We start from the raw sequence: 256,139 nt of genomic DNA, 5'->3' as shown, positions 1-256,139 counted from the left end.
TATATCCACCATCGATACCATAATTGATAATTCCAACATACCATAATTCATGGCTCCTGACACTTCGACATAATTAACGGTCTTTGTCGATAATTTATAATTCATGGTTTTGATCCTTTTACAAAATCGACCTATAATTCATCTTTTGACACTTTTCGATACCATAATTTTGGTCACTTTTTTTAACTATACCTTATGGTCTTTTGACACCTTGACACACCATACTATGACCTTTGACACTTTCAATCATTATTGGTTTTATCACTTTATGACGATACATATTCGGTCTTTATCACTTTATTGACCTTTACCATGGCTTTTTGACACTTTTCGACATTATCTATACTATCTTTGATTTTGATAATTTAATTTGGTGTTGCATCCTTTCGAGCACTATACGGACGATCCTGTATTTAACGATTCTTTTGACACAACATAACCATACTTCATGGCCTGGATACCATACTCATTTGCTTTTATCCTTGTTTTTTTTAAAATACCATACTATGATCCTTTGATAACTATAATTATTTTATCACTTTGATACCTTTATAATTTGGCCTTTTGACGACTTTGTTGACACGACACTATGGTCTTTGACACTTCTTTTTTGACATATCGCACGGTGCATCTTTGACAATTCTTTTGACATACCTTATAATTATGGTCTTTGATCATACCTATACCTATGTAATTTGACACTTTATTTGATTACACCATACCACGGTTTTTTATCCTGTTTTACAAAAAAATACCATATCTATGGTTCTTTATCACTTTTTTTCTCTATACTATGAGGACCCTTGACATATTATACCATCCCTTCGATACTATATTTTAGGTTTTGATCACTTTCATACCTATTTTTCATACTTTGACATATTCTACTATGGTTTTGACGAGCCTTGATAATTATGGTCTTGATAACTCTTTTTTTCTACCCTAACTATGGTCTTTATCCCTTTTTTCTACTTAATATGGTCTTTGACACTTTTTCCCTACTTATACTTATGGTTCCTTTTTCCTCATACCTATACCATGGTCTTATAGTTTTCCATACTATACCACTTTGCACTTTTACACCTTAGGTTTTAATCCCTACATACTTTCTTTCCTTTTTCAACACCACATGCCTTTATCACTTTTTTCACTATACTCATGGTCTTTACACTTTCAAAACTTACGTATCCTGTCAAATACTATACCTATGGTTTACTTTTTCTACATACCATACTATGCCTTTATCACTTTTTCATACTCATACCATGGTTTTATCCCTTTTCATAACTATACTTGTATTTCTTTCATCCTTCACATACCCTATACTATGGCTTTATCACTTTTTACACCATACTATGGTCTTTTCTCCCTTTTTACTACTATACTATGGCCTTTTACACTCTACCATACCCGGTTTTTTTTGACACTTCTAAATACAGTTTACCTTTTTCTCATACCTACCTATGGTTTTTATCCCTTTTTAACATACTATGTGACCACTTTTTCGACATACTAATATGCGACACTTTTTGTCAACATACTTCATAATGACGTGATCACTTTCTGTCAACATACCTTATACCATGATTTTGCCTAACATACTTATACTTGCGACTTTAATCACCTTTTTCAACATACACCAGTCATCAAGACCCTTTTCCACTATATATACACTACTTTTATCTTTCTGTTGCTATACCTTTCTGGTAAGCTAGAAAGACCCCACCACTTAGCAACGTAACTTACCATTCTTTTGACAGTGCTGATCTGCCCACAGTTCAAGCAGCTTCACTTCTCTCCAGTTTTTTACATACCATACATAAGACTTTCTATCACTTCTTCTTCAACATACTTATACCATTACTTTATCACTTTTTTCGATACTACTGGTCTTTTATCCTTTTTCACATACTCATACCCTATGGTTTTATCACTTTTTCGACATACCATACTATGGGCTTTGCACTTTTTCCACATACCATACCATATCACTTTCACCTTATACTTCATGGTTTTTATCCTTTTTCACATACTATACTATGGTCTTTTATCCCTTTTTCAATACTCATACTATGGCTTTTATCACTCTTTTTTCAACATACTATACCTATGGCCTTTTATCTCTTCACATACTATACCATGGTTTATCACTTTTTTCACATACCATACTACCGGTTTTATCCTGTTTTTACAAAATACCATACTCATGGTCTTTACATTTTTCGACATACTTATAATTGCGCCTTTTATCACTTTTCAATATACCAGCTTTGACACACCTTGTTTGACACCCCCCACCATACCATGGATTTTATCACATACCATACTTATGGTCTTTGACACTCTTTTGACATACTTATACTATGGTCTTTTATCACTTTTTTTTAAATTATACTATGCTTCTTTCAACATACCATACCTATCTCTTATCACCTTATGACATACTATACCACTGTTTTATCCTGTTTTACAAAAACATACTTGCCTTTGATCACTTTTCGACACTATAACTATGTCCTTTATCCTTGACATACATACCATGGCCTTTACCACTCCATACCTTGGCCTTTCATACCAACTCAATACCAACTGTCTCACATACTATACCATGGCTTTGCATTTTTTCACAATACACTTTACTTTTATCACTTTTTCCACTACCATACTATGGCTTCCTCAATTTTATCCTTTTTCCGACATACCATACTATGGTCTTTTATCACTTTTGACACACTATACCTATGCCTTTATCCCTTTTTTCACATACTATACTTTGGCTTTTACCCTTTTCCGCATACCATACTAGGTTTTATCCCTTCTCATACTATACTTTGTTCGCTCAACTATACTATGCTTTTTATCCCTTTTTCGACATACTATACTATGGCGTTAATCACTTTTTTGGACATAATGTACTATGGCCTTTTTATCCCTTTTTTCAATAACTATAATGACGTTTTTACACTCTTTGTCAACATACTATACCTATGGATTTTAGGGGACTTTTGTACCATACTTATACTATGGACCTTTATCAATTTTTCAACATACACCAGCAAGATGTCGCGCACACTTTTCCACATATTATAACAATACTTTTTTATCATTTTTCGCTACTATACCTTTGTTTCTGGCATTTGGAAAGACTCCTCCAATAGCAACACAGCAACTAATCATTGTAATTTTTGCTGATTCGCTCCCCAGTTCAAGCCCTTTGTGGATTTTCTCCTTCCAGATTTTCCTTTGACATACTATACCTGACTTCTATCACTTCAACATATTATACCATTACTTTTATCACTTTTCTGACAATACTATGGCCTTTTATCCCTTTTCCCATACTGTACTTCTTTGCTTTTATCCCTTTGTTGACATTCTATACTATGGTCTTTAATCACATTTTTCATACCATACCATGGTTTTGTTATCACTTTTTCCTACTATACTATGGCTTTTATCACTTTTCGACATACCATACCATGGCCTTTTATCACTCTTTTCAACATAACCCATACTATGGCTTTTATCACTCTTTCCAACATAATTATACTCATGGCTTTGTTATCACTTTTTCACATACTATACCATGGCTTTATCACTCTTTTTCGACATTATAATCTTTGCCTTTATCACTTTTTTTGACATACTCATGCTATGGCTTTTATCACTTTTTACTCTATACTTATGTCTTCTTATCACTTTTTTCGACATACTCATACTATGGCTTTTAATCACTTTTTCACATACCATGCTATGGTTTTATCACTTTTTCGACATACACCATACTTATGGCCTTTCACTTTTTCTGTTAATAATACATACTTATGGTCTTTTATCACCTTTTTCGACATACTATACTCATGGTCTTTTATCACTTTTTCGACATTTATACTATTATTGCCTTTTATCACTTTTGTCGACATACTTATACTATTGCCTTTTACACTTTTGTCGACATACACATAATTATGACTTTTTATCACTTTTTCGATACCTTATACTCTTTATGGTTTTTCGACATACCATACAATGGTCTTTACCACTTTTGTCGACATACTATACTTATTGTCTTTTATCACTCTTTGTCGACACACTATACTATGGCCTTTTATCACTTTTTTCAATAATTATACTTATGGCCTTTTATCACTTTTGTCAACATACTATACTTATGGATTTTAGGACTTTTAATCATACTTATCCTAGAATTTTGTATCACTTTTTCAACATACACCAGCAAGTTGTCTCTGTATTAACACTTTTTCCACATATTATACATCTCTTTTTATTTTTTTCGCTTCGCTATAACTTTGTTCGTGGCATTGTGGAAAGCACTCCTCCACTTAGCACCAGCAACTTATCATTGTAATTCTTTATTGCTGATTCCTCCCCAGTCTGGCAAAGCTCATTTTTTGTGTGGAGTTTCCTTCTCCTTCCAGATTTCTTTTGACATACTTCATGCTATGACTTTTATCACTTTTCCCGACATGCCATACTATGACTTTTAATCACTTTTTTCGACTTGATGTACTGTGGTTCCATGGTGGCATTGTTGTTTGTGTGGAGTTTCCTTCTCCTTCCAGATATTCCTTGACATACTATACTATGACTTTCTATCACTTCTTTCAACATACTATACTATTACATTTTATCACTTTTTTCGACAATACTATGGCCTTTTTATCCCTTTTTTCGACATACTGTACTATGGCTTTTTTATCCCTTTTGTTGACATACTATACTATGGCTTTTATCACTTTTTCGGCATACTATACTATGGTCTTTTATCACTTTCTTTTTTCGACATACTAACCATGGTCTTTTATCACTTTTTTTTCGACATACTATACTATGGCGTATCACTTTTTCGACATAATGTACTATGGCTTTTTATCCTTTTTTCGACATACTATATTATCGGCGATTACTTTGTCAACATACTCATACAATGGATTTTAGGACTTTTAATCATACTTATTCTAGGACTTTTGTATCACTCTTTTCAACATACACCAGCAAGTTGTCGCTGTACACCCTTTTCCACATATTATACAATTACTTTTTATCATTTTTTTCGTTGCTATACCTTTGTTTCTGTGTTGGCTTGTGAAAGCACTCCTCCAATTAGCACCAGCAACTAATCATTGTACTTCTTTTATTGCTGATCCGTCTCCCCAGTCTGACAGCATCCATTTGTGTGGAGTTTCCTTCCTCCAGATTTTCCTTGACATACTATACTATGACTCTTTCTATCACTCTTTCAACATACTTATAAACTATACTTTTATCACTTTTTTCGACAATACTATGTCCTTTTATCCCTCTGCAGTGGAGCCTGGAGTGACGAGGACGCCGGAGGATTTGAGACGACAGGAGCCGGATCCTTGAGCAGGAGCGGACGGAGCATTTTGAGACGAGACGAGGGAGCCGGAGGACCAAAAAAAAAAAAAAAGCATTCCCGAGATGGAGCCAAAAGAGTGGATGCAGGAGTTCGGAGATGAGACGAAAAAAAAAAAGTTTTTGAGATGATGGAGTGGAAAAGAGACATTTAGGAGAGTGATGGAGCGGATGGAGGGAGATGGAGGAGGGAGTGGAAAGGAGGAGAGAGAGGAGGAGGAGGAGGAGGAGGAGAGAGGAGGAAAGGAGGAGAGAGGAGGAGGGAGAGAGAGAGAGGAGGGAGAGAGGAGGAGGGAGGGAGAGGAGAGTGGATGGAGGAGAGGAGGAGAGAGGAGGAGAGAGAGAGGAGGAGAGAGGAAAGGAGGAGGAGGAGGGAGAGAGAGGGAGGAGAGAGGAGGGAGAGAGAGGGAGAGAGAGAGGGAGAGAGGAGGAGGAGAGGAAGGAGAGAGAGGAGGAGGGAGGAGTGGAGAGAGGGAGGAGGAAGAGGGATGGAGGATGGTTTTCACATACTATACTATGACCTTTTTATCACTTTTTTCGACATACTATACTATGGCCTTTTTATCCCTTTTTTCGACATATTATACTATGGCCTTTTTATCACTTTTTTGACATACTATACTATGGCTTTTTAATCACTTTTTTCGACATACTATAATATGGCCTTTTTATCCCTTTTTTCGACATACTATACTATGGCTTTTTTATCACTTTTTTCGACATACTATAATATGGCCTTTTTATCCCTTTTTTCGACATACGATACTATGGCTTTTTTATCACTTTTTCGACATACTATACTATGGCCTTTTTATCCCTTTTTCGATGTACTATACTATGGCTTTTTCATCACTTTTTTCGACATACTATACTATGGCTTTTTCACCACTTTTTTCGACATACTATACCAGGGGTCACCAACACGGTGCCTGCGGGCACTAGATAGCCCCCAAGGACCACATGAGTAGCCCTCAGGCCTGTTCTAAAAATGAAAATTGAATATTGATATTATCTGTTTCCCACCTTGTTAAGTCATTGTTGATAATTATTGTGAGAAATATATCAACTTATCTTTTATACATTAGTGGTAATATTCAAAATGTCAGAACTTCATACTAATTAAAACCATTCCCACTTCTCCAACTATTCTCACTACTTCACCTTCTTCTTACCCAATCATGCCAGCAATCCAGTTCAGCTTTAGCAATTTATCTTTTCAACATTCACAATCAAATTCTGCAGGAAATGCATTTTCTAGTTACACTTGTTATCTGATACAGACCAGGATAAGAAATAGCTTGCTTTTGTTATTTGACATCAGAAATGTGTAGGTGCATTGCATAAATCATTTCTTTACATACAGCTGTCTCATGTACACAGATACTGCAACTGCAGATGAAATTCCGGCTGATTGACTGACCAAATGATCAAATGACTTGCTGAAACACAGACAGACTGAATGACAGACTACCATTCAATGGCCACGGCATTCCCGCAGTCGAACCAACAGCACATACACGCAAAAAGCCTTCCCTGACCATAATGATAGCAGCGCGTGCCATTTTCTCCCCAGGGTCCACATGCTCACAGCACCTGACAGAGGGCACGACTTAGAAGTTTCATTGCACGGATTAATAGCGTCTTTACGGCCCTGCTTCCTCCCCCATTGTATTCCCACAGAGCTCTTGATTTGGGCTTTTATAAAGTGAGTGCATAGGCACAGCACTGGAGCTCCTGCCCTTGTCTCTCTTCGGCCATCTGCAAGCAGTAAATCCACATTATACCTCTGTTATGAAGGGCATGTTGAGAGAACCATGGGGGTGGCTTTAAGAGATGCTTTAAGAGATAATTGCTTGACCATACTAAGATACCTTTGATAGTTCTATAAGCCTTTTCTACATTTGATCTTTTTTGGTCCCTTGGGTCAGATTTTGTGATTTTTTTTCTCTCTCCAGAGACGTGTCAGATGACCATAAACAGGCCGTCTTATCAATTACCTTTAGGATGATAAAGAAAGAAGATGAGGACCATATGTTTGGGGATTCAAGCATGTGTTTACATGTGTTTTTCAAATCTGTTTAGGGTGGGGTTTTTAGGGCTCCACAGGTGTACACGGAACCCTTCCATGGGACCGTTTCACATGTGACAGGACCCAGCAGATGACCCGCTGACACGGTCACATTGTTGCGGACCCAAAGACAAATCACCTTTTTAAAAGACACTTTAAGAGACACTCTGAAAAGCAACCAGATGGGGCCTGGAAAATCTTGTGCCTTCTTTTATTCTCCATCTGCAATCATTCAGCTTGATTCGCTCTCTCTTTTGTGATGCGTGAAATGTTGTGCAAGGATTTATAAAAAAAAAAAATTGCGGCGGGACAGATGTTTGACCTTAAGAAATGTGAAAAGTGAGAATTATCTTTAAGAGTCTGTTTATATGATCACAACATGAGTTCTCCATTCTCCACATCAAAGACGATGCATTCAATACCCATTTCTAGGTCACTCTAAGAGCTCTTTTTCTTCATTGAAAAATACTCCAAGACATCCCAAGCAATCATTCTTCCATTGTTTGCTGTAAATGTTTCGGTATGTATGCAGAATGTTTATGTTAAAGTACATTGTAGCGCACATTAGGGATGCTCTTAATGGGCTACAGTAAAAGCCCTTGCTAGTCAAGAGTTCAGGCAGGTGCAGACTCTTACAGTAGATAAAGGAGCCTGGCACTGGAGATGAGTTCACGACAATCACTGTGAGGCTTTTAGACGCCTTCTCCAAGCTCAATCTTCATTTCCCCTGACACTGATTTTGCAATAAGGATCCGGAGAAAAGGGGAATGTCCATCTATTCATTTTAATGATCCCTCATTATTGACTGCTGGCAGGGAGGGGGCGGGCAAAGGTAATGATTCTTTGTCTTTGCTGGCCAATCACTCCTCTTAAAGGAATAAGACTCTAAATAAGGCCACTAATGGATGCCCAGAATGACCTAAAGCTGACCCCACATGCAACCAATGCGAACTGACTTCCCGACATAAAGGAGTGAGAGTCCGCTGCTTTAGTTATTTCTCTCTTTTTAGTGGGTTGGTTATGATTTGTCCAGTAGGAGGAGGAATTGTTATTAAATGTCTGCGCTGCGGATGAGGGTCTGTCTAGTCCACCCAGCATTCCGGGATGGGAGAAAAACGTGCTCTGGTTTATTGGCATTTCTTTAAAACAATCACAATCATCTTGAGCGGTGCTAAGCGCCGGACGGATCCACGGTGCCGCTGCAAAATAGCCTCGGGAAGGCACTTTTTTTGGTGGAAAATGTGCTTGTTCAAAAGTTGTTTTAGTCGTGCAACAGAACACTCAGATTGGACAGATAGTCCAGCTAGCTGTCTGGATTTACCCTGCAGAGATCTGAGGAGCAGTTAACCATAGTCCTCAGAAATCCACCGGCGTTTAGAACATCAACACAAAGAAAGCGGAAGGTGTGAGACATTCGGCTTAAAAAGAGGGACATCCAGCCGAATTTCTGGTGGCAATCCCAGCATTGGAACGTCGTCGATATAGACAAATCTAATGGTGACGACACAGAACCATCTGAGAAACTTTGTTGGAAAAGGGCAGGCACTTTCAAAAAATACCTGTCTATCAAACTCTTGCCCAAGCCAGCCGGGAGAAGAGCGACAAACATCTTTTCCGACGAGAAAATCCTTCAGTGCTTTTCTTTTCTTTTAATGAAAAAATTCTCTTCAGTTCTGATATAGCTGAGGCTATTGCAGCATCTACACTGACCTCTTTAGGAGCGGCTATTGTTGTTTTGGTCGAACAGTGGCCTCTCTATGTCGTCACAAACACCTAAACCACAGCAGTAGTTCTTTGCGTCAAGCATTTCCCAAAATGTTGAGGTATTCTTTAAAAAAACTTTTTTTTAAATACAGATATGTTATCTGCACCCACAGCATGTTTGTCACATATCGATTTGGAAGCCTTCGGCAAAGGACTTGCAAGAAAGTGATCTTACATCTTAGAGCTCCAGAAAAAAAACATTTTTTAAGTGTAGATGTTCGGTTCATGTAAGATCCTATGTGTGCATAATACAAGGAGCACTGATTGCACATTATTTAGCCTTTATCTTAGTATGGGTAAATGCATGTATATGTACGCATCTCAGCCAGTCTTAGCTGTCATCAGTCTGTCAAGGTAATGAACTCTACTTTACTGCAGCCTCCAACAGCTCTTTAAGGCCTACTTCACACCACTGCGGAAATACACTCAGGTATTAGTTCTTCTGCCTGGATCCTCCGCTGGATGATGGGTGGGCGGGGATGTTATTAGGCGCATTCATCTACAAGGCTCCCCAAGCCATACTATACTGAAACTGACCACAAGACAACCCTATCATCCTCAAAGATTACCTGTCTCCTGCACTGTATATGAATGTTTTATCATAAAAGCTTTTCTTTTTTGCTAAGTGCCTCCTTGAGTGTTTGCTTTTAACTTTTGATTACTTTACGTCTTGTTGCGAAGAAGAAAAAAAGAAAAAGACCCAGCCCATTTGAATATAATGGACTTAACGGGAAAGGTAGTCTCTGCTGCTTCATTGAAAGGATATATATCGCAGAGGTGTAATCCCACACAGCGGGTGTGAAAAAGTTTGCACAAAGTGGTAATTTCAGTGTCTTGGAGTGAGACGTTTTATCTTGACATTGTCAAATGGGCCAAACAGGTGGAGTGAGTCAAGGGAAAAAACAGACATGACACAATCATATAAATAAAACAGTATGGCAGGCTTTGTATGGGATCCATATGGCTCCGTCTGTGAGGAAATATAGGATGTCATGCATTACAGCGTAAAAAGACTCATTTACAACCATTAAAAGCAGCCCAATTCAACATCTCTGCCTTTGATCACATCTCCTTCGGCTCTGTTTATATATGATAGCTGAGTTTCACTTTTATACAGTCTTGAAGTCATTTAGAAGAACAAATATTTTTCTGTCGTTCGGCCTAGACGTTGAGGTTTCCAGCCCTTAGCCCCCCCCCGCTCTCCTCCTCCAGGTTTTACCAGACGTCGCGTTGTGAGAGGGGAATGGTCGATTGCATAACGGAAGGCGAGACGTGATCATTCCTGGCCTTCTCACAAAATTCAATCATTCTCAGCATACTCCAATCCCATGACGGCCCATTAAAGAGCAGCGGGGGCTAGGATTTCCCCTCATGTGTTTTAAATTGAAATTACGGTCACAAAGTCTGCCATATGCATGAATCGAGGAAGACAGAGGAGCTTGGGGAAAAGGTGATATCAAAATAGTTGGACTGAAGGAGAGACAGAGAGAGGCAGGCAGAAAGATAAGGAAGACTCTTACTTTCTCTCATGTTGCTTGTGTCATTCTGCCATTGGCATTCATATTGGCCAGACTGTCCACCTGTCTGGATCTCAGTGCATTCAATTTGATCAGACTGTTTCAGAAAATAACATATATTAAGAATTGACCTAATCTTGAATGTATCCCCAAACTTAAGATATTGCCCAAATCATTCCAAACAGGTCTGCAGCTTTTAAACTCAGCACACCATAAGTCATAGAAACTACAGGAAGAGATAAGGCGAAAAAGTGAAGTGTGAGACACCAAATGATGACCCCAGATGTTCTCTGAGAGGAACCACTGGGATGTGAATCAGACTCTGACTGGCCATGAGTTCCTAAATCCTATTTGTCCCCGCAGAGTGGAAGAACAAGGATAAACACACACGCACGCACACACACACACACACACACACACTCACACACACTCACACACACCCACACACACACACACACTCACACACACACATACACACACATGAACATACCTACATGGATAAGACAATCTCTGATTTAGTGTTAGGAGGATATGATGCAGACGTGGTGAGCTGGGCAAATTCTCCAGAGACATGCATCACTCCTCTATCCAAACTGAGGTTGAGCAATATGCTTTTGAAAAAAGACACCTTATGAAGGCAAAGAGGACCGACAAGTTAATGTTTATGCTTAGTTTTTCAACCGCATTGGGTATGAAGTTCTGTATAATTCAGAGGACAATTTTCTTATTGCAGATTTAGCAACTGTGACTGGATCCTAGGCTGGTTGGAATCACCAGAGACCCCACGGTACGATATTATTACGATACTTATGTCACGATTTTAAACATATTGCGATATTCTGCTATATATTGCAATTCATTACCTTTTTTTCCAACTTCAAATTATGTCACCAAAGCAAAACTTTGTCAACATCTGTTTTGTCAAAAAAAAAAGAAAATGTCTCTGGTTTGTTCATCTCACTTCAATTTTCCATCTGGTGGATGAAACAGCATTGATCCTATTATGCTAGTACCAAAAGGTTAAATTCTCATGTGCAATTTATATAATAAAAGATGCAGACTTGGCGTCCATGTATCGATACAGTATTGCCATGGAAAATATCGCGATACTATGCTGAATCAATTTTTCCCCTACCCCCACTGGATCCAACACATTTGGAGTATTTTCTAATACTTTAGTCCTGCAGATTAAAACTGTAGCACTACTTGAATTTAGAAGATTAAGATGTACAGTCAGATCCAGGTTCGTATTACGGATCTTTTAATCAAACAGTGACATCTAGTGGTGGTTTTAAAGGTGTGCAGGCTGCTGATGCTAATGAATTGTCCAATAAACACATTTGAGATGATAATTGCTTGTTTGATTATGGTGTGCAAAAAAGTTGAAAACTACTGTAAATAGGTGGTTTATTTCATGATAAATTGTTATGTATTGGAAATTAGGTCATCCATTTCTCTCAATTGCAGACCTGAGTAATACATTACTTTTCATATATTATAAAGAGCTTTTCTAACTTACATATCATTTACCTGTCTCGTCTTTTTATTCTTATTCATAGCTGTGCACTTTCATGCCAACCTATGACACCTCGGAATCACCAAAAGTCATTACTGAAGTTTTGAGTTCAATTTAGTTCATCTTACCTTTCATCTATGTATCTATAAAAATGCAAGATATTGCATAATATAGATATAGTTTATGTAGATTTATTAGAGTATGGACAGACTACTAATTGGAAAAGGATACAGTAAAATAGGTCTTTGACTTTGCACAGTTACAATCACCAACTTTGATTAAATCTGTTTTGTCTTCAAAAGTGCCCTTTTCAACTTCTTGCTCGGTTATACCATTTGAACCAAAACACACACAACGGAAGATATTTAAGACAGGCTCATGCGATTTGTATCTCCCCCTATTGCTCTACCATTGCCCCTTCTCTTGTACTTTTTGCCCCCTGTACCCCCACTACCCTTGGGTATAAAGCCATCTTCCCCAGCAGGCTCAAGATAAGGGGGATATTCAGTATAATGCACATATTCTGGTAGCAATAAAACGTGTTTTATTTGGTATTGTTGAACAGTTTCTCCACATAAGTAACATATACAAAGCAAGTTAGAATGTACAACCAGGTACACCAAAAACAAACACAAATCTTCTCAAATGAAGGCACCTTTTAAAGCCAAAAGTGCTGTAGGTTCTTATAAAAGCAACATCAATCAATAATACTCTCACATCATATTAACAGTTCAAGTAAACTGGCTTTGACCTCTGAATTGAGAAAGACTTGTAATGTGCTAGCAACAAAATGCTCTTGTGTGATCTGACACATTGATAATGTCAGGGTAATTGCAGCCTTGTGCTGAGCACCACTCCATAATTCAATAAATATACAGATATCTGTATAAAACATAAATTTACCATCCGACTCTGATGAGAACAAATCTGTTAAACAGTGATTGTGTTGTAGGTAAACAGCTTAGATCTGTTGACACAAACAGGAATATGTAAAGCTACGACTGCAATGAGTTCAGTGCATCTAGAATAAGCGCAGATTATTTTTCAGTGTGGTACAGCAGTGTTTAACTTAAACTTAAATGGATTTACTACATTGGACACTTGGTGTTGCAGGGATCACCTGACCTGAACAGTTCATATACACTAAACTAATCGCGGACCAAAACCAACCATTAAAACGTGGCCCTCATCCCTCAGAATCACCCCAATGATCACCTTCACGTAGGACAGAGTCAGGACAAACAGGACCCAGGTCAGCACCTGCAACACAGGAGAGGTCAATATTATGCATTACAATGATCTGACAGCCAGTCCTTGTTATTCAGTACCAAAAATATAAGACTTAACGTGTTCAACTCACATTGAAACTTAGAAGACTTTGAAGACTGGGTGGATAATAATATTTAAATGTACTTCGGACAGCACCCTAATACTTTTTATTGCCAATAAAAAAGTATTAATTGGATTGCTGTCCAACGTACCTTTATATATTCAGTACCAAACACATTTGCAAAGTGTCCTAGTTTGTACTTAACATGTAAGCCTGCTCAGTGGCTTTCAGTGGCTTGCCATCATTAACAGGTTGGACAAGAGGTTTTTTTTTATTCCAAAAACGAACTCCGTTCACCATTTACTTCACCCTCACTGGAGGAGGTGCTGCAGTTATCGGGTCATGATTACTGATACACCAATTTATTGTCTTGTGCTTAAAACATCTTATTGCAACTAAGTGTGTAACTGTTTGGTAGGAATCCCTGTATGCTACTCATTTTTACATGTTCTGGTCATTATTTTAGCATTTTTATTTTATCTATGTTTTACTGTTCAGCACTTTGTAACTCTTTAGAGAAGCTATACAAATTAAAATTATTGCGTTATTATTTGTGATACAAGTAGGACAAAATTGCACACATTAACAATGGAGAAACAGAGAATATAATACATTATTATGGGAAAAATCTGATTTGTTAGGCCACAAGCCCAACCCAAAGAGATGATTCTCTTGATAATCTCACAGTTGTCAGTACTCTTAGCTTCACAGTACACCTCTCTCTGTCTCTCTCCCTCGTTTTCACTGCTCAAGGAAGGATTTTCTTGGACATAACAAGTATTCTAGTTTTGGTACACTGTGATAGAGAAAATAGCCATATGCCTTTCCTACAACACATGCTAACGTATACCCTGCTCACTTGCTATTAGCAAGATATTTTAAAGCTTCTTTTTCGGCACTATAAGTCTTTATTTTGAAAGAGTAAGTGAGTCATTGACTTTTTTTAAAATTGGAATTACATAGCAGCATGAGGTTTTATTTTGCCAGCATTACTAGCAGATATGGGGGGGGGGGGGCGACAGCATTCTCTAAAGCAACCCTGTACAAGAGCACCAGCTAATATACATTTGAATAAACACGTCTGTGACGGTGAAAGCTTTCCTCCGGATAATGAGTGTTCACAAATATGACACAAACATGGTTTGACGGTATTGTCTTAATCAGGTCAGACAAGATTGCGTTGACACAATTTGATATCAAAACCTGCCAATCACACAACACTCCCAAATCATAAGAAATCTGAACATACGCGTGACCATAACAGGCACATTGTGTAGCGTGCACAAGACAGCACACAAGATCCAAAATGAACTGCTGTCACTGCTTTCACAGTCTAAATAAAACATCTGTATGTCCAAATCATTTTTAAAGATAAAGTCTTACTATGACTGCAGTTCCGGAGGCACTATGGACCAGCAGGGGGCATGGACTAAGAGCAGCCATGGCCATGATGTAGGCTCCAAATCCAGTCCCAATTATGGCCAAGAAACCCATGAAGATGAGAGACCTGAAAACAAAAGTCGATGCATGTGGTAAAACTGAGCATTTTCGGTTACACTGAAACACTTTTCTTCGTAAAACACACTAATATGAGAGTTTAAACAATTTCAGTACTCAACACTTTTAAAGCTATAGTGCGTAGATTTTGTTGCCCCCATGAGGAATTCTAAGTAATGAAAACACAACAACACTGCCGACACATCCACATGGCGCAAGCCTTCCGTGATCGCACCACCCCTACCCCTCCACCACACAGGTGCTAGTAGCTTTATACCGTCAAATCAAGGAGGACAAAAAAAACAAAACATGATGGACTCTTCAGAAGAGGTAGTTATCTTGTAACTTGTGTGCAACAAATGTCTCGTCGGCGCTTCTTTGGGTTTTTAGACATGTCTTAGACGTCACCTGAGGCTGCAGTCCTCTTCGTCTCCAAAGCTGAACGCTGCGGTTGTCCTTTCTCAGCGGTGACGTAAAACGCATCACTTGAGCTTCTGCACGTGAATGTCGCCGGACTACACCGATTTGTAAACATATCTATACTGAGAAATACAGAGAGTGTGTTGTGGAGCTGATAGGCTTAAGTAGCTTTGTAGCGACTCATTTGGCAATGGCTTGAATGTAACGGACATCCATTAATATAAAATAGTCGCGCACTATAGCTTTAAGCTGTGACCTCTAAAAATTCTAGTGACCTGTAGGAGTTGCAGTTATTTGAATTTTATGTTATTGTAGGAGACAAAGTTTTTATATAAGATGATAATTTCATGTAAAGAGATGGTTCCAGTAATGATTCCTACCTAATAGGCACAAACATGGCGATGAAGCAGGCCACTGGGTTAGCAACAGCTGCCATGGTGGCAGCTAGATGGTAGGCCTTGTTCCCGTAGGGCAGACAGGAGTAGGACTGGACTGAGGGCAGCACTGCATTGGTCAGAGCATTGACCCAAGCCAGTACAACAAAGATGAACACCACCTCCAGATTGCTATACGTCCCCGTACCAAAAGAGCTCCTTGCTTCCCTCCTGACGGCTTGCAGAGGGCTGATCATAGGCCTCTGCTCTGGTGTCTGGGTGTGCAGGGACAGACCTTGTTCTCGCTTCCCAGGGGCCAGATCACCACTGAAGTACAGGTCGTTGTTTCTCTCTCGAGCCACAGCTGGGTGATGGTTGAGTAGGATGAAGGCTACAAGGCACACAACCATCATGGCACTGAGGAACATAAAGAATACCTCGACAGAGAATTTAGCTGGCTGGTAGATGGCTTGTAGCTCTCCACTGCCAACCATGGTGGTATTATCAGCTGTTGTGTTGGCTGCATCAGCCATAGTGTCATTCTGACAGTGGGCTACACCAACACCTTGAATCAGAGCCACCAGTGCGGGCACCAGACCACTGAGGCCTTCACCTGCAAAGTACGTGGTAAGGTACTGTGGACGCATCCGCATCATGAAAGGCAGAAAGGTAACAGAGGAGGTGCAGTCCACCACAGACAGCAGGAAGCTTAACACCAGCAGGGGCACACTGTGCAAAGAGCCCCCTATTGTCACCGTGTGCCTCCAGAAGAAAGCCAGCAGGACTGTAGCAACGATCCCCAACCCTACAATGCAGTAGATGACCGGCCGCTCATCTAGCACCCCTGGGCGGAAGCGGTGCATCAAAGTGATGAAGAGAGGACCTATGTTGGCCATTTGGATAATGACTGTGAGGTACGATGGCAGATACCAGTGCTCTGGGATCTGCGGTACGACCAGGGGCAGCTCCACCCACATCCCGTTGATGGCCACCCAGGAGCCCATACCGAACAGGCACGCCAGCACGTGAGTCAGCAGCGACATGATGGAGGCAGGAATCAGGAAATGTAGAAGTATGCAATCTGGAATACAGACACAACATAGGACAGTTCAATTAGTATGCAAAACTTCACCAAAATCTAGAAAAACATGAAGACAATTAATTGAAGGGGAAGTTTCAGTTTGATATTTTATTAAGTGTAATATAAGCATTTTAGCTTTATCCAGCTCTAATAGATTTTTTTACAACATTGATTCGAAATAAGCCAATTGTCTGGTCTGTTATGCAGCCATGCAAGCCGTAGACACCTCTGTGAGGCTGTATTTAAGGGCATTGCGGCACTTTTAGCTAGCGTCAGCATGCTAACATGATCATTACGTTGTGGTGTTTTTCTGTCACCATCTCATAGTTTAGCATGTTAGCATGCTAACATTTGCTTATCAACACTAAACACAAAGTAGAGCTGAGGCTGATGGGATTGTCATAGTTTTGCAGGGATTGAGAAACCAAACCATATAAAATTGTGACATAATGATGGCACTAGATGAGTTGTACATCCTGAGAGGAATATGAATGTCTGTACCAACTTTCACAGCATACATCCAATAGTTGTTGATACATTTCAGTCTGGACATTGCTATCCCTAACGCCACAATGCTAGCATGGCTATTGGCTAAAAAAAAAAAAAGGATCTCTGGGATGATGTTCGCTAACTACATTATGGCAAAAAGAAATTTAAATATGGGTTCATAAAATAAGAATAGCATAGCTGAATGTCATCATATACTGTATTTGTTACTGAGAACAAAAGCATGTCCCCATGTGGCTGGGACTGACCTTCCCAGTCTCCCTGTACTCTGCTTCTTATCAAGTCCCTCTCTCATGTGCTAAATGCTAAGGGTATGCCTGACCTTTCACACACTGACACACTGCCCGCATAGAAAAAAAAGCCACATGTGGTTGTGACATAAACAGACACATTAAACAGAAGTGATTGTAAAGCTGTGTAATAAAACTACATTACTACTGGAATTGTGAAGGACCTGCTCTAATTAAAACCATAAACAAAACTTTTAAAACTTTTATTTATACTATACCGTTTGCTGTACAATGATCCTGGTTCCTATTCTTCCCTTTAAGGGAAGCAAATGGACCAATAGTTAAGCCTTGTGGTTCTAGGATAACCAGGAAATTCAATAACCCTTACTTCCTTCATACATATATCTTCCACAGTTGGAAACAGGTGTATGCATATCTCATCTTACCTTGTTCAGAACATAACCAGGAAGCCCTCTTCTTCCCTCTATCCTTTCAAAAACTGTCAGTCCATTGTGACCACAGTTTGTTTCTGTTACATCAGCGTTGTGCGTGTGTGTGTGTGTGTGTGTGTGTGTGTGTGTGTGTGTGTGTGTGTGTGTGTGTGTGTGTATGCATTCCCTCCCCCTTTTCTCCTCCACACAGACATTAAGCACAAGCTTGATCCTTAGGCTTACAATCTGCTTCCGTGTCTCTGCTGCACTTGACATGGGAGTGGCTGCACAGGCGCACATGCTTCCAGCACCACCATGACACTTTGATTGTCCTTCTATGGGAGGGTGGTTTCAAAATCATGCAGCCATGTGCTCTGTGTGAGCCTGGGAGCTCAGGGATAGGAGGAAAGAGAGTGAAGGGGCAGGTCTCAGTGAGAATAGCTCCTCTTTTTCCGTTTTTCTTCCCCCAACCAGCATATGACCTTGTAGCCTGCCCTCCTTTAAACACACAGGCTGCAGCGTGGGTGAGACGAGTGAACCGGCTTTTGGTTTCACATCACGCATGTACTAAATATAGACCAAATCACAATGTTTATTTACAATATCTTCTGGGTAGAAAATCCCTGTGTTCCGTATATACACAGTAAGGCATGGATACCCGAACCGAGCCCGATGATCCGGGCTGGGTTCGGACAGATATTTAGAAATGATGGTCGGGTTCGGGTCGGGCTCGGTCACATCAGCGTGATAAGGCATTTGTTGTAAAATGGTGCCGCGGTTCCTTTAAGAGAGCTCAGTGTGTGTGGGTGTGTGTGTGTGTGTGTGTGGGCAGAAGAGAGATAGAGAAAGAGGAAGCAGACGTGTTGTATGCAACCAGAGCAGAGTTGGTGGAGTAAGTCTAAGTTTTGTACATAGTGTGTGCGGTGTCCGAAATAAACCCCAGACTGAAAGCCAAGTTCATTCATTTGCTCACCAGAAATGGGATTTTAACCCTGAGGTTACTAATTTTATAAGGTCGGCCCTGGAGGTAACGAGTCTCTCCTGGTTTTCTGACCACGGTCGGAAGCGAAGCAAGCAGGAAAGGTTAACACACCGAACGTTTTAACAGCTTATTAACTTAGCTTGTTGCCCCGTGTGTGCTCATCTGTTGACATTTCCGAATGCCTTCCTACAGTTGCTTAATAAAAGCGGGCTTTCCACACAAAAACGTAGCCTACATGTGTCATTAGTATGAGAAAAAATTAGATTTTAACTGTGTCGGGCTCAGACACAAATTTCTTAATGCCTGTCGGGCTCGGGCCGGGTCGGACAGAAAAATTCGTCCCGATCCGGACTCTAATGCACAGGGATACAGAGCAGAGATACAGAGCTAAGCAAACAAGGGCAAGAAACAACTGGATATACAGTACTCTAATCTCAGTCATCTAAAATGCATCTAAAATGTTTGAAGTCAACACATTCACTAACATTAGCTTGTAGACATAATTTACCTGTTGGGCCACGGACTTAAGAAAATGGCACCACTCAAACTAGAAACCAGTCCAGCAGTGTTGGTAATAGAGCCCGCCTGATATATCGGCGGGCCAATATTATCAGCCAATTTTATGCATTTTCCAAATTATAGGTATCGGCATTTATAATGGCCGATAAATTAATATATACAGTATATACAGTACAGGCCAAAAGTTTGGACACACGTTCTCATTCAAATGCGTTTCCTTTTATTTTCATGACTATTTACATTGTAGATTCTCACTGAAGGCATCAAAACTATGAATGAACACATATGGAATTATGTACTTAACAAAAAAGTGTGAAATAACTGAAAACATGTCTTATATTTTAGATTCTTCAAAGTAGCCACCCTTTGCTTTTTTATTAATAGGGGAAATAATTCCATGCATTGAATGAGAACGTGTGTCCAAACTTTTGGCCTGTACTGTATATATATTTATTTTTTATATGCATTTATCAGAATCATTTATAATGACAAATAAATGATGATAAATGAATATTTAAAAAATTAAATAAATACGGACAAAACACCCTTCAACCATGTTATGAGTGTTGGCGTTGCATTGTTTGTCCACCAGAGGGCGCTCTACAACGTCCCTGTTGGCAACACTCTTTGATTTTTGTTGTTGTTATTGTGTTGTTATTCAAAGGACTTTAAGTTTCATATGTTCATTTTGTATTTTTATAAATTTTATTTATTAGAACTTTAATATATTTTGATGTTGAAGTTTATTTTTAAACTGCATTATCATATTATTTTAGTGAGGACTCATGAATAACTACAAATAACTAATGTTAAGGAAATCTGTTTATGTTTTGTTATGCGTTTCTGGATTTAAAAATAAATATATATATATATATTGGCCGATATATCGGAATATCGGATTTTTAAATCACTGAATATTTGTATCGATATCGGCCTTAAAAATCCTTTATCGGTCGGGCTCTAGTTGGTAACACTAGATTTGGTTCATCAAAGACGCTATCAAAGCAACAAAATACAGAAAATAAGCACAGCAGAAACACAGATAGGTCGGACCACCATGTTTAACTATATATCTTAAAATGTTACAGTCATGGCTGAAAATGACAACAGAAAAAAATGTATTTAATATATCTCCGCATTTCAAATCAACTGCCATTTGTCTAACCGGAAGTGTTTTTTGTGTCAGCACCACAACACGGTGATTAGGTCTATTGGAAATACTACACTGACTTTCTTTCTATTCTTCTGTTCCTGCCTCAGTCCTATTTCTTATGGCCTGCTGAGCCACTATTGGCTTCTCACTGTGCCAGCAGTTCCATTGCATTATCCAGTGTGTGAATACAATTACTCAACTGAAAAGACCAGTCTGCCAAGTCGAAACACAACACACAGTGTGGTGTTTATTTCAACCCTCCTGAATACGCCAGTTGAATAGGCCTTTACTTCTCTTTTTCAGTCACATTTGACACACATTAAGTAAAGTACAGCGGTTGTAATGTCTCAGTGGTATTCTGCAGTGTTTTTAAACATCTAGGTTAAGGCAGAGATCTTCAACAGGAGGTCCGCCAAATTATTGTTAATGTTTTGAACGTCTTTTTTAATAATTAAAATCTAAAGTCTAAACATGAGTCCAACATATTATTAGCAAATATAATTCTGCCTATTTTTGAAAAAAATACATTGATGATAGGCTTACTGGCCTATAGGGAAGGTAGTCACTAAGATAGCCATCCACAGATACAGTTAATCCCAAGTATTCACTGTGCAACATGTATGTTTATCATTAAAACATGATTATAAAATCATGTCAACAATTATTATTTTAATAGCATAGTATTCAATGGACAAAAAATGTATTTATAAAGGCTTAGGCCACCCACATGTTATTGCAGGCCCAGTTAAATATGCAACTTAATTGTATACAATATATGTAGTAGGGGGTCCGTGATCTGTCCCTCTCAGTTAAGGGGTCCTTGGCTTAAAAAACGTTGAAGACCCCTGATTTAAAGTATTGTAACCGACAGATATCATTAAACCACCAGTGTTGCTCAGAAGTACCCCTGGAGCCTGATTTTTGCGTGATTTTTCACCTAAACCTGGCTGACCCCCTCATCCCAGACGCCGCTGTGCCACTAGCAGGCCGAGCTAGCTACCGGCAGGATCGAGACAAGGTAGGTGACAGTACAAACTTTGAATTTAAACGATTTCTTCACAATGTCTGAGTTGAAAACGCATCTTGTTGTCACGTAAGGGCCCTGTTCATGTTGCACAGAAATTTTAATAGCATTTTGTGTCTGTTAAGAGGCACAAGGGCACTCTTTAGATCATGCCCCCATAACTGGCATTTTAGCTAACTGGGAGCTCCGGCCATTAGCTGCAGCAACTTCAGTTTGCTAGCACCGATTTTGGTCGTTTTTATTTCCTATCGACAGTACTCAGAGACATCTCAATCAAGATTCAGGTAAAAATCGGCCGGAAATTCTCCTTTAAACTCCTCCACACAAAGAAATCAGTGATGAAGGTGGTTTCAAACATTCTGCAGGGCTTCTGGTTGCCTCCTCCAAGCATTTCCTTCAACATACCCTCCCGGAAAGAGCCAAAATCAACCACCGGAGCAAACTTTCTCATTTTACAGCTAAACAGTACACTTCCTGAAAACATTGGAAGTGAGATATAAGCAATTCAGTGACAGAATCTCAATTCATATTTTATCAGCGCTGCCTAGTTTTATCAGAGTTCACAAGCGGTCATTGGCACTGCGTTAGAGTCTCCTCGGCTCTGATTGGTTGTTAATCTACGGGCACGGTGGAATCCTGCAAATGCCATTGGGGCACCAGGAGGAGACAGAGGAACATCATTTTTTCACGGATGATCTGTCTCATGTACTATTGTCAGGATATATTTCAGCAAATATGACAAAAACGTATTTTTTATAAAAGTTACCAACTGCAGCTTTAAGGAGCCTGCAGAAATCTAAAGCGCTAATAAACCAGCCTTTCTGCAAGTGATAACATTTCCCTCTGACAGTCAAAGCAGTAGCTTTTGTCAAGGTTGTCAGAAACAGGAGGATTGAGAGTTGCCTGGAAAAGGTTGAGGATATAGGAGGATCCATGTTATATAGCAGATTGATACAGAGCACTGCACATTAAAATGTGTATATTTGCAATCAAATGTGTCAAGTAATATAAAACTGCTTTTATCAAATTTTGGAATGTTAAGGTGCATCAAAATGACAAATTGTCTATTTTTTACAACAGAGGGAAATGCTGATACAATGCTGATCTCACAAAGTTGTGTTAGGTGAGGACAGTTGCTAAGGACTAGCTAAAAATGTGGAGTTGAAAACCTGCCAGCCCTGGTTGTTACATTTTTTTTTTCTGTCTTTACAAAACTCTAAACTGGACTAACTTAACACAAAACACCATAAACTTTCTGAACTCCTTTCAACATTTTAAATCACCTCTATTCGTCATTCTAAATTAGACAAGATACCACCTACCTGCTTGTGGGAACGGATGTGCAAAGTCAGTTCTGGTGAGATGTTACACAAGTGCAGCGTAAAGTGAGCAGAGGGCTTCTCTGTTCAGAGGTGTAACAGCAAAAGTGGCCTTCTGATGTTTCTGTGTGTAGAGCATGCATGCACATCGAGTTGAGTGCTTTGTACTTTACTACTCTGGGTCTCTGGATCTGTGTCATGTGACTGCAGAGGGCTGAGCCAGGGGTCCAGTTTGGGAACCAAAGACCTCAGCAGCAAGGGTGGGTGGAGGAAGGGAATGAGGACAGAGAGATGAAAAGCGGGTCAGAGGATGGATGGTAGGATGGAGGAAAGGGAGCTTAAAAAACTGTTGGCAATAAAGTAGGGGAAAAGGAACAGACTGAATCTGATAAGTCTACATTATCATGAAGGTTCTCTCCATTTCTGTAGCGAGCGAGTGCGGACAGCTTAGCCAACCAGAAGATGACTTTAGACAGCTGTCTGTGCTTTCTCAGTGGGTGTTTGGTTGGGCACAGCCTGGCTTTTGTTCAACACAAATTCCAGCCCAAATAAATGACCCCTGTTGGGCATTAAATTCATGGTATTTCATTCCCACCCCTGCACTGACTGGTACTACATGTTCCCTTCTTGAATAAAAGCATTTCTTTTCAGGCCCGTGACAGTGAAGTGAATTACTTTTGATGAAGTAAATACAAATGATTTGAGCTTTTCTGGATGTGGGATTAAGGTGACTGTTGCGTTACTAACAAATGAAATAAGTGGACTGTTTGATGCTGCCAGATGCCAAAAGAAATATTATTGTTCAACTGAAGTAATTCGTTCATGAAAATAATTATTGCTCTCATTCTGTTTTGTTGTTGGCAAATTGGCGTTTGAAACGTTTTGAGTTAAACATAATGTTTAGTAAAGTTATTAGTTTAAAATACATCAAATGTGTCCGTGTGAGATCATTCAGTTGAGTGGTCTACATAGACAGTCTCTACTCTAATAGGTAGTTTGCATTACCCATTGAAGGAAGACTGATCTTGAAATACAGTATATAATGTGCATAAGATACAGTGTACAGAGCATTTTTATATCTGGCTGTAGCATACTGCAGCCTAGTCAGAAAAGAAGAGGGACCGCGGCCGGGTTGGTTCAGTGGGTAGAGCAGGCACACGTATACTTTATGCCTCGACGCGAAGGGCCAGGGTTGGAATCCGACCTGTGACGATTTCCTGCATGTCTTCCCACTCTCTCTCCCCTTTCTCACCTAGCTGTCCTGTCAAATAAAGGCGGAAAAGCCCCAAGAAATAGGTGCAAGACAAAAAATACTTAAAGTCAGGGCAAAAAAAGAGGTCTGCTTCTTGGTTGGGCTCCAATTAAATTGTTTATTTATCTTTTTTAAGGCAAGGTTTTGATCTGCAAGATGCAATGAATGCAATCCTCAAAATGGAATAATACTGTAAATGCAATACGTCCGATTGCATGAGCTCTTTGCTCTGCTACAATCAAAAATATTGCATATCTTATCATAAGTGTGTATTTTGTGAGCAAAATACACTGACGGCCAGTCACAGGACAGGGATGTTTGGTTAAACCAGGGCACTCCTGTGGCCTGGAGTCACGGTGAATATTTGTGTAGAAGTACAATACTCTGCTTTCTTTCTCAAAAACTGCTGGGCTCTGTGTTTAAACAAATATGACTGTGTTTTTGGTGCTGCATGTACGGAGCAAGTGAGTCTGAAACATTCACTTGTTAGACATCAACAGGGGGGCAGCAACCTGAGCTGGGGATCCACAGACTGAATTTGTGCCATTGAGAATTCATCAATAAATAAGATATCAAACACAAGACTATGTACACCTGACCTTTATCCTTATTCTGTTATGATGACTGGTGATGTGACAGATTAAACTTTGTATTATGCTATCAAACAAAACGTATTTATCATCAGTATCCTCTCCTTAAAACAGAATGTAAGTAATGCAAAGATGCATCAATGTGATGTGATATTAGAACATAATTAGGTTATATGGATGGTAATCTTTCCCTTAAAGTTGGCATTATGATTATCTTTATAATAATGCATCAAATGCCAATGTGTAATATGGAAAGGGTTGCTCACAGTGATGAACACACAGAGAATGATCACTCGACACTGCAGTTCCTCTAATGTCTAAAGAGCTTTATAGCTTCTTTTGTCTAGCCTATTTGTTTTGGTTCAGTCTAACTGCTCTCATAGTATCATTTCCTGCAGCAGCAGACCACTGTTTTTAATGAAAAAGCTCTGATAAACCCCACTGTACACTAACTGCTCGACTAGTTAGTGAACATAATAGAGAATTTAGCAGCTAATATTACATAGTTGGTAGAGACCAAAAACTGAGCTACAGAATGAGTGAATATTGGACTTACATTCACCAGGTACAGGTGGGCAATAAATAAGACTCCAATGTTCAAATCTGCTGAATCATCAGCGTGTACGACACAGAGCTGGCTGTAAAGATCGGCAGGCTTTTTTCTTAAAGGTCCCATGGTATGACAATTTCACTTTATGAGGTTTTTTAACATTGATAAGAGTTCTCCCAGCCTGCCTATGGTCCCCAGTGGCTAGAAATGGTGATAGGTGTAAACCGAGCCCTGGGTATCCTGCTCTGCCTCAGCTCAGATGGGCCGATCTGGAATCTTCTCCTTATGAGGTCATAAGGAGCAAGGTTACCTCCCCTTTCTCTGCTTTGCCCGCCCAGAGAATTTGGCCCACCCATGAGAGAGAGACATCATGGCTTTCAAATGAGCAAAGTGGCAGTTGGTCAAGGACACACCCCCACTCTCCACCTTGCCCCCCCTCTCAGAAATGGCACATACTAAAGAAAGCTCATTGTGGGACTGGCTCTAGTGTCTGTAATTCTGCACCAAGGCTGAATTTCGGGAAAGAGATACAGTATTAGGGGACCACTTAGGTCTATATAAAAGCATCCAGAGAGCACCATGTCATGGGACCTTTAAGTTATCAGCCAACACTAGCGCTGGCTAGCTAGCTGGTTGGCATAATGCTGAACAAGACATTTTTTGGTGACCAAAATGTTCCAATAAAGTTTGATGAAGTGAAAACACAGAGTGAGTGGGTCAAAATGATTGACAGGTGGGTTTGTAGCCACGCCCTAAAGCATACCCTGCTTTATTTTCTATTTTAAATGGGACCATAATTTACAAAATGAACATCACGCTGTATTGAAGACTTAAAACTAGCGATTGAGACCATAAACTCATCATGAAAATGTTTATTGAGGTAATAAATCAAGTGAGAAGTAGGGTTTATTTCCTCATAGACTTCTATAGAAACAGTCTTCTCTTTGGTGCCAGTGGAGTCGCCCCCTGCTGGAAATTAGACAGAATGCAGATTTAAGGCACTTTCGCATTGGCTTCACTTTTTCAGACCTGGAAGATTTGTCCATTGTTTTTTACAGACTATGGTTATTGCAGAGGTAAGAAAATACATGCACGTGAAATTTTTACATGCGCATATTAGTTAGCCAAACTGAACAAATGAACATACTTTGTTTTAAAGGAACACGCCGACTTATTGGGACTTTAGCTTAGTCACAGTAACCCCCAGAGTTAGATAAGTCCATACATACCCTTCTCATCTCCGTGCGTGTCATAACTCTGTCTGGCACACCCACCGCTAGCCTAGCTTAGCATAGATCCTGGAGGTAACCGGCTTCATCTAGCCTACTGCTACATGTTCCTCTTTACATGTTGTGATTTGTATAGTCACAGCGTGCACAAATAACAAGGTCACATGAGACAAAGCCATCTTCTAACCGTATACATACTGGGAACTATATTCTCGGAAGGCGAAGCACTGCTACTTCTGCTGCTTGGGCAGAGTGATAAGCGCAACACCTGAAAAGCACCGTTGTTACTCTATGCTCCTCACCACGGGGCTTCTCAGGTGCTGCGAGCAAATCACTCCGCCCAAGTAGCAGAAGTAGCACTGCTTCGCCTTCTGAGAATATAGTTACCAGTTTATACATGGTTAGCAGACGGCTGCGTCGGAAACGGTGAATAAGCTAAAGTCTCAATAAGCCGGCGTGTTCCTTTAAATCATTTGGTTTGTCCATCTGCAAAGCCTGCTTTTTATGCAATCATTTTCTGTCTGTCTTGATTTCAGGAAAAATAGCACATGAATGCAGAACTGTATATTATTAATGAGGGAATGATCTTGGCAAATGTTTTTATTTTTATTACAAAAAGCTTTTTTTTTGTACAAGTGGACGTAAAATTATTAGTGACATTCATCTACAGTTTCCCTAAATTAGACATTAGAATGAGTGCTGGGTATAGAAACATTTACAGTACAGAAAGATTAGGGTGCATAGCAATAGAAGTAAAATCTGGCTAATGTATTTTTTTTTTACAGTACAGTCAAATTGTAACCCTTCTCCAACATCAACACATTGAGGCCAAGAGGAAAAGGTACTTTATCATGTAAAAACATTTTTGACTTTTAAAAAAATCATTTTGACAACTGCATAGACGAAATGCAACCTCAGGTAGATCTAGTACAAAGGTACACATACAAATACAGTAGCTTTACATTGCTGATAACGTATTGTAAGCATCAACTGCTCTATAATAGAACCAGAGTGGAAGCAAGGCACAGTGCAACACTGAACAGCATCGGCTGTAAACTGATGGTGGTGCTGCAGTTGCTTCTCTCTCAGGGATAACATACTCCAGTACTATTTTTTTTGCTGAAACGATGCATTTTGGTATCTTCGGGTTCGTGATAAAACCTTGAAGGAAACAGATGCAGCGTTTCACATGGTTCTTAAACATCTTTAAAAGTAGAGTCATAAAATCCAGCCAGTTGTGAGAATTGCCGAATGGATTGGAGGTCAGAGAAGAAAAAACATCAAGACAGAAATACAGACAATTTAAAATGTACTGCTTTTGGAAAAACAGGCTGGAAAAGGGGACAAAAGGAAAATAAAAGGTCGATTTAACTGAAAGAACTACACTGTTAACCCACAAATATCACCTCCAGTGCATTCTCTTGAAAAATGAATTCTCTTACTCACGACAACTGCCAGATTTCCCCCTTTGTAAAATAACCTAAATCTAAAGTAGTAGGACACAGGGGGAAAAAAAAGTGCATTTTTTATGAAAAGAATGTGCTAAACAAAACTTTCCCAGGAAGTACACTGTTACAAAGAAAACAACACATCTACATTTTCACAGTAATGTTCCATAGAAATACATACATCCGACGGCAAAAAACAATCCTGAGAAAATAATCTCTACAAATCAACAATGACCTGTCGTACCTCAGTACATTGTTCGGTATGCAATCTCCAGTGTTTAAAACATCCTTACAGTAAAAAACAATAAAAAAATACATCATTATTTGAAAACATGGTGTCGAAAAAAGGTAAAAGACAAAAAAAAAAAACAGCGTGGCCCTGCCAACAATGTTATCTTTATGGAATGAAATAAAAACAAAACTAATATCACAAAGTTGAAGGACAGCATACTGTACCCCTCACATACTTATGGTTTTGGTATATGTGTTTTTTGGATGCTAGTAGGGGCAGTCAGACGGACAGTACAGCACCCTTATATACCATGTACAAATGTGTTCCGGCTGTATGTCACTTTTAAAATCACTTACGCCACATTACTGCCCACGACAGAGCATTATTCTTGGGTTCAGGTACCGTCTGCTCATCTTTACAACCGAAAAAGAATAACAAGCTGGGGGGGGGGGGGGGGGGAACAACTAAATCTGACTTAAGCAAGGCTCTGGCTATCATGCAATAAGCATCCATGCAGAACTTTTCAATTCCTACTCTCTACGCAATCAGATACTACTGTATGCAATGCAACAGGGGACAAAAAGAATCGTTGTCTCGCATCTGCACTGACCTCCTCATTGTCCACACAGAGCACGCACAAACATTTTCCAGTTTCAAAGACACTTTACCATCCCCTCTGTACTTCTTCTGTCAGGGTCTGCTTTTTATAGATGTGACTGATGCATTGTTTTTTGGGCCCTGTTCTCACGTTACTTCTGCTTATCGCTCTGTTTCGGGGCCCCAAGGCTGTGTTTGGGTTCAGCGCTGCAGTGTACGCATTGGTTCTCAGAGGGCAGAGGTAATCATGTGGGTAACCTCGCAGCTTCGTCTAGACGGTGCACAAGAATGAAAACAGAAAGATTGGTGTTAACTTACCAGCACAAGTTATACGTTCTTTTCATGTTTGCGTTATCCAGTGACAAAGCAACTTTCCTTAAAAAAAAAATGATCTGAGGTGATTGGCTGACCTGACGGTGAGGGAGAATTATCGTCCCCTGTTGTGGTAAACTGTAGATCAGATCCCAAAGCAGCGATGGAGCTCCTGGGACGGATGCAGCGGTCACCTGAGAAACTTCTGTGGAGTAATGCCTAAAGCGAGACATGTTAGACTAATTAGAGTAAGATAGCGTCATGGTCAAATATCTCAAAGTGCGTATGGAAAGTGGCTACAAATTCAAGAAAACTCAGTTTAAAGGATGTTACTGCTGTCCCGGCACTCATGTTATATAGGATCAGATTCTGCATTTTGACTAGTTAAGCTAAGTTGAAACTTCTGCGTGAACAGGAAGATGTGTCCCACTTATAAAATGAAAAACAGTACATTATGAAAATAGTAAAAATATAATTACTTAACTAAAAAGGACACAGCTGCAAAAAATGTAAATGCAGCACACGCATATGCCAGTCAAGGCTGCAAATCTTATGAAATGTATGAAAAGTGTGTTGATGGTATAAACAATATATTCATATATATCCATCTCTATATCAGTATATATATTCTCCCCAAATGTAAATAATGGCCTGTAGAATGTGCCTTTTTTCATATTCATTTGTATATTCATCTGTAAGTGTTTATAGTGCACATATTAAAGTTATGACTCTCTTCTTACTTTTTTCTTCTATTTCCTATTTTTATTCTTGCTGTGTGTATTTTGCTATCCTATTCAAATTTAATGTGTATTTTTGTTATTTTGTTGTGCTGCATTGAGCTGCTGTGATCCATTGTGGGATCAATAAAGTCTATCTTATCTTATCTTACCTAATAATGTCTCAAACTAGTGTGGTCATATTTTGATATTAAAATAACACATGTAGCACCTAGATAAATGACAGGATAACATGCCTTGCGTGTCATGGGGCTGGTGGGGGCCGAGGCACTGCTGTAGAGGCTGAGGCTGGAGTTGGACCTGCTGACGGTCAAACCCTTGGAAGTGCTTCCTGCAGGAGACAAGTACTTCTCCTTGATCTTCAGGTTGGTCCGGCCTTTCACTGTTGGTGACAGAGCAGGGGGATTTAACCCAATACTGTAAAAACGTGTTCACCTGTATAGCAGCCACTCCTCTAATAATAGCCAGCAGACACTGCATGCACACACAATTGAAGCAAGATCGCCAATTTAAAATCGGTGTTATGAATATCTGTATTCAAATTAGGGGTGTAAATCACACATTTTATCACAATACGATATTGTATTGATTCTTTGGACAACTATACAATATTTACTGATAGCACAAAAGTCTGCCACGATACGATTTTGATTCATTCCAGGGGCCTGCCACCGGTACAAGACCATACAAAATTTAATTAACATTTAATATTATTATATTTACAAACAGCAACTTAAATATTATTTGACAATTTCATTACACGCACACAAACTACTCTTTTTAATAAAAAGAATAAATATAAAGTGGGAATTTCAAAATAAAGGTGCATCTTAAAGATGACGATATATATCGATATTTTCACTTTGTGTCGATACGTTTGGACTGTTGATGATTGAATCGATGTATCGATCCAGATCGATATAACGTTACACCCCGAATTCAAATGGTAGACAATACTCATCTAAACTTTACCAGAAACAGATATTTAGTGGAACGCTGACATGTTTGAACAGTTCTTATGCTTATGCTTGATGATTTAAAAATGCTAAGTGTACAGTACATAAACAATATCTGACATTAGCTACAACTATACTGTAGGAAAGCATGGCACCAAAGAAAAGATAGAACCTTGGTTTTATGTAGAATGTTTACCTGACCTTAGAAGAAAAGCTGACACTAAATGTTGTTAGGTCATAATCTGTGGTACAGTATGTGTGGATCTAAGCAGCATGTATCATTTTTAGTCATACCAGGCGCTGAAGACTTGTCATATTACAGTAAATAGTATCCATTAAAGGTGCTGTAAGTAGGATTGTGAAGATCCAGGACAAAAATTGAACATCAACAACTTCTCAGTCCCTCCCCCCTTTCCGCTAAAGCCCAAAACGGTCTCTTAAGCCCCTCCCCCCACAAGGGAGAGCTGTGCACAATAGAGCGCGTGTCAAGAGGGGGGAAGGAAAGGAAACCTATCTGCACCTGGTGGGCGGGGAAGGGGGAGGGGAGGACGCTATGAAATGCGTGTGCCTGAGCAGTGATTGACACGCAGTTAGACACCCTGCCTGGCCCTGATTGGTGCATCTGAACAGGGAGCTGTTGATTTTTGCAAATCGCACTACAGGCTATAGGTGGTGCCAGAGGAGCCGGATTTCTTTTTAAATGACCTGCTTCATGTAGTTCTACTGGAACATTGGGTCAGTTTCAGCAAATATGACAAAGTTAGTTTCATAAGGCTTACCTACTGCATCTTTAAAATGTGTTTTGTTAAAAAAATATATAGTTTGCAGGAACAATTGGAATGATAAGTAGTGTACTCACCTCTGCACGGGTCATTCTTGACCAGGAATTCATCTAGAGCGGTCCAGCCTCCTCCCACCCTGACCATCAACGTGCTACGCAGGATACGAACCATCCGCAACTGTTGGGAATCTCCAAACTGCGGACAAAATACATATTGCAAGTTGTAGTTTTTGAATCACTCGCTGCCGTAGCATCTTCACACATTTTCCGTGGGCCACGTTCTTTCCAATCACCCAGGAAAAGTAATATCACTTCCTGTCTGGTCCGTTGGAAATCAGAGGAACAAATGAAATAGCTGCTTTAATATGTTTTAATCACCATCTATAAAAATGACTCACCCTGTATCTATTGGCACTTATTTGCTCCACTTCGAACCTCTTGGGACAGTTGCACTGGGATACCTGTCGACTCACCTTAAGAGGGCGCAAAAGTATAACAAGTACAGTGTCAAACCACACACCCACACGACATTTGTGTGTTTTCATGTGCGCGCGTTCTGTTCACACCTCTTCGTTGATTTGATCTGCATCCAGTGTTCTCCTGTAGGGATCTCTGCTCGGGTGGAGGGCACTCACAAACTCATAGTAGTCGATGAAGCCGTCACTGTTCATGTCGAAGATGTTTGCCACTGCGTTCATCTCCAGAGAGTTGGTGGGGAATTCTGCAGCAGGGAGGTGGAGGCGATTTAAAACTGGCACCTTAATTACATAGATACATAGATATGGCATGGCGTGTTTAAAAAGTAAATATCGGAAAAAAAGTGGCTTAACCAGGGGGCACCCACACTAGTAGACTGGTTCAATGTGATGCACAACATTTTTTTGTTGTGCATCACATGACATGCAGCAAAGGGCCGCAGATCGAATCCGCGGCAGCTGCGTCGAGGAGTAAACCTCCATATATGGGCGCGTGCTCTACCAGGTGAGCTACCCAGGCACCCGGAAAAACTAACTTTTGCTCTAAAGATAGATATATTTAATAATGTTGGAAAGGATGGATTGATTTTATTAGCCCACATAGATCTGATTTTAGGTCGGAATGGAACATCTACTGTAAAGGTGTGGACACACTAGGCCGAAAATCGGCCGTTGGACAGTCTGGCGAGGTCAGTGACTCGAATCTGTTAGGTGTGTCCCGTCGTCAGTCTGGGGGGGCTGTCGGCGTTCATTTTGGCCGACCTGACATGTTCAGTCGGCGGCAGGGCAGTCGGGACTCACCCGGAAATGGGGAGCGGAATGAGCGTGACTAGAGTCTCTCAAAATCTGACGAAAATCTTTTAAACTGACCTTTGTTGAGCTGAAATGAAGACAGATTCAGCAACTGCACGGCCTATTTCTCGCTTAAAATGTTTTCAGAAACATGTTTCAGTGAACTATTTTAGTACAATATGAGATCGTATTTGTATGGCGTTTGTGGAGCCTGAGCTGTCTACAGAGACCGCATTTTTTTACAGTGTGTTCAGGGGACAGGCAGCTAGCGGATAGTGAGGAGATGTTTGCTGTATGTGACAAAAAATGTTGTAGCCTAAAAAAACGCTTAGAGCACCTTTTAACAATATATGTATCTACATATATCAATAAAGTGTACAATGTATGATACTCTGTACTTGTTGACTTGAAAGTTCAATAATAAATAAGAATTGTAAAAAAAAAAGTAAATATTGGAAACCATGGAGATTTTGTCATAAACGGTATGGAAATGTTCTAATTCAAAATGCATTTATTTGAATAATGTTAATAGGGTGGAATTCATGTTTTGGCATGCTAATTCGTAATTTCAGATGCTGTCTTTTGAATGTTATGGTAACTGAAAATGAGTGATACATTGGTGAACTGTTTGATGACAAAAGGGGGTCTTACTGGAGGCGAGGACATAATCCACAAACTCCTTCTGGCTGATGCGTCCATCCTGGTCCCGGTCGATGCTGCGGAACACGTCTAAGATCCGTGACTTCAGATGACTAATCCACAGCATGTAACGCTTTCGCCAAATGTTGAAGTCAAAGTTTGCGAATTCCTCCATCTGTCCAGAAATGCCAAATATCACGACATCTATGTTGGTTATTACATCAATATTAGAGAAAGTGAATACAAATTCATTTTCCACATTCTCACACAGCTCACACAGCTAATGGCACCATTAGGAATGTGGACATTTTATTTTTTTATTAAAATCTTTATTTTTTTGGACATTTTAGGCCTTTATTGTGATAGGACAGCTGAAGACATGAAAGGGGAGAGAGAGGGTGTATGACATGCAGCAAGGTCGGAGTCGAACCCGCGGCAGCTGCGTCGAGGCGTAAACCTCTATATAAACCTCTATATATCTACCAACTGAGCTATCTGGGTGCCCGGAATGTGGACATTTTAAAAAGTACAATAACCTCTTTGAGTGTTTGCTGTTGTTGCTCCAGACGGGTTTGTCTCGCCACAGCCAGGAGCCAAAGTTTCTGCCACTGACTGACCAGCTGACTGAGCTCTGGGGTCTGGGGGTCGAGGTGCTCCAGGGGGACCGGTACAGCAGGCTGCAGCTTCAGAGTGCTCCTCCTTTCTAGATGGAGAAACAGCAACATGGAAGTCAGGAATCAGCTAAGGCAACTCGTTGAATCAGCAGGTCGATGGTCTTTAATCTGCCAATGCTTATATTACAATAATGACTTTTTGTAAAAGAATGTAAACCGTGCTGTTTTAATGGTGGCTTACTTGTGAGTGGCCGTTTGCTGGGGGAAACGTGCTGTTTCGAAATGCTCTTGTGTTTGCAGGATTTTGTGGCATGTTCAACCTCTGGGAACTTTTTATTCAACTCCTCCATGAATATCTGCAAAGAAGAAAGATCAGTGATAACACTGTACAGAAAGAGATGTTTCTTAATGCTCTGAAAGTTCTGGAACCAGGGTAAAGTACGTTACGCCATATGTATAAATTATATTATTTATAATTATATATTATATTTATTTGTGTATACTGTCCAACAATGCAGTGAAAAAGGAAATGGAGGAGCTGCTCACAAGTCTAAATAATGAAGACAAATGAATGATTATGGTGCAAAGTCATCATAAAAAAAAGATTTGGGAAATAATTTTGCTGTTCAGGTCAAAGCGTTCCAAAGTTGCTGTTGGATTTACATTCATCAGAGCACATATTAAGTGTAAATATTAAGTATTAATATCAGTAAGATCAGTAAGTCTTGCATTGCCAGACCTTCCTCCACCGCACTGCGGAGGAGGGTCTGGCTAGTCCACCCAGCATTCCAGGATGGGAGAAAAACGTGCTCTGGTTTATTGGCATTTCTTTAAACCAATCACAACCGTCTTGAGCGGCGCTAAGTGCCAGACAAAGCCACTGTGCCGCTGCAAAATAGCCTCGGGAAGGAACTTGTTTTGGTGGAACGTGTACGTTCAAAAGTTGTTATAGTCGTGCAACAGAACACTCCGATTGGACAGATAGTCTAGCTAGCTGTCTGGATTTACCCTGCAGAGATCTGAGGAGCAGTTAACCATAGTCCTCAGAAATCCACCAGAGTTTAGAATGCCAACACAAAGAAAGCGTAAGGTAACGGGCATTTGGCCATAATGAGGAACATCCGGCAGAATTTCCGACATCACCAGAGCAATCCCTGAGATGAAACATCGTAAATATATAGACTAGTAAGATAGTAAAGTAGGTGGCTCATAGAACAGAGAAGAAGCATACTGTGTGCTGCTCTATCAGCTCTTGGTTCTGCTCTGTGGTCTCCGGCGGAGGCTCGTGGTCTCTGAGGTTGAGGGATTCCTCTGCTGAGGAGATCCAGTCCAGTAGCCTCTGGACTTCCTCTCTCTCTGCCTCCAGTGCTGCCAAGCTGGCCTGGATCTTCTGGCCCTGCTGCTGAGCCCAGGTCTGAACCTGACTCAGAAAACAAGGAGGGGGAGGTAGTTCTATTCAGATGCTGTCAAATGTGACCAAGAATTCTGATGGACTGCCACTTGATCACTTTAAGATTTTAAGATGCACATTTGTTGTGTATCGTGGTGTATGGCATTGTCTTATCTGCCAGCGCTAAATACATTTCTATTTTCCATTTTATGCAAATCTAATGGACAATAAAGTTATCTGAAATGTTTCACAGTTTATACATGGCTAAAGGTATTTAAACAGTGACTCTCTGTCTTGTGACTCTAACTGATAGAAACTAATAGATTAGTTTGGAAAAAGCCCTCACCTCCTCATAGCGGGTCTTGGTGACACTAATCCAAGACTTTAGGGTGATTATGGAGTCTGGGTGACAGGAGGCCAGGATCTCCTCACCCAGACACTGGATGTTCTGTAACTCCATGACCTGAGCCTGCAGGGCACCCATTGATTCCTTTAGAGGGGGAGAAAAAAGGATTTATTTGTTTTATCCAATAAAACACAGATTCTCACGTAGGATGAGCCATTAGCATAACATTTTATGAATTTCAAAACACGTTGGTTTCTTTTCTTTTTCCTTTTCAGAAGTGTTAAACAGTTTGTGGCCGCAAGGTGATACTAATGGTCTTAGAGTGTCTGTCCATCAATCGGTTCAATGAGTTCAAGCATGAAAGTCTGCAAACATCGGCACCAACGTGTTGCTCTGTAGCAGGCCCTGACCTTTGACCTCCCCTGAAGCAAATTGTATTTTTCCTATAGGGAATGATAAAGTATCATGTTATTACTGACCTTGTGTTGTTTGTGGAAAGCAAGCAAGCCTTCCTCCTCCTCTGGTATCACTCCGTATTTCAGTATCCTCTCTGCTTCAGTGAGGCGCTCCATGAAGGAGTGGACGAGGCCATCAAACTTTTCAGCCTAACGAGAACAAAGACAAAGATTAAGATGAGAGTAGGGTTGACCCATAACCTTTTATTAATGGTCAGATATCAGCCAATCAACTGCTATCCATTCCTGATATCTTATATACATATTTTGTCCATGACCACAGCTACCTGCAACAAACTACGAGGGGACTTCCTAGTTAGAATTTTCCAGCCAGACACAATTCTACAGCTTCAGTCAGAACAAAAGCTCATTCACCCTTCACCTTCATTATGTGTGAGAACTACCTGCTGAAGCGCAGCCTCCAATCTGTCTTGCTTGCTGACCGACAGTTTGCACACCGCCTCCCAGCGGCCCTCCAGCTCATCCATCTGCTCCTGCAGCCAGTGAGCATCAGCGGTGCTGCTTCTGGTCAGATCCCTCACAGAGCGCTTCAGGGTCCTGATGCATCCAGCTCGCTTCCCTAACTCCTTTTGGAAGGCCTACGAGGGAGGACATTTGTTAAGAAACTGCAATTTCGCTACAAAACAGCAGTGTGAAGAAACGCATACAGACATACAGCAACTTAATATCAATAAATCATTACCAGGTTAATAATATAGTTTATAGCAGCTATGCCAAGGCATTAAAATGACTACAATTTGAATTCTCTAGCATGAATCCTGTTTCTATTGTAGATAGTGTTAAGATATCAGCTTATTGTCTTTAGGGAAGTGGGCGTGGTTAGCTGATGGACATGGCCAGACTGACACGTCACAAGAAGGGGCGTGTTTGTGTGATGCTGATTAATGGCGCGTTCATGCCACCTCGGAATAACAGGGACCGCCCCAGTGGTTACGTTGTTTTTCCGACTGGCAGCGTTCACATGGTCGGAATGCGTGTTCTTCTTCTTCTGTTACATTGGCATTTGGGATAACAATTTTTTGCATGACTGCCACCAACCGTTAGCCATAGCCTAGAGCATCAGGTGTGTGAAAACATGGAGGCCACAATAACAAAAGATGTGCTGCTGTTTTCTTACGCGAGCATCCAAACAGCACATGGACAGGTGTGTGTTTGTGTTATCTGCAGGACAACCAACGGGAAAGTACACAGATAATGTGTTGTTTTTTTATACATAGGCCTATTTATGAATACTTTTAAACATGTTATGTCTGTGCAAGTTTCTTGGCAGAGGCATTTGTCCACAATAAACAGTTTATTGTCATTGAAATATGTTCAGTGAACCAAAGTCGCCTACATCAAACGTCAGCTGTCAACAACGCGTCACCAACTGGGAAACTCAGTTAGCAAAATCTAGCCCGAGTTTCCCACCTCTGATTCCCACAGGAAGTGTCGTGAATGGTGACGTTTTCACTCGTAAAAATGTTTTTCCGATGTCCATGTTAGCCCAGGTAGGTGTGGAGATTAGAGCTGAAAATCTTTGCAGACGGGTTCGGTCGGGTTCTGTCTTAATTTCGGGCCGGGCTCGGGCTTTCGCTCCAGGTTGCGCTGTAAATGAGCGGACAGGTGATGCTTTTCGATTAGCGCAAAAATGGATGCTGAGGAGGTGAAACGGAGGCTGGCCTCTGGAAGACTTATTTTATTTCTTTGTTCCAACTTCCAAGTGGCCTATAGCCTAAGTTAGTCATGTATAAATTATGTAAAAAAAAATTATAAATGACTCAGTCTTGACAAAAGGCAAAAGACCTGTGTGCGTGCGCACATTTGAAAAATGTCGGGCTGTAAATGGGTTAGGGGGTTAGGGTTAAAAAGCTGTCAATCAAAATGTATTTGTTGTGCTCCAGACGAATATTGTCGGGCACGGGCCTTGTCGGGCCTAACTTTTAAGGGCCGATTACAGCTCTAGTGGGGATGAGATTCAGGTGGAGATTGTTTCCGGCGGGAAACAATTACAGAGGCGGCACGCTGACGGCTGCCAACCACACGCTTTCTACACAGAGAACACTATTGAAGACAAAGAGGCTGAGAGACTATTCTTGTTTTCCCACAACACGACTTTTGTAAATACACCTTTGTGTTTAAACCAATGTGGTTACTACATACACTGTGAAAAGATAGATGGACAACGCATCTCCACTTCCTCCCACTGTAAAAAAGTGAAGCCAAAATATCCCAGATACGGGCGTCGCCATCTTGTTATTCTGAAGGCAGAGTCTGCGCAGTAGTGATCGGGCGGTAGAGTCGCGGCACCAAAGTCACCCAGTCCCGCCTACCCGCCCCAACCAATCGCGAGTCAATCCCAACTGTCAATCATGACCTTTCACCCTGTTTCTATAGAATTAAATAACACATTAAAACCAAACCAGAAAAGTGAACACTTGAAAAAACATCAGCATGATAGGAGCTAGCTAAAGTGATCGAAACCATCTTTGGAATTTTTTTAATATAACGTGAACTTTGATTTTTTTAGTTGGCCCGTGTTCCATTCGCTTACATGGAGAGGGTGGAATTTATGACCTATTCTGAAGCCATCCACTAGGGGGCGATGGAGATGTTTTGGCTTCACTTACACAGTCGACGCATCAAACCCTGGTTTCAAGGTGCAGTAGGTAAGTAGCCTAGATATCTAGACGCACCCTAGCGGCAGCGAATTTAATTTGCAGCCAGGGGGGTCCAGGCACTCTCCGTTGGCTGAAAAAACCAAACTCTTGTCAGGCCAATCACATCGTGTATAGAGTCGGTGGGCGGGGCTTATGGCTGCTGCTGCTGGGAACAGCGGTCTTCTGGAAGACTAGGAGTTAAGCTTTTCTTTGAGAAAAGAACAACAAACGGCACAGAAATCATTCTAAGGAAAAGGAAGATGTGTTTTGTCGACCGGATACGGCAAAAGTTTAATCTATCAACTGTCTTCGCTACCTTCTTCGTTGCTCTGCCTGGTTGTAGCGCTATCCTATTACGTGCAGAGGGAATTTGAAAGACAACCGTTTATCCCGCCCCTCGGATTGAGCCCTGTCAATGGTGAGTTCCCAGAACCAACATCTTCATGTGGGTCTGGCTTGTCAGGCTAGTAGGTAAGACTTATAAAACTAACTTTCTGTCATATTTGCTGAAACTGACCCTATGTTTGAGTAGAACTACAAGAAGCAGGTTTTTTTTTTTTTTTAATCCGGCTCCTCTGGCTACATTTCTACAGCCTGTAGTGCAATTTGCAAATATCCACCGCTCCATGTTCAGATGCACCAATCAGGGCCGTCTAACTGTGTGTCAATCACTTCTCATGGACACACATTCATTCTCCCTTGTGGGGGGAGGGGCTTAGGAGACCGTTTTGGGCTTTAGCAGAAAAGGTGGGAGGGACTGAGAAGTTTTCGATGTTCAATTTTTTGGGCTAAGTCCTGGATCTTCACAATCCTACCTACAGCACCTTTAACATGGTTAATTATTGAGGCCACGCATATAAATGCATGCTAGGTATTGTACCTTGTGTTTGTCGATCAGGTTGTTGACCATTTCTTTGTCTCCACCAACAGGAACGTCCTCAGCCAGTTGGGGCTCCGCTCTATACAGCCAGTCATTTAGTGCCTGGAGAGCATCGGTGAATCTCCCTGAGAACAGCAGCGCTTCCTCCAGCTTGTGTTGTCTGAGAGAAGCAAACCACAATATTGGGTACATATAAAAGATCGTGATTTTAAAAGAATACTTGGTAGGAATTTGCATGTGTAATACAGTTCTATACCTCTCCATAGACTTGCCACTGATGGTGTCCCATGTATCTTTGAGCTCAGCCAGAAGATTTTCCACGTGCTGTCTATCGTGGCTGGTTTGAGCTCTTTCATGAAGGCCGCGTCCACTCTTCAGCGTAGCTTCGTACATGGGCCTCTTCGACCTCAGCAGTTTCTGGAACTCCTGATTACAAGACCGGAGATCAGTGAAGGCATATATTCATAAACACACAGCATACAACCAAGTTGCATTCATCATGATTCCTACTGCACCTTCTGTTCAGCCAGTTGCTGTTTAATCTCATCGTGGGACACAGCAATCTCTTTGTGCGTGTCTAATGTCTGCTCTACCTCCGTCATCCAGTCCAACAGCAGGCGCCACGATTCATTAAACTGAAATGTGAGAAATAAAGACATACATTAGAGATAGATACACATTTATACAAAAGTTCCTCCAAGTGGAACAAGTCACACTTAAAGTACATGTAAAGTTTGAGAAAGACGGAGAAGTGTTGGTGTTAATATAGTGGTATACCTGTTTGGCAGTCTTTTTGACCTCCTCCAGCGCCCTGCCTCTTTCTGAAGCGCGCTGCTGGAGCTTTTTGTGGCGATCCTGGACAGTCATGATTAGGTTATGAATGACATCACAGTCTTCCTTCCGGCTCAGTTCTATTAGTCTGCGGGCTGTGCTCTCCACTGTGGTCTTCTTCTCACCATAACCGTTCACCTCATTCACCAGTGTCTGTACAAATACATAAGTATTTCATGAAGCAAAAATTTCCAAATGTGTTATATAACTCTGGATAAAAAAAAAAAAAAAAAAAGACCTACTCTGTGGTCCTGTAGTTGAGTACAAACTTTGTCCAGAACAAAGCTGGGAGCAGGAAAAAGCCCGATGGACTCCTCACACTTGCTCATCTTAGTGAGAAGTTCCTGGACGTTACTGTGGAACTCCTTGGCCAGACTCAGTCCTTCTGTAAGCCTCGCCTGTGGGACCAGCACGACAATCAGATATAATGACATGCACCACATTAATGATATATCAGCAGGATGACGCAAAGCCACGAAGAGTTAAATAACCTTGCGCTCCTGGACTTTGCTGTAAACGGACGCCCATTTCTGTTCAAGAATAGATAAGCTGTGCTCGGTGCTCGATCCCCGCACAACTACGCTGCTCTCCAGCATCCTGAGGATGGCGTTCTTCACATCCGTGAAGGCGTGAAGCTTTGACTCCATCTCACTGCACAACTCCTTTTAAGGGGAAAAGAAGAAAGACAATCAGTTTTTAGGGAAGACATTCTTTTGTACTGGCTTACATGTACACATTTTTTATTTCTTGTTCTTTATTTGTACAGTAAAAAAGTCTGGTCTGTTTTACCAAATGTGCGTTGAGTCTCTCACTAGCAGAGTCCGGCATACCCCACATGGTTTTAGAGGAGGACAGTCTCAGGTCTGTGTTCTCCAGCCACTGCAGGAGATCCTGAATCTCCATTGTAACATCTTGTACCTGCAGTAAAAAAAAACCCCGAAAGAACGAATGAAACGTCTCCATGGTGATGTGGCTGTCACTCCACTGCAACCTCATTTATGGCACAATGTTTTATTACTGCATGTAACATCAATAGCCATCAACCTTTGTATTATATTTTATAAGTGGAACAATGACCAACTTAAAGATAATATTTGGTTATTACAATGCAGTTTCATCTGTAGATATGGTTTCAATTATTTCATTTTAAACTTTGCCTTCCGTTATCACAATAAAAGCAACCAGTTTCAATTTGGACTCGCCTCTACACATTTTAATGTTAACATACAATCACCATAAGAGGGCGCCATGGTACTCAATAATTAAACCTAAAATGCAGTACAGCTGAGGAAAAAAAAAAGAAAGAAAAAAATATATACAATATATATATATATATATATATATATATATATATATATATATATATATATATATATATATATATATATATATATATATATATATTAGGGCTGGGCGACATGGAGAAAATATCAAGATATTTTTGGCCTAATACCCCGATATTATTATTGTGACAATATTAGTAGGGTTGACTTGGTGCTTTCACAAAATTTTTAGAGATGAGATTTTTGAAAAATAATCAATCATGTGGACATAATGACTAAGTGGGTACAGGCAAATAATAGAACAGCTATAACAGCCTGGTAAGTTCAGAAAATTACGTCACTTTACTGTAATGCAGCCTTTCAAGCCAGGAAAAGACACCACTTATGATAGAACGATATCCAAAATCTTAGACGATATCTAGTCTCATATCACAGTATCGATATTTTTTTTGTATCAATCTTTCTATACTACTTTGTGACTTTTGTTGCAACTGTAACAAAATAACGGATCTGTTTTTCTCTCTTCACCTGACTCAGTCTGTTCTCTAACTCCAGCTGCCTGCGTTCAGTCTCACAGCGGACAAACTCCCAGCTGTCATTGAGTTGCTCCAGCCGAGACTGCAGACCATGCGGGCTGTCCCCGGACCCAACCTCCAGCAGCCCCCTGCCTGCCTGGTTCAGGGACTCCATCGTGCGAACATGGGACATGACATCATTACGCAAGACCTTGTAGGAGAAAGAAGCATAAAAGGAAGAGTGTGATTCAAACGTATCGCTTGGAGGTGTTAGGAGTGTTTTCTGGTCTGAGTTGTGTCCGGCAGTTCAGACAAAGACATGTACGTTTCTAGCAGTGTTGATAAAGTATGAATTAGAAGAAATAATATGTGAGGCACAGACACTGGTAAACACCATGGCGAACACTGTCAGGAGTCAGAAGTGTGTTAGTCATTCAAGGCTAAGGGCACTATTTTAACGATCTGAAACGCAAGTATCAAACGTGAAACGCAAGTAGCTTTGTGGGCGGATCTCGGGCGCTGTTGCTATTATACCGGCGGGATAAATGACTCTTGCGCCCGACGCAAATCTTAAATGGGTTGGTCTGAAGTAGCTAGGTGTGTGTCCTTAAGTCCTCTAATATTTCCTCATTTATGTCATCAACACATCCATGATTCATGGAAATGTTGTGTAAAACATAACAAGCCACAAAGAATGCTGCGACTTTTTGAGGACTGTACTGTAAAGTACCTCTTGACCTATCCAAACACCTGAAGTGCATTTTCAGTAATATTTTTCTTTTTTCACACTACATTATGGCCAATCATGCGCCCCTAAAATAGCATCTGAATAACGCGCCACTGACTTTAGACTAGCGCCACTGACTTTAGACCAGGTTTTTCCTGGTCAGTGGCGGAATTGTTTTCTGAAACTGCAAAATAGCACCAGGGAACTTTTGCGCCGGAACATGCCTCCTCTTTTCACTGAACCGCCCCCCGGGAGCGCAAATACATTCCCTAATTTACCGACGTGCGTCTGTGGAGGGAAAAGTCCGCTGTGCGTTGGGTGCAAAATAGGAATGATACATGCGTCGGTGTACAAAGGCAATTGCGCTGAGTGCAAGATAGGGCCCTTAGTGTTATCTAGCAGATAAGCCCACAGCTCTGTGAGAAAGTTAAGAGTTGCACACTGTTTTCTGAGACCTTCAAAGTCTGAAGAAGCTCGATTACACTTATTGTGCGTTGTTTTTGTCTTGTAATCGCGATTAGTAGCTCGAGTGTGACATCACATCCATGTCGAAAAAACGAATAACCGCGGGTTGTTGTGTTCTTTTTGTCACACAATACTACAAGTCGGAGAAAAGATGGATTTTTTTAAACATTTTTAGTAACATTTAGGATTTTATTCACCCAGTTATTGACATATTACACAAATATATTTCACAGTTTGATACATGAAAATTATGTTTTGATTAACGTTAGGCTACTGCTCTGCTTTCTGCTCAAGACTCGGCTTAAAGCCATTGTTGCCATATAGCAACCGAGCGTCTCTAGCCAATTCCAGCTCCACAAGCTACAAAATAACTAATTAGGCGGTATTTAACTCCTAATAAGACTGTAGCGACATGCCTATAGGTAGCAGTATACTGTGCTATGTGTACGACTTCTTCAGTAATTACAACAACGACAAAAGTGCTTAAAATTGTAGAAAACCACAATGTTTACTAAGTGTGATGCACGACGTAGCCATCTTTGAAAGTGAACTCTCGGGTCCTCTGAGTTCAGACGATTTGTCGAGTCGTATATACGACCTCGTGGCGTTCTTTTTGCAACTTCCGGTTCGTAACTCCGGAAAACGACTCGTAGATCGACTTCGGTGGACAAAAAGAACGCACCATTAGTATATCAAATTGTATTCAGGCCATCACCAACCTTGTGTTTGGCCAGCTCTATTTCACAGGCCTGCAGGTCGATGCTGATTGGCCGGCTGCCCTGCAGTTGCTCAGCAGTCCAGGAAAGCCATGTGTGCAGCTCGTCCAGCGTGTTTTGGAACTGACCCAGACCCAGCAGAGCACACTCCAGCTGATGCTGATGTCACCACAGGAAACAAAGTAAAATATATAGTTTTACTTCATACAGTCTTCCAGCTAAATATATAGTTTTACTTCATACAGTCTTCCAGCTAAATGTAGTTTGTTGTTGAATAATACTACATATAATACTTAATATCTGCCTGCATATTCTCACCTGTCTGCTGACAGTCTCTGACTCCAAGCTGTCCCAGCGCTGTCTGAAGTCACACAGCGGTGAGACGGAGCCCGGGCGCTCCGAGCCTGCAGACAGCCGGCACACAAAGCGATGGTTCAGGCTTTCAATCTCGATTTTCTTCTGGTAAAGTTCACGCTTAAATTCCTGAGGGAAAGGATAAAGAAATAATATTATGTTTGGATATTAGCTGTCATGACTGATGTGTTTTCAGTTATAATAAAACACGTATAGCCAAAAGCACAGTCTCTGTATAATATGAGACCAAGAAACATATTGAGAAAAACTTTGTATGCGTGTTATTCAGCATATAAACTCACCTTGAGGTCGCGTAGCTGCTCTTTGACGGATTCCAGGTCAGTTCCTACCAGGAACTCTTCAGTAGACCTCAGCTCAGCTGACTTCAACCACTCGAAAAGACCCTATTAGCAGAACAATAACAGAGTGGGCATTAAAGCACAATAAATGATATACTGTTCCGACACTCAGTCCTGATTTCTTGCTGAATTGTGTGATTTTAACAGCAAAGAAATGTCTGCCAACTGCCAAACGCGTAACCCTGTTGGTATATACAGCTGGACACATTTCACACAGTTTTCTTTAGATACTGTCTCGCACAGTTTGCACCATTACACTCATCTGCCTTTGGCAGAGGACCACACAATGTGTCAGTCACTCAAAAGTAAAGCTACAGGGAGTAGTCTGGACTTTGCTATTGTAACAGAATAAAAGACTTTGTCTTTGGCAGGGTGCCATAACACTGCTTAAGTCAAGCAGGGGTGGCCAAAGTGTCCTTTTTGATATGGCTATATACTGATACTGAGCTTGGGAAGATTTGTTATTATATGGAAACCCACCTGCATAGTGTCTTGATAATGTAGTGCCAACTGCAAGGACTCCTCCAGCTTTTTGTGACATTCGCTCCACAGTTTACTCAAGTTGTTCCACGTGCAATAAAGCTTCAAGACATCAAACATACAAGGTTTTTAGTTTGTTAACACAACACCATAAGTAAAAAAATGATTTCATGTCAAATGATAAAATGTATTTCATACTTCATCCAGGCTCTTCGTGACATCTGGTTTGTCTGTATCGCCACATGCTGACATCAGATCCATTCCCAAAACACCAAGGGTGTCCAGATCTCCCTGTAAACTATCAATATCCTCCCTGAGTGTCTATAAGTTGAAAGGATGGAAAAGGTTACACGGTGTCTTTTTTTTAATAACATTGTGGATTCTTATACATGACTCCTTAAAGAGCTTCCAGACAAACCTGCATGGTTTCAAGGCTCTGGCGGATTGTTTCGGAATCTGTCCGACTAGCATTGAGATCCAAAACTGCCTGCTGAGCGTCATTGAGAGCAGCCGTGACATCGCTGACATCGCTCCAGAACTTCAAGGCAAGATCCAAGAGTTTGAGTAGCCAGCTTTCCCTCTCCTGGGCCTGAGTATGTGTCTCATCCCACAGCTGGGACAGACCGGACACTTGTTCCTGGATTGCTAAAATCACAAGGATATAACAGGGATATTGCTTAGAATTAATCATTTTCCCACAGTAGCATTGCTACGTGTAGCCCTGTGTGTACTAGGACAGTATCATATCTGCAGCTTATGCAAATAATATAATTTCTCAGTTTCACCTGTGCCGACAGATCCATCACCAGCTGCCTGCGTGTTAGCCAGCAGTTCATCTGCCTGTGTTTTGACACTGCTAAGGCCCAGCATCAGCTTGGATAGCTCGGCCAGGGTGTGCTTATTGTCCTGCAGCTGCTCCTGGATCCTTGGGGTGAGGCCTTGAAGAGAGGTGGGGGTCTGTAATCGACTGTGCAGGCGGTCAAGACTCTCTCTGATAAGGATCATCCTCTCGTTCAACTATAGACACAAGAAAAGATATGGAGTTGTGTGCTTGTGTGAATTTGCGATACATTGCAAAGTGTAGGGCTATTTATAGAATGTCCTGCGTTATCCAAGCATTCTTACCTGAGTGAATCGAGGCAACGACTCCTCGAGTAGATTAGCAGTCTCTCTGACCCGGTCTCTGATGACTCTATGCTGCTCCTCGGTCTCTGAAGCCTTTCGACAGAACTCATCCCCCTGAATGGGGTTCAGTTCTGACAAGCGTTTTGCCAGAGAGCATAAGCGTGCAATCAAGGGTCTGTGTTCTGCTATAGACTCCCTCAGACCCTTGGCAAAAGAAAGATGCAAATAAAGGTTTAGTAACAATGCAGAGAGCAGAATTTATTTTAAGAAAGAACCTAATTCGAGTTTAATCCCTACAATGGGTAGAGGAAGTTTGAAAAAAAAAAGAAATTACTTTTCATGGCATACTTGACAAAACTGTAATACCATTATAGTGCACAGGTAGAAAGGTAACCCTGTCAGGAGGTAGATTACATTAATGAACCGTACTCGAACAGAACAGCTCATTCACCTAGAGGAAAATAGTGTCCGACTGTGAAGTATTAAAGGACGTCTTTGTTGAACTGGACAAAAAAATGAATGGGTAAAAAAAGAAAAGCTGGCACTCTAATGTAGAGAGGCAGGTTTCTTCTACCTGTAAGAGGTCCTGTTGTTCCCGAAATGCCTCATAGCTAATTGTGCTCAGGGAGAGCTGGCCAATTAGGGTTTGAGTTTCTTCAAGCCAGGGCGAAACCTCAGCGTGGCCCTCTGAGAACTGGAGAAGAAGCGACTGAGCGTGCTCAAGCTGCAGGACCACATGGGAATTGGTGGCAGAGGTGGTGTTGCATTGTTCCTGTAAGGCCTCTAGTGGGGTCTGCACGGAGAGGTGACAGTAAAAGAAATCCATTTGAAATGTTAACACCTTGAAAGTACATTTGTTTACATTATCAGTGAATTAGTCGAGTGAAATGAAGCGTGTAGAATACCTGCAAATCGACTGTTTCTCCTTCATCACTGTATGTCAGCAAGATTTCAGCGATCTTCGCCATCTTCTCAATGTTGAACCTGTGTTGGAGAATCTCCACTGCCAAAATCTATTCAGGAGATAATACACTCAAATTATATTCACTTACCAAACATAATTGAAATTAATTTTTAAAATTTTAAATCTGCACACCTTAGAAATTACAGATAACACAAACTTGTACTTGTTTTCTTTAATTCAAAGTGGGAAATATATGCCCCGACCTTCTGTTCATAGAGTTGTTCTGCTATCAGTTTTGGATCCAGATGAATGGTTTTCAGCTTTTCAAGACTCAGCGCTGTGTCTCTGAACCAAGCCATCTCTTTCACCACTGCCTGTTCCAGCTGATGAGAATATACATTTTTTGTTAGCATAGCATTATTACTGTAACATATAATGTATAACACAATCATATACAATATTATAATTGAAACATGACAACATTATTCTGAAATCTAACACCACTTGGCAGCACATACTGGCAGTAGTATCATTCTAGGTTATAATTAAATATAAATAAAAATTAAAGCAAACAATATGTTTCAGGTTTAAAGACAGTTCTTGAATATTAATGAATGAATGAACTTATAGAACTTAAATATAAACTTAAGTATAAGTGTGTATAAAAACAGCAAGTAAACACATACACAACAACAAATTCATGAAAGTACGTAGAGAATACATAAAGTGAAACAGGCCATATCGAAATAATTGAAGAATTACATTAAATGTTTTTAAGACAAAAATATTTAAGATACAAATATAAATATTATGAGCCGAGTATATAGAAATATCAAGATATAAGCAGTAAAACAATGCTTGGAAATGTACAAAAAATAATACAATTGTAACCAAATAAGTAATAGCTTGAAAGTTATTCTATGAAGCATTCACCTTATATAAGGCCTTTTTCAGACAATCTGACTTATCAAAGCAGGAAAAGCACAGGAGTAACTAATCACACTAATGATGGCTCCACTTGTATTTACATAATTAATTACACCTGTGTTTTTCCTGCGATGAAATGTCAAAATATCTGTCATGATAACATTAGATTCTTTACAGCGGAATTACAAATGAACAACCATGGAGTCCACTAATGTTAAGTTGGATATAGAAATTAGATAATAGTAATCTACTGGTTTGGCTAGTTCAGTAACATTGTAATTCCTTGTCTGATAATAAGAAATGTATCTCTTACTCTGGAAAAAAAGTTACTTGCTAGCTTCACTAGTCAGCAGAGTTCACTTAAATTGAACTTTTCATATCAAGCTAGGTACCTAACGTTAACGTTAGCTATCCTAGCATTTAGCATTAATTTTATTTACCAGAGCAAAGGCTTTGCAGAATTGTTGTAAACATATCTTGAGTTTCTTTGCTAAGTTTAACTGGTAGCTAGCTAGCTACCAAAGCAAACAAAAGTGAGTTTATTCTAGTGAAAAAAAACTCACACTTTGGAAGCTAGCAAGCTCCTCCTTAGAACTGATATTGAAAGTTAATGTTAGCTTTCACAAAGTTTGTGCTACCCATAAATGAATCGATTTTAAAATCAACGAGACCATAATTTAAAAAAAATTAACATCATTCTGAAATGCAGAAGACTTAAAACTAGCGATTGAGACCATAAACTCATTATGGAAATGTTTACTGAGGTAATAAATCAAGTGAGAAGTGGGTCACTTTCTCATAGACTTCTACAGAAACCGACCTCCTTTTGCAACTGCACGTGCCGCCCCCTGCTGGAATTCAGATAGAATGCAGGTTTAAGGCACTTTCCGCATTTGTCCATTAATATTAACAGTCTATGGTGGGAACATTACCCTCTGTCTCTCAGCTGCACATAGTACTGCATCTCCCGCATGTGTCTGCGCTCCTGCTGCCCCCAGGAGCTCCCTCTCGATGCGGCCCAGCCACAAATGGAGGTCCTCCTGGCTGGAGGTGCAGCGACTGGAGGCCTCCAGGGCCTGCTCCAGCCTCTGCAGCACGTCCAGACTGCTTAGACTCAGCACAGAGCAACGGATACGCAGAGCATCCATCTTCTCCTGCACCAGCTGAGCTTCCTCCTCTGAAACCGAGGACAAATCACAAATAATCAGCAGTCATAGGGTAAGTAAATATATTTTTGCAGACATTGATTGTCAATTATAAAAATCCGCTTTCTTTTAAAGATTGATAGAATGTGCTTTTTATTTACTGACATATATATATATTGTGGTATTGATCAACAGAATTGATTCACTATATCTATTGGAAATTGATCTGGATATATTATAGCATACTGTTTTGACATTTTAATCAGATTCCACACAATAACCAAATGCCGGAGTATGTATTCATATTATTACCATTAGATTTAAACATTTGCAGGGAAATGATTTGCTGATGCTACTGGCAGTTTTAGAACAAAATATTAGTATTGATATTTAAAAAAAATATTGATCCAACCTCAATGACCATACAATGCCAATAAGGTTTGATCTTATTGTATGTAGAAAACACTACCTGAAATTGCTTCCATCAGATCATGTCCTGACTTTTGTATTTTCCCTAGCTCAGCTGTTTTGACTTGAATCTCTTCAACAACGGCCTAAAAGAAAGTGAACACATGTCAAAGTTATAATTCTCGACTCAAACTGCGTAATGCACATTTGCTATACTGTACATGCAGTTGAACCATACAAGGTAGATTTCCAACCTTGGCCTTATCTGTAGCCTCTGAGAGATGCAGCATCGCTCTCTCTGCATTCCGTAGTTCAGCTAGGGTCTGTTCCACAGATATGAGCCACTGCTGCAAGCTGTCTACTCCTTCCTGGAAGAGCTGGGCCCTGGGCAGAAGGAGCTCCAGACTCGCTCTCCTACCAACAACAAAATGCCCACTGATTGTTACCATCGGTGAGAAAAAATTGTATCATGCAGTAAGCCTTGCCAAATGTAAGTGTGGCATTGCCAGTAAAGGTAGCTGACCTTTGCTCTGCCCCCAGCTGTAAGGCCTCCCACTTCTGTTTGAGAGCGGAGAGCTTGACCTTTTCCTGCTCCCCTTCCTGTCCTGGGTGGGCCTCCACAAGCCGAGGGCCCTCATAAAACAAGGAGTCCATACTACGCCTTCGGTCTGTTAGGAGGCGCTGCAGGAGCTGTAAAACAACAGAATACGCTCAGGTAAAGCCATACTTCATGAAATCAAAAATGGTTTATTATAGATTGAGGAGTCTATAAAATGTACCTCTATTTGACAGTGATAAATATTCCAAAGCACTCACAAACAATCTTCTGTATTAAATCAAATCAGTTCTTATCACGTGTGGCATGTGGCTCAGAGTGTAGAGGGTCGCCCCTCAACCACAAGATTGGCAGTTCGAGCCCGGCCTCCTCCGGCCACATGTCAAAGTGTCCTTGAGCAAGACACTGAACCCCAAGTTGCTCCCTGGGTGCTGTATGTGTATGTATCCTAATGCTTAGGATGGGTTAAATGCAGAGATTTAATCTCACTACATTGTACTGCAGTTTTATGTGACGAATAAGAATACAGTTTCTGTTTTTTTATTACTACAAAACAGGTTTACCTTATATTTAATACCATTATGTTTTAATTTCAGAGAAATCACATTGCTTCCAGTAAGAATGAATATTTATCAAAGCCCCATTCTTGTTTTCTCTGCCTTTGGATCAGTGTGGAAGAAGCCCTGTCTCGTGTGTCAAGCTTACATTGTCAAGAGGCAGGCATGTTTCACCTCATCCAAAGAGCTCACAATGGGTGTGATTACAGCTGAAAGGTGAGAGACTTTCCTGCCCCAGGAAATGTTCACAAAGACTTACTGAAGCTCTTTGTGGTTATGAATGCCACCCATTCACCACTGGATAGCACAGAATGTAGGTTATAAAGGAAGCAGTTGAGCATTTTCATGACCTCAGCACACTTTTCTATAGGTAAACCTGTCAGGTGTATTCCCACTACTAAATAAAAACTCCAAATGTGTTTTTTTTTTTGGAACAAAAGATATGGTGATATTGGTGATAACAGACCTTTTGTTCTTGGAGCTGTGCTTTCACTACTTTGACCTCTGAGGATGGGGGTTTCTGATTGGCTGTGAGCTCCTCTATCTCACTGACCCACGTGAGCAAAGCTTCCAGGTTTTGGAGAAATGTCTCAGAATCTGTAGACACATCCCTCAGTGCCAGGGAAGATCTCGTTCCCTTGAGAAAGACCATGACAAAGTATTAGCTGAAGTATGAATGAATGAAAATTCTGTCATCAGAGGTGAAACATGACAAGTTTTACTGCAGCACACGGAGAAAAAAAGTTAAAGGTACCCTCCATCTATCCAGGCTGGAATCCTGGTCTGAGCTTGAGTGTCCATCACTTTGGAGCTGCGAATTAAAGACAGTCGACATTTCATAAAGTCACTGTTTTAAAAAGACCCACCACGATGTTATAGAGACAAGAAAGACAAACTTTTAAAGAGAGTCTAGATGGGAATTGTTATTAATAAATCATTTTAAGTTCAGATGAGAAGAGGAAAGGATGAAATGGAGGACAGGTGAGATTTGTCGTGTTTGAAAGTTGGTGTTTTTATCAACCTCAGCGAGTTCCTCGGCGACCCCATTCAGGACTCTAACAGTTCTGGTGACTACGGGGTCCCCTCCTTTATCTCCAGACGGATACTCTGTCACTTCCACAATTTCGGTTACAGTTGTTTCCGTCACCTCCGTCACCTCTGTAACCTCACGTGATCCCAGAGTCTTCCAGGACCAGGGGCTTCCTTCTCTGGAGTCTCTCCTATGGAAGCTGGCCCTCCTCTCTGCTGAGCACATGTCCGGGTGAGCCAAGGGGGATCTGGTAAACTCTGGAGGCACTGTTCTCCTTGTCAGTGTCCCATTTCGGGATGTTTTTATCGGGGAAGGGCTGTTGTGCCAGGCATTATCCAGAGTACTGGTGCTCCTGATTGTGGATGCAGGAGAGCTGCGGAGGGGTTTGTCTGAAACGGGAGTATAAGCTCCCTCCTCCCTCTTCTGATCAATTTCCTGTGCCTCCTTGTCTCTCTCCACCTCTCCTTCCTTGTTTGCATCCTCGCTTGCTTTGTTGTGGACAGCAACTTCTGGTTTGGCCTCCCCATGTTGCTCCGGGGGCTGCCACTCTCTTCGCCGTTGGTAGCACTCCTTCAGGAAGTCCTCATCTGACCTTACATGCTTGGACTTCTGGCCCAGGCAGCTGGGCCGGCTGATGAGGTTACCCATAATCCTTCAGCCCCAAGGCTAGTGAGGTAATAGGTGAGGTAAGGCCCCTCGGCCATGCATGCGGAAGATCCTTCAGCTACCTAAAATAAGACAAGGGGGGCTCTGGGTCATCATGCAGTGAACAAGTGTTGATAGTGTAAAACAACATAAAAATTATACCACTGATTTTTTTAGTATTGCTTGCCACAGCTTACATCGTCTCTCACATCCTTTATTTGCTACATTTTTGTGTGATGTTGCCCTTTTCTTGGCACTGAAAGACCAGCGGGAACTACAGCAGAGATACTTGGCCTGGATATTCCCTGTCCCTTTGTCTTCCTTTAGACCACATACACACATGCTCCCCATCTATCTCACATCACCAAATGAAATTTTCTGGGCTTAGAAATCAATGTGACAGGCTTGTCGAGGATCCCACTGTTGAGCCTGGCACGCTAAACCAGTGGCAACCGGCCAGCTCTTTCCCTAACTCGGCCTGGACCAGCCCTGGGAAACCCGTTAAGGATCTGATCAAATATGACAGCCATAAAAAGGCAGACATCGCCTCATTTCTCAGGGGTGACAATAACGGGGGATGGCATGGAGGCAATGGGGGGTAGATAGGAAAACAGCAGCAATCAACAGTATACCTTAGTGTGCAGTATAAAGTGATGGTGTTTTTATGGAGAAAAGCTCAAATGAATGCTATTCCATAATGATTACCAAGGGGAGCTTGTAGGATACAGGGCTTTCCTCTCACTACTACATCACTGAATTACGCTTTTGAATCCAACCGTGATGTCAGATGTCAACATATTGTTTGACCAAAATTAGTACATTACTGAAAAGACTCATTGGCAGTGACAATTTCAAACTGTGTCAGCCCGCCTGCTTCCCCCTCAGCTCAGTGCCTTCATTGTTTTGACAGAAGGGTTAAAGGTGAAAGCAATTATCTTGGTCTAGAGGAGCTGAGGTGAGCCCATCAGGAGATCACAGGGAGGGTTCCTGTCGAGGCCGGGTCCTCCTTCTGAGGCGGGGTTGGACTGCTCCACTCAGAATCATACAGGTCACCTCAGGTCATGCTAAAGATCTGTGGGGGGGGTCCAATATGGGTCAACAAAGGGGAAATTGGGATGTCGTATGGGTACAGTAGGCAAACAGAACTATGCTGAATATGCAGCTCTCTTATCTTTGCCAGAGGATATACACAAAGACAGTCGGCCGCTAAGTAGAACTTTGCATTGTGCTGCTGTCGAGATCCACCCCATGTTTGAATCAAATCTCATTTGTGCGTCTCACAAACATGAATCTTATTATAATAAAGATACATCACGGCTTTTAACTAAATGAGAATCTTAAAAATGACCTAGTTGGATATGATGGCTCCATGTGCATTAGTCTAGTAATTACCTACATCATGTATGTCTCTGCAGAGCAGATGATGCAGTCAATGGATCCACGGGGGAGAACACAGTCGGATCAGAGAGTGGTGCCCAGACAAAGACCCAGCCTCAAGATCAATGATTACCCAGTTAGCTCAGATCACTGCCCAGCGGTCTCCTGAGGAGGGCAGAGAGAGTGTCTGTTGCCGTGTTCATATGGGTTAACAATTCAAGAGAGAGGGTGTGCCGTGTCTGGTTACTGCAGCACATGTGTGGTCGTTTGCTAAATTACACAGTTGCCTGTTCAGTGATCTTGCAGCAACGTATGTGAGGATATGCTGAGTAGTCTCATTAGAGTGAGCAGAAATGACTACCGGGGATATGTTATAAACATAAATATGCAAATATATTGTTTTTCTATATCTACTAGACTGGGCAACACGCTGATATACAACATACTTTTTTAATAAAAGGCATTTTAATCATTTTGTAGCCCTCACATATAATAATATACTTTAATAATACCATGATCTACATTATTCTACAATCAAAGCAAACCAGAGACACCCTCTCAAAATGCCTTAAGCCGGTATCTGATATGCACTTCACTTTCTAGCATTATACTATTGATACTAGAAGGAGAACCAGGGAACCAGAGAACCACTCCACCATTTAACTCATATTGCGGATGACCTGCCCATCCCATTACTTAACCTATTTGGAAATGGCCCTTAATTCAGACAGCCCTTTCTTTGCTCTCAACAGTGATTTATGATACATGACCGCAGTCAATTTCCTAATGAATTTGATTACAAACATAGTATAGCTGCTTCGCAATGCAAAACAAAATATGAAAGAAATAAATCCTAATATTATCGTTTCCAGATACTTCGGTTTTACATTTCATGTGTAATTCTTATCTAAATCTCAATATGGGAGATGCGTATGTGCATGTATTGAAAGTCTTGTTTGTTTTTTGTTTGTATTGCATCGAGTGTTCCATTTACATGACACAAGAAGCATTGTATGGGTGTATTTGTAATTAGTAGCAGAACAATAATCATCAATCACAACAGCAGAGCCCTATAATATTGTGTGTCTGTTATGTGTCTGCCTCTGTTAAGGGAGGTCCTGGAGTAGTAATCATGGTAGTGGTCCCTAATCAAGGATGGCAGCTGTGCATTCACCCATGAGACTCATAACATTTTAAGGTGGATATTGTACAAGGTCACATGCTTCTCTCGAAGACAGCCCTCTAAACATGCAACACAAAGCTACTGTATGTAATCTAATGTCAGCATGGCTTTGGCAAAAATTCAATAGTTATAGAAAGTGGCCAAGTCGACTGAGATATGTTAAAATGTTGATCAGTATTCTGCATCCTTTCATGAAATCCAGGCAGCTAAGAGACTGTTTACAAAGAACAAACTGTTGAACTGAATAAAATATACTTACACCAGAATGATCCATTCACACTGATGTTGTCTCTACTGGAATATTTCATTGCCTGCCACACTTTGGTTAGAATAAGTGAAGAAAATCCTGCAGTCACAACTAATTTAATGTCACATGGCTCCCTCAATAACAAAGTCCAAAAGCAAACTCTCTGTTAGCCAATCCTGGGTTACTGGCAGTTTTGGCGGTTTGAAGCTTACGTTAACCACACTTACCCTGAAGCACAGTTGAGCCAAACAGCCTGAGTAAAGGAATCCAGCAAGTCCTCAATCACCATTCAAAAAGGAGAGAGAAAAAAAAAAAAATCCGGCTTTGTTTGAGCATCCTTTGAATGGCCTCCCGGCTCCAACATCCCAAAAATGAACACTCCACACATACACATGCATACTCCGTCCACAAACCTCAATCTAGTACACTCATTTACACATACAAACACACTTTCTAAACACACTCACACATGCCCTGATAACTCCTGCTTTTCCGTTGCCCACAGACACAGGCAAACAATGTCCTCCTCTCCCCTCACAGTGCACCCCTCCCCTCCCCTTACTTCACTTCTCCTCCCACCAGCTCTGCTCCTCTCCCTTTCTTCTTTGTTGTGGGAGCTGTGATAGAGGAATTCCTTCCTTGTGTTATAGCCGATGGGATAGTGCGCCCAGATGGAGACAATGTATTCCAACGGCTCAGTTGAACTCCCACAGTTCCCAGCCAAGTGCAGTTTTCACATTGAGGTCAGATTGAGCCGGTTCCATTTAACGGGAAGGCGATGGCATTCTCACCAGCGCTGCTGCTGCTCAGGTTGCTCCTGTACCAGGCAGCGAGGCGGCAAAGTGCCCCCTTTACCTTCTCCAGGCTTTTTCTCTCACTCTCTCCCCCTTCTCATCCAACAAAGCCCCTCCTCTGGGTCTGACTGTGGCTCAGAAACTCCATGCTGCTTCTGCTTGAAAAATGGAATGGGTGGGGGGCAAAAAAAGGAGAGTTTTCTAAAGACCCCTGGGCCGCCCTCGGAACATTCACATGTTAAGTGACAGCTGCCTCCGTCCATTCCCTCTCTGGATGGCGAGGGAGAGAAGTGCAGGCTACAAAAGAAGGGACCCACACCCACCCTGCTACCCACCCACTCACACATTCACCCCCAACCCCATTGCAGTCCCCCCTTCCCCATTCAGAGTCAGTGCAGCAGTCTCCACAGCAGCAACAAAGACGACTAATTACTGTAAAACATCTCAGATTACTTTTCAACTCAGTTCCAGCCATTGCAAACCCAGCCCATAAACAAAGAGGCTGGAAGCAAACACACAAAATAGCGCAATGGGAAGATAATACAGAGTCTTTTCTCTGCTTTTGGCATGGGAAAGCAAAGGAAGGACCCCTATGGAGAAATTCTATCATGCCCTATTTCAATAAGTCACAATATTTGCCTTAGAAATTCAGAACACCAAGCATACTGCATGCAAACACCATTAGAGCAACATTCACTGGTGTACACTAGTTTTAATACACCAGAAATATCTTTCTGGAAATGATGTAGCGTGCAGGTGCACCAAAACCCAACAGAAGCATGCATACAGGTGACTGTGTCACAAAGAGTGTTAATGCCCCAAATCCTGCCCTCTTTAGTCATTTCCTTCTGTCTTTCTCCAGCCAACCAAATAATCAACTAATTGACTGATCCACCAACTGCGTGCATCCATGTCCAGTACACACACCCACACACTCTCTCATACAGTCTCGCCAATAAACACACACACACACACGCGCACGCACACACGCATCTGCATGCATGCAAGGCTGCCACTCAGCCTTCTCTCTAATCCATGAGGTCACTTAAAGGAGTTAAAGGAGAACGCATCTGAAGGACCATACCATTGACTCTTCAATAAACAATCACATATAGTTCACATTTTTATGCTATATCGTTTTACATCAAATACATCCTGTGCCTGTATTTAATCTCTCAGCAGTGCAGTCAGAAACGATAATATCTTCTATGAGGAGGAGATATGTTCATGTGCCTTTCTGCTTGCATTCCCCTGTGCAATGTGTAGTATATCACCTCAGAAAATATATAATCAATACCACTCGCTCCAGTGTAAAGTGCCTTCTGTGTTACATGTGAGTGGAAATGTCTTTGAACCTGTCAATGCAAACTTGGTTTATTCAGCAAAAGATGTGTGCACAATCCTGATTAAATTGGTTTGGGCCACAGGATCATGTATGGCAATGTAACCATTAACAAAGACTTAAGTCCAGTATATTCTGCAAGAGCTCCATGCAGGGTTTATGCCTTTCAGAAAATAACAGTAATAAGTAATATAACAATAAGTAATAATAGTTAAATTAAGTTTTGTTGGTAAAGACAATGGAATTTTGAAGGTTGTGTCACTAAACAACACAAAGACAGCCATGCTAGTTCTTAGGCACAGTGGTGATCTGAGCTAAATGCTAACATGCAGATCTTTAGCAGTGATATTTACCATGTTCACCATCTTAGTTTAGTCCTTAATTAGCATGCTAACATTTGTTATTTAGCATCAAACACAATGTACAGCTGATGGGAATGTCATTCGATTCGCATGTACTCTACTGCATTGGGTCATAAATCAAGGTATTGGGGAAATTCAAATTTAGGCCCATAGTCAGAATATTTTCTTGAGGGACCTTGAACATCTGTCGCAAAGCAACGTGATATCATGACTCCGCGTAAACATACACACCACTTTCCTAAAGCAAAGTGGCGTGTTATACAGCGGACAGCAGTCTGCAAAGTCACAGCGTAAGCATACACTCCACGTGGCACTTTCTAAAGCCACGTGGCGTCTTATCGCGAGGCCACGTGTTATCGCGAGGCTACGGTTGGGTTTAGGAACGTCACACGCGGGTTGGGTTTAGGAAAAGAAGAACTGGTTGGTATTAGGAAAAGAAGAACGGGGTTGGGTTTAGGAAACGTCACACGCGGGTTGGGTTTAGGAAAAGAAGAACGGGGTTGGGTTTAGGAAACGTCACACGCGGGTTGGGTTTAGGAAAAGAAGAACGGGGTTGGGTTTAGGAAACGTCACACGCGGGTTGGGTTAAGGAAAAGAAGAACGGGGTTGGGTTTAGGAAACGTCACACGCGGGTTGGGTTAAGGAAAAGAAGAACTGGTTGGTATTAGGAAAAGAAGAACAGGGTTGGGTTTAGGAAACGTCACACGCGGGTTGGGTTTAGGAAAAGAAGAACTGGTTGGTATTAGAGGGGGGGGGGGGGGGAGAAATAAAAAAAAAAGTTGGGGGGGGGGGGGGGTTAAAAAAAAAAATTTTTGTTTAAAAAAAAAGGGGGGGGGGTTAAGGGGGGGGGGGGGAAAAAAAAATTGAAAAAAAAAAAGGGGTTGGGTTTAGGAAACGTCCACGTAGCACTTTCTAAAGCCACGTGGCGTGTTATCGCGAGGCCACGTGTTATCACGAAGCTACGGTTGGGTTTAGGAACGTCACACGTGGGTTGGGTTTAGGAAAAGGAGAACTGGTTGGTATTAGGAAAAGAAGAACGGGGTTGGGTTTAGGAAACGTCACACGCGGGTTGGGTTTCGGAAAAGAAGAACGGGGTTGGGTTTAGGAAACGTCACACGCGGGTTGGGTTTAGGAAAAGAAGAACTGGTTGGGTTTAGGAAAACAACAAACATTGAAAGGAAAACTCACACGCAGGACACAAAGTCACACGCAGGACTTGATCCCTGCTCTCCTGGGTAAAAGTCACCCTTTCACACTACTTGCTACGGCATCAATTCACATGCAATCGCAAGGTAATGTAAGTCAATGGAGGCCAAACGGCTTTGATAAACACGCTAAAAACGAGTATGCGTCTTGATAACACGCCAATAATGGCATATACGAATTGGCATGTCATACATACGCCACTTCATGATATCAGTCTGAGCAAAGTGGTTGATCCTCTGGGGACCACAAATGTATGAACAAAGTTTGTATGACAACCCATCCAATAGTTATTTAGATATTTCAGTCTGGATCATAATGCCTACCCTACAAACATGCTGCTATTGTTACAAAACAATCATAAAACAAGGCACTTTTTCTTAGTCAGTTGAATGTGGATGTGATGAGGCTTAGCTATGATTAGTCAAAGTTAAGATTTTAATAATTACATGTGGGTGTTGAGAACATTTTCTACCAGTTGTCACACAAAGCGCCCAACTAATAATTAAAAAAAATCAATCAATATTACCTATTTTAAAACAGTATAATTTTAGTGTCCCTGTTCATTCAATAACATTCAAAACCTCAATGAATTGGCACTAAGGATACTGCTGCTGGTGAAAATAGGCTATTAATGTTGCTTTGAAGCTGATTCAGGTTTTCAGAGCTATCCTCTGCTCCTTACATTACTGTCCCATTTTTTACCCCCACCCTCCTCCAGCCTTAATTCATGCAAATACCGATAAAAAAGAAGAAAAACGAAAACTGAAAATGCCTGTCACTGTGGTCGAGAGAGAGAGAGAGGGTGAATTAAATAGAATGACACCTGTGGGGTCAAGTTATTAAGCCCTGAGTACTATAGTGCTGATGTAAGAGTTCCCAGTCTCCCCTTGATTATGCTACAAAAGATATCCTGTATCTCACAACCTTGGAGATGTACAGTAGTACAAAAAACAATTCAGGCATACATGATGAACCCTGTTAGCTGAAAAGAAACAGCTCAGACTGGTAAACTGTAAAAAAAATAAAATAAAATAAAATGCACACACACAAACATAGCTGTTTCTTTGGGTCACTTGGAGAGCTAATGTCTTTAGCTGTTTAATGAGCAAGTAAGGCCCACATTCTCCGACCCCCCTTTCTTTGTCTGAAAGGAGCTGGCAGTGATGAGGCACTACTTTTTCCAGGAGGACATTGTTGTCAAACCATGACACCTGATCCCAGCTTTCAGCATCCTCCAGTCCCCTCTGTACTAATTAAATGATTTTGCCAAAAATCTCTCCTCTCCATTTCATGGTAGGTGCACATAGAGCCTTGCACACAGTTCTTAAAAAGACGAGCTGATGTGGTTAAAGAGCAGCTGGCACGCTGATGCAATAAGCTGCTACTGGCTGCAAGAAAAAAAGCTAATCTTTCCGTCAGCAGCCCTCATCCTTCCAAAATACGTGCGTTAATGGAGTAGACAACGGTTGGGAGATGGAATAAAGTGAGTTTCCAAAATTAATGTAATTCCAAATTAGCGTCCAACGGGAGCCTACATTTGATCTTGGATGGAAATTGATGAATTTTACAGGCTTGTTTTCCCCCTCCTCTGCTATCTCAACCTCTGCTGCCTTCAAATTGAATGGCTCCTCTACAGAACATGGTAATTAGCCTTCTTCATGAGAAATGAAAAAAGAGGGGGTCCCTTTTAAGGGTCAAACCAGAAGCACCATTCAGCATGCACACTGTCATTTATCACCAACAGAGGTTGCTTCCAAGAAAAGTGGATGAAAGGCTGAAGGGCTTCCCCACTGGGTTGCCTGGACCCTGCTGGGCTGCCTGGATGCTGGAAATCACAGCCATGTGTGAGACAAGATTTAGCCACTTTGGGATAGAAGAGCTCAACTCATCATCAGCTCTGCATTCGATTCAACGGCTCCCAGGAAGAGAGGATTTACAGCCATGAGTCCACATTTTCCGTTGAGCACAGGAAAACAGGGGCAATAAAGGAAGAGGCCCCACATTGCCATTAACCCTGATAAAGTGTGTGAATTAAAGAATCTCTTATGGGAGAGATTACCTAAAGTGCTATAAGATGAAAATCAATTTGACAGGCCAAGATAGAGGAAAACTCAACTGAATATAACATTTAACTCAACTCTGTAGAATAAACGCGTTTACTTTACCGCCATCTGGGCATTATTCATTTGTCTTGTAGGTGATTCACAGCAACGAAAACAAGCCCCACTTTTTTTGTCCTTTAAGGTTATGACAGCGTCAGAGAGCAGGGATGGTGTTTGCTGGCTGTCAGAAACAGAGAGGAGAGGATAATAGGCTGTGATCTCTCCCCCCTCTTCCTGGGGCCTGTTTATAACGTGTGTATACAAGTCGTATTTGGGATGCAGCAGAAACCTCAACAGAGAGAGCCTTTATCCAGAAGATCCTCACTAGCAGGGGGGCAAGGAAGCAGAAAGATATTTTGACCTTAACCTAAAGCGAAGAGATGTCATTTTGACTTGTCATTGTCATACTATTTTAACACAATGTAAAAAGGAAGTTAAAATTGCTATCAAAAGACATCCTAATTTCCCTATTACTCAGATGTGTAAGGATTTCATGCGCACAATACTGCCGGTCTCTGGTCAAGTTTGCATTTGTGTCAATACCACTTGGCTCATCGTAGCTGGTAGTGCAACACATTCTCACTCCCAGCGCGTCAAAAAGCAACGCTTGGTCAGGTGCCTTTGGCGTTTGTTGCTGACGCAAAGAGCAGCTCCTGTAGCAGCTAGCCCCTTGGCGTCGACTTTTGACACGCTCGTTTTGGGACTCTTGGCGTCACTTCATGACGCTCTGGGTCAGCATCACTTTTTGACACTCTGGTTCAGGACGTAAGTTAAACTCACATGCGGCACAAGAACGAGACACTAAGAGTTAGGAAAAGTTTGTGGGTGACGTTACAAAATGTACGTTTCGGTGACACCCGGGACACGTGCGAGACATGAAACCCGGTCCTTTGTGTGAAAGTCATGTGTTGTTTGACCCATCCACCACCCCAACCAACCTCCATTTACAAATGTTTGGTCTTTCATACTACTCGCTACCGTTGTCGCTCTTTATACTACGTCATCTTACAGCGCCGCAGTCGAGCTGCTGTTATGCCCGGTGCGCTCCATACAGACGCTAAAGGGTGATTTTTTTCGCCGGTATCTGACGCTGATCAGTATTTTACGAGTTGGGAGTGAGAACGGGTTGGGTAGTGAATTGGTTGTGGCTATAGTAAATCATTGCTATTGGTCACCCTTTACGTCTGTCTGTTTAATATCTCTATCTTACAAATATTAAACAGTGACGAGGTGATTTCATGTGACTTTGTCTGAGAAAAATAGCTGAATAAAATCTTTTGGAGCTCTTTTGGAGCTTTCGATTGTATCACCCAATCTTCCGTAAGTTGGTCCTTTGTTAAATAAATCCTAAAGGGCAACTCCATCTGCTGAGGAAGCAGATCGTGTGATACGATTGAAAGCTTCAGAGCAGCTACTGAATAGACCTTGTGGAAGAGCTACTGTGATATCAGATGAAATGTCAAGTGTAATCTAAGTATCCTGATCTGATGTAGTATATTTTAACATTTGTTTGTATTAGCTAACTTCAACGTTTTGTAGCAAATTATGCAAACCCACAAATTTGATCATTAGTGAACTGATGATTTGTTCTTTGAGTTCTTGGTCTAATCTCTTTTCATATTTAGGCTTTCGTGGTCCGTAAGGTGTATCCCAGTATTTATGGGAAAAACAGTTTAAGATGTGCCAGTGCATGCCTTGTGTTAAGGAGCAGGTGTGTGTGTGTGTCTCTCTCCTGTGTATTGTAGAAGGTCTGTATGTGGGGGGGCTGCCCGCATTCATCCAGCTAACTAACGAGTCCCTCAGGCCCAGACTTAAACCAGCAGTGCAGTAGACTAACAGCATTACCATGACAAAGGACTAAGGTCGGATGCAGTATGATAAAGGCATTGCGGAGGTAAAAAAAAATACACCCCCTTACTTTACACACTTTCATTGGGGGTCACACTACAGCTCTCCAAAGCGTTTGGGCTTTCATGACGTGATAAGACATGCCTGTGCATCTCACACGTCAGTCCCCAGGGAAATTTTTTTTTTAACTAAGAGCGTCCTACGTTGAAGAATGTTTTCTCAATAATACGGTAGATGGTAGTCAGTAAGTTCCTGCAAAGGGGTCATTCGGGTTCAAACAGATCGTATTTTGTCTCATTGGCCTTTTTGACCATACAATCAATTAGTGGCTCAGACATTCAGTCAGGACTATGGAACACATCTACTTCAATAGACCATAAAACTAAATCAGCCAAAAACTATTTTTACTATAACAATACAAACAACAAACCCTTTCAATCCCTTTGTGTAATTGATTCACAGTTCATTGAAGAAGGTGCAGTCATCCTTCACTAAGGATATTTAAATAAATTATTACCTCACCATCTCGCTGCACTGCGGAGCTTCATCACGTAATTAAGCTCAATGGAAATGTTTCTTATCTAAAGGCTGAATTGGTCCATTGTATAAATTAACAATATCCAATCAGCAAAATCAGAGTTTTAGTAACGCAAACATGTATCACAGACAGAGCTGCTTTGGAGATTAATCTGATTGGTTGAGTTAGACATGATGGGAGGAACGTAAGCACAACAGGTTTAATGACTAATTAGACTGATAGGAAAAGGGCCATGGGGAGATGAAGTAGTTGACATTAGCAATGCTAGTGCTAAGGTTAGCTTGTTAGCTGACCTACTGTGACCACAAATTTGCATAAATCAAAATACTATTTTGATCAAAGTTGTATTTGCTATTCATGCTTGTCATTCATCAAAGTACTCAGCACAAAATTGCCCAGAGATTTTTAACCCAACTGGTAAAAAAAAAAAAATTCTGGCTGCAGCTTTGACTGACAAATCACTGTACAAATATTGGTATAAATGGTTGTATGGCAAAATCTACAGTTGGTGTTCAATAAATGCCTCCATAGTCAGATCTGAGTGCTCTTACCATAAAGATCCTGCTTTTCTTTTTTTCTGTCCCCTTGCCCCTTCCTCGCATCTGAGTCTAATGTCTTTTCAGCGTGTGTGCTCATGTGTGCAGAGGGCCTCCAGTGCCAAGCACTTCTCTAGCCTGGCTGTCCAGGCCAGGCACAATGGAGCCTGATTCCCCAACCCCTCTGTCTCCCTGTGGCCTAAAGAAGTTTCTCGGCAGGAGTGGAGGAGGACCACCTCAGTATCCGTCTGAGTATGTCGGACTCCACAATCCCTTTCCTCTTTTCCATAATGCTCAATTAACTTCAGTGTTTTTATACTCACTAGCATGACTCATTGGTTAATTTTCCTATTTGCTCTTTTATCAGAACATGTCAGATAATCTTTACAGGTGCCAGTTACTGTTAAAATGACATAAGATCTCAATCTGTACTGATCTCCACCGGGAAAGTAGGATGTTGCAGTAGCTAATACAATACATACATGCTATAGGTACAGAGAGACTTCATAGGAAAAACATTAGAAGAAAAAACTATTCTAATGATTATGGTTAATACGCATTTTCATAAATGCAGTAATTCCATCACAGGTACAGTAAATCATATGTAAGATAAAGCATTAGACAGCATTTTTCTCCCAGCACATGGATTCTAAAGCATCTCTGTTACGCATGCTTGCCCTGCACCATGGGAACGGTGGATTATATGAATGACATTGAACACAACTCACTGACTACATTTGGAGTCACATTCAGGTTCCTCACTGCCCACGCAATAGTTGAACCGACATGTGGTAGTGCACGTTCTTTTCACTGTGCAAGATTTAAACCATCTTCAAGTGGAGCATTTTCAGTCTGTTTGTTCACTGTCTTACCTCACAATGGGCCATTGTAATCCTTTTTTTAGCCATGCTAGCAAGTGTCTTTCGTTAGTCTACCACTTTGGCCCAGAAGGGAATATCTCAACAACTAGTAGATGACTTGCCCCATGGTCCCCAGAGGATGTAGAACACTGATTTTATTGATCCCCTGACTTATCAAATAGCGCTACCATGAGGTTGACATTTGCAGTTTTCGAGTGCAATGTCTTTCAACTATATTGCCATGAAATGTTGTAGGCATTTATGTTCTGCACATGATACACTTTTCTAGCACCATTTTCAAGTCAATATTTGATTTTTCTAACACTTTACTTGATATATATTTATATTAGCATGCTAACACGCAAAACTAAGATGGTGAACATAGTAAACATAACACCTGCTTAGCATCAGCATGCTAGCATTGTAAGTGGGAACATGTTAGCATGCTGACGTTAGCATTCAGCTTTAAGCACGGCTGTGCCAAAGTAGAGAGCCACTAGCTTTGCTTTAGAGGCCTAGATGCAATATTGTTGCATTGTTTCTCAGTGTGATGAGAACATAGGGCCCCACAAGTGTCTTTGTAGCCTTCAGAACAACTGTGGTTGAAGGACAGAGAGACAGAGAGAGAGAGAGAGAGAGAGAGAGAGAGAGAGAGAGAGAGAGATAAAGAGCAGTGACATGACAGATGGATTTCTTTTCACATAGGCAGGATGCACAGTGTAAAACTGCCTTTGTATACTACACATTGTACAAGAAAAAATACAATATAATAAGAAAATATGATAAAAACAAGCTTCTGTTTTTCTAATTCTGATGTTTTTAGACTGAAGTGACTGATGCCTTATAATATTCAGTAACTTAAACATTTGCTGTGGGAAAAAAAAAAAAGTAATGTCACCTCAGGTGGAGGATCTGATGAAACACATGCTACTTTAACATGACAACTTTAACATGGGATACAGTGAAACAGAAAAAGGTAAAGAGACAACAGAAGGCAGACAGACAGTAAACCCAACTAACCCTGGGGTCCGGAGGAGGCAGCCGCATCTCCATGCTCTTCAGCCACTGTCTCAGTGCTATGATTTGACCCCTGAACTCACACTGCCATTGACTCAAGTCCTCCACATCCCTCCTAAAACAGAGAGGAGCAATGTGAAGTGTAAAGAGTTATAGGAATCATATTTTACAATCCAATATCCTAAACGTTTAGTCAGTGAAATGTTAATTACTGCCGTATTATTAATTTGTTTGTATAGAGATAAATCGGTAATATGTTTTGCTGTAATGTATCCATATATTTTTGGTTAGTTGTGTCATATTATGGGCAGCATAGCGCTGAGTTATATTATTGGCATTGCATTCATAGTGATACGGTGCATTTGTGAAATAACTGTAGGACTCTGAATACAAATGCCTACTATACTGTTGAAATTGGAATGCTTGTGATGACAGGAAGCAGATAATGGTGGGAACAGGCACAAAAGCAAAGTCATGACATGTACAACAGCAGGAAGAGGTAAAACAAAGCCTTCAATAAGTACTGTTCTTATCAAAGGACACTATAACCAGAGCATAGACAAATATCTCATTAGGGAGGCATGTGCTCTCTCTCTCTCTCTCTCTGGCCACTGGGCTGAAACCTTAGTTTTTGTTGTTTCAGTATGTTTCAATTAGATGTTTTACACTGTGTGCTCACTTCACAATTCATAGCTCTGTCTTTGTGTTGCTGGCACACCGGTCTACAAAGCTGATACAATTGATTCAACTGCCGTCACAGGCTGCGTGTTTCCTTTTAATCTGACCGTTGGTGGCCACTTTCAATCAGACAGGTCTCACTTGGATTACAGTATTTGCTTCAAATGTAAAATAAGTTCAATTCAAAAATATCTACATGTGTGATGAACGTTTAGTGCTTACATTGGTCATAATCCAAAACTGCTCTTAATATTTCTTTAAGGTTGAGTATTTAAATTTTATTATTTATTTAGCACTTACTTAAATACACAAGTTAAGTCAAGAAGAATGAATGATAATCTTAAACTTTAGCATACCCATATCTCTGATCCTGTGATGTAGGTGTTGGTGATTCAAACAAAGAACTTCCTTGATCCTGCAATAGACCATTGGAAGAAGAAGAAGAAAAAAAAAAAGAGATCTGTTCTTGTGTTTTTCCGACTTGTATTTAGCATTTCCAGATGCTTGAGCTGAGAGTGTTTAAACAACAGTTCATTACTGCAGGATATGGTGATGTGTTTGTAACCTCTCTTCTCTGTGGTCTTACCTCCCTGTTTACAGCCTCTGCGGGGAGAGCTGGGAGGGAAAGGGTCAGATCAGAGTAGTCAAGGGAGCTGAGTGAAGAATTCTGGGAGGTGAATGCCCCGTTTCTTCTGTTGGCAGGCTCCTCCATTAAACCTAGTGGCTAATGTTGGCACAAAGAGCAAAAATATGCATCTCTGGTACGAAGGAACAGGGTGTCAATTCACAAGCATACAAGTAATGTTCAATGGAGAGGAGATTTCTAATGATTTAAATAGTGATTCAGGGTATTTTACACCCTCATCAGGCCATTTTTTAAGGGGACCTAAAACATGTATTAAGTAGATAGTATTCTATAATCATCAGCCTTCAAATACCTAGCCACACCCTCATTGATCAACAAATACTGAATCATAAGAGCAGGCATAGACCTCAGTGGGTTCATAACATTATCACTTGTAGAGCAGGTGTTGGACTAAGTAGCTGTGTTTCACCTGATTAACTTGCTTTCTTGGGGGTGAGTGTACGTCAGAATAACACTGCCCTCATGTGGCCAACTACTGATTTTTTCCAGAGGGAAGATTAATACCACAAAGCATGATTAAACCTATTTAATCAATAGCAACAGAGGCAGTGGTAAAGAAGGTAAACATTGTAAAATAATGGTATCACCCTTCATATACACTATGTGCAAGACATTCAGCTATTACTTATATTTCTATATTTCTCATATATTAAAATATAGAACAAGCTCTACAACTGTTCTTCCATTGTGCTTTAACATGGAGAGATGGAAAATAGGCATTATGTGAAGTGCCTTATTTTCATTGTCATTAGTGTTCCTATTTAATTTAAGAAAGCAGCACTAAAAAACATTCCACTCTTAAATTTGCTTCAGATGTATGTGTATTGATGTATGAATGACAATAGGGCCTTTTCAGAGCATATTTATTTACAAAATAGCGTTAATGTTCAGAACATACAACAGAATCCACTCACCACATCAAAGCAAAATCTGCCCCATAAGCAAAACAAACCAGTTAGTTTGTGAACTGATATATTCTTAAACTTAAAATCAGTGACATCTGCAGTTGTCTATATTTTACATCACCATTTCCCCCCCCAAAAAAACTTGTTTGTAAAGTTAGTGAAACATGCAAGGCAAATTCATTATATATCAAAAACTTGATGAAAACAAAATAAAAACATTTACAGAGGTAAAACACATTAGAGATACATAACAGAAATACTTTCTGCGGAAAAATAAAGCAAAATAAATCGTTAGGCTCTTTTTCAGTTTGCAAAAGAAAATGTGGCAAAATGTCAACTGAAATGAATTAATTTGATATAATACATACATTCATGCAATGTGGTGCTGTGTCAAATATATCTTATCCAAATGTATCGTTTTAGCACTTTGGTAGGACTGAATTTACTGAGAGATAATACAAAAATATACTGAGAGGACTTTTAAGAGCAGCTAAAGGAAGATGTGCTGCTCTACCACCACAGTTAACGCCAATTTAAATGGAAGAATACAAATGCAGACGTGTGTATGATTGGGGAGTGTTCTCTAAAACATTACAACACTATTAGGGTTCAAGTAATAAATATATGAAAAAAAGTAATGAATGAAGAGTGTTCCAAGAAAGGTATCCCAAGATGGTGTCAGGTTGACTCAGCCTCAGCTTTCTTCAAATGTGATGTGCAATGGAAGAAAGGAAATACTCAATGGTAGATCTAGAAATAAAAGAAAAATAACTATGCATTAAAATCAAAATAAACCAAACCATGCAGCGAGAAAAAAATACAACTTAAATAAAACCTGCAAATGCATGATGGAAAGTAGCTTAATGTTTGTGCAAATGAAATGATCATGACATGATGTTTTTAAAAACAGTTATACACTGTACCTGTAAAACTACGTGAGGATGACATGGACTCACAAATCCATCCAAGTTGAGGGGATCGTATGCTCCGGCCATCTGAGTATCTTTGCTGATATGTTGGATTCTGAGGGGCTGCTGCAAAAAAACATAAAAACTGTCAATCAGCAGAAATTAGATTTTTTTTTTTTTATAGAAATAGTTTACTAGTGATATCATCATGGTAGTGTGTGGGGTAGGGCAAAATGGCATAATCCAAGCCCTGAGATGTGACCAATGTCAACTGAAGAAAACAGACAGCAAAACAAAATAGAAAAAACTTATTTCAACTTACAAGAACCAAAATAACAGGACGCAGTTCCGTATGGGTGAGCAGGATCAACTCTGACATCATCTTGGGATTAACCAGGAACACTTGAATGATGGTGAATATAAAGAATCTACAACTTGGGAGTGTGTAAAACAATGGTAAACCCAAAGGAAGTAAAAGTCCACTAAATATAAATGGGCATTAAGTACAAAATAATGACAGATGTGAAACTGGTTTCAGAATGGTCTGCGTAATTTTAATTCTGGCACATCTCAGTGTTGTATTCCTGTAGTGTCTCATTTTGTAGTGTCTAACAGGTGTATTCTTATTGGGTGTTATATAGTTACCCAGGCAACATTTAACATACAAACATAACAAAATCTGTCCATACTCTATACAAATTTTCAGAAATGTGAAGGCATCTATGTATTTTAGAATCTGTTAAAAACGTTACAACTAAGTTGACATACAGTAGATATCTCATTAAGTACTGTCGAAAAAAGATAAAAAATAGACAACTATCCTTGAATTTCAAAGGAATATTGAAAAAATATCTCTTTGACATACATACAGTATATATTAGTTTCAGAAAGCACAAGTGTACAACTTTGTGTAAAATGAAAACTATAAAGTCACTTAAAAAAACAGCAGAAATGTCATGCTTTGCTTTGAAAAATATAATCGGACTCGGTAATTAGTAGTAAGGAAAATAATGTAATATCTAGCAATCCTTGGTTATGTCTCCATATATGAGGCACATGTTTAGACACCTGTTATATAGGGGAAAAAAATCAATAGCCTAGGCAATTCTTGATGTTACCACATGCAGGGCAGAATGAATAAATTATATTTTCTCTGTTACTGTAACTATTTTTCCTTTGAGAAATGCAACTGTAAAGTGCACTATTACTGTTGGTTCTTAGACACTTGGGCTTTTGTTAGGAACAGAACTAGCTAATCAGAATCTGCGGCTGTAGCCAGTTGAAGAGGATGTGAAGGAGGAGGATGAGAAGTTCATGCTGAAGCCAGAGCCAGCATCAATGCTGCCTCTCCTGGAGCCTGTTCGGGATCCGGTCCTTGAGCCAGTCCGGGAGCCATAGGCAGATCCAGGGTTACTGACATTGTAGGGACTGTAGAGGCCTTTGCTGGATTGTGAGGAGGCCTCCAGAAGCCTTAGGCCAGATCCTTCCTCGACCATGCTTTTGTCCATGACATCTTTATAGGAGATTTTGAGTTTGGTTTTAGGACATGTTATGTATTTAGAATAAGAACCGACGTCTCTCAGTTTCTGGGCAGTGCGGGCATCGATTGTGCCCTTCTTGATAGATTCATCTAGTGACACTCTGCTCTCGACATCAGGCTCAATAAGTCCACCAGTCAAATATTGGACCTCAAGGAAACGCTGCCCAGCCTCATAATACAACCAGCCTTTCTTTAGCGCCTGGGATGCGGACATCTTTACTTTAGTTCTTGGGTCTTCAAATCCATTGAATGCTTTTTGAGCCAGGCTGAGGCGATCAACCACGGTTTTATCCACAAGGCCTTTTTCTGTAGCCTCAATGACTGTGAATCTCTCTCCAGTTGTGGGGTCAATTATTCCTCCTGTGCAGGCTTGGGCCTCCAACAATCTTTGGCCAGTGATGTTGTCTACCAGGTTTCTGTGTATGGCCTCAGTGATAGACACCTTCTCCAGTGTGTCTATGTCCAATATTCCAGCTATGGGGCCAGTCTCCTCTGCTGGGTCATTCCATATGACTGCAGGTGGTTTAATGGTGGGTATGGGGCTCATGGGAGAGGAGTAGGTGGAGCCAGTGGTGGAACCAAAGGAGGATGAGCGTGAGCGGAAGCCTCCCATGCTTCCAGAAAGCATGTCAGCAAATTCTGTGATGGATAGGTTTCCAGATCGGTACGTATCAAGGGCAGTCTGGTCAATGAGGCCACGTGAAAGAGCGTCATGAACATCATACTGTCTCCCTGACCTCCTGTCAATGATAACAGATTTGACAGTACCATCAGAGGAGGTTATTGTGATCTCTTCCCATTCACACTCCTGCTCAGCAAGCTCCAGGTATGTTTGGTGGTCAATGAGTCCCTTTCTGTAGGCCTCATACACAGTCATTTCTTTGCCACTCTCAGGGTCTACAATGACAACTCTGCGTTTACGAACTGAGGATTTGGAGGAGGTCTTACTTTCCCGCTTCTTTTCTTTCAGTAGCAGGAGCACCAGGCCAGTGTCAGGATCGGTGATGCATCTCTCCATGAGCTGGAGATAGGTTAGGTTTTCCTCAGTGTTGGGATCAAAGAAGCCTTTAGTGTCATCAGATGGATCTGTCAAGATCTCATTCATTTCCTCATCAAAGAAGCCACGTTTGTAGGCCACCTCAACTGGCAGGCGGTGACTTTCCTCTGGGTCAATGATTCCACCAGTGGCAATCTGGGCTTCCAGGAGACGGATACCATGATCTTTCAAGATGAGCCCCTTTTTCATGGCCTGGAACAGGGAGATTGTCTTGCCTGAATAAGGATCTCTATATCCTGTCACTGCACGTTCTGCAGAGAGGAGCTTGTCTTTGAATTCAGGTCCTACAATTCCCATTCTCACTGCTTCATTGACAGTCAGTTTGAGGTTTTTGATGGGATCAATGACATATCCTGTGGATGCCTGTGCCTCAAGGAGTTCAAATGCTGTGCCTGGCCTAATCATGTTCTTCTTCATGGCCTGGTAAATTGATAGACGCTCCTTTGTGGACTCTAAGAATACACCAGCAATACAACTTGTGCCCTCAAGGTACCTTGATAGTTTCTTGCTAACCTCCTCCATTGAAATAAGACCTTCATTCAGTTCAGTGACAGTCTGCTGGTCAATAATTTGTGAGCGGATCAGCTCCTCCATTGTGATCTCTTTCCTCAGACCTTTGAACATCAGCCTCTTGTCTCCCAGGGAGAGTAGGCGCAACCCACCGTCTAACTTGCATCTCTTGAGCAGCTGTGCATATGACAGGTCCTCGTTGGTGACAGGGTCAGTAAATCCTTTAACTTTGTCAGTCAGCCTCTCGTTGGTTTCCTTGTTGATGTAACCTCTTTGCATGGCAATGTCGGCTGGCAGGTGGAACTGGAATTCAGGGTCAATAATACCACCGGTGGCAGTTTGTGCCTCTAACATTTTCAGAGCATAATCCTCTGGAACAAGATCCTTTTTCATGGCCTGGAAAAGAGATATGGTTTTCCCACTGTATGGATCTTTGTATCCTGTGACTGCTCTTTCAGCTGACAGAAGTTTATCATGGATCTCAGGGCCGACAACACCCTTACGAACAGCTTCGTCAACCGTCAGGGTTTCATTTTTAACTGGATCGACAATGAATCCTGTAGCAGCTTGTGCTTCTAGGAGGCTGAGGGCTAGTTCAGGTTTAATAAATCCTCTCTTCATTGCTTGGTATATGCTTATCTTGGAGCTTGAGTCTGTTGTGACCCCAGCAACACAGCCTGTGCCATAGAGATACTGTTTCACACTGGTAATCTCCATTATGTCACGGATGTTCCTCTTGCCCTGTTTAAGGAGGTTGTATGTCTCTAGGTCAATTATGCGGGCACTGTAGAGCTCCTCAATAGTTATCCTTCTCCTTATAGTCTTATATGACAGTGGACTATCATTTCTAATGATCTCTCTCTGCTCCATGATCTCAATAATAATGATGATCATCCGCTCTTTCGTGATTTTACCAGAGCGATATTCATCCATGAGCTTCTGCCTCTCTTGCTCGGGAAGCAAATTTGAGTTCATGATTTCCCAAAGGTTCAGTGGTTTATCAGCAAGCCCCTCGATTGGAATGTCAATCTGTGTGCTGGTCAGGTCACTTTGTGTTTGTTCCTCTGTGTAAAGGTATGTCTTTTCCACAACAGTTGGAGACTGAGGTTTGGAGATCGGAAGGATATATAGGCCTGTCTCTGGATCTTTTTGGCACTTGTCTTTAAGCTGTCTGTAGGTAACATTAACATCGGTTTCTGGGTCTGAGAAAGCCTTGTTATCATCAGATGGTTCAGACAGGGTCTTGGCAATTTCTTTACTCAAAATGTTCTTCTGATATGCAACATCAGTTGGGACACGGTGGCTGTTTACAGGGTCAATGATTCCTCCACTAACCATCTGTGCCTCTATCAGAGGCATGGCATGCTCTTTCAGGATGAGATCTTTTTGCACTGCTTCAAAGAGGGAGATTTTGTTGCCCGTGAATGGATCTTTATAGCCAGTAACAGCTTTTTCTGCAGAGAGAAGTTTTTCATGTAGCTCTGGACCAACAAGACCTGACTTCACTGCCTCATCTACTGTCAGGCACTGGTTCCTCACTGGATCTACAAGGAACCCAGTGGCAGCCTGGGCCTCAAGAAGTGAAAGACCTGTGTTGTGTCTGAGGAGTTTTTTCTTCATAGCCTGATAAATGCTGATTTTCTCTTTAGTTGGCTCCAGGTAGATGCCAGCAATGCTATCAGAGCCCTGGAGGTATTTATTGACATTTGGATTCTGACTGACTTCTCTAGGTGTTGTTTTGCCTTGTTGAAGTAGGTCAAAGGTTGGTTTGTCAATGATTTTGGAATCATACAGAGAGCCTGCTGGGACAGGAGCTCTGAGTCCCTTGAAGCTGGACTGTTCTTGTTTCTTAGCCTCTTTCTCATTTACAAATGTGATGACAATCTTGATTATCTTTTCAATTGTAATCTTTCCTGACCTAAACTGTCTGAGCAGGTCAAGCCGTTGTTCTTCAGTGAGATATTCAGAGTTGATGATTTCCCAGATGGTCATCTTCCTGCCCTTAAATGGTCCAGAGTCAAGTTCCACAGTTGCCTGAGTCATAGCCTCCTTTGTCTGGGCATCATTGTATGTTGGCTCCTCTTTTGCATTGATTGCTTCGTCAGAAAGAGGCAGAAGCTGGAGACCAGTTTTCTTGTCAGTGACGCATCTCTTAAAAAGCTGTGCGTATGTGACATTTTCTTTTGTGTTGGGGTCTAAGAAGCATTTAGTTTCATCAGTGGGACTGTTAAGAATCTGTTTGATTTCATCATCAAAATAGTTTCTCTTGCAGGCCACATCATGAGGAATGTGATAGCTATTTACTGGATCAATGATGCCGCCGGTGGTCATTTGGGCATCAAGCAGTCGGATTCCTTGTTCTCTAGGTATGAGATCTTTTTTCATTGCCTGGAACAGAGATACAGTCTTTCCAGTGTAAGGATCTTTGTAACCTGTAACAGCTCGCTCTGCAGACAGCAGTTTTTCATGCAGCTCAGGACCCACAACACCTGCCTTGACAGCTTCATCAACAGTGTACTTCTGATTATGAACAGGGTCAACCACATAGCCTGTTCCTGCTTGGGCTTCCAGCATATTCAAAGCAGGCCCCGCTCTCATCATGTCTTTCTTCATAGCTTGATAGAAGGACATTGTCTCCTTGGATGAATTGATAACCACACCTGCAATGCAGTTTGTTCCCTTCAGTGCTTTGTGGACAGGCTCTATTTCAGACACCTCTTTGACTGTCTTATTGCCCTTGTGCAATTTGTTGTATATGTCTTTATCAATGATTTTGGATTCCAGGAGTTCTGTGGCAGGGACAGGTGCTCTCAGACCATCAAAGGTAATCTCATTCTTCTTTTCTTTTTCCTCTGCCACAGTAATCACAATCTTAATGATTTTTTCGATTGTGATTTTGCCTGTCTTGTATTGACGGAGAAGGTCCTTCTTTTGGTCCTCAGTGAAGTACTCAGAATTGATTATTTCCCAAATGGTGACAGTCTTTCCCTTGAATCGTCCAAATGGCACAGACACAGTAGTTTTGCTGAACACATCCTTGGTCTCCTCCTCTGTGTATATACTTGAGCACTGAGCAGCTTTGTCTGTGATTGGCAGGAGAAGCAGACCGGTTTCAGGGTCACTGGTACATCTCGCCATCAGCTCAGAATATGTCAAAGGTTCCTGAGTGCTGGGGTCAAAGTATCCCTTTGTGTCATCTGAAGGTTTTTCCATAATCTTGTTCATTTCAACATCATATAGTCCCTCTTTGTAGGCTGTTTCATTGGGTACACGGTGACTATTGATTGGGTCGACAATGCCACCAGTTGCAAGCTGAGCCTCAAGGACTCTGATGGCATGATCACGTTCTATCAGACCCTTCTTCATAGCTTCAAAGACAGAGGTCCTCCCACCAGTGTATGGATCTTTGTAGCCAACAACTGCCCTCTCTGCTGAAAGCATTTTGTTGTGCAATTCAGGGCCAATCAAGCCGTCCTTGACAGCCTCATTAACAGAAAGTTTCTGGTTCTTAATTGGGTCTACAATGTAACCTGTGGCTGCTTGGGCTTCAAGAAGGATTATGGCTGTGCCTGGAGTAATCTTCTTTTCTTTTGATGCTTCATAGATTGACATTTTTTGATTAGATGGTGTCAAAACACCAGCAATGCAGTTCTTTCCTTTAAGAATTGGTTTCAGTTTTTCAGTCTCCCCAAGCTCTTGAACAGTGGTTTTGCCTTTTTTTAGCTTGTCAAACTCCTTCTTGGATAAAAGGCCCACATCATGAAGTCTGCTTGCAGGTACCTTATCACGGATGCCATCAAAAGCCAAGGGATCTGGTCTCTTCTCCGCACTGTCTACGGTATCACCGGCAGTTTGACCATTGTAAACCTTCTTTGTTGTCTCAACCATTGTAACATGGATTTGCTCTTTGTCAGGGACTTCTTTTTGTGCTTCCTCAAGCTGCTGCAGCTTGTCGCGCAATTTCTGGTTCTCTTCTGCGAGTAACCTTTCCTGGTCGAGTCTCTTCTTCTCCAGTTCCTGCATTTCTTTTTGTTTGTTAAGCATTTCTTTCTCAGCCTCTTTTTGTTTATTGAGGGCCGCATCCATAGTAGCGTAGAGTTTCTTCTTCTCCTCCTCCATCTGTTGTCTCTGGCGTTCCTGTTCATCTTTGAGAGCTTTGGCCTTTTTGACTTCCTCATCAAACTGACTCTCTAGCTTCTTTTTCTCATCTTCAATTAGCTTCTCCTTCTTCAAAAGCATCTCCTTTTCTGTCAGGAATGTCTGCTGGAGTACTGTCTTCTCATGTTCGATTTGTTTCTGCTGTGCATCAGCCATCTGAGAGAAAAAAATATAGAAAACAAGTTACAATATGTTTGTAAGTGAGGCACATATATAGATATTTTGTTCATCCAAATTGTTTATTTTGTTTATTTAATGTGTAATGGATACCATTTGTACAATGCACTCTGCTTATGGAGATAACAATAATTCCTAATTGAAGTTATATGAAGTGTTTTTCTACATTTTTAGAGAAAGATTACAAAATTGACTGTGCAGTATTTTGTTTAATAAATGTACTCATTCTCTAGGATCCTCGTTTCCAGATTCGGGATAATAAGTTGTCGTATTGATGTCATTCTTTGTATTTTCGCAGACATTATAAAGTCCAGAACAACCATGATAATTCAAATAACCATGCTCCAAGAAATGTATTGCTACTTGGAGTGGATTGTGTTACCTTATATAATGTACTACATCTAAAAAACTAAGTAAATATAAGTGAGTTCAAAATAATACATTTCTATTTGTAATGAGTAATATGTTGCTTATCAAGAGGTCCCACTGGACAGAAATAGAATTAAAAAGGATCCTAAATATTTGTGTAAAAAATAGGGTAATTTACAGTGGCCCTAAATGCACAACACACTGCAAATTAAGCAAATAAATGCAACTTATTTTGCTTTGTTTTTAACCATTAAACAATTTGCAATTCATTAAAAAAAATTCTGAAGGTAACTTTACCCAGATACCATAGCATGTTTCACAAATAATTGTGTGTATATTGTCAGATTATTTAAATGGAAAGCTAGTGTTAATTTTGTCACCTATTTTTAATTTAGTCTTAGTCTTGTGCCAAATATCCTTGTTAGTTTTAGTCATATTTATTATTCACATATCTTTTTTTTGTTAATCAAGTTTTAGTCAAGTTTTAGTCAAGTTTTAGTCGACTAAAAGTCTCGTCATTTTAGTCTAGTTTTAGTCAAAAGAGAACTCAAGGTATCTTAGTCAAGTTTTAGTCAAAACATTTTAGTCTTTTTTTAAATAATAAATTATTTCTGAGATTTCTGATAACCATTTCAGTCAAATAGTTATATAAAAATAAATTATATAAAGTTATATAAATATCGAGCCTTTTCCTTATTTCACCAGTAAATTCCTGTTAAACGACAAAAACAACCACCATTCTATACAATGAAATACAGACAAACTTTTACACCGTTTAGCTGTCAGCATTGTAACCGTGTTTAATCCAGCTGCTAGCTAACGGTAGGCTAACGTTACCTGCTGCCAAGTATAGTGTTAACTAGCGTCCCCTGCAGCGATGTTTCGGTTGCCTCTAACGTCCGTTTAGGAGCATCAGAGAGAAGCGCAGGCATTTAAGTGGCACCGAAATCCGCGTTGCTGTTCGGTCCGGTACATAACGGTCGTTAAGGCACCGGTCGGTGCCGTATTAGCACCGGGTCTCGGTACCCAACCCTAGTAACAGCTGAATATTCTATCTCATGATGGAAAAGTAGAGACGACTGTAGACGAAAATGAAGAGAGATTTTATCTTAGCTTTTATTTTATGCAAAACACTTTAGTCTCGTCTTTTTTTCTGTAATTGCAGTCTGTTTCCATATTTGGTTGTGTTTTCTCTTCTAAACGCAGTGCATGTGTTGTTAAATTGGTAAAGTATTTTCTTAATTTGCTTGCTGTCTAGGTTTCTTCATTTTGCAGTGCATTGAGCGCTCAGGTGCACCATAGTACTCTGCATAGAAGTGTTAAAAATGTGTTAATAAATATCTCTAACATCTGGATTATGATGATCTAGATTCGACAAAGTCTACAGTTTTAATATAAATATGAAAGCTTTTACAAACTGTCAATAAATTGGTAACTGCTGTTTACCATAATGCTATTTTGCTGGCTGTCACTTGTTTGTTGTGTTATTTAAGGTGTTGCAACAGTGGAGCAATTTTGTTGCATAAGAAGTTGGTGCTAATTATTGGATAATAGTAATTGTATTTTGATGTATTAGTTACAGTCTAAGGTGTTACAACAGATCTAATGTGTTTATTATTTAAAATGGCAAGGGGCATAATTGAGGAAAACACATAATGCAATGCTTAAGTTTAAGAGGGATAATACCCTCAGATCTGCATAGTGGTACCTTTTCAAATAATTAAACATTAAAGAAACAATCCACTGTTTTCAACTTTACCCATTTAGTCTAATAGAAGATGATCATACCAACAATGCTCTCAATTTTAGTGCATGGTATATACTATAGCAATTATCTCCTCTTCCACTAGGGTGTTGGGGGTTGTGGATAAAGGCAACATACACTTGTCAACAAGGAAGTAAAGTCTGTTGCATGCCTTTTGTGTCAATTGATGTACACTTGTGCATGTCATTGTCATGTCAGATAGGTATTGATAGGTATGGTGACGTACACATCCTCTGGAAAATGTTTTAGCCTGTGGATGATGGAGACAGAGGGCCCTATCTTGCACTCAGCGTAATTGCCTTTGTACACCGACGCATGTATGATTCCTATTTTGCACCCGACGCACAGCGGACTTTTCCCTCCACAGACGCACATCGGTAAATTAGGGAATGTATTTGTGCTCACGGGGGCGGTTCGGCGAAAAGAGGAGGCGTTTTCAGGCGCAAACGTTCCCTGATGCTATTTTGCAGTTTCAGAAAACAATTCCGCCGCTGACCAGGAAAAACCTAGTCTAAAGTCAGTGGCGCTAGTCTAAAGTCAGTGGCGCTAGTCTAAAGTCAGTAGCGCGTTATTCAGATGCTATTTTAGGGGCGCATGCTTGGCCATAATGTAGTGTGTGCACAACACACTTTGCTTCTCTCATCTCCATGAACGCATGCAGTTCCCATTTTTGCAAACCATACATAATTACAAAGAAAAATATTACTGAAAATGCGCTTCAGGTGTTTGGATAGATCAGGAGGCACTTTACAGTACAGTCCTCAAAAAGTCGCAGCATTCTTTGTGGCTTGTTGTGTTTTACACAACATTTCCATGAATCATGGATGTGTTGATGACATAAATGAGGAAATATTAGAGGACTTAAGGAGACGTGATGTTGAACTACGGTGGGATTGGACACTCCGGCGGATTCTGGTCCGGGAGTGGCGATGCGCTCCTGATGGAGCAGGTGGACGGAGATGGAGTGGGGGGAGGAGGAAGGGGCACAACAGGTGCAGGTGGTGTGTTTGGAGGCCCACGCTCCATGGCTGCAGCAATCCTCTCCAGACTTGAGGAGATGTGCCCGAGAGGCCGCAGCAACATCGCAACCCGGCCAAGACAGGCATTTATTACTTTGCCGCATCTCGGACAACTCCCGCTAGCATGTGCCAGGCAAATCCCCCGTTATAATAGCAATCCGCCATGGAACAAGCGCGCCTGCTCTTAAATGGAATGTGAGATGACGCTCTGATTGGTTTATTGCACGTTACGCCCAAACCACACCTAGCTACTTCAGACCAACCCATTTTAGATTTGCGTCGGGCGCAAGAGTCATTTATCCCGCCGGCATAATAGCAACAGCGGCCGAGATCCGCCCACAAAGCTACTTGCGTTTCACGTTTGATACTTGCGTTTCAGATCGTTAAAATAGGGCCCAGAGTTTTGCATGCCTGACAAATAAGAATAAATATATCTGGTGAGGTGGAAGCCTGTTTGGTGGAGGTGTCTGCATGTCTTAATACAGCATTAACAATGAATACTGGGGATTGTTACAAATAGGAGAGTGATTGTTGGTAGAATGTCTTTTTCTTAGCCACTAATGGGTGAGTTTGAAGGTTTTTTGGATCCTGCAAATACAGCCAACATTCATGATTTAGGGGTTCTAGTAAATCTGTGGGTGCATGTATTGTAATGCAAGGCTATCTCTCTAATTGCACTAAAGATGAACATTTTGGCTAAATTGCTAATGAAATATAATTTTAATAATTTCAATCTGACTTCAAATGATGCGATTTATTTTGGAGCTGAGTTGCAACTGAGTGTTGAAATGGAAAGAAATATGAAGCATGTTTCAAAATGAAGAAACATTCCAGGATATGAGGGGTCATTCAGGGTGTGATCTGCATAAGCACAGTGCACTGTAATCACAAACATAAAATCATATTTTAAATCACAGATCTGGTTTCATGGTTAGTTTAGTCGAAGAAAAGAATAGAGGAAATTTAAAGAAAGTATTGTGTTAGTTTTAAGATAGAGTTAACAATGACATAAGCTGCTCTGTTATGCCATTTTTGACACAATACCTCTTTAGACTTATTTTGAAGTTCTGCAGCCTCCTTTTTCAGTCTAGACTTCTCCTTCTCAAGGTCTGCGATTGCGTTGCGTAAATCGCTAGCCTCTTTGCTGGTACTGAGTCTCTCGTATTCCAGTTTTTCCACTACAGTCATTTTTTCTTTGGTGGCTATTTCAGTCTCATGAAGACGGGCAGCAATGTTATCAGCTTGTTTCTTGAATTTTTTTGCCTCCTCTTCAGCTTTGGCCTGGGCTTCACTGAGCTGCGAAACCTGAAGTTTGAGTTTTTCGGATTCGGCTATGATCTCCAATTGCCTTTTCCTCTCTGCTTCAAGTGACTTCTGGTATTCCTCAGTTTCCTCTTCCAGACGCCGTTGCATTACTTGTTTATCCTCCAGCAGCTTTTGTGCCTGCTCCTGAGCCAAGTCCTTCTGTCTTTGGAGCATTTCTGCTTCTGCTTTAAGCCTAGATGCCTCTTGTATGGCCTGCATTTTCTCTTTAAGCATTTTATCTGCAAGAGCTCGTTGATGATTGAGGTCGTCTTCTGCAATCTGTCTCAAGCGTGCAGCCTCTTGGGATTCTACACTAAGTCTAGCAGCGTCCTCTGCGAGCCTTTTCATATTTTCAGCCTCCTCGGCGAGGAATTTCTGTGTGTTGTCTTTGTCTTTCTTGATGAGGCGTTGATTTTCTTCCTCAATTCTGATTTTCAGCTTGAGTAGCTCCTCCATCTGAACCTTGACTTTGAACAGCTCCTCCTCCACCTGGCCCCTTTGTTTGACAGCATCATCAACCTCGTCCTTCAAGCGCTGCAGCTCTTCATCCAGGAGAGATTTCTGTTTATCGGTATCCTCAAGCTTCAGTTTGACCTTTGTGAGCTCTTGCTCCACTTGGAACTTCTGTTTCAGTGTTTGCTCTGCCAGTTTTTTGTGCTTCGCCATGTCGGCATCGGCCTGTTCCTTCTGCTTGAGGGCTGAATTTTCTGCTTGTGCTCGTTTAGCAGCTTCAAACTCAGCATCCTTCCGCAACCTTACGGCATCCTCCTGAGCTTTGGCTTGGATTGCAGCTTCTTGCTCGGCAGCTGCCCTTTGCCGTTCTGCTTCCTCTGCTTGTTGACGAAGGAGAGCTGCCTCCCTCTCTGCCTTCTCCTTAGCAGCCTCTGCCTCTTTGGCAAGCTTCTTGGCTTTCTCGTACTCTTCCTTAAGCTTCTTCTGCGTGATGCTATCTTCCTTCTGTTGGGCGAGGACACTTTGGACTTGCTGCTCAGCGGTACTGCATTTCAGGGCTGCTTGTTGTGCTGCAACGATCTGTTTTTCAGCTTCGACGTCAGCCTCTTCTTTCTGCTTTCGGGCCTCTTCTGCTTTCTTCTTCAGACGATCGAGCTCTTCTTGGGCGACCTTGCGCTGTCTGGCCGCCTCTTCCTCTGCAGCAGTGATCTTCTTAACCTTGTCCTCTGCTTCCCTCCTCTTCTTCTGCTCCTCGAGGGCAAGCTTTCGTTGTTTTTCTGCCTCCTCCTCTGCCCTCAGTTTGCTTTGTTGAGTTTCCTCTGCAATGTTTTTCAGTTTGTTCAGTTCTAGCTCCAGATCAAGTTTTCCAGATGAAGCCTTTTCAAAGTTGAGCTTAAGAATTCGGATTTCTTCTTCAACAACTCGCCTCTGTTTCAGTGTGTCATCCACTATTGCCTTTTGTCTTTCCATTTCCGCCTCAGATGATTTTTTGAGTAGGAGGATCTTTTCATCAATCTCTAGCTTATGTTGGTTGGCCTGATCTTCAAGAGCTTTTCTCTGGTAAGCATCGTCCTCAGCTTGCCGGCGGAGTCTTTCGTTTTCAGCCTCCTTCTCTTTCAATGCAATTTCAGCCTCTGTTTTTAAACGAGTGGCTTCGCTGATTGCAGCCAGCTTCTCTTTGAGAATCCTCTCAGCCTCTGCTCTCTGGCGAGCTGCCTCTTCCTCAGCAACTTGCCTCTGATGCTTGGCCTCCTCTGCGATGGCTCGAAGCTTGCTTGCTTCCTCAGCCACGTCCCTCATCCTGGCAGCTTCAGCCTCAAGAAGTTGTTTGCTCTTCTCCGTGTTGGACATGGTCTCCTTTTCTGCCTTGGACTTAAGCTGAACGAGTATATCCATTTCACTCCTCACTTTGGCCAGTTCATCCTCCAGCTGTTTCCGTTGTTGTTGCGCTGCAATGACTTCATTCTTCAGGCGGTAAAGTTCATCTTCAAGGAGGGATCTCTGCTGTTCTGCGTTGTCAAAGTCTGCCCTAAGTCGAATCAGTTCCTGTTCGGCGGTGAGTTTCTGCTGAGCCGTGCTCTCAGCTACCTTTCTTTGCCGCTCAAGTTCTTTCTCGGCCATATCTTTTTGCTTCAGAGCGGAGTCTTCAGCCTTGGCTCTCTTTTTAGCCTCACGCTCAGCCTCCTCCTTTTGTTTCTCAGCTTCTTCTTGAGCAAGGCTCTTTTTGTGGGCTTCTTCCTCGGCCTGGAGTCTAAGACGGAGGGCCTCATTAGCTTTTTGCCTCCATTTCTCAAGCTCTTTTTCTGCCTCTTCTCTGGCTTTTATAGCATCCTCCTGTTGTTTCTTGAGATGTTCTGCTTCTTGTTGCAGCTGAAGGACAGCGCCGTGCTCTTGTTTGAGGGATTCTTCCAACTTCGAGGTCTTTTCTGCAAAGGACATGTGTTTGCTCTGGAGCTCAGCCGCGGCACTCTTCTGGGCTGCCACTTGGGCAACCTTGATTTGCCTCTCCTTTTCTAACTCCGCTTGCTTCACTTGCCTTTCAGCCTCCTCGGCCTGCATCTTGAGGTTTTCAAGGTCTTCCAGAGCTTTCTGCTTTTGCTTAGCAGCTTCTTTCTCTGCCTGGGATTTGCGTTTTAGTTCTTCCTCTGCCATGCGCTTTTTCTGGGTCTCTTCATTGACTTGTTTGTGGAGCTTCTCAGCTTCTTCCTGGGCGGCCTTTCGGAGTCTCTCAGCTTCAGCTGCTCTGTTACGAAGTTCCTGGAGCTCAGATTCGGCGGTAGACTTTTGTTTTAACGTCGTCTCAAGTTGGATCCTGATGATGTGGATTTCCTCCTCAATCTTGGTCCTGCTGTAAAGAGCCTCATCCACCTGTTGACTTTTGTTCTTGATCTGCTGCTCGGAGAGGTTTTTGAGCTCCTGCAGTTCCAGCTGGATGTTGTGCTTTTGCTTTTCTGCATCCACAGCAGCAACCTCTCTCTTGCTTACTTCTTCCTGCATTCTGAGCTTCAGCTCTTGAGCCTCTTTCTCAGCTTTGGCAATGGCCTTTGCGTGAGCCGCAGCTAACTGCTTTTGTTTGTCTAACTCAGCCTGCATCTCGGCCATTTTTTTCTGCTCTTCCGCTTTGAGTTTCTCTGCAGTTTTCTACATTAGTGGAAGCAAATAGTAAAGAAAGGATTATAATCAAGCATGATATGTTAAAGGTAGCACTTTACATTAACTAGCTCAAAACCGTGCAGATTAAAATTGTAATTACTGTAGTAATCACAGCCTAATCACACTGGAATAAGAGCAATTTAATGTACTGTATTACCCAGGCAATGTTAATGTTAAGGTTAGCTCAAAGATCAATCACTAGACGTAAATTAGATGCACATTCATCAAAGTGATGTTAAATTCACGATGCAATGAAAATAATTAATGACAAGACAATTCAGGAAAAAAAATGGATGATAGGGATGAATGAATAAATGTATGGAAACAAAATATCACTTCACAACACAGCATCAAATCATATGGCATGCAACTGTAGCTGTAGCACTAACTTTCAAAAACTGCATCATACATGTGATTCCAATAATAATATATACTACAATTTAACTTTTAATTATGATCAAATTGTTGAAAATAATTTGTTGAAATGTAGATTTCAATTTTGAATAGCATAAGTGGCAGGACAATTCATATTTTCATGTATACGAATTTCCCACACATTTATTTGATAAAGACATTATATTAACATATTGCTATGTTTGATGTAAATGTCCAGTTGTTTAAGGTTGGGCTCTGTTGAAATGTTTTTTTTATTTTTATTTAAATTGTATGTGTCCAGTGTGGGATTTCTTTCTGAAAAAAAAGGCTGAATGCCTCATGTTACAGTATTATTCACACTATTCACTCAGACTAGCTTGTATCTCATCCCATGCACCGGGGGTTCTTTAAATCACTCTTTGCTACAAAATGGAAGGGAAGCAAAGGCAAAGTCAAGGATAAGAGGTTCAGATGTGACCGTAAAATTAGGAAACCAGTTTATGACTCCAGGAAGTGTCAGAAAGTTGAAAAGTGATAAAAAAAAAGAATATTGAGCACATAGTGGAAGTGTGGAGTAGTAGTGGAAGTGTGGATAGTAATTCTATAAAAAGTTGCAGTGAAAGCAAAAGAATAAATATGCCATGAAAAGCCAAAATGCAGTTTGTGAGGAACACAGGTGTTAGCATGACAGAGGGAAACGGAGAGTATACGTTACAGTAGGTATTTGAAACACTGTGAACAATTTACCTCTTTAATGCTCAAACAAGTTAAGCATTCATCATGGCAAAGCACTGGCAAGCAGTTAAGAGGAGCAAAGAAACAAACAAAACATTAGGGTTAGAAAAGAATGTGAAACTTTAAACTTGGTTAATTTAGGGGGAAAAGGAGAGCTGAAGACCACGATAAGCAGACCGAAACAGAGTCTCCACTTTGATTTTAACCCGAGGAAATGAAGTGGCCAAATGGATAAGGAAAGGAAAGGAAAATTGTAGTGAAAGAAAGAACCCCTCCTTCTAAATCTACAACGCCACAACGCACAAAAAGAATGGAGATGGAGTAGATACTGCAAACACACAGTGTACTGTATTTGTTTAGTATAGTTTTAGATTGACATTGGGAATTATGGCCTCAATGTAGCTTCCTAATGAATAATCTATTTAAACGCTGCATTCACTTGAATGTAAACACACTCAAACCTCATTCATCATATTTGTTTGCAACTCTTATTTTAGTGATGTTTTTCTCACCGTTTCACTAATCCTTTGTCTTAATATAATCTGATATAATCTACTAAAAGCCACAAAATATGTGTTTCTTTGGCTAATAGATCAGCTACAGCATGCCAATGTTTCACGCATAACCAGTGCGAAGGAGCCATTTGTCACCCGTACATTAATGTAATGTGTGTGTGTGGGTGTGTGTCTGTGTGTGTGACACACAGTGCGTGCATGCATGATCGGCGGACAATCTCATTTGGTTGAATATTTGGTTGGTTGGTTAGGTTAATGTTAAAATTTAGTTTGTTTGGGATCCTCAGCCAGTTGTCACGCACCTCCTCGTCCTCCAGGCGGCGCTGTGTGTCGGTGATGAACTTGATGTACTGACTAGTCAGAGTCATCAGCTCGCTATAGCGGGTCCTCAGTGTTACATACTGATACAGGGAGAAACAACAAAAACACTCATGTCAATTTCAGCTTCATGCACGTCTTTCTTTCACAGTGAAATCAGTTCATGGTTAAGTTGTCCTTTGTCAGAATGTTCACTATTTTCTCGAAGCTGTATCCGACACGGCTTCTAACAAACAAACCTCCTGAATGATGTTGTCAGAAGCAGAATCCAGTTTGGATTTCTTCAAGGGAGAAGCAAGAGGATCCACCTGAGCTTTGTAGGCGACCAACTGGAGTTCATAGTCCTATTTGGGGAAAAAAAAAAGAACATCTTCCACACATCAGTTATGCCACACGTGCTTTCTCTAAATGCTCCGAGTCCTTGTTATTTTATATTTTACTAAATGTTACTATTTCAATTTTATATTTCTGTTTGTTATTTAAACTGTCATATTAAGAGCTGCTAAACTGTGTTTTGTTGTTGTGAAACAATGACAATAAAGATATAATCTATAAATTACAATATTTTCAATAATTCTAGCAAACTAGTGTCGTTGAATGCTCACCTTAATGGTGTCAATGTAGCCTTTAGCATATTTTTGACACTCATCGACCTTGTCTTTGTTATTCTCAATCTCCTCCAGCAGTTTCTGTTTGAAAAAAGGTTTAAATTAAAAGCCAAGCTAACTTGTTAACGTGAACATTGTAAGGACATAAATGCTGAGGAAATAAGAATCCTGGTAATATGAAGCGCTACACAATATATACCTTCTCCTGGGCCAGTTGTTCTTTGAGAGTTTTGCTGTCATTGATGGTCACCGCCTGGATCTTCTCCTGCCTCTGCTTGGCGTCAGAAATCCAGGAGATCAGCCAGTCGTAGCTCTCCCGATAGTAGCCTAGCTGGCGGCCGAGCTGCTCTAGCTCTCTCTGGCGAATGTCCATCTGGGCGAACACGGCCCTCCAGCGGTCCTGGAGACTGGACCGGAGCTGGCGGAAGTGGTCCAGCTCGGTGTCGCGCTCGCTGTGCACACGTGACATCTTGTCGCTCACCGTGGTCGCCTTCTTAAGCTCTTCTTCCAGAGAGTCAAACACTGGCTGTTCACCTTCTGCCTCAGCTCGCATTTTCTGCGCATTTCATAAAAATAAAAGAAAAAGAGCCAGTCAGCAGTGAACAAACAAGGTCAAAATCACCAGTTAACACCAGGCTGAACTACTTAATGGAAACAATTCCCAATTGGTTCATGGGACGATTTGTATTTTCTTTCTTCGTATGCAGCCACTGCTATAGTCGTTCCCAAACTTTTGCCATCCTGTTGTAGGCCTATTAGTTATACTTAAAACATCTGTTTTCCATGCCTATAAAGCGCCTTTGAATTGAATTGAGATCAGCTGTTTCTCCGTGATGGGGCAAAGAGAGAGAGAGAGGTACGCAACAATCACGTTTTTTTCCACGATAGGATAGTCGACGAGACCCAATGCGATTCGACAGGGAGATAGGCAGTCGAATCAGGCTCCTTAGATTGAATTGTATAAATATTTTCTTGCCTCTGTTTTGGTAGTAGTGGTGTTTGGTGTAGCTTCGTCTGCCTTACGTTTACCTGGCAGTCCTTTCACAAACGTGTCCATGCTTTTCTAGCTCTGCAGCAGAACCATGCATTATTTATTTATATTTAGCGTCGCCATGCCCCCCCCCTCCCGTTATCATTTCAGCCCCCCCCCCTCAGGGGGCGCACCCTCCAGCTTGGAAACCACTGACATATACAATCACTTGAGAAAGATCTCCTCTAACAGATGTTGTATTCCTGAACCGAAACACTGATTAAAATAATTATATGTTTACCTTAAGCGTTGTTCTGTAAGTCTCTACTTCCTTGACGTCGCTGGGCACGGTGTGAACATCGCGCAGACACTCCTCGTACTGCTTGAGAACTCCCTCAGCACCCTGAGTGTTACGGATGACCATTTCCACAGTCTTCAGCCTGGGGCAAGAAACAAAAAGTAAATAAAATAGCAAGGCATACAGTAGGGTCATTAGTGCGTTTTCTCTTAACCCTCAAGAGCGATCGGCTGGGGACTCACTTCTCGAGATAAACCGAGGAGAGCATGTAGGTATGATCCATCTTCTGCACAGTGAGGTCAAGCTCTGAGCGCAGGACAGGAGCTGACGCAGACTGCTGAGGGGAGGCCAACACCTCCTGTGTTTTCACAGATACCTTACCAAGGTCCTTCTTTAGGCCCTCAAGCGTCACGTGGACTTTCTGTACAGCAGAAGAAGACAACAAGAGTTAACAACATGTGAAGTCAAAGAGATGAGAGTCAAAAAAAAAAAAATAATGACTGGAGAAATCCCAACCAAACTGGTATTGTGAGCGGTTTCCAAAACAGGTGTTACAAGGCACCTTTATCATTTTAATTATCTGCAACTTGTAATGGGAAAATTACATTTAAGCACAATTCCTTATATTTTCATGTTTAATTCGTACTTTACTTCTCTCACAAATGCTGAAAGAGTTTCTCATTCCCACATGCAGATTTTGATTCTAACTTTGTGAGACGTCCAGTCTGGAACATAATGTGAGCACGGTTTGTCTGAACAGATAGGGGCTACAAGGTCGCCCTAAAACTCTCTAGTTTTCCCATGCCAGTTAAGATGTAACTGGGGGGTGAAAGTCGTACCGGGAGGAGGAGGCGAAATGGCTCCAAGATGTCTCTTGTATTTCTCTGATTGTCTTCATGTGTATCAGATTGCCTGTAAGAACTGTAGCGTCATAATAATCTAAGTGCGTGTGTGCTGTCACTCTGAAGATGCATATAAGCCTAGTGTTCTTGTTCACTCATTAGAGAAACTGACTCCACACTGGGCTGCGGCCTTTTGTGAAATCATGTTGCTCCTATATTTGCAAATATATCTTTTTTAATAAAATACAAAAACCCAACTTGGTGTTTAGTCTCAGTCTGTCTTATTTGTTTCAATTTACTAAACTCTGAAAAACTCCCCCCCTGCTGCAAAGGAAACTTCCACGACAAACTCTCTCTGAACTTTCCACCCGATTCAAGCCTAGTGGCACATAATATAGAGTCAAATACAGAGGCGGGTAGTAGCAGTCTCCCTATGGTTGCTAATATCTAATTAATATGGTAATGTAGTGTAATTAATATGGCCACGTTGCTATGTGCAGTACCTTCTGCTCTGTTCCCTTCTGAACACATTCTTTCAGAGCTTCCTTGTCCATGGGTCTGCGTATGCGAGCCACAGTCCCAGCCTCACAGTCCTCTATACGCACTCGCAGGTCCTTGATCTCAGAGATGTAGTTCTTACACAGAGACTCATCCTGTTGACCTGTGGAGCAGCATATGTCTTAGTTTAGAACAGATGAATAAACTATGTATTAAGACTAAAAGCAAGGTTTGGAGGGATTGTAGATTAAGATTATACAATAGATAAAGAAATACTATCACACACCTTAGCCATCTTAGACTTTAGACATCGACCACATATTTGCTGTGCACGTAAGCACGGTCATACATGCAGCTCTTTGTGTGTTGTGACACAAACACACGCAGCTCCATATACACTACTGTTATAGCATACGGTATATAGTAGGGCTTAACATTTTCTGTCCCGAGAGCAGAGGTACACTCTCCTGGGAATAAACCTGAGGGTTTCTAACCTGACCTATTAATAATTATTAAGGCAAAACAACACTATTTGTGTTAATCAACATTAGAATATACATAACATATACTTTGCTTGCAGCTTGATCTTCGCAATAGCTGCGAGGAATATAAAATGCCAAGTTCATTGTCTGTGATCAGCCTCATGGAAGTGATATTTGACAATTTGTCATTGTATAAACAAACACAATTTGCTAAAGCAAGTCATTTGGTGTTTTAAAAGCCATTCTATTAAGCTGAGACAGATTCCATATTATGTTAGAATCCAGAAGCTGCTGGTGCAATCTTTTGAAATATTTCCACGCAAGGCTTGTGGCAGACATTGTTTTTTGTTAGCATAATTTAGATGATAGAAGCTACAATGCATGAATTTGGTGGGCCAAAGTTACCGTAGTGCTGCTAAGTTTGACATCCCTGCTGACTCCGAGGATTGCATCCACTCGGGATGATGTAAAGAACGTATGTATTTCTGTAGTGATACTATATGTCTATTTTGTTTAGGCCTAGAACAAAAAACAGTTTTTCCCGTTATTATTTTTCTCAGGAAACGGGAAATAGTTTGGATGTGCATTTCAGGGAATCCTGGAATTAAGGACGTAGCAAGTAAGTTCCACCTAAGTAACCACAACATGAGAGGACATAGCTGCATGACAAAAAGCACAACAAACCGTAGTCTAACGCACAAAATATGGATTTGTGCAGAGCTGCAAAATAAAATAAAAGCAACGTGGGAACCAAACCAACATGCAGTCACTCAGAACTCTACTCTAACACTTATGGTTATCTTTGAACATCTCATCCAACGCTTAACCCTTGTGTTGTCTTCCATTGGACCATGCACGTAGGTCCTCCCGGGTCAAAACTGAAAATCAACACTTTTTCTGTCGTTTTTGTCCCTTTTTTCAACACTTTTGTCCCTTTTTTCAATGTTTTTGGCGCTTTTTTGCCGTTGAACGCTTCTTTTCACTACTTCAGTACTATGTATAAACAACACTCACACCAACTTATTATTAGTTTTACACATATTTTTGGAATTCATTGTCAATAAACCTAATTTATATGAACGTTCAGAGAGGATACTGTTTCGAAAACATTTCAATGTCTTTTTCAAATGCTTAAACAATTGAACAAAACACCCAAAATTCAATGAAAGTAGAGATCCGATCTCTTGTTGTACTTGCGAAGGGCGTTGTAAGGAATCATCCATCTGTGTTATTTTTGGGTAAATAAAAGTAGGTAGTTAAAAAGGAATAATAGTAAATATGACCCGAAGATAACACAAGGGTTAAAAGCGTGTACACACACACACACACACACACACACACACACACAAACACTATCTCGGTGAGCCGTAGCTTTGACTGGCTTGCCATCACTCACCTTTGAGCCTAACAACCTTTAGTCCTGAAAGGTGAACGACAATTATATATACTGTAAAGCTGCTATTTGCTTATTTTATGTTCCCTTTATATATCCATGAATTACGGAAACGGCAGTTTGTTATTGAGAGACATTTTCTTTACCTTTCTCCATGGAGCGAATCAGGTTGTCGAAATGCTGGGTGGACTTGGTGTAGTCCTCCTCGACCTGCATGCGGTCGGCGGGGCCAAAGAGCTGCGAGTCCTGGCTGTCACGCATGTAGTCCTGGTAGTGGAGCTCCAGGTTCCTCATCAGCAGCCTGTACTCCTCTGGTTTCATGGATTTGAACTGCTCAGGGGGGAGAAGAATGGGGGAGGGATTAGGAGGCGGGGCTCCAGTGCGAATTCTGAAAAGCTTGATGCTATTATTTTATTTAACTATGTAAGTTTTGGTTCAGAGGTTTATTTCATGGACCAAAATGTACAGAATCATTAAAGCACAGACAAAACCTTGATTTATTTATTTAGATTAGATTAGCTATTTACAGCTAATGGAAGGTTTGGTCGTCTTTTCTAATAAGTACAGTTGTATGTTGTTCAATAATACATAAAACAAAATGAAATACTATGCTTTTTGTATCGTTCTTTTATCTGCCACACACAGGTTAGCTTGAGATTAATAGTGACTTCTTCTTTCTTTTTATTGCATTAAAGTGTTAACGCTCACCATGGTGATGTTCCAGGAGCGTATCTGTGTGAAGTCTCTCATCAGATACTGCCATGACAGCAAGCTCTTCATGTCTATATGGAGCGTCTGCCACAGAGACACCATCTGCTGATGACCTGCATCCAGACTGGAGTAGGAGAGGAAGGCAGACAGCGCAAAAATTAAGAAACAGGCCGTACTCTAGAGATTATACCTCGCTATTTACAAAGTATTACACCCCTAGGTACTTGGTTTCATGTGTCAGAGATTGGATTGGTTGACAGAAGCAGAATTGCATTCTTGAATTGGTTACCAGTTAAAAGTTATCTGTAGCATTACATATTCCCCCCCCCCCCACAAAAAAAAAACACAAAAAAAACACATTTCCCATGAACCCTACTGCTTCGAGACTGTATAAAAATGTGGTTACCTCTAGGGCTGGGTATCGCCAATGATTGCGCAAATCGATTCGAGTCACAAAGTCTGATTCGATAACACTTCCCATTTTGATTCGATATTAATTAGGTTAGGGAAATTTCAGTTACAATACCAATTTTGCTTGGATATAGGCTACTGTAAAAGAGATTCTCAGAGAATTGATGTTGTATATTTTACAAGCAAGGAGCAACCCTCAAATAGTTTAAATGTTTACATTAAGAATTGTCCCACAAAAAGTTTATGTTTGAAGTACTTTTTACTTATACAACCGTGGTGAAAAGGCATATATTAAAAAAAACTGATTTCTGGATTTTATGAATCTGTATCAGATCGCTCCAACAATTTTACTTTGGAGAATCAATTATTTGACCCGAGCCCTAGTTAACACTACCACTGTCAATAACATCTGTGAATGATTTGCCATATGAATTAAGCTCACTATTGGGTTCAGTGTTTTTTGACACTGTATTAGAAAAGAAGTGGAGTTTAATAGCCAGCGTGTGGCTAAGTTGCTACATTACTCAGTTTACGTATATACACGGCTGCCACGTAGGGGACTCATTTTTTTTTTCCCACCTGGACACACTGTCCATGGCATCCTTGTTGACTGGAGGCACCATGAAGCAGACAGAAGGCACCAGCGCCTCGTGTCCAGAGTGGTTCAGGACCTTCCACTTGAAAGGCTGCGAGTTGTTGAGGAGCGCACACTCGTCTCCTTTATGGACGGTGATCTGAAACACGATCCACGATTTGATAAATACACACATTAAAAGAGGAGATACTGAGGTTCTGCGACGCGTATGGCCACTCTGGGCTGTGAACGAATCCCAAATCACTCACCTCCTGTTGCTTGAAGTCGCAGACAGCCTGAATGGGCAGTTTGCCTTTGATGGAGGTGGTGGGGTTGCGCGGTTTCAGCTGGATGATGGACTTGGCTCTCTTGTTCAGGCCGGTCGCAAGAGTCTTGAATTCATTCAGCTGTTCTCTCTCCTCCTGGTGAAAAACAAAATAACACAAACAAGATTAGAATAAAATAATTCCCAGTTTTTGAATATGAAAAATTGTCATCATCTTGATATTCTTTCGTATTCTTTCTTATTCTCATCTGGCATCATTAAGTGCATGAGCAGCTGGATATACCCATGCGAGCAGTCTTCACTCACCACAGCATCCTGCAGCAGATCCTCCAGGCGCGTGGCCGTGGTGGAGCGATCACAGCTGTACTTCTTTTTCATGTTCTCTTGCATTTTATTCATCTTGTCCTGAGCCTCTTTCACGTCAGCAAAGAACTGCGAGGAAAGGACACCATGGGGGACAGAACATTTGACTCTGTGCTCTATGAACATTGGAGGATGTTTATTGTAGGGTGCAAAATTACCTTTTTTGTCCAACAGCCAAATGGCTAGCGAATTTTTTTAATTTTACCAGCCACTCAATAGATTACAACTTTGTTTGTTTTTTTTGGTGCTGGCGAGCGAATCAAATCTACTAGCCACGTGCATATTTTACCAGCATTTGGATGGTGGATGGTGCTAATTTTGTACCTTGGTAATTGGAATTCCACAGATCATTTTTCATTAATATCACTGTTCCATACCTGGTAATAGGCTGTGTTTTCTTTGAGATGAGCCTCAATACAGCAGCACAGCTGGAGGATCCAGCTCCACTGAGTCTGCATGGCGGCTGTGAAAGCCTGCAAGAGACGTGACGATGATGATGACAGTGCATTAGTTGACGGCTCACTCAGTAGCTTTTATTCAGTACGTGGACGTTTACTGCTCAGCTCGGGTTGACTAGAGTAATTACCTCGACGGTCTTCTTGCCAGGATGTGCATCCCTGACCAGTTTGTCCCCCATGACCTGGAGATCATTGACTTTCTTCTCCCTCAGCTCCAGCTCTCTCATGAGACCCTGAACATTTGAAACATGAAACAGTTAATGGCAATCTTGGGGGGAAAAAAAACCATGTGCATTCATTTAATTAATTTATCTAAACATCTTTGACAAAATCTTCTTCTAAAACGCACCGAGTAGTTGTCTTTCTTAGCCGTCATGTTGGTGTTCCTGTCGCTCCAGTCGAAGTTGACCTCCTCCTCTTCTTTGTCGTTCAACCACATCAGCTCTTTAGTGGCAGCGCTGACGAAGGCGTGGAGGGAATCCAAGTTCCTGAGACGGGACTTGGAAGTATTCTGAAAGAGGAAAGTTGAAAAGTTGATTTAAAAAAATCAGCATGAAGATACCCACACCTACAACGTAAAGCTTTCCCATTCAGCGCAGTTTGAAATCTAGAAATATTTACCAGTAGTTTGCCATACTGAAGGTCCAGTTTGCCCATGTATTCTCTGTACGAGCCCTTGCTGACAGGAGATATCTGGCTCTGCAGAAAACAAAAGATGCAACAGAGGTTACTTTTAAAATCGACAGCACAACGTCGGACAGTGTGTAATCCAATCCAGTGGTTCTGATAAGGCTGCTACCTCGTCAGCCCTGGCCCGTTCAATCTTGGAGCGGAAGTCCTCCACCGTTTGGTGCAGGCCTCTGTGGCTGCCCAGCTGGGACTCCACAGAGGGCAGATCAGAGCCCCACTCTGCTCCATCGATGCGAAGCTGGTTCTCCTCCACCCAGGCCAGGAGGTCTTTGACATAGCGAAGGGTTACATCATCTTTCTCAGGCCGACCTTTCATGGTGGACTGCTGGGAGACCTGCGTCTGGGTAAACTTGATGGTCGTCCCAGAGGACTTCAGGCGAAGGTTGTAATCGGTGCGCAGGTTCACCAGGCGCTCATGGAGGCGGTAAATCCTGTGGAGATAAGAAACACAGTACTTTTTACTGCTGCTTTTTTTTGTATCCAGAACTGTTTTCGTAACAGGGTTAAAAGTTCACTTGAATGCAATACCAGTCGCACCCACCTGCGGTACATCTCTTCAGCCTGAGGGTGGCGCCCATCCTTGAGTATCTGCACATCGTTGAAGAGCAGGCGGATCATGTTGTCTGCCTTGTCCAGCTCAGTTTCCAGCTCTGCTGTGTGCTGAGCTGGTTTCCCTGCATTCAGCAGACGAATGTCCTGAAGGGATGAAAGCCAATGAAAATATAAATTCTCATCTTCTTTTTTAAACTCCAACAAAATTAGAAAGGAAAATAAAGGCTTGTTACAGTGATTGACACAATGGATTTGAAATAATTGCCGGAAAAAGGCTTAAGAAGTCTGTACTTTGAACTGAATAAGACCATATGAGTGCTATGTATGCGGATGTCAGCAGCCATATCTTGCTCCAGACTGCTGAATTATTTTTAAAGATGGATTTAGTATTTAAAAAGCTTTGGGGAAAAAAATTAAATCCCAAACTCTTTGGTCACAATAAAATTAACAAAAGTCTAATGGTCTAAATTATCATCTTCTGGATTCTTTGTATGCTTTCACACACCAAAATGTAGTATTTCTAATGTAAGACTTGAGTGGGACTCACCGTCTGCAGCAGGGTCTCCAGATGGCTGAGTTTCCCATCGCACGACACTGACTCCATCTGGACTTTACTGACAATCCTCTGGAGCCTCTCGAGTCTGGATAAGATCGATAAAGAAAAATAAGATCAATAAATTAAAAGGCAAATTGTGATAATGCCTGTCCCACTTCCACAGTATCAACTCCCTCCTTTACATTTGTAGGCCTAGAAACCCGTGTTAGACAGCCACACTGCATTTAGACTAAAGATCACAACTTACGGCCACCTGCGCTGCAGCAAATACTCCAATTTATGAGGGTCACTCACAAATGCCATGCCTTAACTCTTTTATAAAGATGACAGTTCCAGCTACGAGAAAGTCAGTTCTTCTCACACTCCCATTGCGTCTTAGAGAAATACGGTGCCACGTAGCAGCGCAGAGCGAGACAAAGACATCCAGTCTGGTCATTCAGTCATTCCACGTCTCAAAACCATAAACAAGGCTATCAGACTGCAAGATGACCGGACAATCTCGTGACATGGAGACATTCCATTTTCCAGGCATGACGCAACGCTACTCTCAGAAAATTACCAATGTCTCATCCTATTTCATTAGACCTAATTATTTATTCATTTATTACGTGTCCAATTATGAGGGACACATCTCTCTTGTTTTGATACAAACATAACAGACTTTAACTAGAATCTTCTACCGAAACAGGAAGCAATAAGACGGCAACTAAAAATCTATGATGGTGAAATAACTTTTAGAGTTGTTTGACACTGAACGTTAGTCGAAATGTAATTGGCAATGTTTGGCAAATTTGTCAAACCTTTATGAGCACAGATTTGGTGATGCTGGAAGGTTAACAGGCTAGCTAACTCATTGGCCTTAAGGCTAAAGCTAGGCTACTAGCTACAGAACAGTGTGAAAACCAAGGCACTCTTGTTGAAGAAAAAGTTTAAAAGCCTTTATTGATATGGATAATGCATAGCAAAGAGTAAAAAAAAAATGCACCCATGTAGGCCTTCTTCCGGGTGATTTTTTTTTTTTCAACCACCACCGTCTTCCCACTACGCTAATAGCTAGTTGGCATTTTTCAGTTATTAGCTTAATAATATTATATGCTGACTTATTTATTACTATGCTGTTCTGTCTTGTTACCACTACACTCCTTGGTTGGGAAAACTAGTTTATTACAAATCTGATCCATCAAAAAGGAAAATGTTACGACACCCTCCTAACCTCTCAAACTCTATCCTGAGCAGCCGTTCTCTTTCCAGGATGGCCACGTGAAGTCGACCCCATTCTTTCTCCACATCAATGGGATGGTAGCCTGGGGGCACCTTAACCTGACCAGCATGCACGGCACTCTGTGGGCAGGCGGGAACAGAATGCGTAAGTCATAACTCAATAGAACAGAATACAATAAAATACAAAAGAATAGAAAATGAGGGTTAGCTTGCCTCAAAGGACTGGTAGATGTGTTTGGACCGGTTCTTGTCTGTCTCTCTCACTGGCAGCTCTGTCTCTTTGAACTTCAAGAACTGGCGCCAAAGAAGCTAAAGCAAAAATACACAAAAAAAAGTTTGAATTAGCAATTTATATTTTTTTCCTTTATATGTCCTAATTTTTTTCTTCTTCTCAAACATGTACTTTTGTTCCAAGACAAAAATAGTCAGCATCAGCCTTTACAGAACAAATGGTTAGAGCTTGACTTGCTATGCACTTGGATCAGTTAAATGAATTAGAAATCCTAATTTCCTAAATAGGATAAGTACATTAGGTAACACATCACGCCACAGTTCTAAAAGTCTTTATGTGGGCTGCTGTCCTCTTTAGTATTATTTGTTTATTCCCATGACTGGTGTCAATTGAGTTGAACTTATAATAAGGCAAAGAACTTCATACTGCCTGTATTACCAAAGACAAATGTTAATCGCCCTCTAACCAGACTTAACTGCTTTACAGAAGCACACCCAAGCCGCTACTTTTGATGATCCTGTGCTGCTGATAATTTGACTTCAAAGAGAACGAAGAAAAATATTAAAGTCACGCTAAGCTTTTGTTCTGCAACAGGGAGTGGCACAGTGCTCATGCTCCCCAGGATTAGGTTTAGCATTATCTGCCTTTTGGCTGTATATGTAGCAGCAGCACTGCCCCACCTACAGTACAACAATGTCTATGAATACAGTTTTTTCTGTCTGCCCACAGCTAGACATTATGTAAGCGTGTTCTTTGATCTAACAATGGAATACTGCTCAACTAAAACATACCCATAACAAAGACAAATATCTGGCACACAGGCATAATATCAGCATATCATCAGCATATCGGCTCACCTCAATCTCCTCGTAGCTGGCAGGGAACTTCCTCTCCTCGAAGATCATGACATGGTGGCGGATCCACTGGAGCAGAAGAGTCACCAGCTCGTAGTACTCCTGCCAGCGCAGCTCCAGCTCCTGCAGCCAACGCAGCAGAAAAAGAAGAGGTTTAACAACAGACAGACAGGAGGGTGCTTCTTCTACTGCGTAGCCATGATCCATCACTCACACACACCACGCTAAACTCAATTAGGCAACCGAACAATCCAGGTCTTGTGTGAGCGGACAAGGAGGCAGAGAGTGGAGACAGGGTTGATGAAGGGGGCAGAGGTGGAGGAGACAGTGGGGGAGGATAAACAATGGTGGGAGAGAGACAGAAGCATATTTTTTTTCTCCAGTTTTCCCAGAGTTAGTGTTTGCAGTTGTACCCATGTTTTTAAAGACATTTATTAGAAAAGATGTATCAGTATCCACCTTTACGTTAGACAAGTTTAAGATTGGGATTTGGTTTATACAGGACATTAAATGTCCCAGCATACTATTAGTATGTAGTGTGTATATATCCCCCCCCGCCCCATCCTCTGCTTTTTCCACAAATCGCACCCTGCATATGAGCCTTTCCCTTTGACTTACTGGTGTAAACACCAAAGGTTGCTAATTTCCTGTGATATTTGGTTTCACAAGATTTCTATTTCTTTTTGAACGTCGGGACGCATTGCACAAGACTGCAAACAAAAGGACATTTATAAGTGGAGTCACAAGCCTCTTCAGGTTTGATTAAATCTGATCAAGCACTCTATCAGATCAAATTAAAGCAAACTTTCGTTACAAGCAGCACAATGCTGCAATATGTCTGGCACATATTGCAGAATTGACAATAAAGTTGACTTGACTTGACTTGACAATTATTTATAGCTAAAGGGCATGCATTAACCAAGATGTATTGTTCTGCTCACATTAGCTCTGCCATCATGGACATCGATCCGGGGCATGACATCATACAGGGATGATACGTAAGTGATGATGGACTTCTCATCAGGGTGTGGGACATCGACATCTGAAAGGATAAGGTCAAATTATTTGCATTATATGGCATGCCTAATGTCATTTTGCAACAACCAATAATAACTTGCAAAAACAATGCAACATAGCACATAAATAAATACTGAATTAATCTATTATCAAAAACAATAGATTTCTTGGTTTCAGATTAAATTGGCCTTGGGCCAGTCTTACCCTCTGGGTCCAGTAGGCGTGTCACTCCCAGGTCTCTCTCTGCCACATGGAAGGCCTGTTCCAGGTTCTCCAGGTTGGTCTGTTGGTACACTCTGCCCATGTCGATGAGTCTGGGACTAGGGGAACACAAAATACACAATTAATCCCCAACAGGGTCCAGGTAAATTTTCAGGGGTGGTCTAATGAAATGTATCAGGAGAGTTTCACAGTATGACTGACTACAACCTGCAGTGTAGGGACATACATTTAGAGTTTCCATATCAACACTGTCATTATATATTTGATAGCAATGTATAAGTGCAATTGTAAAGCTACAACTGAAAATGTAAAAGAATTGACAGCAGTGGTTACAATCTACCACGGCATATCAGGGCCACTGTAGGTAAAACAAAAAAAAAATGACTGAGCCGGGGAGGGGGGAAATATTCTGGGATTATTTTATTTTTTATTTTATTTTTTGTCAAGGAGCCACATCGCTTCATTTTGCAAGTTTGGATCAACCTCATCACACCACAGACCACTTGCCATGTATTATTCCTGCAGTGGCTGTACTAATCAAATTATACTTTGGAATCAGATTTAGCAATAAGTAAATACTCGTGATTTTAGCACAGAATATCTATTATCATAAGCACCCTGATTTGGAAGAGGCATTGCTATGAACTGAGCCTATTCAGAAGAAAACAACTACTGATTTTGGATGACGTGGTAGCTTGTGTGCATCAGGAACTAAATGTATGACTTTATAATCTCTCCTTTCCCACAAGTCCGTATTTGTTTTCACCTACAAGAGCCTTAATACGCCCTTGTAACTATCTGCATATGTTGTTTTGTATTTTCAGCCTCAGAAATCAAAGTTAAAACTTGAGAATTGGGATTGGATGGAATGCTAAATGCCAATCACATTAATAGACATACATAATCAATGCAGTCTGTACAGGTCTGCTCTCTCATATGGTATGACACTAAATATAGTAGCAGCGCTGGCTGGGCTTTTTTAAGACCTTCTGCCAATGGCTAAATGCTATGAAAAAGTCCACCTGTTCACTTTCTGACAGACCTGTACAGCACCTGCCTTTTTGTCCTCTGGGCGTTTGACTCTCTCTGGCAGATGTCAGAGCACCTATAGGTGGAATGTAATTTATAAAGCAAATGACGTAATCAAAGCGGACATCTTTTAAGTTGGCAGCCACCCACAACTTCAGAAAAGTTCAGTGTGCAGAGCAGCGTGATTAAATGTACCACAGAAACCTCGTCTATCTATAATGCATGCATACTCGACTATAACAGATCCTTTCAGTCATAATATCATGTATTAAATGCATTACTAAAATCCACAAATTCAAATGTGCAATGCATATCCCTGCAAGCAAATCCAATATGTGCACAAAGCAAGGAGGAGCAACTTCATACAGCTCTGTGATGCGTACAGAACGGCCCCCATTCTGTGCATAAACAGAAGGAGCCTCCAAATGGCGGATTTCTCCAACAGAGTACTGCTTCGTTGGCCTGGATGAGCTGCTCGGGCTCTGTCCCTCTCTTCCATGAAAGCTACGGGACCTCCAACTGTGGCCCGGTTCATCACTGCTGGAGCCCTGAGCCCCTGAGCTTTGGGAACCCCACCCTGAGTCCCAGGAGGATCCCTCGGATGGGATATCGTCACAGAACATGACCACGCGGTCGCCCACGTCGCTGTTAGATCCACCACTGAAGCCGAGGCTTCCCTTCTTCTTCGTTGACTTCTTCCTTAAACTGAGCATCTTAACGCTCCTTGTCCAGTAGCAAGTAAAAAGGTTCTGCTTTAGTGCTTGGCCTTACAGTTTCCTGCTAACAAATCTCTTATTGGCTCGATGGCTGCATGTAAATCCATCCAATGCATCGTCGCAGGGGTCATGTGAAGATCCTCTTTATCCTTCTGCAGGGTTGCTGAGATGAAAAAGCCTCCTACTGGTACAGCCAAGTCACGTATCCTTCATCACGCTTTGCCACATGAAACCTACATTTGACCGGAGCTCTGTGAAGTCGATTTGAAGTCCACACGCCTACATAAACCCTGGACAATCTAGGATTCTCTGGATGCCCTGAACTACGCCTAGGCACTAAGTAACGCCACAGTTTTCATGTTGAAGCCAAAGTGTGCAACAGTTACGCCCACACACCACACCCCTGCCCTTTATGAAAAGGCAGCCCTAATCCAGCCTCAGGTGTCTCCGAAACAGAGAGCAAAGAGAGAGAAAAAAGAAAAAAAAACAGTTTCAGGAACACGCTCAAGTTAGAGGAAACGTGCCCCTGCAGGCGTCTCTTTCTTTCAATACAGAATGGCATTAAAGAACTACATTAACTTTATCTCATCTAATACCACTTTTCTTCTGTTTGCTGTCTGGACTCCTCTGCAAGAACCCCTTTGTCAAAATATCTTAAAAGAAATTAATTGTGTTGACAAATCTTCCTGAGAAATAAATGCCCATTCATTTCCCAGGATGCCACCACACAAAGCGATCCTTATCCACTAAGTCTACTATAGACACACACTACAACTTTAGGGGAATTAGCATATTTGGTGTTCAACAGCAACTGGATCAAATTCACCAGGTTCCCAAACAATCTAATAAGCTAATCATGTTTGAAGGAATTATCATCTTAAGATGGTACAGTACTCATGGCCAACGCCTGCCTTTGGTATTCCTAGCCTGAAGGCCTGAAATGTTCATGTAGATGCATTAATACATTCTTTTATTAAAGCAGCAGTACTGTCAGCAACTGCAGCAAGTAGAAAATAGGAGACTTTATGGTAAGAGTAAAGCAAAAATATCAGGCTTTAAAACATGATTAAACAGACAAGAGTGCATAAATTAATTCGAGCACTGCGAGTGCAACTACATGGAGGCTGTCACTATTAAATCTTATAGTCTTTCCATTAAAATAAATCATAATACGATGCAGAAAAAAAAAAGCCATGCCACGGTTATTATGTCTAAAATGATTTAGAGTTGGATTTAATTACAGAGCAGGTTAAGACTGGCATCATGGAGTGTAATTTGACATTTGAAAGTGTGCCAAGGTCCCGCTCCTGCTCCAGTGCACAGGGTGCAAGGGGCTAGAAGTGGGGCACAGGGTGGCACCGCCCTACCCCCCTCAAATATGATTCCCCCCCTGCCCCCAAACCATTGAGCTAGAGTGCTGACAATCTGACAATTGTGATTTCCACTGGATCAGAGTACTGTCACTTGGCTGCCTGTGCATGTGATGTTTTATTTAGCAGAATTACATTATGTTGTTCTAACCTATCCAATATTTCTAAGCATATTTTCTATGGTGTATTCCGATAAAATGCCGTCCCCCTCTCTGCCACCCCACTTAAAAAAGTCCTGGAATCGGCCCTGCCAGTGCACTCTATATTTAATAAAACTCAAAGACAATGATGTGGCATGACAAGACCCAGCATCCCTGGTCGTATTACAGAAGCCCTGCATTTTTCTAAATGGTTTATATTTGACATCGTCTTTGTGCACTCTGCAAAATGATTCCCGTGCCAGTGCAATAACTACAATATACTCTTTGCTCCTGTTTTATAGTGCTGTTATCATTTCCCAATCACACAGTTAATCAGCAATAAATGCCCCACTCACTGGTGTTTGTGTATGACGGCGTTGAAGAGCTTTCCGTCCCTCCAGCTGGTGGTGAAGTTATCACAGCGGATGTTCTGGTAGCCTTCCGTCATCCTCTGGGACCAGAGCAGCAGCTTCTCCTTGGCCGTCATGTCTTCCGACAGGCCGTTGATCTGAATATCTGAGATCTGGGATGTTATTTATAAATACAGTGTCAGAAAGGTGGATGGTGCGCAGAAGAATCCATTTTGAAGGAACGTGGAGGAAATCAGTCATTAGTGGAAACCATAAGATGCAATTTTGATCGGAATCACAGGACACCCGTGGGTTAATTTCAAAATAAAAAATGTCAATCATCATCATTATTCCCGATTAACACCTTTATCACTCCTTGACTTAATATCTTTCCTGGCTGTCTATTAGCATGCCACGTATTTGTTAGGAGTTCAGTAGACTGGAGTGTTATTGTTTAGGACTTGGCTCACAGGATGCAGAAGGATTTCTGTCTGGGGAAAAATGCCACTGCGGCATCCAGATCACTTTTCGTTTTGAGATTTTGTGGTTAGGAACGATGAGTCATAGGCATCAGGTTTTCCATTTTGTGTGTGCGTGTACAAACGGGTGTGCGTGCCATTCAAATTCACTTCTTCTCACGCCTCTGCCCTGCAAATCTGCAAACTTTTTTTAAACGAGGAGTACTGTTTAGATACATCCTTAATTGAAAACAAATGGAGTTATGTCACCCCTCCTGCAGATTTTTTGTACCTACTTCATTGAAAAGCATGTAGAGCATACAATATTCTAGAGCAACTATTTAAATATAGATTTTTTTTTTTTTACTTCAGAGCACACTCAATCTTTTTTCTCTGTCAATTAAATGAATTTAGGATAATCACATTGTGAGATTGAACACTAAATTACATATTAAGAGGGAGTTTTTCCTCTCCACTTTGATCTCTATGACTCACTAGCAACCACAACCCAGCTATTATCCCCTCTATTATATACAAGTATAAATACTCTGAGAACAGTGTTTATATCTACAGGGCACAATGGCACCTTCACAATATCACCACTAACGTCTCCTTTATTTCCCATGTTCGGCTTTAGCTTTTTGCAACCCGAACCTGAATCATCTGATATTAGAAGGTGTGGCCCTGCCTATTTCTGCCTGGCAGCTCTTGGCATACACAGGAAAAGGCCTGGCTATCCGGGACGCGGTTGGGAGTGTAGCGTTAAAGCATGTTGTCCACTCGGCCTGGCACACCCTCCTCTTGGGAGTCAGCGAGGGAGTGACTCATACTTACACACCACGCTGGTGCGTAGGTCTTTATACTGTTCATAAATTCATAAAAAACTTTACTGCAGTGATAAGTGTGTTATGATAGCTGTGAATGCTTTCAGAAATAGGTTAAGATGTATCCTCATTTTAGATTTTTGATTAGAAACTAGGTGTCTTTTTTGAAGAGCAGCGTCCATTCTGATTGGTTCCAGGGAGATGAGAAACATCAGCTGACAGGTGCAGATCCCAGAGACAGAGGTATGGAGCGATAATATAATAAAACACAACACTGACAGAGAAGGAGACCTGGAAATGGAGGATGATGGTCCATATCAACCCCAGGGTCAGCTTGGGGTTCCCGTCTGCTATGTCATCGTTTCTGATGTTCACCAGCTTGACCTGAGAAAACAAAAAAAGCAGTAATGTGATTCGGAATGATCACAGCATCGCGTGAATACACAGACACAGCGAGACAAGGCATCGCCATTGTTTGTAGAGCCGTAACGACTCCAAATTGTTCTGAACAATGAATTGCGATTAAAAATGCAATTGTCTCCTTCAGTCAAATAAAAAAATATATATATATGTATGTATGTATTATTTTTTGCAAACAAATGAAAGTTTTGAATGAATTCTGGATGACATCTTTTGAAATATATCACTTTTATGTGACCCAGATCAGCCTATGAACAGAGCCACACCTCTTTATTAATATTACACGTTGTATTTTTTTACATACCCCTTAGGACCTTAGCTAATCAGTCCTTCCAGAAAAATACGGAGGTTTTTTTGTGATTGTTGCGGGAAAAAAATCCTTGATTGTGCGGCACGTTTTCTTAAAAAATCCGATGGAATATGCGGGATATTTATGCAATTTTATGCGATGAAATTGCGGGAACTTCCGAAAATTGCGGGAACTTGCAAAAACTGCGATTGATGAAAAAGAGAAAAAAAAGTGATTTCCCCAACATTTCCCTAACGTTCCCATGGCAACAGGGGAAAATGGCTGCTCTTGTGTGAAGTAAACGCAATATTTTTAAAACTTTCTGCTGAGATATATGTGACTTTTTTACAATGAAAATGCAGGGATTATGAAATCATGCAAGCCCCGCATATTTTGTGCAGAAATCGGCAATTTATGCGGCAATTTATGTAGCAATTTATGCGGCAATTAATGTGCCGAAAGTGCGGCGTATTTGAAAAAATGCGGCCCCTGCATAAATATGCGGACTTTGGATGATTATGCATTGAATTATGTGATCGCATAATCACGTTATATTGGAGGGACTGGCTAAAGTTAGTAATTAAATTGAAGTTAAACAAAGAAACGGAGATTATGTAAAAATTGTTTCAGGCCTAATTGTTTGGTCAAGGCTCAAGGTATGATTTTAGGTGTCCTACCTGCCGGTGTCTGAGGAAGTCCAGAGCGATCTGTACATTCTGCAGTTTGTGGAATCGCATGCGGCCTTTCTCTCTGGGCTGAGGTGGAGAGGGAAGAGACAGAGACGTGTTTAGTTAGATGACACACACACACACACACACACACACACACACACACACACACACACACACACACTCGACCGTCAGAGACGACCCTTTTGGTAGACTCGTGGTGAAGGAGAAGGAAAGCATTCAATCCAAGCAGAATAATGAATGCAAAGGACAACTGAAAAATCAGGTGGCAAGACATTTAACAGAATAGAATAAATGTAGTAATAACCGGTGAATCTTGGATAGTTTTTCAAGGAATTCATTCTGGTGGGCATGTATTTTGATTTATAGTATGCCCACAGAGATACCGTGCTGAATATTCGATCTAACAGGTTACTGCCTTCTTTGCCTCAGACCGATTGTTCACCACTATCTGACACATAAGGGGACAAAAGGGGGATATTTTTGGAAATAATAATAAACCCTTTATAATACTAATTACAGCAGGAAATTAGCAGTGGCTGAGCCACGGTTTTGTATAATTCATGTCATCGGACAGTAAGCTAAGAAGAGCCTCATGATGCATAATGCTGTGTCCTTTGAATTGCAAATGCTGAACTAAAAGAAAAAAAAGTTCCTTAACAAATATAAACACATCAAATCAAGTACTGCTTGCACCAAAAACTGCCAAGCTTATCAAAAGGGTCCTGTAAGTGTCAGCGGCACATATTGATACCTGGATATTTGTGTAAATATCCAGCAGCTACAGTACATGCCTAAAGAAAGCCACAATATTCCGGTTTTTGGCCTAATTCCGAAAAAAACGATATTCCGACTAAACTGTTTACATGGCTAACGAAAGTGAGTATTCCACTAATATAGCCGTGCAAAACAGGATTATGTGCGATTATTAAGCGATGTGCGCACATATCCAAAAACCTGTTGATATCCAAGTCTTTGATAATGTTTAAAAGTAGCTGTGTTTCTCCTTCTTATCAGGTCTGCAGCCCTGCAAACTGTTAGCTGGTTGGTGTGTGAACAGCAACCATAGCAACGCTCAGAGCTGACCGCAAGCCGTAAACAGGCAAGAGGCCATAAGCCTGCTGTAAAAACCCTGATTGAGACGCATATTCCAAATGCGCTGTATCCATGTCCAAAGAATGCCTCCAAAACCTGAATAATACCGGAATATCCCACGTGTTTTAATAGGAAAATGCTATATTCAGAAAAAGTCCTTATTCGGAATATCCAACCGGAATATGCTGTTTACATGACCTGTATCAAATTTGAAATATTGTCATATTCTGAATAATAGTGGAATATTGGTGTGCATGTAAACGTACTGATTGAGAGAAAGAAAAAAGGCAACAAAACACTTGACTCGCCATGGAGATCTGGATTAGGCATGGGCCGGTAACCTGTTTTAAGGGATACCGCGGTTTTAAAAAGTCCCGGTTTTAAAACCACTAAAATGTTCCGTCATACCGTTCCTGTGGTGTGAGCTGTTTGTTTTTTTGTGTATTTTGAGTCAAGGGCAGAAAGTGCAGTTTGGACATCCCTCTACCTGCCAATGCGGGTTTAAAAATGGACAATAGTTTTTTTTACCCCGACATTTCAAAATAAGACATTTTAAAGCTGTAATTGCAATACCGCAATACTGCAATACCGCAATACTGCGATACCGGAGTATATATAAAACACATGTTTTTTGCTGAAGGTTATCATCCTGTCAGAATCTCACACGGGCCCATGCTTAATCTGGATACCATGCACAGCCAGATCACGGAGAAAGCGCGGATGAATTAAAAAGAAAAAAAAAAAATGTAGAAAAGAAAAAAAGAAAAAGATGTCTACTGGAAGTTATGGAGCCACTCACCAACCGAGCGCTCCTGCCCACGTCTCTCTCCCTCAGCTAGCCCCGGACAGAGCAGAGGGAGGAGGCCGAGGCCGTGGGCCAGAGATCAGCACACACAGACCAAGGTAATAGGAAGGAAAATAAGAGGCGAGGAAGAGAAGCAGCAGAGAAGGAGAACCGTACATCAGATAGAAATATAGTTCACACACACATGCACACACAGGCCAAAGTGACGGTAATGTGTCAAGGCTATGGAGAAGATGAGCTGAGCTGGAGCTGGTGGAGGGAGCAATGAGCTACAGCAGCAGAGAAGCTTCTGTATGGAGATCTGAAGCCCCGGGGGTGTCAAATAAAGAACGCTGGCTTTGAAATGAGCCTGGTGGCCCGGGTAAGCCTTCGTGTTTTTAGTTAACCCTTGTGTTGTCTTACCGTCTACTATGCAACTTGTCAAAATAGAAAATGAACACTTTTTTTGGCAATTTTGTTGCCTTTTTCCAAGTTTTTGATCCTTTTTTTTTGATGTTTGTGTCGCTTTTTACTTCCTCTCCCCCCCCGCTACCACCAGTATACCACTAACACCAACTTATGACCACTAGTTTTACACTTATTTTTGAAATTCATGGTCAATAAATCTCATTTATATAATATTATGTCTAAATTGTGAGTTACAAAAAAGCTGAAATTATGACAACAAATAGTTAAGATCAGAGGATGCCGAGTGGACAATCACTGGTATATGTCAATTTTTTGTTGGGATATATACGGTTCTGAAACCATTTTTTCCAAATTTTACCTGCGAAGAGCGTGTATGGAACCATCCATGTTATTTTGGGGTAATTTGGTTAAAAGAAACCCATATTTCTGATATAGAAACTTTGAAAACGAAGACAACAGGAGGGTTAAAGCCATAGAAAGGTTGTATGAGAAGTCGCATTATGGATTTGTTGGATATGTTTTCAACAACTGCTGTTTTTATGTTGAATTTGACATGCTCGAAATAAAAAAAAATTAAACATTTGATAAAAAAATCGAAAAAACAAATAAATGAAAGTTTCATAGATAGTTGAGACGGAGAAATATGGATTCAAAGACTCAAGAGCTGCCAAAGTCAGTAAATAACAAGTTTTTGTTTAGCAGAGTTCAGCTCAGGGTGATTAAGCCTTTGACGGACAACTTGGCAGCGATTGGTTACAGCTTGTTGCCACGGGGGATGATATTCCAGGTTGACTCAAGATAAGTACTCCAGACCTCATGTAAATAGTCTGGATAAGGTTTGGGTTTTGGAGGATGGTTGAGGTAAAAGTGTAGTATCGCTTTGCCAGACCATCCACACGCTGCGGTGCGGAGGAGGGTCTGTCTACTCCACACAGCATTCTGGGATAGGAGAAAAACGTGCTCTGGTTTATTGGCATTTCTTTAAACCAATCACAATCGTCATGGGCGGTGCTAAGCTCCGCACGGAGCCGCTGCAAAATAGCCTCGGAAAGGATTTGGTTTTGTAGTCTACGTGATACGCAGATATATGGAGTATACCCACTAGGAAAGGTCAAGGATTTCAGTATACCCACTTACAAAAACGCAAGGATAACGTAACGCAACTGTCAAACTTACGTTCATAAATTTACCCCGTCTGTGTTGCGAATCACCTAGGACCAACAACACAGTTGCTTGGCCATCATTCTCTGCGCAAATTTGAAATGAACTAATGTGAATCACTCAAGTAGATATGAAATGAAAGCAAATTTAAACTACACTCTTGCAGTGTTTTGGTATGCCGGCCCCTAAAGCTACTGCTGCTTCGAGTGACACTGCAGCAGATGTTAAAAGGAACACGCCGACTCATTGGGACCCCCCCCCAGAGTTAGACAAGTCCATACATACCCTTCTCATCTCCGTGCGTGTTGTAACTCTGTCTGATGCCCCCAGCGCTAGCTAAGCCTAGCACAGATCCTGGTTGGAAGCGGTTACCCCCAGGATCTGTGCTACGCTTAGCTAGCGCTGGGGGCGTCAGACAGAGTTACAACACGCACGGACATGAGAAGGGTATGTATGGAGTTGTCTAACTCTAGGGGTTAGGGTGAATAAGCCAAAGTCCCAATAAGTCAGCGTGTTCCTTTAACGTTAGCCTACAGAAACTACAGAAAATGAGCCAGATGAGGCTGATGCTTTATGCGATAACGTTACAAAAAAACGTATGGGGTTGTCGCTCTGGAACGCATTGCTCTGGGACGGGCGAGTCTAATGCTGGGAAGGAAAAAAATGACAGTATACTCACTACAAAAAACTAGACTACAAGACTGTGGAACGTGTACGTTCAAAAGTTGTTTTAGTCGTGCAACAGAAAACTCAGATTGGACAGATAGTCTAGTTAGCTGTCTGGATTTACCCTGCAGAGATCTGAGGAGCAGTTAACCATAGTCCTCAGAAATCCACCGGAGTTTAGAACGCCAACACAAAGAAAGAGGAAGGAAACGGACATCAGCGAAAATACACGCATCCGGCGGAATTTCCTGCGGCAACGGAGCAACTTCGGGAAGTGGAACGTCGTGGATATGGACTCAGGTAAAAGAAGCAGAGTTGGGTCAGAAATCAGACACCGCGGCGATACTCACCAGCGATTCGCCGGAGAGGACCTCCAACAGCGAGATCAGGTTATGTCCATCGCGGAGGTCTTCATACAGGTCTGTGACGTGACGCTGCGACTGCCGGGACAAAAGGGAAAAAACACCATGTCACAGAGGAAAGATATGGCACAAAGATTCAAGATGCGAGCAGTGCACCATGATTTACACAAACAACCATATTATATACACAGGACTGACAGCTATACAGGACTGACAGCTAGTGCATTTGTTTTAGTACTAACCGAAGCAGAACACAAAAGCAGTGCTGCGGTATTTAATTCAGTTTAGTTGTCGACAGACATGGTTCTTTGATGAACGTTGTTGCCGATGGTCTCTATGTGACAAAAGCTCTCAGAAGCATTTTATTAAAAACGTGATTTTGTGAAACCTAATGAGCAGCCCCACACGGAATCTGTGGAAATTCTTTCAGCGGCGACCCATAATAAAAATTTAAAAAAATATGGAATTTAGCTGGCTGATTTTCAGCTTGAGGTGGAGATGTATTAAAATTCCGATTTATGTATTTATTTAAATCTGCGACCGCAGATTTCGTGTGGCCCTGCTAATGAGCTGTCAAATATGATGGCGAAAGATGACTTTGACTAGTTCAGCTTTCAGTAACAGACGTGTTTTATTCTGATTTTGAGACTGCTACCCAGCAGCGTTGGTTAGCTTTTTTTGACAGTGCTCTGAGCGTTCTCTCCGCTGGTACAACTCTACACAGGTCAGGAATGCATAGCCGTGAGCAGCCAAACTTGGCTCCTAATGCAGATGCCAAATGTCAGCTGTCATCCCTGAAAAGTGATAGATGGGAACGAATAACAGCCAGATCAGTGAGGTAAAAAAAAAAAAAAAAAGAAAAAAAAAAGATGTGCTGGGGATCATAAAATCAACTAAAACTTAACAATATATACTTCATGTTTACAGTATATAACGGTGGTGTGGTGTACTTGCACCCAGACAGTGAGGGAAGATGTTGTGGTGATGCCAGTGAAACAGAAGATAGGATACGAGGAGGAAAACAGAAAAACAAATAAGAGAAAGGTGCCCATGCAAAAAAAAAAAGCGCCCATGACCAGACATTTAGTACAGTCCTGCTGGGACGTGCCAGTACCTACCTCTGCCCTCTGATTCTGGGTGAAGAGGGACGAAAGGTGGAGAAAAAAAAAGAGAAAACGGATGGATGAGTAATGGAGAAACGGAAAGAGTGGAAACAAAGAAGAGAGAAGAGGAGGACAATGAAATGAAGAGCAGTGATTTGGATGAAATGGAAAGTTAGAGGACGGACATGATGGTAGGGTTAGGGTTAGAGACAAAAAGGATAAAACAGATTCATTAATTCAACAAAATCCAGTTCACGCATCTGTCCTCCAAGTGTGTGTGTGTGTGTGTGTGTGTGTGTGTGTGTGTGTGTGTTTGGTCACGTGGGTGAAGGAGGCCTCGGCCCTCAAATGGAATGAAAGCACATTTCTCTTCACAAGTTACAACAGTGTCTCATTTATGTTGGCAAGAATTTCAAATCCAGTTATCCAAACGTTAGACATACTGTAAGCTCCTCCCTTCCTGCAGAGCGAAGACGCACAGCACAGTGGCGATCTGAGTGTAGTCAAGGTAACCAACACTGCCACCACTAGGGCTCGCTGTCTACACATTTAAAACATCCTCAGGAGGGTGTATTGTGTGGTCTTGTTCAACTTTCATTGTGTACTGTCAGTGCTGCTCGAATATGAGAAGAGAAAAAACCCCGCATAATCACAATTATTCTGGTGAATCTTGAAATCACGATTATTTAACATGATTACTCATTTTGGAAAGATGTTCCAATTATTGAACTTAAAAAAAAAAAAGAAAAAAGAAAAAACTAATCCATGTGCAAAATAATCTGTTTTTGTGATCATTAGGAGCCAAAATCGTATACGCTCGAATGTCGATTAATTGCACAACCCTATATGTATTAGACATATCTGCATTCTTGAGTTGCACACAATTAAATACCACTTTAAACACATTAACCATATTTTTGATTGCACATTTCCTTTGTTTGTATGTCGAATTGTGTGCTCATCTTGTAGTGTATCTCCTTAGTGTGTACTCCATCTATCGCCACCCTTTAATTACTTTGTATTGAAGAGGCTGTGGTCTCTGAGGCTGATCTGCCACACTGTTGCAGCTGAAAGGTAGGCGTTATGCGACAAATTGCCCTCTCAGAGTTTAAAAGAGCTGCTGTGTAAACTTTTCAAAGTGGAAGTCATTAGCGCAGATGGCTGACAGCGCCTCGGCCGGCTCCTGTTCCACAGCCTGGAAACAAAACGCTTAACATGCTTCGGGTTTAACGTAATGTTGTGCGTTCCCTCTAAACTCTAAAAGCGACCCTTTAAATGAATAGTCCGGTATAATCTGACACAGGGCTGCAAGGTATGATTATTTTGATTGTTGATTCATCTGTCGATTATTTTCTCGGGTTAATCGGTTACGAAACGTGTGGATCAGTGTTTTCCCAAAGCCCAAGATGACGTCCTCAAATGTCTCGTTATGTCCACAACTCAAAACATGTTCAGTTTACTGTCACAGAGGAGTGAAGAAACTAGAGAAGATTCAGATTTAAGAAGCTGGAATCTGAGAATCTTTGCTTTTTTTCATACAAAATGACTCAAACCGATTCATCCATTATCAAAATGAATTCAGTAGTTGACAACTAATCGATTATAATAATAATAATAATACATTTTATTTATGGGTGCCTTCCATAGCACTCAAGGTCACCTTACAGTTTAAAACAAGCAAAAATACAGTTAAAAAGGCCAATAGAATTACAAACAAACACATTTAAAAGATTGAGATAGAAAATTTAAATAAAGCAATCAATCCATTATTTTGATGGAGAATGTATCATGTGGGGTAGGCCTTATGGAAAAGGTGGGTTTTGAGGGAGGTTTTAAATGTGGGTAGAGACTCTATGGTACGGATGGATAGTGGGAGGGCGTTCCAAAGGCGAGGAGCAGAATGGCTGAAGGCTCTAATCCCCATTGTGGACAGGCGGGCAGAAGGGGTGGAGAGCAGTGAGGAAGAGGAGGATCGGAGAGTTCGGGATGGAGTGTAGGGCTGAAGGAGTTCAGACAGGTATGGAGGAGCTAGACTATGGAGGGCTTTCAAAGTGATTAGATTCGATTCAACGTAATTGTCACTGCACATGTCACAAGTACAGAGCAACGAAATGTAGTTAGTGTCTAACCAGAAGTGCTTAAGCAGTGATTAAATACATATTAAATAACATGTGCTACAGTATATACAGAGTGCAAGGTATGGACAGGTATGGACAGGCTATGACTATGGCAATACAGAATAAATAAATATACAGTATGTACAGTGTGCAGGAGTGTTGGAGGGCTTTTACAATAAGTACAGCGATTATACAATACGTACAGTGATTAATCAGTGGATCTTCGCAGCTCTACCGACATTCCATGTGCAACAATTGTAGTTTTTAATCTAATCAAATGTAAGATCCTACTAGAAAAGAGATTTTTGTTCTGCAGCTGTTCTGACGTTGCACAGTATAAAAAGATTTACTGAGCCGGGGAAACCACTCTATGGCCCTTTACGGCTTTTCATGGCTGCGCCCAACCTATAGTCTGGCCTTGTCAAGCCAACCATTTAGCCAATAAATCACTTTAACAACAGTTTAACCTTAGAGGAGCAGTCTTGCGAATTCAGCCACGGAGTTAACGCTTTCCCAACCAAATGTGTGCCTTTTTTCCTTCAATGACATTTTCAATAGCTGACTGTAGGTGGAGGTGATGTTCCTTTTCTTGTTATTTGATGCTCCTCTTAGTTAAAAAGATCCATTTTCGATACGGATATTGACGTGCAAACCTTCAAACTTTTGAGAAAGTGCATGCCCGTCAGTTTAGGCCGTGCATGAACGCAGGTAGCCACCCAGGCCCAGGAGTCTGTGCAGCACATGTGCTACCGTTGGCCTTAACCACCATGGGCTCCGGGCCGAGACCCGAATTTGCCTTCTCAGAAGGAGCTAAGTGAGTCCAGATGTCTGTGACTCACCCTCCAAAAATCACAGCGAACACTTAAGAGAAACTGCAGTGTGTTCTCATACTGTGGTAGCAGAATAGGTTAGCTCTGCACATTCATGGAAAGGAAAACATTGGTTGTGCTTACTTTTTCCTTCTTGTTCCATTTCTAAAAAAAAAAAAAAAAATGAAAGGCCCTGTGTCTGTGGAGTGAATATTATACAAAATAATGTGGAAGCACTGAATGTCAAAAAGGCTGTAAATGCATTGCTGCCAATGAGATATTCCTGGAAGGAAAAAATGAAGAAGTCATTTTTCACTCCTAATGAGAAACTCCAGAGTGAGGAGTAGGGCGTGTTTGACTTTACTGACCGGTTTACCCCTCCGACTGTGTGACGCAGGATGGCTTTCAGGTCCTAGTTTGAGAATAGAGAGTGAGGTAGGTGAGGGTGGACGTGCGCTGACGGATGGTTCACACAGACTCACAGCTGATGACAGACTGAACTTCTGGTAAGCCCTGCCATAACGGTGCAATGCTAGAGACCAAGTGTGAGACAATAACTGACTGGCTAATGATTGTTTTTGTGATGGGGGGGTGGGGGGTGTCACTTTCAATGCATCAGAGTCCGTGGTCATAAAAGTGCGTCTCATGCATACAATAAACTTTGTTCCGTTAAAGGTCATCAGGGCATTTGATATTTAATCTGGCATCTCATAAAACCTCCTGCAAACCAAAACGTTATCTTCCTTCTAAAGACATTATTATAAATGATTATTAGTTTTAATCACCCATCATTAATCCATCATCATTTAGTGTAAATATTAACACGACATCAAAATTCTTGCCAACACAAATATAAAGCAATCGCTTAGATACCAATCGCTTCTCAATATTTGAGGTGCAACATTTATTAGAGTAGTTCCCAAACTAGGGTCCGGGGACCCCCGAGGGGTCCTTAAAAGGGGTTTCAGGGGGTCCCCAGCAAAAGAGAAAATCATTTATTTTCACATTAATTCCATCCATAAGTAACATCTAAAAGCAAAAAATCCTTTCAGACGAGGGACCCTGGAACACAGTCTTATCAAATGGAGGAGGGGGGGGGGGTCCCTTGGTCTAATTTGTGTCAGTATAAGGGTCCTTGATGTGATAAAGTTTGGGAGCCACTGATTTACCAAAAACTCCACATAGCCTCCTGTGAATGATGGTGAATCAGTGTGATGATTGGCTGAGAGCACATCTGCTGCTTGCCACTTGTACAGTATTGTTTAGTCCTGGACCACACATTTCAGGGACTTTTACTCTTTGGTATGCACTGTGGCTGCTACATAAGAAAGCAGTCCCCGACATGTTCATGTCGTTCAGAGAACATTTTTGTTATTTTAGTGTGCCTTGTTCGTGTGTAAATGAAAATGGACGATGACACTGTAGGCATGCGCGAGCAGGAATGTGCCTTTAGAGTACAATACGAAAGTCAAGGATGGGTCCTTACCTTTATCAGGTGCTTGTTGACCCATTTTGTAAAGGTCTTCTTCTGTACTCGATCTCGTTCATCTGCAACATAGAGAAGCCACAGTTAAGCGTCAGACACGTATGAAAAGGACAAATTGGAATCGATTTTGAAACATTTAACACACGTGGTGTCGTTGAAAATAACACCATTTGATGGATCTTCAGAATAGCAATTACAAGTTCCATTTAGTTGACATAAAAGCAGTTAAGAAAAGAGGAAATCCCCAAGATACCAGACTTGTTTGATTGCTATAGGACAAACGGATTCATCACTGGGTTAAAAAAAAATAAAAAAGCCTCTCGACTGTTCACACCTGCATCTGAGTCAGGGCTTATCAGGGCACATTCATTGTGCACAGATGCGCCATTATTGTCTAGGACACTTTGTATTGGTCGAGGTCGAGTCTCTCTCTATATACACCACTGCCATCTGTGCTCTTGGACAGAAACATTCATAAAAAGGATTCCACCGTAAAGGCCAAATGCTCTTTAAGTGTGAAGATACTCTGCAGGATTAGCACAAGACATGGCATAACTATTAGAGCAATTTTCCCAACAAGAAGCTACAAGATCTTGGCAACACCCACTAAGAAAACAAACCTGCATGCACCGACAAGGTGTGGCACATGTTATTCTACTTTATACTTATACTTCAACCCATTTATAATACTATATTACTTATATTGTACTTTTTACTCCACTACATTTATCTGAGCTCTAGTTACTACTTGCCTAAGATTTGACGTGCAAAACACACGATTAACGTATATAAGTGTGATCCAATGTTTTCCATGAAATGATGCAACAGTCTTGTTAAAATTAGCTCCAACTTTAACAGATATGACACTCTTAGGCTAATTTTCCCTGTGTGGCACCGCAACATTTATTATGAACACAGGGAATGGATCGGTCTGTTTTCAGCCATGTAAAGTGGCGCCTGAAGACACCAATCTTTTTTTTTTTTTTCTTCAATTGAATCATTTCTTCCCTCCATGCCACTTCATGTTTTTTTTTTTTTACTGAGGAACCCACCTTCACTGACTCACACTATTCCATCCACATTATGCCAGAGTGAACTATGGACACCAACAAAGAGTCATGCGTCTTATCAGCTTTAAAGCAGTGATCTAACTCTATAGTGACACACCCAGCAAGGAAAGCAAAGTGTTGTGATTCAACGCTAAAACAAAATAGGCGCCCAGGGGTTCATGTTTTTTTCGGGAGGGAGTGAGCAACGACTTCTGCAAATGTGCTACAGTATATGCAACTACTGTATGTTTCCATGGAAACTATATATATATATATATACACCACAGACCTTTAACCTCCTCATTTATCATTCAAACCAACAGGGGACCAAGCTTTAATACATAACCTCTGTGGTTCTACTTCCTGCCAAGGGGGCAACATGTCACCGAGTGGAAGCATGATGATTGGTGACGCACGCACGCACGCACGCACGCACACGCACGCACACACACACACACACACACACACACACACACACACACACACACACACACACACACACAGGTTTGTGGCACTATCTATGTGGGGACCCGTCATTGACATAATGCATTCCCTAGCCCCTTACCCTAACATTAACCATCACAACTAAATGCCTAACCTTAACCCTTACCCTCACCCTAACCATAACCTAATTCTAACCCCAATGCTAAAACCAAGTCTTAACCCTCAAACATCCCTTTAAACGTGTGGGGTCCAGCATTTTGACCCCACAAATATAGTTAAACAAGCACACACACACACACACACACACACACACACAAAAACAAAGCAGTTTCCCAGAGGTGTTGCACTTTGACCTGTTGGGTCTCTGCATTCTGTTCACAACACGTTACCTAATCCGGTTTTCAACCACTGCAGCTCTTTGTGGACCCATTGCTCTTTATTAGAGACGGGCGTGCGAGTGGATAAGGGGCTGAGTGAACTTCAAGTATCAAATGTCACCTGAAACGAATACGTTTCACTGAGGTGTGGAATTTACAGCCCAAACACTGGTCACTGGTGTAACCAAGAACATTTACTTACTTGGTACTTGTACTCTTCATTTTACGCTACTTTATACTTATACTTCAACCCATTTATAATACTACATTACTTATATTGTACGTTTTACTCCACTACATTTATCTGAGCTCTAGTTACAACTTGCCTAAGATTTTACATGCAAAAAACATGATTAACGTATAAAGTGTCCAATGTTTTCGATGAAATGATGCAACAGTCTTGTTAAAATTTGCTCCAACTTTAACAGATATGACACTCTTAGGCTCATTTTCCCTGCATGATGAGGTACATTTCGGGTAGAATACCTATTTAACCTAAATGCTTTGTCCACCACAATTATTGATCAGTAGTTCTTCAGGCTGGAAGAGCAAACACACAATCACAATGACAGATTCTAAGTGTGTTGATGAAGTCATCTCCTGTATACCACTGCATGGTAAAGCAGGGCATTATACTTTTTAGGAGGAAAAAAAAAAAAAAAAAAAGAGGAAGAAACGTATTGGAAAAAGGGAAGAAACTGTAACACACCATTCACCCTGGCTACAGCACAACTAAAAGGCAAATAGACTGCAGCTATACAGTGACTCACTCACCCCGAAACACATGCATGCTACACAACAGAAATTGTGAATGGGCTTTGCTGACCAATACGAAGTGAGGAAGCTGCTGATGCATTCGAAAAGGGGAGTATCCTCCTTTAAGTCACAGAGAGCAGACACACTGGACAGTACAGTGCGTTTAGAATAGCTTCATGTCTGTAAATATGTATATATAGATTGCTGCAGGTTATGCTATGACATTCAAACTTGACGAGCTATGTACAAAATCATGCACTGTAGTCACATCAAGCCTCACCACATACACTTCTCCGAGCTCTAACAGGCAGAAAAGCTTACAACCTGAACAATTTCAAACGCTGGAATGACTTTAAGCGCTGCTCTCACATCTTCCTGGAAAAACACTTAATTCTTGCCCATCGACTGCCACCATACTGGTACCTTTCCTGCCGTCGGTAGCCTTCAGCATCCCCTGGTAATAGGCTTCGTCTGAGGGCGTCCTAACTCTGCCCACGCTGTCAGAGGAGAAATTCCTGTACCTCTGCTGCTGAGAATTCATTGTCACAGTTTGTCCGCGCGCAGAATAATAATCCTTGGCGAGTTTCCCCCCCCCCCTTGATAGCAACTTCTGCTTATCCCGCGTCTATCTGTCCCTCTGGCCCTCGGTTCGTCCCAGAGTATGCAGTCCTGTGGCCACAATCCACTTCACAAACCTATGATTTCTCTCCCCTTCTTGCCTCTCAAACTCCTCACTCCCTCACTGGGCTTGACTCTGCCTTTCTTTTTCCTCCTGATGTTTTTTTTTTTTCCTCTCCTTTTTTTTTTTTACTGCCGCTCACTCTATTCCCTTTCATAGAAAACTGGTGCCTGTGGGCGCTGAAGTCTGGGCCTGTCCTTGTGTGTGATGAGCGAGTGTGTATTTAGTGGCGCTAGTGTGTGGACGACATGGTGGGCAGGGCTCTGAACACACCCCTTTCCTCTCGCAACATGCTGTGCCTCGCTGAGGCGAGGAAGGACGAGGTGTGGTATCCTTCATGCACTATCACTTAATTGCTTCATTTGCACAACACCCAAGCTTAGTCACCGGGGGTAATGAAACATCATAAAAGGCTGTACGGGTTATTTATTTTATACCGTACTGCACTGAATAGAACTTTAACTTTAATGGACAATATCCAATTACACCCAGAAGTAACAGATATCCAACAAGAGCCTATAAAAGGTCAAACGCTTCCAACTCACATGCACACAAACACACATCCGCATGGTTAATCATTACTTATTAACAGCATTCCTCAGTTACTCACTGTGACTGAAAAAGAGAAGAGATTTGGGGGGATGAGCTAGTTTTGGGAAGGGCTGCTGTGGGTTCCAGACAGTGACGAATGACCACACCCTGAACATCACTGATGTAGTGAGAGATATATTTTGGATCGGATGTTTGAGAATGCTCGTGTGCTGTGTGTTTAAAGACATGACTGAAATGAATACAGACGCTGAAGCACTGCGACTGTGATTTCTGTCTACAGCTGTGTTGAAGTTGTTATTGTTGCAATACATTTACCACTTTTTGATGTCCAGTGTACAATCTTTTGCACTTTGATAAAGTTTAAGTAACTTTTTGCCAGCGTTCCTTTCTTTGGCTGTACAGTTACTTGTTTCTCAGCCTATAGCTACCCATTTGCTGCTCTGTGGTATGTAATCCTAACAAATTGGGAGACTGTCAAATGCATCCTGTTACCCAGAGGATTTTGCCAGGGAGGTGCAGGCAGGCAGAGAGTGTTTAGAACAGCAAATGCGATACAACAGGCATTACCTGAACACTGTTTAGGATCATTTCTAAATAGGATCGCACCCTGGATCCTTAAAAAAAGTTATCGTCAGTCATTAAATCCAAATGAATGCTAAAATGTAGCGTAGCACGAGTAGAAAGGAGTCATACAGCCAGTACAGTGCTAACCAGACCAAGAGAGGCGGTAGCAGCATGGTGCATTTGTATTGCTTATGATGACTTTAACTTTTCTTTTGTAAAATAATGATTGTGTTAATTCGTTATTCTTGCTTTAAAGTTCCAGCCCACATTATGTGACATACTTAGAGTTTATCCAAAGAGTTTGGGGCTTATTTACACAATGTCCCTCCATAATGGCCCCTATGTGGCTAGAAAGTGCCGACAGCGAAGCTGGAGGACAGGGTGTGTCCTACCTGTGCTAAATCCTGCCCCTCTAGCCCTAATATAGAGTATACATCTCATTTCCCCACCCTGACTGACTTCACTTTGTCAGACATCTAAACCCACTTTTCCTTCCAGAGTGCTGGGTATTTATTGAACACGACCTGTATGAACATGAAGGTACTTAATGTATCAGTGTAAGTGTGTTCGTGTGGGTGTGTCAGAGTGTTGACTCATTTTCGAGCCACGTTAGCAAATACGAGACACACCTTTATAGTTCCATACAATGTCTGGGCAAGCGAAGGAATTAAGGAGTGGTATGTGGGTAGGCAATTAACTCAGAAAAAGGAAAGGAATCATAGCAAATGCTGAATTTATTCTAAAGAACTGAACAACTTCCATTTATCCATTCAGCCTGGATTTAATACATGCAGTAGTTGGATTCAAACAGATGGAACATATCAGGCTTTAAAGAATGAGAAAAGCAAAAAGGTCTATAAAGATTTTTCTAGGTTTTCTTTAACAATATACAGCATAGAATAGGATATACTGTAATGTCATCGAACAAGATACTAATGGTTTTCCAGGTTATCTGAGATGCAGAAGCAACAGTAGACGGTAACTGAGAACTCGGTGACGTTCTGGCTGTGGAACATTCACTGACACCCACTAGAGCTGGATTTCTAAACCTCATGGGAAACCCAAGCAGGGGGACCCAAGTGGGAAGAAGGGAGGAGGATGCAGAAAGCGTGGAACATCTTAGTCATGAGATCTTTCCAACCGAAAAGGAGACATATCATTGAGGTCTCAACATGCTTATTACACTGCTCCCTCATTTGGCTTCATTAAAACCAGATGGAGCACGTTGGGTCTTTTTATACGAGCGGAGACGGCTTGGTGAAAATAAAAAGGGAGAAAGTATTTTCAAAAAGTTTGAGGTTTGATCATTTCTTCATGATGGAAGCGAAAGGGAAGTTGGGTTTCTTCTTCCCACACTGATGTCGCATTACCCAGCAGACATTTGGACTATGATACAATGGAGTGTACTTCATGAGCTACTTCATGGGTATTGAGTCATACGAAGGGCTACCAGTTTGATACACTCTTCTGAAATAACAAATTTGCTCAGTTTGCCTTTAGTTATATATGATTATTAATGATTAATGATACTCATCTATGTGAAGACACTGATCACGTTAATGATTTCTCACAATAATTATCAACAATGACTTAACAAGGTGGAAAACAGATATTACCAATATTCAATTTTCATTTTTAGAACAGGCCTGAGGGCTACTCATGTGGTCCTTGGGGGCTACCTGGTGCCCGCGGGCACCGTGTTGGTGACCCCTGCATGGACTGTAATGCGTTAGCATTAGGCTACTATCTATTTACATGCCAAATGCTTGCCAGTGTGAAGTTAAAAAAGTTAAAACATTGGTGATGTTTTAGAGCAATATACTTTTAGGTCAAAAATGTTACTTATTTTATGTAAACTGCTGTGAGACTGAGTGACACTGAAACTGAGCCGAAAATGATTGTTTCAATACTGATTAAGCCTAATCAGCATTTGATTGCCTCACCCCAAACCTAGCTTCTAAAGAATTAATTAGATCACGTCTGTTATTTAGCATAAAGGTAGAAAGCTCCTTGTCCCCACACAAGGAGACCTATTGTTTAAACAGCTTTGAGAGCCATCCATTGTTGAGCCAGACTTGATTAAGACAAAGAATGAGTATTCCTGTAGTTTGGAAACAATTGACACCGACTTGGTAAGGTCCTGTGACCGGGTGTGCCCTCAAGACACATGGATTGGGAAGGAACACCTTTTCTTTTGAAGACATCTGACCAATAAGGAGGGATTTAATTTGAGGAACCACCCAGGTGTAGGGAATAAATGGGTGATCCTGAGAATGATTCAGGACTGTTTTTTATGTGACTCAATCAAGGAGAATTAAGCATGATTTCAGTCCGCTGTGAGCTGCAGTGTAACATTTGTTTTCTGTCTTGTCGTTTTCATCATGTTGTTCATTAAACCTTTTGCTTAAATCTTCAACTGGACCAGCCTCTCCTTCCTCCTCAGAAATCAAACGATCACGTCTTTTAGAATTTCTCAACACTAGTTATATTCAGATGAATATAAAACTGAAGACATTCCCACCAGCCTCACCTCTAGTGTATTGCTAACTAGCAAATGCTAACACGCTAAGCTAAACAACATACCTGCTAAACATCGGCGTGTTAGCACCGTCTTTGCGAGCATGTTAGCTCGCTAACGTTAGCTTTTAGCTCAACGCGCCGCTGTGCATTAATGCAGCCTCACGGAGCAGCTAGCGTGGCTGGAGACTCTTGTTAAAAAACGAGATACTGTATCATTGTGAAAATGATTTGCTGTAATTACCATAAACATATCTGACCACCAACATCATGGCTTGGTTCTATCCCACACCAGCACTTGTGGTCTGAAAAACCACATTTCCCATAAATCATTTTGCTGTCTTCTCTTCTGTTATTTATTTTTTTTTTGTGCCAAAAAGTTGTTTTTAAGAGATCCTACAAATGTCTAAAAGTAATCTCACATGTATCTACAACAACTATATTTCTAATCACTAATTTCTGCCTATGACATGATGTCCACCAACTTCTTTATTGCTATTAACCTACTGCAGCAAAGATAAGAGTAGAAAAAAAAATCCAGTCCACACTTATTATGCAGAGAATATGGATCTGGCAGTAACAAAAGCTAAAACCAATGAGCTTTGACTCTATCCTGTAGCATCAAACTACAGCTACATAAAGCCTTTAATACTGACAAACACATTGTTGAGCTTGCGGCCATTCACGGCTATAGAACAACCTGCATTTAAGCGCTGGGGACTCTATTTCCAAACGAAGCAAACACATTACAGGACAAAAGAGTTCTAAGAATATGTCATTATGGTTTTTGAAAGTGCTGAGCCGCAGAGCAATTTCAAGGGTTTACACGGAGGGAGGATGGACAACACATTTCATTGTAGAGGATGAAAAAGCTGCAGAGAGGATTTTGCTCTATACCTCTCTTTCTCTCATTTGTATTCATCCCTCCCATTAACCCCATAGTCTTTCATGGTCAAGTCTAGGTGAAAGTGTGATTATTTCCTGCAATATCTGGCCACCACACCCCACCGGGAAAGGAATGCTGATAAAAGAAGGAGCAGCCTGTAAACACACCCTGGATTAACACCTCAGTGCTTCCGTAAAGAGGAGGAGGAGGAGGAGGAGGAGGAGGAGGAGGAGGAGGCAGGATAGCTGCCACCTGAGTCACAGTCCGGCGGATCAGATTTCTGCTGTGCGTAGCATACAAAGCCAGATGAAAAAAAAAAAAAAAAAATAATAATTCAAGCCCTGTAAGGAGAGATAGCTCGGCAGCACGACTGTCCTTTTGAAAGTAAGGATTCATTGAGATCATAAGCAGTATCATCCAAGCTTAAGCATGACTTAAGACTTCATCATGTAGCGCGCCACTTTTTAAACATGTTTAAGCCTTTTTTTAAACGTGACCTGGATAAATGATTCCATTAAAAATTATGAAAAAAACAAAACAGAAGAAAACACTGTCAAGAATGTCCTGTTTTTCATTCAAGCAGAGCTAATGAAAGCACAAAGGCTGTTCTTAAATATAATTGTGTTAAATGAGCCGACAACTGCGTTTAGTAGATCAGGTAAGACGTAAGAAGAGAAAAAACTAAAAGACAACTCTATATCTGACATTTTAATGTTGTTATAATTTGGATGATTTAGATATATATACGCTGATCCAGCTGACACAAGAGTCTCTGAACATGTCTATTCGCAGCGATGTGTGTCATCGCTGTGCCGCGATGCGCTGTCCAGTTATTATCCACAACAATCTCCAATCTGTCAGCGGACTTTAGATGATGCTGTCAGAATTAGAACCAACGATGGAACGGCTTAACTCCGACTCAACAGGCCTCTGGATTAGCAGCTGAGTTTTTTAAATAGCTCAGCATGGAGCTCTAGAAGCCTCTGAGGAAAGCCCAACATCTGGGATTGTGTCCGATAATGTTGAACTTGGTGGATTCAAATGCAACAGGGCCATGGGGAAATAGCTGCTGCAGTTTGGATGGCACAGAGGAGAACGCTTAGAGCCGCATGTGAGAGCGACGAAATGTGTTTAGGCTCGGTCGCTTCCCTGAAAACGCAGACGTCAAATAAATTCAACTCATGCAACAGGAAAAGTCAGCTCATTATGTTTTTTTTTTTATTTCTTTGAATGAGAGCAGAAGTTGTAACAACAGTTTTTATCAGCAGTTTACAAAGTGATGTGCCTAAATAAAGTGTGATTCAGCAAATATTTAAGACTGTATTAGCGGGGGGGTGGTGCCTGGGCAGCTCACCTGGTAGAGCGCGCGCCCCATGTTCAGAGGCTCAGTCCTCGCCGCAGCGGCCGTGGGTTCAATCCCGACCCGCAGCCTTTTGCTCCATGTCATTCCCCCTCTCTTTCCCCTTTCATGTCTAAGCTGTCCTACCAAAGAAAGGCCTAATATGCCAAAAAAAAATGATCTTTAAAAAAATTAAAATAAAAAAGAACTGTATGAGTGTCATACTCAAAACAGCATTTTCAGCGAGGGCTATAAAACTGAAATAGCCATAACTGGAAGTTTGTTACTGATAATGCCCATGATCATAATCATGCCTTGTTTAGTCCACTCCATAGTGAATATATAATAATATATACTAACTAATATATATAAAAAAACAAAAACAAAGGCTCCTTCTTCACGGCTCATTCCTGTGTGTTTGCACCCTGCTGTGCTGTTCAGCCATGGGCTATTACAGCTCTTCTTCTCCTATTCCAAACAAACTGGAAACCCCGAAAAAGGTTTTCATATACATCAAAGCACCTCCTGACAGCGGAGAAGCTGTAACGAGGCCACGTTTGTTTTTAATGAAGTCATTTTTGCTTGAAAATGACGATTAATCAAGTAACGAAATAGTTTACTCAAATACTTTTCTGTAAATTGACTTATCAATTAATCAACTAGCTCTTCACCGAACAGACTGAATCAATTAATAAGTGATAAATTGCGGCACAATTATTTATTTTAATTCTTTTTAATGGAAATATTGTGGAGTATTAGCCTACTTTAAATACAACTTAAATGCGGATCTTAAAAAGAGAAAAGGAATGAGTTAAAGTGCACAATTTCAGTCACAAGAGCAATGTGTTGCTTCCAACCTTTAGGACTGACAAACTGCACAGACACATCTGGATGGTCTTCAACTGTAACGAGAACTAGAAGGAACATCAGCCCTTATAATAAACTCATATCGTAGGCTCCCCTTTCATCTTGTGTTTGATTTAATCCATTATTGTTAAATTTGGTATTTCCATAAGTCAAGTTACCCCGAAATGCGGAAAGGAGAACTTGAGCAATGTTTCTATGACAGCAGCTAGAAACACACAGCGGGTAGCTGTGAGTGACTCTTACTCATGGCTGTATTTTTAGACGCACAGACGTCGGCGTCTCCCCTTACTGACCGATTTGACGTGGAAAGGAAAACACCGTCCCCCACCCAACACGCTGCTCTCTCCCTCTGCCAGAGGAGAATACACTGTTCTCACAACTAGATGGAGCCAGAGCGCAACCACACCCAAACTTCTTCCCCCAGCGGATGCTGCAACTATGAAGCTACAGTGTGAACAATGCGGAAGAACAATTTCCAGATATGAATCTGGACTGAAATCTAGAAGGAAACTGTAGCGCTCCCCTCAGTATTTACATTGATGAGGGCAGGCTTTTGGGTTCTTTTAAGGTTTTTATCAAACGTGTTTTAACCCTGATCAACTCAGTTTTAAATGTTATCTTGGATCTCTCTCTTTTTTTTTTTTTAAGTACACACATGAAATGTTTTTCTAACCTACCTATAAATTCACCTTTTAAGCTATAGTTTTAATAAAGATTTTAACCATATGTGTCTATATGTCTCTCTCAGAATAAAATGATGACCTTTTTCCAAGTAAATAATAAAGTAACACAACACAAGGTTTTAGAAAAATAAATCTCAATTATTTACTCATTAAAGAAATGATTATCTCCAATGAAATAAAATTAAATAAAGATATGATTGTTCTTTTTTAAACCTTCAACATAAAATAACCCTCTATTTCAAAAGGAAAATACTGCAACTAAATTGTCCCTCTTTTTAAGACAACTGTAAATACTGTACCATATATAAATGCACAATCAACAATTTAAACACTTGGTTACAAAACTTTTTATATATATATATAAAATAAAATTCATAAATATGTAAGGAAATGAAATAGTTTTCTGCCAATAACATTGTAAGCATGCTATGGAAATCTGACATCAAAAAACAGTACTTTTCTTTAGAGATTTAATGGGAATCTTACAAGGACTGAAAGAAAAAAAAAAGATGTCAAAAATATATAGGAATGTAGGAATAAGATTATATACCATAACTACTTAAACAACACATCTGTGGATGGAAATCCATCAACAAAAAACTAATTCACTGTACAGTAGTTAGGGATTGAGAACAAAAATAATAACCTCTTTTTATGACACCATGTTACACAGCAACAATTTGTTTTAGGAAGGATTATCTGATTGATCCCATCATACCTTAAATTAACACACTGCTGTCCTTTACTCTCTTTAGCCATATTATAGAATTATGAAATATCTTTCAACATCTGGCAAGAAAGATCACCCAATAGATAGGTTACCATGATCAATCATACTTTATTAGACTGCTGATTATGCTTTAGGTGAATGCATCGTTCTCATGTATCTTTACTTGAAGGTATCTACATACGAGTGACATGACACTGTCATGAACGTGTCATAGACATTCAAAACAAGTCATAAACGCTTCTTTTAGTAAGTCTCATTCATTTTTTGTCATGGCAAGTTATGGTTAGGGTAGGAATTAGGGTTATGGTTTATGTGTCATGACTGTGTCATGTCACTCTTATGTAGATACCTTCAAGTAAAGTGTTACCGACATTTCTTAGATAAAACCTGACACTATCAGGGTGGAGATGCTGCTTTTCAACTACATAATAAAGATAATGATCACTTCAACGGCCACTTCATAGCAATTGTAGTTAACTTTTTTACAACAAGACAATTCTATGAGGTTCTGCTTCAAACTATAAAGTCTCGTATGCATCGAGCAACCTCTAGCCAATCTAACGGACTGCATTTCTTTGACATGACACCTAACTTTTTATTATCTTCAGACACACGTTACAACACCTCAAAGCCATAGTTCCCATAGGTATGTTGCCTCCCCTCCATCACAACCCAGGCGTGCCCAAGTGCTTGATGACGGTCGTAATGGATGCTTGCATGAGACACGTCTTCTTGACTCATGTTTGCTTTGTTGTTGGATTTATTGCAACAGCAGCCGGAGGCCAGTCTCTGTGCATCTCTTTCTATTGCGACATTTTCCAAGGAAAGAAGTTCTGTCGCTTTAATTTGCACTTTAGACATAACTTCCAAGTTCTCAAAGTATTCCTCTCTATTTCGTTTGAAACATTATCATATTCCCTATAACTGAATTCAACAAATTGTTTTTTTATAACTGGTGAGAGAGCGCCCCCCTCAGGAAATAAAGTATAAAAAGAAGCTCTCTGTGCGTATACATGTGTGTGTTTGAGTGTGTGTAAAAGTGTATTAACCTAACAATTAGCTGTGGTGTCTCACTTATTTCTCTTTTTCCGTCTTTCACGGGTATGGAATGGACTGTCTGATTCTATTTGCCAATGTTAATGCTTAAGTATTAATGCATAAGTATCGTACATTCGACAATGACAGCCAAGGTAACTCAACGACAGACACACACAAATATGGACATCCTCTCCGTCCTCTTTCATAAAAAAACAACATGATCATGGTACGAGTAGGAATATCTGCACAAATGAATCTTGTATTTTTAAAACCATATTTCTACTGAACCATCAAAAAGACAGAGAGAGAAAGAGAGATAAATGAGTGATAGTGCATGTAATGTACCCTGACATGAATAGCTGAAAGTAATTAAATATAATTCCAGTCATATGTATACATAAGGAGTATGTGTTTGCATGTTTACTCTACAAGATAAAATATATGAATTATAAAATATACCAGATTATAATTATTTCTTTTATACATTTGCTTACTTAACTCTCCTCCGAGCTTCTGTGCACTTTATGAGACTTTTTTTTGCCCCGGGTTTTACATCTCAGGCTGTACGTACAGACTGCTCTAACCTTTGTGTGTCTAAATCAGACTACGCAGAATCATTCACAGCGCTCAGTCTTCTTCTTCTTCTTGTTCGCATGCCTTTGCTGGCCCGTTACCACCACCAACTGTCGATCAGCGGAATTAGTTTTAGCGTTAGTGCATTCATGATTTACAGAGCATTATTATTACTACATCATAATATAAAATGTGTGAACGGGACATTCTAAAATATCTCACAACTTTTCACGCCATAATATGTTTACTGAAATAGTAGAATAGAATAAAGTAGATTCACCCCAAAACTTTGACCCTCTGTTCAGTGTCTCTGTGCTGTTCAAGGCTCGGGTAGTAACACGTGGTTGCACTATGCTAAACACACTACAGAACATCACACCAACTCCTCCACACCCGGTCCATACAGTACACGTCAGGGCTCTCCACTCACCTGCACAGCACATCTTACTGTACAAATATCTGCTTCTTTCTCCATATGAGCCCATCTCATGCAGATAATTCCCTCGCTCATGATTCCATGATGCAGACATTATGAGCCTGAGGGAAGAACCCCACTCTGCCCTCTGTGTTCCAGACACCAGCTGCCAGCTGGTGTGAGGGGAACTTAAAAAAACAAAGAAACAGGAACCACTTTCTAACAGATGAAAGCCAGATAGTTGGCCCCGCCCCAGCTCTACCCCTCTTTAATGGGGAAAACGACAGACAGGTAATTCAGCATTCGTTTCACTCGGCTCGTGCTCTTTGTCCTTTGATACATTCACGGCGACAGTATCATCCTCCGGGCGCCTGGGCAGCTCACCTGGTAGAGCGCGCGCCCAAATATAGAGGTTTTCTCCCCGACGCGGTGGCCGCAGGTTCGACTCCGACCTGCGGCCCTTTGCTGCATGTCATTCCCCCTCTCTCACCCCGTTTACATCTTCAGCTCTCCTATACACATAAAAGGCATAAATGCAAAAAAATGCACCCAAAAAAAGGATCAACCTCCATACTCGACCATCCATAAACAGGAAGCTTTTTAATTCTTACATATTTTCAAAAGTACATTTTTTTCCAGCCAAGCAGCGGATTAAACCAGTGATGCACCTGTTCTATATTTACAATTTAAAACTGGACTCTGTTTTGGTACCATATTAACATCTACAAAAATAAGGTTATTCCGTTTATTATAAATATATCTTTTTATAGTTTCTGTCGCCTGGACCTGTATCATTTGTGTTAAAATCAGTTTTTTTGCAGTAAGCTGTATAAAAGGGAGGTGTTTGAGATCCTCGGGGTGTGTTGGTTTACGTGACTGCTGTAATTTTTTTCTTGGCAGTTAAAATGCAGCCATGAAGCAACATAGACAAGTCACTTCTGATATTATAATTATAATTGTTTTTCCTCTGGGCTTTTTACAGAACCAAATAAAAAATCTACAAGCATAACATACTCTCAGTTGTACTACTTGCATGAGGAAGTATACGTTTGCAATAAAACCATAAACCCTGACTGTGGTAAGATCACCAAGTAATGATTTTTTGAGCGGTCCAAGGAGCAGTCGGCTCCAGCTGGTGCACGCACCTACTGACGCCATTCAACTTTAGCATGTGACAGTTTACGACAGGGCACAGCTGACCTAAATATGCTGCGTTCTCTTCTTACAGGACACTGGCCTCTGACCCAGGACCGGACAGGATGCTCTCTGATCTCCTCACATGTTGCGCTGACCACAATCACTCACACTTTTGGATGCTTGGGAGTCTTTTTTACAGCGAATATCACCCTTTTTGACTCAAAGTTAACACAAATTGGTTGTTGATGCAATACATGTTGAGTAAAAAAAAAATGCCACATTTAAGACTTTGCGACACTGTATTAATAGTGCCAGGACTCAAATTGGCATCAAATCCGAAGCCGAAGTTTGGATATTATTGGATATGTGAGCTGAGCTGAATACAGGGCAAACAATAGATCGTTAACCCAAAAGTCAAAGAACAGTCACAAAGCCCTACTGTATTGCAATATCACCATGATAGCCTAATACAACCATAGATAATAAAGCTGCAAAACTATAAACCATACCAAAGTCTCTGATGGTTAACAAATTCATATTGTCTCACGGTACAGCATATATCATATTGTCCACCACTCTCAGCTCATCTAGAATATAATAATAACCTGATGTGAGCCACCTGACTTCCTTTAAACTTTAAAAATAAATTGAAGGAAGTTTTAAATGATCAGTTTGATCTTTTAGGATCAAACTTTACTTGAAGGTATCTACATAAGAGTGTCATAAGTCATTCGGTTTGTGTCATGACAAGTTAGGGTTATGGTTAGGGTTCATGTGTCAGCCTACCAGAATCCCTAAAGCTCTATCTAATTAACATTTGATATAGTTTGTTTCACAAGAGGGCCATGTGCAGGACGTTTCTTTGGCCAGGCGCAGCGACTATGTCTGCAGTCTCCGCTGGTTACAGCCTCATGGTGACACTGAAGAAAAACACTGTGCCCGGCCAAGATTTTATTTCCTTTGGACAGAGCCGGGCTATCCGTTTCACCCGGTTTCCAGTCTTTATGCTACCCTAACCTAACTGTCTGGAGCTTCATAATGAAAGAACAGATATGAGTGTACGAGTAATTTCTTCTTCTCTAATTCTCAGCAAGCAAAGTATATAAGCAAATTTCCCAAAATGTCAAAATATTACTTTACATTTAGGTAAATGTGATTGAGTTTTTGTACCAAAGCTGTACTGTAGTCAGAATGATGGTTTGTTGACAGCAGTAACTGAACAGAACTGACCCGATTGGTCCACTAGACCAGTGGTTCTCAAGCTTTTTTCAATAATGTACCCCCTTTGAACAGTTTTTTTAAGCCATGTACCCCCTAACCAGCGCAAATAATTTTTGTCAGCGATAGATTTACTAAACAACAGCCTTGTACCTGGAAAACATTTAAATGCTAGCGGAAAAAGGCGAAAAAAAGACGGTAGAAAGAAGGAAGTAAGGCAAGAATAGGTCGAAAATATTAACAAAAACTTAAAAACCCAAACTTAAAAAAAAGTAGGAAACACTAGGGCGACAAAAAATTCCAAAAAGCGACAAACTTCGAAAAAAGTGACAAAAACTTTGAAAAAAGAGACAAAAACTTCGAAGAGAAAAAGACAGTAGAAAAAAGTAAGGAAGAAAGGAAAGAAGAGGTCAAAACAAACGACAAAACCTTCAAAAAAAAAAAAAGGTGACAAACTTCAAAAACAGCTTTGAAAAAAGCGACAAACTTGGACAGTAGAAGTAACTACAGCCTTGTAACTGAAAAACATTTAGCAAAAAAATGTCACGTACCCCCTGCAGTTCTCCAAAGTACCCCTAGGGGTACACGTACCCCCATTTGAGAAACACTGCTCTAGACTAGAGAAAGAAAAACTGAATTGAGACACAGTCTGAACAAAAAAAAAACTGAGTCATAACAAAATGACTCAAGAAACCTTGCCATGTAACTGCAATCACACTTTGTTTATTTGACTCAGAACTGATGTTTCCTGTGGTTTATTCATTAGTAGAACTTCATACAAAGACTATAGTCACAAAGTGACACTTGCATAAGATACATCAGCATTTTTAGGTAAACTGCTGATGTCACTGTATACTATGCGGCCCAAGGAGTGTTCAGAAATCCCTCATGGAGGTCACAAGGGGTATAAATAAACTCCCAGGACAGGACCGGATGTGTTTCCACAGTCCCAGTAAATGAAATGGGCTCCATGTGTCTTTTTCTCTCATAGGGGTTTGTTTACTATTCCCAGAAGACGTACAAATTATATCCAAAGCCCCTTTGGGTTTCTTGGAGCCCTTAAGACACAAGTTCACTGTTTATGTTATGACTCATGTCCACATGGTCTACCAATGGCAGTCACAGTGGTGTGGGCCATCGAGGCTGTTTTATACACTCAGGAGTCCTGGAAAAAATGCACACACACACACACACACACACACACACACATATACACACACACACATATATACACATATACACACATATACACACATATACACACATATACACACATACACACACACACACACACACACACACACACACACACACACACACACACACACACACACACACACACACACACACACACACACACACACACACACACACACACACGCTGGTGTCCAGTGAAGTAGCTGGATTGTTTCAAAGTGGGAGTAGCTGTAGTTTCCAGGAAGAATGCTGGCTTTTCCACCAACCACGCCAAAGAGCCAGAACTCAACCACCACAACCCACACAGCTCTGTGTGTGTGTCTTACATTCATCTCTCAAAGCATTTTTTTTTTGGCAATGTGTGTGATTAAATGGCACTAAATGGGCATCTGAAGCTCCTGTACAAGAGAAATGGAGTGTGATCTTAGTTCAAATAAAAGAGCCACCTCTTCATCCTGTTGCGCCCGAGATAACCGGCTATGGATATTCTTCACCAACGGATTATGCAAAGCAATGCAACGCCCCATTAACAGCCTGGGAAAAACCCAGAGTTCTAAAACATCCTTCACTTAATATATTAATATTAATTAATATGAATGTAAAGTCAGATATGGTGTTACTGTAACACTTGAATTGACGATTGTGAGATTGAGTACGAAAATATGATTTGGTATATCTGCTTAGAGGGAGTATTTACAGTCTAACTCAACCATGGCCCCTTTCTCGTGACCTTTGAACTGACTTCATTCCAACATGGTCGGAGGAGTAAGTTAAGATCCGTGTTCCCACCTCTGCACGCACGCACAGCACAGCGTGGTGCATCTGCCTAGAAGCTGGAGCGGCTCTCAGTGACAGCTCGAGCTGAGGAGCTAACTAGAGGGCAGCTTTGTTATCATGCAGAACGGATGCCAGTGGAAAGGGGGCAGCTAAGACCAGAAAGCCCCAGGAAGAGCACAGATCACCACCAGGCACGGCAGCTGCATTTAAATCTTCAGTATCTCGGGCAATAAAACATTTGCGGACGGAACATGACAATGTCAAGGGTCATGTAAAACAACAGTACATCAGCTAATATGGAGCCAATGTAAATCATCACAGATTAGACTGATGGTGATTAGAATATCAGGGCGATTCAATGTGGACATTTTAGGAAAAATGTGTGTGCAAAATATCAAATGGCACGATGTACTGTACACTTTATTGTAAACGTTGCCCATAGTATCATTTCAACTGGGTCAAAATGCATCTACAGCAATATCTTCCTATTCTCGGTCAGCACTGATCATATCATTGCCTTTACACAGACTGCCAAACGTCTATCAAAAATAGTTGAGTTGAGCTGAGTTACACAAACTATGTCCTAGCCCAGTTTCCTCATACATAGTCCCTCACCACAGTCAACTTCCTTTTAATTGCAGCTAAGAAGTAAGAACATACCAATGCGTGCAAGTGACACCCCTTCTCTTTTGATATATGTGTGTCTGTACTGTACATACATGTTTCACAATGACAATGCTAACATTCTGATCTTTAGCAAGCATAATGTTAAAGGTCCCATGGCATGAAAATTTCACTTTATGAGGTTTTTTAACATTAATATGCGTTCCCCCAGCCTGTCTATGGTCCCCAATTGGCTTGAAATGGTGATAGGTGTAAACCGAGCCCTGGGTATCCTGCTCTGCCTTTGAGAAAATGAAAGCTCAGATGAGCCGTTCTGGAATCTTCTCCTTATGAGGTCATAAGGAGCAAGGTTACCTCCCCTTTCTCTGCTTTGCCCGCCCAGAGAATTTGGCCAACCCATGAGAGAGAGAGAGACATCATGGCTTTCAAACGAGAAAAGTGGCAGTTGGTCAAGGCCACACCCCCACCATCCACCTTGCCCTGCCCTCTCTCCTCCTCAATAGCTAGAGACACAGAAATGGCACATCCTAAGGAAAGCTCATTGTGGGACTGGCTCTAGTGGCTGTAATTCTGCACCAAGGCTGAATTTCGGGAAAGAGACTTCAGATACAGTATTAGGGGACCACTAAGGTCCATATAAAAGCATCCAAAGAGCATCATGTCATGGGACCTTTAAGCACATTCAGCATCTTAGTTTTCATGTGTTAGCATGCTAACATTTGCCAATTAGCACCAAACACACAGCTAAGGCTGATGAAAATGTAATTAGTTTAGCAGGTTTTGGTCAAATGTGGAGTTTGACCTAAAGACCGTGCGAGAGGAAAAGTCAGGGGATCACCAACGTCAGTAGGATTCATCCTCCGTGAACCAGGAATGTCTGCAAAAAATTCCATGGCAATCGATCTGACAGTTGTTGAGACATTTCAGTCCGTACCAAGGCAGTGGGCTGACCAGCAGACAGACTGAGCCACTGAGAACCTTGTGAGTGCTACATCAGACTCTGTTACAATCAAAGACTTATATGAAGTCATACAGTAGGAACAAATATGCTTAATGTTTATCTACTGTCTGTTGGAAGGGAGTTCTATACATTGTATGTTTCTCCAGGGATAATCCAAGATAAAGTCATCAAAGTCTTGCTATTGAACAGACGCATGGAAGCATATCTTTTGTAAACCTGTCTGTTGATTCAAAGGCTGGCAGCCAGTTTAGGGACTGGTACTGAAGAGACTAGGACACCCTCAAGCAAGAACACACATACACACCCACACATACACAGACAGGCCTTTGATCCATAATCAAACTTGCCTAGACAGGTTTGGGAGGACCTAGTAAGGCATTGTTCCAACTGCACTAATCAGCCTTTCTGCAGCACAGAATGTGAGCCAAGTTCAGCTCGGTGGAGCCTGGACTGGTTTGGATAAAAACACTGTGACATGTCAGACCGTCGGCCAAATAGAAGGCCTCCAACGCTGTCGGAGCAATGAGCAATGAGGGCTAATCTCTGTGCCGCTGCAAGTAAGAACAGACACTTTGTGAAACTGGCACGGAAAGGCCTGGTGGCACCATCGACCGGTCACAGTGGGCAACGGCTAGCAGGTTTCAAGGTTACACATGGATGTGACTAATACACAGGGCGTACACGTGAAGCCGTGTGTGACCTCGCAGAGTTTATAGTAATATGCAGACCCACATGGTATCTGCAGATTTCTTTTGACCGTTTACAGCGGTGATCCAGAATGACAATCTGAAGAATTTATCGGACCGTTTTTCTGCTTGGGGTGGAGATGTGGTAACATTCTGAGTTTCCATTCAGAATTTGTGTAAAATCTGTAAATCTGACAATTTTGCAGAATCCCTGGTAATATCACATACACATCAACATAATAAATAAGATTAAAGAATAAAAATCCTAAATATTCAAACATATCCTCTATCCCTAGAACTGCTATCACAGTACAAGCACTTAAATCAGCATATAGCTTCTAGCATCCAGCTAATCTGAGATATTGATGTTACTCTCGTCGCTTTTTTAGCATTCACAAAACCACCCTGGTTCAATATCCTGCAACGTGCAGCTGTCTTACCTTGACTCTTGTGTTTTCTCAAGCGCCAGAACACAATCAGAGTGACTAAGTGCCCCAAAACCACCAGAGCGGGGAAAGTGGGTCCTAGGGGGCTGGAAGGCATTTGCTGGACTTGGGACAGATAGAAATTAGGTAGAGGGGATGAAGGGATGAGTCCGGGCTGTGGTGACAGGTGGGCCTTTACAGGGAGGGGGCAGGGGGCAGTGTGCTGGTGTGGGTGTGGCAGGGACATTTTTAAAAAAAGCACGTCCCGAGCAGAAATTCCTGCCTAAAGCTATAACTGAAAGACTCCTGGTCCGCTTCTCCTGATTTGTTTGGCTGCTTTCAAACACATGCCTGTCTGATGTATTCTATACAATCAGATTACTTGTCGCATTACAAAATATGTGGCTTTCTTTTCCAAAGCCCAGCTTTAAAAGAACAAATGATCTTGTCTGTATTTTCTTGATCCCAAGTGTTGCAGTTAATCCAGGTTATAGATATCTCCATCCATTAAGTTAGGCATCTTTCTGTGTCAATTAAGCAGGAAGAAAAAGCACCTTTGTGTTTCTGTGGCTTATCTGATGCACCTTTGTGACTCATTCCACCTAACCGCAACATCTCCTTGATGTTGTCACGTAGGACGGGCTCGGCATTTAACTCATTTCTAACCCAGTGAAGCAATCACAGGCATTAATATACTCAGGCGTGTCCAACTTTCTTCTCTTCTGTTTTGATACAGTCTATCTGAAAGCACCTCTGCGGTTATCGCAGCAAATGATGACTGTGTCGAGTAAGGCTGCAACTAACAATTATGTTCATTGTTATTTGATATGTTCATTATTTTCTCGATTAATCGATCAGTTGTCGGGCCTGTAAAATGTCAGAAAATGTCGATCAGGGTTTTCCAAAGCCCACGATGACATTCTCAAATGTCTCAAATGTTTTTTTTTTCCCACAACTCAAAGATATTCAGTTTACTGTCTCAGAGGAGTGAAGAAACTGGAAAATATCCACCTTTAAGAAGCTGGAATCAGAGAATTTGCAATGACTCAAACCGATTAATCGATTATCAAAATAGTTGACGATTAATTCAACAGTTGACTTTGCATCTATTAATTGATTCATCTTTGCAGCTCTAGTGTCAATATTTTTTGTATGACACAAAAAAAAAACACAGCAATAAGCTAATACAAACTACAAATTTAAAAAGCCCTATCTTTATGTTTGACAACAATAACAAACGCACATCAGCAGATGCGTTGGGATAGATACGGTAGCAGGTGGTCGCGGTTTTGCGGCAATCTGAAATAGCCGAGACGGACACACACGGCTGTCTCTCACACGCAGACAAACTCAAAGGTTTTAAATTAAATACACTCTTTAGGAGTCTCCTCTGCTTGTTGACGTCCATCAGATGACTGTAGGAAGTGAACGGGGAGGGGGTGACATTTCACTACTCAACCCCTGCCCTCAGCCACTTCTATCTACATACCATCAAATAAAGGGAAATATACAAGGCAGCCGACCTCACCCCCCAATTCAATCAGTCACGTCGTAGACAGGTTTAAATGTGGAATACAATCCGCGCGGCGGTAGCTGAAGGTTACTCTAAATGTGTGCGTCTGTCCCGTTTGAGTACGAGCGCCGATCGGGGAAACGCAACGACACTTCACACGGTGCGTTTGCCAAAAACTCACGGACGGTCAGCAGCCAGCCAGCCAGCCAGACAGACAAACGCAGTTAGACACAGACAGACACCACACAGACGCCACAGCAACCCCACTCTGTGGACCTACCAGGTATGATCTTCATCTAAAGAGACGGTACAGGGTGGAAGATCGAGGACGAGGGCGAAGAAGAAGAGCGCTTTACCGTACAGAGCGGGAATGAAGAGGACAGGAGAAGCTCCCGTTTGTTGTTTGCTCTGAACTGCCTTGTTTCTCCCTTGTGTTGAATTTTGACAGGCATGCGCCTGCTGCTCGGATCCGTCAGCCTGCTCTCCCGTGGGCAGGGGAGGGAGGGACGACACGCCAAGGCAGGGGGCGAGGGGCGAGAGAGGGCTGAGAGGGGTGGGTGGGCCAGAGGGGGGCAGGCTGGAGCTGACTGAGGGTTATAAATATCCACCAGAGCCAGATGATCACACAGTGTCACAGTTAGAAACTGATGGAAGAGCCGTGGCAGGACACTTGGCTACACTCGGCCCCTAGAGACACCCGGTACAAACACAAGCCTCTCTCTCTCTCTCTCTCTCTCTCTTCCTACCGCTCTCTTTGATGATGATGATGATGAGGCTTATTTCGTGATATTATGTCACAGCTCTCAGCCAAAAAAAAAACTGATCTCAACATATGCTAGAGGCATCATTTGGACATAACATTGTCAGCACTAGACTCATCACTTTTATACGACAAGAAGCATTGGTGCTCATACAGTATGGTTTACTCAATAATGACGAAACACAATACAACAGGTGAAGTAATGTGATGCAGTCATACATCTCTAAAAAAATATTTCTAAATGTCTAACTTTGGTGCTGATTTCAGCACTCCTAATTTCTGGTGATCTAGGAATTTCCTCTCACGATGCAATACTTCTAACTAGGGCCGGCTTAAAATAATCGATTCTCCATTTTAAAAAATCGCTTTTTTGTTCGAGTGATCTGATATCGATTCATAAAATCCAGAAATCGATCTTTTAATATATGCCTTTTCATAATGGATGTATGCAAAAAGTACTTTAAAAATACTGTTGGGGGTCAATTCTTAATTTAAAAATGAACCTTACAGCATAAGTTCTCTGAAAATCTATTTCATATCTAAGCAAAATTGGTATTACAGCTGAAATTTCCTTAACCCAATTAATATCGAATCGGGGAACTTGTAAATCAGAATCAAATGGTTTTGGGAAATCATCGGCGATGCCCAGCCCTACTTATAACGAGTGTTTACTCAATGTCTGACATTTAAACTGTAAATGAGATGGGTTGAGCTCGATATCTTATTATGGGAAAAAGCACTGGCAGTTACACTAAGTGGACAGAAATAGCAACAAAGCCAGTAAATAAGAAAACTGAGAGACTGATGTAATAATTATTAAATCATATAGCCACACAGAGTTTACTGATGGACAGATTGTTAGACAGTTTAGCTCTTAATGTTCTTCCCCTATAGCTTTTGGGATCACAGCAATGCTCAACATTCTCTAAATATAGTAGCTCCTAATATATGCATAAGGCTTTGTCAATTGCTGTGTTGACAAGTGGTTCCATTTCTCTTTTTCGTAACGCTGACAGCAATTCCACCCAGTGCCTGGAGAGTAGAGCTGGGATGGTCTTCTCTCATGGACGCTATAGACGGATGCCCAGTGTGAAACGAAGGCAGCTATACTGAGAAACCATGTAGGGGCCTTAGAGATGATCACAAGGAATTCCTCCATGAACATCCTAATGTGCCTAAACAGACTGAGCCTCACGCATGCATCTTTCATGTTAGGACACATAGCCGACAGGTATTCAAAGCTCGCGTCCAGAAGGGGAATTCGTCTTATGTCAATCTACAGCCCTGCACTTATGAAGCTCCATTTTGTAAACACTGTTCTCCTCTACTTAAATATATAATTTTGCCTAAGCAGGTGGTGAGGTCTCTCTTGAGAAAACACTGCATGAAGTAAGCATGAAGGTCAAATTTAAAATAAGGCTAAAAACACCCTACAGACTGCAGCTATTCCCTTAACTCACTCGCAAAACTGAAGTTAAGTCAGTCATGAGCCGCTGTAATAAGGCCCAACATGTAACCTGGGAAATGACTAACATCATAACCATCTCAGCCAAACCCTCAATATATTCCACATGGTATCAATCCCTCTGTTTCTAGGGTTTGGTCTTTAGTTAGTTAACGGTTATACAGCTGGAACAGATTTCTGATTCTGCGTCACTGTCCAGCCTCATTATGTTGCAATGGACTGCTATTGAATTTGATATCCAACACTCGCCAACGCGCCACTTCAAACTGGCAACTCCAACTCCTGCGAGGGAGGATCAACACACACGTGGCCCATTAAAAAAAAAGAGGATATGTATTGGTTGTTTATTATACTGTGTAATCACATCTGCATCATTAGATTTTTTTTTATTATAGAGTGCGGTCTAGACCTACTCTATCTGTAAAGTGTCTCGAGAGAACTGTTGTTATGATTTGATACTATAAATAAAATTGAAAATATGTCACAGTTTTAAACTGATACCACAAAGGTAGAAATGACTTATACTTGATACTTGTTTAATATTAAAATAATGACTTCACAAAAAGACTTGCTACAGTTTCATTGTGACTCTGTATTTTCAAGCCCTGGCACAGACATGTCTTCATTGTCAAAACGTTTGCTCAATTTATGAAAGGTAGGCCGATACATTCTGACACCCATGAGTGCAATTCAATGCAATCCTTAGGAGAGATTTCACAGATGGAGTGAGCAGTAAACAATAGGGCGCGGCAGTTAAGGACATTGACTCGGTTTTGAGCAAAACATCGCTGGTGGTCAACAAGCCGAACCAGCAGCAGCAGCCTTAAGCTGCCAGCTCACAACACTAGGCTATTGATAGATGGCGTGAGATTGAACATTCATTGTGGCCCCCTATTCTTTTTTTTTCCCCCCTTTCTCTCCTCAAAAAGGTCAGGCTCATAACTCAAGCTCTCAGATTTTGTCCGGGTGAGTCATAACATCAAAATGATGTGCCACCATAATGAAAGGCACAACGCTGTAGCGTACTGTGGCTCTTCATTTAACCAAATCACACAAGTATGCATCGGGCATGATTTCAGAGATGAAAAACATGGAGCGGGCCTCAGTGCCATGTCTGGGATGTGATTTAGCCTTAATTGCCCCTGGTGCCGCCATGTGTCGGCAGAGTTGCAACAGCCTCTCGAGAGTGTCCATTGTGTTCAAGCACGTACGGCACCCTCCATTCAAGAAATCAAAAGTGGCACACGCAATGTCAAAGTCTTCCCTTGCAATATAAACCCGCATAAGGAGGCCTCGTTTTGAAAGAGACATTTTTGTGGCGTAAGTGCATTTTCCAAACACTTTCCTTCTTCCTGGTTTCCACATCACTGATGCAATGAAAGACAGACAGATAATTGTAGCAAGACAAAAGCAGACATACCTAACTGCAACTACATGCCAGGGTGTAACTGAGTCTGCTGACAGCTATTTGATTATCTAACATACCAAGAATACCACACTCAGTGGGTTTACAGCACTGAAAATTGTATCTCTGTAAACCACTACCCTCTCTTAACACTACTCTGCTGAGGTGAAATTTAAACTCAACTGCTTTGGCAACAGTGCATAAAGCTGGCTAACAGCTTTGGCAACAGTGGATAAATCCTGCTCCTGCAAAAGTTAATAACCAAAAACAAAACAAGGCTTGTCCATCACACTTGGAGTTTATCAAAACTGACTGTAGTTGTGTGAGGGTCTGTGTGACCGATGACAATGGTTGGTAACGGACAGCAGATGTCAGCAGTGGGTCACCCAAACACTGTGGTCATCTGATAGACTGCCACTGCTGTCTCTATATCGGATAGCGTCACAGAACTCCATAATTAAAAGCAGAATCGAAATAGTTGTGAATGTTCCCAGTTCCAATTATCAGCTTTCTTTTTTGATTTCAAAGTTTACAGCAATACATTTAATAGAAGCTCTGTTCATGATCAGTTGCATATGCTGTTTAATGTATATGTGAGCCATAAATTACGTTGTATCAAAGTGCAAAAGGGACTTGTTTTCCTGATGAGTAGCACAGATTAAATGCAGGAACCACGCTGCTTATTGAATCCAGATCTGCTGTCACGTGTGGAACCAAACAAACACACCCTGTGCACTGTGAGCAAGCTATTCCAACTTCCTCACTCGCTGTTTGTTGCTCACACCCACAAAAGACAACGCCCATGTGTAGTCCTTGCTATACACCCAAATGCACATGATACATTTTCTTTTTTAATATATATATATATTTTTACACTTTTGAAAGTTGTGAAACATTAGACATCGCCCAAAATCTAGAGTCACATGAACATACTTCAGCATCATGATTCATTTGTTTCACTTCAGCAGAACCAACCACAGCATCAAATGGCACCTTTTTTTCAGGGCACTCTGTAACATTTTTTATTTTATTTTTTTTACTGGAACGTTTTTTTTTTCTCCCAGATCCAGCAAAGGAGGCCAGCATATGCTACTGTTATCACATACATAACTCCCATATCCTACGCATACCAGCGCATAATGGTATGCAAGGGGCATGCTTATCTCCTTTACAAGACAGGCTGAAAAGAGAACGAAGAAAACAACCACAGAACCCCAAAACGGCGCCAAGAACACACAGTCTTAGTGGAGCAAAGAGGAGAAATGCTCCCAAAAGCGCCACACCTCCAGTAAGTCTGGCTTTAACTTACGCACAACTATCTCTATAGGGAGCAGGCGAGGCTGCATCTCAGCAAACAGCCCCACCTTGTTGGAATGACTGCAGGTCTGCAGAATCTCATTTGGCAAACACTACACAGTAAGAGATGGCTCCAGAGATTACTGTTTTCAAGGACACATTTAAAAAAACTCAATTCATTTTTAAGCATGGAATTCCCCACCCCAAAAAAATTTTTTTGGGTTTGTTTAATGTAAAAATCATGTTCAATCAATGTTTTGCATGTAAACAGCCTGGTGAATTATAGCTAAGATTTACTTAATGCTAAAGTATAGTTGTTGTTTTTTTTTTTTACATATCTATAAGTAACTTAACTTTAAAAATATAACTTTTACCTGTGGTTCTGTGTATCATGATGCCTGTGTGAAAGCTGAAAGGGTGTGCTATGACAGTGTTACTAATACTTAATCTATTTTAACACACAGATAATTAAATCACAGCCATATCTGAACTGACTCTTCTCACCAGCTCACTGAAACTGTTCCTAAAGAGAGACTGCCTCTTGTCCACATCACAAAATAAAAGGCCGGGCTCTATAACATGCATCTTTAAGCCATAAACTGTAATCAAATCACCCCAAATAACACTTTGGCAGAGACGCCAGAGACAGACAATTACAGTATGGCAACGTTCTTTGGAGTATGCATTACTTTAACAGCATGACAATGTGGAGAAGCAGCAAATGAGCTGTCATCAAATACTTCAACTAAGACCTCCCACGCTTCAAAGAAAGGTGGGAGCCCGGATCCGAGAGCAATTGCATCACATGCACGGTGGGAGTAGGAAGAGGTAGGAAGTAGGGTGAATTGGCACACATTCAAAACATACCTTCGATGAAGTTAGGCCACGACTTCTCCTCTGGCTCCTCCAGCGAGTGGTCCCACTCCTCCTCAGGTGAGGCTCCTTCCACCCTGGCCCCGGACAGCCCTGACAAAAGTGCCCGCTCTATGGCGATTTGTTCCAGAACGTCCAGGTCCAGTTCCTCTCCTTCCTCCTCGCGTTGTACAGGTGGAGGAGGGGACTGTGCCCCAGTCGCCTCGGGACTAATAACCTGCTTCACCTCAACTATCTCTTCCACCACTACAATTTTCCTCTTCATGGCGGCCTCGTCTGTGTCGGGGCTGACAGACTCGCAGGTGTCCCCCAGGTGAAGCTGGTCAGACTGGTCAGTGGCAGGTGTGGCAGTGGCAGAGGGTGTGTCCTCCTCCAAGTCCCTCTTCTTCTCTTCCTCCTGCTTTGAGGCCTCAGAAACAGAGAGCCTTTTCGCTGTGCTGCGCTCTGCTGCCTGACTGGCTGAATGTTGTGCAACTCTGGGAGGCTCCTCTTGCTTGTCGAGGGGGCTGGCCTGTGCCGGAGCTACAGCTGCCTGTGCTGCTGCTGCTGCTGCTGCTGACGCTGATTCTTCGGCTGCGGGTGCTTCCCTCGCAGTGGAGGTTGTTTTTGGTTTCGGAACCTCCCGCTTGATTTTTTCTGCAAAGGGTAGTGCTGGCTCCACCTCCCCTTTGTCTGCAGGGGCCTCACAGAGCACAGCTGCTGCCTGCCTGGTTTCCTCAATGCACATTCTTTCAGGAGTCATCTTTGGAGAAACATTCAGTTCTAGCACTTCAGAGGTCGTGACACAGCTGTCTTTAACTGCGGCCTTGGGCAATGCTGTCACGTTAGTGGACGGTAATGCCTCTGCTTCAGGCTTTGCGCTTACAGCGTCTAACACTGCTGCATGTTTCTTCCCCTTTCCTTTCTTCTTGCCCTTTGAAGATTCCTCTGCAGCTTGGCCTTTGTTTGTTAGGGATTTAGTCTCAACTGTGGGTTTCTGAGATTCTGGCGCTGACGCAGGGCTTTTCCCTTCAGGTTTTGGACTTGCTTGTATGAGCTCCACTTGAGTTATTTTCTGCACCGTCACTGTTTCCACTTTAGTCATTTCCTCAGATTTCACTGGCTCCGTGTGGGGCAATTTAGCATTTAACTTGTCCTTGGAGCAAATTGGTCCATGTGTTATTTTGCTGACATTGCTTTCCTCTAGCGTGGCTTTTACTTGTGCATCATCTGGCAGCTCCATCGGGGGCACTGCTGGGATCTGATCTAATGGTAGTGATGCTACTTCAGAAATACTCTGGTCCTCAGTTTGTTTAGGGATTTCCATTATTGGCTTTTCATGAGTTTGTTTCTTTATTTTTCCCCCATCAATAGCTATTTTAGCCTGAGTCTTATTTCCCTCTACAGGTCCCTCAGTCTTCATGCTGGTGCACACGGTCAAAGGCTCTGAGGTAATCAATGGTGTGGGTTGGAGGGGTTTTTCAGCCACCTCCTCAGGGGGCTTGTCTTTACAGGGTTTCTCCTTCTCCGACTTAGAGTCAGGTAGTTCCTCGGCATTGATACTTTTGGGTATCTCACCTGGGGATTTCTTTTTCTTCCGTTTGGATTTAGAGCTTCCCTCAACCACTTGTTTGGTTTCCATAGCCTCCTCTGTGGTCGCAACGTTTTGATTGAGCTGAGGTGACGAGGAGTCGTTTTGTGCTAATGTGGCGCCCTTTTCTGAGACGTTAAGGACCTCTTCTGGCACTTGTTTCTCATCTTTCTTGACATGAGCAGTCACCTTAATATTAGTTTTCTCCTGTTTTGTAATAATCTCTGTTTTCTCCCATTTTTTAATTGTCTCTGTAACTGTAGCTCCCCCCTTGACGGGTTTTGCGTCTTCAGCATTGGTCATAGGTGCTGAGAGAGTCGTGGAAGTAATAGTAGTTTTAACTTCAAGTATTGAGGACTCCACCATACTAGTTTTCGGGGGCGCTTCATCAGTTTTGGGCTTTGCTGAGAGATTCACTGAGGTCACTCTAGCATCGATGGGCTTCTGAGTCACCTTAACTTTACAGATCTCCTTTACCGCATCAGTGGACAATACTGGCTCGCCAGTGGTGCTGCCGAGTAGGGGTTTGGTGGTCTCCTGAGTGACAGTTCCTTTGGCAGTTTTCTTGTCCTTCTCATGATCTATTTTGGATTCAACCTGGGTCTTCACCTCCACAGGTTTAACTGACTCCCCATTCACCTTTGCTCTCTTAATCTTCTCTTCCTTGACATCTTTACGGACAGTGATGAAAGTGGTGGAAGGGTCAGTGTCGGTCAGGAGTTTGGAGGTTTCCATTGTGATAACTGCCTGGGCCTTCATGTTATCAGTTGCCGTTTTAGCTGAAGGCTTTACCTCTGCAGATCTAACCGCATCCACAATCACCTTTTGTGTCTTCTCTTCCTTGACATCTTTATTGGCAGGTTTTGGGATGGCAGGGGTGGAGGTGGCAGTGGCAGTAAGGAGTTTGGAGGTTTCCTGAGCAGCAGCCACTGTGATAACTGCCTGGGCCTTCCTGTTATCGGGTGTTCTTTCAGCTGTAGCCTTGAGCTCTGCAGATTTAATTGGAGCCACGGTCACCTTTTGTGTCTTCTCCTCTTTGAGCTCTGTAGCAGGAAGTGTTGTGATCACTGAATTGCTTGTTACCATTTTGCGTGCCTTCATGGAAGCTTTTTCATCAGCAATCTTGAGCTTCTCTTTATTCGTTTTGGCACTAGAGGGTTCAGCTTGAATCTTTGATGTCGCAGCACCTGTAGCCGCAGCGACAGCAGCCACAGTTAATGGTAGGGCTGTTTTGGAGGACTTTGATGTCACAGTGGTTTGTGACGCATCCTGTTTCCAAGCTGCTGTCTGACTCTGGACAGACATTGGTGCCTTCTGCTTTTGGACTTCAGTTACTCTTCTTTCCTGTGATGTTGTCACCGGCTTCTCACTGCTCACATCAGGCTGTTGACGAGAGACTCGTTTTAGCCTGCTCTCCTCCATCATCGCTGCCTCACTTCTGAAGTTGTCCCCCCTCCTAGACAAAGGCTGAGGCTGGTCCTCAACTTCCCATGCGGCTTTTGGTCGGAGTGGTTCTGCAGCCAGCGGACGACCCCTAAACCTGGGGGTCCTATCAGTGTAGCTCTCTTTTTCTCCGGGACCCATCATCCTATGGCGGTAACCTTGACGCTCGGACAGAGACTCTTGGCTCTCCGACTCACCCCTGCGTCCTGGCTTAGGGACATAAGATGTAGGACCTTCCACAGATTGGACCCGTGCACGGTGGGCAACGACCAGGGTGGCAGCTGTCTTCCTGATCCTCTGCAGGGATGCAGGAACAATCTCAGGGGGCAGGTGCAGGTAGTCCCGCAGGTAAACAATGCCCTCATTGGTCAGGTACCAATAGAAATGTCTCCAGGCAAATGTCTCCTTCACATAGCCCCGAGACTTAAGAGACCCCATGGCACGGATTACTTGAAGGTTGCTCACACCTTCTATCTCAGGGTGCTTGGTCTGAGGCCTCTTGTCCTTCTTGGCGACCATGACACCATCTTTAAACAGGACCTCATAGATGGCCCTCAGTTCCCGCAGGGGCATTAGCATTCCAGCAACCATTGTGCTTTATGTCAGTATACACACAAATTGAAACTGAAACTAAACAACATCAAAGAAAGATAAATAAGGCAAGCTCACGTCTTGTTGTGTGAAAGAATCCAGTGGCAAAACCGGCTGTCACGTGCTTCTCAATTCAATTAGAAAGAAAATTGAAGAAAAAATACTTGTAAGCTCTGTTTCTTACTTTCTTTTCCTCTTGTTCTTGCTGATCCTTTGGATATCGTGAAGAAAAAGAGTATTCCTCTGTGAAATCTGACTTAAACAAAGTCAAAATTGTGCTGTCTCCCCCGCTACTTTCAGCGTGGCTGGGAATGAACAGTCTCCGTTCTGCCGAGATGGCAATGACAGAATGGAAGAGAGGCAGCGTGTGTGAGAGAGTGTGAGAGAGAGAGAGTGAGGCACACTTCTCAGTCCGGCTCCTCCTACCTTCTCTCTCTATTTCTTAGGAAAAAACGGCATGGAAAAAAATCCTCACTAAAGCAAACAGTACAGCGTGAAGTAGGAAGTAAGAGAAAAATGGCGTATGCAATAAATTGATTGAAATAAAAATAGCGCAAAGTCAAATTACTGGAGCAACACACCTATGAAGTGCGTTTGAGCACATGCTCTGTAGCTCTGTGACTTTTTACGGCAACGCCCACCCATACACGAAAGCACACGCCTCCCATATAATGTACACTCACACCTCTAAACTACCGACTGGCAGATACACACCCTTAGGCGTGTTACACACATACTGGCCCAGCAAATGAGCTGTTCTAAACAGGTATTAGTTTAGAGTAGAAAGAGGGTCAACCAGTTGGCATACATCTATCCTGCCGTGGGCATCAAGTACAAGGTGTCTAGTTCCACACATTTCCCGATCAGGTATCACTGAGGAGTGTCGCAAGGTGTGCCTTTCGGCTCTCATGTCACATAGTCTTGTGAATGTGTAAAGCAAAGGGGACACATGAAGAAAGAATACATAAATCACCATAAATGGTCTCCAAGATATGGAAAAGACAAAACTGGCATGACAGTTTAACTCACACACTGGTAGATTGATGCGACAGAGACAGAGAGACAAAATTAGTTCAATTCTATTCATGTCTGTGTTTGTTGGATGGTCACCAAGTCACCAAGTAAAGGAAATGACCTAAACTAATAAGTGTTTCCCAGCTCATTAAAGTGATGCAACAGACTGTAAATGCACCTTAAAGTTGTGCTGCTGCTTCAGACAGCTAACATTTGGGCTGCCTGCCTCTATTTAGCTGGCAACCAAGAATCTGTCTTGCACAACTATATAAAGAGCTGTGCATTATAGCTAACCTTTTCCGCGCTCCCAGAAACATGATATCAGATTTCTATCCCTAGATCACTTCTCTGTTCTGTACATCTGTCTCCAGTTCGTCTCTCTGTGTCAGTGAGAGTGTCCACTCACAGCTGGTGTTCAAGTCAAACTGGAAGGAAAAGTGACCGTGGTTGGATGTTCACTCATCCCACTGAAAAGAAAAAGGATATACTGGAGAGTAGAGTAAGCACACGGTACTGTGCTGGAACACAGGGATCCAGTTGCGACAAAATGATGGTTTCCGCCTGCTGTTTGAAACCACACACAGTTTTATTTTATTTGCCATGGCAACAGTCAAATGAAGTAAGCCAGTTCTGAGTGAGCCACATATCCGTTTTCAGGGCTGCAGTGGAGCAGCAGACCATAAATCTGTTGTCCTGGACAGCTGGACTACACTGTCATTTATCAGACCATTATTTGCAAAGACACTCTGCAATCTGAACAAACCATTAGCACATTGTCAAGCTTTCACCACCAATCGAGAACATTTTAAAATAATCTCAGAGGAAAATGATATGTGTTATGTGCTTAAAGCCCAAAGCAACCATTAATATGAACAAGTTAAAAATCATATCTGGCAGTAGTTAACCTCACTTATGTTTTCACTAATGCTGTCATAAAAACAATGTCACACAACAATTCTTTGACATCTCTGACTAGGAGGTGTTGCCCAAGGCTATGTGTGTACTCCACCTACAGCAGATATGCTCTAAAACATCCCTCGTGGTGTTATATTGTCTTTAGTGGTGCATGTTGAGTTAATGATTCAGCCTAGGCTTTTCAGTGGAGGAACAAAGGAATACTCAGGTGCATTGTACAAGAACGGCATTCCTCTGTATTACGAAACAAATTATTTTTCATTAACATGCTGCAGTTTGCCTGACGGGGGTGGTGGCAGCAGGTTAAAGCTGGCTGTGTACGTGCATGTGGGAATCTGCAAGCTCAGGTTTAAGTAAGTGTATTAGTATATAACTGAGATGAAGAGGATTCTGAAGCATTGTATTACTCAACCTATTTGGCATTTTGTGGTACACTTCTGAATGTCTAGTTGGCAGGTAAGAGGTCATGAAAACAACCTATACTGTAAGGAAGTGTTCAAATAGAAACACCCAAATACATTGCCAATCAACCCAATGACATGCCAGTTAACAATGTGTTAAAATTCAAGCCTGGAGCTGTCTCATTTTGGGGTAATATGCATCACCATGCATGGTGCTTTGCTCTCCTGGCTGCAAATCAGTGTGATTTCATGCACTGTTTAAGCACAAAGTGTTCAGTGAACTTCAAACTTCTCACAGTGACCTAATTCTGGCTTGAGGCCCGGTCCCCTTCAACCATCCAAATATCAAATATGCCCGCTCCAAGAGAAATACTGTATTGCGGGGCCTGACAAAATCCTGGCAATGAACATGCCGTTGCTGCTTTTTACTGTGACCTGATGGTTACAATAGCTGTGTGAAGGTTTACAGTGACATTATGAACATAATAACTGATCCGAAATAGACTCTCAAAAGGGAACGCTCACGATAAAACTAATGGCTTGTAATTTCATTCCGTCTATAAACAGATGCAGCAGACAGCTGTAAATGGAAACATGATTTGATTGATTGAAGCAGATAAAGGAGTATTAAGACTTTGGGGAAAGAGTATCGAAATAGTTTCCTGGTTGGGAGTCCACTTCTGCTACAATGTTTCAGAGCTCCTCAAGTCCCAGAATAGACTTGTCACCACCAACGGATGGTGGCTGGCGACTGGCCCACTGTAAAGGCTTGCTGCCCTGGGGTCTGTGGGGCGTGCACACGTGCCCTCCATTCTGATATCAGATCCGAGCCACTCCAGCCACTTCCAGGGAAAGCAAAGGTCAGCAGAGCCTTTCTTAACCACTAATGTCTGTGCTTTAGAAGTTAGTGTGAAGTCAAACCTGTCGAAACTTAATAACATGTTAGAATGATGGGTCATCCAACGAATGAAACAAAAACAATGTAATGTCAGCTTTAAACTCCCATATTTAATATAATAATGCAACGTTTCGACCCAACTGGGTCTTCTTCAGGCAAATGGTGAACACATTTGATGAAGGGATATATGTAGGGCTCACATTCAGCTGACACACCATCTGGCTTCAATTAGCCTGATTAGGTGTGAGCTGCCCAAAAAAACCCCACCCATGACATTTTCATAGACTGTTTCACCATATACATCTCAAAAGAGGGGGGGCTTTTTAAATACAATATATCCAAAGAGACACACGATGTTACCATGCACAAAACTGGAGAAAAAGGGAAAAATAAAAAAATAAAGAGATAAACATTCAAGAGGAAAACAATTACATATAAAGTTACCACAAACAGTTAAGAAATTAATGAACATTACCCCACATATTCATCCAACGAATGACACATGTAATTCTAGTGTACAGGTTAGCTTTATACATGACGATCAAGTTATCACGGTTAACATTTAGGTTTAATTTAGCTTTTAAAGCAGGGACAAATGCAATATCTGCCGTCTGTCAGCCACTGACTGATTGTAGGTGAGCAGCAGTAACTGGAACAAATCTTCGCACATTGCTATAAAGCGCTACATGCTGCTCTGAATATAGATTTCAAAAAGTAAAGCACCTACTGTGAAAGCACAGTAGGTGGATAAAACAGACGCAGAAACATCTTGATTGGAAGGGAGGCCCTTAGTCTACAACAAGTCATGACTTGCACTTTTGTACTTGTGACTAAGCATTCTGCAATGCATGAGAGCTCCCTTTTTATCTGGACGACAAACCTATTTTTATTTGAGACGCTTGTCCCCTGGCTGGGTATAGTTAGGCGAGTGACCCCCTCAGTCGGGGACAGGTGTGACCCCTGACGGAGCGGACGCATGTTAGAGCACAAACACCTCCAACCCAGGAACCTGCTAAAGTTAGAGTTAGTTGTAAACCGCTTCATATAGCGGCGGGGGTTGTCACCACAATAATTATAGGCTTTTCCAGTAGTCAATTGTAACCGCTTTAACTAATTATAAAGCAATTGATTACATTTAACAGTAAAAGTAATAAAAAACACTGCAAAACGGAGTCAAAGTGCCTCCATAGCCATTAAGAGCACTTTGGCGGGAAATAAAAATGACTTTGAAATAAGTGTTAAAAGAGAGATTCACATTTTCTCTCTTCGCTTTAAGAAATCATACATACATTTGTATTGATATCAGTTTGCAGGTTTCAGTCTGCAGGGATAAAAATAATTTGGATAAAAGCGTATGCTAAATGAAATGTAATGTAAATGCAATTTAATGTAAATACAACAGTTAACACGGACTGTTTTCTGGAGCTGATACATGATCGGACAACATACCCATCATATGTGAACCAAATGTGAAACGCATCATTTTAAAAATGTATATTAACTGAAATAGTAAAACATGTTCAAGTTTCTAGCCATGCTAGGTGTGTGGGGCTTACGACCTGTCTGCGTTTTGGACGGTTGTAGAGTTGGTTGTTCAGTCCCTTTGGTCAAAACTGAAATAGCTCAACAACTGGATGGATTTTGTACGGAGGAGGGATGAAGCTTCCTGACTTATGTGACCCCTTGACTTTTCCTCTGGTGCCACCAGTAGGTTAACTGGCTGGGGAGACATTTCCCAATTTCCTATGCTGCTTTGTGTTTAGTGCTAATTAGCCAATGTTAGCATGTGAACACACTAAATTAATTAACATGGTAAACATTGTACTAAACATCAGCAGCTTGTCACTGTAATCATATTACTGAAGCATGTTGACATTAGCAGTGTTTCCCGCAGCACTTTGCAGTTCGGGCGGCCCGCCTAATCTGGGGAACCCTACCGCCTTAACTAGGTCGTCACAAAAAATAAAAAATCTGCTGCACAAAAGGCCGTCAAGTGCATCTCGGAGTAGCGTGGACGTGGCCGAAATGAGAGAAAGAGGATAGCTAGCCAGCTGATATCGCGCGTGTGTGTCAGTGAGAACAGTAAGTTGTATAACTTACGTTTTGGGTTTATTTAAGCCTGTTATTGTATTAGTTTATAGTTCTTGCAAATTTAAAGTAAGCTTAGCTGGTGATTTTGTTGTTTGAGTTCTTCACCTGCTAGCTAGGTTGCACGTGCCTGTTGATGTATGTATAGTTTGTATGGTGTTTGTAATGAACCCCCGGTCTGACGGCAAACCCCCCCAACCCTACCACCTTAACTAACAAATTTTCTGCGGGAAACACTGATTAGCATTTAGCTCAAAGCATCACTGTGCCTAAGTACAGCCTCACAGAGCTGCTAGCATGGCTGTAGACTTGTGACTGTGGGTGCAGTTTAAAAACAGCAAATCTACAAGATTGGTCATATTTTTCTGATATTATTTTCACATAATCATTTCAGATGTATAGTTGTCCAGGGCCTAAAGATTTAGGGTGTCACATATTCTACCGACTGTAAACCCCCTTGGTAAAGTTTTTTTGTTTTGTTTTGGGCTAAATATAAACTTGACTTGTTGACTTGACAATTGTAACACGCTGACTGACGGCATGTGAGGCCTTAATCCCACCCTCCGACAACCTTGACTGATATTTGTATGTGACAGCATGAACAACAGTGTCAATACGTGCATGTAAAGGCAGAGAAAGTAGCCTTTGAAATGCAAGAGGGATCAAGCTGCAAGGATTAACCCCTGGCACTGACTAGTCCCTGGCCACTCTTGGCGTAACTGGGATGATCCAGTGGGGTTAAAGATTGATGATTTGTAGGGAACTTTGAGTCCAATGGATAGCCAAAGGGACTGGAGATAATTTGAGGGGTGGCCAGTACAAGAAAATACTCTATATACTATCCCGCCAAACAAAAACCCACAGAAGTGTGTTAAACCACAGAATGACTTCAGACAAAGAAGCACTGTGTGTTACGAGCTGCTGGGCATGGAGGGAGACTGAGAGGTGTCTTTGGCATTCCTCACACTGCTGCAAAAATAAATAATCAACTGTTCTAGGAGGACTGAGGTAAAAACAATGGGCAACTTACAGTAGAAGGAAGAATTGTTTTTGCTGTGTTCAGAGCTGAGGGGCAAGAACAATAGACAAAAGTAATGGTCTGAAATCAATCAAGACACTTTAGGAACTTGTGTTGCTTTGCCAACACAAACTTTTCTTGCCCTATAATTATCTTTGGAGTTATATATCGATCAGTAAAAGCCTTTGTTTTATAAAAATCAAGTCCATGGAACTGTTTAAAAGTGGAGAAATTTTTTTTGGGGGGGGGGGAAGCTTAGGCTAAGTAACAAAACTGTACTGAGGTCACAAGTAGAATAGCCTACTGTTTTAGCTGAGGGGGAAAAAAAAGCCAACTCTTGGCTTTTTGTCTCAACAGTATAAGTATAAATGCACACGGAAACTCTATAAACTGATGTGTGTGCTTGAGGTAAAAATGACAGGCCCTGCTTGTGTTCTCAACTCCACGAGTCACTAATCACACTGACTTCTCCTTTTCCAGAGTGGAAAGACATGAAGTCACAGAGTATGCCTCCCTTCACCCTCTTTACCGACCAAAAATAAGCAGGAGCACCTAAAAAGACTGCCAAGTCCCATTCATTCTTACTCACTCTCTCTCTCCAACTAGCTGTCGGTCATGTGTTAGTGTTGGGGTCTCTACTGTATGTGTCCAGCCTTACAACGCCCCCTGCAGCCTCTCAGACTTGAACCGGAGCCCACCCATGAGGGGGTAAACAAGGACGAACAGCAGGAGCAGCAATGTGACAGATTTGCCAAAATCGAACACTGGCAACAGCATCGGCCGTGGATAATGACGGATAATGTTCCTTATGATTGATGCAGAGGATGCCAAAGTATTCCTCACTCCAACATTCTACACCTATTATCCAGCACTTCCTGACACGGATATATACAGCACAGTACATTCCTGCAGTCCAAAAAGCACAATATGTTTCTTGCCATTCTGACTAGAGTAATAGAAATCAGGTTGTGGTGGGAGTTCTGCAAACAGCCAATGACTACAAAACCGCTTTGTGTTCTAAACAAGTTCCAGCAGTGAGATCTGGACGGAAAATTCAAACCAGCCCTCGACTCTCTTGTTCTTTCTCCTGTGAGAGCCAGCTCAGCTAAACGGCAGCCAGGTTTAGAATCAGCATGCAATAGATGTATTACACCAATTAGAAGCTAGAAAAAGCTTAACTATGAATACAACGTTGCGCAACGTTCCATGATACGCACAACGCCCAATTTAACTCTCTTGATATTGTGAGGAAACGAGTTGTTGTCCGTATGCGGCCACACCTCTTCATGAAACACCCTGCCTCCTTTTCCTGTATCACATCGGGATCGATCCATGTACGCCACTTACCTTTCTTCGGGCTGAGCCAGAACCGATCTCCAAGAGGGTCTCCTCTGTCCATGCTGCTTTGATCTAATACACTTCACAAAAGGCCTCAGTGGCTACAACAAAACACAGCACCTTCTTTCTGCTTACACCACTCAGTCAAAACCACACCGCTACTCCTTTATTTTGCCTCTTGTGAGACCCACTGCCCATCCAGCGGAACAACATGGCATACACGATGGGTCTAAAAGAGAGAAGGAATGGGAGTGGAGGGGTACATTCAGGGTAGGGAGGGTGTTTTGTGAGAAAAGAACAAGGGAATCTTTTCATCTCTGGCCCATACATGCAGAGGAACATCTACACCATAAATCTAAGGGCCTTGCCAGGCTGGACACATCCTCTTCTGCTGCCCCGGATACCCTGCTCCATGTCCCATACATTCAAAAAGGCGCCCACGCCTTTTTTCCCCCCAACAGCTAACTGGGAGATACACACTGGACGTCTTGTTCAAGAAACATCACAAATTACAGCCCCAGAGATTAAGATGAAGGGTGGACAGCAAAAAAAAAAAAAAAAAAGGGAGGACAAGAAAAGTAGATAGAGAAAGACAGAAGACAAAAGAACTAAGAGCTGGCCTTCCAAAGGCACTGCCAAGGCATCCAAAAGAAACCCAACAACAACTCTGGCTTTGTCTCTTGCATACTTATTCCTCGGTTTTATGGGGAGCAATTAAGCTTTTTGTAAGTCGTAAAAGAAGTGCGAGTTAATCTCAGAGCTGGAGCAAAGTATTAGTGAACTGCAAACAACAGAAGTAGAGATCCAATGCAAATTTCCTTTCAATGTGCAACCACATATCAAGAGCTGTGAGATTATAGATAACCGCTAATACTGCTGGGTCTTTATTAGTTCTGGCTTGTTCCCCATCAGTGCAGTTGGCCCTGAAGGCTACGACCAAGAGATAAAGCTACGACTGAACAGGCATACACTGCAGCACTGGGTCACCTGTCAGAACATAATCCTTCTTTTAATACATTTTTAATGGCTGTGTGAAAAATGACACAGATGACCCTTTCTTCATCCTTGACATACATGACAAGATAATCAAGTGAGGATTTTCAACATAGAAGCATTACTTCACACACACACACACACACACACACCATTGTCTTAAAGGTTAGGTTCACACATAAGTCTTTCTTAATACAATACTTGCTTGATTATACGTACTTTTGCAAGAGTTATTGGTTGCTGTAATGATTCCTCTTGTCCATATTGTTTTTTTAGATAATTTTTTGGGTATTTTAGGCCTTTATTTATAGGACAGCTGAAGACATGAAAGGGGAGAGAGAGAGAGAGAGAGAGAGAGAGGGGGGAATGACATGCAGCAAAGTGCCACAGGTTGGAGTTGGAACCGTGGCCCCTGCGTCTGTATATGTATCTCTGTATATGGGCGCGCGTTGTACCAGGTGAGCTACCCAGGCGCCCGAAGAGAACTTTTTTTTATAATGTGATTCCAATGCAAGAGATGAGGGACAAAATCCACAGTCTTCATTCTGTGCACAACTGCATGCAGCGAGTGCAGTTGAAACTCTTAAGTATCTCCCACAACGACTGACTTTTTATTCGACATTCCCTCTTCGTGTCCCTCCACTGATGCTCAACAAGGAAACACTGTCCAGGAAACATTATGAGATAAAGACCGTAACTTCAGATGCCAACTTTATTTGGCTAACCCTGACTCGTATGGATAGATACATTAAAATGTAATCTTTGCATGCATTGAATGAGGACTATGGAAGTTGCACTATGTCCCACTTCTCACATTAAAAGGATTTTTTCATGGCCAGGAATAATTAACCAAAAAAGTAAAAAAAAAATTTTTTTTTATTATATTATTTTAATTTTTGGGCTTTTACAACTTTAATTTTGACAGGACAGCTAGGCGAAAAAGAGGGAAGAAAACATGCAGGAAATTGTTACGGGTTGGATTTGAACCCTGGACCTCTACATCAAGGCATAAACCTCTCAGTATATGTGCACCCGCTCTACCCACTGAGCCAAGCCGGCCACCCAAAGAACTATTTTCAATGTCCATACAGGCATGTGAATATTGTATGACGACAAACTCGAAAAACTGTCAACCCATTTTTTTAACAACCAGTGATATGAAATCACGTTTAAATGAAAGTCGACCCTCACAAAATGGAGGTCCAGTCCGGCTGGTGAGGAGGGTATAAAATGGCAGTAGGGAGCGGCAGGCCAGGCAGTGCCAGCAGGGACCAGCCGGTTTTTGCCACACAGAGACACAGACTTATGCCATGAATGGGAAAGCTCGTTCATTCCTCTTTAACTCTGTTTGTATAGAAAGAAATAAAAAAAACACAATAGAGGAAACAGCTGCACGAATATGAAAATGTCACGAACAATGTCACATTTTAAGGAATGAAAAAATAAAAATAAAAAAAATAGTATTTGAATATCTGCCCGATGAGTCATCGTCTGCAAACCACAGATGGGTGTGGCCATGCTGGGCTTTGGTTGCTGTAGCGACGCAGCCCACAGGTTAGGCAAATACCATGTGCTGTCCACGGTTGAGGTCTCGGGAAGAACGTGGGTTTACTGCTGCTGCCACGGGCAACCAGCTATCAAACAACAACTGAACTTGACACAGGATCCGGACTCTGGCTTCCCTGACTGGCTGCCACAATGTGCGGAACCTGAAGAGGCTGAGCTTTATTTTTAGATAGGCATCCTGACGATCAGCCTCTAATAGCATACACAGGCAAACACAATACAGGTGACTCCTCATGCAGACAGACAGACACACAGACACAGAGACACACACACACACACACACGTGATTTATTATCCACCTATAAAACCCCTCCATCTGGAGAGAATGAATCAGTTGCATTCTTTCTTTCCTCCGAGTGGAGAGAAAATAACGACTGCATGGCCTGCTTCTTTCACAAAAGAAAGCCTTGCTGTTAACTTACTTAGTGTGTTTGTGGCTGAGGACAGAAAAAGCCTATTCTCCCACGGCTTTAAAGTCTAGTTTCAGACAGCGGTGACTCATCATCATCATTGTTCTCTGTAACTTTTCATAAACCGACGTTTCACTGAGCTGAACCACCCACCAGAGGGCTCTTGTAACTCCATCATGTGGGGTAGAATCACAACAGCCACGGCATTTTTGACTGTAGTTCTGAAAGAAAAGAATTTTCATTCGCTAGAAAGTATCAAGACTCCATCTCAAAGCTGCCTTTTTTTGGGGGAGTCTGAAGTGCGTTTTATCGGATGCAGAAAAAGCAAGACTTCACTTCCTGTGAAATCCTGTCATTCCATGCGCCGAGAGGCCGAAACAGTGCAGCGCCCTCGCAGACAGGTAGGAAGTCAACCAGAATCAGAACGTGAATGTGACCAACTGCCACTTAAGTCATCAACACATTCCCTGTGCGATTTTTTTCTCTTTCTAACAACGCTGTACTCCGTGCACTTCAGGAATGCTCTGGCTGTCTAAATGACAGCACCTCAGACGTAGAGTATAATTATTAGAGTGTAGAAAACACTAAAACGTGTTCCCAGCATGTCCTTTCATGCAACAATGTGACATAAATATGCATCTGTGTGCAGTGTTTTCCCTAGGTTTGTGGACTTAGGTGCACATATTTGACAGAGGGTTTTGGGGGGTCCTCCCTCAAGTAAATGTTAAATTTTTCACGTAAAAAAAAAATGCATTTTCACATTGTTTTGGAACATTATTATTTCCATATCTGTGTCGAAATTGAGGGAAAAGCTAGAGCTGATAATAAATAAAACGCTCAGAAAACATAAAGACAACATATACTAAAGAAGTCCACTGGGGACCAACTACAATCATTAGATCTGAGAAAAGTCATTGAGTCAATTGTTATGCTCGCATTGATTCTTAAAACGGTAGGGAAGACAACTTGTATGGCATGATACTGATGCTGTGCATGCGACTGAACCACAATAACACAAGATATCATTTATCATGCAGGTACAAAGCTTCCCCCAGTGAGATTAGAGTGAGATTTGAGAATTAATTACTTTGCATCATTCCCTTATATTAAGATCTAATAATGCCCACAGGGTTGTTGTTTTGTCACACATCACTGTCTGTGAGACTGGAAGGAGTCCGAGGCACCAACGCTGGGAAATACTACACCACACCCAGCGCTGCTGGATTAATAAAATATCAGGTGTTCACCGTTACGGTGCATGTTTAAAGTACAATACACTGGAAGAAATAATAAACACCCACGCTAAGCGACATGATTGAGTTTCTCTTTAACTGGTGATATCAGCTAATCTTATTTTATAAAGGCTTTCCATGTGCCGGGTTACAACCCCACCCACAATAGCAAGTGTCCTCACTGCTGCAAGAGATCACTTTCCTTATTGCTTATTCTTATCAGCATGGCTGGACTGGCTCCACATCCTGTTTTTCCATTGTGACACCTACAACTAAAACTGCTTCCTTTAAAGAGAAAATAACAGTCCAAACAATGGGCAGCTTCCCTTTCCTAAGTAAGTAAGTAAGTAAGTAAAGTAAGTGTAAGTAAGTAAGTAAGTAAGTAAGTAAGTAAGTAAACTTTAGTTATATAGCACCTATCACAGACAGATTCACAAAAGTGCTTTACATGCAGCAAGTTTAACAATTTAAAAAACATCATACAAAACATAAAAACATGATAGCTCAGTCAACTGAAAGCTTGTCTGAATAGTAGTGTCTTCAGCTGTTTTTTTTAAAAGAAACAATAGAATCGGCCACACGTTTTAGGGACCATCAGGAGATTTTGACCTGAGGAACGCAGAGAGCGGAAAGAAGAGTAAAAAAAAAAAAAGGGGTCAACATGTCTGCGATATATTGAGGCGTCTGTCCATGTAGTGCTCTAAAAGTTAAAACTACAATTTTTATAATCAATTCTGTATTTTACTGGAAGCCAGTGGAGAGTAAATAAAATCGGAGTAATGTGTGCCCTTCGGTTTGTTCCTGTTAAAAGCCTGGCTGCTGCATTTTGCACCAATTGGAGACGGCTCAGAGAAAATTTGTTAAAACAAATAAAAAAGGGAATTACAATAATCTAACCGTGAAGAAATAAAAGCATGAATGATCATCTCCATGGTAACTTTGGGCAGTATTGTTCTCAATTTAGAGATACTTCTCAAATGATAAAAACAGTTTCTGACCAACTGTCTACAACGACCAAAGTGATTTACAAAGTGTAAATAGTGTAATAAAAACCAGTGAGCGGGACAGGAGCTGCTCCAACACTAAACAGTACAGTACAGTGCAGTGATTTACCACTACTGGCACACAAAAAAAGCCTCAAAGAACTCCTATATGAAAGCCCACAGAACAGGCACAGAGAGAGTATATTAACAGTTTGTCCTACCGACATGTGGCCCCTGTGGGGGGGGGAAAAAAACAGCAGAATATCAGGTTACTCCCCTGACAACTCTAAGAGCTGCTTAATGTTTTTCCAACTTCGTCTCATGGTACATTCTTGAGCTTTTAAAGTCTTTACTGTAATGAATCCATTAACGAATGTACTGGTAAAAGGTGCGGGGCCAGTTGTGTGGCTTGCGAGCAATACGCTCTTCAAGATTATTTTTTGTAGGGGGGGGGGATTTGTAGTCCTTTATTTGACAGGTACGGCTTAAAGACAGGAACGGGGGAGAACGAGAGAAGGGGATGACATGCAGCAAAAGGCAACGGGGTCAGACTCGAACCCGGACCGCTGCCGTGAGGACTGAGCCAGTGAACGCTGCTTCCCAGAAACGCGCGCGCTGCACGGAAATTAGACATATTAGGGTATCAAATGCATTTAATGACGGCATGTCCTTTGAATAAAAAAAAAAAGCAAACCAGCCAGGATCACCTTTAACAATGATCTACCTCGCTTTGTAAAGGTGTGACAAGGTCTCGGCGGTAGTAATTACTCACCCTCGGGTGAAGAAATTTGAACCAGCGGAGCCCGAAAAGCTAGGGCGGGGAGATGTCTTTACTATCACATTAGCCTTTAGCCATTAGTCTTTGTTCTCTCCCCCCACCCCCGCCACACCCACACACCCACACACACACACTCACACCCGTTATTGGCATTTTTGCTTTATGAGTAAAGTTCAGAGTAACTGAGCTAGCATTGTTTGCCCCCGTCCCACTCTTTCATCACACACACACCCGCACATTCATTTCAGCAACACTTTATGGCATTTCTCCTCTTATCAACCGTTTTCACTCTACATTTACAGATATCCACATACTGCAAGTAGCCCCCCAACGGAGTCTCTACGACTCTTTAAGCACTGTAAGAAAACATATGTTCCCTTAATGGACCCCAGGAAGACTAGCTTGTCCCACTTTGGTGACAGCTAATGGTGCATCCTTTTAACAATAAACAATAATGGGCCAGCCACTGGTCATCCATTCTGTGACACATGAGTTCTAGTCTTAAAGCAAAACTGTGAAGTGACCTGCTCTGTTATGGGGGGGCCAAGCTACCAGTCACCAGCCAGTATGTTCCAGCCCCTAAACTGGTTTATCAAACTGGGTGTAAAGGGGTTCCAGATGTACCGGGGAGGAAAACAAGGGCCTATGAGGGCAGGTCTTGACCCTCCGATTTATGAGATCTCTTTCAAGACAGCAAAAACACACACACACACACACACACACACACACTTGGACAGATGTGACGCTCGAGCTCAAACATTCAACAGCCATCTCTTTCATAAAGGCTTTAATTCATGCAGTACTTATTGGTTCAGATCAGCAGGTGTTCCAGACCATCTTCCAACAATGACACCAGAGAAGAAGAGGCACTCACCTGAAAAAACAGACAGAGAGACAAAGAATTAGTATAATCAGTATAAAATAAAATAGAATATCTAAGTGAGCAACACATTACATAACAAAATGTAAAAATCTGCAAAGTTCATGTACTGTATACGCTCCACTACATCTCTTACAGACAGGGGAGGGTTAAATAATAGACGAGAAGTGTGTTGCATTAGCAGGGACAGAGTGCATTTTTCTCCACATGTTGAAACACTCGCTATTAATCGCTGTCTGCCAAAGAGCTGAGTTACAAATTCATCGTCACGCCTGAAGCTTTAAGTGTATGTCTGCAGAAGTCTGCACAAGAGAGAGAGAGAGAGAGAGAGAGAGAGAGAGAGAGAGAGAGAGAGAGAGAGAGAGAGAGAGAGAGAGAGATAGATAGATAGATAGATAGATAGATAGATAGATAGATAGATAGATAGATAGATAGATAGATAGATAGATAGATAGATAGAGATCTTGTGAATCCTGTTGCACGGAGGATTAAGCAAGTAAAATCCCCGGCTATGATGAAGACGTCCAGGAGGCAAGCTCAAGTTAACTGGCTAATATCGCCATCTGCTGGACAAGTGGAACAAAAGCAAGTTTTGGGGGGGTTGAAAAGCATGACGGCCCATTACAAAGTGCTCACCATACTCCACGCTATTTCAAATTCCTTGCCTTCTAAATCGTCCATACTCATTTATGGTATATACAATAATCCGTGTGGACAAACTGAGAAAATGACTGATAATTTGCAAGACATGATAATTATTTGGCCAGTGTCTGGTTCCTCAAACACAGGCTCACTATATGTGTTAAGGGAGAATTGGTCCTGAACATTCACAACCTGATCTGGTGTCTAAACGGATTATTTTAGAAGTTGCCATATTTGCTTTTCATCATCACAACATTGACAAGATTGAGAGCAAGCTCTCATTTCCAATGATGCCCTGATTGCATGGCATATGAAATTGCAATACATATAAAATGACTGAACATTGTAATTAATATATAATATACAGTTGCAATACACAGTACATACATAAAACAATTACAGCATGATAAACAACTCAAAGTGCACATGTACTGTACATTCAGAATACATGGACTCATAAAGACGACATTTAAAGGGATTAAACGGGATCAGGCTATTCGTAGAATCTGCAGGTTAGTCCATTTATATGGCGTATAATACTTAATGCAGTTTGGCTTAATTATGTCCTAACAAATGGAATATTTCGGACCAAGGAATCACTAGTACGACAATTCTCAATAACAAAATGAGAACACAAATTTGACCCGTTTTCAAAGTTTTTTTTATATATCAGAAATATGGGTTTCTTACAACCAAATTGCCCCAAAATAACTTGAATGCATGCATGGACGTTGTATGGAACCCATACAACATATACATCCATGCATCCATGTTCTTTGCAGGTAAAATGAATGATTACATCCACTGAATTTTGGTTGATTTATTTAATTTCATAGCATTTGAAAAAAGTTTTTTTTTTTTTTTTAAATAGTTTTAAATGGACAGCATCCTGACCAAACTTTGACATAAACCAGACTGTGATTCACTCAACGTCCTCTGATCTTAACTATTCTATTAGTCAAAATAATTCATATCTGCTTTTTTTTTTTTCAAACTCAAAAATTAAGTCTAATGTCATTTACATTAGGTGTTTTGACCATGAATTAAAAAAGGCGTTGACAAGCGGGACAAAAACGTTTAAAAAAACGCCAAAAGCATAAAAAAAAAGCAACACAAATGTCAGAAAAAGTTTTTTAAAAAGGCACATTTTTCAATTCGGACCCAGAATGACAGGTTCATGGACGATGGTGAAGACCACACAAGGGTTAAATATGTTGCTGCCTCTTCAGTGAGGGAAGTATTTCAGATGAAAGGATCCGATTTTACAGCTGTCCTTCACCCTGGGGTCTTTCCACTCGGCCACCCACATCGGCCCGCTACTGTGTAGGACACGCCCCACATAAGTACAAGTAGTTTCTTGTGAACACCGGCTACCAACCATCAGCCCCGCTAGTGTTTCTTATGTGTAAGCAACACGCTGTTAAATCATCACCTCACGACAGTCTGGAAATATCACGCACCAAAAAGGACCCGTCTAACTGTTGGTAATGGATTTCAACAGCTGACTGTCACAAGTGTTTATGTTGAATATTTATGGTAAATATCATACATAAATTATTGAGTTACCGTGAGGATAATAACCTTTTAGTGGGCAGGTTTTAAGGTTTTATTGACAGACATTATTTTTTTATCCCTTGTTGATAAATGCTTTAAATTCTGTGACTTATTTTACAACGTTATGTCTTCTTTGCAGGGTTTCCCCCCATGGATAAAAAAGAATCCAATTACCTATCTACGTAATTCCAGACATACTATATGACCAATAACATACAAAATAAAAAAAGATAGGACAATAAGGAAGGGGTTTGAATATAGATATTTAAAACTATTCTAGACCCATATTTAAGTGAAAGTACAAAATATTTTCAGTTGAAATCACAGCCGATGATGAAGCATAGGGCTGCAACCGGGGCTTTACATAGACACCCGCCAACAAGACAAATGCGGATTAAAATGACCTTTGGCAGGTAACATTGTAAAGTTGCTGGCCAATTTAGCCGGTGATTAATGAAACGAAAAAAAAAAAAACTTGACTTTGTTTGAATCAGCAGGCTCCAGAAAACTAAGGCAGTGTTGCCAGATTGGTCTGCTTTCCGCTTAGAAATTTGGGCGGTTTTGTGTGCGTTTGGCTTGGAGACATACTCTTTATCTGGCAACACTGCTTGTAGTACTAATCCTACATCTCCCATGAACACTATGTTGTGACGTGTTTTAAAGCCGTTGGCTACGTGCCGAGGCTGTGTGGAGTTGGTTGCAAGCTACGCTGAAACGGAGAAGAAACAAACCAGGAGGAGCTGAAATTAAATAAAAAGGTTTGTTAAAAACAAACGTGGAAATATTTTTCCGGAGTTAAGAAACCAGAAGAGTTAAAGAGGAAGGCACGGGTTACAATGAAGATGAAATACGAGGGGAAAAGAAGTCAAATTTGGCTAGTGGAAAATCTGATTGGCTGGTAACTTTAAAACTCTACTATCCATATTGGCTGGTGATCAAAATAGTTCATTTGAAGCCCTGGCTGCAACTAACAATTTTCATTATCAATTAAATCAGCCAATAACTGTATCTTGTATTGTATTTCCAAAAATATGTCAAACCACAGATGAGACACTAAGTAGTTTGTATGGCGGGAAATTGTTGCACAGAAGTGACAAAAAACTATCAAAATACAAAAAAAATAAAAAGGTGACGCCAAATTCTCCAGCGTCGAGCCTCCACAGGCAGCCGCTCAGCCCAGTGCATCATGGGAAATCGTTTGGCTCTTTGTATGGCACGGACAGAAAACATCACGACCAAAGTCCCAAAAATAAATCTTCTTTTAAAAACTCAGCAGACACTAACAATGGCTCATTAGCATCTCTACTGCTCAGTATGGAGAAGTCTATAGTCACAGACATACAGTAATGTCACATCACTAGAGGTAACAAAGTTTCAAAAGTCTACTTGAATGATTGTCTACCTTTTTGTTGCAGAAAAAAGTACAAAGCTGCCTTGTGTATAATGTGCTCCAATGATAACTGACATGAGCTGCCAGAATCACGTGTCATGTTTAGGATTGGGAATTCATCAAATACATATTAAACACAGAACAACAGGATGTGAGAGGAAGCATCCTGAAAGAGCAGTCAGACTCTCCTCTGGAACATCCCATGGTCACATTTCCCGGATGGACAGTCTGCTGCCGGACAGTGACATATTAATGTGTATCGAGGACAACATCATGGGTCAAGGAAGCATTATTTTATAAAGCCATTACATTTGTCATGGGATGGCATCCAGCCAGGGTCAAAGGAAACATGGCTGTATCATTCACAGATATAAAACATATTTCATTTTAAGGCCACATTTTACTTTTCAGATGGTCTGTCAATGAAGAGTGTGCTGTTCACTGCAAGCTCCTTCTGCTGAGAGATGTGGTTAAAAGCTCTGGAAAAAGCTAGTAAGTGGACTTTGTGTTAAAGGGGTACTCCAGCTATTTAGTACTGTACTTCTATCAAGTTGAAGGACTTGCAAGAGCCAGAGTTATATATACAAGGAAGTTGTTAAATTCAAAGAAGCAGAGGTCAAGACATCCTGACTTTAAGTCCCTACTGTCAAATTGTAAAACACTGGATCCTACAGTTCCCATAATGCAGCTCATTAGAGTCAGGAAATAGATTTCCCCTTGACAGTTCAAACTCAATTTATAACTCAGGTTTTCTGATAAATGTGCGTTTGAAGTTTTGAGCCTAAAGGCCATTTTATAGTCGTGCGTAAAATCGACACGCACCGCTCGCCTTGGTAGCGTTGCATTTCCCCCGGCTCATTTCCTGGTTCTCCTTCTCCATAAACAACATGAAATCAAGGAGAGGGTTAACTTTTCCTGCTCCCGATTTCCCACCGTGGTCGGAAAACACATGGCAGACCCTTTGTTTCTCTCACTGTGACTCTAGAGTCGCTACTCGCTCCGAAGATAATCGCCGTCACTCTCTCACTTCTCCCTCGCTCTATCACCCACTCCCCACACACACACACACACACGCCGGCTCGACACACACACACACACACACACCAACGCACAAGTATAAACATCAGGCCACTTACGTAGGCTACGGCGAGAGCTCTGCGTGGAGCCTCCGCACAACTGTAAAACGGCATTAACTCAAAATGACCCTGGTGACATCATCAGACTCACTTCTCAGATTTTAGAAAGAAAATTATACATTGTTTTCACAGACTGAATAGAACTACTGTAACCTATGGCTAATAAAACAACCTTTATGTGTATAGTTCAGTCCCTCCAGAAAACACATGATTATGCGATCGCATCATTCAATACATAATCAGCCAAAGTCCGCATATTTATGCGGGGGCTGCATTTTTTCCAAATACGCCGCACTTTCGCCGCATAAATTGCCGATTTACACGCAAAACATGCAGGGCTTGCATGATTTCATAATCCCCGCATTTTCGTTGCAAAAAAGTCACATATATCTTAACAGAAAGTTGAAAAATGTTGCGTCTACTTCACACAAGAGCAGCCATTTTCCCCTGTTGCCATGGGAACGTTATGAAGGGACATAATTACGCGACGTGAACATCATCGAAAAGCAGGGTGTTGGGGGAATCACTTTTTTTTCTCTTTTTCATCAAACTGCAATTTTTGCAAGTTCCCGCAATTTCATCGCATAAAATTGCATAAATATCCCACATATTCCATCGCTTTTTTTAAGAAAACGTGCCGCATAATCAAGGATTTTTGCCCGCAACAATCGCAAAAAAGCTCATTTTTCACATCTTTCTGGAAGGACTGATAGTTGGAGGGACGCTTTATTATTTTGTCAAAGACCCGAGTTCTACAAAAAGAGAAACGATAGGTTACTGTGTGTCCACACCGATATTATAGGCCAGAGTGAAAGTAATGAAAAGATCAGTTTCAGTGATTTTTAGTCAATTATAGTGTGATTATGCAGTAAAAGCTGCCACTGCATTAGACTCTGGTTGCCCTCTAGGGGTGAAGACTGCAATCGTTCCCTGTCCAGCAACAAAAAAACTAACCCACGTTCCACCAGTGAATCCAGCCTCACAAATCTTCCCCTGGCTTTTCCTCTCAGTTGCGCCGCAGTGTTGGGAACGCCGGGCACTGCCAGACAGTAACACACAGTACACTTCTTCTTCTTCTTCTTCTTCTTCTAGCTCTGTGGGTGGTCTTTGAATCGTGCTGCGGCCCGATGGAAGCTCAGTGGGAAATTCTTCCTCGGTAATCTCAGTGAGCGGGACAGCAAAAGGCCCTTTGAGTGAGAGAAAAATCCATTCTCTGTGGGCTCCGGACTGAGAGTCAGCAGCCCGGCAACATCGCACTCAGCAGAGCAAACGCAGGGCTAATACACTGTACTGCTCAGGCTGCTGAAACAGGGGACATAAACTGGCAAATTAGGGAGCCGCAAGTGAAGTCGAGACAGTAAATCTCTCTCAGCCCACATGGCCACAGTCAGCATCCATTCACTACTGAGTTACACCTCGAGAGGTTTAATCCATCTCTGATGCGCCATTATGAGATCAGAGGTCAGTGCAGTACATTGAAACAGCGAGTGGTAGTGCGTCATTTACAAGTGGTTATGTGTGTGCTGGTTTATTACTGCACTCACATTAGACCAGTCAAACAGTGAGTAAAGGACTGCCACATCATTATGTTGGATTTTCTGTACTCGGACTGTTGCGCCATATTTACAGTATAGCCTTTGCACAATCATATTTTGTTTGATAATTTTTATCAAAGATGTGAGGTGTGCAACATTTCAACAGATAACAGTTCATATGCTGGCTAGAGTTTCATAAAAAGAGTTTAGACACCTTAATAGGGGCCTTTGTGGACAAGTGCTGCATGTTAAAGCTTGTATTAAATACAGAGGGTTGACTTACAATCTCTGCTTTCAATCTGCGGCCGAAAAATACAATTATTATTATATTTGTAAGAAAACAAAAGTAGATTATTAGTGGAATTTTGTTTATTAAAACTTAATCCTTCCTGGTTTGTGTGACGATCCCAGGAAAATGACATGTTTTAAGGAGCGCTATGAGGACATTAAATCTTTAGGGCCCTACTTTGCACCCAGCGCAGCGCAAAGCCTGACGCAAGTGTCTTTGCTAGTTTAAGACCGACGCAGTTGTCAATTTCCCGTCCAGCGCCCGCGTCGTTTAAATAGCACATGCACCTGCGCCCGTCTGTGCGCTCATGGGCGTGCAGGTCTTACAGGGAGGTGTGTTCAGGTGAATTCTTGGCGTATTGCTATCTTGATTGGGAAGTGATCGCGCCATTGACCAACAAAAACCTGGTCTAAAGTCAATAGCACAGCATTTCATTGTTATTTTAACAGCGATTTAGTAAAATGCGCCTAGGCTCGTGCACAGCGCGCGCACACTATGCTTGTTACACACACACACACACACACACACACACACACACACACACACACACACACACACACACACACAGAGGGAAGCGCAGCAGCACACAAACATGCAAAAGATTACAAATAAAAATATTACGGTGCAAATCCGCCATCATAATAGCAATGCGCCAAGGTCCAAACGCGCCTGGCTTTTAAAGGGAATGGGAGATGACACTGATTGGTTTATTGCATGTTACGCCCCAAAACACACCTATGACTTAATGAAGACACTAAGTACAACCCTTTTGGACCACGCGCGGCGGCGCACGGACCCTTTTTTCCGCCGTCAAACTAGCAAAAAGTGGATTTGGACACGCCCATGCGCTTCACGCCGTGCGCGTAGATCGTTAAAATAGGGCCCTCTGCCCGCTATACTACAGTACACACAACTATTAGCGGCTTTAAAGCATGTTGTCCTGTGTTCCCTGCAAGCACAGACAAGAAAAGCAACTAGGTAACAAAATGTGGAAGACACACTGATCGAGTGACAACCACAGAGGCAGGCACTGTGGAGAAAAGGAATGTTTCACACTGCCGACATGTTTCAGGCTCACGGGTCTTCTTCATTGTAGAAGACACTTCAGTGGAGTTCAACAGAACTGTATTAGCCACTGCTGATGTTATTCTTTACACCAGGTTAAATGGTAGAGTTCCCTTTATTGTCATTCCTAATTATACGATTTGTCCTCTGCATTTAACCCATCCTGTAGGCCTACATATAAGCAGTGGGCAGACGCAGTCGCCCGGGGACTAACTCCAGTTCTTTTTGCCAGTGCCTTTTGGCAAGGGTGCATTGACAGAAGCATAGACCCAACATACATATTTTTTTTATTATTTTTGGGGAATTTTAAGCCTTTATTACATGGGACAGCTGAAAACATGAAAGGGGAAGAGAGAGGGGGAATGACATGCAGCAAAGGGCCCGCAGGTCAGAATCGAAACCCACAGCCGCTGCGGCAAGGACTGAGCTTCTGTAAGGTGATCTACCCAGGCGCCCCGGGTTTGGGTCTCTTTTTTGTGATTGACCTTACTACCATTATACTGTCAAGTAAGGTGCTAAGCTAAATATACACATTGATTGATGCCGATTACGAGTTGTAATGAATTCAGTTATATATAGGGCTGCAACTGACAATTACTTTCATTTTCAATTCATGTGCAGATTATTTTTTTGTCAATTGATACATTATTTATTCTAACAACGAAAAATAATTTATAGTTCTCAGAGCACAAAAACAATGTCGTCAAATTGCTCGCTTTGTCTCACCAACAGTGTCTCATGTTTCTTAAGATATAACACGGAGAAAAGCGGCAGATCCTCACATTTCAGATGCTTGAACTAGCAAATATTTTGGAATTTTTCCTCGATCAACTACTTCAACAATTGCTCCATTCTTAATGTTGTTGATCAATGATTTTTTTTCAGCACTAAATTATATTAACCAACACAGTTTCACCGTTACACCAGAGAGAACAGCAGACCACTCATATGCATCCCGTCGGGCTATACACATTCTCCAGTTTAATGTATTCATTATTGCACAATGTCGTAGCTGCTGGATGATCTACTGTAACAGAATCAACTCCGACATACGCTTTGTGTATTCTGACAAATTTGAAACTAGGGGTGTAAGAAAAAAATCGATACACTTGAGTATCGCGATATTTTATTTGGCAATACTATATACATTTTTATTCTTTAGTATACGTGCAAAAATATTCATGATAAGACAGTGGTTCACGTTTATGTTGTGTTCAAACCCCCTACCGCTAGATGGCTATGCTGAGACGCACCACTAGTGTCTAGTGCCTAGCAGTGCCTGACTTTTTGCTAGAATCTAACAATGTAGCTATGGCTGAACTTTGGCCTACTTTAGCTTATAAAAATTAGCTCACTAAGAACCTGTGAACCACCAACCAACCATCTGTGTCCTGAATTGTTTAGCTAAAGTAAACTTCTTTGACTTTTATGCACATCATTTCTTTTATTTTATATTAGTTTTTTGAAAATTATACTTAAAAAAAAAAAAAATCCCAATATATCACCTTATGCACAGTATTGAAACATATTGCAATATATTGAATCGTGACCCATGTATAGTGATACGTATCGTATCGCCAGATTCTTGCCAATACACAGCCCTACATTTCCACATTTGACAGAATCAAGATCTGTATACAATATATCACGATTAGTGTTATTTCAGGTTATGATATTGAAAAACTGTAAAAACAAGTCTTTACAGATTAAACAACTGAATTGGCATGTCTGTTTCAGACTCAGTAATTACAGCAAATAACTGAAACCAAAGTACTGCACTGCAGTGACCCAAAACAAAATCAAATGTTGCCATAAGGCAATCCTGCTCATTGGTTTGCAACATGCACTACAACCAGAGACACACTTTAGGGATAGCTTTCCTTCAATGCTATGGAGAAAACTGACCACTGACACATTCCCATCGTCTCACAGTGTACAGTATATCTTCATATTATCCAAACCGACAGGTAATCACAGCTTCAGACGGACACCTGTTCTGCGTTTGCTGCTGCTTTACAGTCGGACCCACGTGCAGAATGTCTCTCTCCGTCTGCCCTCCACCTGTATCGCTTTACCTCCTGGCTGCGTTACCTGTCTCCTTTCTCTCCTTTCAGCTGCTATTCACTTGCAGTGCACTCAACAGCGTGGCTTACCTTTGCTCATGCAGAAGGACTCCATGCTGAACATTTACAGTAAAGACCTTTGGAACTTCAAGAGTCACTTCAGCGACTCCCAACCCCACCCACCCACCCTCACCCACCCCAGACTGCTTTCCTCCACAGCTAACTCCCTCTCTTCTTTTTGATCTGAGCGTGTAACGCCGGCTCTTTAACTTTCTCTCACTATCAAGTTCCTTCTGCGCTCACTCTTTCACACACGTCCCACTCTTTAGATCAACAGAATGGCATACCCCCGCCCTCCTCCTTCACAGGTCAGATCCGCCCTCCATAATAATACCTCTGTTTGGGGCGTATGTGTTTATCGCGCTGAAGTTTAACCAAAAAAAAAAAAATAAACCCCCAACAAACCAAACAAAACAAAAAAAAAAAAAAAAAAAAAAAAAAAAGTTCATAGCTGCAACAAAGGCAAACAAGGGCGTGAAGTTGAAAGGGAACAGGGAACATGAGTGAAAGGATCAAATTAAAATCTGCCACAAGCACTCGGTGTTTCTGCCGAAGTAACAGATGAGATGTTTAATTCAAAAATTACAGTCACATTAGGGCATGAGGCTAAACACAAGGTTTCCAAGCAGCTTTGTGTAGGACAAAAAATATATTCTCACCATCTAATGTATCAGGATAGCGTGTTTAGTTCTGTTCAACACAAGAAAGACCGCGTGGCAGAGACACAAGTCTTTTCTGCTCAGAACGGCAACAGGATTACACATTACACAGGCACAGGGGGCTGCAGCGATTAAATGCACGGGACCAACGCCACACACCGTAGTCTCAGTGACATGGCTTCGTGCCATCACTGATAGGCATAGTGTAGTCTATATCCACGACGTTCCACTTCCGGGATTGCTCCGGTGCCGCCGGAAAATCCGCCGGATGTGACTCTTTTCAGCCTGATGTCCGTTACCTTCCGCTGTCTTTGTGTTGTAATTTTAATCTCTGGTGGATTTCTGAGGACTATGGTTAACTGCTCCTCAGATCTCTGCAGGGTAAATTCCAGCTAGCTAGACTATCTGTCCAATCGGAGTTTTCTGTTGCACGACTAAAACAACCTTTGAACGTACACACGTTCCACCAAAAACAAGTTCCTTCCCGAGGCTATTTTGCTGGCAATGCGAGACTAGGCATAGTGTAATACACTGTAAAGAGAGGTTGTGTGTGTCAGGCTACATCTACACTACTATGTGTTCATTTTTAAGCGGCGTTTTGAGACAAAAGCAATCTCCGTCCACACAAGAGTTTTAACTCCAGTAGCGGAACTAATCTCGGTCTTCGTAGGTAGGTATTAGCACGTCTGACAGCGCATATCACATGACCATTCGCATTCACTGGGCATGCAGATTGTCTAACGTTACACTGCGTTTAAAACATCATGGCATCTTTAAGTTAAAAGAAATACAGAAAATACTTTGGAGAAATAACAACAATGGAGAAAGAGTAAGACACGGGACTTATTTGCTTGGACCGATGACGTGGTGGAACTGCTTACATACTGTAACGTACGCGAGCTTACCTAACCGATGAGACTGAATGACTTGCATCATCGCTTCCAAAGGTCTCCGCTTGTGCGCGTCTACAAGGCGTAAACGTAGCAAAAGATATTTGTGTTTAAACCAAAAAAGTATTAGTGTAGATGTAGCCTCAGTAAGTGAAACAGTGTCAAAGATATATATAGTATATGAATGGAATCAGGCCATCTAATTAGGTCTACTGACGTTCATCAGGCTTGCAGGCTTAAAGCTTGTGCAGACAGGTGCATTACAGCCACTAAAAGTCCAACATGCACAATAAATAATATCCTGCATGTAGTGTAACTAACAGCTGTAGCAGTATATGGCGGTGTCGTGTAAAAGCTGTCTAATCAAGCATGCGTTAAACTGATTGTGTTCTGAGTTAATGGTTAACACACATTCTTAAATTGCAGTATAGCGCCACACACATTAACCCAACCTGGAGATCAAAGAGAGACAACTGTGAATGAAGCCAAAGGACAAGGCTTCAGTTACAAGAGACTACCACAGCTTTATGTTCCTAATAGGCACTTTAGTATAGATGATGAATGAATGTTTTTTGTTGTCTGATAATGTTCCTTCTATATCCAAATAGTAGTTACTAAAATAGTAGTTTAATTGGACATGAAAGTGAAGTCCTAAGATGATAAAGCCTTTCTCTGAGTCTGACCTGCCCACTAATCCTGCTCTGAAAGCCATTAAAACGTTTAAATTTGTTGAGCGTTGACAAAACAAGGCAGCACACCTACAGCATTCAAGGAAAGCCAACAGCTAATCAATGTCCTTCAACAGTTAATCATGTACAGTATATACAGTGTTACTTACAGGTTTTTTTTCCCCATTGTATCAGTATCATTTTATCTGTGTCTTGTGTATTTTTGTATCCATTCAGTGAGTTGAGGTACAAGTCCACCAACCACAGCCCTACTTAAAATGAGGGTTGACCGTGCATTTGCGGTATTTGCTCCTAAACTGTTTTTATTTTATTTTTTATTTGTTTGTCCAACATTACTCTCTTTTTTTTAATTATTATTATTATTTTTGGGCATTTTAGGCCTTTATTGACAAGTCAGCTGAAGTAATGAAAGGGAAGAGAGAGGGGGGGAATGACATGCAGCACCACAGGTCGGAGTCGAACCCAGGCCCACTTTATCAAGGAGTAAACCTCTGTATATGGGCGCCCGCTCTAACAACTGAGCTATCCGGGCACCCGTCCAATATTACTCTTAACTAAATTCTATTTTGTTGTTCTTGTGACTGTTATTTTACTGCCTGTATCTGCCTGAAACATTTTTTATTTTTATTTTTTATAAATAAAGCTTTACTAAAGCTCGTTTAACTGATGCACTGCGAACCTAAAATTATCTGAGAACGCAAATGTCTGAATCAGTTGGATCAGAAATCAACCGGTCTTTACGTTGCCGGCTCTCTAGAACACGGTCCCTATAATCTCTGACTGAGCCCAAAGTGTGATAATTAACAGCAAGCGAGTTGGCGTGCTGATGACGTTTCATGCGGCTCATGCAAAACAAAGGAGGAAGAAGAAGGGTGATATACAAGAAGATAGCAAAAGAAATGTCTAAATGGAGAGATTTGGGAACAACATGTATGAAAGGGAAACTCCAGACTATGCGGGACCGGATTCCTTGGACATCGTCAGGAGTTGATACGCGAAAATGACATTTCATGAAACTTGGTGAAAAGGTGTAGCATGGGCCAAAGAAGAACCCATTACATTTAGGAGTTGATTTGAATCACAGGGTGGTTACCCAAATTATTTTTTCACTTTCATTAACATTTCGAGGGCATTTGTGTGACATTCATGTGGTGTAGGAGTAATTTGAAGAAATTACTTCCAATCATATTCCATGGCTCACCCTGATCAGTTTCCTATGCTTTCCATTGTCATGAAAACAGCTATCAATGTGTTGTTTAAACACTCGGAGCGCTAAAATCATTTATTTTGTAGCGGCCATGTTGTTTTCACATTACGACTTAAAGGTGCACTATGAGTTCCTGCATGACGTCACTTCTGTTGACGTTCCAAGTAAATACAAAACAAAACAGAGCAAGATTGCCCCTCCCCCCATGTTTCCATAACTGTCATGACTAACTGACTACTGTCACTAACCCCCACCCCCTCCCCCAACCATCTTGTCTGCGATTGGCTGGAGTGGTTTGTTGTATTTTGGTGCACATCCTGTGCCCCTTGTGTTTGTTTGACGTGTACGACCCCTGTGTTGTCTCCCGAGACCGGGCTTTTTCACTGTGTATTCGGGGGGCAGGCAGCTAGCGGATCAAGGAGAGATGCCTACGATTTGAGACAAAAATGAAATTGCGCTGAAACCATGCAGGAACTCATAGTGCACCTTTAAAGCCCATGAACAAACCTAAGCATCTTTTAGCTCACTGTTTTGGCCTATCTCACTGTTTTTATGAGTTTCGGTTTAAGATAAACCCCCTCTCTGCAGCGCCAAACACCAGACAGATAAAGTTAGCAACTAGCTGAAGAACATAGGGTAGCATTTAGCATTTAGAGCCATATAGTTACTTCTGGAGTTTGTGGGGAACAGAACAGAAAAGGAGAAGGAATTGGAATTTTTATCTGTCAGGCCCATAGAAACAAAACTCCAAATGAATGCTACTGTTGCTGCGTTGCTACTTGATGTGTTAACAGGCAACGGTTTGTGAATATTTCAATGTTGTGTTTAGAGCTTGTTGTGCCGCCCCCAAGTGGCCAAACATATTACATATATTACAGGTTTAAGAAATAGTTTTCTGACACCAATATAATTAATGCTTTCTCGCGTAGTACCTGGCTAACTGATTGTGTGATTTATGAAAACATGTTCCAGGCCACCCACTTGCTTTTGTGACTCTAATGGCATCACCCACTATGGACCTAAAGCTACAAGCTCACACACAGTATTCACTTCTTGAGAAAATCCAGTCATCATGAGGAAGTGAATAGTGAAGGCGTCTCTTGGTTTCTGTCTGGTCATGTTTGCAATGAGGGAGACACTAAGTTAAATCCCAGCTGTGGATCAGCCTGACTGTAAGGTCTTTCCCCTGGGTCTCACCAAAAATAGCTTAACAACATAGAGGGGAAACTACCCATGATGCATTTCCTAGAAGGGGATGTGGGGATAACTATGTCACAGGAATGTCCTGAATTGTGTAGAAAATGCTTAAGGGACTGTGGACAAGGGTGTGAAACCAGATACATAGAGAGCCGGTGACAAGCAGCGATGATGTGCCAGGTTACAGAAGTGAGAATAACAATGTGGAAGTTGTGCATACAATACAATATATATCAGAATGTATAGTGTTTGGTAGGGCTGCCGCCTGCTCGATTGTTGAAAAAATCCTATAGGTATTTTTGGTTACTATTGAAATTGTGATTATTTAACAAGATTACAAATTGACTTTAGGAAAGATGTTGCATTTATTGAACAAAATGTAGTGTGTAAAATCGTTTAGTTTTTTTTCCGATTACATCGTTTTTGTTATTGTTAGGAGCGGAAATCATAATTACGATTAAAATGCGAATATTTACACAGCCCTTCTGTTCGGTAGGAGAGGTTGAGGACACAGTGCTGTTGTAAAACAGCTGGAACATGCTAGAGAAAGCCTAACACAGAATAAACAGCACAGGAATTTAATGTAATTCCCATGTGGTGGACTACCAGGAAAAACAGGGGGAAGAGCTATTCAACAAGTCAACAGTAACAAGAGTCACACAATCCATTGTCCTGCCCTATCTTCTAACATAGACCACACAGACCAGACCACACCCAAGACAACTGACCTCCACAGTTTGATAATAATCACACTTTACTCCTGTGCCTAAAATGAATGCTGTATTCTCACTGAAGACTTGTAAATATCTGGGTGGGGTTGGGAAGAGTTTCAGGAATTGTTGATGAATCCAACCTAATCTGAGAGGGAACATCTTTGTATCATGACCCCAACTTCATGATCACTTTATGTACACCAAGAGGATTTCTAGTTACTATATCCAGTATGTGATATGTTTATTTTTAACAAGGGGGACGGACCCTGTTCGTTTCGTTCACCCGTGACTATCAAACCGCCACATGAACGACATAAAATGAATTCTAATGTTGCTCTGAGTCTGTTCAGCTTGTTACAGCTCACCCAGAAATATAGGTCCACTATGCAAGCAGCTCATAACAACCCACAATTAAGTTTCTTGCTAGGCGATAACCTCTCTTTACATTCTCATTTACGCGACTCATTTTAAGCCAGACCCTGATATTTTACTAACCCAAACTAAGTACTTTTGTTGCCTAGTTCTTTTTTTTACAGTTGCTCTCTACTCGAGAGCCAAAGCAAGCTAAAACAGTAAAAAATGTGCCCTGCTGGATATTTTAAATTATCTTTACAATTATCTTAACACCTTTGATTACATCACACGCAGATGATGAAGTGATGTCATGTTAAAACATTGCAACAAACGAGTCCTTAGAATTTACATTTACCAACATACATTCACATTTTCTTTCTCTTTATAGTAGGGCAGTTTCCAGTCATTTAATACAAGGAAAATGTAAGAAGAAAATACATGAGTGCAAATATGTAAATTCAATGAGTTATTGCAATCTATCCACAACACTGCAGAGTTAGTTTTTAGCTGGTTCTGATATACATAACCAATTTCATCTCTGTGTTCATGATCCTAAGTAGCAGGAAGAAGATCATTATTCACAAGGACATTACACTTTGCATTGTGGCCAGAAATGTAGACGATAAGACGTTGAGTCATCTGTTTATCATGCATTGTTTTTTGATAAAGACATTAAAATAAATAAACAGAGATTGGTCAGTGAGACACTTCCTGTCTGAACTAACAGTTTATGAAGCTGCTGTTGAGTCACCAGCCAAGCATGGGAAAATCAAACACTGACATGGCTGCAGATTGCGAGACAAGCACACACCAGCCCTGTATAATGACTTATCTTCACACTTGCTGCCGATCATCCCTTTAAGTTCAGAGTCAAATCCTAAACTGTCCTCCCAAATTCGTATCTTATTTTCATCCAAGCTTTAATTAACCTCGGTCTCATTCCATTCCTCTGACATGCGGCTTTTGTCAAATATTTTGTTGCCTTTTTTGGCATTTTGGGCAGCTGGCTGTCTCTGATCAAAGACTAAATGTGTGTTTCCAGAGCAACATTATATCTTCCTTTAGAACTGCAGCCAAGTTTGTTAACTTTGATTTCATCCAGGCTACTGAAATACTGAACAAACAAACATCCATTTCAACACAGATAAGGAGTAGTCTAAAGGTACTAAGTACATTCACTCAGTACAGTTATGGGACTCAAGTAGTTTTGAGGTACTTGTACTTTACTTTAGTATTTCCATTTTATGATACTTTACACTTATACTCTTCTACAGTTCAGAAGGGAATTTTGTACTTTGTATTCACTACATTTATGACAAAGTTGTATTTACTTTGCAGAATCAGGTTACTTAATCAATATAATCAGCAATCCCATTTTGATGTATTATCATAAAATAAACTACCCTGCAGTATATAAACACACAAGCTCTACTTTTACCAGCTTCAACATTGATAGAAACATTAATGCATCAATAATTGTTATCCAATCATATAGAATATATTTTCCTGGAATTATGCATACTGAGTACTTTTGGTACTTTACGTATATTTTGATGGCAATACTTTTGTACTTTTACTTTTAACAGGATGTCTGCACTGTGGTATTGCTACTTCTACCTAAGTAAGAGTACTAATTCCACCACTGCAAAGGAGTACGGCTACACAGGAGCACATTAGAGACACATTTTAAGTCATTTGCGACAGTTTCCATTAAAGCAGCTACAACTTCCTGAGTTTTCAAAAGCCCCATGCAACTTTTCCTTCCTTTCTTTGTGCTCTCTGTTTCTTCAGTTCTATCAGATCCAAGACTTGAGACATGGATCCAATATAGCAGCACTTACAAGAAACAATTGCTTGTAAAGAGAGTAAGCTCAACTGCAGATTTCACAACAGTATCTGGAAATGATGTAATTCACAGAGCACTAAAGATACTGGCTGTAAAACTATAGCTGAGTAATTTACAGTACCGTCAATTCTTTTTCCGTGCATTTATACAGTAACATGCAATAACTGTAAATTTACAAAAGACATTTGTAAGCTGACTTGCAGCAACTAACAGTCCTCTACCCTGCAGCTTTGTGTTGTCGGCTTGGATTTGGTAAATTGCTGTACATCACAAAACAGAAAGAGGGAACTGTTCTGCAAAGACACTTAAAGCTACTGTAAATGACTGTTAATAATATGGAGCATAGCGTTAGTCCTTTAATTAATTAGCATCAGCTGCATAATTCAAGCTTCACCAGCTGCTTGGCTACCAGCTGACTAGTAAATGCACTAGATGCACAGCATGGCCATATACAGTAGATACACAGTCCTTGTTGCTGCTCAGATATTTTAAGAGCTCCCTCAAAGAGCACAGCCTTTTCTGCCAAAACGAACTGTGTAACTACTTGGGACACACAAGTGTGTTTGAAATTCTGCTAATGGCAGAAGGTGAAAGGGAGGAAAAATCTCCAGTATGTTGCCTAAATTCCATGCACCACTTTGGTCCAGACTAAAGATGTCAATAACTATACCACTGACTTTGGTCATCCCCAGACTGTTTCTCTAGCGCCACCATGAGGTTGACATTTGTAGTTTTGAGTGAACTGTCTCAACAACTATTGGATGCATTACCATACAATGCTGTACAGACAGTCAGGTCCCGTTCAGGATCAATTGGAATAACTTTGGTGGACCCTTTACTTTTTCATGTCGAAATTTCCATTTGTGCAATACTTTGGTTTATGCAAAACTAATGACACTCCCTACAGTTTTAGCTGTGCTTTGTGTATGGTGCTAATGAGGTAATGTTGGCATGCTAACATTAAGATGGTGAACACAATAAACAGCATACCTTGTTTTACATCAAGATGTTAGCATTGTCATGGTTAGCATGTTAACATGCATTACATTTACAGTACTCAAAGGACTGCCTAAGTCTGCATGACTGCAGACTATTAAGTCTGGGACACACAGGGCCGATAATCGGCCGTTGGACAGTCTGGCGAGGTCAGTGACTCGAGTCTGTTCGGTGTGTCCCGTACCGTCGTCAGTCTGGGGGGCTGTCAGCGTTCATTTTGGCCGACCTGACATGTTCAGTCGGACGCAGGGCAGTCGGGACTCACCCGGAAATGGCGAGCGGAATGAGCGTGACTAGAGTCTCTCAAAATCTGACGAAAATCTTTTAAACTGACCTTTGTTGATCTGAAATGAAGACAGATTCAGCAACTGCATGGCCTATTTCTCACTTAAAATTTTTCAGAAACATGTTTCAGTGAACTATTTTAGTACAATATGAGATTGTATTCTGAACGAGCCGCCATGACAGTCTGGCTTTGAATTTCCGGAGAAAACAAACCCATGTGACGCATTCGTCCAATCAGCTGCCAGTTTTCATTTCTTGGGCAACAATACAGAGTAGTGTCGTCTGCTGCTATGGAGACGTATTAAGTTTCTCAAGTCAGTGTCGCCTCAGTGTGTCCCGAGGCAGGTTTTTAGGACCTCGGGAACCCGACTGATCATCTCGACTGGCTTTTCTGTTGACGGTTGGCCGTCTGGCTGGTGTGTCCCGGCCTTTAGACTCTTAGTCTTGTTGGTTGTTAATCAGACACAGTAAGCACATTTGAAGACATCACTTTGAGCTTTAGTGAATATCGAGAATACTTAGACTAAACCACTGTTCAATCATGTGACACTTCTGTGATAGGAAAAAACGTTTGCAAGTTGCAATCCAAGCCTATGGGATCTCAACCTAAATGCGTTACTTAAATGTTTGTCTCATGAGGCAAGAATCCGGACCAGGCCCCATGGTCATGACTAGATGGAATATATCACTGCAGGGTTAGAGAATCAAATATTTCATATTTCTCACACATTGACACGCACACAGATACACATCAGACCCTCACACACATATCCACACACTGGTGACGCCGCTATAAAATGCCACGGTGTGAGGTAAACACATACTGGAGGACGTACTGACTCTCACTCGGTTGTCAAATGAGTATGCATTCATCATTATCCCATGCTGCGGCGCCTCCTCATGTCTGACAGCAAACACAGGCCTCAAACTGCCCTGAATGCAAACAGTGTTTCTCTGTATTCAGCAAACCGATGATAATGTGACCGGCCAGTTTGTTACTGGCACTGCTCATCGCTCACATGAATGCACCATGACGGCAGCACAGGCAGACACTTCAAAGAGTGATCATGCAGACCTAAATGCTGACCCAACAATTGTGATTATGTGGGTAATCACATCCTAAAAGACCATCGACATCACCTTGTGTGCTGGGTTCCTTACAACAATGGTGTACATATTTTCTGGTGTAGTTTAAAAGGGGTACAAGGAATCCAAAAAAAAAAAAAAAAAAAACATCAGTTGCAATCCCAAAGAGGTTTTGAGGTAAACAACCAGAGGAATGCTGGGAAACTTCCCAATGCAACTGTTTTACACTATGGACGCTTACTTGTCTTGCTTTTCAGTCCAAAATCCTGGGCTACCTATAGCACCTACTAGCGGTTTGGGAAAAAAAAAGATTCATGTATGTATTTCTAAGATCGATTCTTTTTCACAGAATCAATTTCTTTTTATTTTATAATTGTTTTCATTAGAGAGTGCAGATAGAGAGGAAAGGGGGGAGAGAGTGACGGGATGACAGGCAGCAAAGGGCCACACAACCCTGGCCGCTGGACACCACCTACTTGGGGTGCACACTCTACCAGGTGAGCTAGAGGTCGCCCCATTTTTTTATTTTTTTTTACCAGTTTTTTTTATTTTTTGTTGATACGGTTGCGCTGACAGCAACTACATCATATCAGTTTACAGCAAAACAGGCCAAAAGTAGAAAATGCAGAAAATCCATGTTAAGTCACTTTACAAATGAAATAAATGTCAGACTGACTGACTGACTGATACGTGATGTGCATTCTTGTTAGAAAACAATTAGTTTTTAGAAATGTCTCATGATATATTGTCTCTAGAAGTGTATTATTCAACTTTTGCTTTTGTGAAAGAAGAACAGAAAATCGCAACACTCAATACTATCGAACAGCAATACTTCTAGAATCGCAATACAAATCGAATCGGCACCCATGTATCGTGAAAGAATTGAATCGGGACAAAAGCAAATGGTCCCAGACATAGCACCTATTCTCTGTTTACCATAACCTCACATCAGACATAAAAAACGGTACAGAATGCCACCTTTGCCACGGATTGTTCTGGCCAGGAAACAGAGGTGCAATAAAGTATGACAGAAGGAAACTTAAGCGTGCTCCACATGTGGGAAATGGGCATACAGTCGGTCAGGCAGGTCAGTAGCTGATTCTTTGGCACAGGAAGAAGGGAAAGGAGACTGGAAGTCCCCGAATACCTACAAACAGGTCAGGGAATTCCCTCACATCACTGATTAGTGTGTGTACGGTACGAAGCGTGCGGACTGTGCATACATGTGTGTGCAGTGTATGTGATTGATTATAGGGACTCAGACAGCAAGCTCGATGCGGACACTGTGAAGATAATATTGTCTTTAACAATGGTGATCATGATTTTTGGTCACTTGAGGTAGGAGCATAGAAAATAATGACTTCATTTTGGAATGAATATCATATCAGCTTACACTGCAGTGTTTTGGCAGGCTGGAATACAAATGTTCAAATAGAGTCTGGCTTGATATCCAATTTTCTTTCCAAACATGCTGTACTGCAATACAAACACATTACAATCCAAAGAGCATTTCCTGCATATTAAAAGGGATTTCCTTCAAACAGTAGTGGAGGGGAGGCTGCATAGATGAAAGGGCCTCTCGGTCTGTCTGTCTTTCGATTGAATTAAGGTTTATTCAGGATAGTCTAGTCTAACTGTAGTAGTGATACATTCATGGTGCTGTCCGTGGTGCTAAAGTAGCAGACGGATTTGTAACTGTGACTTTTTCTCTGAGTCCCGCACTTGTCGGTTTCGTCTTGAATCTATAATACTCTCTAAACTAATTGGCTAAGGGGGGGTTTGAAAAAATACAGGACCAAAAGAGCCGCTCATGGGGCAGTTTGCTAGTTGCGGGTGAACAAAACAAACCCGTACCCCCTGTTAAAAATGCAGTGACAGCGGCCATTTGTGAACAAAGTAGAGTGTCCCGCTTTCAAAATCTTAAACTAAAAGAAAATCACGGTTCTGGCCACATTGACAGAAAAGCGATGTACGGAGTTTGTTAAAAATGTTGCCCATTTAACACCATTCATGCTAAATGTAGTCCTAAAGCAAACAGTTCACCTTAAACTTTAGAGGGTACCCAATGAGTTATAGAATTCAATTCACCGGCTATGATTGCAATATCAGACCAATTCAGAAACATGTAATACATCAACTCCACGGCATGCATAGGCCTGTAACAACTGACCCTTCGCTAAGCCATGCCCGAAAACCGCCACAGGCCAATCGTGGCTTAGCAAACGTAACTAGGCGCGGGAGGTCTGGCAAGCTTTCGAGCCAGGGAAACATGGCGAAGCTTTGTGCGTATGGATTGTGCAAATCTGATAGCCGGTATCCTAAAAGTTTGGACACGGTGGTGGAATTTTTTCCCTTCCCGAAACCTAAAACCCAAGGGGAGAAATGCCGGGCATGGATCAAGCAGTGTGGGAGGCCCCATTCACAACTAAATGTCGACAGGATTAACAAAAACACCTACGTTTGCTCCAAGGCAAGAACACGCTAATGTTAGCTAGCTAGCTAACTCAGCACAGCATTGCTTGGCAATAATGACTGTTCTTTGTTCATAATGCATATATTTGAATGTAAAATAAGATGATTAAAGGCAAGACGGAGGCTTCACTGACATACTTTCAAATATATTTCAGCATTTTGTTAGTCGACGGCCTACACCCGAGTACCCCAATCCGGTCGCGGCTCTCCCGGTGTTACTTCTAAGGAGGGAACATCAGGGGAGAATGTTATCATTTCGAAGTGGTCGGGCTAATGTCTTCTGTTTACCACAAGATTTATGGATAAGCTGTTTGATTTATAATTATTAGATTATTTTCAAATTTCACTTAGCCTGCTGTGCATGAACATAGATAAAAAAAGAGGCGTGGTTTAGTTCATAGGCTGTGCATTTTTGTTATTACATTATCAGGTTCACATAACCGTGATATAACCAAAAATGTATCCTGTGATTCATTGAAAACTTGAATTTGTTTGAAAAAGTCATAAATAGATAAATATTTTTAAAATTTGACTCAAAAGAGACAAATTGTTAATCGCAACTATTTCTGAGAGAATTAATTGTACAGCAAAATTTGTAATTGTTATAGCTCTAGACCCGCACACGACAAAAGAGACGGAGCAGAGATGAATACAGAAAGGCTGCATGTTTTTCTCCCCTCTAGTTAAGCCAGCTAAGGGACCGTTCGGTATTTATGGAATGGACCACCGGAGGAAAATAGGGGAGGGTCATGTCTTTTTATTCTTTGTTGAAGGGAGGGTCACCCAAAATGGTATAGTCTAAGAAGGAGGGGTCACAGAACTTTTGTATTCATGAAACAGCAAAATTTCAAAGTGGCTTGATTGGTGCATATTTATCCATGTAGCTCTCAGTCTCGGCCCCCGCTACCAGATGGGTCTGACCCATGAGTTTGCTATGGGGCAGGGGGAGCACTGCCCCCATGGTGGCTGAAAGGGGTAATCACATTGTTTAAAAACTGAGTGGAATAATTATGTCTGGCATGACCAGATATTTTATAAATATTTTAAATAACACAAAACAACTAAATGGTGGTAGGTAATACATCGGATTTCATATACTGCTTTAGTAAAAATAATTCCTGGCTGACGATGGGAGCAGCAAGACGTAAAATTACTCTTGCACTATGTCTGCACATCTTGCCGTGCCAAGGTTGCAATAAAAGTTTCCTAAATGCCACATTTGATGTCAGCTTACTAATTGATTGCAGGTTTTGTGTAGATTTGGACTTTTATTCCACTCTGTTTAAACGTGGAATAAAAAAAAAAAGTGGAGAGGCCTCGTTCACCTGTTTGGAGCTGGCTGGTGAATGTGATGCGCGTAGGCCTTGCTGGAGACACCGTATCATTTACCTTTTTGTGGATCTACTGATCGCTGTGGATTACTTTTTTTTGTGTCATTAGATTACGGCAAAATACGGATCTTTTTTCTTAACGTGTCTTAACGTTTTATGTGACTGCGCTTCGTTTCTGCGTTTGGAGAGGCATCTCAACAGACTGTAGGTCAAACACTAATTGTTCACGGTTACATTTTAGTTGAATTTAAGTGTCGGGGTATCCCGCCACCGTCTGTCTATTGTGTTCCAAGACAGCTGTGCCGCGATTGGATTTCATAAGGGCAAATTGTTAAATTGTTACAATGTAATTTAAAATCTGCTTTAAAAATAAACATACAGGTTTTGGAATATAATAATACACGGTCTATGGTTCAGCTTCGGCAGCATAATACAATGACTGAGGAAGCCTGGTGACGAGTCCATAGCAACCAGTTTGTGTGTTGAATTTGTTACCCTGAGTGCTTTGGTGAATGCTCTCAATGTTTTATTGTTTTATTTCATGTGAATACTAGTTTAATAGAGGAGTAACATAGTATTTGAAGTAATGCAGTAATGCAGGAAGTGTGCATTTAGTTTCCATGCTTATTGTGTTTCCACAACAAGGTTAGTGACTAAATCTACTGCAATGGCCACCACACCATAACAGTGGAGTGTGATGTGTAAGATGAGAAAGCAGAGATGAAGTCACATATCTCAAAGCTGTAAAAATATAATGGGTTTCTGTATATGTTTGCTAAGCGCAAACCAGTACAGAAGGCTTCTATAAATTGTTGGGGAGGGTCATGCATATTTTTCTAATCATTTTGGATCAATCAAGTCTATTTTTACTAAAGATCCCAAAACTCCTCCGGTGGCTCTTTATATAAATAACGAACAGTCCCTAACTATACAGTATGTGCCATAATATATATAACGCGGGTGCAGGGTGACAGCGGGATGCTTAAAGGGAAACTTCACAGATTAGCATTAAGCTTTGTATCAGTAGAAACCTGGTAGTATTTTTGAATGACAATGCATCCCTCCCTCATGTCCCCCTGAGAGGGGAGAACCCTGTATTCTGGGTCTGGAAAAAAGCCTCAGATGACGCAAAATTACGATTTTTGCATCATCTGAGGTTTTTTTGCCCAGAAGCAAAAGACTACAGCCTGTATTATGAGCCACTTCCGCATAGCCCAAAGGGGGTTGGACTGTCGGCTTTTTCCGGAGATTGCCGAGGAAAAAACGAGTGTCAGCCATCTTGAATCCTCGCTTAGCTTCTCAGCAGGAGCAGAAACTGTTCATCCCGACGGAAATTTTAGAACAACAATTATGTGCATTCAAAACTACCACACACGTGTACCACCGGGATAAATTGGTACAGATCGGAAAATATGCAGGACACTTTATTACAGACGCAATACTCCACACACTACGCGAGCTTTGCCTGCACGGAGACCAGCGGTGGTGCTCGATTCCTGTGGCCGGTAAAGTGACCTCATCAGCGGGGAGCGTTGAACGAGTGTGCCGGTTGAAAGCTAACGTTAGCCGGCCACCTGTTCCACCAATCCTGCTTGCAAGTGTCCGCTCATTAAACAAACTGGACTACATCCAACTTCAACTTGATGTTTATACCACAGTCCACCAAGAGCTAATGCTAGTAGCTATGTGTTAGCCTTCTTTTATTACATGGCTTGGTTGAATTCTAATGTAGAATGCGGTCTGTTATTTCTTGATAACAGACCGTTGCTTAGGATAACACACTGTTGCCATGCATAGCAGAGCGTTGCCATGGACACAGTTCTGTTCACTCTGGAGCTATCAATCAATCCGCTGAAAGAAGTCCGGATAATGTATCAGCTGTGACCAAAAAAAAGCATGTTTTAAATGTCTAACACCACTTGAGCCACGGTGAAACGTTTTTTCGTGTATATAGTTGAAATGACAATAAAACACACTTGTTGAGTTGATCGTCTCACTGTCTGTCTGTAAAGGGTAGGAGTGGCCTCATACAGCAGCAAAGCAAGTGCATTCTGGGATTTGGTGTCTTTCATCCATATGAGCCAAAAACACATTTTCTGGCTTATCTCGGCCTAGAAGGCACCAATTTCAATTTTCTTTTCACATTTCTACTACATTAGTGATTTAAAGATATATTCAGCTTTCCAGCGGTGAAATTTCCCTTTAAGCTCCCATCGTAATGCATATAGTAGCTGCCTGTCATGAGGTAAAACAGGGAAAAGGCCTCAGGGATTTTATACGGCTGCAGATCTCCCCTCAGGAAGTGCAACCAAGACTGAAATTGATCCGAGGACGAGACACAGACAGGCAGAGGCAGAGCGAGAGCGAGACCACCGGAGAGATCACATTAATTACACACACTGTACATCTGACAGCTTCCTGGAATCATACCCTCCTTTTGCACTGGCCTCCGTGCCTTATCTAATGATCCTGCACATGAAGATGCCTGCTCTCTGACGTATGAGCATCAAACACTGAGGTGCCTTCTACATACGCAAGTCCCCCGAGGTCCTTGTCCAACTTCTGCACCGTGGTGAGATCCAATAAATAGTTTCCTATTAGCGTGAATGTGTGAAGACTGACACACACCTTCTACAAGAAAAGTGTCAGACGTTGACACCGCTGGAATTGCATTACACAGAGTTATTCCGGTTACACTAATGAGACCTGAGAAGCTCGCTCAATGCAATCACCTCTGATGTCTTCATCATAAATACTGTCTGGCTCCTTCTCATGTCGGGTCATTAATTCATTCTGTGATTCAATCTTCAAAATCCTTTTTTGAGCACACTTCCTGGAAAAGTGTGTGGGTGACATCATGGGGGGGGGGGGGTTGTTAACTCAACATTTATTTATCAACAGGAAATCAATATGATCACATCTATCCTCCACCATTATATCACCCTGACAGCCACCAACACCGACCCACCCAAGGCCTCCGAGCTGGGGAGTGGCATCATGATATCATCACATCTTTTTTGAGACTTCATTTGGTATTTAATTTATTACACTAATTTTGGGCTTAGGTTATAATGCTTTTGACCTCGCTCCTCCATACCTCAGTGACCTGTTCATTTCATGTTCCAGCGAGATCACGGAGGTCCTCCACTGCTTTTATTTTTACGCCCCTATAAACTGTGGAACTCTCAGGAGATTAGAATGGCAAGCTCTCTCTATTTTTTTTAAAAAGAAATGAAATACCTATCTTTTTAATCTGGCTTTTAATTTGGAGTAATGTTATAGCATTATTGTAGAAGTGTTAATCATTGTTGTTTTTTTATATCTGGTGTTTAATTTACTCTGTTGGATTTATGTGTTATCTTCTTTGTTATTAACAACTGTTTTATTGAATCAAAATACAAAACATGTAACATCCATCATCACCACCCACCCAGACAAAAATCAAGGAAAGATGACACAGTAGCTACACTATTCCAGACCATTTAAAAAAATAGTAACAAAATAAGACAATTAACCATAAACCAAATAAACATATGTATAAATGAAAACACAATAAGGCCATCATACACATCTCTCCCCAGCACAAAGCTTCTTAGGAGCCCTCCAGAAAGCTCACGTACTTTCCCCATTTTCTTAGCCTAGAAATCTAGACGCACCCTAGCGGCAGCAAATTTATTTTGCAGCCAGGGGGGTCTAGGCACTCTCCGTTGGCTTGCGAGCTGGAAAAACCAAACTCTGGTCAGGCCAATCACATTGTGTACAGAGTCGGTGGGTGGGGCTTGTGGCTGCTGCTGCTGGGAACAGCGGTCTTCTGGAAGACTTGGAGTTAAGCTTTTCTTTGAAAAAAGAACAAAGAACGGCACAGAAATCATTCTTAAAAAAGGAAGATGTGTTCGGAGTTTTGCCGACCGGATACGGCAAAAGTTTCATCTATCAACTAGCTTCGCTACCTTTTTCGTTGCTCTGCCTGGTTGTAGCGCTATCCTATTACGTGCAGAGGGAATTTGAAACGCCCCTCGGATTGAGCCCGGTCAATGGTGAGTTCCCAGACCCAACATCTTAATGTGGGTCTGGCTTGTCAGGCTACCATTTTCTAGTATAGACATCTAATCTGGCAAACCGTTTGGATGACATTTTTTCAAACGCCGCCACCCTAGCCATCTCACAAGCCCACTCCTGGATAGATGGCACCCCTTCATTCTTCAATCCTCTTAAAATAATATGTCTGGATATCAATAAACTAGTCTGGACCCAGCTTCGTATGTGCTTATCTGTTCCGCTTAGGATTGATCAATCTCCCAGAACAAATAATCTTGGCCTGAATGGAACCCAAGTCACTGCAATGTGACGTAGGTTATCATGTATCTCGGTCCAAAATTCCTGGACCTTATCACAGGACCACTGGACATGAAATAATTGGTCATTTGTTAACTTTTAACATGTTATGGTCTTATTGTTTTTTGTCTTACTTAATCTTTTGGTTACACTTTACTTGAAGGTATGTACATTAGAGTGACATGATACTGTCATGAACGTGTCATAAATGTTTATGACATAACGCTTCTTTTAGTAAGTGTCATTCGGTTTTTGTCATGACAAGTTAGGGTTAGGGTTAGGGTTCATGTGTCATGACAGTGTGATGTGTTCATGACAGTGTCAAGTCACTCTTATGTAGATACCTTCAGGTAAAGTGTTACCAATCTTTTTTCATTGCATCTGTGAAGCACTTTGGGCTACATACTTGCATAGAAGATGCTATATAAATAAAGTTGAGTTGAGTATTGATGGATGGTTGCGTCTTCTGAATGCTACACTTTGTCTGAACAACCGGCTGCCTAAGAAGGCAACATCTCTGTTTGCATTGCTTTAGATGCTAAAGGTTTTGAGAAATGTTTCCATGTCTTCGTAGATTCAAAGATTGGACTGGGTTGGGAACGGTTACAGTAATGCGAAGCCTGTATAGCGCTTCGATACATTGTACATACTGTTCTGCATGAATGAACTGACTCGAATTGCTTTGCCCCTTTTGCCTGTCAAAATATGTTGCTCATGTACGTAGCTCATACAGATTGCACACTCAACTAGCATTGCCTTTATTATCAACTCTATCTTATCTGTTGGCCCTATAACAATGGGCCAAGGCCATTCACAGTTTACAGTCGCAATCTGCTTCTTAGCATTCCTTTTTCAGAGAACAGAAAAACGGGCGCATAACTAGTTCGGAGTGGTACAACCTGACGGATCACATGTTGAATGACGTAACTATAGGAACGACATCTTCTCTGTTTTATGTGATACATCTCTCCTTTCCTTTCACACACACACACACACACACACACACACACACACACACACAGAGATGAGTAACAGCGGAGCTGCCTATTCATTAAGCACAATTCCACTGCTAATTTTAGGTGGAAAGAAAGACAAATTTGCATGGTGGGTTTTGCATGGCAAATGTGAGGTCACTCAAATGCCAGCCTGCTTCACTCCTTCAGTATTTGTCTGCTTACACAGGCTGGGATACAGTGACACACTTTTCTGTGTCAGCAGCACAAAGGTATAGTAGATGGAAATTAAACACAACAGTCTTGCACAGGCAACAGGAGCTCATTCTCTACTTGTATCTTTAGCCGCTATCCACCTACAATCAACCTTTTGTTTAAAAAATAAAAAAAAAATGTAATTGTGAAAGCTGAGTAAAAAGCATCTGCGCTGGCTGGGTGATATTTTGAGCTTCCGCTGCTTTTCAAACAATGGCTGTGTCGGACACTCCTCCCTGTCGGCTTTCCTATAGAGACACAATAAAATGTCCCTTTTATTCTTTGCTGTTCGGCCTGTTAATGTCATATCAATTTCACGTTACGCACAGTCAAGTACCCAAATCTGTCATTCTAAGAATCAAAATCAAAACGTGGAAATTACCTTTCAGAGAGTTGATCTCATTTTGGATAGACCTGGGTTTGTCCATAGATACTGTCTGGCCTCCTTGTGAAGAATGATGATACTAAATAAATGTTGATGTTGACTTCAATAGTTTTGCCTTCTTCCAGTTTTGGTATGAGTGTGTTGACTTGTCTAAGCAGATCCCTGGGTCTCAAGTGTTAGTACTGCAAAGTCTTTTCTGTCTCTCTTTGGTCACTTCTCTCCTCTGCTGGCCGGGACTCTGCTCTGTTTTGGTTCCTGTGATAAACCATGTGCACACATACACACACACACACACACACACACACAGTGCAAAGCTCCTCCCTCGACTTCCTCCACCTACTCTTTCACATAAAACTGGTTTTCAGTCGGTCACTGCAACACGAAGCCAGCCAGTCACTAAGTCAAACAGCTAATCCCAGCCAATCAGGATAAAAAGTAGATTAACTAGAGATCACTCTACTCTCTTTATGAGGCTGAGGAGTCTGTAGAGGATAAAAAATACATGGGAAGCAAAGGGTTGAAGCAAGTTCTGCTAATATGTTGAGCAAAAGACAGTGTGTGTGTGTGTGTGTGTGTGTGTGTGTGTGTGTGTGTGTGTGTGTGTGTGTGTGTGTGTGTCTCAGAGGAGAGGAGATGTCTTCAAATTGGACCTTTTCAATGCTGAAACACTGAACAAAAGCACCAGTCGTAGGGTTTCTGGACTTTATGCACAACTAATGTCTTTGCAATGGTATTAATCATAGTCTAATGTCTGCTTCTGACAATAGCATAGATTCAGTTTAGGTCAAAATAAATCAAAGTTAGTGTAAAACACAAGGAAGGGAATAATCACAAAGCGATTCCCTTGACTTTCAAAACCATGACAAAATCATTCCCATTCCATCCAAAACCAGCAGAGGATACGTCCTGTGTTAGTTAGAGCCAGCCGTACATTCTCCCGTAATAACAACTGTCACACTATTGTTGACAAGTTTGTCATCTTCCAAAGCCAGACTATCAGTTTAGCTGCCTGTGTGTGTGTGTGTGTGTGTGTGTGTGTGTGTGTGTGTGTGTGTGTGTGTGTGTGTGTGTGTGTGTGTGTGTGTGTGTGTGTGTGTGTGTGTGTGTGTGTTAATGCAGAGAAACAGAATCCCAGTGCCACACCCAGATTCCTGCAGTAATTCCCAGGATGAGCCTGCTGCTTCCACAGACCGACCACAAACATACAGGGAGATACAACAACTCTCTCTCTCTCTGATCCCTAAACAAACTATAGTTTAGCGCTGATTACCAGCTGTGAGCGTCTAACCACATCACTGTAAGCACCAAGGCTTAGTCCGGGGCAGTAACTGACATAGAGACAGAGCACATTTAAGTCCCGCACACACCGGATGGGACAAACCCTTCATCGCTCACTAGTCTATATACACGACGTTCCACTTCCGGGATTCCTCCGGTGCCGCCAGAAATTGCGCTGGATGTCCCTCATTTTGGCCGGATGTCCGTTACCTTGGGCTATCTTTGCGTTGGCATTTTAACCTCCAGTCGATTTCTGAGGACTAATGGTTAACTGCTCCTCAGATCTCTATAGGGTAAATCCAGACAGCTAGCTAGACTATCTGTCCAATCTGAGTTTTCTGTTGCACGACCAAAACAACCTTTGAACGTACACACGTTCCACCAAAACAAGTTCCTTCCCGAGGCTATTTTGCAGCGGCACCGTGGCTCTGTCCAGCGCATAGCACCGCCCAAGACGATTGTGATTGGTTTAAAGAAATGCCAATAAACCAGAGCACGTTTTTCTCCCATCCTGGAATGCTGTGTGGACTCGCCAGACCCTCCTCCGCAGCGCTGTGGAGGAAGGTATGGCAATGCAAGACTTATCGCTAACCATTGTATTGCGTGAAGGTGCCTTCTTGTCAATTCCGTCTGCTACCAAACAGAAAATTCCTAAAAGCTCCTGTGTGGTGGGATGCACTAACAACAGGGTAAAGAACCCAGAATTAAGTTTTTATAAGCTGTCAAACCAAATAAAGGGCTTTTAAGAAGACAAAAAGTGGATACAAGCAATAAGACATGATGCATCAGCAGGAAGAATGCGGAGAAAATAGGATCTCAGAAAACTGAGATCCTGACTAGGGCTGGGTACCGAATTTGATACCTTTTAGGCACCGACCGAATTGCCTCCATAGTATAGAGTATTGAAATATGCCAATACCAATTTCAATACCTAAGGAGTAAATCTCATCAGCGTCAGTGAGCCAATAAGCACGCAGCATGCTTCTACCGAGATCTAATAATGCTGGTGATTGGCTGTCTAACGTTAAACATCGTAGAGGCATGCAGGAAAAACTCACAGAGACAGGGCTCCCGTAGTAGGAGCTGAAATGTAAATAAAAATATTTGTGCCGTAATTTGTAATGTTATAATTTCTTTTTGTTAAAATGAATTTTAGAAAATTGGTATAAAAAAAAAAGTATTGTTCAGGAACCGGCATCAAAGTCACCGGTATTGGTTTCGGTACCGACATTTTTGGAACAATACCCAGCTCTAATCCTGACACTCAGTGTGCCTAACGTTACGTGTGCACTGACATATGTCATCAAATATGTAGTTTAGTTTTAGGCTAACTATATTTCTGTAAGTTAAGTTAAAGCATTTTGACAGTATACAACCGGTGTTATTGTGGAATGTGGATCAATCAGAAAGCTATGCAGTATTCGGTTTTACCTTAGCTTGCTAATACATAGCTAACTTGTCCTTTCTGGTAGATATAGGTTGCTAAAATAATCATTTGGCATGCCTAGCTTAGCTAGCTACAGGCATTGGGTTAGCATTTCAGCCCTTGGTTGCATATTGTGGTGCCGATTGTTTTTCCCTTCTGGGGAGCGTGGCGTTCAGGGTATGATACGTCACGCTTTGTCTCTTTAAAAGCATATCTTAGCAAAAGCACAGCAAAGGAGACATTGAACAGAGGAATAAGTTTAAAAGTAAAAGCTTCTGTAACATCACAGTAAGATTGTATTAAAAAAGCGAATGAACTACAATGTAATTCAAATAAAATATAGTTTGTATTACTGTAAATGTGTAATAAAATATCAGCATCTTATCCTTAAATATGTACATGTATCAGTTATTCCACAGATTAATTTTTAAAGCTGCATTAACTGATTTATACTTTTCATTTGGTACCAAAGTGCAAAAAAAAAAAGTTTTTTTTAAGAACATTGTTGTGAATATATTCCCTATGACCGAGCACAAGGTGCCTGTAGCCGCTGGATTTGAGGAAAAATGTGAAAAGATAAAAACAAAAAGAAAAAGAAAAACAACTGTCCAAACAAGCATCAGCAGGAGCAGCAGCTTTAATATAAACGTAACCTTCACAGACATTTCAGACATGCTCGGTCAATGACGAGCTAATAAAAAGCCATATAAACACTGCAGTTTGTTTGCCACAATGCTGGACCAAAGGAAGGGGAACTACATTTTCATATCTGTAGGTATGTTAAAAATTCTACTGCGGTTCCAGTACCCCTAATGTGATGCACAGAAAACATTCATTATTTCCTAAAATCTGCTGAAAAGCTTTTGATGCGAGAATGAAACTCCAATGAGGGACCAACTTGGCTCGGTCAACAAACAATCTGGGCTTAGTGTGAACAAATCCCAAACTATCCTTAGTCAATAACCTACTTTTTTATTTGTACTGAGTGGCTGGCACTGTGAGCATTAACATCAACCACTGCTCAAGCCCTGTCATCACCAGGGAAACACTGCTTGTCCACAGTAGCACAGGCCACAGGAAATGGATTAGAATGTACCAAATCTAACCAAATAAATGGCAACCATTCCATCCTTTATTAATCAGTTAGCCTCCCCCTCAGGCCGGAGAGCACGCTGCCTTGTTGCAGAGCTATTATTTAATGCAGCTCTTACATGGCCCCTTGTACATAATAAAGGACGTCTACAGGAAATGACTGACACATTTTTGGCAGCAGGGAAAATTGAAGTCTAGCTGTTCTGCACAGTCAAGGAGAATTCAATTGTGTGTGTGTGTGTGTGTGTGTGTGTGTGTGTGTGTGTGTGTGTGTGTGTGTGTGTGTGTGTGTGTGTGTGTGTGTGTGTGTGTGTGTGTAGCATACAGTTTGTGGCAGCCTCTTTGAGTACTTCTTGAGGAATTGTTATACAACAGACAATACTTACACGACAGAATATACACATGCATGCACACGCACGCACACACACACGCACACACACTCGCACAGAAGGAGCCGGCTGTGTGCGTTTTGTGTGCGTTTAAGTGTTGGTCTGCTTGCTTTGGCTGACATAAGCAGCCCTCTGGACCTGTGCCCGTCTCTCTTTCCATGCCAGACTCCTGTCTCTGTGACATGTTCCATTAAGGACTGCCAGACAATGCAACCAAGGACATTTATACAGCATATGTAATTATTTTGAATTATTAACAATAGACAGTACAAGTATTGTATACATAGACTAATCATTGCGAATTAGTGAGTTGTTTTCTCAGGTAACTAATAATGGAAACTATGTCCAAAAATATTATTTGAGGACATTTTTTCCAACAACACTAAAAGTAAGTGTGCCAATAACCTATGGAAACTCCAACTATGACATTTTTACAATTTGCAATTTGAATAAAAACTAAAATGATAATGTGAAAGATGAATGGACACTAATTACTGTTTCAAATGCGGTCTGCTGTTGTATGCTTCTGACTGACACCCAGAACTATTACTTCCTCAGAAATTGATCTTGCTGCCTGAGCAGCAAGCTCGGACGTTACGTCTCTGCCAGTAGTGTTAGCAAACCGTTTTTTTTGGAAGTAAAAGTGCAAGAGATTTAGGGACTCAATTCATCAATAATCCCACTGGAAACCAAACAAGAAAGTAGGTGGTGTTTAAATCAACCATTGCATTGATGCATCGCGACGCGGACCTGGGCGATTCTGCATCGGTGCAGTGACAGACCATAATCGATTATTGCCTGCTGATGTTACTTGTTGATATTCGCAGCTTTTTGTTTTTGTTTTTGCCATTTATCTGCTGTCTGCTGTGTTCAGACGCCGCTACATTCACGAAGTGTCTTCTTTAAAGAGCAGATACAACAAAAAAAGGGAAGGTTATACAATATTGAGGAGGTGACGCATCGTGATATCGATTAGGATAATCCTAATTGAATCGAATCGGGAGGCCAGTGAAGAGTCACACCCCCTACAAGAAAGGCTACAAAACAGCTGCCATGAAAACAGGCGGGACAGCACGCCGACATTTAGCGAATATCAGCTAATGTTTATGTAACATTATCAAGAAAACATTGGCGTTACGTTCACTCAGCTGCCTTTCAACGTTGCGATAAGAATAAGGATAAATGTGTGCTGAAAACCACCCAAATCTTCACCCGGGTGTTCACTAGTGGAACAGTTTTTAAAATTTTAGCTTAAACAAAAGTCTGACAGTAACCCGTTTTTATAATGAACAAGTAAATGCAGCGTCTGCTCTGCAATGGAGAACACAGCTAGCTTTAGTTAGTGTGGGATTAGCTTTGATTGAACGGACATAAAAGTCTGGGAATGGTAACATCTTAAGCACTGTGGGAACCAATAGTCTGGTATAAACTAATACACTGTGGCTTTTCCACTAACTTTGCAATGGACAAGAACAACCTGAAGAAAACTAGACCCACATTTGTGTTGACTAAAACACAGATTAAAAGACTAAAATATGTGGGCCTGCATCAAAATCTAATTACAAAAAAATAAATGAAATACTAATAGCAGGTATTTGTGATGATAATCAGTGTTTTAAAAGCTGCTAAGCTTACAGTGTGTGCTTCAGTCAGAATACTAATCTCAGTTGAACATTAAATTACCTTAAAGGGGGTAAATGACTCTCTCATCGAAATCAGGAAATGAGCAATATGTGTGTGCGTTTTATTTGCAGACATGACTCATGTTTACTTGTTCAGTAATTAACTCATTCTGCTGTGCCGTAGTGGATTTGCCAACACCGTACGCATTAATACATCGCCTGCAGCCGGATGTTCAATCACAGAAAAATGCCTCTAATTGCAGGAGTAAATTCCTCGCTTAGAGGGAAGACTGGGAATCTAATAGTGGGACTTAATTGCTGGATAAAAAAAGCTGTGAGTAAGCTGTGTCTGATGCAGAGCCAGACGGAGGTCTGGTTGCATATTTTGGTCACATTTCTCCAGTCTGTGTAAAATGCTTGAAGAAGATCCTGAGAAATATTGTCATTATCTAAAGGAATACCTGCTTTCTAAAATGGCAACATATGGTTTAGTGGTGGGGGAAAAATTTGTATGTATCGTGATTTTTTTTTGTGATTATTTTCTTTTTTTCTTCTTTTTTTGGTAATCACCTAAATATTTTCTGTTTATACGGTACCGCCGACAGCGGCTACATCATATCTGTTTCCAGCAAAACAAACCGGAAATAGAAAATGCAGAAAATCCATGTTATGTATTTCTTCTTCTACAAATGAAATAAATATCAGACTGACTGACTGACATGGGATGTGCATTTTTCTTAGAAAACAATTAGTCTTTTTTAGAAATGTCTCATGTCTCGAGAAGTGCATATTTCAACTTTTGTTTTTGTTAAAGAAGGAAAAGAAAATCCCAATACTCAATACTAGCAAATTGCAATACTTCTAGAATTACAATAAATGAACATCGCAATACAAATCAAATCGGCACCCGCGCATCGTGAAAGAATCGAACTGGGACAAAAGCGTATCGTCCCTGTGGCCGGGTTGGCTCAGTGGTTAGAGCAGGCGCACATATACTGAGAGGCTTTATGCCTCGACGCAGAGGTCCAGGGTTTGAGTCTAACCTGTGACGATTTCCTGCAAGTCTTCCCCCTCTCTCTCTCCCCTTTCTCACATAGCTGTCCTATCAATTAAAGGCGGAAAAGCCCAAAAATAATCTTAAAAAAAAAAGAAGCATATCGTCCCAGCCCTAATAAGCTTATGTATGTAACATGTTTTTCTTAAATCCCTATTTCATTTTTACCCTGTGCGTGACATCTGGAATGTGCAGACACTGTCCTCTGTCATGCTTTTTAAATGTTTTACAGAGATGTTAAACACACCATTGGCCTGCAGATGCTCATATGGTTACATACTGCAACAAACACAGCTTACAGTGTCAAACACTACTGTAACTCTCCAGCTGCCCAAGGTTACAGGGATGGATCTTTCAGCCAGTAGCAGTGTTTCATAACTGGGTCTTGTGAGGAATGAGAGTTACGAGGAGCAGGGCTTTTGTCATGCTAGGCCAGCCTGAGCCGGAGTTATTTGCTTCTGTGCAGTTTGTAAGTCCAGTGCAGAGTGATAGAAGGAACCTGCCAATCCACACAAGAGTTTATTAGCGGCCGGGCAGCCTGTAAATTGCTGAGGTTTATTTGTTAAGGCCTGCTTTGGTAATCTTCTCTCAACCTCTTACTTACAGTCAAAGCTGTCTTTTGCTAGTTTCGTGATAAGTGCATCACTGCAGGGCATGCCAGCTAGATTACTAGAATGCTGGCTGTCTGTCACTTTATTACCTTTTTCAGAAGTGTCAGAGGCACAGACCTAAGTGTGTGTGTGTGTGGAGTTATTTGAAATTATGCGCTATACTTACCAAAGAGTGAAAACTAACAGAAACAAAAGCAGCTATACAACCACCTGTTTTCGTGCAACCAAAGTTGCACACTTGAAGGTACCCTGTGGAGTTTTGGACCACTAGTAGAACTATGAAGCAAGGTTTTTAAAAGCGGTGTAGCTTTGTTAGGGTTGATTAGTGGTGTAACGGACCATAGTTCATCCACGGTTCGGAATGCATGTGAACCGCGGATCAATTGCAAAGTTTAAATGTAAATGGACTGTTTTTATATAGCGCTTTTCTAGTTTTAACGACTACTCAAAGTGCTTTTACATAGTACAGGAACCATTCACCATTCACACACATTCAGACACTGTGGCGAAGGTTGCTGTACAATCAGATGAACACTGTTATTTAAAGTAAGCTGAAAAATCTCTATGAAGGGTCGCCGTGAAAAGATACAGGCAATGAAATTTTCACTTCACGTGAACGGCGCATGTTAAAATCCGGTGCTTATATGGCACGAGCATTAGGCTATCTAACGCGGATTTCGGTGCCTCATTTCGTGCCACTTAAATGTCTGCGCTGCTCTCTGATGCTCCCAAACCGACAGGCAACAGAAGCATCGCTGCATGTCAGGCTAGTAAACTATAACGTTATACTTGGCATTGGGTAACGTTAGCCTACCGTTAGCTAGTAGCTGGATTAAACACAGTTAAAATGCTGACAGCTAAACTGTAAACGGTGTAAAGTGGGTCTGTATTTCACTGTAGAGGACACTGGGACGTACAACATTCTGTCGCTAAAGCTATGAGCTAAAAGACACAAACTAGCACTTGGTCACTGCTGTTGTCAACCTCGTGGTGCATTCAAAGTTATTGTAAAATCATATATATATATATATTTTCCTTCAGTACTCCGTCTGGGTTTGTGGTATATTCTTGGGTTTTCTCCGGCCAAATATTTGGCAGTCCAATCAGCGAACAGAGGGAGTGGCTGAGAATGATGATGTTAGGACGTGTGCTAGAAAGATGCGAGCGAAGCCATTCGGTCCGTTGTGGAAATGCTGCCGAATATCCAGAAGTTAAAGCCCGAGCAAGAACAATATTTGCTGAGTTGTGTTGGTGGCCATGATGTTGTGGCCCTCCATATAAGCCGATAGTTGTTGTCGGTCTCCCCTCTTGTTGCACATGCGCATGACATACGTCACGACCAAACGTTAGCGATTGGTTATGGCAGATCCAGAGTGGCTCTGGGCAAATCCAATGGTTTTAAACTTCGACAGAGTACCCGCCTTCAAGGAAGTTAACTCTTGTCAATGGAGAGTGGCCAGACTCTCTGTACAAATGAAATGTACCAGAATCTGGTAGTACCAGGCTAGCAATTTACTGGGGAAAGAAGTAATTATTGTTGAAAGTTAATGTTATTGCATTTTTAATAATAAAAAAATCTGTGATATAGTCCTGCTAGTTCCACGCTATTCCACACTGATCAACAGTTGGTGAAGGGAACCTGCCAAGAAATGCCATGCGCCAACAAAGGCAGTAAAGAAAAATAATCCAATTCTTTCAAAAATCAATCAATTTATCAATCAATCAAAATCAATTTATATAAAATGTATTATCATTCATTTCTGTATTTATATACATATTATCACACATATGTGCAAAAATAAACAAAACAAAATACATTCCCATTCATATAAACATTGCCATTTATGTCTCGCTTTTATATATTTGTTAATCATCATACTTTTTAGTATTATTTTTTTTTTAATCTTTGTAAAGTGTAATTACTTCCTCATCTAAAAGATTCCACAAGTTTACTCCTTTTGCTGACACACATCTTTGTTTTACATTTGTTCTAATCATTATCTTTGTGAACATGCACATTCCCCTCAGTTCATACGTGCTCTCTCCAATCTGAAACTGCTTCTGGAACTATTCTATTTTTGACTTTATACATTATTTGCATTGTTTTGGCTCCCACCAAGTCTCTAAATGTAAGTGTGTGTGTGAGTTTATAAATAATCTGTTTGTTGGTTCAAAGTATTCTGCTCTGTTAATTAGTCTTATTGCCCTCTTGTAATATAAAAATTGGGTTAGTGATTGTTTTGTACGCGTTTCCCCATATTTCCACACAGTATGTAATGTATGGCATTAATAAGAAACTGTACAATATATGTAGAGAATTTGAATGAATTTGAACCAGCCTTGTTTGCTACCCAGTAATGTTGCAAGTCCATAGCTGATCAGTGTAAACAAAGGCTTGCATGCGTGCTTGTGTTTCGAAAGCAGGAGAAACTGTGTGAAAGGATACAAACTAGCTTAAAGGCTTTTGCAACATTTGCAATGATTCCATCTTGTCTGTTTCTTTTGCCGTGAGGTATTATTGTTCTGCACAAAACTACGGTTACCAACCCTTCTTTTCGATGCTCTTCATTACCTACGAGCGTTTCATAGCCTCTCTCTGCTCTGTCGACATCCGACCGGTAGCCCCATGCTGTGGACATCCAGACAACACATTCCATCTGTCTGAGGTCACCCAGCCGCTCAAATCTCCGGCCCAATGTACCGGCTTAGGGCGCAGGGCAGCAGTCAGCAGGAGACCAGCCGCCCGCACCGAGAGAGACGGTCTCTGGGTTAGCCTGCGATAGAATAATTAAGCCATTGGACTGAATACAACAGATCACAATCAGGGATGTGATGTACTGTAAAGGGAAAGTATTACTATTTTTTTTTTTTTTTTAGACAAGCCAAGTTTACATTATAGTTTCAGCTTGCTTTCAGTTTACCTAAACCATCGCAGAGTTTAGTAAATGATCATTTTTCGGTCGGGTTTTAACAGTTCCATGTGTTGTACGTACACAGCTGAAAAACAATGCGTCCGTTTTGACAGGAAAACACGCAGCTGTTTAAAACCTCGACAGGGAGCAGATTTTCCTAAAATACTGATACATGCAAGACTGGTGAGGAATTCTGGGAATTGAGGCGAAGGGGGAAAACATGGCACGGAGCAAATGACCCCCTGCAGGTTTCCTCCCATGCTCCACCCTGAAAGACCTGAGACCAGGTCCCATGGGGGCCTTCAAGTTGCGTGAGGTCGCTCCCTATAAACAGCCTCCCGTTCTGAGATTTGTATATATTAAACACAGAGAGGCGGACACTGGAAGGTTCTGCTCCAAGTCACATTCTATTTGCGGAAAGGAGAAAAGAAGGGTGTGATTTAGAGATTTGTGGGCAAGGAGCAAAAGCTGGGGTCACAAAAGGTCCCCCCCCCCACCCACGCTCTGACTCATTGGCTTACACACACACACACACACACACACACACACACACACACACACACACACACACACACACACACACACACACACACACACACACACACACACACACACACACACACACACACACACACAATCAGTTGCCTGGAACTGGACCAACAGCATCACTGGAGAGATGCTGTCACTCCCCTTGTATTTAGACTCAGCTACTGAGAGATAGAGGAGGCTAATCCACCCTTTGAATAAAAGATGATGTAAGAATCCCCAAAATAATTACAGCAAAACGGACCTTAAAAGGTGCCTGCTATGAAACAGAAGCTACCTATTTTTGATGTCCTGAAAATCAGCTCAAAGCTTTTTATACCTAATGGTTTTCCTCAAAAGTCCATTTGTGTGCTTTTTTTTTCCTTTTGGATTGTCCGGTTTGTTGTTATGAGGACAATGATCCACTAGGGGCTGTGCTTACCCTGTAAAGCCCGAATGAGCTCAACCAGCATGAGGAGAAGTAAGACGAGTTGAGTACAATGAAAAAAGATCATGAACGAAAAACTAAATGCTTAATAATGTCTTCTTCGTTCTCTCAGGAGCAGTAATAGGTGTTAGTTGAACACACAAAGGAAAATCCACCCATTATTGAGAGTACACTTAGCGGTATGCATACTTAACACATGGAACCCACTTCCTTTCAATTAGATACTCACTAAACCTGCTGTGCTTCTACAGGGAGAGGCAGAATACCTCCAGTGGCGGCCTTAAGGGAAAGTACACGGAGCAGGCAGTGTGTGTAAAACAAACACCAACAGCTGAAGGGAAATGCATGGCACTGCCGCGTCTCTCATCACCATTCAAACCACTCAGTTCTTACTGGTGGAGCGCGGCACTTGTGCTTGGTATTATCTGTATCAGCGTGTTATTTGCCTGATAACCGATAAAGTTAATGAATTTAAAAAGTGGTCTACTTTGGCTCCGCTACAGCTGCGATGAATAAGTGGCACATCACGTGAAGTAACGTGGCATTTTACTTGGTTTGAGTTTTAACTTGTCCAGTGGGGCAAGTAAATTTCTCTTCCACTTGCCTTACAAAAAAATCCACTTGTCCCGGACAAGAGGGCAAGCCTTAATGTCGAGCCCTGAGCTCTGTGTCTGTCCCTCTGCTTCGGTTTCACTCACCACAGAGTCGGACTTAATGTCCCGCCCACAACACTGTCTGGCTGTCTTTTACTGGGTATTATGTTGAACGTTTCTAATTTATTAAATAATTGCTTAAAGCATTTAAACAAAGTTTTGTGTTGGAGTTTGTAACATTCCAAAATTAAAAAAAAAGGTTTTTTTTGGTAACACTTTACTTTAAGGTTTCGACATAATCGTGACATGACACTGTCATAACTATGACATGAACGTGTCAGAAACGTTATAAACAAGACATAAACGTTTATGACTTCTGTCATTAAGTGTCATTCGGTTTTTGTCATGACAAGTTGACATTGTTTGGGTTGGCTTGATTATGACAACTTGACATTAATCAAAGTGACATTACCAGAAGTTGTCTTGGTCATGACAAGTTGACATTAAATTAGTTTGGGATGTCTTTGTAATGACAACTTGACATTAACCAGGATGACATTACCAGAAGATGTCTTTGTCATGACAACTTGACATTCAATTTCTTTGGAGTATCCTTATTAAGACAACTTGACATTAAACAGGATGACATTATGTCAAGTATTCATGATAAAGACATCCTCTGGTAATGTCATCCTGGTTAATGTCAAGTTGTCATTACAAAGACATCCCAAACTAATTTAATGTCAACTTGTCATGACCAAGACAACTTCTGGTAATGTCACTTTGATTAATGTCAAGTTGTCATAATCAAGACAACCCAAACAATGTCAACTTGTCATGACAAAAACCGAATGACACTTAATGACAGAAGTCAAACGTTTATGACTTGTTTATAACGTTTATAACACGTTCATGACAGTGTCATGTCACGATTATGTCGATACCTTCAAGTAAAGTGTCACCAAAGATTTTCATTTTCACTGTAAATGCATATTGGTTCCAAATAGCAGCTATTGGTTTCATTAACTACTAATAATCGGTATCGGGCCTTTAAAAACCAGTATCGGTCAATCCCTAGTGTCAAGGTATCGTCACGGACATGGCAGAGACAGTTTTGGAAGCCATCTCCATAAAAACGTCCCTCAGCAGGAGTCAAGAGGCCCACCGTGAGAACAGGCCTCCCATCTCACCTTACACTCGTCCCATAAACTGCCGCTGAGCGTGAAATCAGCCACATACCTGATCAATGCTAAGTGATTAATGCTTCTTTCGAGCTCTGCTTTGTCTTCCTCTAAACTTCTGCTGCGCATCTCTTATTTGTCTCGGTTTCATTTCAGCACTCTTGTCTCCCTACTTCCTGTCTTCACTCGGAGTGCCTCATCATCTTTTTCTGTCTCTGCTATGCATGACGGGGAGTTTCTGGTGGAGGCGCCGCTCTGGCTACTGGCCGCTGTGCTCTGCTCCCAGGATGGATGCTGGGACTGGTCTTACGTGTCTGATGGATTTACATAGATTCTTCCAGAGACCTTTCAGCTTTCCCAAAATTGACACCAATCAGTCTGTCTCTATTCCAACACCGGTAGACCGCCTCCTACTGTAACTCACACCACATACTGTAGCTAGGCCACTGACTGATTCAGCAGACCTTTCTGTGTCTTAAGCCCTTTTCGCACGCAACCAGCATTACCTGGGGACCTCGAGTAATTTGTAATAATTCAGACGTTGGCTGTTATCTTAATCCCCTGCAAATCTGCCATGTCTGTAATTTGTCAAGTGAAAATTCCACCGCAAATGACCCACCAAATTTCGCCAAACGCAGAGATTGCGTGATTAGTCCTGTGCGAATCAGCATCTCTGGGATTCAGGGTCGTATTGGCCACGTTGGCAATTATAAAGGAAAGCCTTGACATCCTACAGTATGTGTGGGATAATGTCCGTAAAGCTGTTCAAATTAGAACTTTTCAGTGTATATTCTGTGTATTTCTTGCCTTTTTTTTGTCCCCCTGTAAACCACTCAGTTAAATCTAAGTTATTAGAAACCCCGATGTCCCTGACATACTGTACGATTGGAAATCATAGTAGTAGTTTAGCTGTGTTTTCCCCTTTATTGACCATCGCTCCTGGCCTTCAGCTGTGAATTCATGGAATGTATGTAAAGTCCAAAGATGAACGACGTATACCGGAGGTCATGGCATCCTAAGCTTCCACGGTTCTGCTACACATCAACTGCATGTGTACTGCCTTAACTGTGATGACAGCTGTAACAACATAGTGGGGCGAAAGGTAAATGCACTTTCCATACACACACACACACACACAACCATGACCAGATGAAAGGTTGCTGGGGAGCAACTGGAGCACGGCCACGCTTTATTTCCCGACACAACAGAGTTTGACTGTGTCAAAGTGCAGCTATAGTACTACAGGAAGGCCAGAATTAGCAGTGATTTGCACGTTGAGATAAGAAAAACAAACAGGCAAGCTTTTCTTTATTTATTTATTTTTTTCAGGGTTGTCGTTTGACCTATGGTCGCAGGGAGAACGGGCACACCCCTCACAGACCTGCCGGTGAATGGACACACGAACGCACCAGAGGCCCTGTTTAGTTTTAACAGCAGTCTAACATCTCAGAAGCTTTATCTCCGACACAAATCATGCCTTTTATGCAACACCAGTTTGCGCAACCCTTTTTGGTAAAACCGTGAAGCCAGCCACACCATTTAGGGTAGTTTTTAACTAACTGCATCTTCTGTCAAAGCCTAAGACAATATGTCCGTGGAAGGTATTTGGAGCTGCTAACAAGCTTTACTCTTCCGTCTTTGGTATCTCAGACCAAAAGAGATGAAGTGATCTGCTAACAGAGTAGAATGTAACAAGTTATTCCTTGTGGCATGTTTGTAGTCCCAGAGGGTGTGTGTGTGTGTGTGTGTGTGTGTGTGTGTGTGTGTGTGTGTGTGTGTGTGTGTGTGTGTGGAAAGAGAAGTGAGAAACTTTGTGTGTTTTTGCGTGTGTGTATGTGTGCGTGCGCACGTGGGCCACATTCCCCCTGCTGTCAGCTGTGTGGGGTGACCTGCCGTGACATTCCTGGCCCGTGTGGTGGTGACTGTCACACCGGCCGGCTCCAGTTGCCCCGAATGCCACTGACCGGCAATAAACTCATTGCCTGTCAGTGTCAGGAAATGGCAGGGATGACTAAGAAATAGGCCGACACTGGAACACATCATTACCTGGTAATACACATTACCACGCGTCAGATCGTGGGCGAAGGGGAGTTTTCATTATAGCCCTAAAGTCTATTTTAGTACCGTTGGCAATAAAGCGAAAATGTTTCCACCTCCTCTGGCTTCCAGAATCTGGACAGACTTCAATGTGAATACAATTAATCCAGCTATCAAAAACTTCTTGTTATCCCTCAACAGAGTGCTCCTTCACAGTGGACACAGAGATTTATATTAATTCAAGCCCCAGTGGAACAGATGGCACTTTAATTACTGTAAGAATATGTCAGACAGCTCGTCCACTGTCAGCTTTCTTTCCATCTGCCTTCTTCTATTTCCATCTTTTCCCTGTTGGGGTTGCCTTCTCTTCCGTCCATTTCATTCTATCTGTTTCCATTTCACGCCCGTTTGGTTGCCCTTTTGTTTCCCCCCTTTTTCTCCCCTGCCCTGTCGTGTCCCACCTATCCACTTTCCACTGTATTCCACTTCTTCCTCTTTGTTTTTTTCCTCCACTCTCCTTTTTTTATTGCTTTCTGTCGGCTTCATTTCATTACTTTGCTCTTTCTTTACTTTAGCTCCTGTCCATCCCGTCTTTTTTGGGGGCTGTTTCTTCCCCTTTATTATCCTTTTCTTTTATTTTTCTTTCCTTCTTTATTCCACTCCATTTTTACTCTCTTTCTTCCATTCACCTTCCATTCTTTCATTCCATTTTTTCTCTTCTTTTTTCTACTCTTTCTCTATTCTTTTCTTTTCTGTTTCGTCCTTACTTTATCCTCCACCTCTTCCACTCCTTCCTTCCTGGTCTTCCTTTCCTTCATATTCTTCCATTTTCTTTTCATTTATTTCTTCACTATTCCATTCTGTCCATTTCCATTTATCCATTCCTTTTTATTACACTACTTCTCCTTCTCTCATTTCATTTCTCTTTTCTTATCTCTCCTCCTCTTTTCCTTCTTTTTCCATGTTTTTTCGTTCCATTTCTTCTTCACCCCTTCTTCCATTTCCGTGTCCATATCATTTTCACTATTCCTTGTCATCCACTGTCTTCCACTTCCTTATCCCTTATTTCTCCATATTCTTCCATTCCACACCTTATGCCTCAGTTCCTCCATTGTGTGTAGTTCTCATTTTCTTTTCTAGGCTCCTGGGTTCACTGTATTTCCTTTTTTTGTGTTCCTTTCATCGTTTATCCTTATTTCTTTTCCTATCCATTCATTCCTGTTCCTTCACAATATTTCCTCCCTCTCTCTGTCTCTTTTTCTTTTCCTCTCTCTCTCCTCCTTCTCCTCCATCCTTCTCCTTCCTGTCTCTTTCTTTTCCTTTCCTCTTTCCTCTCTCCTTCTCCTCTCTCTTTCTCCTCTCTGTCCTTCCTGTCTCTCTTTTCTCTCTCCGTCTTCTCCTCCTTCTCTCTCTCTTTTTCTCTTCTCTCCTTTTTTGTCTCTCTCTCTCTCTCTCTCTCCTTTTTCTTTCCTCTCTCTCTTGTCTCTCCTCCTCTCTCTCTCTCTGTGTCCTTCTCTCTCTCTCCTCTTCTCCCTCTCCTGTCTCTTTTCTCTTTTCCTCTCTCCTCTCTCTCTTCTCTCTCTCTTTTCTCCTCCCTCTTCTTCTCTGTTTCTCTTTTCTTTTCTCTCTCTCTGTTTCTCTCTCTTTTTCCTCTCCATCCTCCTTCTCCCTCTCTCTGTCCTCTCCTCCTCCCTCTCTCTCTGTCTCTCTCTCTTTCTCTCTCTCTCCTTTCTCCTTCTTCTCCTCCTCCTATCTCTCTGTTTTCTCTTTTCTTTCTCTCTCTCTCCTGTTTCTTTCTCTTTTCTCTCTCTCTGTCTCTCTCCATCCTCTTCTCCTCCCTCTCTCTGTTCTCTCTCTCCATCCCTCCTTCTCCTCCATCTCTCTCTGTCTCTCTCTCTCTTTTCTCTCTCTCTCCTTCTCTCTCATCCGCCTTCTCCTCCCTCTCCTGTCTCTTTCTCTTTTCTCTCTCTCTCCCTTCTTTCTCCATCCCGCCTTCTCCTCCTCTCCTATCTCTCTTTTTCTCTTTTCTTTCTCTCTCTCTCCTGTTTCTCTTTTTCTCTCTCTCGTCCTCTCTCCATCTCTCATCTCTTGTCTCTCTCTTCTTTTCTCTCTCTCCTTCTCTCTCCCTTCTCCTCCTCTTTGTCTCTTTCTCTTTTTCTCTCTCTCTCTTTCTTTCTCCTCCGCCTTCTCCTCCCTCTCTATCTCTCTGTTTCTCTTTTCTTTCTCTCTCTCTCCCCTGTTTCTCTCTCTTTTCTCTCCATCCCTCCTTCTCCCCTCTCTCTGTCCTCTCTCCATCCCTCCTCTCTCTCTCTGTCTCTCTCTTTTCTCTCTCTCTCCTTTCTCCATCCCGCCTTCTCCCTCCCTCTCTATCTCTCGGTTTCTCTTTTCTTTCTCTCTCTCTCCCTGTTTCTTTCTCTTTTCTCTCTCTCTGTCCTCTCTCCATCCCTCCTTCTCCCTCCCTCTCTCTGTTCTCTCTCCATCCCTCCTTCTCCCTCCATCTCTCTCTGTCTCTCTCTCTCTTTTTCTCTCTCTCTCCTTCTCTCTCATCCCGCCTTCTCCCTCCCTCTCTCCCTGTCTCTTTCTCTTTTTCTCTCTCTCTCCTTCTTTCTCCATCCCTCCTCCCTCCCTCTCTTACTTTCTTTAACTTATTGAACCAATTTCCACTTTTTCAACTATTCTTCAGCTTCAGCTAAAGACTTCACAATGTTCTACATATTTTGTCATTTTTCAGCTTTTAAAGCCAACAATTTAGCGTCAACTTTGAACTTTTTAACGATTTCCACTTTTTCAACTATTCTCTCTACTTCAACTTCTTCTTACAGATTTCAGCTATTCAACCAGTTAGCTTTAGCAGTTCAGCTGTTCAGCATTCCCACGCATTTTCCGCAGGAAATGCATTTTCTAGTTAACCCATTACATCTCATTTAATCTGTACATAAATAAAAGTGTGGTTTTACAAGAAGTGTAGGACCGGGTGCAGAGAGGGCCTTGGAGTCTTGTCATCACTGTGATGTTGCCAGGCAACCAGTGTAGAAACAAAAAAGATATACATGTTAATACCAAGGGAGTATGCGAGCATCTGGAAAGCTCCTATGGGGAGATTGTAGGCTAACAAGCCATCACCTCCCGTTAGCATTCCATTGACTGCCATTTATTTTGGCGTCCCTTTGACAGCGAATAACTTTACATCTGAAGCGTTTAAAAGACTTTATTTGTCCATTGTTTATTTCTAAAGAAATATGACAACGTATAAAAGGCTCCATTACCTTGTATCTCACGTTATGGCTCTGTAGCAGACGTTTTTGTAAAAATAGGCTAACGATTGTGTCATAACCACGCGACTTTCTGTCGCATAGTAGAGGAATTACAGTATAGTCAGGATAAGCTCGCAGGCAGTTTCGACTTACATTAGCTGTTTAAGTTTAATTACTAATGTTAACTAGCATTTTAGTTAGCAATAATTAGCCTGTGCCTATGTTATGTCTCTAAGATTGGGAATGATTGAGATTTCTCGAGCCACAGCTACCAGAAGACTTACAACTTTGCTCACATCACATCTACGTCGGCAAGCTCAGTTTGAGGCTGCGCAGCACGCTCAGCCATCACCAGAAAAGTGACCTCACTGGTCTCCGTTGAAGTATATGGCGTCGCTGTGTCCATTCTTTTCTTGTCTACGGTTAATACAGTAAGTGAGCTTAAAAAGGTACAGGTTGGTTGTGAGATTTTCTTTTTGAACTTTGGACAGAGACAGGCTAGCGGTTTCCCTGATTTCAGTCTTTATGCTAAGCTAAGCTAACCACGGCTGGCTCTAATTGTTGATATACTGTGCAAACATGAGAGTTGCATCGTTCTTCTCATCCAACTATGTGCAAAAAAAAAAACAACGTATTTCCCCAAAGGTCGACCTGTTCCTTTAAAAATGTCAAAGAACACAGGCATTTCTTTTATATATACACCTCACTTCATCCAATTACCTGCCTCTGTTTCTCTCACACACTTGCACACATGTGCAGGCACTTCAGTCCAGTTTTAAAGATCATTAGAGAGGGCAGGGTTGGGAAATGAGGGGGAGGGAATGTTCACCAAGCTTTGGGAGGTGGTGACTCCTCAGCTTTTTTTAAAAAAAAAGACCTTTCCTTTTACAGCAGTGTGTTGCAGCATATGTTGTGTTAAGCTGCAGTAGGATACGCCGGGATGTTTTTATTTTCCCCATTAACTTTTTCGAAGCTCATTGGAGCCTTAAAGCTATGATCCCAGTCTAATACTGGACTTAATAAAGGGCCAGAGCCCTGCCCTGCAGTACAAAGCAGTAGGAGAGACAGAGAGTCATTGTGTCAGACACAACCCAGGTGTAAGGACTTCAGTATTTTCCACACAAATGTGTTTTCCACACATTTTTTTTCCACTCTCAAGCCACAAAGCCATGTGTTTCAGCGCTTGTAAAACGCAGGGAGAGACTCCGAGCTCCTGGTTTGTGTTAAAAGTGCAGCAGTATAAGGCTCAAGGCACAAGTCCAGACCCCGGCAAGCTGCAAACTGAAAGGTGCGTTGGTGCTACAATGTGATGCTTGAAGGTTTAATTAAACTGACAGCTGCCATTCAATATGCTAGTTAAGCAGTTTTTTGTTTTTTTTGCAGTCCCAAAGCAAACAAGATGTCGGATTAAATAGGTCATCAGTACCGTCGGACATCACCATCTACAGCACTGCTGCACAGCATTACACAGTGAGGCAGCAATGTCCTACTACATAATACTACAGGCAGGAGCATGACTTTAAAGGGAAGTCAGAGTTTGAATGGGTTTAACTGTATGTTTGTGAGCTCTCTATACATTAGCAACATATTAGCTTGTGAAGGTTGAAGGTGAAGGTGTATCTTATGAGTGGGTCTGATTTTTTAATTTGGACGTTTCATCATTAGACCTGAGAGGTAAAGAAACGCTAATGTACTGCTATGTTGTACATCGCTCAGGCTGTGTAAGGCAGATCAGTGCTACCAAGTATGATGATGATAACAGTGGAGGTTTGAAGTTAAATGCCATGAAATCTTGTGTGATATTAGGAAAATGCTGATGAGAACAGAGGTTGGATTTAAATCCATAATGTAAAATCTTATTTATATTTTAGTTTTGCCCATTTGCTATTGTTCTAAAACTATCGTACGAAGCAAGAAACAAAAGCAAAGAGGGAGGATAGTGTGCACATTGCACCCTAGCTGGGCACAGGTGCAGGACTAAAAACCGCACACAAAAGAAAAAGAAAGGTCGTCAGCACATTGAAATCTTTAAGCTCCCAAAATGTGTAATTAATGCATCACCTCGACCTACAGTTGTCATGCTTTATCAGGTATTATTTTTTTCCTTATCCAAGAAACAAAAGTGCTCAGAAAACATGCCCGACTAACTGAACTACTTTATTTGAAAGTAAAACTGCAAATGAACAGACCCAAAACGTTGGTAATAAACACTTATTGCACAATAAAAACTGTGTATGCCCAAATACAGCAACAACAGTAGGTTAAAGTTGAGCCAGGATGTAGATTTGTGGGTGTGACTACAAAAGACCGTTCAATTGTATTGTTTGCCTTCATTTTTACCTCCAGTTAAAAAGGTCCCATGACATGGTGCTCTTTGGATCCTTTTATACAGGCCTTAGTGGTCCCCTAATAATGTATCTGAAGTCTCTTTTATATAGACCTTAGGGGTCCCCTAATACTGTATCTGAAGTCTCTTTTATATAGACCTTAGTGGTCCCCTAATACTGTATCTGAAGTCTCTTTTATATAGACCTTAGGGGTCCCCTAATACTGTATCTGAAGTCTCTTTTATATAGACCTTAGTGGTCCCCTAATACTGTATCTGAAGTCTCTTTTATATAGACCTTAGGGGTCCCCTAATACTGTATCTGAAGTCTCTTTTATATAGACCTTAGTGGTCCCCTAATACTGTATCTGAAGTCTCTTTTATATAGGCCTTAGGGGTCCCCTAATACTGTATCTGAAGTCTCTTTTATATAGACCTTAGGGGTCCCCTAATACTGTATCTGAAGTCTCTTTTATATAGACCTTAGGGGTCCCCTAATACTGTATCTGAAGTCTCTTTCCTGAAATTCAGCCTTGGTGCAGAATTACAGCCACTAGAGCCAGTCCCACAATGAGCTTTCCTTAGTATGTGCCATTTCTGTGTCTGTAGCTATTGAGGAGGAGAGAGGGGGGGCAAGGTGGAGGGTGGGGGTGTGGCCTTGACCTACTGCCACTTTGCTCGTTTGAAAGCCATGATGTCTCGCTCTCTCATGGGTGGGCCAAATTCTCTGGGCAGAGCAGGATACCCAGGGCTCAGTTTACACCTATCGCCATTTCTAGCCACTGGGGGACCATAGGCAGGCTGGGGGAACGCATATTAATGTTAAAAAACATCATAAAGTGAAATTTTCATGCCATGGGACCTTTAAGTTTTCAGCTGGTTTAGAACCTGTATGATGCTCACGTTCCCATCGGACTTCTTTTTTTAGTGTTTTTGCTTTGTTCTCAGATCTCAGCAATTAACTTGATGTGTGTGAAATGGAAATCTTAAGCGTGGCTACGGAAATATTACCAAAGTTGTACGAAAACGCCGACTGCCTTTACGCTTTAAGACAAAGTCCCCAACTCCTCAAAACATCCACACTTCCTCTTAGGAGTCATTAACTCAAACTGTATAAAAATCTGTCATGTCATTGCTGAATACAGTCAATAGGGTTTTATCTATCTCGGTACATATTTATCACTTAGTCTGCACCACAGCATCCAAGCTCACTCCCTGTGTCTCGTAAACATTCTCTATTCCTTCCTTTTGTTCACCTCCTTTCGGTCTCTCTCTCTCTCTCTCTCACACATTCCTCCACTCACACACCGACAGTCACAAAACACCAAAGAGTCAGGCATAAAGGAACAGCGGCTTCTGTTCTGTAAAATGATGTTTGTGTATGAGTGTTTGACAGGGAGGCCGACTTGAGATTGTGGGAGCATCCCTCCGGAGCTTCTCTCTCTATCTCTCCCATAAAAGGCTGTGAAGGAATCCCAGTTTATGCAGCCCTGCCCCTCAGTAACCTTCGACCTGAGCTGCGTGTCAGCGCTGATCTATCCCAGGCAGCAGGATGCTGACACGCGTGAAAACTAAAAAGACCAAAAAAACAACAAAACAGGAACAAGCCACTGCTTTTCTGAAAACTCTCACAGCAAAGCAGGCGCATTGCTTAAGGGTCAAAGCTAAGCACTTTCTGACCCACACAGAGACACTCCCTGCACGAGCCTAATGTGGCTCTTCATTTCAGTTGGGTGTATTTAACGGAAATGCAATAACGGAAAAGTTCCATGACAGAGATTTTCCTGTTTGGTTTGCATGGTTGCAACTTTAGCTCTAAAAAAGGGCACCATTTGGCTGCATTGCAATTGGGGGAAATGTCCTAAAATGCCATGCAACTGTATAGCTGTATAAACATAAAAATCCACGGGGTTTGTACCAACGGCCTTCTTTCCATGAGCGTTTCACCTGGCGCTGACGTCCGTGTATAGCTGACCTCAATATGAATTTAGCCCTTTGTGTTTGTAGTAGTAGTGGCCAGAGTGGGCTCCAGCAAAGAACAGCTTACTGCAGCGGGAGAAGGAAAATAAACTGCACACGTTTAACAGATTTTACTGGCAGGAGTATGGTCCAAACGATCATATTTATTCATGTTTCCTGAAGTGGTGTCTTGTGTGCTAAAGTTGTGGTAGGCATTGGTTTATGCAAACATTCCGTTATAATCTTTCAGCATTGTACTTTATGTGGTCTGAGAGAAAACTAGACTTCTGTATCTCCTCTTTAGCTCTGCTTTTAGGCTTTTAAAAAAATCTAGCCTGTAACGCGAGACTTTGGCCAATCACAGGTCATTTCAGTGAGAAAGAGCTTTCCTTTTGGCTGTTCTTCAAATGCAGATGTGCGTGCACATCATTTCCATGACAGTTCTGCGAACCATAGCTAAAGTCTCAGGGCTGCATCAAATTCAAGGCTAACCTATTACATAAGATACTTTATTGCTATCCATCTCTATACAGTACAGTACTGAACACAGATGAACAAAATTGGGGAAAATGTAGTCCATTTTACTGTCCAGGGAGCGGACGTTTGCTGTAAAAACAGCAGGGAGAGCTGGTCTGCTGGGGTTAGCCTTTAGCCTAGCCTGAAAATCCGGCACATCTGCCCTGTTTAGGACTAGAGGCCGAAGCCGCGGCACCGCCTACCGCTGTAGGAGACGAACGAGGAGACGTGAGAGGCGGTACTTTAGCCTTCTGCTAACCAAAGCTGGGTCACGGCTGGGGCTAATTCAAGTTCATGCTTCTGTAGCTAGCTAGAGCCTCAAATCACAGTATGTCATCTCAAAGAGCTTAGCAAAGACAACAGGAAGGTCAGAATTGTCATGGAATTAGCGCTACATAATCGCATCGGGATGAAATGAATGACTAGTACTCGTACAGGTTACTGTATGAAGACTGTTGTGACAGTAATTCAATAAGACAATATCTAACAGTTAGTGGAGATGCAAATCCAACATAGAAGTAGGCAGAGATAACTCTCTCCACCTTAGGTGGAGGGCACTGACCCAAATGCAATGCAGCCACAAGACAAGGTTAGATGTACTGTAAGATCTACCTTCTCCCACTCTTCTTGTTGTTAATGACCTGCTATTATTATTTTCAGTCTCTCATTTGCCATGTAATGAAAGGAAATCTGCCAAAGTGGTAAGAGTGAGAGAGGACGGCCTCTGTGTGTTTGACATCACACTGAAACAAAAAACAGAAAACTATTAATTTCAATTTTACAAATTACAAATCAGTTTTTGTGAGTAATAAGTACAAAATATTGGCCTCACACAACAACATGAGTGCATTCACCTCTCAGGTTAAGTGCTTTTCTCAAGGGCGCTTTCCAATTTTTCTCTCGGACCTCTTTATTAACATTTCACAACCTTTGGCAGGTGGCAAAAAGACTCTGAAACACATGGGAAAAGATGGCAAAGCAAAAGATCCACAGTTCTAAGATATCTACTGCCGCTCAGGAACAAACCATAACTTTTCTAATTGATATCATTTTTCATAGCAGTGAACATGAAAAATTGAAAAAGACCTCACTGGCATCAGCGCCAAGCTCTGACCGGTCACAAGTGTGTGATGGGAACCTGCAGGCGACTCACACACTCAGCGGCTTTAAACAGACAAACACCCAAAAGTAGGTTTTAAAACATACATTACTAAAGCACACACACACACACACACACACACACACACACACACACACACACACACACACACACACACACACACACACACACACACACACACACACACACACACACACACACGTATGTCTGTATTAGACTATCAGGCTAAAAGGTATGGTGATGATAGAAGCCTTCAAAACCATTATCACTTATGTGGCAAATATAATGGCTAATGGAAATCATGGTTTATATATTTGTGTCAGACACTGCACTTTCTTCTACACACATCAAAGCTAGTCTTAACTTAATAATTCACAAATGTTAGATTTCTTTCAGCCAGGAAGAAACTGGAATTTAAATTACCCTGAGCAGACAATCAAGCTTGCCAAAAATAACCGTTTAATTGGCCGGCTGAACATGGACACGGCTATATTTAGGGGTTATTTTAAGCCCGGCGGGGCATAGGACAGGGCCTTGCAGGACACACTCTGGGTCGAACCATGGATTCCAGCCGTGTCTGTGCACCCTCAGCAGTCCACCCGACATGAAGAGGGCAATCCCCCGATCGGGCTGCCCAGCAAAATTGCCATCAGCTGCTAGTACAAATTGCATTAGAGGACAGTGGGAAGACAGCCAAGCCTTTACCGTCCAGCCGGCTACAGTTTAGAGCAGGCAATGAGACAGCAGTAAGTAACATTAGAAAGAGCAGACTGACCGATTGACTATAATTGTATTTTAATCCATTTGGCAAATATTCTTGATATGAAAACCATCATATTTATGTTCTAGTGTTTCCCCTTTTTTAATCCTTAAAATTGTTATAGCCTATCAAATATATTCAATTCAACTGTATTTATAGTATCAAATCATAACAAAAGTTATCTCGAGACAATTTACAGATAGAGTAGGTCTAGACCACACTCTATAATTTACAAAGACCCAACAATTCCAGCAATTCCCCCAAGAGCAAGCATATAGTGCGACAGTGGCGAGGAAAAACTCCCTTTTAAGGAGAAACCTCGGACAACAAATGAGATTGTTGTGCTTTTAGCCTTTACGCTGTCTTTTACAATGTCTGCTCTCAGCTGAGACTTTTTTACCACAAGCATTGCTAAAGCCTTCAGAGCTGAGCAAGACTACAGTGCGCTAGGCTAGCTAAGCCACGCTAGCAGGTTAAGTGATGCTGTAGGTTACTTTGGCACAGCAGCACTTTGAGCTAAATGCAAATCATTTTCCAAGTTCTTGGTTATTAAAGCAACACTAGAGAACTTTTCCCGCTTCGGTCCCCCTACAGGTTGTCTCACTGGAACTACAGCTTGCGCTACCCGATCTGGCAAACTTGCATAATGTAATGTAATGGACAATTCCGCTTCCAACCTGTAGGGGGACCGAAGTGGGAAAAGTTCTCTAGTGTTGCTTTAGTGAATAAGGGTGTGTTGGACAAATTAAGATTTTGACCTGATGATGGGGTGAGATAAAACGCCAACATGAATGTATGTAAAAAAATAAATCGCAGCAATCCATCCAAAAAGCTGTGCAATTAATCGAATTTTGATCACGATTACAATTTTGGCTCCTAACGATCACAAAAGCAATGTAATAAAAAAATGTCCACGTAACATTTTGCAAGTAAACTCTTATGTTGTCTTGTGTACTGGACGGGAAACAGGACAAGTATTAAGGTTATTTCACAGTTCAAGGTGTTTTCACTGTTGACTTTTTTAACAGTATCACAGTTTTTAAAGTTTAATAAATGCAACATCTTTCCAAAACTCAATAAGTAATCGTGTTAAATAATCAACCAACCATTTCAATAGTGACCTAAATAATTGTGATTTTCTTTCCATAATCAAGCAGCCCTATCCAATAGTTGTGGAGACATCAACACCAGATCTCAACCTCAGGGTGGCACTAGGGGAAAAGTCCAGGGATCATCAGCTTTATGGAATTCCATCCAACAGTTGTTCAGATATCTAGACCAGGGGTCTTCATAGTTTTTTAAGCCAAGGAACCCTTAACTGAGAGAGAGATAGAGCGGGGACTAAATAATAATATAAACTGGGCCTACAGTAACGTGAAGGGCGGCCTAAAGCCTCTATACATACCTTTTTTGCATATAATACTAAGCTATAAAATAGCCTAATGATTGTTGGCATGAATTTATAAATCCTGTTTTAATGTTAAACATACATGTGGCACAGTGAATCCTTAGGATGAACAGTGTCTGTGGATGGCTATCTTAGAGACTACCTTACCTATAGGCCAGTAAGCCTATCATCAGTGGGATTTTATATTTTCTAATAATAAGTTAGATTCATGTTAAGACTTTTAAATGTTTCAAAAAAACTTGACAATAATTTGGAGGCCCCCCTGCATTGACTTTGTTGAAGATCCCTGATCTAGACTAGGGGTGTAAGAAAAAAATCTACACTTGAGTATTGCGATATTTTATTTTGCAATACTGTATTGATTTTCAAAAACGCAATATCGATTGTTTTTATAAATTTTTTTAGTTTACATAAAAAAATATTCATGTAAGACAGTGGTTCACATTCATGTTGTGTTTAAACCCCCTACCACTAGATGGCTATGCTGAGACGCACCACTAGTGTCTAGTGCCTAGCAGTGCCTGACTTTTTGCTTGAAGCTAACAATGTAGCTATGGCTGAACTTTGGCCTACTTTAGCTTATAAACATTTGCTCACTAAGAACCTGTGAACCACAGTCCCAAACTGGCAGTTTGCACATCATATCTTTTTTTAAATATTAGTTTTCTAAAATGATACTATAAAAAAATCCCAAGATATCGCCTTACGCACAGTATGGAAATATATTACAATATATTGAATCGTGACCCATGTATACATATCACCAGATTCTTGCCAATACACAGCCCTAATCTACACCAATCACCAGTGGTGGACCAACCAACCAACAGACTGACATTGCCTTCCCTAAAGCCACGCCGCTACCATTCCTAAAGAATTTCAGCAAAACATACTCGTAAAATGCATTGTTTCCATAGATCTGAAGAGATGTAAACACACAGTGACAGCACAGAGGAATGGTGGACAAGTAAGTAACATCCTCTTATGCCAATGATGGGACAGTCACTTTTCCTACGAGTTAGAAGAGGCTGCCAGTGCCACGATAGGCAAACATCCACACCTGGAGGTTGTGTGCTGTATCTAGAAGGCATCAGTGATTATAAAGGCAAATGATTTTATTTGCATGGCAGCATTTGAAGATATAATTTAACTGCTTTCTAACGTCCAGTAAAGGTTTTACATATCAGCTTGTAGTTGTAGCCTGTCGAATGGCTGAAGCCATATTAGTCTGTGAATATGAGCCAGTATGTAGGACATATATTTCTTCAGCAAATGATTTGGTGGGGGGAAAAATAAACTGACCGACCTCGGCCTATCTTTTTTTCCAAGATATAACCAGGGCAGTATGTGGAGAATATGGACAGAGGACATGTATTTAGGACAATGTGGTTATTTTCTGCTGAAGGATAAAGATGAACGCCTTGAAAATGGTATCAAACCAAATACTTTTCATGAGGAAGCATCAATATATCCACACACACACAAAATATACACTCACCTAAAGGATTATTAGGAACACCTGTTAAATTTCACGTTAATTAAATGATCTAATCAACCAATCACATGGCAGCTGCTTCAATGCATTTAGGGGTGTGGTCCAGGTCTAGACAATCTCCTGAACTCCAAACTGAATGTCGGAATGGGAAAGAAAGGTGATCTAAGCAACTTTCAGCGTAGCATCGTTGTTGTTGGCAGATGGGCTGGTCTGAGTAATTCACAATCTGCTCAGTTACTGGGATTTTCACGCACAACCATTTCTAGGGTTTACAAAGAATGGTCTGAAAAAAGGAAAAACATCCAGTATGCTGCCTTGTTGATGCTAGAGGTCAGAGGAGAATGGGCCGAGTGATTTAAGCTGATAGAAGATCAACTTTGACTCAAATAACCACTCATTACAACCGAGGTATGCAGCAAAGAATTTGTGAAGCCACAACACGCACAACCTTGAGGCGGATGACCAGCAGAAGACCCCACCGGGTACCACTCATCTCCACTAAAAATAGGAAAATGAGGCTACAATTTGCACGAACGCACCAAAATTGGACAGTTGAAGACTGGAAACATTTTGCCTGGTCTGATGAGTCTCGATTTCTGTTGAGACATTCAGATGGTAGAGTCAGAATTTGGTGTAAACAGAATGAGAACATGGATCCGTCATTCCTTGTTACCACTGGGCAGGCTGTTGGTGGTGGGGGTGTAATGGTGTGGGGGATCCCTTTCACCTTCAGAACTGCCTTAATTCTTTGCGTCATTGATTCAACAAGGCGCTGGAAGCATTCTTTAGAAATTTTGGCCCATATTGATAGGATAGGGTCAAACACGGTATTAGTATGGTGTTCCTAATAATCCTTTAGGTGAGTGTATAACCACACAGCATGCAGCAATTATGATGTATCCCGAGTCCCAACAGTAACAGCAAAGTTCACAGCCTTCCTAGGGTGTCCCATGGTCTACAGAAATTTTGCTGATTTAGAGGGATTCTGCAGTATAAGCCAAAATGTTAACACAAATATATTTACAAAAATGAGAAAAAGAATGTGACAAGTTCTGCGATTGGCTGTGTCAGTGTGCCTTAATAAGGAGAGCAGGGCCTCAGTGAAGCACAGACACTGTCGAAGAAGGAACAAAGAGGAACGCTTGGAACATAAACACCTGCCACAGAGCCGGCTCCTGCTTCCCATTACCTCCTGGTACAGAAACAGCTCTACAAACACAGATATCTCACACACACACACACACACACACACACACACACACACACACACACACACACACACACACACACACACACACACACACACACACACACACACACACACACACACACACACACACACACACACACAAACACAAACAAAACACACACACTTCCTGATGTTATTAGGGCTGCTCCCTCTTAGTCGACCAATCGGTCATTTTGGTCTTAGTCAACTTAGATTTCTTTAGTCGATTAGTCACGTATGATGCTTTTTTTTGTGCTGAATGACTTATTTCAAAGAAACGTACGAGCACATCTCTGGTAAACACAAGAATTAAAGTGGTGCCTTTGCATGACTCTTTGCGGAGAAACTCAGATTTGCAGACCTGTCGATTAAATCAACTAATCGATTAGTTGAATGAGTTGAATTGAATGAGTGTTAGTCAACTAAGAATTTCTTTAAATCGAGCACAGCCCTAGATGTTATATCAATACATAACTAAACATTTATAAGACTACGGTCACGACGAATAGCAGTCCGTGTCACACCGCTGGTGGTTCTCCAATTCAAGACCACCGTCCCATGAACCCGGTTGATAATTGCCCTGCTGTTGGAAGTCCATTTCCTATCAGTCTTTCACTCTTTCAACAAAACGATTGCCCAAAACCTTGGAACCTTTGACGCTATTTGCACATGATAACAGCACCTTCCTCTTGTTTTGTGTCACAAAGGAATCTGCCCTTTGTCCTGTGAATTTTCTATTGAATCCAACTCCATAACACACAATGCAGAGGCCGGTAGAGGCTGCCTGTTTGGCAATGGCGCAGTTTGTTTACAGTAATTAAACTGTTGTCTAAATTGGATGTACTAATGGTTTCCATATGTTAAATGCAGGGCAGCATTTTTTTTTTTTAAAAGATAGGAAATGTCCACACGAATTGACCCACTTACAAAGACAAACACGCTGATACACAGAAAATAAGCGGCAGTGATTCAGCACAAGCCAAGTCGCCAAAATTTCACAAACGAAACTGGGGCGATATTTATAGAGGAGCTCTCCCTCTTCCTGATGCTCGGTTGGAACAGAACAGATGAAACAAGCAGGAGGAAAAACCTCAAGCGAAAGAGAAAGTATAAGAATATTAACAAATGAGCCATGGACAGGAATGAAACCTAAACCAAACTTTGAAGGGAAAGCACCTGAAGGTTGCTGCTGGCAAAGTGAAAAGTGAAAGTGGGTACAGAGGTGTGCTGGGATCGATTGGCTCCGCTTTGGATTTGCTTTCACCCGTTGGAACTCGGACTTCATCCATCACCATCGCCACGGTGCTCCGATTCATTCCCGCACCGACAAATGAAGATTTCCAAAAAAAGTAAAGTATGTAAAGATAATCCAGCGAAAGGCATGTTGAGCTGCACACTTGAGCAGATAAAGGGATCAAATGAGATGAATATTTGAGAAGGAAAGCCCGAGCTCGCTGCGCTGTATTAATGACCTTCGCTGTTGCTCAGCAGCACCTGTTAACCCCTCCTGTTTGGGACTGGATACAGGATAACAATCGAGCAGAGCGCCCGGCTCAACACTAAACCCCTCTCCTCTGCAAGTGGCATCGGGGTCAGAGGTCGGCGGCGCGAGGTCTGTTGCTACGGTCACATATCAAAGCGACGCACTGCTGTAAATCCACTGGACTCTCTCGCAGCACACACACACACACACACACACACTAGAGAGAGGCAGCCGGGGCACAGTGACAGCCGGGGCAGAGAGGCAGCCGAGTGCGCCGATCGATAAAACAGTCAGCAGTCGAGAGATGCAGCGCGCATGGCTGCCGCTCTGTCACACACTCACACACACACAAACACACACACACACGTGTTTGCACCTATGCGGAGTCCAACAACACCATAAACAGATAAACGAACAAAGCCCCCCCACGCCACCACCCCCCCCCCCCAAGACACCTCATCCATCATCACATGCAGTCGCTGTCATCACTGTAATGCGAGTCAAGGCTCCCACCTTTGTACTTCTCTCGGACGTTTTCATAAGCCTGGATGAAGTCCTGCTCCTCTGCGTTCGGAGGCAGGAAGGCGGGTTCGTACATGGCCATGCTGGGCGCTCGCACCCTCTTCTTGCTCTTCTTCTCCTCCTGCTCCTCCTCTTCCTTCTCCCTTCTTCTCAGGTCCGTCTCTGTGCGTTTGGGATGTGTGCGAGGCAGCCTGTGCTGTCCTCTTGTCTGCTCTCTCTTTCTCAGCTGTGTGTGAACCCTCCAAAGCTCCCAACTTCATTCCACAGCCAGACATCCCACCCACCCTCCCCCTCCCCCTCCTCACATACCCTCCTCTTGTCCATACCCCGGCTCAGAAATACTAATATAAATGTCAGGCCCCTCCTCTTAAAGACACACAGACTGGAGCAGCCGGCACCACACGCTCACAGCCTGCTGCTTGCCAAGCACAAGCGCAGCAGCAGCAGCAGCAGCAAGGAGAGCAGAGCAAGCAGCACACGGCTCTCTGCTAACACTACAGCTGAAGTAGACTGGGATGGATGGCACGCAGAATGTAGAACACCACCGAAGCACAGAGACACCTCTCTCACTGTCAGACCAATGTTACTTATTCAATTGTCTTGTGTGTAACCGATTGAATTACTCCTGAAATGTATTGCACATTGGGTTTGTTGTATCAACCTCTGATCATAAATCTATATCAAAACATGTAAGCCAGGTACTAACAGTGACAGCAGTTCAGCATTAGCCACTGAACTATTTCCGTTTGAATACATTTAAGCAGATGTGCAGACTATCTTTCACGGCTGATAAATTGTTATTTTCTTAATCCTGTATTACCACAACTAGCTGTAAGTGAAATTTTGCCTGCACCGCAGTAATCTACCATTTTGCCTTAATTTAACAGCTTATACTTCCATATATCTTGTGTCTGATAGATTTCCGATGGTAGACAGCAGGATTTTCATGTTTCATCATGTTAAAGCGCCCATATTATGCTCATTTTCAGGTTCATAACTGTATTTTAAGGTTTTACCAGAATAGGTTTACATGGTTTAATTTTCAAAAAACACCATATTTTTGTTGTACTGCACAGCTCTCTCTCACTGCTGCAGATCCTCTTTTCACCTGGTTTCTGTTTTAGCTACAGAGTGAGACCTCTTTTCATCTTCTTCTTCACTACTATCTTTGATTGCACTTGCACATGCGCAGTAGCTCAGATGTAGAGCATGTCAGCTAGCTAACTCTAGAGACAGTAAAAGAGAGGCTGTTTCTCCAACTTTGGTCAGTTACAAGGCAGGATTAGCTGGGAGACTTCTAAATGAGGGCGCACACGTAAGTAGTTCTTTTGTAGATTATGGTGAACTTCTGTGTGTTGTAGCAGTGCTTTGCTATTGAGAACGACGTAGCATGCTAGCGTTAGCATTAGCATTAGCCGGCTAACGCTAACGCTACGAGCTAACGGTTGTGGTTAGCCAGCTCATTAGCTCATTAGCCGATTTTGAACAGCTCACTAGGAGACTGAAAGCAGGACACATTCAGAAACCGTATCTCACTCAAAACAGCATGGATGGATTTTTTTCAAAGTTTGTATGTGTGTGGAAGCACCAGAGACACAAAAGAAGACCCCAAATCCCAGAAAAAGTGTTTTTTTCATAATATGGGCACTTTAAAGTTACTAAAATCCAGAATGAGTTGGCGTCTGTGCTCTTAGCTTGTGTAGGCAAACTGCGGGGATTCCCTACATGCTAAAGCGACTTCTTTTTTATGACGTTACTTGAGGGCTTCTGTGCTTTTATCCTGTGGCTGCCTATAAAAAGGTTTGGAATACAGACGCAGGTCATTTCTTACTTCCTGTAGAGCTAGACAGCATGTATCGAAATGTGGCTTGTTGTAAATTTTAGGACGAGCTGCAACATACTGTATCATTTTTAAGGTCATTTCACAAGTGTCCGGTAAGTTGCTTTTTTCCTATGTCTGGATCAACAGAAGTACATTTCCAGGATATTTGCCTGACATCTGGCATGTCCCTTACCTTCCTCTCTCTGTGTGTTGCCGCTCTCAAACTCAGTTCGCTTCAGGAAACAACAAACTTCCAGCTAGCAAGCTACACGCCGAAAAATTCCAGAAAATTTGGATCGTGCAACAAGGCAGGCCTGCGTGGTTCTTCCGGGGGAACGATTGTAAAGATTTACGAAGAACACGTTTACGGCATTTCCTGTCTAACTGGGACGTTATTATTACCCATTGGTGGGGATTTGCTGTGGACAAAATACAGACGGCGATAAACCGGTAACAGCAAATTACGTTTTTTTCTTTTCAGGGCTCATACGAATAAGAACGAAAGTTTCGGTGCCTCATTTTGGTGCTTGACTTTCCACTACACCTGACAGCAGGTAACGTTAGCCTACCTTTAGCTAGCAGCTGGATTAAACACCGGTAAAATGCTGACAGCTAACGTTAAACAGTGTAAAGTGTGACTGTATTTCACTGTGGAGGACTTCAACAGCGGGATGTAACAGTCTGCACTGCAGCGCAGCAGCAGCTGCCGTTGTCGGAATTCATAGATATACAATATGTTTATATGGTCGGAATTAAACAACACAGACGGTGCGTCACTCCCGCTAGCCGTCGTGCCGGAATTAAACAACACAGACGCGCGTTCACTCGCAGCTGCCGTTGTCGGAATTAAACAACACAGACGGTGCGTTCACTTGCAGCTGCCATTGTCTGAATTAAACAACACAGACGGTGCATTCACTTAAAACAGCTAGCCTCGTGGTGCATTCACAGTAATTGTAAAATACCCTTTTCCCATCTGGGGTTCAACAGCAATATACTGGTGAAATAAGTTATTGTTATAGTTATTACATTATTATTAAATCTCTAATTTTGACCATGGCCTTAGCAATAAACAAGTCACTGACTGTTGTTTACTACCCTTATTTCTTTTCTTCTTCTTTTTTTTTAACTTTATTGAAAAGTACCGGTTCAGGCACCGGCACCGTTTTAAAAGTATCGATTTAGCACCGGAATCGAAAAAAAACCAAACGATACCCAACCCTACCCAGAATGTATGTGTGGAGCCAGACCTTTATTTCAAAAAAATGAAAAGGTCCATGTATAAGCCATTATGACAATGTGGCAACAGGTGTCAGGGTGTCGTCTGTTGCAAATCATTTTTAGCCCCTTGAGGCAAATCTGTGATCTTGGGCTATATCTATAAAAAGAAAAACGTACTTGACTTGAGTAATATTTAATAAACATAAATTAAAAAAACACCACATTGTTTATGTCAAAATCATCACTAAAGTAGCAGCAGAACCTTCATAAGTGCCCTGAAATAAAATGAGGGTGAATACTCAGTCATTCCTTATTATTTCAAAGATGCTACGGCCTTGCAACTTATTGCTCTATAACGCCTTCATTTGATCAAATTAGAAAAAGGAAGCAGCCAGTCGCAGGAAGGAAATAATCTCATTACAGAGAAGATGCCCACCCAGTTTGTGGCGCAGTAACACACCACATCCAGCAGCCAGCTGTTACATGTGGGCCAGCCACAGAGAAAGTTGATGCCTGCCGCAACATGAATATATTCAAAGCGTAGATATGCCCTTGACATCCAGCGGGAACATCAACTGCCGAGGTAGCCACTGAATATTCAGCAGATGCCCTGACCAGCCAACCTGATGACAGTCCAGACCAAAATAAATGATGGGTAAAGGAAACAACATCCACTCAGCAACACATGCCAAGACTTCACTGGTGGTCTTAATTAAATATAGCTGCTTGATTGATTGTTACATGATAGATTTGCAAGGTGCTTTCATTAATATCAAAGCAAGATGTGGTATTAAAAATGACACTGACACAGAGACAGGACCATGTCAACTAACAGAGACATACTGTGCATAGTTAATGGCTGACGCCAGCCCGACTGTGATGGAGCCTAAAAAGCAATGTCTTGTTGAGGAGTTTTTTGACAGGGAAGAGGGAAGAAAAGATGATATGACCCAGCACCATTTCCATGCTGGTTTACGCAGGAGTCTGCTGTAGCACAATAGTGGAGATCTGACATGTAGGAAAAGGAAAATCCCTTCAGCTCGGCCTGGCTAGCAGACATTTCTTTGGCCAAGGCCGAACTGACATCAGCCAGGACTCTTTCCTGAGAGGAAACGCGATAAGTCCACTCCAATCTCTCTGTTGCTGCTGCTGCAGAAGTGAGAGAGTGTTTGTTTGTGTGTGTGTGTGTGTGTGTGTGTGTGTGTGTGTGTGTGTGTGTGTGTGTGTGTGTGTGTGTGTGTGTGTGTGTGTGTGTGTGTGTGTGTGTGTCTTCACAATCACTCCAACAGGACTTTTACAAGAAGAGAGAGTTCGACACTCCCATTTTCTTAATATTTCTGACAAAATTCCAATTAAAAAACGTGTTCAGTATTATGATTTGATTCAAATGAAATTACATATTATATGGCCATCTTACCCTTTTCCATTTTATTGTTTATTTTATAGTAGGGCTGGGCAATATATTGATATTACAGTACAGGCCAAAAGTTTGGACACACCTTCTCATTCAATGTGTTCCTTTATTTTCATGACTATTTACATTGTAGATTCTCACTGAAGGCATCAAAACTATGAATGAACACATATGGAATTATGTACTTAACAAAAAAGTGTGAAATAACTGAAAACATGTCTTATATTTTAGATTCCTCAAAGTAGCCACCCTTTGCTTTTTTGGATAACTCTGCAAACCCTTGGTGTTCTCTCAATGAGCTTCATGAGGTAGTCACCTGAAATGGTTTTCACTTCACAGGTGTGCTTTGTCAGGGTTAATTAGTGGAATTTTTTTTCCCTTATTAATAAAAAGCAAAGCGTGGCTACTTTGAAGAATCTAAAATATAAGACATATTTTCAGTTTTATTTCACACTTTTTTGTTAAGTACATAATTCCATATGTGTTCATTCATAGCAGTGCTGCCTCCTAAAATCTACACGTAAATAGTCGTAAAAAAAACATTAAAATAAAAATGTAAACGTGATGAATGTAAGGTATGTCAGTTATATTGTGATATGAGACTAGATATCGTCTTAGATTTTGGACACCGTAATATGGCTGCAGGCTGCATTACAGTAGAGTGAGGTAATTTACCAGATTGTTCTAGCTGTTCAATTATTTGCCTATACCCATTTAGTCATTAAATCGACATTACCGACGATTCTCAAAAATGTCATTGTGTAAATAACATTTTGTGCAAGCACCAATTGTCAACCCTACAATATCGTCGCAATATCGACATCGAGGTATTTGGTCAGGAATATCATCGTGATATTTAATATTTTCTCCATATCGCCCAGCCCTATTTTACAGTATCTAATAACTGGACTTGATGCAAGAACTGAGAGCTTAAAAGAAAACGCATTCAGTGTCCACTACAACATGAATTGTCAAATGTGGACAAAGGAGTATTTCAGGGCATATGATAATATGTATGCACTTTAACAAACATATGTGCAATTGTGCATCCCCATTTGTTCACAATATTCTTATAAAAACACAGAGCCAGCCCACCGTGAAACACTGGGGCTTCTCAAAAGGCCAGCATATGAAGAAAGAGTGGGTGGCTGCACAAATCGGCATCCTTTAAAAGCCCGGGGCACTTGGCTGGATTAATATGCGGTCAACATAACCTGAGGCAGCATTTAACAGCTAAATGCTTACGTATCCCTTGTAAATAGGGAGAGGTACAACAGAAGAATGACGTCACCATGTTGAGTCTGGCTTCTGACAGATACAACTGCTCAGAACTCTAAAGAGAAGCCGGGAGCAGACAAAAGTAATGCACTCGGCTTCTGTCATATACTGTAACCAGAACATGACTAACATGTAATGTCTAGGTTGATGTAGTCTGTAATGAGATGTGTGTGTGTGTGTGTGTGTGTGTGTGTGTGTGTGTGTGTGTGTGTGTGTGTGTGTGTGTGTCTATTCGCATCAGGTCATACTCACATTTCCTGCTGTCCCCAAGTATTAAACTGCTTGCTAATGCGTGTGGATGCTAAGTGAAGATATTTAAAACTAAACGTTTAGCACCTCACCCACTATTAACACTCGGTGGCACTGGATCTCATTATGTCATCTTCCTCCAAACACATAGTGGTGACACTTAAGAGTTACTTAAAATTTCTTACAGCGTACCTACTGGATCATTCTAGCTTGGTGTCCACTCCTAAGTGGCTAAATCTGGCTTCAGGACATGTGTTTATTTAATTAAGCTGTGGCTTTAAAAGGCTCGTGATCTGAATGAGTATGTGGAAATGTGCGCGTGCGTGCGTGAGTGCATGTGCGTGTGCGTGTGTGTGTGTGTGTGTGTGTGTGTGTGTGTGTAGCTGACGGTTTGTTTCCCAGATTTCTTTCAACAATACTGAGCAGGTGCATGCAGGGGCGAGGGACTCTGGCAAGTATTCTTTCCACATTACAAGATCTGAATGTGCTGGTGCGTGTAACCCTTTAACACCTGTGTATGTGCACTCTTCCTTCGTGTATACATCCAGCACTATGTGTGTGTGCATTTGCACTTCATTTGATACTCTGCCTGTGAATGGTCCCAGGGGGACGAATGGAACACAACAACCAAAGCTGTGAAATTAAAAAGGGATAGTTCTGCTTTTTTTTTTTTTAAGTGGGGTTGTACGAGTTACCTAACGATAGTCAGTGTATTACCTACAGTAGATGACAGTTGGCAATGCCGCCAGTTGGGAATAGCAGGCAGGAGTACCGACACGGAAGCTGCTGTGGACAAGGTCAGCAACTAAACGTGCTTTAGTCACCTAACAAAAAGGGCCAGCTAAAAATATATATTTATCAGTTTAAGTGTGCGCTATATCTAGAATATTTAGACTGCCCTTTTTTAGCACTACTCACTCCCCAAACGTGTTCCCACGTATAAGCACAACTGTGCCACGCACTGTATAACACATCAGCTGTTTAGGTCACTCTCCATGATTTATGGAATAAACAAATACAAGACAATAAAAAATTTTGATTATGACAGCGACGACGAAATGCTATTCACTGCAGAGACAAGTATATACCTTTATCAACCGGAGTATCTTCTGTGGAAACTGGAGGAAAGGGCTGTCTGACCGCAAGATAAAACAAAATTCTAAATATGGCCTACACGTATACTGAAAATCAATTTTTTTTTAAGTTTAAAAGCCTGTCCACAGCAGTACATTGCTTAGTGTCGGTGGCCCCTGCTGCTTCTTCAAAATGGTGGTCCGATAACCGCCATCTACTAAAAACTCAAAAAATCTGAACCATCCCTTTCAAGATTTTCATTTGCATTATAGGCTACCACACATGTAAAATACAGGATGTATAAAGCACTAACAGGTCACCATTGTATTAACCTCATCAAGTCTTGTTATTAGATCCATATAAATGTATTTTACATGGATTTTGTAATGTTCCCTTCCTTGTACCTGTAACCCTGAATACTAAATATTTTGTCCTCATAACTACAATATGCATACATGTTTAAGGTTGTATGTGAATCTACATACTTTCTGGATAATGGTCAAATGTGTAAACAAGTACATTTTGCAACATTCAGACAATTCCTTGGATTCTCCCAGTGGCTACAGTATAAAGCCGGCCAGTAAGCGGTCTGTCTCTCTGTGGGTGAACCAGGTGAGTTTCCTCCTGTTTGATATTCTAGTGGGGGCCGACTCGCAGGACAAGAAAAATACATCATTGACATAATGAACTTTCTTTTTTTTTTTTCTTCACACCAGTGTGTTCTGAAAACGAGACGCCAGTCTTCACAAATCACAGCACATCTTTTACACTCAAGTGTCAAGGGGATTACTGAAGCACAGCTCACCGCTGATGGAAAAAAAGCCATGGGGGAAACAAACAAAACCTTGTGTACATACACACACTAGAATGTACACACAAAACACACTCACGCTCTGTGATTATTCCCTTCCTTGTATTTTACACTAACGTAGATTTATGTTCACCTAAACTGAATCTATGCTATTGTCAGAAGCAGACATTAGACTATGATTAATACCATTGCAAAGGCATTAGTTGTCCATAAAGTCCAGAAACCCTACGAGTGGTTTTTGTGTTCAGTGTTTCAGCATTGAAAAGGTCCAATTTGAGGACATCTCCTCTCCTCCGTCTTTCTTTTTTGTCAGTCTATCAACTGATCATCGCCAGTCTGGAGACTTGAAGCAGTTCACTGTCAATTGGCAGCTGCTGCCTGGATACTGTTCTAGCACAGTGCAATAATGTTGCAATGCTGCTGTAATAACAGTAAAAGAAAAAAAACCCCAAAAAACAGAAAGACAAGCATAGAAACAGGCCTGGCTCCCTCTTCTGGATATCAACAGTGTCTAACTGAAACACACTAATGCACAGTTGTGACAAGTTCTTGTATGTTATGCTCTCTCTTGTCTGGATCTATTCATTTCGTTACGGCTCATTTACAGAAATTCTATCTGATGGTGAAGTTCGGCATGCCTTCCCTGATGCAACATATCATGGGGAAAAAGGCATTAAAAAAGGTCAAATGTGTAAAAAAGGAAGAAATAAATCTGTCCTGTCTGATTGACTCCTTCAACGAGCATACAACCTTTTGTCTGCTGAAGTAAGGCAGAGCACTGTAACACAAAGGGGGACAAGGAACACACTATGCACTCAGTGCTATTTGAGACGGGTGTGGGAAATGAGAAACATTTTCCAGAAGCTGTAATGACTCTCTGGGATGAACACTTTCAGGATAACGGCCTCTTTAATACAAAGGGCCACCTAGTGGGCAAATGGCTTACTGCTGTCTGAAGGAGGATTAATAGCATAGAGCTTGATCTATGATACAATTACATTTAAAAAGCGCTTGTAGTTAAACTGCAGCTGAGATCCAAATACAGGCCAGCATTTGTAAAGAAAGCCAACACCACAATCCCAGAATTTAGTTTACACTATTTTGTACCTAAGGGATATGATTAGAAATACAAAGAGGCTTTCTCAACAGACCCAAACTGTAAAGCATTAAATGATGAATGTTTTCAGCTCTAATGCTTCCATTAAAAGGGTTTTATTGCAGAAATATGAAAGCCGCCTGAGGGGAAGCATCTTGGTATGTGTCTATGGAGTAACTGTCAGTACAGACAGCAGGTGACTCATGTAGTTCCCCATACAGCCTGTAATAAACAGATCTACTAACTACACAGTACTGCTCGGTTCATCTTTACTGATCATTTCCATAGTAAATCTCTACCGCTTAGGCCATAGAGAGTCTCTGTGTGGCGGCATCTCTGTATCATATCATAGCCTGCTCATAATAAATAATTGAGGAGTGATGCGATGGAGTTTAAGTACAGCTTAGACTCTCAAGGCCAACACTGGGACACACACACACACACACCAGGACTGCAAGAGAAGCCAACGTTTAGCTTATTAAATTCGTGCCAACAACCTTGATCTGCTTAAATTAATAGCATAATTAACCCAAAAGGCATACATTGGCATTGTGATACACAGTCTTTCCCAGACATAGACTAATTTGTGGCGGTGCGCCACACAATCAACACCGGCCGCCACATATTACGTTTCGTTATTACGTTTTTTTTATGCCATTTAAAACATGCAGTGTATTCATTCAGCTGCATTTCCTTTCCCTGCTCTCCTCCGTCTCTCGGAGACTCATGCGTCTCTCTCACTCTCTCAGACACACACACACACACACACACACACACACACACACACACACACACACACACACACACACACACACACACACACACACACACACACACACACACACACACACACAGAGCCCCTCCCCTCCGTGCACACAGCGTCTGTCTCCATGAAAATGAGAGAAGACGGCTAGCGAAATTCACAAGTTCATGAAAGGTCGGTAGCTCGTGAACACCTTTACACAATCACACATTAAAAAGTGCTACACAAAATATTTTATATTCTGAATACAATGTTGTCAGCGTGTTAATGTTGGAGTCCCGACCCGAGCAAACAAGCGATTGCGCCCGCTTTAGAAAGTTAATTAGTCGCAAGTTTGCGGTAAAATGCAGTTGGGTTGTCGAGGTCAAAACACTATATGTAACAGCTGTGAATCAAATAAACGTATTATAAATAATGTTATGTCATTTTTTTACTCTTACACTGAATGTTTGCTGCTTCAATCCAGAGACGTATTGAAAAGTATTTTCCGCGACTGAAAAAGGGATGTGTTGAGGATGAGGACCAGCCTGAACAGTCCGACCAGTGGAATTAGTTACTTTATTAAACTTACAATATTTTCAGGCTTCAACCAGTGCTGCTCAAGCAGAAAGACAGGGTCACTGGGAGAGAAAGAGATAGATTCGTAAGGCATTGAAGAAAGAGTAGAGTAGAGAGGAGGACAGCATCCAACAGCGTGTCCTTCTCAGTTTTTGATACTTGACGAAAATAAGTATTTTGTCCCCCCACCCCCACCCACCCACACCCACAAATTGCTTTCTAATCTGTGGGAAACACTGGACACATTAGGTAGTATGCAAACTGTAAGTCTATTAGAAATACAAACTTTCTTTAAATTATTTCTTCACAGTTCTACTAATAAAACAACCTGACAAAGAGAAATGTGTTCACATTAAAGGGGAACTCCGTAAAACTCTGTTTACTACATGTGGAAACAAAAGTTGTGAAAAGACTTCTGTAGCTAGAGAAAGAACGACAGTGAAGTCTAATCTCATACCTCAAGTGATGTCACTATCCGTTGGGACTGAAGAAAAATAAGACTCAAGTCATAAACTATATTTTTCTGGGCCTGAAGTACTTTCACAATCACCACACTGTGTAACAGAACAGCGGCCTTTTTGATTTAAGCAAAATTATTTGTGGCTATGATTTAAAGTTTGGGGTCCCCTGCTGCGGTTGAAGATGGATGGATTTAAAGTTGCCGTCCGTAAGATTGAGTTAGGCTGTTTCTATCGGCAGCTTTGGCGGTAAGATGTAACTGCGGGTGCGACCTCATCGCTGCAGTAGAGTTCCTTTAAAAAATGAACAGTGTCGACTGTATGACCTCTCATGGGAACTCATGGTGTGGCCCCCCCATCCTCCCCTGACCTCAACCCTATTGACAACCTTTGGAGCATCCTCAAGCAAAAGATCTATGAGGGTGGGAGGCAGTTTGCATCAAAACAGCAGCTCTGGGAGGCTATTCTGATATCCAGCAAAGAAATTCAAGCAGAAACTCTCCATAAACTCACAAGTTCAATGGATACAAGAAATGTGAAGGTGATATCAAAGAAGGGGTCCTATGTTATCATGTAACTTACCCTGTTAAGATGCGTTTGATTGAAATAGCCTTTGATTTCAGTAAATAAGACCTCCTAATGCTGCAAATTCAGCAAATGACCATTTTCAGTTCTTTACAACCTATAAAATGCTAATGAAACTCTGTTGTGCATAATAATTTGGAACAGTGCATTTTGAGTTTTTTATTTTTAAATATAAAAAAAAAATACTGTTTTCATTGGGTGGTTTGTTCAATGAAATTTGACTTATACCCTAACGGTTGGTGACTTGAAAATTATACTGCATACATTTGCATCGACTATTTAGGAAAATCTGTGAAAAATAGCATTCGCATAATAATTTGGAACACAGTGTATATAGATTACTAGAGTTACGTGGGGAAACATTTTTGTAAAATGGGTGAACAGCCCCTTTAAAGATGGGTCACATTGCATGTACTAACACTCCTCAAGCGAAGGCATGAGGTTGACTGGTTATATCACCAGTCGACCACAAGGTAGCAGGGTGGAGTGCTGCCCTCATATTGAGTTATGTTGCAGAGCATGGTGCCGGTGCCTGAGTACAGCTCTCATGCATGCACTAAACTATACATCAGAGATGACCTCTGACCTCTCTGTGTGCTCCTGTACTGACCCCACAGCCATTCTCTGGACAGTAAATCCTCCCTGTGACCAGTCTGACAGCTGACTGACTGGAGAACTTTCAGAACTCAATGTTGTGAATGAGTGTACACTGGGAGGCCGTGTGACTTCAGTAGCAAATAGCACTGAGATACAGCAGAGAAACATACAGTCTACAATATGTATTAGTTATATAGAAATCATGGTGTTAAAACATACTGACAATTTTTTGCATTATACTGTGTCAAGAGAAAAGGCAGGAAACTCAGTTGAAGCCCTTTTAACACCTGGGCTTAACAAGCTCTCAATCTCATTTTTCGAGACCTTCTCCCACAGGTGATTAGTAACATGTCTAAGCTGCTTTTCTAGGTAATTACAAAGATAAATGTAATTTGAAAACTAATTTAGACCTCTGCAAAGTTATGAATAGTCATGTACTACCACCACCCATTTGCTTTTGTTGCATGAGAGTATGAAAACCAAGTTGTAAAATGAAGTTGAATGAAGTTGTAAATTCACAGGGACTATTTCTTGGTCATGCTCCGTGTCATCCTTGAGTCTCTGCTGGTTGCATGGCAACCTCCCTTTGACAACAAGACTCCAGGAAGACACTATGCCTGGCCAAAAAATAGCCCAGATTAAACAAACGAGACATAACGTGTTGGTTATTAGACTTTACAGGTGATGGTAGGTGGAGTAGGTTAACTATCAGTGCATTCGGTAAGGCATAACATGTAATGCGTTTCTTGCATTTCCAAAATGGCCGCTAGAACAAAGAAACAGAGCCTTCTGATAGCCCTCGAGCACATGCTCATCTACATATATACAGTCAGGGATTCTGTAGCAGCCAGTTAGTCAGTCAGCAGAGCCCACAACAAAAGCTCAGCCTCGCCCATGGGTGCTGACACAGCCTGACCTGGCCTTCGGATGGATAGAGGAAAAGCAGTACAGGATGTGGACGCAGGCCTATTGTAGGTGCTAAAGTTATCCAAACTTCCTCTTAGCCAACAGGAGCACAGCATTCCAAACTCCATCAAAGACTCATTGTGCTAAAAATGGCACACTGAAAATTTGCACGTTACAACATAAAGTGGGAGTACTGTACATCTCATTTCTGCACTACGATGTCATACAAATAAACATGTTTACCGGGCTTTTTTTTTTCTTTTTTTTGTGTCAATGAGAAGGATAAGGGTATGTATTGTCATTCCACATGTCACGTGTGAAAGGAAAATAGATCTCTTTCGAGAAAACTCAAAATATAATAAAATAGGTAATAAAAAAGCAGGTAATAAAAGCACACAGTTAAACATAATTTAAAATATGAAAGTAAAGAAGTACAAAAACTATAAATCAAGGAACCTGTGTCGTGTGTGTGTGTGTGTGTGTGTGTGTGTGTGTGTGTGTGTGTGTGTGTGTGTGTGTGTGTGTGTGTGTGTGTGTGTGTGTGTCTTTCAAACGATCCTGCACGCGCAAAAGACGTCACACACAGCACGCTGTTGTACGAGCCTTTGTACAGCAGTGTTGCAAGAGATTTTCGCTAGATTTGGCGACTTTTCAGACCCCTTAGCAGCTTTCTTTTCCAAAAAGATGACTAGCGACAAACCTGGCGACTTTCTGTAGAAGAGAGACATCAGTATTGTCCAATGAGCGCAAGGTCTTTCTCTCTTGCGGCCGCCGCAGTCATCTCTCTCGCCTCCGGGTGCGTCATGTAGTGGGCCAGCGCCGTGCATGGCCCGTAGGCTCGCTGTCGCTCCTTAGTCAGAAGTGACAGAGAGAGGTGACGGTGGCGGCCGCAAGAGAGATGAGCCAGCGCCTTACATGGTGGCTCCGCCAGCATGGGTGTATGTGACTGGGTGAATAAAAGGCCAATTGTACAGGGCCTTGTCCGGTAAGGTGGAAAGGCAATATTGTGGTATATAGTGTATATATATAGTATATAGTGGTTCTCGAGAACGCCAACAGGCCCGAAAACGCTGCAAGCAGCAATCTTTGGAACCAAGTGTTTTATAACTGCATTATGTGGCACATGTTTGTGAGAATTTACACAATACATTTGTGAGAAAGAAAAACAAATACTGGGAACCAAGCAAACGGCCCGTTCCGAGCCGACATGTGCTTCAAACGGGCAATGCACTAGTAAATATAAAAGACTGTAAGGTCCAAGGTAGAGCTGGGCAATATGGAGACAATCAAATATCAGGATATTTTTGACCAAATACCTCGATAACGATATTGCGACGATATGTAGTGTTGATAATTGGTGCTTTCACAAAATATTTACACAATAAGGTTCTTTATAAATAATCATCAGTAATGTGGATATAATGACTAAGAGGGTAAAGGCAACTATTAGAACAGTGAGAACAGTCCGGTGAGTTCAGAAAATGACATCACTTTTACTGTAATGCAGCCAGGAAAAGACAACATTTATGTCATATTACGAATGTGATGATGTGGGGAATTAAAATAGCCCCACATCATCACATAGCCTTCACCATACCTAGAGATTGGCATGGGGTACTTTCCATAAAATCATCTCTCAATGCAAATCAAACCAGCTATAAGGCTAACCATGAAATAAAACCATGCCAATATCTGAACGTACTCACTTATGCCCCCTGTATTTTAAGGAAGAACATTTATTTCCGATACATTATTCGTTCACAAAGAAAATTGGTGTCCTTAAAGGTTGGATTTTTCCTCTTTTTTTTTTTATTAAGGCATTAAGATCAATTTCAAAAAGATGATTTTTTCATTCCTCTTTTTAGTCAACTTTAGCATGGGTGTCCTAATTTTTTCACATGACTGTATATCACTCACGGATGATTTCAGAAATCAAATTATAGCTTCTCTGCAGCGATGGTCGGGGCTGAGCATTTTAAACTCGCAGGGAAGGTGTCCAAAGCACAACGGCTGATTTTGTATAAGATGTAGCATTGTGAACATTGAGCTTTGAACTTGCAATCTTCAGATCCAAAAGGCAAATGTTGATCTCAGTGAGCCATTATCCAGGTGATGACTCCTTTAGCTATCACTTTGAGATAACATTCTGAAATTCTGCACACCAAATCTACAGTGATCTTCAGATGTTGTGAAACATCCTACATTTAATTTGGAAGAAATTGCAGGATTTGTTTATACTACTGTATGTAGTAAAATGTTAAGCACTGTGGGCTCAATTTATGATGAATCGAAAATCTACTATTTTCGTCAAAAACATTCTGGAGATGAAGTTGCCCAAATTTGGTGTCAATTGAAACCAAAAATGTGGGAGATTGGTTTAAGAAGTTTTGCAAAAAGTAGTGTGGACTTCAAAATTACCGCTAGGTAAAAACAGAGTACAGTTTCTGCTCTATTGGGGCTACAGTTTGGCGTAATGTGTTATGAATTTTTTAAGTTTAGAATTTTAAATGGCTGTAGTAGCGCCACCATCAGGGCAATTAGCACACAAATCACAAGGATTGCGTTTGGCATAGGACTGGACTTGTGTGCAAAGTCGTGCACGGTAACATGGATTTCTTAGGATCAAGAAGAATAATAATACATACCAATACACGCTTCGCTGCTCAGCCCCTAATGACAAATCCATTATATATTATTTATACAGATTGCATCATGTTATAGTAGTGAAACGGATAATGACTTGGTATTTCTAATAAGATGTTTTTGATTGATTGTTGCAGCCAGTATTACATGAGGTCTTCACTGCAATGTGCTGTGTATATGTATCTAACACTTGGCCTCAGGCACATCAGAGCAATAGCCGTAGTGTAAATAAGTAATGTGTTTCCAGCATCCCTACAGTTGAATTGGACAGGATCCCAGTCTTTAGTGTGTAACAAACCCCCCCCCCCCCCCCAACCCCCCTTTTTTTTTTTTTTTCCTTTTTTTTTCCTTCATAAAATTTTTTTTTTTTTTTTTTTTTTTTTTTTCTTGACATGACGATCTTATATCCTGTTCAGGTGGCAAAACCCATAAGCAGTCTGCAGGGGAAACAAATATCTTACACGTGTTCCGTTTTGTTTCCTTTTTGCTTACAGTGTCACTTACAAGGTTAACTGTTCCTTAGTGACCTGGTATTTAAAGTTGCAATGGACAGGTCAAGCCAGATTAAAGTGCCTATATTATGAAAAAAAAATCACTTTTTCTGGGATTTGGGGTGTTATTGGTGCTTCCACACGGCTTTCTACGTCAGCAGCCGAGACGAGGTGGCTAACCGTAGCATGCTAGCGCTAGCATGCTAGCTTGTTGTCAATGGCAAAACACTGCCACAACACACTGTAGTTCACCATAATCTACAAAAGAACTACTTACATGTCCCTGTTCTGCAGGTATTCCACGCAAAGTTGGAAGTGCGCCCTCGTTTAGAAGAAGTCTCCCAGCTAATCCTGCCTTGTACTAACTGAAGTTGTAGAAACAAACAGCTAGCTGTTGTGATCCTTACCTAGCTACTGCGCATGTGCGCCTCCCAACAAAGATGGGATAGAAGTGCGATGCCTCACTCTGTAGTTAAAACAGAGAGCTCAACACACAGGGTGAAAAGAGGATCTGCAGCAATGTGCAGTACAACAAAAATATGGGTGTTTTTTGAAAATTAAAACATGTAAACCTATTCTGCTTCAATCTCAAATTACAATTATGAACCTGAAATGAGCATAATATGGGCACTTTAAAATGCTTAGTAGGGCTACAACATAAAAGAGCATCATACCATATTGCTAACCTCAACCACAATCAGACAATGGAAAAAGAAGTTCAGGACTTATTACTTTATCAACGTCCCTATTTATTAAAATTAGTAAACTCTTATTCTTATACTATTGTTTTGTCTTGTGTTCTGAATGACACGCACACCTTGGCCCCTTACTGAAGGATGAAGTGACTCAGCCAGTAGTCTGCGAGGCCCTGTTTGTGGTACAGTACCTGCTTCCATTTAAAAATCAGTGCAGTGTCACTGTTTTTGAAGTTCAATAAATGCAACATATTTCCAAAAGTCAATGAGTAATCATGTTAAATAATCGTGATTTCGATATTGACCAAATTAAGTGTGATTATGATTTATTCCATAATTGAGCAGCCCTAATTTCAAGACCCACAAAAGCACAATTACACCAAAATATATACAGGAATGATATGTAACCTGTGGAATTTAGTGGTCAATATCTTAAACTGAGCTCCATCATTTGATGTCAAGTTGTCTGACAAGCTCTACCCAGAATGCAAACAAGGACATTCCCACAGAGGACAATGGCCCTAACGTAATTAATAAATGAATGTTCAATTGCTTTTCGTCAGAGTCAACATTATGAATAATGATCTTTCATCTCCGTTCATGAAGGTTTATTTTCAAAGGAGTGAACAATCAGCTTTCCACTAAACAACACCCACTGATGCAGTGTGAAACAAGTTTTAAAATCAACATTAGTCCTGTTATGTCACAAAATGTCCCTTTTATCCTTCAAAAGACACTCGCTCACATGTCCCAACTGTCTCTGTGTGGAATGTTTCCCCTTTAAAAGAATAAAGGAACACTAAGCTTAAAAGCACTGTTTCACTGACCTCTTTTGGTTTAAAGTCTCAAGTCTGTTGGACAAGTGACCACACACAAGTGCTTTGAGAGAATGGAGAGATGCAGAGTCCAAAATGGAGGAATTGTGTAGTTTATAAGCTGTGTCGCACCATCCACTTTTATTGAACCTATCAGAATATAAACTGCTCCATAAAAGGAGGGATGGTTTGCAGAAAGAAAACAGGAAGAAAAGCTACAAACGTATTTTTTTATGAAATTATCTTATTGTCCCGTTTGCGATTAGTGAGCTTGCTAAATGACAGTTAGCAGGCTGGCTAGCTCAGAGTGCTTTCCCTGTCCCTCTTCACTAACTCTTTATTAAATTACATAATGTTCAACAGAACAAAATGCCAGGGGGAAATTACGTAGGTCGATTTACGTCCAGCTTGGACACAGGATGAATTTTGCTGTGCGACTTTCTAACCAGGCCTTTAAAAGTGAGTTAAGTACACTTAACACAATGCATCAATGAGTACATGTACCCACCGTATCGCGCGTGTGAGAGTAACACCGCAGTTATAGTCAAGCATACCTGCGATGCGAATGACAGCCCTCTCTGCTGGATCCAGAACTTCCCCTGAGGATGACTTGGAGCGTTTGACCCGCTGAAGTTTGGACAGGTTCCAGGGTAGGGTGTCTCCAGGACAGGGCACGCTGCTGCTCTCTCCATAGCTTTCCTCCACTGGGGTTTGATCCCTGCGTCTGTCTTTACGGCTCGTCATCTCCTTCCTACAAAAGAGATTACATTTTGAGAAAAGCTGGAGTCGTCGGAGCAGTAACTGTCATGCACTACACAACATGAAATTCTCTAGGCAAGTATCAGGCCAATCATTAAACCACTGACTCTTTTATCTAATGGGCAGAAACTGAGGTCTAGAAGAGCTTCACTAAAGCAGCCAGGGTCAGCGGTCGCGTCAGGCTTTCTCCTGTGTGCTGTGATCTCACTCTTCTAATGCTTAACTGCCATTGAAATGTATGACAAGATAAACTCAAAGTACTTAACATTAGAGTGCCATAAAATGCAAAATGCGGGGCTAGACACAGAATGTACTGTGGCATATCATCGGTGGTGTGGGGAGATGGCAGCAGGGTGAGGCTCCATGACCACGATAACAGCACTGTATGGACCTTCACACACTCATGCAAAATACCAGATGTTACGTTGCACCTCCATGGCTTGTTTTGCTCTTCCTATGTGGACTTTGGTCAGGGGATGAGAGATGAGTAAAGTAAAATATTTCTAGAGAGGAGATTATTCCACTGATATAGCATTGCACTCCTAGAACATTGTCAGAGTTACAGTGAACAGTTTTTTTTAAATCGATGCTGTAGAACCAGAGATATTTTTTTATTCCATCTATTTTCACTAATGTCAAAACATGGCACCTACATTGCCCACAATGCAACTAGACCGCCAACAGTTCAGGATGGAGATTCAGGTGTGTTATGCTAGTAGCGGCTAATGTAAATTCACACTAATCTAGTTTCACTTTAAGAAAACCACTAAATTTTGCCTAACAACACAACCAATCCAGCAAAAAACACAGCAGCAGTAGAAAGTAAAAGAAGCAGCAAAAAAAACAAATAAAGTAAGTACTTACCTTAATATCTAGCTGTCCAGTAGTCAGTTCCTTCAGCAATCAAATGCACTCTAGTTTCTAATCAAATGCACTCTAAATCTTGCTAGCTTTTCAACATTTTTCACAATTTACCAACCCCTCTTTTAAAAACATGAGTGATGAGTGAAAACATTGTAATTTCCCCTTGTGGGGTTAATAAAGTATACATTATTATTATTATTATTATTATTATTATTATTATTATTATTATTATTATTATTATTATTAACCGCCACCAACCACGGACTCAAGGGACATGTTATGTGTAACATTGGGGTTTCCCTACTGCGTATCACTGCTTTACATTGCTGACAATCACTCACTATAGTTTTGACCATCTGCGCAGTCTCTGACCTTTGAACTTGGGTTAAATATTTACCAGTAATGTGCAACAGCATCAGATACTGTATAAATAGAAGAGTAGAAATCACCTGTGTCACTGTGTCAAATATCACAACTGAGTATATATGACATCATGCCCATCCTATTCCCCATGAATGTCTTGCACAGTACATTGTGTGTAGTGCTAAGGGGAATAAATTGTCCTACTTGCAGTTAAAACCCACAGTGGCTGATATCAAGGCAAGTGCCACATAATAGCAAACAGTTTATTCAACCATGAAACGTTAAAAAGGTGCGTACAAATAAATATGTGTGGAGACCAGACCTCACACAGCCGAGGGAACATACACACACACACACACCCAGGCAATGTTCCCGGCTTAGCGAAAATACGACCTAACACTGATTAACCTGAGCTATAGTCGACACAGAGTACAGTCTTTTCCCTAGGAATGTGGAAGCCTTAGGTGCACGTATTTGGTGGGGGGGTTTTGGGGTCCTCCCTCAAGAAAATGTTAAGCTTTTTAATAAAAAAAAAAATAAAAAAAAGCAATTTCACACCATTTTGGACAGTTATTATTACCATATGTGTGTCTAAAAAGTAGGAAATGCGAGAGCAGATAATAAAATTTAAAATGCTTAAAGACAAAACTAAATATAAGTCCACTGGGGACCAACTACAATCTTTAGAACTGAGAAAAGTCATTTAGTTAGTTTTGACGCTCACCTCGATTTCACATTCATTTGGATTACGTGGTGCCCGAAACGGCTTGGGTGCTGTGGGGAAACCCTGTGAGTAGTGCACGAGTCCTCAGCACTCATAAACACTGTCTGTATATGTGCCAAATAAACTGAAGTTGTGTTTCCTGATAGGCTCTCTTAGGTTTACACCTAATGACACTTTATCGGTCACCTCATGACACAACCACTTAACTTTCTGTCAGGGGAAATATTTCAAGAGAGCTACGAAAGTACCTGTAGGCTTTGACTTAACTATAGCAACGATGACTTGGAAAATACATGTTATTAAACCATTTGAGTCAAGGAATATTTCTGTTGCCAATGACAAACCCACTGTAAGATATGGCTGTTGCCGTAGGTGATAGCCCTACCCCTCTTCATGTCACAGTTCAGAGTTGAGTCATTGGTGAAGTTACCATGCTGTACTTGTAAATGTTTGGCAGTCCAGCTAGCATTAGGTCATGATGTCATCACAAAACAGCAACCAGGTTCTCAGACACAGTGTGGCTCATTATCGTACTGCATTATAGAGACCACACAGGAATGACACACAGAAATGAATGGCCGCTGCTGATGGATTACAGTAAAAGCAAGTCTACTAATTGGCTCATACATTTTGTAATGTCAAGAGTCTGAGTCTCACTATTAGTAGGCCCTTACCTAGCCCTACATGTGATAAGATAGGTCACTATGTTTGTGTTGTCACGTTGTTGACAGCACTGTGGAATTGGCTGTTTATTTAGGAATTGTAGTAGGAGTGGCAGCCATCGATTAGAACATGTTACTTTCTAATGGAGACATTTTATTCAGGGCTCTGGTGCAATTATGCATACTTTTGTTGGGCACCTTCACGACTCCAGAAACCTGCGCTACTGGCCTGACGCGCCTGCAACAAACTGATCCCAAACGCACACCAATATAGGAATAATGGGATGACTCGGTAAAGCAAGTTAACACTGCTAGACTACTCTCCTGTCTCTATAATTTCCCAGTTTTACTTGAACTGTTCGCCCAAACTCAAACCCATGCACACACACGCGCGCGCAGTAGCACACACACACACACACACACACACACACACACACACACACACACAGCGGCAGTGACAAAGTGTATTGTCTTACCTTACTGCTGTGCTGGATCAATGCGTAAAAGCCTGTCAAACTGCCATGAATGCCGGTGCTTCAGTCTGCAGTGTCCTGCAGGTTATCGCCAGCCAAAACAAATAAAGTCGCCCGTGTGTGTGTGTGTGTGTGTGTGTGTGTGTGTGTGTGTGTGTGTGTGTGTGTGTGTGTGTGTGTGTGTGTGTGTGTGTGTGTGTGTGTGTGTGTGTCACACGGCAAACTGTAATGTTGAGATAGCCACTCCTTTTACAGGAGGCAGGGCTGGTATGGAGGAGGCTGGAGAGACGACCCGCCGTGCAGAATCCGCAGTCCTCTGTGATGTTTCTCTAGCTGCGCTCGCTCTTTCCCATCTAACATGCCTCCCCTGGCGACACCTCCGGATTTAAAGGTCGTTCGTCAATCACGCATTCGTTAGCCGACACGAAATGCTGCTTCTAATCTCCATTAATTGCAGATATAAGGAAGCAGGCGTCCTTGCCGGAAAACATTCACACCGTGGAGCTGCTGTGAAGCTCTGTACCGATCAAGAGCAATTAACAGAGAGCAGCAGGGTCTCGCGCTGCGGTGAAAAGCTGCATGACTCACTGATCGATTAAGTTTGCCTGGTTGTCCCGGGATGAGGACGGTTGTTTCTGCAGCGCTCTCAGAGGGAAGAGTTTAAGAAAATGAAGGTTTTAGGCTGTCATGGTGTTTGGATTATGCTATCCTAAAGTACTGGGATGGGAGTGAGGTATTTAATTAAATATCCACGTGTTAAGAGATGACACATAGGGCTACATATATAGGCTATACATAGCCTACATACATACATAGGCTACATACATACATATTGTATACATACATACATACATAGGCTGCATACATACATATAGGCTACATACATACTGTATACATATGCATACATAGGCTACATACATACATAGGCTACATAGGCTACATACAGACGTGAAAAAATTAGGACACCCATGCTAAAGTTGACTAAAAAGAGGAATGAAAAAAATCATCTTTTGGAAATTGATCTTAATGCCTTGGCCTTTGGAATTAAAATAGCCCTACATCATCACATAGCCTTCACCATACCTAGAGATTGGCATGGGGTACTTTCCATAAAATCATCTTTCAATGCAAATCAAACCAGCTATTAGGCTAACTGAAATAAAACCATGCCAATCTCTAGGTATGGTGAAGGGTATGTGATGATGTGGTGCTATTTTAATTCCAAAGGCCAAGGGAACTTTATCAGGATGCATAGTATCCTGGATCCATGAAATAACTGGCCTTTAAAAATAAAAATCTGCCTGCCTCTATGGGAATTTAACATAGGGGTGTACTTACTTATGCCCCCTGTATTTTAAGGAAGAACATTTATTTATTTACGATACATTATTCATTCACAAAGAAAATTGGTGTCCTTAAAGATTGGATTTTTCCTCATTTTTTAATTAAGGCATTAAGATCAATTTCCAAAAGATGATTTTTATTCCTCTTTTTAGTCAACATTAGCATGGGTGTCCTAATTTTTTCACATGACTGTACATACATACTGTACATACATAGGCTACATACATACATAGGCTACATAGCCTATAGACTATATTTAAAAAAATGCAAACACAGTAAGACCTCATTCTGGGATCCATCACCATTACTTCATTGAGAAACATGTCAAAGCAACCAATATGGACAAACAATGTGTAAATCCTTTAATCTAAGGAAAAGACCTATAGAAAATGCTAAATTTGAGTTTATATAATAATGATCTCCTCAGGGATCCACAAGGCCAGCATGTATTGTCAACAGCTCTGAGTCAGCATTTGTTCCTGTTATATGCTGCTTACCCAGCGCTTCCCAAGATTATTTTGTGTTTTTAATTTAAATGCTTGAACATTTCCAGGCCTCTACAAATCCTTTAAAAAAGAACCAGAGTTGGAACAATCACTCTTTGGGCGCCTGTGGCTCAGGAGGTAGAGCGGCTGTCAAATGATCGGAAAGTCAGCGGTTTCGATCCATGGCCCCTGCAGTCTAGATTTCGAAGTGTCCTTAGGCAAGATCCTGATCTCCAAAGTGCTCCGAATTTGTGAATGTTTATCCCTCTCCTCATGATGTATGTGTATGTGAATGGGTGAATGCTGATTTGTAATGTACAGAACTTTTTTTCTTTTTAAAGATTGTTTTGTGGGCATTTTAGGCCTTTATTTGTATAGGACAGCTGAAGACATGAAAGGGGAGAGAGACATGCAGCAAAGGGTCGCAGGTCGGAGTAGAGCCCGCGGCCGCTGCGTCGAGGAGTAAACTATATATGGGCGTGCGCTCTACAAGGTGAGCTACCCAGACGCCCATAATGTACAGAACTTTAAGTGGTTGCTAAGAGTAGTCCACTCTAAGGCTGTAACCTGTGACAAAGGGTCACATGGCAGACATTGCTTCATTTTAAAGGCTAAAGGCCCAAAAGGTTGCTCTATATCAGACAGTGGGCCCTGCATCAAGAATAAATAATGTGTGCAATCTATCCAGCACTGAGTAGTTATCATGCTGTGGGTAAATATATGGAATTAGCATTGACTGATAAAATATGATACCTATCATGTGCAGGTTCTTTGCATAAAAGGCTTATAATTGATTCATTTATGTACTGCAGAAGCAAAGGACTGTAAATCTAGACACTTATAATGTTGCAACCACTGGATATCCTCACCACACTGCAGTATATGGCCCATTAGTGCAGCCTGATGGTAAAAAGCACTGAGAAGTCTAGACATAATCACACCCCAGTGCACAGGTCAGGTAATACATCCGCTCAGTGAAACTGGGTTTTGACATTTCCACACAGAGCCTAATTGCAGATATCACAAATGCTTTCAATACATGTCTGCTCTGTCCCAAAAAACTGTACATCACTTTGAAAAACTGTTCCATCTCTGCAAATCAGCCACTCCTCCCTTACAAACCCAAAGTTAAGCCATAAAGTGGATTTATACCTTACAGCAGCATTTCAACTGAAGACAACATTGCAGTTAGGGTTGGAAAATATGACCATATATACATTATACTGTCAACCATCACAGATATTGCCATTCCATTTACACTGAGATAGCATTTGTTTGGCACTGCCAAACCAACGTTTCCAGCCAAACGATTATCCCCTGACTCCAGGAAACAAACAAATTTGTAGAAGTGATGCACGGCCTGCAGCTGAAACTCACATACAGCCCAGCTTGTTCAAAGATCACCATTTTCCAGTGGTGGAAAGTACGTACATCTACTCAGGTACCGTACTGAAGTACAATTTTGAGGTACTTTTACTTCACTTGAGCATGTCCATTTTATTCTACTCTGTACTTCTTCTGCAATACATACACTTAAGGTTTTACATAAAATCATCTATGATAAGTAACTTGGTTTGAGCAGAGAAACTCTGAGACTATCTTCAGACATCTGTATCCTAAACGCAGTGCAACCCAACCTGTTCTTATTCCCAACTGGTCAAATACCGACACTCGGTCAGTGGCTCTCAGTGTCAGATACATACGCAAAAATCACCCTTCAGCGTCTGTATGGAGCACACCGGGTAAAGCAGCAGCTCGACCAACAGGCTGTAAGATAATGTAGTATGATGAGCAACAACGGTCTCATTCTTGTCCCACGAGTCACTGAAACGTACTGCAATGGAGTCCAGTCTGGGGTCCCCAGCAAAACCCTAGACAGGCTCCAGTATGTTCAAGACTCTGCCACCAGGGTCCTCACCCACACCAAGACCTGGCAGCCCATCACCCCAACCCTCATCCACCTTCAATGTCTGCCAATTAAGTCCCGCATCACATATAAAATCTTGGCCCCACTGTACCTCTCCAACCTCCTCCATCCATAATCTTTTTGGCTTGGGCCGCTAATCAAAAGCAGTGTCTAGTTGGGGCCCCTTGTCACATTTCAGATGTCTATGAATTGTAGTTCCACCAAAGAGACATTTCTTCTCTAGACGCCCTACATGGCTTCATTTAAATAACTGTTTCAATTCCAATATTTCACAAAAAAAACATAGATCCAGTCCAAAAAACACAAATTTGAGTAGCAGTAGGTAACCACTACAATAGACTAGCTAACTGTATATGAAGTAGTTGAAAACTAGCTGCACCTCTAGCAGCTCCAACAATAAAATGCTTACATATTGATGCATCAGCAACAATCTAACAATGTCATGTATAATAGTAATCAATCTTTTGCAGTAGTATTTTTACTTTTGATATCTGAAGTAGTAAATTTGATGATTATACATATTCACTTCAGGTACACTAAGATTTTGACTTGGTGTGGAGTATTTAGACATTGCTGTTTTGGACTTTTATTTTTTTATTATTTTTTTCATTTCATGTTTATTTGACATGGGACAGATGCTTAGACATAGACATCTGTGCAACAAATCTCCAATGTGCAGCATCACAGCATTTATAACTATTACTAATATCCAATGCCCGTCCCTAGAAGGGACCAGTAATTAAAACAACATTAAACATTGCCACAATTAAAATACATAAAGCACATAAACATACAGGACACCTACATCTGCTCCCCCACCCGCCCCCATTGTACTTCTATCACAACTGGATCAAAATACGTCTTCCTCCCCTGCTGCTCTCTGCTGCGTTGGCAGTGTACCCGCTCACCTCTGCTTTCCAGGGAGAACTAAATTATCTTGTCAGTGACAAATGTCTCACAATCCCCTTACAGTACAGTACATGTATGAGACATTCAGTGACCTGGAAAGGACATGGGTCCTATGGCCTTGAATGACAAGGTGCAAGGGGAGGAATACACTATATAAGTGCAAATCAGCTGTCTAGATCATTTAAAACTGCATTCATGTATGGAAGATTTTGAAAAATCTTTATTTGCCAACATCTTTCATGGGACTATACAGTACAGGTTCTTTGAGGCCATGCACAGAACCATCTTTTTACATTATGGGCATAAAAGACAGGTTATAATTCTAGTGAAAGATCTAGAGATGTACAGATCTGGAAAAATTATTATAATAATAATGAGAGGATTAAGGCAATAAACAAGTACATTTGAGAGATGGGAATATGTTTCCTATCTTCCAAAGATAACCTTGACTTGCTCACAGCACTCAGGCTCGCTTCAAAACCTTCTGCTGTAGTTCTTATCTCAAAGACTACAAAGCCAAAGGCACCTGAGACATTCCCATCGTCATACACAGAGGCTAACTCTGCCTGACAAGCAGAAAGTGGTGTGGTGCTGCCAGTGAAACAGTAATGAATTAAATGATGGCCTTTCAAATGTAGCACTGTCAGCTGTCTGATTGTATGAATATAAATGTGGGAAGCTGACACCTTGTGTGAAGTTACAACTGGCGGAATCAAGATGGAACCAATCTTATTAAAAGGCTACACGTCTGGTTAGCAGCAGACAGCGCTGACCACATAGAGAAGCCTTTTTAACAAACTCATGTGTAAGAAATATGAATAGGTACTACTGTAGATCAAGGTGCACCCCAGCAAATGGACTACTCTACTATAATAATCTACTCGTATTATCACATTATTTGACCATTTCTCTATTAGTTTGAGTGTGATATATGTCACACACTATATAAGAGCATTTGGTAACGCTTTAGATTACGGCCTGCAACATAGACAGCATGTACTGTAATGTACAGCAGTGTACAGTACATGCACAAATACACAATGTGTAGCTTACTAATACAGTGAATACTGATACATATACTTAGGTACAAGGTAATACAATTTGAAGTTAGTTGGGTACATATTCTGATGACCATACTCCCCTACACTGGATAATAATAATAATAATAATAATAATAATAATAATAATAATAATAATAATAATAATAATAATAATAAAGACTTTATTCAGGACACAAAAAGGAAGGTCCATAGTACAAGTTAAAAACAATAATTACAATAAATATAAGTGCATACAAATAATAAATAAAATAAAAGGTCAATAACTTTCACTTGAAATATACAAACAGGAGCGCCAATGTCTCCATAGTCTAGATGTATACCTGACAGAGCTAAAACCATTGCGGGCAAAAGCTTGTGTAATTCTATTTTCAGAGACAGACATTCTACACATGTATCGAAAAATAAGATTCCTTATTAATGCCGAACAGGGAGGCACACCAACGTTAACAAACATTTGACTAGCACTACACCATCTTGGTTGTTTTAAAAGCAGTCTCATGCCATCGTTATACGCTACATTCAGTCTCTGCATATTCTTTTTGCTATAAGACCGCCACAAGTGGGCAGTATAAAGTGGTGTACAGAATGCTCTGAATAAGGCTACCTTGACCTTAGCAGAACACATGCCAAATTTACGTGCAAGCACATTAGCCTGAGCATATATCTTGCGGCACTGTCTATTGATATCCTTATCATCCGATAAATCATTTACAATATGATGGCCAAGATATTTAATCTCATCACACACGTTAAGGGCGGTACCAGATAAAAAGAAATCAGGGAATACTCATTTCCTGTCTTCTTTACTTCTAACAATCATGATATTGCTCTTACTTTATTATTTGATATCAAAGTCTGCACCGTACTGAGAGCAAGCCTTCAACAGTTGTTGCACCCCAGCACTATATGGGCAAATGATTACCAAATCATCTGCATACATAAGGTGATCAGTGAGAGTATTGCATACTGCAATACATCCTGTATTGCAGTTATTTAATTGTTGTGACAAATCATCCATATAGACATTAAAAAGGAAAGGTGACAAAATACCACCCTGTCGAACTCCATTACCAACAGTAAATGGTTCTGAAAAAGAACCCCCCCATTTCACCTACACAGACTGGTGTGAATACCAGAAGACTAAAATTCTTATGATTACTTTAGGAATTCCTCTGTGTTGCCATTTAAGAAACAGTTTATCATGGTTTACACGATCAAATGCCTTAGAGGCATCTATAAAACACATAAAAGTTGTGGAATTCTGGCTATTATAATGATCAAAAATTTCCTTTAAGGCAAATATGCACGTCTGTACTGTGACGACGTTTAAAACCAAATTGGTTGTCAGTCGTAAGAATATACTGTTCCAACCTGTTAAGAAGAATTCTCTCCAACACTTTGGATACTATGCTAGCTAGGGCAATAGGTCTATAATTGTCCATGCAATTTTTTTTGCCAGTTTTGTCTTTAATGAAGGGAAATAATAAAACAGGTAATATAGATTCAGACAGAGTCCCATGAACTAATAAACCTGTCATACAAATAGCAAACAAGGGAACAAGTTTCTTGCTTGCATATTTTAGATGTTCAACGGCTATTTTATTGGTCCCACACACTTTATTGTCATCTAATCCCAATATTGCAGATTGTACCTCTTCTGTATTAATAACCACATTTTCATCGTTGTCAATATTTTCTACCTCAAAAGTATTCCTCCCAATACAATTAAACAGCTCACGATAATGTTGCCGCCACAACTGGCAAATTTCATCTGGGCCACTAACACCCTCAATATTTGAGGGTAAAGACATTTTAGCAGTATCCATGGCTCTAACCTCTTTCCAAAAGTCATTATAACTTCTGTTATGCATCTTACACGCCAAAGAGTCAGACCTCATCGAGTTCTCATTCTTTTTTATAAATCTTAATGCGTATTTCAAATTTGCATTTGCCCTTTTCTTCTCTTCAAATAAAGGGCCCTGTCTGTCTCTACCAGACTATATCCAGACTTTAAAAGCACACCGAGCTTTGGCATGTTCCAACCAGGCTTGAGGCTATATGCCATTCGCTGAGGTTTGTAAAAATGCTTACTGGCAATATTAAGTGTTTCCACAATTGAGTCATATAAAACACATAAATCTTTACTATGTTGTGAATTCTTACAATTAATATCACCACATCTTATGGCGTCTTCGGGCAGTGTTTCCCAGCAGCCATCATTCCTAACATGATATTTCTGAAAATCTTCCATGGTTAATTTAGTCCAGTCTAGTCTTGCTGTGTTAATGCTATTAGCCACAGTAGTTAACATTGGCAAGTTTTTAACATTTAAAGACAGAGAAAACGGTAAATGATCGGCAATGGCAAAATCATAATGAATCGTCACAGCATCCAAAGAAGCGTGTGCATCAGTTGTACATACACAATGATCTAACCACGAAGTGGTATGCCATGCCACACTGATGTAAGTATAACTATTATTAGGCAAAATAACCTTGCTTGACAGCATTAATCCAGTGTCTGTACAAAAATGCATTAAGTGATTAGCAAACAAAGATTTTGTATCAGAAATGTCAGTATTCATGTCCCCTACAACAAAAATACAGGTTGAGGCATTAACCTGAATAAAAGAGCCAACAAATGCTAATCTATTTAAGTATTCCGCTTCATTTTGATAACACTCATAAGGAGTGTATATATTCAAGATAATAAACTTTGTATCATGACAATTAAACTCAATACCAACAGCCCAATCCACACCCAATCTTACCACTGATATCAGTGAATCATAGTTCTTATTCCAGAGGATAGCCACGCCCCCTACCTTTTACAATTTCAGTACTTAAATCAGTGGTAGATTCCCCAGCCCCGTAATATCCATTAGGATAGGTAGAGATGATAACAAAATGAAGATAAGCAAACTACATAGTTCCATAAATAACTCCAGTTTTTTACTTTGGAACAAACAGAGGTCCAGGGAAAATAGTACTGTACTGTCAGGAACATACTCTAGTTCTATAGCCTACATGTTACTGTATATTGTAAAGTAGGGCTACTTACAGTATATGTACAGTATGGTATATCAATGTACTTATAGGGGACTTGAGAAGCCTGAGGTGGGACAGGTTTATGTGGATTGACACTGTTGTTTCACAGTGTGCTGTTGCCATTGGAGTTCAGTAAGTTGAAAGGCATTTTATGATGAGGTTTCTACTGTAAATACAGCTGATAAAAAAAAAAAAACTGCAGTGTGTGACGGCCAGGGCAGTGAGAAGATAATCGATTTGATGTCCCGTCTCAGTGTAAGTGTTATAAACAGTAAAGAGCACAACATTGCAGTCATTGGACAACGTTATTAAAAGTCTTTGCACAATATCAATATTAAAATAAGATGCGAGCTTATAGGTCATGTCATAACTTTCAAACTCATGCATGTTTCGTCTAACCTGAATGAAATTGAGCCAAAAACTCAAGGAAGAGCTATACAAAACATATCTGCACCATTCCTTGACAACAGCTCTCAGTTGCCTCTCATTTCAGCAAAAGTTGATGCTAGACGCTCTCAAGGATGGTCGTGCTCACATACTAATGGATACCCGGTAGTTAAAAATATTTCATGTCTTTCCCTTGTACATGTATGCATTGGTACATGCTGTACAAGGTTAGTACAAGAAATACACTATGAATGGGGTAGAATTACGCTGCGTGTTGCGGGATGTAATGTTACCCAATATTTATATATTTTTGCATAAAAGTCTGTTGTAACATTATTTTAAAAGCCGCTAAAAATGGTACGCAATGAGCTGTAAACGACAACACTGCTGGACTTTACATATTATAACCCAAGAATTTTTGGGACATTTTGGAAATGTTTGAACGTTTTAACACCGGTTTTTAAGCAAGCTTCAGCAATGTTCTCAGTTAGGACTCTCCCAGTGTCTCTGTGATCCACTGACATTTCTCACTCCCCTGTTTGGAGTCTCCTAGCTACCTTTCAGATCTACTCACTCATTCTGCCCAGTTTAAAGTCTTTATTTGGTCTGTATCTTTCACTTCTTGCCAAAACAACAACAGAACCAATTGTCTTCATGAGGTTTTGCCTTCTGCTGTTTGTGTCTCTCCATTAATAACAAACGACTTAAAGGCCAATGCCAACATTCACAGAGAGCTTTCGGATAATATATACATGTGTTTTTTTGTTGTTGTTTTTTTACAACCATTATGCATTATTATTTCTTGGTTGGATTATATTTGTTTATGTGTTTGTTAATTTCCTTGCCACTTCTTTTTATTTATGGATATGACTTTTTTCATCCTCGAATGATACCAACTGACATACATCAAAACTTCTACATTTAAATAAAATAATAATTTTCAAAAAGTTTCTGAATATAACAGCAACATGCAGGGAAAAAAAACCCAATTGTGTACTCTAGAACAAAATCTGGCTAACAAATCACATCACCAGATTTGGCTACAGTACATCTACAAGAAAAGAAAACCTTGTTGTAAAATGTATTTCTTTTGCCAGTCCAATATTGGCCTGAAATATTGATCTACTTAACTAGTTAAACAGCTATTTTGTATATATTTGTCTCTGTTTCTGTATTAATTGTTTTTTTGTCATTAATGTTTGTTTGTGTATGTATGCACCAATCACCAAGGCAAAATACCACATGGACCTACTTTTTGATGCTCAGTGTGGAAGATTTGGGCGTCATACGGAGTAGACTGGAGGTTGACTGACAGCATAAGTCAACCTCAGTGATTCCAGTGAGAGAGAGACACATACACACACACACACACACACACACACACACACACACACACACACACACACACACACACACACACACACACACACACACACACACACACACAGCAGCCAGGAATTATTACTAAACCAACACTGCCCTCCAGTGGAATTATAACAAATATTTAATCTATCGTATTTTATTAAAGGGGTGATAGAATGATTATATAGGGTATTTTACACTGTTCCTGTTTATTGGGCTATTTCCTTATTAAATTCACTTCTGAGACTTTTTTTAGCGAGAAATCAACTATATAAAGTTAAAATATGGGCCGTTTTACAAAAATTGATGGCCAATTGCAAATTTGGTAAGACTGTGTGTCGGAGTTCAACGGCCGGTGCTGCCTGTGTTGCTGCCTCGCCGCCCGGCCTGCCTTCCTTCACAGACCCCGGCCTGCTATGAGGTACTTGGAGCTCCGTCACGGCAGCCCACAGCACTCCATAACTGCGCAAAGTCACTGTTTTTTTGCGCTAATGGACAACCAAACGCTGCTGCCCTGACACAGCTCAGGGCCTGCAACTCCTCTCTTACTGCTAGCTAAATGCCCGGTGTATGTGAGCGAGAGCGAGGTCAGCGAGCTTGTTACGCCAGCAATCTCTTACCACAGTTCCAGTTAATCTTTTAATGTGTGTAATTATAATGTGTTGAGTTATTTAAATAAACGATTGGGGAAATAAACGCCGCTTGTCCACGAGTCTCATTGATAGAGCCTGCGGCTGGATGTAGCCCGTGATTTGTAGCTACAACATCTAGATAAATGTCTTATAAAGATAACAACGGTGTCCGATTTCAAATTAATGAATATTTGTGAAGATTAAGGCTTTCGTTAGCTGCAACTGTCCCTTCAATCCTAGCTACCTGTGTAGCTACAAATCACGGATAGTCAGCTTTATTTTCGGCCTAATTAGTGTATATTTGCAGTTTGAATTTCGTCACGCCACGTATACAACATCTAGCTAAATGTCTTATAAAGCTAACAAAGGTGTCCGATTTCAAGTTAATGAATATTTGTGAATTTCAGAGGATTTCTAAGAGGAGGCTGGCTGGCTCTCATTGATAGAGCTACATCCAGCCGCAGGCTCTATCAATGAGACGGACAAGCAGCGTTTATTTCCCCAATAGTTTGTTTAAATAACTCAACACATTATAATTACACACATTAAAAGATTAACTGGAACTGTGGTAAGAAATTGCTGGCGTAACAAGCTCGCTGACCGCGCTCTCACTCACATACACCGGGCATTTAGCTAGCAGGAAGAGAGGAGTTGCAGGCCCTGGAGCTCTGTCAGAGCAGCGGCGTTTGGTTGTCCTTTAGCCCAACAGACGGTGACTTTGCGCGGGTATGGAGTGCTGTGGGCTGCCAGTCGTGACAGAGCTCCAAGTACCTCATAGCAGGCCGGGGTCTGTGAAGGAAGGCAGGCCAGGTGGCGAGGCAACAACACAGGCAGCACCGGCCGCTGAACTCCGACACACAGTCGGACAAAATTTGCAATTAGCCATCCATTTCTATAAAGCGGCCCATAATTGAGCTTTACATAGTTGATTTCTCGCATAAAAAAATTTCAGAAGTGAATTTTGTAATGGGATAGCAGAGATCTACGCGA

The 256,139-nt window shown here is 41.4% G+C and overlaps 3 protein-coding genes across 29 annotated transcripts; all 3 read right to left on the bottom strand.

Annotated features, from left to right (window-relative positions):
* Positions 1 to 13,223: 13,223 nt before the first annotated feature.
* Positions 13,224 to 18,826, bottom strand: LOC120561921 (riboflavin transporter 2-like). Its single transcript, XM_039805263.1, has 5 exons — positions 18,376 to 18,826; positions 15,890 to 16,964; positions 14,976 to 15,099; positions 13,433 to 13,522; positions 13,224 to 13,229 (listed from the first exon to the last, which is right to left on the bottom strand). Exons 1-5 carry the CDS (start codon positions 18,491 to 18,493, stop codon positions 13,224 to 13,226), a joined length of 1,413 nt encoding a protein of 470 aa, XP_039661197.1. The 5' UTR covers positions 18,494 to 18,826.
* Positions 18,827 to 27,335: 8,509 nt separating this feature from the next.
* macf1b (microtubule actin crosslinking factor 1b) lies at positions 27,336 to 67,916 on the bottom strand. Of its 8 annotated transcripts, none has more exons than XM_039806345.1 (41): positions 67,769 to 67,916; positions 67,539 to 67,597; positions 66,508 to 66,619; positions 52,172 to 52,228; positions 51,884 to 52,054; positions 50,828 to 50,994; positions 50,559 to 50,718; positions 50,366 to 50,450; positions 49,684 to 49,928; positions 48,088 to 48,207; positions 47,826 to 47,933; positions 47,495 to 47,713; positions 46,921 to 47,124; positions 46,581 to 46,812; positions 46,214 to 46,440; positions 45,994 to 46,116; positions 45,796 to 45,897; positions 45,259 to 45,360; positions 44,921 to 45,085; positions 44,606 to 44,761; positions 42,708 to 42,905; positions 41,686 to 41,814; positions 41,388 to 41,558; positions 41,139 to 41,294; positions 40,843 to 41,049; positions 40,581 to 40,700; positions 40,322 to 40,491; positions 40,066 to 40,225; positions 36,930 to 37,124; positions 36,550 to 36,675; positions 36,071 to 36,214; positions 35,566 to 35,754; positions 34,576 to 34,690; positions 34,257 to 34,423; positions 33,733 to 33,895; positions 32,380 to 32,534; positions 32,212 to 32,286; positions 31,892 to 32,009; positions 30,313 to 30,458; positions 29,438 to 29,558; positions 27,336 to 29,298 (listed from the first exon to the last, which is right to left on the bottom strand). In XM_039806345.1, exons 1-41 carry the CDS (start codon positions 67,892 to 67,894, stop codon positions 29,273 to 29,275), a joined length of 5,991 nt encoding a protein of 1,996 aa, XP_039662279.1. In that variant the 5' UTR covers positions 67,895 to 67,916; the 3' UTR covers positions 27,336 to 29,272. The 8 variants fall into 8 exon arrangements, with proteins under 8 accessions (XP_039662279.1, XP_039662274.1, XP_039662272.1 ...); XM_039806340.1 differs by lacking the exons at positions 67,539 to 67,597; positions 67,769 to 67,916 and adding exons at positions 52,439 to 53,175; positions 54,489 to 54,634 and having other exon boundaries at positions 66,508 to 66,527; XM_039806338.1 differs by lacking the exons at positions 66,508 to 66,619; positions 67,539 to 67,597; positions 67,769 to 67,916 and adding exons at positions 52,439 to 53,175; positions 54,485 to 54,634; positions 56,127 to 56,421.
* A 759-nt stretch (positions 67,917 to 68,675) lies between these two features.
* Positions 68,676 to 244,125, bottom strand: LOC120562569 (plectin-like). Of its 20 annotated transcripts, none has more exons than XM_039806326.1 (38): positions 243,999 to 244,125; positions 240,705 to 240,901; positions 116,125 to 116,186; positions 111,728 to 111,742; positions 110,598 to 110,687; positions 108,007 to 108,042; positions 106,101 to 106,178; positions 104,994 to 105,098; positions 103,439 to 103,605; positions 99,810 to 99,925; positions 99,530 to 99,630; positions 98,592 to 98,711; positions 97,716 to 97,811; positions 97,495 to 97,622; positions 96,273 to 96,366; positions 95,715 to 95,869; positions 95,283 to 95,604; positions 95,105 to 95,182; positions 94,833 to 94,994; positions 94,612 to 94,716; positions 94,403 to 94,498; positions 93,969 to 94,094; positions 93,646 to 93,798; positions 93,382 to 93,536; positions 92,389 to 92,515; positions 91,827 to 92,010; positions 91,684 to 91,707; positions 89,811 to 89,968; positions 88,708 to 88,886; positions 88,469 to 88,607; positions 87,397 to 87,753; positions 87,195 to 87,278; positions 86,829 to 86,933; positions 86,574 to 86,672; positions 81,281 to 84,634; positions 69,964 to 77,062; positions 69,657 to 69,767; positions 68,676 to 69,483 (listed from the first exon to the last, which is right to left on the bottom strand). In XM_039806326.1, exons 2-36 carry the CDS (start codon positions 240,892 to 240,894, stop codon positions 70,898 to 70,900), a joined length of 13,725 nt encoding a protein of 4,574 aa, XP_039662260.1. In that variant the 5' UTR covers positions 240,895 to 240,901; positions 243,999 to 244,125; the 3' UTR covers positions 68,676 to 69,483; positions 69,657 to 69,767; positions 69,964 to 70,897. The 20 variants fall into 20 exon arrangements, with proteins under 20 accessions (XP_039662260.1, XP_039662261.1, XP_039662264.1 ...); XM_039806327.1 differs by having other exon boundaries at positions 105,006 to 105,098; XM_039806330.1 differs by lacking the exon at positions 108,007 to 108,042 and having other exon boundaries at positions 105,006 to 105,098.
* Between the last annotated feature and the right edge of the window lie 12,014 nt (positions 244,126 to 256,139).

This window comes from Perca fluviatilis, chromosome 7 (genome assembly GCF_010015445.1).
Source record: "Perca fluviatilis chromosome 7, GENO_Pfluv_1.0, whole genome shotgun sequence".
Lineage (NCBI taxonomy): Eukaryota > Metazoa > Chordata > Actinopteri > Perciformes > Percidae > Perca > Perca fluviatilis.
This window is presented reverse-complemented; position numbering and strand designations above follow the sequence as displayed.

Excerpts from the sequence above, each read along its gene's own strand:
- LOC120561921 (XM_039805263.1), bottom strand. The coding sequence starts at position 18,493 with ATGATTTTGAAACCACCCTCCCATAGAAGGACAATCAAAGTGTCATGG. Across the intron at positions 16,965-18,375 it reads CAGAGACACGGAAGCAGATT|ATTGCATACTTCTACATTTC; the intron begins GTAAGCCTAAGG and ends TCTGTATTCCAG. Across the intron at positions 13,523-14,975 it reads CCTCCGGAACTGCAGTCATA|GTGCTGACCTGGGTCCTGTT; the intron begins GTAAGACTTTAT and ends CCTGTGTTGCAG.
- macf1b (XM_039806344.1), bottom strand. The coding sequence starts at position 53,095 with ATGGGTAACCTCATCAGCCGGCCCAGCTGCCTGGGCCAGAAGTCCAAG. Across the intron at positions 49,929-50,365 it reads TCTGATGGAAGCAATTTCAG|AGGAGGAAGCTCAGCTGGTG; the intron begins GTAGTGTTTTCT and ends CCTCGGTTTCAG. Across the intron at positions 40,226-40,321 it reads AGTGGCAAGTCTATGGAGAG|ACAACACAAGCTGGAGGAAG; the intron begins GTATAGAACTGT and ends TGCTTCTCTCAG.
- LOC120562569 (XM_039806316.1), bottom strand. The coding sequence starts at position 147,534 with ATGGTTGCTGGAATGCTAATGCCCCTGCGGGAACTGAGGGCCATCTAT. Across the intron at positions 108,043-110,597 it reads TCCTCTCCGGCGAATCGCTG|CTGAGGGAGAGAGACGTGGG; the intron begins GTGAGTATCGCC and ends GTCCGGGGCTAG. Across the intron at positions 92,011-92,388 it reads GCTCCTGGAACATCACCATG|TTCAAATCCATGAAACCAGA; the intron begins GTGAGCGTTAAC and ends CCCCCTGAGCAG.